This window comes from Schistocerca gregaria, chromosome 1 (genome assembly GCF_023897955.1).
Source record: "Schistocerca gregaria isolate iqSchGreg1 chromosome 1, iqSchGreg1.2, whole genome shotgun sequence".
Lineage (NCBI taxonomy): Eukaryota > Metazoa > Arthropoda > Insecta > Orthoptera > Acrididae > Schistocerca > Schistocerca gregaria.
In genome coordinates, this window is record NC_064920.1 from 756,886,319 (window position 1) to 757,174,676 (window position 288,358).

Below are 288,358 nucleotides of genomic sequence, written 5' to 3' on the forward strand. Positions count from 1 at the left end.
GGAAGATCGGTCTCAACTATCACACTTAAATTCATAGTGTCTCCAAAAATTACATAAATATCTCTGTGTCAGTTTTCATATCATCAGTCTCAAGAGCACCTGCAAAATTCTCCTTTTTTCCATCAGTCTTCTGACTCGTTTGGTGCCGCCTACCACGAATTCCTCTCCTGCACCCATGTCTTCACTTCAAAGTAGCACTTGCACCCTATGTCCTCAATTATATGTTGGATGTATTCCAATCCCTTGCTTCCCCTATAGTTTTCACCCTTTACAGCTCCCTCTAGTACCAACGAAGTTATTCCCTAATGTCTTAATACCAGTGCTATTATCCTATCCCTCCTTCTTGTCAGTATTTTTTGTATGTTCCTGAAAACCGCCTCATTTCTTATTTTACCAATACAGCTAATCTGCCTTTTATGTTGTTCTTCCTTCATGTGCCTTGGTTTATTTTGCTTAGAATTCCTTAATTTCATCTACTTCGTGGTTTCATCTACTTTGTGGTCCTCAACTTTGATGCTGAGCTTTTCGTTAATCTCTTTTCTGCTAATGCGTATTAGTCATTACCTTTGGCTTTCTTCGGTTGTCAATCCATGCACTGTACTTGTTATACTGTTCATTCCATTCAACACATTTTGTAGTGCTTCTTCACTTTTCCTGAAGATGGCAATGTCGTCAGTGAATCTTCTGATTGATATGCTTCCACCTTGAATTTTAATCCCACTCTTGAAACTTTCTTTTGCTTATATCACCGCTTTCCTGGTGTTAGTTTGAACATCATTGTTTTACACGTATTACGTCGTTCTTAGTCGTCTAATCTAATTGCTCGTTCTTGTTGCTTATACATATGGTATATTATGAGTCTTTCCCTAGCGCTTACTCGTATCTTTCACAGGATTTAGCATCGCCTTATATTACTGAACGCTTTCTCTGGGTCGACAAATCCTGTGAATGTGTCTCGAGGTTACTTAAATCTACTTCTATTATCAAAAGCAACGTCTGAATTGCCTTTCTCGTGCCGTTCCCTTACCGAAAGCTAAATTTATCGTCATGTAAGAGGTCTTAAATTTCCATTTTTCTTTATATTATATTTGTCAGCAGCTTGGATGCATGAGTCGTTAAACTTAAGGTGCTGTATTCTTGCACTTAACTGCTCTTGCTATCTTCTGGACTTTTTGGATGATATTTTTTCTGAAAGTCTGGTGGTGTGTCTCCAGGGTTCATGCATTCTGCACAACAACTTGAATAGTAGTTTAGCTGCCACTTCGCCCAGTGATTAGAAATTCCAAAAGAATGTTAGCTAATCCTTCTGCCTTTTTTTAATCTCAAGGCTCCCAAAGCTCTTTAAATTCTGATCTAATACCGAATCCCCTATGGAAGACATTTTTCCTTCAGTCAAGTCGTCACACAATTCTTCTGCATGGTAGAAGACCACCTATCCGCTCTCTCCTCAGGGCTAAACAGTGAAATTTCCATTGCACTCTTCATGTTGCCATTCTTGCTTTTAATTTCGCTGAAGGTTCTTTCGACTTTTTTTGTATGCTGGATCAGTCCTTCCGGCGACTATTTCTTTTTCCATTTCTTCGCATTTTTTTCTGCAGCCATTTCTCCATAGATTCCCTGCATTTCCCATTTATTTCATTCATAAGTGACTTATTTTTATGTATTCCCGAATTTCTCTTGACCATTTTTGTACTTCCTTGTTTCGCTGACCAGTTGAAGTATTTCTTCTTTTACCCAAGGTTTCTTGGCGTTTACCTTCCTTGCACATATAACTGCTGTCCAACTTCTGTGATTGTTCTATTTCGAGATGTCAATTCCTCTTCAGCTGAATTGCCTACCGTCGTATTCATTACTGCAATATCTAAGGCCTCACCGAACTTCAAAAGCATCTCATCATCCCTTTTTACTTCAGTATCCCACTTCTTTGTACACTGATTCTTCCACAGTGGACTCTTAAAGTTCTGCCTACTCTTCATCATTACTAAATTTTGATCCGAGTCTATGTTTGCTCCCAGGTATGCCTTACTATCCAATATCCGATTTGGGAATTTCTGTTGCCCTTTGATGTAATCCAGCTGGAATCTTCCCATACCTCCAAGCCATTTTAGTGCATACCTCCTGCTCTTGTGACTTTTGAACAGTGTATTTGCTATTATTAATTGAAATTTTTCGAGAACACAATTAATCTTCCTTCTCTTTCATTTCAGCTTCCAAGTCCATATTCTCCTGTAACTGTTACTTCTATTCTTTCGCCTACCACCGTGCTGTAATCCCCTATGATCATTAGATTCCCATCTCCTTTTACATACATAATTACATGCTCAGTATCGCCATATACTTTCTCTACCTCTTCTGTGATGTTGGGATGCATACCAGAATTATTGTTGTTGGCATTGCTTTGCTGTCCATTCTGATAAGCACAACGCTATCACTGAACTTTTAAGAGTCTACATCTACATCTACATGATTACTCTGCAATTCACATTTAAGTGCTTGGCAGAAGGTTCATCGAACCACAATCATAATATCTCTCTACTATTCAACTCCCGAACAGCGCGCGGGAAAAATGAACACCTAAACCTTTCTTTTTGAGCTCTGATTTCTCTTATTTTATTTTGATGATCATTCCCGGCTATGTAGGTTGGGCTCAACAAAATATTTTCGCATTCGGAAGAGAAAGTTGGTGACTGAAATTTCGTAAATAGATTTCGCCGTGACGAAAAACCTCTTTGCTTTAATGACTTCCATCCTAACTCGCGTATCATATCTGCCACACTCTCTCTGAAGATCAAGATGTATGAGACAGGCGAAATACCCTCAGACTTCAAGAAGAATATAATAATTCCAATCTCAAAGAGAGCAGGTGTCGACAGATTTGAAAATGACCGAACTATCAGTTTAATAAGTCACAGCTGCAAAATACTAATGTGAATTCTTTACAGATGAATGGAAAAACTGATAGAAGCTGAGCATGGGGAAGATCAGGTTGGATTTCGTAGAAATGCTGGAACACATGAGGCAATACTGACCCTACGACTTATCTTAGAAAAAAGATTAAGAAAAGGCAAACCTACGTTTCTAGCATTTGTAGACATAGAGAAAGCTTTGGACAATTTTGATTGGAATACTCTCGTTCAAATTCTGAAGGTGGCAGGGGTAAAATACAGGGAGCAAAAGGCTATTTACAATTTGTTAACAATATGGTATATGGCATTTAAAACTTGTTTTCATTTTGTAAAACAACAAACCTCTTAATTCTCCACTTTCAATTAAATCATGCTGTTAATTTTTGTTCATTTAAGTTTTGTTTGGTGACTGAACAATCAAGTGCCTTAAAAACTCCAACATTAGTTATTTTATTATTAAAATTTCAAGCCTTCATCTTACTTTAAAGTCCAATTGACATTTCACAAAATAATTTCTTTTGTATGAACTTTATCACTCATGCAGTCATTTGTCACTAAGTGCACTGTAAACCAACAATGACCTATTAGCCTGGAACTATCACTCTGTCAATTAAAATCAATGTGTATAATTTTATCTGAAGAAAAAATAATCAGCACTTACAAAAATTTGAATTACGGACAAGAATAGTTGCATCCCTCTTTTTCTTCACTTATGGAGTGGATCATTTTGTTTGAAAGTGTGTGATCTGGAAGAGTAATCAAAGTGAAAGGAGTCACTTCAAATGATGACCATCTATCAGGACCTAAATGCGATTTTGTTGAGTTTTCTATATTACATATGAATTTTGCAGTCATGTAATTAAAAATATAGTTTTATTTTCATATTTACATGTGTGGTCCATGAGACAACATGGTTTGCAGAAAGGAAAAAAAGGAGCAATAAATATGAAATGGAAAGGAATAATCCAAATATTTTTTTATAATACAGATATATTGACTAAAATATGAAATACATCACCACACATAAGTAAGAATATCATTGTTTATACCTGTGCCTATGTATGCTATGAAATTTTTGTCAGTCTGATAGACAGTGAAGGCCTATAATACACCTCAAATCTAGTTGTTCAAATATGTTAATAAATTAAGATATTTATAAAATTAGCGTCAACAAGGTGACTCACTTTGTGCACAGTGCAGGGAATATGGGATAGCAGTATTATCTTGTTTCTTCAGACTGATAATTTCTTGTGGAAAACTGACACTTTGAGTGAATACAGCTTGTATATTGCTATTTAAAATAGAAATACGACAGTTATTAATACAATTTCATCCATCTGTAACTGAAAATATATATATCCCATTTATCTGGAAAAACAGTTATTTAGGGTGGTCAAGATAAATGGAACACCCTATACATATGTGTATATATATATCCCATTTATCTTGACCTCCCTAAATAACCGTTTGTCCAGATGCAAAGTGCAATATATATGGGGTTTCACTTAACTCTACCACCTCAGATATCTCTGGAACAACAATAGATATTCAAAAACGGTTTTCACCAGCATGAACGTATGGCAGGGGCTTAGGAAACCAAATACATGCGAAATTTTAAAATGTAAACAAATACTATTTTCAACACAAGCTTGTGTATTTTTTAATGGATACCCCCTATTATTTCCTATGAAATCAATAGCATGAAAAATTACAGAAATAATGGCATTGGTTGCACCGAAATACGTCAGTTACATACAGAGAAATTGCAATGCGAAATGAAGCGCATAGCTTGCACACGTCCTGAGACTCAAGCGTGAGCTACGGTCGCCGGTTCGAATCGTGCCTCGGGCATGGATGTGTGTGATGTCCTTAGGTTAGTTTGGTTTAATTAGTTCTAAGGTCTAGGTGACTGATGACCTCAGAAGTTAAGTCGCATAGTGCTCAGAGCCATTTGAACCATTTGAACTCAAGCGTGCACCTCACGCTGCTGGTGTCAGGGGCTCACACAATGGAAAGGTATGCACAATTCACGAAAATAAACAAGTAACACGTCCGACGTAAAGTTACGTTTTTCAAATTGTAAATGTATGTTTATTGTAGTGAAATGACAGCTAGAGTTACAATTAGAGATAACACACTTTAATTCACTTTGCTAAACACGTTTACTAGTGACCTGTCGCCCACAGAAACTGTAATGTGCATTACATACAGCATAGAAAATACACCCACAGCTTGACCAATGAAACTGTGTCACGTCAACATATGTTCGAAGTGCCCTCCATATGCATCAATACACGTTTGCAGACGGGTAACGAGAGAGTGTTGCACAGATTGTAGAGTTTCTAGAGATATTGCCGCACACGTCGCAGTAATACGATGCTGCATATCCTCTACTGTTGTTGGGGGTTCTTGGTACACTCCGTCTCTCACTGCGCCCGAGAGAAAGAAGTCTAATGGCGTCAAGTCGGGGGACCATGCTGGCCGTCGTACAGTACCTCCCCGCCCCACCCACCTATTTGGAAATGTCACATCTAGAACGTCTCTGGCAACTTTTGCATTGTGTGCGAGACATCCATCATGTTGGAACCACGTTGATAGACGAGTTTCCAATCCTAGATCCTCCACGAGGTGCTTAGTGTGTGTTGAAGAAACGATGCATATCGCTGTCCATTCAACGTTCCACGATGTAAATAGGGACCTACACTATAGTTAGCAATGACACCGCACCAAATATTGTCATTCCACTGTCACTGATGAGCAACTTGGTGAATCCAGTGGGAATTTGCACGGACTAGATTCACATTGCCATGATTTGTAAATGAAGCCTCGTCTGTATTTCTTGGTAATACGGGATTACCTTGCAACTGCTGAAATGCAAAACGACAGAATGTAATGCGGGATTCAAAGTCATTCCCATGCAGTGAGATATGGAACTGATGAAACCGATGCCAATGCAAGATTCTGCACACACTACTGTGGTTTTTACCTATACCGCGTGCAATTTCTCGTACGCCCACCTGAGAATTGAGCGCTACAGCAGCCAGAACACAATTTCGTTCCCATTGCCAGTCGCTGGCGTTGTACGTCGACGTTTTGTGGGAGGAGGGCTTCCTGTTTCCGCGAGTGTCTTGCAGATGTTGCCAATGGTTCGACGTGACCGACACCGCCGATCTGCGTAGCGTTCAGCATACAGTGTCACAGCTGCGGTAGCATTTCTGTGACATTCGCCATAAATTAAAATAATATCTAGTTTTTCTTCATTACTGAAGGCCGACTAGATGACGGCAAATGTAACAAGCCACAAGAAAACGGGTTTTAATGTGGCAACGTATGTGAATTACGTTAAAGTATGAGAGCAATTCAGTAGACCAGATTAGGAGACACTTGTACACTGGAGGTAGAGCGTGCTATTGTGATATTGGTATGTTTACGGAAGGATACAGGCGCCAGTGCAGGCAACCCCTGCTCTTAGCATAGTACTATATGTGATACATTACGTGAGAAACTGCGACGCCGTTGCTATCCTTTACAAGCCACATATTTCAGAACTTACGATGTTTAGAAACGTGAAACCAAGTATGTTACCATTAATTGTACCTCTAGTTGTCATTTCGCAACAATAAACATTATGCGCAAGACATCCATCATTCTGACACCGCATTATTTGACACATTATATGAGGTGGACCGGTTCAAGTATGGTACAAATCAAGAAGGGGCTAAACTATCCCCCTTTAGGAACGCCATCAATGAAACCTGGACCAATGATGTGTTCTCATACATTCCACACCACACATTAACACTCCACTGACGTAGTACGTCAATCACATCACGATTACCGGCAGCGTGAGGTGCACGCTTCTCTCAGGACGTGCGCTAGCTGTGTGCTTCATTTATTTCAAGCGTCAAATTCGCTTCGTAATTTCTCGGAATGTAATTGACGAAATGCGATGCAACCAACGCCGTTATTTTTGTGATTTTTCATGCTATTGATTGCATACGAAATAATAGGGTGTGTCCATTTAAAAATACACAAGTTTGAGTTGAAAATAGTAGTTATTTACGTTTTACAATTTCTCATAGTATTTGGTTTCCTAAGCGCCTGGCGTACGTTCATGTTGGTGAAAACAGTTTTTGAATATCTATTATTGTTCCAGAGATATTTCAGGTGGCAGAGTTAGATGAGACACCCTGTATGTATGTGTGTGTGTGTGTGTGTGTGTGTGTGTGTGTGTGTCTGTGATAATTTAGGAGTGTAGTGTAGATACAGTTATCAAGTTGATACCTGTAGAAGTTCATAGACTTGGGTGTAGTAATATTTGGCTTATGTAGACTTTGAACAATCTTGTGTGGAGGTAATTCTAGTTCTTAGCTAGGAAACGGTTACTACAGTCAGTCATAGTTGTTTTCTCTTTCCTGTATTCTGAGACAAGTGTGGCACATGCAGAGACACTTTGGAAAATGAACTATGGTGTCCCAAACCTTCACTGAATAGAATATGTCCATGGCATTGTGTAGCCCTGTAAAATTCAGACCAAAATGTCACACTCTCATAAATATGTGAATAGTTGTGAGTTAGAGTTCTTGTTTCCAATGTCTTTGATGCACAGGTTTTATACCAGTCTTTGTTCTCTGATGATTGAAGGGCTTATTTCAATAGTGGTACAAATCCATTTTTGTTCATATTCAGATACACAGTCCTAGAGTTAAATGAGCGGTGAAAAATCTGCAGTTGAGATACCAGAAATATTCAAGCTTATGGCTTCTTGCTAGAGATGAACAATTCTTTCTGTTTGTTTGGCTCATTAATTTCAGAAGCATTATAGACTGAAAATTGGAGGTAATGGACTTGTACCACTATTGATATAAGCCCTTCAATTGTTCCCTTTGTGAAATACAGTATGTACCGGGCGCGGTTGGGCTACCCTCTCCCAACGGGAGTGGCGGGTTCAATGGCGTTCGCGTTGCACGAGGCGGAGGGTCAATGTGGAGGCTGGCCGTGTGGCATCGCCCGCTCTGCCAGTGAGTGGACATGTGGCCGCTCCTTCATCAAGGTCCGAGCAGCACACGGGGGGAGAGGTTTATTAGTGATTGGGAGCTCCAATGTTAGGCGGGTGACGGAGCCCCTTAGGGAAATAGCGGAAAGGTTGGGGAAGAAGGCCAGTGTTCACTTTGTCTGTTTGTGGGGGGGGGGGGGGGGTCTCATCCGAGATGTGGATGAGGCCATGCCGGCAGCGATAGAGAGCACTAGGTGCACCCGACTGCAAATTGTTGCTCATGTCGGCACCAATGACTCCTGCCGCCTGGGTTCAGAGGTCAGCCTCAGTTCGTACAGGCGGTTGGCGGAGATGCTGAAGGCGGAAAGCCTCGCTCGCGGGACTGAATGTGAGCTAACTATTTGTAGTGTCGTTCCCAGAACCGATCGCGGTCCTCTGGTTTGGAGCTGAGTGGAAGGCTTAAAACAGGGAATTACACTATTAATGTGGTAATACGAGGGTTATTCAAGTTCTAAGGCCTCCGATTTTTTTCTTCTAATTAACTACTCACCCGAAGTCGATGAAACTGGCGTTATTTCTCGACGTAATCGCCCTGCAGACGTACACATTTTTCACAACGCTGACGCCATGATTCCATGGCAGCGGCGAAGGCTTCTTTAGAAGTCTGTTTTGACGAAAAATCGATGAGGCAATAGCAGCACGGCTGGCGAATGTGCGGCCACGGAGAGTGTCTTTCATTGTTGGAAAAAGCCAAAAGTCACTAGGAGCCAGGTCAGATGAGTAGGGAGCATGAGGAATCACTTCAAAGTTGTTATCACGAAGAAACTGTTGCGTAACGTTAGCTCGATGTGAGGGTGCACTGTCTTGGTGAAACAGCACACGCGCAGCCCTTCCCGGACGTTTTTGTTGCAGTGAAGGAAGGAATTTGTTCTTCGAAACATTTTCGTAGTATGCACCTATTACCGTAGTGCCCTTTGGAACGCAATGGGTAAGGATTACGCCCTCGCAATCCCAGAACATGGACACCATCATTTTTTCAGCACTGGCGGTTACCCGAAATTTTTTTGGTGGCGGTGAATCTGTGTGCTTCCATTGAGCTGACTGGCGCTTTGTTTCTGGATTGAAAAATGGCATCCACATCTCATCCATTGTCACAACCGACGAAAAGAAAGTCCCATTCATGCTGTCGTTGCGCGTCAACATTGCTTGGCAACATGCCACACGGGCAACCATGTGGTCGTCCGTCAGCATTTGTGGCACCCACCTGGATGACACTTTTCGCATTTTCAGGTCGTCATGCAGGATTGTGTGCACAGAACCCACAGAAATGCGAACTCTGTATGCGATCTGTTCAACAGTCATTCGGCGATCCCCAAAAACAATTCTCTCCACTTTCTCGATCATGTCGTCAGACCGGCTTGTGCGAGCCGAGGTTGTTTTGGTTTGTTGTCACACGATGTTCTGCCTTCTTCGCACCCACGAACGCACTTTCGACACATCCATAACTCCATCACCACATGTCTCCTTCAACTGTCGATGAATTTCAATTGGTTTCACACCACACAAATTCGGAAAACGAATGATTGCACGCTGTTCAAGTAAGGAAAACGTCGCCATTTTAAGTATTTAAAACAGTTCTCATTCTCGCCGCTGGCGGTAAAATTCCATCTGCCGTACGGTGCTGCCTTCTCTGGGACGTGTTGGCAATGAACGCAGCCTCATTTCAAAACAATGCACTTGTTTCTATCTCTTTCCAGTCCGGAGAAAAAAAATCGGAGGCCTTAGAACTTGAATGCACCTTGTAGCAAACTGCAGAAGCGTCTATAGAAAGGTCCCAGAACTGCTCTCATTAACAAACGGTCACAATGCCCACATACTACTAGGGACGGAAAGTTGGCCGAAACCAGATGTAAACAGTAATGAAATTCTAAACTCAGATTGGAATGTATACCGCCGAAACAGGCTGGACAGTGAAGTGGGAGGCGTGTTTATAGAGATAAAAAGTGCAATAGTATCAAAGGAAATTGAGGGAGATCCGCAATGTGAAATAATTTGGGTGAAGATCACGGTTAAAGCAGGCTCAAACATGGTAATTGGATGTCTCTATAGGCCCCCTGGCTCAGCAGCTGTTGTGGCCGATCACCTGAAAGAAAATTTGGAAAATATTTCTAGTAGATTACCCGACCATGTTACAGTTTTTGGTGGAGTTTTTAATTTACCAGTATAGACTGGGAGATTAAACGTTTATAACGGGTGGCAGGCACAAAGAATCCAGTGAAATTTTTTTAAGTGCATTATCTGAAAACTAACTTGAGCAGTTAAACAGAGAACCGACTCGTGGCGATAACATGTTAGACCTTCTGGTGACAAACAGACCCGAACTATTTGAAACAGTTAACGCAGAACAGGGAATCAGCGATCATAAAGGGGTTACACCATCGGTGATTTCAGCTGTAAATAGAAATATTAAAAAAGGTAGGAAGATTTTTCTGTTTAGCAAAAGTGACAAAAAGCAGATTTCAGAGTTCATGACGGCTCAGCACAAAAGTTTTGTCTCAAGTACAGATAGTGTTGAGGTTCAGTGGACAAAGTTCAAAACCATCATACAATATGCATTAGATGAGAATGTACAAAGCAAGATCGTAAGAGATGGAAAAAGAGCCACCGTGGTACAACAACCGAGTTAGAAAACTGCTACGGAAGCAAAGGGAACTTCACAGCAAACATAAACATAGCAAAAGCCTTGCAGACAAACAAAAATTACACGATGCGAAATATAGTGTGAGGAGGGCTATGCGAGAGGCGTTCAACAAATTCGAAAGTAAAGTTCTATGTACTGACTTGGCATAAAATCCTAAGAAATTTTGGTCTTATGTCAAAGCGGTAGGTGGATCAAAACAAAATGTCCAGACACTCTGTGACCAAAATGGTACTGAAACAGAAGGTGACAGACTAAAGGCCGAAATACTAAATGTCTATTTCCAAAGCTGTTTCACAGAGGAAGACTGCACTGTAGTTCCTTCTCTATATTGTCGTACAGATGAAAAAATGGTAGATATCGAAATAGATGACAGAGGGATAGAGAAGCAACTAAAATCGCTGAAAAGAGGAAAGGCCGCTGGACCTGACGGGATACCAGTTCGATTTTACACAGAGTACGGGAAGAAACTTGCCCCCTTTCTTGCAGCTGTGTACCGTAGGTCTCTAGAAGAGCGTAGCGTTCCAAAAGATTGGAAAAGGGCACAGGTCATCCCCGTTTTCAAGAAGGGACGTCGAACAGATGTACGGAACTATAGACCTATATCTCTAACGTCGATCAGTTGTAGAATTTTGGAACACGTATTATGTTCGAGTATAATGACTTTTCTGGAGACTAGAAATCTACTCTGTAGGAATCAGCATGGGTTTCGAAAAAGACGATCGTGTGAAACCCAGCTCGCACTATTCGTCCACGAGACTCAGAGGGTCGTAGACACTGGTTCCCATGTAAATGCCGTGTGTTTGACTTCGGCAAGGCGTGTGATACAGTTCCCCACAGTCCTTTAATGAACAAAGTAAGAGCATATGGACTATCAGACCAATTGTGCGATTGGACTGAAGAGCTCCTAGATAACAGAACGCAGCATGTCATTCTCAATGGAGAGAATACTTCCGAAGTAAGAGTGATTTCAGGTGTGCTGCAGGGGAGTGTCGTAGGACCGTTGCATTCACAATATATATATAAATGACCTAGTGGATAGCATCGGAAGTTCACTGAGGCTTTTTGCGGATGATGCAGTAGTATATCGAATGTAGTAACAATGGAAAATTGTACTGAAATGCAGGAGGATCTGCAACGAATTGACGCATGGTGCAGGGAAAGGCAACTGAATCTCAATGTAGACAAGTGTAATGTGCTGCGAATACGTAGAAGGAAACATCCTTTATCATGTAACTACAATATAGCAGGCCAGCAACTGGAAGCAGTTAATTCCATAAATTATCTGGGAGTAGGCATTAGGAGTGATTTAAAATGTAATGACCATATAAAATTAATCGTCGGTAAAGCAGGTGCCAAACTGAGATTCATTGGAAGAATCCTAAGGAAATGCAGTCTGAAAACAAAGGAAGTAGGTTACAGTACACTTGTTCGCCCACTGTTTGAATACTGCTCACCAGTGTGGGATCCGTACCAGATGGGGTTGATAAAAGAGATAGAGAAGATCCAACAGACAGCAGCGCGCTTCGTTACAGGATCATTTAGTAATCGTGACAGATAAATTCTAGTGGGAGACTCTGGAGGAGAGATGCTCAATAGTTCGGTAAGGGCTTTTGTTGAACTTTCGAGAACATACCTTCTCCGAGGAGTCAAGCAGTATATTGCTCAATCCTACATATGTCTCGCGAAGAGACCTTGAGGATAAAATCAGAGAGATTAGAGCCCACACATAGGCATACCGACCATCTTTCTTTCCACGAACAATACGAGACTGGAATCGAAGGGAGAACCGATAGAGATACTCAAGGTACCCACCGCACACACCGTCTGGTGGCTTCCGGAGTATGGACGTGGATGTAGAACATTAGATTGTCCAGAATGAGATTTTCACTCTGCAGCGAAGTGTGCACTGTTATGAAACTACTTGGCAAATTAAAACTGTGTGTCGGACCGAGACTCGAACTCGGACCTTGGCCTATTGGGGGCGAGTGCTCTCTGAGCTACCCAAGCACGACTCACGACCCGTCCTCGCAGCTTCAATTCTGCCAGTAACGCGTCTCTTACCTTCCAAACTTCACAGAAGCCCTTCTACATACCTTGCAGAACTAGCACTTCTGGAAGAAAGGATACTGCAGAGGCGTGGCTTAGCCACAGCCTGGGGGATGTTTCCAGTATGAGATTTTCACTGTGCAGCGGAGTGTGCGCTGGTCTGAAACTTCCTGTCAAACTAAAACTGTGTGGCGGACCGAGACTCGAACTCTGGACCTTTGCATTTCGCGGACAAGTGCACTACCATCTGAGCTACCCAAGCACGATTCGCGACCCGTCCTGACAGCTTCAATTCTGCCAGTACTTCGTCTCCTACCTTTCAAACTTCACAGAAGCCCTTCTGCATACCTTGCAGTGAAGTATAGAAACTACCATAGATTAAAGCGTCAAACATTTGCTGAACAAAAGAAACTTTACGCTCTTCGTTTATTAGTTGTAGAATAAGTTACCTTTCCGCTGTTATCCTGTCCTAGTGTTAAGACGTTTTGTGCCATTTCTTACTGATAAAATTTGGTTAAATAATGAAAGTGGGTTTGAAGCAGAGCGATTTCTTCTTTTGTGATACCATGGGTCCCAGCTCCTGAAATTCTGGAAAATTATTACTATTATTTTAATTTTATGCAGAGAATTTAGATGGAGGCAACGATCTTCACGGCGACACTGCTCAACAATAGAGGTACGTGAATGTGTTCATCTTTTTCCTTTCGTAGCCGCTACCGTCGATTTCAGTATATTTGCTGCGACATTCTGAACCTGCAGTCTTTCTTTTCATTTAATTTAGAAGTCCACGCATTTACGTTCTACGATGTATAAATGCATTTAACTGTAATTCTTGTTATCCAGCCCACGGTGGATGATTGCACTCAAAATGTGCGTGCCTCTATCCCGTTCGTATGTTCACATACATTTGAGTGTGTACAAGCGTAACTATATTTAAGACTCATTTCCTACACAGTATTAACGCAGAATTTTTATTTTTTGACCACTCATTCGAGAATGTACATGCCGTCTTAATTGATGTAGTCAGTCGGCCGTATTCTTTAATAACATTATTTGTAATATTCAGTGGCTTAGTTTCCACAATTGATCTTTGCCTTTGATGCAACAACCCTTCACGCGAAATGTTTATTACGCGACATCCACAATAACTTTTATTTCAAAATTTCGACGACCGACTGAATAAAGATTTTTCTAACAATAACAATAGCAAAGCATAATAATATAAGAGGATGCGATACAAATGGCGACCGAGTGCCATGACGTTTGTTAATTTTCAGAAAAATTTTGTACAAATTTTAAGTGGATGTATTTAAGTAATTTTTCCCATCCATTATTGTGACGATAACCAATTGTTTCTGTTACATGTTACGCTAACTGCGTATAAGATCACCAAATTTACTAATGAAATCAGCCCATAAAATTCACATGTCTCCATAAAATAATTTTTTTTAAAAAGAGGAGGAACTTCTGGAACACCACAGTTGTAACCGACTACTAAGAAAACAACTGGCAAAAGAAATTACGTAAGGTAAGAGCAACAGCACTACTACGCTTTTAGTTGACCGCAAATGTGGGACTGAATAGCATTTTTCCGACACCCTCAGCGCAGCAGGCATTTATCTTTCAAAATTTCAATTTTTTTAGATGATTTGTAGATTGCTGTTAGTAAAATATACGTGAATGCATCACAAGACGGCGGATCTTTTTCATTGACTGCACACGTAAAAGTCATTTATCTGTCTACTGTTTTACCAGAGACATGTTTTACTACATTGAATTACGCGAAAGAGCTCGACATCATCTGTGATTTGTTTACGTGGAGTACGAGCTGCAATAGAAGTGAAGTTCGGCTGCACGCTGGTTTACGATTACATACAGCTATGGTGAAATTAAGATCACAAACCAAGACGATGGATAATTCTTCAGATGAAGAATCAGTTGCTCAACCTATACTTGACACAGAGATAGAAGACATTGCAGATACAGATACCGCAATTGCATCTACTAGTGTTACTCAGTCGTAAGCGACAGACGCAAATATGTCAACTCTAGATACTGTTCCGGATTCTGCAGATGTACCAGGTCCAACAGAGTGAGGCATTATGCAGATGTTAAGAATAATAACAACATAGATATGGAATGTAACAGTCCAAATGAATACACAGATAGAAAATGTCACAGCACAGCTCGGGAATGTAACAGCCCAAATGAATGCACAGGCCGAAAATGTCACAACGCAGGTAGAAAATGTCACAGCATAGATAGGGAATGTAAGTGACAAAATTAACAACCTAGACAGTGATGTAAACACCCTTACTGAAATGCACAATAACCTGACGCCACAACTGACGCATCTAAAAAGAAAGGTAGCGGATCAGGTGATAGAAGTGGTGCGTGAAGATCTAAACTGTATGAATCGGGATATTGATAATTTGAAAACCACCGTTAAGGATGTGCCACATCAGGTAAGTAAGTTAACTGAAAATTTCAATGCCATGAGTGTACAGCAAACCGAGCTCAATACAAAAATGCAGGAAGCTGTAAATCAAGTTGAGGACTTGACAAAACAGCAGAAACAGCAATTCGAGGACATTTTAGAAGAAAAAGACACACATATAAACCGTATTCTAGAAACAGAGCTACAAAAGCAATAAGTAATACAATGGAGCAAGTATACACTACACAAAACGTATCTGTAGTTCAACTGCAAACTGACTTAGGCCAGATACAGAAAACTTTGACACAGGACTTACCAGGTTGGCAGAATCAAATAGTCGAGAGACTAAACAGGAAACTTGGTACAATGAAAGAACGAAACCAACATGCAGCAGAAGAACTTGACAACATACCCACAGGTAAGAGCGATAGTCCGGTCAGTGAATATCCTACCCCGAATGTACATGTGTATTCACCAAACTATGAGGTGTACGGTAAGCAACGACACCGTGACGAAAGAAGCGAACAGCAGATAGCTGAACCCACTCTGTCTTCAGTTTTGATAGAAGAGAGTCTTATAAACCACCGTTAATTTCAAGTGTTTATCCTGGGAAAAAAATCTGTGCATCTGGTAATTTTTATAAAGTCATTCAAAAATGTATTGCCTAAAACGTGATCGGAACAGTAAAAGATACAGTATGTTACGGGCTATATCCAAAGCGATGGAGTGTTATGGGCGATGGAAATGTCAGAAACTTGTCAGACGTTAGAACAGTTTGAAAACGCGTTTCTTCAAAGTATTGGTCACATGGCGTGCAAGAGAGATTAAGAAAAGCCTTATTCAACCCTGAACAATATAATCCAAAATTTGGATCACTACGAAAGTACTTTGAGAAATATTTAAATAAAACAAGGTTTTGGGATGAACTAGTGACACACACGGACTTTCTACGCATTCTGAAAGCCAAACTACCGCTAGTTATTCGGAAAAAGCTAGTACAAGTACCCGAAAGCAATTTGGAGTGTTTTCTGTCTGTCTTGGACTCTATGAACCAAATTAATGAAGACACAAGACAAAGCCACACCAGTCACAATAATTTCCATAGCAGCAGTGGCAACCAGCCTCTGCAGCGCCAGCCGCAGTACGGCGTCAACAATGTAGCATGCGTGGCTGAGTCACGACCGGCTTTTGTCGATTCTGCCGCAGCAGCGCATATACCAGGCCCGAATTCGGTAGGCAATTTCAATAACAACTATAATCAAATTTTTAATCCAGGATTTAAAAGAAAAAATGGGGGACAGGAACTACTTTGGCTATTCCGATAACCGGAAGCGAAACTAGAATAGGAACGATAACGGAAATCAGTGGGGTAACACTCACAGTAATTTTCAGCCTCAATTTAGCAAAAACACGGGTAACCTATGAAATGTGCAGTGGCAATACCTGATTTGCAATCCACACTATCAGTCCCAAGATCAAAGTAACATTACGCCTGTAAACTCAGGGCAAAATCATAATCGCAATGTGCAATAGAGTAACAACACGTCGGGGGTGAATATTATAGAAATAACGAACGAAACACCTACAAACAGTAATAATGGAGTGTTAAACTAAAAGTGGCCTCATTATGCTCCCCAATGTACATGCGTGATTTGTTAACCAATGACGGAGAACCACAGTTGTATGAAGAGGATGGTATAATGCAAACTAGCATACAGGCTATAGTAGGAAAAATACCCACTCATATCCTTGTGGATACTGGCGCAAAAATTAGTATTATGTCGAAGCCATTGTTTAAAGAGATCGACAGCCACAAAGCTTTACTGATCTATCCAGTGCAGAACTGCAAGATCTTAGGAGCCATAGGTGAAAAATCTAAATTGATTAAGGTAAAAACCATGGTCGAAATACAAATTGAAGATATTGTTTTTCATGCAGTTTTTCTAGTAGTAGAAGGACTAATGGAACGGTGAATTTTGGCATGGATTTCTTAAGGGAAAAATGCGCAAAAATTGACCTAAAAACTGGGAAGTATTATCTGTTTATAAATGGGAAGAACTGTACTGCAGATTTGATAAAAGTCAAAAGTAGCAACGCCAGCCTTGTCAAGCTATACACATCCAAATTTTAAAAGTCAACATCTTTCGACGCCATGACCTGAACGAAATGTGGTGTCAGCAAGTAGAGCAGCACGAATTTGAGGACAAAATATCAGAATGCACAGGAATGTCTCAGCAACAAAAGGACGACCTCGGAAGAGTATTGTTGCATTACGTACGCATGTTCGACAAGAAACCTGGAGTTTTTAGAATGTATCAATATCACATGGATGCCTGGCCCCATGACACATTCTGCAAAAACAGTTAATCCATACCGTGGTCACAAAGAGAGGCAGTGGTCCAGGGGATAAGAAGGATGCTTGCGTGGAATATTACAGAAACCTCCTTATCGCCAAATTGCAGTTCATTGCTTGCAGCGGATAAATTGGCGAGACTTGTTCTCAATGCCAGGGAAACCAATAAGATTATCGTTCCAGTATCCACCCGACCTGAAAACCTAGAAGAACAATTGCAGCACTTCCACGGAGTACAATTTGTAACTGGTTCAAATGGCTCTGAGCACTATGGGACTCAACTGCTGTGGTCATCAGTCCCCTAGAACTTAGAACTACTTAAACCTAACTAACCTAAGGACATCACACACATCCATGCCTGAACCTGCGACCATAGCAGTCGCACGGTTCCGGACTGCGCGCCTAGAACCGCGAGACCACCGCGGCCTGCTTTTAACTGGTGTCAACCTTCGTAGTTCGTACTGGCAAATTCCCCTATGACCTGAAAGTAGGAAATACACAGCATTCATATTTGCAGGCAGGTCCTACCAGTATTGCGTTTTGCCCTTGCGGTTAAACGTGAGTGCTGGTGTTTTCGTCACTACACTCGACACCGTGTTAGGGCCTGACCTATTACACAAACTCGGAGTTTATATATACACAACAGCTTAATAGCAACACCTACTTGAGATGAACATATAGAACTTTTAGACAAGATATAACAGAGGTTTTCAGCAACTGGTGTTTCAGTGAACCTTAAGAAATCTAACTTTGTAAGAAAAGACATCAGATTTCTCAGTCACACAATTTCGCCCCCTGGGGTAAAGTCTGACCCTGAGAAATTATTAGGGATAAAAAAAATTTCCAGTCCTTTGCACAAAGCAACAGCTAAAGTCATTCGTAGGTTTGTGATCATTTTTCCGCCGGTTCGTTCCGAACCAATTCCTCAGTAGCCCTGCATTATTAGACCTATTAAAGAAGGACAAACAATGGAACTGGACGCAACAGTGCCAAGCTGATTTTGATAGTATAAAACATGCTTTGGTAAATCCCAATATTTAAGGAGATCCTGACATGAGCAAAGATTTTTGTATAGCGGCAGATGCTTCATTTTCGGGATTAGGACCCTGTCTGTTTCAGCTGGACGAAGGTGGGGGCACAGACAATGTTAAAGTTATTGGTATTGCTAGCCGCACATTATCAGAATGTGAACGCAGATATTCCACCACAGAGCTAGAAGCCCTCTCTATTGTGTGGTCATTCAAGAAATTTAATTATTATCTTTTTGGCAAACATATATGAGTCTACAGTGACCACCTGGCGTTAAGCTTTTTACTCACATGTAAGTTATTACATTATCGCCTTGCGCGGTGGACTTTGTTTTTGCAGTCTTATGATTTTGAAAATATATATGTGGGGGCAAAGACAATGTAATCGCCAATGCACTGTCACGGTTACCCCAAGGATTACCCGAGTTTGAAGAGTTGATAGAACAAAACACACAATTTAAGGTTATGCTCGTAAAAGACACAAAATTTAGAAAATATTTTTTGAAACTGTGTAACAACATGGCGAAATTGCAGGAAGAAGATGAGCGGTGGAACAAAGTCAGATTTCAATTAAACAATAACCCACCTGCACCTGTACGATAGCATTACAAGTTGTATAAAAATGTGTTATTCTATAGGAGAAACCTAAGCAGCGATGTGTGGTGCATTTATGTACCCGAAGCGTGTGAGAAAAGTTTAATTTGACACACTCATTTCACTTGGGGACACTACGGTGCCTGCAAGTGCTGTAAAAAGTTGAATGTTTACTGCTATTATCCCAATATGATTCGACGCACACAACAAATTTTCGAAACTTGTATTGTTTGCCAAAAGGCTAAGTCTGGCGATCTGAACTGTGAGACAGAGTTACATCCTATTTTACCAACAAAAAAGAACCTCTAGAGCTGGTATGCACAGATGCTACAGGTCATTTACCCCCTGAAAGAGGATGGGTGAAATACACTCCTGGAAATTGAAATAAGAACACCGTGAATTCATTGTCCCAGGAAGGGAAAACTATATTGACACATTCCTGGGGTCAGATACATCACATGATCACACTGACAGAACCACAGGCACATAGACACAGGCAACAGAGCATGCACAATGTCGGCACTAGTACAGTGTATATCCACCTTTCGCAGCAATGCAGGCTGCTATTCTCCCATGGAGACGATCGTAGAGATGCTGGATGTAGTCCTGTGGAACGGCTTGCCATGCCATTTCCACCTGGCGCCTCAGTTGGACCAGCGTTCGTGCTGGACGTGCAGACCGGGTGAGACGACGCTTCATCCAGTCCCAAACATGCTCAATGGGGGAGAGATCCGGAGATCTTGCTGGCCAGGGTAGTTGACTTACACCTTCTAGAGCACGTTGGGTGGCACGGGATACATGCGGACGTGCATTGTCCTGTTGGAACAGCAAGTTCCCTTGCCGGTCTAGGAATGGTAGAACGATGGGTTCGATGACGGTTTGGATGTACCGTGCACTATTGAGTGTTCCCTCGACGATCACCAGAGGTGTACGGCCAGTGTAGGAGATCGCTCCCCACACCATGATGCCGGGTGTTGGCCCTGTGTGCCTCGGTCGTATGCAGTCCTGATTGTGGCGCTCACCTGCACGCCGCCAAACACGCATACGACCATCATTGGCACCAAGGCAGAAGCGACTCTCATCGCTGAAGACGACACGTCTCCATTCGTCCCTCCATTTACGCCTGTCGCGACACCACTGGAGGCGGGCTGCACGATGTTGGGGCGTGAGCGGAGGACGGCCTAACGGTGTGCGGGACCGTAGTCCAGCTTCATGGAGACGGTTGCGAATGGTACTCGCCGATACCCCAGGAGCAACATTGTCCCTAATTTGCTGGGAAGTGGCGGTGCTGTCCCCTACGGCACTGCGTAAGATCCTACGGTCTTGGCGTGCATCCGTGCGTCGCTGCGGTTCGGTCCCAGGTCGACGGGCACGTGCACCTTCCGCCGACCACTGGCGACAACATCGATGTACTGTGGAGACCTCACGCCCCACGTGTTGAGCAATTCGGCGGTACGTCCACCCGGCCTCCCGCATGCCCACTATACGCCCTCGCTCAAAGTCCGTCAACTGCACATACGGTTCACGTCCACGCTGTCGCGGCATGCTACCAGTGTTAAAGACTGCGATGGAGCTCCGTATGCGACGGCAAACTGGCTGACACTGACAGCGGCGGTGCACAAATGCTGCGCAGCTAGTGCCATTCGACGGCCAACACCGCGGTTCCTGGTGTGTCCGTTGTGCCGTGCGTGTGATCATTGCTTGTACAGCCCTCTCGCAGTGTCCGGAGCAAGTATGGTGGGTCTGACACACCGGTGTCAATGTGTTCTTTTTTCCATTTCCAGGAGTGTATATAATTGGTATATATGATGTATTTTCAAAATATGTGAAACTTTGTGCCACAAAAACAACCACAGCTAAGACTATTATTAGACGTATACTAAATAACTACTCTCTGTCTGTTGGGAAACCGCAAGCGATCTTATCAGAAAATGCAACCAATTTTACATGCCATGCTTGGAAACAAAAGAGCAGCAGGTGAAACAAATATTGATATCCAAATATAGCCTACAATCCTACTCGATAGAAAGAGTTTTTCGTGGATTGAACAGGACGTATGTAGCCAACAAACAGTCTAAATGGATTGAATACTTAAACGTTTCTGAACAGGTATAAATAATCTTCCAATTTACAAAACAACAGTTACACTGTCGGAATTAATATACAATAGGAAAGAAAACAATGAATGGGTTAACCTCATGTCATCTGTTCCAAGACAACCTGGAGATTTAAATGAAAATGTAAGACAGGTATTGATCTCTATTACAGAACAAGCTCAACGCCTTAAGAAAGATTTTGACAAACAGCTACATGGTGTTACCAGGTTTGTGGTTAGAGAAAAAGTATTACTTAAAGCCCATGTGAAATTTTCTCTGTCAGCCAAGAAAAATGCTAAGTGGCAAGTAAGATATACTGGTCCATACGTTATTGTACATATTCCGCATGACGAATGTTATTTACTTGTGTATCCTCACAACGGTAAAATCAAAGGACTCTATGCACACAGAGACTTGAGGAAATTCCACGATGTTTAAGTATCACACTTTATATCTATCTATGCCAAGGTGTATGACGAGTGGAAGCACATGCAGTAGTTTCGTAAACGCTACGAATGCTACACAAAACACTTCACGGAAATGTATTGATCGGCAAGTGCGACATCGCTATCCGGCTGTGTTTGCATGACTACTGGACTCCAAGCGGCCCGTAGCGTGTTGCCAGACTCATTGTTGCGCGTGCGGTTGCTTGCAACTGACACATTATTGACTGTCAGCATAAAGCTGCAGGGCAATTTGAATAGGAAGGAAAAATCTACGTTCAAGTGGACTCTCATCGTTGTGCAAAGAGGTGTTGAGACTCGATTTCCTGACCTAGTAAATAAAGTATTAACACTACAGCTGATGATTTACTTCCCACATTACAAAACAAAGTATGAAAACGACACCCATGTTCACTGAACAGTACCCATGTTTGTGTATGTGTTAGTATTAAGCTAGAATAAGTACTAATCTCTATGAATTTCATTTGTTGCATGTTTATCTTGTCCATGAAGAGAGAACTATGAAACCCAGAAAGGACATTATCAAATAGATCCTAGTATAAAAGAGAGAGGAAGTGGAGAGCATAAGCAACTATAAGGAAGAATTTCTCCCATTTACTACTCCAGATACCCTCGCAGCCATACAGCCTGCATACATACATACACTAAAATATACGCCGTTCTTGTAAAACCTTTTTGTTTTCAGCAAAAATGTAACTGCAGAATCTCAGAAAAAACTTATAAAATGTTATGTTATTGTCAACATGCAAGTGAAGATGATTTTGTACATAGGAACAATGACACTGTGAATCGTCGTAACGAACTGAACTATAGATTTGATATAAAAGGTGATGTAATGTAATTTCCATGTATTTGATCTAAAAGACGATGTAATGTATTATCCATATATTTGATGTAAAAGATGATGTAACATAATATAAATGTATTTAATGTAAAGGATGATGTAGTGATTTTTGTACCTAGTATGTAAGTATTTTGTGTGCCCTAGTTTGTACGTTTTGTTTTCGTTGCTAAGTACCAGTGCCAGCACCAGAACTATATAAACTAAGGGATGAAGAGAACTCCATTAAAGAAATGAACAATGCCGTTTATTGATAAAATTGGGTTAAATAATGAAATTGATATTGAAGCAGAGCTATTTCTTCTTTTGTGATACCATGGGTCCCAGCTCCCGAAATTCTGGAAAATTATTACTATTATTTTAATTTTATGCAGAGAATTTAGATGGAGGCAACGATCTTCACGGCGACGCTGCTCAACAATAGAGGTATGAGAATGTGTTCATCTTTTTCCTTTCGTAGCCGCTACCGTCAATTTCAATATATTTGCTGCAACATTCAGAACCTGCAGTCTTTCTATTCATTTAATTTCGAAGTCCATGCATTTACGTTCTATGATGAATAAATGCATTTAGCTGTAATTCTTTTTTCCAGGCCACGGGGGGATGATTGCACTCAAGATGTGCGTACCTCTATCCCGTTCGTATGTTCACATACATTTGAGTGTGTACAAGCGTAACTTTATTTAAGACTCATTTCCTACACAGTATTAATGCTCTTTTGACCACTCATTCGCAAATGTACGTGGCCCCTTACTTGATATAGTCAGTCGGTCGTATTTTTAATAACATCATTTGTAATATTCAGTGGCTTAGTTTCTGCAATTGATCTTTGCCTTTGATGCATCAGCGCTTCACGCGAAATGTTTATTTAGCGACATCCACAATAACTTTTATTTCAAAATTTTCATGACCGACTGAATAACGATTTTTCTAACAATAACAATAGCAAAACATAATAATATAAGAGGATGCATTACAGTTCCTAATTATAGAGCCATAAGGTTCAGAATGATATAGTCTCAAAAATTAGGAAATATATGAGCAACTTACCGCAGAATTTTCTACATTTTCATTGATCAAATATTGCCGAACTTCAGTTGTACAGTAGTAGTTGAAATTAAATGACTTGCAAAGGATAATCACCAATTTTTTATCAACAAATTGAAAAAAATGCATAATTAATTTTTTGTCTCTCATATGTTCATGTCTGAAGTCCTGTTATACAAAGAAATTCCCATACTGTAGATAAAGTGATGTATGGTGTAATTTGATAATTTGTTTTCTCCATTTGAAGGGACACATTTTTCCAACAGTCCATTTTAAGTAGATGGAAGCATATGGCAAAATATGCTTCATCATGTGATGGAATTTTTATGTGGGATAGAGACTTGCAGTTTTGTCAAACAAGTCTGAGCTACAAAAAATGAAGGAGCCAACCATCTCTGTGAAGAACAGGAATTACAAGAAAAGTAGAGGCCTTGGTGCTCAAAGACCAGTTTAGCAAAATTTGCGGGATAGTGAAAAAAAAGTGACAGTCAGTCATGAGCAAGTTTTCAACATCATGCACGACATTTTGTGCTTGACAAAGGTCGCCATCAATTGGGTTCCGTGACTGCTCACAATCATTCAAGAAATCTTCAGAACTGTGTCAGCAGTGGAAACGCTGCAGCTGTGTCAAACCAATCCAGAGGACTTCTTTAGCTGCCTACTTGCCACAGACAAATGTTATGTATATAACAGTGACCCCAAGATAAAGAAGCAGAGTAGGCAGTGGAAGCATGTGAATGCAGTACTGCTGAAACAAGCAAGGACACATCCATGATTAAACAAGTTAATTCTAAGTATGTTTTGGAACTGCCATAATATCACATTAACAGATTACAGTTGCAAGGGAAAACCATTGCAAGGGTATGCTACTGAAATCCTCGATGAGAGTATGGAAGGGGTTGTTTATTGTTCCATGACAACCCCTAGCTAATTGTGTACAATTTCAGTCACAACTTTTACTTCTTTGGGATCTCAAATTATGTTTGAACCTCCTTGTGGCAAGGCACCCAGTCAATTCTTCCTCATTCCTTGGATGAAGAAAACATTGTATGGCAGATGTTTCCATAATGATATTCAAGGTGGAATACTTTCTGAGCAGCTGTAATTCAAATTCTACAATTGCAATCTTTGCCAAGTCATTCAAAGATAAAAAAATATGTGTTCCAATAAGGACAAATATAGGGAGAAGGTCCAACATCATAAATCAGTTTCATGGTCGCAGATAGAGTTTATCAAATGATGATTTAAAATTTTTTTACTATCCTATGTAATATTTAAAATATTAGGTTGTCCTCTAGAATATGACAGAAATGATACAAAACATTTTTGCAACTAGCATGTAATAAATATATTTGTACTTGTTGAAATTATCAAGTAGTTGACACACAACAATACACAGAATGTGTAGAAGATGTGGTTCAATAATTTTACACAGTCCACTGCTGTCTGTATGAGAAATTATCTTTCTTGATAACACTAAACTCCAAAATAATAATGTTGAGCTTACGAGTACCTAGGTGCAATGTGTCTACAGTTATAATTAAAAGATATTGCCACTAACTTTACTTCATTATATTAGATGTTGCAGTTTTATGTATCACTTATGAATCAAATATAATATTCTTTTTAGATATCAAAAGGAAGACATTTGTAAAAGGCATAGGCACAGAAATAGCAAAAATGCAATAATTTTAAATTATAAGAAATTCACCACTTGATATTGTATATATGATTTATAGTATTTCTTCCCACATATTTCCTTCGATCAGTTTGTCAATATAACACTGAAATGTGTGGTTTCTTACAAATTCTAACTTCTTAAATTTAACACTGAGTATTTGTTGTAAGACATGAACTTTGTTCCCTTTATTTACTGTTGAAATAAAACTAACTTTTTACAGTATTTAAATAAGCCTTGATAATGACTCAAATGATCACAGACTTGTCCTTATTATGTAAAATATTTTATAAACAAATAATGGAAACCATATTTGTGACACTTGGTTCCCTCATTCCATAAAGCCTATTTTTCTATGAATTTTTGAAGCAAGCCAAATAAGTCACAAAAATGATTATATCTCTCAAAAATACAGAAATTCTGCATATTCTTAAAGCAGATTACCACTAGTAATATTTTTTTTACCTACTGTTAGTATCTATTCAAGTCTTGATTATGCAAGATCAGCTCAATAAATTTGTTTTGAGGGCAATGTTACTCTGCCATGAAAAAATTTGACCAAACAAAATTTTTATCAGGAAAATGATAAACATGTACATGAAACCATTTACATAGACGCATGACTACATCACTAACAAGCTTAAACATATCAGTAACACAAGAAGGTATACAGGAGACAATGAAAAGAAATAAGAAATATACATGCAATAATTAGCTGTGAATGCAAGAATTTAATTTGAACAGAGATGAAACAGAACTACTAAGTGTAGCTATGGGACACTGGTGAAGCACCACCTTCTACACATTAGGAAAAAATAGTTGATAAAGGAAAATATCTATTTGGAATGGACTAGCATATTGTCAAAATAGTTATATACTTTGGTATCACAACTAGAACATGAGGGATGAAAACACTGAAAATGAAAATCTGTGGCTCAGTGTTTACATAAAAAACACTTATGTACTAGGAAGGAATTTAGAAAAAACATAGATTCAACATAAAAGAAACAAAAAGGCATGTATAATAAATAAGGTACTTGTTATATGATAGTTATAAAGGTGGACCAAAGTGATGAATAGATCATGACTAATATTGATTGAATAAAATTATGAAAAGTAAAAAACTGAGCAATAACAAAAGTGATATAGTAACACCTCTTAATAGTAACAGACAACTTCAGTTGCATTGAACTACATATTTTATTCATGCAATTAAATTAAATATTATTTGTTGTGGGTAATAGCAGTTTGCATTAAAACTCCATTACAAAATGTACAATTTTGTGTAGAAAATCTAGAAGTTTTTTAATTCTTCTATATTTATTCTGTGGTTTGTGGCAGTGACTAGTAACAAATATGTGGCTGTAAACTTTGTGACAATATACAAATCACACATATTTCTTTACAAACAACAGTTACATGCTCTGTTAAACACAGAGCCAATTAAAAGTCTGTATCACACCAAACACTTTGAATAGTCCAAATTCTTTTCAGTACCTCCACAAAATTTCAAACAATAAATGGAGCATTCTTGTACACTGATTTATCTCACATTCCAGTGCTGGGAAACATTGCTGCATCACAATAGTGGAAGTAAGGAAACTAATATCAGCAAAAGTGAAGACAGCAGTTGAGTACTTGAGCTGTCTAGTCCAACATAATCTGAAACAATAAAGAGCACAAAGTAGTGAAGTCATTTAAAATGGAATGTTTATAACACTCTTATAAATATGTGCTGCTATGATTTAGTATAGGTTTCTGTTTCCACTATATGACATTCTTTTAAAATTTGCATTGTGTGATATGGTTACTTAAAATAAAGATAACTGCAATATCTGTTTCTTCCTTTGGCATCTTCTCATGTAGTAGTTCCTCACCTCCACTGGACAACACAAACATCTACAACATTGCATTGCTTTAAATCGATAGGACCAGCTATACAAAACAGTAATAATTATATTAGTAAGATTAACATATGAGTTTAATGATGGACAGTACAATAAATAAAAGGATAAAAACAAAAATAAAAGTTTGCAATATTGCCATTGCTAGTGGATGACTATATTACTCATTAGGAGAAAATGGAAAATAACCACCTTCACACATATCACTTAGAAACAAACAATATATGCATTGGACACAAAAAGAGAGTTCAAAGTACTATGGCATAGAGTAATAAATGTCAAGCCTATGACAGTTGTATATGAATTACTGAAAGAATTGTGTTGCTCAAATCATTATACAGCGATAATAAACATTGTAGTCCTGCAAACTGGATGTAAAACATTGAGTTACTTAAAGATTCAGTATGTCATCTTAGTTCGAGTGGTGAAACTGACACCAGATGTTCTAGAAAGATTAAGGACTTATTATTTGATTGCACAATATTGATTTTTGATACAGTGCATAAGATTAATGAAGATAAAAGATCCATTTATTCCTTCAACTGATGAGCTAGTCACAATTTTCAAGAAAATGAAAACAAGAAGTCTTTTAAGTTGCAGAAATAGCTATAATTTGTTTCTGATATTGATCTCTCTATATCTTATTTTGGGGGACCATTCGTCCTTCATTGAGGGTATCCACATATATGAATTATATGGGTAATCTGAGGCACTTTGTTTCAGTGGCCACTGACTGGTTTTATGTATAGTATTTCCATTACACAGACTTCTTATAAACTGAAATAAATGAAGATTGTGCATTAGTGAGTTCTGTGTAGAAACTTCTCTAACGAATCAGTGGTTCATTGTCATCCCACAAACTGTATTGAACGTTAACACCCTGTCCCTGTGACTATTCCCACGACACCTCTCCTCCCCTTGTCTCATCCGAAATTACTTGAGACTAACCGAAGCCACACTTATTTCCAGCTGCAAATACCATGACTTGGCCATATCCCTTGGGCAACAGCATTACTTACAACAATATCGGCACCAATACAAATATTATCACTGCTTTACAACTCAGGATTCCTTGCACCAAGAATAAAAACATCAAGAAAGTGCACCCTATATTGTTGAAAGATAAATAATTCTAAGAAACAGTTTGTGCTATAGGCGTACAAGAAGGACAAGTACTGTATTTTCCAAACGAAGAATTAACTGTGAAGAAAATTTTGTATATTATGGATGCAGAATTGTCGAATGTTGAATAAAAATGAAATGATTTTTTCACATATTTTAAAAACAATCTAATTGATTTTGTACACAGATTATTTTTAATGAGGGTGAGATGTGGGTCCAAGAAGCAAAATACCAGTCAAAGCAGTGGGTGAAAAGACCAGGTGAAGTCTATTTCATCTGCTGAAGGTCATGGGTCATGCTTCCAGGGACTAATAAGCAAGCTTAGTAAACGAAGTGAATGAAGAAATATACCTGAGAGAAAGCTTGATAAGCAAAATGATAAATATTCTTCAGTGTTACGCACATGCTGACACAGCTGCTTGATATATGAGAATACTTAGGGATTTGAAGCAAGAATTAATGAATGAAAAGCATCGTCTGGATCATATTTTTTTGTTGTAATTGAAGACCAGTCTCGACTTGACTAGCAGAGTCAACTTTTAGGCTGGGAAAAGGAAAAATGAGCTATGACAACATAAGTATTACAGAAGTACAGGACTATAAATATTAGTGACATGGTATTACAAATAACCCTACAATATATCTATACCTAGTGGGCTAGTACTTTGACTCAATGTAAAGAACATACTTCCATCATATAATAAAGAAAATTATTAAAATCGAGAATCTGTAAAATTAATACATATGAATGAGTTGTTACAAGACAAAAGTAAAAACACAAGTCTTGAAAACAACACTACAGTAAATTGTACATGTCATAAGCCAGAAAGTGAGACGTTAACAAACTCATCTTATTTGCGTTAATTTGAGTTCTTCATCTGTTAAAATACAACCTGAAAAGCTTGCTTTGATTTAAAAAAATAAAAATACCTGTGACTGATATAATTGTGGCACACAATACTGGCCACTCTGTTTCTCCCACACTATAATGTTGCCTCTCCTTTTCAATACTTAGCTCTAATACTGTTTGCTGGAAGTTCTGGCTGCTTTTGTAACTAGACTCCTTTAACAATTTTAACTTAGATCAAATAAAAAGTCCTAAGTTTTTTAATTTTCCTATTACCGCAAGTTCTTATTTGTTACGGCACCTTAGTTCATGCTGTTTTAATGATATTTGCAGTCACATTGTCGTTATTATTTATGGCATTATTCTTATGCAATTTTTATGTTGTCTTGACTCATTATGTGTTACGCCAGCTTAGATGTAAAGATGATGTGCCAGAAGAAAATCAGCCATCGTTACTTTAAAAAAAAAAAAAAAAAAGATTCAGATGGCTATGTCATTCATTATACCAAGTACCGGGAAATTTGGTGACAAAGTATGCCCAATGCAACAGTGAAATTCGAGCAAGAATCGCTATGCCCAAAACTGTATTCAATAAAAAGAAGAATCTGCTGACAAGTAAGTTAAGCTTGGAATTAAGGAAGAAAGTGGCGAGGTGCTACATTTGGAGGATTGTGCTGTACGCAGCAGAGGCGTAGACCATGAGAAGGCCGCGCGGAATTAGCCGAGTGGTCTGGGCGCTTCAGGCAAGGACTGTGCGGCTGGTCCCGGCGGAGGTTCGAGTCCTCCCTCGGGCTGGGTGTGTGTGTTTGTCCGTAGGATAATTTAGGTTAAGTAGTTTGTAAGCTTAGGGACTGATGACCTCAGCAGTTAAGGCCCATAAGATTTCACACACATTTAAACATTTGACCATGAGAAAAAAAGGGAAAAAGTCTTGAAAGTTTTGAAATAAGGTGCTGGAGAAGAATGTAGAAGATCAAGTGGACCGATCGGGTGATGTACTGAGGACATTAGGAGAGAAGAGAGACAATCTGAATACAATTCTTCATAGGAAGACCAACTGGATCGGACACATATTTAAACACGGACGGCTCATACACGAGGTCATTGAAGGAAAAATGAAAGGCATGTTAGGACCAGAAAGAAGAAGAATTCAGCTTCTGGATGACATGGAAGATGGAAAGAGATAGAGCACAGTGATGTGCATCAGAAATTCTCTGTACGAGGACACAGACGAGCCATTAAGCAGAATACTACATAATAATAATAATATCCCAATGAATATCACGGTTTCTTGAGATATTTCGTCAATTATGAAGTACGAGCTGCTATGGTAACTAACGCATTCGCCAGATTTGGCCTGTAAGGTGACTGCGCTGAATACGAACCATTTTTTCCTTGCTTTAGAAACGTGATCGTTCCCTGCCTGACAGAGACAACTTATTGTTTCCCTGACAACTGTACTTTGCATGGTAGCCCGTACTGACCGTCTGGGTCGACAATGCACTGGCGATGGCGCTCGTAGGCGAACCCCTTGCAGACGCAGCTGCCGGCCTCGCACACCATGTTCTTGCCGCACTGCGCCGTCAGCTCGCACGCTTCCCGCAGCTTCACCCCTGTAAACGAGGCAACCTCATTAAACACAGCCCGTTTCTCACTTCCATCACGCCGTACTTGTTGTCTACACTACTGGCCATTAAAATTGCTACACTACGAAGATGACGTGCTACAGACGCGCAATTTAACCGACAGGAAGAAGATGCTGTGATATGCAAGTGATTAGCTTTTCAGAGTATTCACACAAGGTTGGCGCCAGTGGCGAGACCTACAACGTGCTGGCATGGGGAAAGTTTCCAATCGATTTCTCATACACGAACAGCAGTTGCCCGGCGTTGCCTGGTGAAACGTTCTTGTGATGTCTCGTGCAACGAGGAGAAATGAGTACCATCACGTTTCCGACTTTGATAAAGGTCGGATTGTAGCCTATCGCGATTGCGGTTTATCGTATCGCTATATTGCTGCTCGCGTTGGTCGAGATCCAATGACTGTTAGCAGAATATGGAATCGGTGGGTTCTGGAGGGTAATAAGGAACGCTGTGCTGGGTCCCAACGCCCTCGAGATGACAGGCATCTTATCCGCATGGCTGTAACGGATCGTGCAGCCACGTCTCGATCCCTGAGTCCAAAGATGGGGACGTTTGCAAGGCAACAACCATCTGCACGAACAGTTCAACGACGTTTGCAGCAGCATGGACTATCAGCTCGGAGACCATGGCTGCGGTTACCCTTGACGCTGCGTTACAGACAGCAGCGCCTGCGATGGTGTGCTCAACGACGAACCAGTGCGCTCGAATGGTAAAACGCCATTTTTTCGGATGAATCCAGATTCTGTTTACAGCATTATGATGGTCGCATCCGTGTTTGGTGACATCGCGGTGAACGCACATTGGAAGCGTGTATTCGTCATCGCCACACTGGCGTATAACCCGGAGTGATGGTATGGGGTGCTACTGGTTACACTTCTCGGTCATCTCTTGTTGCATTGACGGCATTTTGAACAGTGGACGTTACATTTCAGAAGTGTTACGACCCGTGGCTCTACTCTTAATTCGATCCCTGCGAAACACTACATTTCAGCAGGATAATGCACGACCGCATGTTGCAGGTCCTGTACGGACCTTTCTGGATACAGAAAATGTTCGACTGGTGCCTTGGCCAGCACACTCTCCAGATCTCTCACTAATTGAAAACGTCTGGTCAATGGTGGCCGAGCAACTGGCTCGTCACAATACGCCAGTCACTACTCTTGACGAACTGTGGTATCGTGTTGAAGCTGCATGGGTAGCTGTACCTGTACACGCGATCGAAGCTCTGTTTGACTCAATGCCCAGGCGTATCAACGCCTTTATTACGGCCAGAGGTGGTTGTTCTGGGAATTGATTTCTCAGGATCTATGCACCCAAACTGCGTGAAAATGTAATCACATGTCAGTTCTAGTATAATATATTTGTCTAATGAATACCCGTTTATCATCTACATTTCTTCTTGGTGTAGCAATTTTAATGGCCAGTAGTGTAGTTTGGCAGTTCCGGACGCTCAGTGAAAGCTTAAGAAAGTAAAGTGGTAGAACAATAATTGTCTCTGATGTGATGAAGCATATTTACCAGATAACAGAAGTAGGTATCTTCTAAGGGAGGGGGAGGAGAATGCTCTTATCCGGCACCAGTGAAAAAGTTCATAGGGGCCTTACCTCGACTTCTCACCGAAAAACGTCGAAAATAAAAATCGTCGGAACGTCGTAGAAATTCGACCAACTAACTTAATCAGAAACCTGAGAATTTTATATTAGCTAATAGTTTCTCATAAAATGGAGCTGCATCGATCTTCGGGGCATAAACGTATATTTAGATACATTCTAAGGCAAAACAAACGACACACCACGAGGCAATTATCCGAATGAGACGGAAATCAGTAGATGTGATGTACATTTACGGGCATACAAATTATTAAAATATGAGAATAATTGTATCATTTATTCAAGAGAAACATCGTCAGAAACTGACCAAGTCAGTGACGCGTTGGTCCACTTCTGGCCCTTCAGCACGCATTTATTCGACCTGGCATTGATTGTTAGAGCTGCTGGATATCCTCCAAATTCTGTCCAATAGGCGCGTTACATCGTCAAACTCACAAACTGGTTGGTGGGCCCTGTCCACAATGCTCCACATATTGTCAATTGTGGAAAGATGAGCCGACCTTGCCGGCCAAGGTAGGGTTCTCAACGACGACGACAGGCAGTAGAAACTCTAGCCACGTGCCTGTGGGCATTGTCTTGCTGAAATGTAGTCCCACGAAAGCGTGCCGTGAAGGGTGACAAAACAGGGCATAGAATATCGTCGACGAACTGCAGTGCTGTAAGTGCGGTATCACTTATCTATACCACCCCAAGGACGTCTCAGTTGATTATGGAAATGCGAATTATGTCTGAAGTCGATAGTGGCCGCGCGGGATCTGGCTGACCCAGTGGTGTGCACCCGACGAGGCACGAGCGGCCCTGGACTGCAAGCGCCCTTTGCCGCCGTGATGTAGGGCGGCCGGCGGCAGCGACTCATCCCACTTGTGCTCGGAGCCACTTCGCCCCACGGAGCTATGTAGACACCATCTAGTCGCATCTTCAGCACCAGTATACATGTTTTCGTACAGAGAGAAATTTTTCCTTGTTGGCAGTGTGGTAGCTGGATTCTGATTCTTGCTGCGTATTTGTAATGAGTCTTCGTTTACTTGAAGGAATAAAAGTTAAGCAGATCTTCTGTTTGTTGTGTTATCCTGTGCGCTAATCATATCTGCAACTGTTACCGCACAGCTCTGTAGAGCACCTATCGTCACAGTTGTGTATGAAGTCGTACATACACTACTTGTCATGAAAATTGTTACACCAAGAAGAAATGTAGATGATAAACGGGTATTCTTTGGAAAAAAAAATATATTATACTAGAACTGACATGTGATTACATTTTCACGCAATTTGGGTGCATAGATCCTGAGAAATCAGTACCTAGAACTACCACCTTTGGCCGTAATAACGGCCTTGATACGCCTGGGCATTGAGTCAAACAGAGCTTCGATCGCGTGTACAGGTACAGCTACCCATGCAGCTTCAACACGATACCACAGTTCATCAAGAGTAGTGACTGGCGTATTGTGACGAACCAGTTGCTCGGTGACCATTGACCAGACGTTTTCAATTGGTGAACAATCTGGAGAATCTGCTGACCAGGGCAGGAATCTAATAACATTTTCTGTATCAAGAAAGACCCGTACAGGACCTGAAACATGCGGTCGTGCATTATCCTGCTGAAATGTAGGGTTTTGGTTGGTTGGTTTGGGGAAGGAGACCAGACAGCGAGGTCATCGGTCTCATCGGATTAGGGAAGGACGGGGAAGGAAGTCGGACGTGCCCTTTGAAAGGAACCATCCCGGCATTTGCCTGAAGCGATTTAGGGAAATCACGGAAAATCTAAATCAGGATGGCCGGACGCGGGATTGAACCGTCGTCCTCCCGAATGCGAGTCCAGTGTCTAACCACTGCGCCACCTCGCTCGGTGTGTAGGGTTTTGCAGTGATCGAATGAAGGGTAGAGCCACGGGTCGTAACACATCAAAAATGAAACGTCCACTGTTCAAAGTGACGTCAATGCGAACAAGAGGTGACCGAGACGTGTAACCAATGACACCTCATACCATCACGCCGGGTGATACGCCAGTATGGCGATGATGAATACACGCTTCCAATGTGCGTTCACCACTATGTCGCCAAATACGGATGTGACCATCACGGTGCTGTAAACAGAATCTGGATCCATCCGAAAAAATGGCGTTTTGCCATTCGTGCACCCAGGTTCGTCGTTGAGTTCACCATATCCGCGCTCCTGTCTGTGATGCAGCGTCAAGGGTAACCGCAGCCATGGTGTCCGAGCTGATAGTCCTTAGTGCTGCAAACGTCGTTGAACTGTTCGTGCAGATGGTTATTGTCTTGGAAACGTCCCCATCTGTTGACTCAGGGATCGAGACGTGGCTGCACGATCCGTTACAGCCTTGCGGATAAGATGCCTGTCATCTCGAGGGCGTCGGGACCCAGCACAGCGTTCTTTATTACCCTCCTGAACCCATCGATTCCATATTCTGCTAACAGTCATTGGATCTCGACCAACGCGAGCAGCAATATAGCGATACGATAAACCGCAATCGCTATAGGCTACAGTCCGACCTTTATCAAAGTCGGAAACGTGATGGTACTCATTTCTCCTCGTTACACGAGGCATCACAACAGCGCTTCACCAGGCAACACCGGTCAACTGCTTTTTGTGTATGAGAAATCTGTTGGAAAATTCCTCATGTCAGCACGTTGTAGGTGTCGCCACCGGCGCCAATTTTTTGTGAATGCTCTGAAAAGCTAATCATTTGCGTATCACAGCATCTTCTTCCTGTCGATGCAATTTCGCACCTGTAGCACGTCATCTTCGTAGTGTAGCAATTTTAATGGCCAGTAGTGTAGTAGTATGGGTGCCACGGAAGAAACCCATGTGGTCCTGTTTCTCTGTACATACACATCACATCTACCGATTTCCGTCCCTTTCGGATAAGTCCTTCGTGTAGCGACGTGTTTTTGTCTTAGAATGTATGTAGCGTCCAGTCTAAAATGTAACGTAGGCAGCTTTTTAATTTATAGGGCATACTGATATTGTAATGTATGTTAACCGGGGACCTAGAAACGACGGAGAGGCTCCGTCCCCGCCGCAGCCGCAGTGGTCTACAACCCCACGACGACTACCGCAGTCCACTTCACCCCTCCGCCGCCCCACACCGAACCCAGGGTTGTTGTGCGTTTCGGCCCTTGGTGGAAACCCCCTCCCCAGGGAACGTCTCACACCAGACGAGTGTAACTCCTATGTTTGCGTGGTAGAGGAATGGTGGTGTACGCGTACGTGGATAACTTGTTTGCGCAGCAATCGCCGACATAGTGTAGCTGAGGTGGAATAAGGGGAACCAGCCCGCATTGGCTGAGGCAGATGGAAAACCGCCTAAAAACCATCAACAGACCGACCGGCTCACCGGACCTCGACACAAGTCCGCCGGGCGGATTCGTGCCGGGGACCGGCGCTCCATCCGAATCCGGAAAGCCGTCCGTTAGACCGCACGGCTAACCGGGCGGGCCATACTGCCATTAGTATCGCAATATATCAGTCATGAATTTGTTTTGAAGAACGAATCTCACAAACATAACTCTAGAAGCAGAAATAGCTGTACTTCACTCACCCTTAGTGTGTTACAGAAAGATGCCCGTTATTCAGTCACAACAGTATTTTGCCATCTGCTCGTTGATGTAAGGAATAATAAACGTAAACTGAAATCTTATGTACTTGACAACCCCTTTACTCAAAGAAAAATGTCTAAAGTTGCAATAATTTTATGCACGCGCTTGTGTGTTTGTGTGAGAGAGAGGACATAGCTCAAATCATTGTACAGAGGCTGTTCGGAAATTCCCTTTTCTAATTTCTAGGATTTATAGAGGGGAGTGAGTAGACAATATTTTGCGTATGAACCCATGACTGGAAAAGTACAGTTTCCTTTCTACGAGGGTGTCAATTCAAATGTGTAAAGCGTCCACGTCTGCTGCACTAGAAACTGAAGAGACAGCATTTGGGATGGAGAGTGTGTCGGAGAACATGTTTCGTCGGAACAGTGTCTGCAACAACGTTGGTGGTCGCCACTGCTGTTGTAATGCACCAGTATTGTTCCGTACGTACAGTATGACGCGTTATTGTTTTTTATTTTGGAATGATGTAAACATTTAATGTTTTAGTGTTAATACAGACAAATGTGCTTAAGTGAGAATTGGATGTTTCGTTATGATTTCTTTCTAACTTTTACTTAATAATTGTACTGCGCCATGGCTAATTCAATTCCTGAAGCAGAAGTGGATGAATTACACAACTGAACTGAAACAGTAGTAGAATGGAAAAGTTATGTTTGCAGACATGAGTTCCTGTTCAAAATGTTATGTACTCATTCCTATCGGCAAGTTCTCGAAGTCAGTAACGGTAAATTCCGAACATCCTGTATAATAAATGACTCTTCAGAGAATATAGTTGAAGGAAGATGCAGATGTACTACTGGCCATTAAAACTAAAATACCAAGAAGGATAGCAAATAACGAATACTTGCTTATTGGGCGTGCACAGAACTCGCGATTAAATTCATAGAAGATTTTAGGGTACACAGGGTGCGAAATTTAGTGTACATAGCTACCCCAGCTGGCTGTAACAGTGACTGTAGCCCGACTGGACATCGAGTCGAATTGGCAATGAGTCCAGATGGCGGATAGGGGTACGTCATTCAACCACATTCTAGCTCTATGCTAGAGTTCTTCAGTCCTGGTGTCTGGCAGGTGCTGGCGAGCCCTTCTTTCGGCGATCCATGAGCACATGTTTTCAAATAGTTGGGAGTGTACCTATCAGGGCACTAGTCGAACAGTCTCTGTATCGAATGTGCCAGGACGGCACGAGCAACATGCAGTTTGTTGAAACAGAACGTCATGGTTACCTCGAAGATAACATACAGCCACATGCCTGAACATGCTATAAATGAGACGACTAGTGCCAAAATCCCTGCTTTGCAGACCGCAGGTACCCAATGGATCTCTATTTCATCTCGAAAGGTGCTGGGCTCATTTGAAAATGACGAATACAATCTGGCAAGATTCGTTCTTCTCTGGGCCTTCAGACACTTACATCATCGTCGCGATGACTGGCAGTTATCTATCAATATTATTAAGTGTAACCTACATTTATTTTGTAATCCTACATTAATGGGGATTTTCGCCTTGTTATACGGTATACGGTAACACCAGTTAAGTATCTGGGTGTGACTATCCGAAATGATCTCAAATGGAATGATCATATTACACAAGTAACGGGTAAGGCGAACTCTAGATTGCTGTTTATTGGTAGAATACTGAAGCGATGCAGTCCGTCAACAAAGGAAATACACTCCTGGAAATGGAAAAAAGAACACATTGACACAGGCGTGTCAGACCCACCATACTTGCTCCGGACACTGCGAGAGGGCTGTACAAGCAATGATCACACGCACGGCACAGCGGACACACCAGGAACCGCGGTGTTGGTCGTCGAATGGCGCTAGCTGCGCAGCATTTGTGCACCGCCGCCGTCAGTGTCAGCCAGTTTGCTGTGGCATACGGAGCTCCATCGCAGTCTTTAACACTGGTAGCATGCCGCGACGGCGTGGACGTGAACCGTATGTGCAGTTGACGGACTTTGAGCGAGGGCGTATAGTGGGCATGCGGGAGACCGGGTGGACATACCGCCGAATTGCTCAACACATGGGGCGTGAGGTCTCCACAGTACATCGATGTTGTCGCCAGTGGTCGGCGGAAGGTGCACGTGCCCGTCGACCTGGAGCCGGACCGCAGCGACGCACGGATGCACGCCAAGACCGTAGGATCCTACGCAGTGCCGTAGGGGACCGCACCGCCACTTCCCAGCAAATTAGGGACACTGTTGCTCCTGGGGTATCGGCGAGGACCATTCGCAACCGTCTCCATGAAGCTGGGCTACGGTCCCGCACACCGTTAGGCCGTCTTCCGCTCACGCCCCAACATCGTGCAGCCCGCCTCCAGTGCTGTCGCGACAGGCGTGAATGGAGGGACGAATGGAGACGTGTCGTCTTCAGCGATGAGAGTCGCTTCTGCCTTGGTGCCAATGATGGTCGTATGCGTGTTTGGCGGCGTGCAGGTGAGCGCCACAATCAGGACTGCATACGACCGAGGCACACAGGGCCAACACCCGGCATCATGGTGTATGGAGCGATCTCCCACACTGGCCGTACACCTCTGGTGATAGTCGAGGGGACACTGAATAGTGCACGGTACATCCAAACCGTCATCGAACCCATCGTTCTACCATTCCTAGACCGGCAAGGGAACTTGCTGTTCCAACAGGACAATGCACGTCCGCATGTATCCCGTGCCACCCAACGTGCTCTAGAAGGTGTAAGTCAACTACCCTGGCCAGCAAGATCTCCGGATCTGTCCCCCATTGAGCATGTTTGGGACTGGATGAAGCGTCGTCTCAAGCGGTCTGCACGTCCAGCACGAACGCTGGTCCAACTGAGGCGCCAGGTGGAAATGGTATGGCAAGCCGTTCCACAGGACTACATCCAGCATCTCTACGATCGTCTCCATGGGAGAATAGCAGCCTGCATTGCTGCGAAAGGTGGATATACACTGTACTAGTGCCGACATTGTGCATGCTCTGTTGCCTGTGTCTATGTGCCTGTGGTTCTGTCAGTGTGATCATGTGATGTATCTGACCCCAAGAATGTGTCAATAAAGTTCCCCTTCCAGGGACAATGAATTCACGGTGATCTTATTTCAATTTCCAGGAGTGTAGCTTACAATGCGTTAGTTCGTCCGGTCTTAGAGTACTGTTCGTCTGTATGGGACCCTTACCAGTTGGGTCTGATTAAAGAGATTGAGAAGGTCCAAAGAAGAGCGGCAAGGTTCGTGACTGCTCCATTTAGCTATCGCGAAGGCGTTACAAGTCTCATAGAAAGTTTGAAGTGGGGCTCACTTGCAATAGACGACGCGCTAAACAGAAGCGGCTGCTCACTAAATTCCGAAATCCAATCTTCACCGAGGATGTAGAGCATATATTATTACCACCAACTTTTAAATCGCGTAAAGATCATGATTCAAAGATAAGGGAAATAAGAGCTCGTACTGTGGCGTTCAGACAGTCGTTTTTCCGGGGTTGTAGAACCCCATAAAGGAACAGTCATGGAGTTCGACAGCATCCACTATGGATAAAATTCATTTAGTCGTTTTTCCCTCGGTTGATCCGAGAGTGGAATTGTGCCCTCCGCCACACACCGCTTGGTGGCTAGCGGAGTATATATGTAGATGTAGATGTAGATGTAGACGCTGTACACAGAATCGGAGGCTCGTCTGCCACAGTTGTGCCACTTCGGTGTCCAGTGTTGCTGGGTACAGCAGTGTTTGGCTTGTCTCTCTTTGCTGCCGCATCAAAGAAATCGGCAGCAATGGGCGCCGTGCTCACAGTACATGGTATTACAGTTTTAGTGGCCAGCAGTGGATCTTAAGTAAAGAGAAGCAGCGAGGCGACTTACTAGGCAGGCAGCGGTCGGCGTAGAGCACGAAGGCGGGCTTGCAGAGGCAGTGCTGGTAGCCGCGCTCGTCCGGCAGGCAGGCGGCGTGCGGCACGCCGGCGCACTGCACCTGCTCCTCGCAGCGGTAGCGCAGCTTCAGCGCTGCGCACACAACACACCACCACAGAATCAGAAACAGGCCGAGTACGAGTCCGCTATTGCGGGTTGCATAGTTTACAAATCGAGGCTCCGCTGTCACATAAATGCTGAGGGACTTCCTCCTTTCCCGCTGACGGGCCTGAGAACTGTGGTGCCGCAGTCGCTTCGTACTCTGTTACTGGACCATGCAGACGTGTAAGGCTACTTGTGATTCACTGTTAGTACAGAAGATGAGTACACGATCTTTCTGCTGTGGAGTAGCACTAAGGCGAAGTGTCAGGTTGAGATGGCTTAACAAAGCTGTGTTTTGTGAGACTGTGGAGGGTGTAAGACGAAACTTAATTGATGCAAAGTACATAATTGAAAATACACTGATCAGCCAAAACGCTATGACCACTGCCCCCGCGACATTGGATGCCGCCTGATGGCGTTTTGGGCACGTGTCGCCATAACAAAAGTATGTAGGTGGAGCAGGCATTGATGGGGGGGGGGGGGGGGATCAGGCAGGTATGGATGGGGGATTACCCTAGTGAAGATATGCGCTGCAAATGGGGAAATCCATTGAGATAAGCGACTTTTACAAGGGGCATATTATTTGTAAGCAGGCCGGCCCGGGTGGCAGAGCGGTTCTAGGTGCTACAGTCTGGAACCGCGAGACCGCTACGGTCGAAGGTTCGAATCCTGCCTCGAGCATGGATGTGTGTGATGTCCTTAGGTTAGTTAGGTTTAAGTAGTTCTAAGTTCTAAGGGACTGATGACCTGAAATGTTAAGTGCCATAGCGCTCAGAGCCATTTGAACCATTAATACGCAGAGCCCGCTTACGAGTATCTCGGACCGGCTGGTGTGGCCGAGCGGTTCTAGGCGCTTCGGTCTGGAACTGTGCGACCGCTACGGTCGCAGTTTCGAATCCTGCCTTGGGCATGGATGTGTGTGATGTTTTTAAGTTAGTTAGCTTTAAGTATTTCTAAATCTAGGGGACTGATGACGTCGTAATGTAAGTCCCATAGTGCTCAGAGCCATTTTCGAGTATCTCGAAAATGGCGAAGCTGGTCGAATGTTCACTTGATACTGTTGTGAGCATCTACGAAAAGAGGTAGAATGACAGTGAAACTACCACTAGATGCTAAGTGGCTGGACGTCCACGACTCCTCACAGAACCTGGGCGTCGAAAGATCCACAAAGTAGCAGAGGTAGTGATCTGTGTCATTTCTGCTCACAGAGCACAATACTGGTGAACGCACATGTGTTTCCGAGCACACCGTTCATCGTACGTTGTTGAACATGGCGCTTCGCAGCAGACCACCCCTATATGTGCACATGCTGATACAACGACAACATCAATTACCACTGCAGTAGACACGGGACCATCAGGATTCGACCGTCATCGACGGAAAAGTATCGCCTCTTCGGGTGAGTGACACTTTTGTTAGACTAGGTCAATTCCCGTGTCCACAAACGCCGTCATCGAGGTGAATGACGGCTCGAAACGTGCAGCGTGACACGAACGCAGGCTGGTAGGAGCAGTATAATGCTGTAGGAGGCATTCTCCTGCGCTTGCATGGAACCTGTGGTAGTAATCCAAGACTCTCTGACAGCTGCGAGTCACCTGCATACCTTCATGCTTGATGTCTTCCCCGACCTCGATGTCATCTTTCAGCCGTATAACTGTCCGCGTCTAGGAGCCAGAACCGTGCTACAGTGGTCTGAGCAGCATTACAGTGAACTCACTTTGACATCTTGGCGACCAGTTTTGCCTTATGTAAATCCTATGGAACCAATCTGAGTAGCTATCGGGCGCCATCACCGCGGACGCAAAACCAACGGCCCGTCATTTAAGCGAATTATTTGGCCTGTGTTCAGACATCTAATGCCCCATACCTCCACAAACCTACTAGCAGACTGTCAGAGCCCTGATACGCAGAATCAGGGTTGTATTTCGTTCCCAAGACGGACAAACAAGCTATTAAGAACTTGATCATAATGTTTTGGCTCATCAGTGTATGTCCCATTAGAGGAGGACTGTCAACTGGAATAAATTTCATGCTATAGTCTACACTTCTAGAGAAAAACATTCAAATTTCATCCAGTTGAAACAACATGGTTATATTCTTGTTTATTCCATCTCTACCATGAGAAAACATATATCTTGCATCAAACAAAACCTGGGCGCAGAACGACGTCACTATTATAGTTCAGCGACCAAAAAGCGCGCTATTTCTGAATTCTGTTGCTCATGGCTGCTTGCTTTTATGGGCTAATAGAGAATTATGTAAGTTAGCCCACCACTCATTTTGTAAATTTTTCAAAGAATGTTATAAATTTATTTTAATAATTAATCTCTATTTAGAGATTGCACTCATCCTCATGTCATATTTTCTGGCATTCTGAAAACACACGAATGAAAACGATGATATGGCAAGCTGTCACATTGTGCAGCGCATTGGAATGTACAGAGGAACGTGTATCACCCTCCACCACCATCCCAGCCGTCGTTGCTCACTGAGTAGACTGTTAAGAAAATCAAACCCACATCCACCATGGAGTTTATGGTTCATATCCTCAACAGGTTCATTTTTTAAACATATTTTAGATGTCCATTCCCTTGTACTCTTTCTTTATAGGCAGGACCATTTTGTCACATGATAATAGCCAATCATATGATAATGGGATCCATTAAACTGCGTGCATGTGTCTACTAAACGCGCAGTGCACAGCCATAACTGGTCCTGTGAAGTTCATGTAGGGCGGCTTACCGGTGGAGTACACAAAAAATGAATGTGCCAGTACGCTTTTGGTGCTGGGAACATCCGATAACCAAGCTGCTGCTGCTGCTACTCGTGCGGATGTTTCACGGTATCTTCGAAGGCCTCATCACGAGAAGAATGTTTTTCGTTGCTTGGAGCAACGCTTTCGGGAAACTAGTAATATTCGTCCACAAGTATTGGAAAGAGGTCGCTCAAGGACTACACGTACTCCAAAAACAGAGGACCTAGAACCGCTCGGCCACAACGGGCGGCACACCATCTTGCACAGTAACTTGTTGATAGCTTGGTTCCATGGCTTCGTGGGGTCTACGCCACACTCGAATCCTCCCATTGGCTCTTACCAACTGAAATCGGAACTCACCTTAGCACGCCAAGGTATTTTAGTCGTCTAGGATCCGACCGATATGGTCACAATCCCAGTAGAGGCGCTGCATGCCGCAAAGGCATTCGCGTTGGTCGTCTGCAGCTATAGCCCATTCACGGCAAAGCTCACAATACTGTCCTAAAGGATATGTTCGACCCATGTCCGACAGTGATTTCTGCGGTCATTTTTCGCATTGTTGGTTGTCTGTCAAAAATGATAACTCGATGCGCACAGCGCGTGAAGAAGACGGGGTGAGCCTACAGGGCTTCTCTGGGCTGATACCTCTCTTCCGCTGATAGCGGGACGTGGTGCACATACACTCCTGGAAATCGAAAAAAGAACACATTGACACCGGTGTGTCAGACCCACCATACTTGCTCCGGACACTGCGAGAGGGCTGTACAAGCAATGATCACACGCACGGCACAGCGGACACAACAGGAACCGCGGTGTTGGCCGTCGAATGGCGCTAGCTGCGCAGCATTTGTGCACCTCCGCCGTCAGTGTCAGCCAGTTTGCCGTGGCATACGGAGCTCCATCGCAGTCTTTAACACTGGTAGCATGCCGCGACAGCGTGGACGTGAACCGTATGTGCAGTTGACGGACTTTGAGCGAGGGCGTATAGTGGGCATGCGGGAGGCCGGGTGGACGTACCGCCGAATTGCTCAACACGTGGGACGTGAGGTCTCCACAGTACATTGATGTTGTCGCCAGTGGTCGGCGGAAGGTGCACGTGCCCGTCGACCTGGGACCGGACCGCAGCGACGCACGGATGCACGCCAAGACCGTAGGATGCTACGCAGTGCCGTAGGGGACTGCACCGCCAGATCAACTTAGTTTAGAAATATTTGCACGTCAGTAAACGCGACAATCAGGGAGATTAGCTGGAATGATTCAGCGGCGGTTGTTCTGGGCGCAGGTATCTGAGTTGGTGGATAATTATCCGGGTCACATTAGGCGTAGCAAGTATTAACTATTAGCAACTTTTGTTAGAAATTACGTGTACCAAAAAATGTGCATAATGTGCAGTAGCGCAGTAACACAATATACCAGAATTCAAGTAACAGCAGAGATCTTTCTTCTTCTGTAATAGTTAACACAGTATGCCACAGCAACTAGGCAGCAAACCTCAAGTATCATGGCAAATAAATAAAATATAATAAATGACTATCATATAGGGATAACACAGTGCACAGGAGTCCACACAAATGCGGGAGATGCTGTCAAAGGTAGTTGATCAGATAGGGTCTGGTTGTAAAGGAGGCCCACTGCTCATAATTCTGAAACTGTAAGTCAGACCTGGACGGTGACAGCACTTATCGAACCTTCAGCTAGTGAGCGCTCGAAGGCACTAATAACGCACTTCAACTGCGATTGGTTTTCCTCCATTTTGGGTCATTACTTTTTACTTCTGCGTTTGACGAACTTCGGAGAGAATGACTTTTTCAAATATCTTGAGTAATTTGTAAATAATATAGTATTATATATGCCTGAAAAATTCATTTACTAGTCTTTAAAGTTTAATCAAATTCGCGAAATTATTGACATAGGCGTGAAGCAGATCTCCAATAAGAGCAGTATGGGCCGTATTTAATACATTTGTTGTAACAATAGCAGTGAGTGGTTCTCTTTACTCAGAATCTCATCTGCCGTAACTAAATGTGGTTTATGTCGGCGCCCATGAACACACTTCTGTCGGGGAGGTTTTTACGGAGAGTGGAGTTGCCGATTTTGATTTGTGCTCGTAAAATAAAAATGGTAAAAATCATAAGTGATTATAACAAAGCCAAAAGGCGAGGATACTGGTCACAAGAGGTTTTAGGGAAAGCATTAGATGCAATTGCAGATGGAATGAGCGTGAGAACGGCGCTAAGGAATTCAGGTTTCCTCGACCAAATTTACGCAGTCACATTAATGAAACAGATAATGTCACAGTTGTGCATTTCGCTGATGGTTTAAGTGGAATTTTTTCATTTCATTTTATATTTATTTTGATTCCTTAATTTCTTCTTTCTGTAAATGTCAACAGATTTTTTTAAATTCGTTAGCGCTACTCTTTTTGTACTAAAATGAGTCATTTGCAAAGAGATTACTTTGCTACAACTATATAAGAACAATTATTCTGAGAGTTTCTTTTTTTTCTACATGTATAATAATTGAAGGTCATGACTCTTATTTAGGAGCAATAGTTTTAATAAGGTTCACTTGATAAGTAACACTTAAATATTTATTCATAAACAGGTAAAAATTATGAATTTTTTAATGATCCCTTTCTTCTCTTACAGACAAATAAATAGACTTCGTAGTACTGTAGTAGCATTTCCGTGAATGCTCACACTAGTGCGATAGATGCTGCCGAATCTTAAGCGGATCTTAACTGATACATCTATCTTATTTAATTTTCATTCTAATTTTGTGCTTAGTGTAGCTTCAGTTGTAAGGTTATATTAAACTTTATTAGTTGAGACAAAACAACAGAAATATGTTTAACTTAGTTCTAAATTTAACGAAACCAAAGAGAAAGCCAAAGGTGAAAGATGTGGCCTCTTAAAGACAACTACATCTTGCGCCCCAGCTTAAATTTGGGTAGTCGTATATGAAGAGATAAAAGAAAAGTTTTGGTCTATCCTCATGACTCGCTTCCTTAGTGTTTCCTTTTGATCAGAGCCCCTTATGAATAATCTTATGGCCACATACTCTTATGATCACATGCATTCTGCTGTGTAATTGAGGCAAAAGAAAACCTGCATCCTCGGCGCAGTTGAGTAGAGAACTTTTTTTAAATATACTTATTTACTACCTTTCTGGGAGCGCAGATAAGTCATCTGAAATATGGAATGTCAATTACTACGAATGAGGTGACGAAACTAATGGCAACACAACACCCAGTCTCCAAGTGGAGAAAATCTCCCATCCAGCCGGATTCGAACCAGAGCCCCTTCTGTTAGCAATCCGCTGCGTTTACCTCGCAGCTACTGATGCGAATAAGTAGAGAGAGAACTGGACGAGACGTCTTGTGTACAGCTTGTAGTGTCTCGACATGCCGCTGGAGATATACTCACAGACCGCACACTTTAGGACAAGGAGGGTTGTCGGCAAGGAAAGTCGTCAAATTGGCGTTCGGCGCAACCACGTCACTGGAACGCTCAGTCGCTATGGTGAAATAAAAAAACGACTGAAGCAGTGACTCTTAGTGGTTGCCCATGCTCAACGACACCACCTGATGACCGCCGTCCTCCCCGAAGAAAATGCTGTGTAACAGCGCACTTTCTTCTTGGGGGGAGCTGGAAGGCTATGTCGACCCAGACACCCATTACGAGCGACAGTGCAAACCCCCCACCCTCCTACTCCAGCTCCATAATGCAAAAAGAATGCAAGCAAGGGAACCCTTGGAATGGAACATGCATCAAAGGTGCCGGGTCTGAGCCGTAGTAAAGACAGTTTTGAAAAGCGCGCCGCAGCGCGTAGCGTGAAGCAGTCGCCCTCCGTTTTCTGGCGGTGGCGCCGATGTCGCAATTGAAGGCATCGGTGTCTCCCTCTAGCGGGAAAGGGGAAAAGTGGGCTGTTCGCGTGGGTTTAAGAAGTGGCTCTATGGGCTCTCGTAGAGAGTTGGCAGTCGGGGCATCAAGAACCGTTTCCTCTGCCGGTGCCAGAGGGACAGCACGCAGGCCGTGGCATCAGCGTAAGCAACGCGAGCAGCGGCTCCGTGGTATGGGGCGTTAACTGCTCGTCGCGAAAGGAATCTTCCTGAGCGTGGGTCCGCAAGGGGCCTAATTTGCAGTTCGGCCGTATGCTGTCGACCGGCGAGGAGGTTCTGAAAATCGGCGCGCCTTCCTGCGTCCGTTGAAACGGCTGGCAGCGGGAGGCTCGGCACAGCATTTGGAGGTGCTGCGTTGTGTAAGGGATCCGTGATCTCACAAACATAGATGCTAGTATCCGACGCCCAGGTCGATAGTAGACAGGAGTCGATTGTCAAGTGCTGCAGGAGGCAGTGAGACCTAGTGTTGAGTGCGGAGTAGTACTAGAGAGTGTCGAGCGAACAGTGTGCTGAAGAGACGGGCAAGAATGGTTGTCGAGTAAATTTATCGAAGTGTGACGGATGAGCGCGTCCCCCTAATCGTCGTGGTGTGGACCCTCATCGATACCGATTAGCGAGTGATATGACACCAAAAGTGACAAGTGCCGAATTTCGTGTTTCGCGTCGGCCAGCAACAACCATGGATTGCAGTGAGGATTGTTGTGGATGTTAACCAGCACCATTGCGTGTGACAAAATACCTAAAATCAGCAACCAATAAGAGATTTAACCTTAGGTGTGTAAGGCGAAGGTAGCAACTGCCTCAGAATGTGTGTGTTGTTATAGAAAATACAATACGGTTTGTACATCGCAACCTTCGTGGTCCTTAATAATAGACAAACTTTCAATCATTCCACTATTCAGTTGCAGAACAGCCGCACTCGATTGAAATGCCCCCGAAACCACAGCAGGTAAACCGATAGCCTTTCATCCATTACGCACACGGTCATATAATCATAATAATTAACTGTTTGGCGGCTACGATAAATTACACAAAATCCAATACGGAAATTTAATCGGGGGTGTTTCAGTTGGTTCAGTCCAGGGAGTCGTAACGCACCAGAAGTTGAGTATTGATTGTTAACAGATTTTATGAAGTTTAATTGAATTCAGTTTACTTATTTTTGTTAATTATACCAGCCGTATATTTTGGGGGTTTCCCGCCATTCATTCTCGTCTGCCCATCCGCATGAAGGTGGTAATATTAGGAAGGGTGAAGGGTGGTCCGTTTGTCCCCTTTTGAGGACGAAAGGGGAGGGGGGGGGCAGTCAGAATAAATCTGTGGCTCGGATTGCTTCTTTCGCCTCCCAGCTTACCTACCGGTTATTCAGCCGTTACCCTCTGCCATGTCTGTGAAAGTCTAAGGCACCAATGGCTGTACTGTTTAAAATGCAAGGCACTAAGACCTGACCCATTCTCTCGCCTGCCATAACAAGTATTCTAGACTAACGTGTAAAAGGTACTCTAAGAAAGGAGAAAAATTCCTTCAGCCTCGTGTTAAGAACTAGTGAATTGCATAACGAATACTTGCGCATCTGGAACCTGTAACTTACGTAAATTTGTGTTTATGTATATTTGGCTATAATCAAGGAAGGTTGTTAATGTACGTAGTGGATTTTATTTATTCGTTCTAGTCAGCAAAAAAACTGTTGTTTTTTTCCTATTCAATACCTTTTAAGGCTTTTACTCAACGTGCTTATGTGTTTTATACACGTAGTTGGTTACTAGTGTGTTTTCTTGGCGTGCAAAGGTTTGCCATTTCATTATAGGTAGAAATTGTTGCCCTAAAGAGAGAATGTTGTAAAAGTTCGCAAGTCCTACCTTGCGAGAGTGTGTGTCTGCCGTCAGTTAACTGGCAGAAATTTGTAAATTTTTTTTATATATTTTAAAAATGTTAATGTTATTAACTGTGAGTGTCCCCCCCTCCCCCCACCCGGTGTGCATGACTCATTGATGGCACTAATGTTCAGTGTGTGTGTGTGTGTGTGTGTGTGTGTGTGTGTGTGTTATCTTTCCTGAATAACACTAAGATCTGAGGTTGTAAGTCGCCTGACCGTTGCAGTTTGTGGCTTGAAAATGGCGGAGTGTACTCCCGCCGAAATATCGCCGGTCGCTGTCAATGTTACCTGGCTGAATTCCTGTAAATTGTTTGAAAAATGCCAGTAAAGTAAACGTGGTGTCACCGCCAGACACCACACTTGCTAGGTGGTAGCCTTTAAATCGGCCGTGGTCCGTTAGTATACGACGGACCCGCGTGTCGCCACTATCAGTGATTGCAGACCGAGCGCCGCCACACGGCAGGTCTAGAGAGACTTCCTAGCACTCGCCCCAGTTGTACAGCCGACTTTGCTAGCGATGGTTCACTGACTTCTAAGCTCTCATTTGCCGAGACGATAGTTAGCATAGCCTTCAGCTAGGACCTAGCAAGGCGCCATGATCAGTTTCTATTGATATTGTAAATCATGTACCATCAAGAGCGACGTTCGTCATTAATGGATTAAAGTTAAGTGTTCCATCAGCTACGTCCGTTTTTCTCAATTCTCATGTTCAAGACCTCACGCTAGCCTGCGTGAGCTAAAACGCGTGCATTTCGGTCTCCTTTAACCATACGGTTGGCTTTTCTGCCAACCACAACAGTAAGCCCATGAAACTAAACTGAATTATGAGACAGTGACTAGCGGGCAGTGCCAGGCAACAGAGACTGGTTACTCACGCGGCAGGCAGCGCGACTCGTCGGCCGAGGCGAGCAGGTTCTCGCGGCAGACGCAGCGCCTCTCGCGGCACTCGCTGTAGGCGACGCGGACTGCGCACTCGTGGTTCCTGCTGCACGCCGAGCCCAGCTTCCCGCCGCCTGCAACAGACGCCGTCACTCAGGCAACGCGCCCAGGAAACCCTCTCACTGTTGCTCGTGGGGGGCATTTTCTTTCCCAGACTTGCTAGTCTCAACTGGCCACTGTAGCGCTCTTGGCGTGTTGATCCTGTACTGACAAGGAAACGTTACTAAGTCGACCTCATATTTTAAGAAGAGAAACGAACATCCCAAAATACACTCCTGGAAATGGAAAAAAGAACACATTGACACCGGTGTGTCAGAACCACCATACTTGCTCCGGACACTGCGAGAGGGCTGTACAAGCAATGATCACACGCACGGCACAGCGGACACAACAGGAACCGCGGTGTTGGCCGTCGAATGGCGCTAGCTGCGCAGCATTTGTGCACCGCCGCCGTCAGTGTCAGCCAGTTTGCCGTGGCATACGGAGCTCCATCGCAGTCTTTAACACTGGTAGCATGCCGCGACAGCGTGGACGTGAACCGTATGTGCAGTTGACGGACTTTGAGCGAGGGCGTATAGTGGGCATGCGGGAGGCCGGGTGGACGTACCGCCGAATTGCTCAACACGTGGGGCGTGAGGTCTCCACAGTACATCGATGTTGTCGCCAGTGGTCGGCGGAAGGTGCACGTGCCCGTCGACCTGGTACCGGACCACAGCGACGCACGGATGCACGCCAAGACCGTAGGATCCTACGCAGTGCTGTAGGGGACCGCACCGCCACTTCCCAGCAAATTAGGGACACTGTTGCTCCTGGGGTATCGGCGAGGACCATTCGCAACCGTCTCCATGAAGCTGGGCTACGGTCCCGCACACCGTTAGGCCGTCTTCCGCTCACGCCCCAACATCGTGCAGCCCGCCTCCAGTGGTGTCGCGACAGGCGTGAATGGAGGGACGAATGGAGACGTGTCGTCTTCAGCGATGAGAGTCGCTTCTGCCTTGGTGCCAATGGTGGTCGTATGCATGTTTGGCGCCGTGCAGGTGAGCGCCACAATCAGGACTGCATACGACCGAGGCACACAGGGCCAACACCCGGCATCATGGTGTGGGGAGCGATCTCCTACACTGGCCGTACATCTCTGGTGATCGTCGAGGGGACACTGAATAGTGCACGGTACATCCAAACCGTCATCGAACCCATCGTTCTACTATTCCTAGACCGGCAAGGGAACTTGCTGTTCCAACAGGACAATGCACGTCCGCATGTATCCTGTGCCACCCAACGTGCTCTAGAAGGTATAAGTCAACTACCCTGGCGAGCAAGATCTCCGGATCTGTCCCCCATTGAGCATGTTTGGGACTGGATGAAGCGTCGTCTCACGCGGTCTGCACGTCCAGCACGAACGCTGGTCCAACTGAGGCGCCAGGTGGAAATGGCATGGCAAGCCGTTCCACAGGACTACATCCAGCATCTCTACGATCGTCTCCATGGGAGAATAGCAGCCTGCATTGCTGCGAAAGGTGGATATACACTGTACTAGTGCCGACATTGTGCATGCTCTGTTGCCTGTGTCTATGTGCCTGTGGTTCTGTCAGTGTGATCATGTGATGTATCTGACCCCAGGAATGTGTCAATAAAGTTTCCCCTTTCTGGGACAATGAATTCACGGTGTTCTTATTTCAATTTCCAGGAGTGTATCATCCCCAGTAATAGTACCCGCGCAAAAAATTCTGCTTTTACATACTTGATCTCCCACATTTTTTTCTCACGCCTCAAGGAAATGACATTGTCGAGAACGCGCGATAACATCCCAGAGATTACTAATATGGCAGAATAGACAAAGTTGGCTTGAAAATAGTTTATAAAATAAATGGCGATGTTCATGAGACTGTGCCTGAGGCCAAGGTTTTGGAATCGCTGCCAGGAAATTTATAAACTCTTGAGGAGTAAGCAGTTGCATTGCATGCACAGACGGCATACTGATCGTTACAGGAATACGCAAACTAAAGAAGCAAGGAAGATCACGCTTTTACGCAATGTCAACGAAGAGGTCATCAGAGTTGGGGTACAAGTTCACGTAGGACGAGGAAGGAAATTGGGCCGTGCCTTCTTCAAAGGAAGCATCCCGTAATTTGCCGTAATTGAATTAGGAAAGCAATGGGAAACCTAAATGAGGTTAGTCTGGTAGGAATTTGAGATCAGTGTCCTAGCCACTATGCCACTTTCGGTACACCAATGACAAGATTAATGAAATCAGGTGCTAAGTCGCAATAGAAATTTTTTATTGCTTTTCATTTCCTACCCCTGAAGGTACAGTGGGCTGTTCGAATAATGGCCATTAGCAGAGTTACTAACTTTTTAACCAAATACCAGGTGGGCTGGTAGTGGGGTAGAGTGTACGCTAACTGGGAATATTTCAGAAGGGATTTCCAATACCGCTATTTGCCTTACAGCCAAGGGAAGCCTCCCAAACAACTTTTTCGGGGGGGGGGGGGGGGTAGTTGGGAGCTATTTTTATTTAATTCCGGAAGGATATGCTCCATAACAAAAATATGAAACCTTGTGTATCTGAATGTGTATACTAAGTAAAGTCGATGACTAGCTGGAAAGAAAATTGTATGTGATGTGAGTGCCGTGCAGCATTGTGTAAATAGTAACGTTAAGAGGGTAACTGTATATAATCTGACTTCGAGAAATATTATTCTCCATAATAACAGTAACTGACGAAAACATTACGGTGGCCTATAGACCTGTATCGGAAATACAATGAACTTTTCCGATAGTGGTATTAATATTTGAGAAAATCAGTGAAGTGAATGTAACAGTAAAATAATTAAAATGAAATGAAAAGGCAATCTGGTGAGTATTTATGAGAGATAACTTTGCAAAGTATCTGTATTACGCCTTAAGAGAAAATTAATCATCTCTCCATAAAACTTCACTCAGATGCTGCAACATTAAACAGCTTCAGATATTGCATCCGTAGCAAATACGCTGGTGGCAACATCATCAACATCCAAAATGCATATTAACTGCGCACATCATTATGAAAACCAGTTTTTTATCAATGTTGCTGTATAAATGTGTGGTATGATGTTTTAGACAGTCGGATTATTGGTCCCAATTGCGTTGGAAGGGAGTAATTTCTGCTCCTTAACTCCTATCTGCCCAAAAGAATAAAGCAAATAACCTCAATAAAAATTTTCCTGTGCGGGGAAGATAGCTGCATAGTTGCAATAAAATCTTAGCGGAATGTAACCATTCGCACATCGTCCTCAAAAATTACAGAAAAAATTGTTGTCTTACAAATGGTACACAGAGAATAAATTTGTGCTTGTCACACAATAGACATGTTACACAGCTATCGAAAAAGACTCTGAAGAAGTAGAAACCCTTCGATGTAAATTAGTCCATAACAACTTAAAAAGAAAGAGGCCAGTAGATATCTAAAGCTGCTGATAGACGAGACGCAAATCTTCTCCATCCACATCAAACTTGTCTATAAAAAAATAAATTACAGAAGGAAAAACTGTCGAATAGACTTCTTTTAGTCTCTATAAATCCATCTTTATACAAATGGTTGCGGGACCACGGTTGTTCAGTATAAAATGTCGAATCGAAACAGCTTCAGACTTCTAAATATCCAGTTGTTGTTTTATTTGAGAAACCAGTTCGAGCGCTACTTTGCGTCATCTTCAGGCCTCCTGACCGAAGTATAGGAAAAATCCCACCTCTGGTCCCGTCAACCCATTGACCGGTATCCGTAGATTTTTCACAATGATCCCTTCGATCATATTTTGACTGGGCCAGAGGTGGGATTCTTCCTACAGGTCGGTCAGAGGGCCTGAAGATGGCGTAATCGTAGCGCTGAAATTGGTTGTACAAATATAACAACTGGAAATTTAGACTGCTAACGGTGTTCTGATTTTAGACTTTTTTTATGTCTCCATAGTCGCTAAAAATTGCTGAAAGAAATCATTTTCCTCAAGAGGTTGTTTTTTTTTTCTTTCAAAATAAATAGTTTATTTCATTTGATTTGAGGTAAACGAAATAGGCCCCTTTGGGCATTAACAAGAGACATCGCGCAAACAAATTAAGTTACATATTTACAGCACATCATGATCTGCAAGCACTGTGGGAAGAACAACACGTAAGTGTTGCCCATAACGAGAATTCAACAGAATCATAGCAGGTAAGGACACAACAGCCGTGCGTAATTACGTACATCGACGACAACATGATTCCCATCCTTTTACTTGCTTGAATTTTTTTTCCTGCGTGATTGTGAACCGCTAGTTAATTCCACTGACACTATTCGCTGAGGAAGCTGCTCCCATTCGTGGCAGCATCCTCGACACCCAAAACTTGTATTAGTGGCACGGCTATTATCCACACATGCTGCTCCAACTCTGTGACAGAGTTTATGAATTCTGATCGCTGGCGAGTCTCCTGACAATCAACGACTACATGTTTTCAGTGGGTGAGAGATCTGGAGAACGTGCTGGTCATGGCAACAACCGAACTGCCTCGATACAGAATTAGGACAGGACAACTCGGGCAACAAATAGTCTTGCTTTATGTCACTGAAATAAAACGTCACGGAGTCCCCGAACGTGGGGTACAGCCACATGCATTAAAACGTCATAAATGTAACGGTTGCTGCCCAAATTACCGGCCGTACGAATAAGAGGTGACCATGTGGTACACCTAATGCCACATGTACCATCATTTCCATTGCTCGGCCCATAATACGATGACGAAAGCAATCAGGCAAAGTTCTTTCTCAACGTAGTCACCAAGCACGGATACATCGATTGTGATGGTATACACAGAAGCAGGACTCGTCAGTGTCCAGTGCTGTCGGTGCTGCCACTACAAGCGAAGCGGCAACAGTAGTCGCCGTGTTCCAGAGGTCATCGCACTGTCCGTGTGATTACTTCTCTACCTACAAACAAGTAATTCTGGTGACTCTGTCCTCTCTGTTGCTTGTCACGTGAAGCCGTTGAGATTCTGCGCAGTGTTGAGTGGGGGCCGAACCCATCGACTGCATGTTGACGTGTGTGACATCTCTAATTAGTGGTACAAGTAATTACCGTGATATACTCTTAACAAAGAATATTTATCAGAAGTAGGGTATTAAAACTTTAGATTTCTCTGTGACATATAAAGATTTCATGAACTAGTACGTAAAGGAAAGACGCCATATTATCTCTCTTTTATTGCTTGTCTTTCTGATATGATTGTTTAGCTCTTGTCTTGCCTTGCGCTCGTGGCTCTGTATGCCATTCGATCTATAGAGGCTTCCGTTAAATAATTATTACCAGTGTTTAGTTTTAAAAATTTGTTCTTGCTTTGAAACGGAAACCTTCACATCTCCTTACCCTTTACGTAAATGTGGTGAATATGGGTGGAAGCTCGTGTGGTATTTTAATATAATTCCGAAACTGGCTTAAAATTAGTTTTCTTGCATTTCTCGCGCTCTACACTCTGAACAACCAGCATTTTAAAGCTAATTACCAAGTCTGATTTTCAGTTAAAGCACGGTTATCACTGATTGTTAAAAATGTATCCTTACGTAAAAACCACACTAGGATATATTTAATATCCACACGGGAGATAGCTTTTCGTAGTAGTAAAACATGTCTATGATGTCAGAATAGTGATTTCCAATTTCACAGTATTTTCACTTTGCTTAAAGGATATATTTGAAGTGCTGTTTCCTTTATTAAATGTAGGGTTCAAATGGTTCAAATGGCTCTGAGCACTATGGGACTCAACTGCTGTCGTCATCAGTCCCCTAGAACTTAGAACTACTTAAACCTAACTAACCTAAGGACATCACACTCATCCATGCCCGAGGCAGGATTCGAACCTGCGACCGTAGCAGTCGTACGGTTCCGGACTGCGCGTCTAGAACCGCGAGACCACCGTGGCCGGCTAAATGTAGGGAGAGAAGTTCATAATAATAAAAGGTATTTATTCTTGCTCTGCCAATATTTGTTTAGAGAGATATTCTTTCAATTTCCCGTAATAAAATCACTCAAGTCATAAGAAAGCACAGCGGGGGTAGGGTCCGCTTTACGTCAGAGTGGTGGAATGACGACCAACGCTCAACAATCAACCGCAGTGTTGGTAGGCCACAGTCCTGTGTCGAATTCCGGCGCTTGCTGGTACACGCTTTTCCTTCTCACACGAAGCATAACACGACATTATCACATACACCATATAAATACGGTTTTTGAACGTGATGCCGGCTGCGAATTACTTACGTAATGTAGAAGATGTCAACTCCTGCCTGCTTCATGCGGTCACGTTGAAATGCGAATCATTTACAATGAGGTGACAAAGGTCATTGGACAGCGATATGCGCACATACAGATGGCACACAAGGTATAAAATAACAGTGAATTGGCGGAGCTCTCATGTGAAAACGTTTCCTACGTGATTAATGCCCCACGACGGGAATTAACAGACTTTGAACGTCCAACGGTAGCTCGAGTTAGAGGCATGGGAAAGACCATTTCGGAAATCGTTCGGAAATTCAGTATTACGAGATCCACAGTGTCAAGAATGTGCCGACAGTATCTAATTTAAGGCGTTACCCCTATCGCAGACAACACAGTGGCCGACGGCCTTCATTTGAGGACCGAGAGTAGCTGCGATTGCGTAGACACGCCAGCACTAACACACAAACAACACTGCGTGAAATAACAGCAAAAATCAATGTGGGGTGTACCACGAACATACCCGTTAGGGGAGTACGGTGAAAAATGGCGTTACTGGGCTATGGCAGCTGACGACCGACGCTCCTGTAGCGCCTCTCCTGGGCTCGTGACCATATCGGTTGGAAAACCGTGGCCTGGTCAAATGAGTCCCGATTTCAATTGCTAAGGGCTGCTGGTAGGGTTAGAGAGTGGCCAACAAGGCACTGAGTATGCTAGTGTAGGCTCCATAATGGTGTGGGCTGTGTTTACATGGAGTAGACTGGGTCTTGTGGTTCAATAGAACTGATCAATGACTGTAAATGGATACGTTCGGCTACTTGGAGAACATTTGCAACCACTCATGGACTTCATTGTTCCAAAGAACGATGGAAGTCTTATGAACTACAACGCGCGGTCTGACTGGGGCACAATTGTCCACGATTGGTTTGAAGAACATTCTGGGCAATCCGAGCCAGTGATTTGGCCAACCAGATCGGCCGAAAAGATTCCCATCGAACATTTATAGGAAACAATCGGAGGTCAGTTCGTGCACACTTTGTACCGGCAAGATTTTCGCGCTTGTTGACAGCCGTACGGTATAGGCAGCAGGGGACTTCCAAAAACTTGTTGAGTCCACGCCCCATCGAGTTGCTAGGCTTCACCGGGCAAGATGTGGTGCGACACGATGCTAGGGGGTATCCCATGACTTTCCTCACGCCAGTGTACATACCAAAGTATTTGCTATAATTCACATAAATTTGATGCTTGTTGCATTTGGTTTCGTGGTGTTGCAATGCTACTGGCCAGCAGAGTCTAGCTACCGCTACAGGGTGGAGAGGTCAGGCTGTGGCGTGGGAGACAGCGGCGGCCGGCAGCGTATGAGCTCCGTAGACGCCGCCGCCGTCACCGTCGCCTCCGCCTTCGCTTGGTAACCGCGCCACGCCACACACTTCCTCATCAGGCACCGGATGGCGACGTGTGATTCGCTTAGCTCACCAACAGCCTTCTGCGACTCAGCTGACGGCTAAATGTGCTACAGCATTACGCCAGGCAAACGGCAGCTCACTCCGTGCTCATGCTGCTCACGGCCAAACGTAACACCACCTCTCGCGTTTTCAACAAACATGTGTTACAATAATTAAAATATAAAAGCCGTTGACTTAAGTTTCTAAGTAAATGCGAACCCTCATTTTCTTCATCTAAAAATCGGGGGACAAAAAATAGCTTATTTATTCATTATCCCATTCGAGATCTAAATATCCTCTGTCCAGTGAGATGTGGGTGGAAGTGAACATTCAAAACAGAAGAATCTCTGGATAACGAAGAGGAATTACAGTTTAACGTCCCATCGCTATCCACATCGACAGATGGACCATTCGGAAAGTGGATGCACTCATCGACTGTTTGTGACTTATGGAGAACAGCAATCGGTCGTCCTTTTTAGATTTTATTATGAAAATCCGGATTTCGGCTAATAGTTAGCCATTCCCAAGGCGCTATTTTTTTATTCTCAATGCATGTAAGTACCTATTGTTCGGGCGTCAGCCACAGTTCTTTGTATTATTTGAATACAAAAAATACTGTACTGTGACTGACGACCGAACAACAGGGACTTACATGCATTGAGAATAAAAAATAACACATTGAGAATGGCTAGGCACTAGCCGAAATCCGGATTTGAGTAATAAAATCTAAAAAGGAAGACTGATTGCTGTACTCTATAATTTATAAGATAGACCATTACTTTAGTTGATAAAATATTACTAAGGTAATCGCTGCATTCATCTAAACTTTTAGCGGAGACCACTGAGACCTACGTAAAGATAACAGGACGAAGGTGCAACACTATTCGTCGCTAGTGAGAGTCCAGGGTTCAGAATGGAGTAGGCATGGCTGTACCTGTAGTCTGTCCCCGATGTTAATCTGTGTATTGACAAAGCAGGAAAGGAAATTAAGGAGAAATTCGGTAATGTAGCCACAATTCAGGGAGAAGAAATAGTAGATTTAAGATTTGTCGACTACATGTAATTCTGTCACAGACGATAACGGACTAGGAAGATCAGTTAAACGGAATGCATCGTGTCTCGAAGAGAGATTTTAAAATGAAAATAAAAAAGTAAAACAAGGGTAGTGAAATTAAGTCAGGTGAGGCCAAGGAAATTAAATTTGGAAATGAGACATTCAAATAACCAAAGACGTTTTGCTATATGAGCAGCAAAATAACTGACAATGGCAAAAGTAAGAAAATATAAAATGCAGTTGAGTAGGGACAAGAAAAACTTTGCAGAAGAAGAGAAGCATGGTAACATCTAATATCAGTTTATATATTAGGAAGCATTTTCTGAAAATATTTGTCTGGAGAGTAGCTTTATGTGGAAGTGAATCGTGCATGACCAACAGTGCAGACTACAAGAAATTAGCTTTTGAAATGTGGTGCTCCAAACGAATACCGTGGATTAAGTTGGTAAACAGGACAAAGTATTAACTGTAGAACAACAACAACAACAATATTAATCATCAGAACAACTATTTTTACTCTTTGTGCTACGTCTATGATCGTATTTAATTCGAAAGCGGTTTAGGATACAACATTCTGTAAAATGTCTTCATTATTTGATAAAATGTGGTGTATCATATTTGTTCATTGCGAAGGCCTTTCACTATACGTTTATTTTTAGAAGAATTTGTTAACGATAAACACGCTAGTCTTTTCAGTAAGTTCATCTAACTCATTACCTCGGCCATTTCTGGTATCATAATCACCATTTATTATTTCTTATTTTCACGTCAACATCTCCGACAATGATCATGCGACGTGATTAGATTTCATTTTTGTATCACAGATGCCGATACATAAAAAATTGATGTATTGGCTTGTATACAAACATATTTTTCTATGTGATTTGATTATTTCTCTTTTAGGGCCAATACATTCATCGAAATCATCTTTCATGGCTACATGACTTATAATTAAAGACAAATTTCGTGGCAAAGCCAAAAAGTGTGCCAGGAAGAGAAACTTTTTCAGAAATACTCCTATGTACTTAGTCTTGGAAAGCATAAAAAAAGAGGAAAAAAAGAAAGAAGAAAGCCCATCATTTGCGTAACACAGGTTCATTAGAACCCTTGACCTACGTTTCGATGATTATAAAATTGTCTTCTTCAGCCGGAGGAGAAAAGAATGTAACTATCGAAGCCTAGGTCAACAGTTCTAAGAAACGTGTGTTACGTAACTGGTTGGCTGTTTTTTCTTCCTTTCCAAGACTATCGCTTTTCAGGTGCTGTTTACAACCGTGTTCATGATTTCTACATATAGTCAGCAAGCCACCATGTTGTGCATAACATAATACTACTATAGTCATTCCCCTTCCGGTTTCACTACAAAATGGAGTGCGGCGAGAATCACTGTCCGTATGTCTACGCACGAGTCCTAATTTCTCTTATCTTGTCTTCGCGGTCCTTGCGCAATTTTTACACTGCTGCCTGCAAAATCGTTCCACGCTCTTTCGCAAACGCCGGTTCTCCAAACTTTCACAATAATGTTTCGCGAAAAGAAGTATTATTCCCTCAAGAGATTCCCTTCCCAGTCCACTTAACATTTCCGCAACGCTCGAGTGTCGATCGAACGGAGCAGCACACCTCTCAATAACTTCGGTATCTTCCTTCAACCACACCTGGAGGGGATCCAAAACACTCGAGCAGTACTCGAGAACAGGTCGCACATGCGTTCTGTACGCGGCCTCCGTTATAGGTGACCTACACTAACCTAGCATTCTTACAATAAACCGAAGCGGACCATTCGCCTTCCCAACAAACGACCGTAAGTGCTCGCTTCAGTTCATGTCGCTTTGCAGTGTTAAGCCTAGATATTTCATAGACGTGTCTATGTCAACCAGCACACCACCAATTATAGGATTGTTTATCTACTTAATTGCATTAATTTACATTTTTAACGTTTACAGCTAGCTGCCGTTCATCACAACAAATAGAAATTCTGTCCAGATTATCCTGTATTCTCCTGCTGTCTCTCAAAGACCACACTGTTCCGTACACTACAGCATCGCCTGCGAACAGTAGCAGATTTCCGCTACTACTTTCACTGCTCGTCAGACTGTTTACATGCACAAAGGACAAGAGCCGTCCTTAATCACACCTTCCTGTGGCATTCCTGAAGATATTTTTGCCTTCGACGATCACTCGCCTCTCATCAAAACATACTGTGTTCCATTTCTTAAAAGTCTTCGAGCCACTCTCTTATGCCAGACATTACTCCTTATGCTCGGACTTTTGTCAGAGACATTATCATAAATGTTATGATTTTTATTTAAGCACTCTAATTCAATACTTTTTTTCTGTATTTTACTCTGTACAGAAACGACCGCATTTATATCCTCGTACGAAAATGGTAAATTAGACAAATATTTTTCAGTTTCATACTCCAGTTGATACAGTTAAGAGCAAAAGTTCTTTCTTTCCGTTTCTTTCTTCTTTTGCTACGCATTTGTAAAAAGAACGTAAAGTTCGGCTTCCTAATGAGAGGCTTCCTTCTATCCTCTTAAGAAATATCTTACTACATAATACAGGATTGGACATATCATCGCTAGACGACTGTGAGGTACTTTTTTTTTTTTTAAAGAGGAAAGTGTTGTGTTGCTAACGAGACTATTTAGGTTGTATAATAATGCACCGAGAGTGTTCTGCACAGATCTCTTCAATCAACAGATAGCCTTTAAGTGGAATGAAAAGTTCGAGGGAACTGGCAGTGTTAGCTGATCTGTTGGCTAGCTTTTGACATAGTACGAACAATGGAAATATTTTGATAGAAACCACAGCTAGCAGCAGCAAGTCCACCGCGCTAGGTAGCGGGAACAGTTTCCTGCTACGAAAAGCTGTAGCTCAAGTTTAAGCCACGCGTTGCGGTTATATCCCCACAAATTCAGACAATCCATGTACTGAAAGCTGCCTAACATTTTGTAACGTTATGCTATGACCTTTAAACGATCATCCAACTTATAGATAATTATTGTGTCATGTCCCAGGCGTTTGGGTGTATGCATAAACAGAACTGTTATTAATAACATGACTAACAATTGGAACAAATCTCTTAAAAACCACTGCGTAGTGCTAAAGGAATGGTTTGAAGTGTAACTTTTTATTCCGGTATCGTTGACTGTAACCTTTTTTTCCATAGCTCTATAAACAAACCGTGACATTGAAAGCAGAAAGGTAGGAAGAGACGCTTACTGTACAGTACCCTACATGTGCTGAAGGAGGGATTCAACGAACGACACAAATTCACGCGCGTACTTATGTTCCGTGAACATTCTGCGCTACACTGACGTGTTTAAAAGCGAGTAATTTCAAAGCTTGCTTATACTCATTTCTCTTCAAAGTCTTCATCCTTTGGGGATATTTGAAGAGAAGTTACAGCTAAGATTACTTTTTTGGAACATGTAGAGAATGGCTCTCACTTCAGACTTCATAGACGTGTTCGTCGTAGTCTTGGACACCTAGGTGACGAAATGACCAACACACTGCAGACGCAAAACTTACCACTATACTTCAAATTATTTTATCCTTCACGCCATTTTATTAGTACTGATGATGCACCAGATGCTAAAGATATCAGTTGGACACATTCGTGCCTAATTTTTAAAAAGATAGTACGGTAGCAACCACGATACTTTTTTCAATTTGGATCAGCGTGCCTTTTCGTCAGTAGTGGAGTTAGAGTATCGATTTCGTTGAAGTTTCTGAAGGTTTAATTTTGAACACGACGGAAATAAAAGTAACTAATCTAGCAGCTGTCAATGAAGGTTATATTTTCCTTAGGTCTGAGCACTGGAATACCAGGAGCAACCACTGTGGCTCACAAAAGGAACAATCAAATTTCAAAGTTTAAAAACTGCTGCAGAATAACCGGGAGAGATGCCTGTGGAGAATGCTGTAAATAGGAAGAACGTAGTTGCGTAGGCTTCCGCGGCCTTAGATCATTCAAATTCTTCTGGGTGTTGTACCGCGTTATTGTGTTAAACATATAATACTGTAAGATCCGTAAACTATAAAAGCAACGTTTCGGGCGAGTTGCAACAGCCTTTCTCAGGGCAAGACTGGCCTGAGAGCGCTCTGAGGAACGCCGTTGTAATACGGCCGAACGTTGGTTTTGTAGTTTACTTATCTTACAGTATTCTGAGTTTAATACAATGACGCGGCACGACACCTAGAAGAATTTTACTTTATACAGTCCGATATAAGACTTCCGGCGCTAGTCCGCTGGTAAACCTGCTACCCATTAGAATATTGTTTTCTTCTGGTCGCTCGTTGGCAAGCCACGACCGTCGTACTGGCTGGGCACACTGAGATCACGCCGCCACGTGGACATCGTCTTGGCAGGCGCACGCGCCAGCGGTCTGTGAATACTGAACACGACGAATCGAGACGGAACTAAGGAGTAGCACACGTCTACAGTTATTCACGCACTGGCATTTAAATGGCATACCTTCCTCAGTGGAATTATGCAGTTCATGTCATTAATTTTGATGCAAGTTAATAAACTGAAAAGCGTAAACGGATAACATTCAGAGTGCCATTTTTTTTACACTAAACGCGTTTTCAGTGTACTGTGCTCTCGGCACTCTATTGCATGTCCCTAGGATCGATCAGCTCGTAAGAATTACGGAGATGCCTCATGAGTTCAAATGGGAATCCTTGGAGGACGGACCGAGCGAGGTGGCGCAGTGGTTAGCACACTGGACTCGCATTCGGGAGGACGACGGTTCAATCCCGTCTCCGGCCATCCTGATTTAGGTTTTCCGTGATTTCTCTAAATTTTCAGGCAAATGCCGGGATGGTTCCTTTGAAAGGGCACGGCCGATTTCCTTCTCAATCCTTCCCTAACCCGAGCTTGCGCTCCGTCTCTAATGACCTCGTTGTCGAAAGGACGTTAAACACGAACCACCACCACCACCACCACCTTGGAGGACGACCTTTTCGCAAGGCAGAAATTTAGAGAACCGGCGTTTGAAGATAAGAAGAAAGAAATTAGGGCTAGCACGAAGACTTATAGACATTCATTTCTCGTTCATTTTAATCGCGAGTGGAGCAGGAAAGGAAATGACTGCCATGCACTCTACGCTGTCTTGTGAAGTATGTACGTAAACGTATATGCAGATGTAGAGTTGATCTAGATGCCAAACAATGGAGACCGTCTTTGAAACATGTTCAGCAGATGGTGCATGGTCCTTAGGGCAAGCTGTGCATCGCTCTGGAGTCCCAAACTTTAAAAGGTATGGGAAGTAGTTTTTATTGACTGCAGCTCCACTAGCTAATAAGCTAATGCTGTTTTTCTGTACGTGTATAACCAAACGCAGTGCCTCAGTATTAATGATACTCTGAACAAAAACATTCTTCCTGCTATTTTGTCTTATTTTAGTACACGTCTCTGTACAAAACACCAAATTTATTCTTACAAAGAAGAAAATAGCAACCAGCCACTGTTAGTGATGCTTTTTATTTACACAAATACCAGTTTTCGAACCAAGTTCATCTTCAGACGGCTGCTCACGTTTGTATCACATCTGCTGATTACGTAAGTTCCCGGGTGAAACAGCCAACAACTAATGGAAGCAACAACAAAAGTGAAGTAAACGTGAACAGCCGTCTGAGGATGAACATGGTTTGAAAACTGGTAACGGCGCTATTGTGCAAATAAATAGTATTATTAAGAATCTTATTTGCAAGATTCATCTTGTAAGCATTTTCTTATTGCCGCCTAATACGGGTCAGTTTCTTAATCAAGTATTTCTATTCTTATTTGTATAATTTCTTTGGCAATGCGCTGGGCGCCATAATTCTGTGGTATAAGAATACCTTCTCACTTTTTTGGATACTAGTCAAATATGTACAAGCATAGATACATTGTTTCTTCATTCTCCCGACATATGTCAGATATGGCACTTAGAACGTTTTCCAATACCACCTTTCAATTGTTTATAGCCATATTTCATCATTACATTTTGAAAAGACACTCCACACGATGTTTAATTTGTAGGCGATTTCCATCGATCATGTGCTCAAAATAGGAATAATTACAGAAATATCGGTAATTCATCGGGTTTCAGGTCGTTAGTAGATAGTGAAACAGCTGAAACTTCTCAACAGATCTATTTTCAATGTTCAAGTTTTCGGATATGGTGACCTAAAAGCCAAATTGCTGGTATATTTTGCTTACATTCATTCAGCGATGTCATACGCTGTGATATTCTGACATAGCTCCTGAAGCCAAACCTGAGCACGGGGTCCCGGGTTCGATTCCCGGTGGGGACAGGGATTTTTACCTGCCTCGAAATGAGTGGGTGTTTGTGTTGTCAAAATGGTTCAAATGGCTCTGGGAACTATGGGACTTAACATCTGAGGTCACCAGTCGCTTAGAACTTAGAACTAGTTAAACCTAACTAACCTAAGGACGACACACACATCCATGCCCGAGGCAGGACTCGAACCGGCGACGGTACCGGTCGCGCGGTTCCAGACTGAGGCGCCTAGAGCCTCTCGGCCACTCCGGCCAGCGTTTGTGTTGTCCTCGTCATTTCATCATCATTCATGAAAGTGGCGAGTTTGGACTGAACAAAGGTTGGGAATTTGTAAGGGAGCTGATAACCGAGCAGTTGAGCTCCCCACAAAGCAAACATCATCACCATCATCCTGAAGCCAAATAAAACTTTTCCAAATGTAAGACCGTTAACACTAATTACCTTGTTCTGTGAATACAAGTACGAGCTACAGTAGCCTACCCAAAGAACTAGGTATAATAACCTTTGTTACTCGGAATATTTGTTCCTTACCAAAATTTTTTGTAAATATTATTGTCTTCTTTTTCAACCATAAGGCCAGTTGACAGAATCAATACCTGGAATAAGAACAGGTTGCATAAAGGCTGAAACAAGTTTATTTCGTCCAGAAAGATGCCCATATTCGGCAATTCACATTTTCAATAACATGACAACAATCATAAAAAGTTGATTATTCGTCGAAGCATAAATTAAAGTGGGTCTGCGGTATTTACTGATGGCCACATCGTCCTTCTTCGCCGCTGAATCTGTTAGTATAATTAACCATGCATCTTTTGGGTATCGTGTATGGTATTCGTTTGCAGCTCACGTTAACAGCAATAAAATTAACATTATAAGTAAATACTGCAAACTGATTTATTTGGAGGATTCTTGGACATAAGAAACTAGAAATTATTTTGTGTGATTTACAGTGTGTGCACTTACATTGTTGTATATTTTGTAATGGAAAGATTCAGTTTTCTTACTTGCTCGCCATCACTTAATATTTTTTATATAAAAATGTTTTCCTGAGCTGATCCATCTGAACTAGGATGTTTTACTGTATGTCTGATTTAACGTAAATGATACAAAAGCCTCAACGAGAATATCTAATAGTTTTTGGAAATGATCGTTCGGTTAGAAATTATAAAACAGTCCAAAGCGAAAAGCGGACGCTGGAATCTTAAGGAATCTGCGGTGCTGTTATAAGCAAAACTATTCGTCGTAGCTTCTTGTTATTCGAAAACAACGGAAAAGCTGAATCAGAATGCTGATACGAGGATTTGCACCCCTCGCTTCTCTAGAGTGTGTCAATTTCCTTAACTACTGCGCCATCTGAATATGTAGACCGCTATTACAAGAGCGTAGAAGACCGACTGACACGAAAAACTGTCAGCAATTGTCGCATTCAGGCCAAAGGACGCAAAAGTAGGCGGAGTAACAAATACTCGCGTAAAGGAACAGAAACGATCGTTTAACACAGTAACCCACGAACCGTAGAGGCTAAAGCTATGCGCCGGACAGAAACTACACTGGGAAACAAAATTAAATGATTATTTGTCTTCCATTCAGACGCATTAGCTTGAAATTCGGTTCAAAGATGCCTATGTCCTTCTCCTGTAGTGGTACAAAAGCATGGAGCCCTGTGACGTCACTCTCGGAGACACTTCAAATAGCAAGGTGTCGACAAGTGGGAAAAAGAGGCCACAGCTCAAAAATGAGGTGTAGGGGGAAAGGGGGGCTTTAATTATATCACAGTGAGACCAAATTTCACCACAATTCTGCTCAATGCCACCAAACACATGTCAAACAATGGGAAGGTCGTCGTACCCCCTCTTACCCACATTTCACATTTCTTTTGACGTCTCAGCAATGGAGGTCCAAACCGTGACAGCCAGCTTTGTGGTCGTATGGGTGACCGAGGAAAACATTTCAACACATCGCAGGATCGACACGAAAAGGCCTCAGGGGATAGTATAAAGAGCGTCAATGATAGCACCCCTTCGCTTGAAGTGTTGATTCCCACACATTTCGCGGTCGAAAACGACAGTTAGCAGTGCGATGAGTAACAGGACGGAATTCTGCATAATGCTCGACGCTGCTGCCATCCCCTGGGCTTTTCAACCCTTCCGTGACATAGACTGGCTGAAAACCCATTGAATATGATCCAACCCCTCTGTAGTGCGACCACAATTTTTACTCAAGGTTACACAACGGAAACATTAGAGACAGCTGAAAACCATTCGACCAAATCGAAACGTGATCCGAAGCAGAAATTTGTTTTTAAGCTTTTTCATTCCTCGTTTATCGTGCCCTACTACGGCGTGATAACGGGGGTGTAGCATTAAGATGTGCGTGAATAAAAGGGCAAAGGATACCTCTAAGACCTCCCCCCCCCCCCCCCCCTCCCAATCCCCTGCAAGTTCGGCAACACCCTCAGTCTAACCCACGCACCTTAGTTGAGACCGTTACGAAAGTACTTGTTAGAGACTTCAGCATACATTGAGGCTTGTAGCTTCTGTAGCGCCTGATGGTTAGGCAACCCTTGCGACGCGTCTCAGGTGGTGTTTGCCTGCCTTCAGCCGTTAGAGAAGCCGCAACGAAGTTTCTGACAGGTACATACGTAATGTGCTCAACCAAGCCATCCGCACAGGGCTCGCAGCTTCTGCCTGCCTTTGGCGTTCTCATATACTCGTAATTCGAGAGTCCGTAGGGGACTGTTCATGCCTCTGTGATAGTAGACAGCTTCATTGTAGAAAGGCTTGGACGCGGAAACGTTTGTATCAAGCTTTTAGTTAGTTTCTGGCCCGGAACATTTACATTCTAAAGGAGGGAATGTATGTTCACTCACCGTGGAACTGCGAATTTGCATGGGATAACTCCGCTGTTGATGCGTTACCAGCAAAGGTTCTGCGCTCAGATCACAGTGCAGCATACTATTTGGCCAAGTCACTCGAATCAACAAGCGTCCATAAACGTCATTTGTATGTTTTCGCGTATCTAGCTGGATTGACGAACCCAACGCGGACATAAAAAATACGTTGTTTCTCTGTCATTCTGTAAAAGCGTCGTCTACATTTACATATACATGTGTTCTCCGCAAGCTACCACACGGTGTATGGTGGAGAGTACTATGTACACCACTGTCAGCTCCTTTTCCTGTTCCAGTCGCACATGGTTCAGGGGAAGAACGATTGCTGGTAAGCCTTCCTGACGCTTTCTAAATGAACCTGCAATGATACGTGCTGCTCTTCTTTTGATCTTCTCTATCTCCTCTACACATCCTATCTCATGCGGATGCCGGACTGACAAGCAATGTCCAAGTATTGGTCGAGTGAGTGTTTTGTTAGCTACTTCTTTTGTTGATGGACTACATTTCATGAAAATCGTTCCAATGAATCTCAGTCTAGCGTCTGTCTTACACGCAGTTAATTTTATGTAGTCGTTCCACTTCAAATCGCTCCGTACGCATACACCTAGATAGTTTATGGAAATAACTGATTGTTTGGAATCGTGTAACCATACTATAAATGGACTTTCTGTCTATGTATTCGCATTACGGTACATTTGCTTATGCTGTGGGTCAATCGTCACTCCATGGAGCAAGCGCTGATCATCTACATGTCTTCCTGCATTTCGTTACAATTTTCTAATGTTGCGACTTCCTTGTATAGAACAGTACCATCCACGAAAAGCTTCATGAAACTTCTGATATTATCTACTCGGTCATATTCATAAATGAAATCTACGAGGTTATCATCTGTTCGCATTACTACACCTGAACACGTTATTCGGAGGAGAATGCAGCTTATTGTAAAAGATCAAGCTGCATTATGTTTCGAACAAAATTGCATTGCCTTGGAATAGTTTGAACCGAGAACATTTGAGCGACTACAGTATAAGACATGAAAGTGCGTTGTAGGCAGGAACAATAAGTGGAAGTCAGACGAATGAAGGGAAGTGGAGAAATTAAATGACAAAATTGACAGAAAAATTATGCTTCAAACTATCTCATGACGCAAAATAGATGCAATAATACATCAAAGGACGGGGGTGGCTTGATAAGTCTGGTAAATTTCCGTGAAAGAATGGATTATTTTTGTTGCATGTTCGTGGTTGGTAAGTTTCATTATCCCAAGGATCGTATAAAGAATTTCAATAATGTACAGCATACAGGCTATTTTTGACACTTATCTGTATTGGTGAGTCGACTGCGATAGAAAATGGAGAAAACCGAGTTTAGTGCTGTTATTAAACATTTTCATTCGAAGTGCCGGACTGCCGCACGAATCAAAACAGAACTGGATGAAGTTCACTCGGACTCTCCACCATCATTGAAAACCATTTACTTTAAGATTAATGACTTTAAAAATGGTCAGACAAGCAACGAAGAGGAAGTCCAATTCGACTGTCAAATGGTTCAAATAGCTTTGAGCACTTTGCGACCTAACTTCTGAGGTCACCAGTCGCTTAGAACTTAGAACTAATTAAACCTAACTAACCTAAGGACATCACACACATCCATGCCCGAGGCAGGATTCGAACCTGCGACCGTAGCGGTCGCTCGGTTCCAGACTGTAGCGCCTAGAACCGCACGGCCACTCCGGCCGGCGTATGTGGATGTGCCGCGATTACTCACAGTTGACCAAAATCGCATCCGGCTCAACGTTTCAATACAATGTCCTGCGATGTTTAATCGCAATCCGCATGTCTTTTTGCGCCGATTTGTGGCTGTTGGAGAAACCTGGATTCATCATTACACACCGGAGCCAAAACGATAGTCAAAACAATGTACAAAGGCCCGTTAAAAGTCCACCGAGAAAGACAAAGGCCATTTTGTCAGCTGGTAAGGTCACGGCCACTGTTTTTTGAAATTCCCTATGAACAATCCTCATAAATTACTTGGAGACAGGCAGAACCGTAACTTGATCCTGTTATGCTTTATTATGATCGTTCGAAACTTGCCGTGACACGCAAAAAGTGGTCTTTCACTACCATAATGCACCTTCCCACACATCAGCGATAACGATGGCTAGCAAGCGTGAATTGGGTTTTGAATTGGTTCCTCCTCCACCTCCATTCACCACACAGCGTCAACTGAATTTTTCCTGTTCCTGTTGAAACTGTGATTTGCTGGGAAGAAGTTTTCATCAAATGAGAAAGTGACTGTTGCTGCCAACGAGTATTTTGCGGAGTTCGACAGAACATATTTTTCCTAGGGATGAGAAAGCTGGACGATCGCTGAACCAACTGCATGTCCCTCAAAGGCGACTACCTCGAGACGTAAGTTGAGTTGTTTACGAAACAAACATTTTTTCTTGTTTTTTTTTTTTTTTTTTTTTTTTTACCACATTTATCAAACCACCCTCGTAGGTGTCTAATCAGCACAAAGGAGTAATAAACAGTGAAATGACATCATGATAATTAAGAGAATTGCAGCCACATTATACTTCTTAGCTGCCGGCTGGGGTGGCTGAGCGGCTCTAGGCGCTACAGTCTGGAACCGCGTGACAGCTACGGTCGCAGGTTCGAATCCTGCCTCGGGCATGGATGTGTGTGATGTCCTTACGTTAGTTGGGTTTAATTAGTTCTAAGTTCTAGGAGACTGATGACCTTAGCAGTCAAGTCCCATAGTGCTCAGCGCCATTTGAACCAATTTTGAACTTCTTAGCTAAGCATCTAGAGTCCCTTTCATTCTACGTGTTTGTGACTCAGTGTCCTTCTCAAACGAACCATCGCAGCATTTGCCTTAGGAGTTTTAGGGAAACGTTTGAAAAACTGAACGTGGATAACCAGAAAGGGATTTGAACCAGCGACCTCCCCTTATCTCGTTCGGTAATACTGCCTTCCCACATCAAAGGAAGCATCCGCTGACGGCAGTCAAGGCTCAGGAAATGGTTGCGCGCAGGTTCGAATCCTGCCTCGGGCATGGATGTGTGTGATGTCCTTAGGTTAGTTAGGTTTAAGTAGTTCTAAGTTCTAGTGGACTAATGACCACAGCAGTTGAGTCCCATAGTACCCAGAGCCATTTGAACCATTTGAAATGGTTGCGTTCGAAGGTCAGTGTAAGACCAGGCAACATCCATCAGCACAGTAGTATTGTGCTGTTAAAACCGGCCCGCAGTTTGATGACCGCTTTACTCTCAAGCGGGCAATAGATCGTCCCATCGCGATACGCGCCGCTAACCGTTGCCGACTAGCCACGACGTACAGACAAAAAAGCACGCAACGCATCCGTCATTCGCGCTATTTGTAGCGACCGCACAAAAAGTAGCAGACTAGTTAATCAGTGTCGGCGGAGAGCGTGCAGACGATAGAGTCGTGCAGTTGGCGCCGGCGCGAGGACGCGGCCGTGTGGGCGGCGGCTGGCGCGTGGGCGGCGGCGGAAGGAAGGCTGCCGGCGGGGGCGGAAGCGGCGGTGGCTGGCGTGGGGCGGCGCGGCGTGGCCACAGCGGCAAGGCGCGGGGTCAGCAGCCGCGACCTCGCGGAGACCCAGCCAGCAGCCGGCCTTGCGTCACCGCGGGCCCTTCCTGTAAACACGCGCGCCGCTTCCGGGCCGTGGCCGCGTATCGCGCCGGGACCTTGCGGGCAGCGGGCAGCCCCGCCTGAGGTAACCGGAGCACTTGCTACCGAACCAGGCCACCGAGTGATAGTCACTAGGAAGGCAGCAACCTCCCAAGCACAGGATAGAGGGAAAAACTGGGTTACAGGTCAGGCCGCAGTTCCACATCGGTTAGTAGCAGATGCAGACAGACAAGTTTATAACGATGACAGGTGCTTATATCAGCGCCAGACGCTGTCACAGGGCATCTACTAGAGATGCGGATTTTTGGACTCGTAAAGGATACTCGTAGTTGGAAACGCAAGGAACACGAGGGTCCGAATAAAACTCTTTGTTGTGTTCAAACTGAAACAGTACACTGAAGGCTGATTCTAAGCATCAGAAAAAGCGAAGTATTCGACTGTTGGCACAACTGAAGTCAGTGTGACAGCCCTTGGGGTGAGAGCTAACAAAAGTAGCAATCACTAGAGACTTTGTTAAGTACAAACATTGAGAACAGTACTCTAACAAGGAGACCGTACGATTCATGTTGACAGGGTGTGGAACGACAAAGACTTGGCTTCAACATACGTAAACAGGAACACGTAACTCTCAACCGTTTTCTAGAAAATTGAAAACTGCAGGCCTTCTTCTGTTCAAATCAAATGGCTCTGAGCACTATGGCACTTAACATCTGTGGTCATCAGTCCCTTAGAACTACTTAAACCTAATGAACCTAAGGACATCACACAAATCCATGCCCGAGGCAGGATTCGAACCTGCGACCGTAGCGGTCGAGCGGTTCCAGACTGTAGCGCCTAGAACCGCTCGGCCACTTCGGCCGGCCCTTCTTATGTAATTTGTATTTGTCGCCAATATCTGAGGAGACAGCAGCCGAGCCAGTGGACGCTTAGTTTCATGAGCACCAGATCTCTGGTTCGAATCTCACTGCTGCTGACGTTCCCTCTTCTCTCACAAGCTGCAACATTGTCGTGAATAAAACAGTGACCCGTATATACAATAAGTTTCCTTTTATTTACGTCTATGGTCACAAACGTTTGTTAACAGATTACCCGATTCGGTCTATAATGACCATCATCAGATTTGATGATGGTCAGTATAGACCAAAACCGGTAATCTGTTAACAAAAAGTTTGTGACCATAGACGTAAATCAAAGGAAACTTATTGTTCCCTCTTCTTTTGTGAGCTATCTGCCCCGATATCCGATGACATGCTTCAATATGCGTGGTTTGTTTAAGACTGTAAACCAAATTTGTTTTGCAATAGAAACGCTGAAATAACCATGCACATGGAAAAATTCGATGTTCATTGCGTGTGTTGCATGTTGCAAGAATTACTGTTTTTCATCTTTCTACTATCAGTACCATCCTGATTGGTACAGTGCTTTGTAGGTTACATGTTAAACTTGTCACAAATGTGGATGCAATTAAATAACATATATGCACTCAGACTGAAAGTTATAGTGCGTGCATTTTTTAAATTTCCACTCTCCTTAAGAAAAAAACTTTTTCCCTATATCCAAGATAAAGACTATGAAAATAATAATGAATGAGTCAACAATGATAATTTTCTCGCTCATAATAAATCTATTGTTGAAATTACGTGGGAAAGAGAAAAATGTACTGACAGCGAGATCTCGTGCATTGTTTGTTTCTCTTAGTCTGAAATCAGGCCGCCAACCCACCGGCACTTCAGAGGCATCGACAAATCTGACGTGTGGCTCTGCACCTCCAGGGTGCCTTTTGGCCAACAACATTCAGATGCTTTCCCTTCTCCTACTCTGTGAGTATGGATTTGTAATAAAGACGACGTTGGATAGCAACAGAATCCAGCTGAAAGCTAAATGTCGTTGTCCTTTCTGTTATGTCTAGCAGTAGCAGGTTTTACGTCACTTAGCACCGCACTGAGGGTTCTCATGAGTGGAGATCGCTGTTCCAGTAGTTTTACTCATTTTCCGTGTGACTCTAACCTGCGTGCACTCACTGACGGTGCTGTTCTTAGGAGCGAATATCAAGCTTGCTATACAGGCGAAGACCTTCCAGATGGTGATCGCTGTCTAATGTGACACTTTACGACAGCGTTTAGATTGTGAGTGAAGTTGAACTGGAACTCCTGCCCTGGGATGGCAGCCTGGAGCCTCTGCAAGTTCGCATGCGCCTCATGTTGCTGTTTACCTCTTGTAACCTAAACGCTACCATTTTTGCCTGCTCTCTGCATTGTGTCTCTAGTTTCCTGTCTTGGAGTTCTCTCGCTGGCTTCCAACAGCCTCGGGCTTATTAACACATAGGTCAATAAGTCGTCAATATAAGACAATATGTGACAAAGCCACTAGGCATGTTCAGTGACCATCGATATTTAGAAAATATCGATGTCAGGAGTTTAAACATAGTAATTTTAATATGGATACTGTTATCTTTGAAACACCACAACGCTGATTATTCGACCTTCGATGCTGGCAAAAAATCCAGGCTACTCGTTCCAGCACTCGTTAATGTTTTCGTTATTTAAACGAATTTTCCTATGGACACGTGGTGTAACATCACTGCGATTTATCTGCGACTTGTCAAACGTCGTTACAAGGTGTGATGGGATCAAGGGGGAGGGCGAGGGGAGAAACATTTTTGAAAGAACTAAGATAGGAAAATCGGCTACATCTACACGTTTGTCTTCGACCCTGTATGCACTCGCTATTCCATTACATCCTTCTTTCCAACCAGGTAACCTTCATTTGAGTGTGCTCTTAGCTGGTACAGGCTACCTAAGTTTCCCTCCCTCAGAACTCGTTAGATCACGAAACATCATCTTTGTACACTTATAAATACTTTTTGAATCTGCCCCTGTTATTATTATTATTGTTATTATTATTGTTATAACTATTAGTGGCGCGAGGAGTGGAAGCAGTAGAAGTAACAGAATTAAGGACTGGAATGAAATTTTCACTCTGCAGCGGAGTGTGCGCTCATATGAAACTTCCTTTCAGATTAAAACTATGTGCCGGAACGAGACTCGAACTCAGGACCTTTGCCTTTCGTGGGCAAGTGCTCTACCAACTGAGCTATCCAAGCACGACTCACGACCCGTCCTCACAGCTTCAACTACGCCAGTACCTCGTCTCTTACCTTCCAAACTTCGGAGAAGCTCTCCTGCATACCTTGCACAACTAGCTCTCTTGGAAGAAAGGATATTGCGAGGACATGGCTTAGCCACATCCTGGGGGATGTTTCCAGAGTGAAATTTTCACTCTATAGCGGAGTGTGCGCTGATATGAAACTTCCTGGCAGATTAAACTGTGTGCCGGACCGAGACTCGAACTCGGGACCTTTGCCTTTCGTGGGCAAGTACTCTACTAACTATCCTTTCTTCCAGGAGTGCTAGTTCTGCAAGGTATGCGGGAGAGAAGATTAATTTGCAAACTGGAACTGATACGAACCTACCATTGCAGCTAAGTTTTATATGAAAGATCGCCACCTAGATCTTAGAGAAGAACAATTAAAATTATAGAATCTCATCATCGGTACTGCCTATGCAGAGCTAAAAGAAACGTCTTTTAAATCTTTCAGATATAGGTGTATAGCCATGCCGACGGCTTCCGTAAGATTATTCTGAAAAGCGGGATACGCTCTCTGTTAGCAATCCAATAGACCGAGGGGGAAAAGAGTCTCAAAGATGTTGTTGTTAGAGTCTATAGACAAGAAGTTGTTGGCTGTGTAATGTTAATTATTCCTATATTTATTGATCTATACACTCAGTAAAAAAAAGAAGGAAAAAGTGAAGCACGCAGAAGACAGGGTAAAATGTCACTGTAACTTCGTTCGTGTCCACACCATCGGCGGGTATGTTTATGATCAGAGTTGCAGTTCTGTGTGACAAGAGTGCGCTAATGTTGTTCGTATTAGTGTTGTTACCAGGCGTGAACCGCGCCTGAAGAACGACCACAGCGAAGGACACGGAGGTGCTGCGTACTCACTTGAGACAGCATTATCAGCAGCAGAAAGTCTGAAAACGGCCTACACTTCACTGGCTTGTCGAATCGTGCAACATCCAGATTTGTGGGGAATTTGTATGTGACAGTGGCCCGATTTTAGATTGCATGGCAACTTGAGGGCAGGCGTACCCGTCAAGGTTCCGAGCGATCAACTCCGACCACCACACGGGAGAATCAACACGCTGCGCAGGAAGCAGAATGTAACCCCTTCTCATCTACGCCTGCCATCCAAAAACAAAGACTGCCTGCAATATTTTGTGTCATCTCGACGATTGGTCGGAGACTAACAGCAGCCAGACTACGGGATTACCATCCCAAGCGTAGGCTGCCATTACCTTGACTGGGATGCATATACTGCTGTTGAATGGCCTCCCATTGTGTTCGGCGATGAATCGCGGTTCCACTCTATCATGGATGGCCATCTTTGGTTGCCGATCTGGGGCGACGTCCTATCCTGTCAATGTTTTAAATCGGAACGGCGGTTTTACTCTAGTCATCATGATTCGGGGAGCTTCAGGATATGGCTTATAGCGATTGAGGGAACTCTGGTGACACAACGTTACGTCACGGAAATCCTGCTTCGTTGCCTCTCACGCGATAGTATCGTGGCGCATGTTCCAACAGGACGACTTTGGTCCGCACGCGGCGCATTTCTCTGTGAACTGTGGGCGTGATGCTGAGGTTCTCCCGTGGCCAGCAAGATTTCCAGATCTATTCCCGACAGAATGCATGTGGGAGCAGCTCTGAGACTAACTCCGTCCGAGTGCCAGCAACCAGGATATCAAGCACCAGGTACAACAGTTGTCCGTCAGCTTGCTTCAGGAGAGCATACAGCGGCTTCATGACACCCTTCCTAAACGAACCATTGTACGTATCCAGGCCGGAGCAACGGCTGTTACTGTCAAGGTCTTTGTAACTTTGACTCGATATTGTGATCACTGAAATAACATCAGATACCCTCTCAATCTGCGAAATTTCATTCCCTTTCTTCTTCCATTTTAGTGGTTCATTTTTTGACAGGCAGTGTAAATACGATACTATTACTTTTTGTGTCGTTCTATATAAATGCATCATTTAATATCGACGTTAAAAAAAGGATGGATGTTTTGGGGTCGATTATTATCGGCCGTAGATATTTAGACGTTGATGAAGAAATCGAAATTAGAATCGATGATTTGCCGACTCCGCCCACCCCTAACAGTTGCGTCGGCTCCTGTACACATGTTGGTGGCAAGGTGGCATCAGCTGCAGCTCCAAGTATAAACTTTGCTATTTAGAAACAAAAAATGCCGCTAAGAAGGTGTTCAAGCGATTGTCTACGTGCTTACATGGCTGACGCTAAAACCTGGCGTGGTTTTTAAATAAAGGCAACGGCCTTGCCGCAATGGTCACACCGGTTCCCGTGAGATCATCGGGCGTGGTCGGCGCTTGGATGGGTCACCATCCAGGCCGCCATGCATTGTTGCCATTTTTCGGGGTGCACTTAGCCTCGCTTTTTTAAAATAAAAGTCTTACGAGTGGAGCTGTTCTTACTGTCATCTATCAGCTACACTTCATTCACGAAAACTTCTCTGATTATCTGTTGAGTAATAACTAGCTTGCCAACGGCCTTGCCGCAGAGGTAACACCGGTTCCCGTCAGATCACCGAAGTTAAGCGCTGTCGGTCTGGGCTAGCACTTGGATGGCTGATCATCCGGTCTGTGAGCGCTGTTGACAAGCGGGGTGCACTCAGCTCTTGTGAGGCAAACTGAGGAGCTCCTTGATTGTGAAGTAGTGGCTCCGGTCTCGGAAACTGACATACGGCCGGGAGAGTCGTGTGCTGACCATATGCCCCTCAATATCTGCATCCAGTGACGGCTGTGGACTGAGGATGACACGGGGCCGGTTCATGGCCTGTTCGAGAGGAAAAAATAACTAGCTTCCACGGTCGAAGCCGGAAACGCACTTTTACTTGTCGGCTGTTAGTTCGGAGGTTGGTAATCGTCTAGAAACTCTGGAGATGGAAGAAATTAAGACCACCCGTATTTGACCGGCAGCGCTAAGAGAGGTGGGACCTTTAAGCCTGGGGGTCCACTTCACGCTGTTTGGCAGGAGGCGACCGCGTGCAGGCACCGTGTTTCACCCTCTCCCTTCCCTTTCATTAACAGCACGAACACAACACCACACTGATCACGATATGCTACTAAGAGTCATACTCAAGACAACCGTACTAAAGGATAGGTAACCAACTCGTACGAATAATGAAATACTTTCCGATTTAGGCAGTTTACTCACTAGAAGATACACAAGCCAATAATGCCATACGAAATTTACTTTCTTATTCGAGTAACAGCGTCTCTCTATTGCAGCGGCTCTACAAGTTTACTATTCGTCATCTTCTAGATATTTTTTCGTTGTATTGTTTGCATCAATCAATGGCCGTCACCTGTACCAGTCCTTCATTGACTTGTGGCTAGGTTGTGCAGGGAATAGGAAGAAAAATGTGAACAGTGGTAATAATGGGATGGTTGTGTTTGACGGTCAACAACGAAGGTAAGGCACGTGTCGCGCTGGACCTTGCGTGTTCAGTACGGACTAGGCTTCAGTGCAGCTTGTTTACGGGTAGTGCACGAGTAGTGGATTTGCATTCAGAGCCCGAAGTAGACGTGCAACGAAAGACCTAACAGAGTTCCAAAGAGGGTAGATGATGGGGGCCCGATTACCTGGAGCATCAGTACCGAAGATAGCCCAACCTGTTGAATGTTTCAAGACAAACTGTTTCAACAGTCATGACAGCCTGCACAAAACACGGAAAGACATCAGCGTGTAAACGTAATAGTGGGCTCAAATTAAACTAAGTGACAGATCGTCTTACGCTAATACGAATTGTGTAAAAACAACGCAAAACTACAGCGGCTAAAGTGACTGCAGAACTCAATAGCTATCTTCGAGATCCCGTATGTATCAACACTGTCCGCCGAGAAGTCTATAAAGCGAATATTCATGGACGAGCTGCTATACCGAAACCATTCGTGACGACAGCCAACGCAAAGAAGCGTAAAAAAATGGTGCCAGGAGCATAAATCCTGGGCGGCTGATCAGTGGGAAACACGTCACATGGTCCGAAGAGTGAACGTTTCCGTTATTTCCAACATCGCGCAGGGTTTACGTCTGTACAACGCTAAAAGAAGCCTACAATCCTGGCTGCTTGATTCCAACGGTTAAGCACGGGGCTGGAAATTTGATAGTGTGGGCAGAAGTATCATGGTATTCTGCTGGTAACGTTACTCTCACAGTTCGTGTTACTGCCAACGATTATGCGGTCATTTTAAGTCATCAGATGCACCTCATGATTCAAATGTTGTTCCAAAAACAGTGATGCCATATTTCAGGTCAATAATGTACCCATTCACACGGTCAGTATGAGGAGCATGCAACTGAACTGCAGCGTCTTCCCTGGCCAGCACAGTCACCAGACTTGAACATCATCGGACACTTGTGGGCGGTCTGGAGCGCAGACTCCGAAGCAGATTTCCTCTTCCCTCGTCACTACAGGAGTTACAAGAGGTTCTCATCGAAGAGGGACAAAACATTCCAGTGGAGACTGCACAATCATTATATGCCAATATTCCAAGAAGAATCGCAGCTGTGTTACGGGCAGAAGAGGGTCCAACTCCTTATTAACAAACCATTTCCAAGTAAGTGCAGGTATTCACATTATTTTGCCTATCCCCTGTAAGGATTTTATATATTCTCTTAATCTCAGGGCTTTTAACGACCACCTTTCATGTTTCTTCATTAGTTAATGGATGGTAAAAGTTGTTTTGGAGCAAGTAAACAATGAATGCTAGTTTAAAAAATATATACTCGTATACCATTTCTAACAGGTCTTATTTGAAAAGGATTTTTCATTATGTGAGTCTTCTCTATTTTTATCGTGTTCACTTAGTGTGACAGAGCTACGCTTACATAAACCAACATCTTAATATGAATATCTGTGAGCACGAATCCGGAGTGGCGCTAATGACGGACAGGTTTTTTTATTTGTTTTATGGACAAGGCATTTATTTCATAGGTGAACTGATGAATGTACAAGGTGAGAATATAAGTATTAACTTCATTTGAAAACTTTTTCTGCTCTTTTATTCCTAAGTGCAAACCGTAACTGCTGTTTATTATATACATCACTGTTCCTGGTGACATAATTACTTGATAGTTGGAAATGTTGACCTTTAAAACTATGGATTCTAATTTAATTATCTAGAAAGCCGTTAAATTAAGTAAATATTTTTAACTGCGCCCAGTGAAGAGAATTTGACTGCAGTGAGTTATTAAAGTCGACTTGACTATTACAGAAATTTACTTTGCGCGTTACTATTCGGTCGTGCTTGGTACTGTACAATTAATTTACCATCCAAGCAAGACCTAAAAACAGCAAATCTCAAATTTAGGTAAAAGATGCACATACAGAGTAACTTTAAATATTCAGGCTTGAGATTTAATATCTGCAAGAGAAAGAAAATTTTCAGCTGTCGGCTACGTAAAACGCTATTTACTCTTTGAAAATCGGGAGAATTTTTATTCATTATTCAATTAAACGTGGCACCAAGATTTTCTGCTGAGCATTTATATTACTGTTTGAAAACGATCGAACACCCGCACGCTCCATCTACCTGCGTGGAAAATTTAACACAAAAAATAAAGTCTTGTTGGCTATTTTTCCACTGCTCTCGACTGACGTTTCCTATTTCTAAGAAAAGGAAATGAGTCCCACTTCTGGCATTGCCTCCAACTGACCAACTTTCCCACTGTCATACAAATATTAATCAACTCTCAGCTCAGCAGAAAAATGATACTTCTCTGGCGGTAGTAAACCGCTTTCTCGTCTTCCTGGTCAAAAATTAGTAAAGGGAACGACGCACTAAGACCTCTGGCCAATGCAAACAAGGATACCTTTACTTCTCAGCGACTCCAATGGAGAAACTGGGACGAACTAGAAATGCCCTTCGTTACCATGGCAATTATAGCAATGAATGCTATTTTCTACTAAGAGCTTCTTCCAGTGTGACGCCCGAATGTTATTAAGTAGTCTCAATTATTCTTTGTGGATATGCGCAGCTTTCATTTGTAGTTTCAGTGTTCGCGAGCGGCCATTACTGAAACTACACAAACATCGTCTTCTACTTGTTTACACTTCTGTTATTATGAGACTGCAAAAACCTGGTACATCACATTCAAAATGCATTTGACAAGGAAATGGAAAATATAATAAATATGTTTTTGGATACGTCCACCTTCAGCAAACAAAATTTTTTCTTCGTTCACTCACACATGTTTCGCATGCATCTTCAGTAGGTTCTCATATTTTCTTTCTTCCTTCCATATATTTGAGACAAAATACGAAAAATATTGTATTTATCCCAGGCGAAATCTGCCCAAAAACAAATTTATTTGTAAGCAGAGACGGACACAAAAGCTAGTGTCAACCTCAAAATGAAAACATTGCAGCGTTAGTCAGCACAGAAAGAACCAAGAAAAAATCTATGTATTTGTCCGCTGCTAAAATGGCAGACAACTCATCGACAGATCAAGATGACATGGACGGCGACGTCGCCATGGGAGACCGACAGCTTGAGGTGTGCACCAAAGGAGGAGGAATGTATCTCTCGTTTCATTTCATGACCTAAATTGATTAAACTCAGTAGGCATTACTACCTCTGCCCCATTATTTCTCCGGGCCAACAAAGGTGGTGGTGGCAGCCTGGCTGGGACAAGCCAAGAGTGAAACGTGTTCAAAGACAGCTTACTTCTACGGTTTGGTAGCACCAGCCAACCAGCTATATTGCCTTTCAGTGGATTTACATAGCACACAAATTTCGGGAAACCAATCGAATTTTGAAAACAGCTTTTCGCTATCGTATTTACATGTTAAAAGTGAATCGATTTTGCATGCCTGATCAAATTATCGGTTTTACGACCGTTTGTTATTTGATGTGACTGGTGTCTGTAAATCAGCTGTTCCAATTTCGTCAGCACGATCAACTAAGGTTATGAGTAGCTTTATAATTTTTTTAAAATAAAGATACCGTACGATTTCCTTATAGATGTCAGCAGACTGTCCAAGAAGAGAAGATTAACAATCTTATCCATGTCAATAAAATGGGTACAAAATTGTAATTTTTAAATTTTCTTTTATACGCGCAGTGTGGGAAAAAGGGAAAATTATCATTGTTGGGAGTTTATTGCACTCCTAATGAATAAATATTCTTTCCTATACCTGTGCACAGTGTTAGGAAATGCCTTGTGCGAGAGCTTTCGCCACTAAAAGAGAGTGGGTATGGCAGTGTACAACTGACCAGCCATAGAAGGGAATGAAGATTACGTGGAAAAATAACGTGAGTACATAAAACACCATTATTTCGAGTATGTAATTCTAATTATGTTCAATAAAGAATTGTTGAAGAAAAAAATGCGGTGCATTACTTTCTGGGTAACTCTCGTATAATACGTATGGACGCGGATGAAATCCACCGACATTTCATTAACTTACGGTATGACTGTTTTCCATTTCGACAAATTATTGTATATACGAGATGAACATCTGTAATGATTGCAGCGTTTATCAATTTTCCAGAGTTGTTCACAGTAAGGCTCAAAAATGGTTCAAATGGCTCTGAGCACTATGCGACTTAACTTCTGAGATCATCAGTCGCCTAGAACTTAGAACTAGTTAAAACTAACTAACCTAAGGACATCACACACACCCATACCCGAGGCAGGATTGGAACCTGCGACCGTAACGGTCTCTCGGTTCCAGACTGTAGCAACTAGAACCGCACGGCCACTCCGGCCAGCTTCACAGTAAGGGAAAACAAATGCAATTATTGTGATGTTGATAAACGTATTACAGCGAAGAACGATGTTGGAAAAAAGTCGGAAAGGAATGAAAATTGCAGCTAGAGTTCATGCTGTCAGAAATAATATGGTGATGCCTTCAATACAGACTGTTTACTGAAGAAAAGTAGCCTAGTTCTTAACGTTCCATCACTGAAGACTTCAGAGCTGAAGCATGAGGTTGTGGCATCGATCGCGTCGCTTTCGTCGCCACAGTCCTGTGGCTGGACTTGACACAAACTTATATTGGCATAAGAAATCGCCATACAGTCTGCTTTTCGTGATAGTTCATCAACGGGAACGTCGGGAAAAGCTGACAGTATCGGCCGAACATGTGGAGGCAAACGTCAGAACCTAAAAAGCTCTAGTGATTGTTCAGATAGCAGGCGTTGTCCCGCCAATGTGCGCAGGGAGCGGAGAAATTGGGAGGGAGAAGTACCAGTTACCGCCTCACTCTCCATGGTTTTTTGTTATCCTGATTCCAGGGGCGGCACAAAACGTTCCAAGGTAACGTCTTGAACAATAGTAAAAGATTGTTTGTCGAACAGATCCGCCGGTCGTTCACTAACCGTAGGGTCCAGTTGCGAAATTACAATAGTAAATTCCTCAATGTCGGAATCGACAACGTAGAAACGAAAAATGGCGCCGATTTGCGGTACGCACAATTGCACGCTGGTCGGCCCATGAGGTGGACATTTTATGTTCCTGTTACCCATACGAATACTGTCGTCAACGGCTGGTACCGAAGTTGATCGCTGTTGTGAGGTCTGAAGCTCTTCGTTAACAGAGACAGTGGACTCCATACCGGTGTACAGTGTGGACGTAGAAGGTAAACTGATCAGCTCGGGGTCACCACTCGTGGATACTTGAGGTATACTTTTCATACAAAGTACACACACAACAATATAGAGATAGAAACACTTTTATTACTCACTGTGTACACTTATGTAGAAAACACCAAACAGGAGACATCCGTGTAACAGAGCGTCCATACTCCAATATCCAAAAAAATAGAGAAAAGATCCCATCGCTGTCGTCACCACAAGCTCAATATCACCTGATCGAGGATGGGTGGGGCGTAGAGGTGAAATGTTCTTCAAGCGACCATCCCGACATTAGTGTGAAACCACAGAAAGTCTCAGTTATGGTAGTTGGACAGTGGTATGGTTTCCACTCGACCCGACAAGAATTCCGGAGTCCCGACTACTGCGCCATATCGGTCGGAGGAAAAAAAAAGAAGAGAGACTGGAGAAGGCTCTGGCTGGTGCATGGGAAAAGATGGTGGGGTTAGAAGTTGTGGATATGTTTAATGGAAGACTGTTGAGGCGAGAGCAGGCCCGATAATTGTCTTCTCAAACTGTTACAATGTGTGAGCCAACCAGAGTAAACGCCATTGGCTTTCAATTAATTCATCCGCATACAGATCTCAATATTATTTACACGAGGTTTTAAACAGCTCGCTTTTTACGATTTATGCAATCATTACTACTATAAAGAAAAAATAACAATTAGTCTATACATTAAAGCGAGTACGTCAACTGCACACAATTACCTAGATGTATACACGGAGTCTCAGGAGGAATGGGAAATATTCAGTAATACGACAGGAACGATCATTCGAAACAAAAAAAGTCTAGTAAACATGCGCTCTAAAATACCTATCTGTAGAGGTATGATCTCTTCTTCATCTTCGATACTCTGAAACAAATTTCTTCTATTGTAAGCTCTTTGCTTTCCATGTTTTGGGAGGAGGTAGTATGGATCAAAACAAGAAAAAAAATGTCTATTAAACATGGGTTATAAAACGCATACTTTAACAGCTACGCGGACTTGTTCAAGAGAAGAGATTTGTTTCACAGTAGCGAAGATGAACAAGTGGTCATATTTCTTAAGGTATCTCACGTTTACCAGACTTTTTTCTAGTTTTAGTCCATACTTCCAAAATATTGAAAGCAAAGAGCTTCCAGTGGGAGAGATTTGTTTCCCAATATCGAAGTTGAAGAAGTGCCCATACCTCCTCAGGTATGTATTTTATGTCCCTTTTTAGCAGGTTCTTATTTTTAATTGATCATACCTGTCATATCCCTGAATATTGACCATTCCTACTGGGACACCCTGTCTCTTTCGTTCATTACTCGGGCTGAAGAAAAAAATGGTTCAAATGGCTCTGAGCACTATGAGACTCAACTGATGTGATCGTCAGTCCCCTAGAACTTAGAACTACTTAAACCTAACCAACCTAAGGACATCACACACATCCATGCCCGAGGCAGGATTCGAACCTGCGACCGTAGCACTCGCACGGTTCCGGATTGCGCGCCTAGAACCGCGAGACCTCAGCGGCCGGCGGGCTGAAGAAGAAAAACCAATGTACTGGTACACTATTCGGCAGAGGAGGAGGCTTAATTACAATGAGAAGGTTGTTCAACGTCACGACACCGTTAACGTACTCCGCACTTTAGGATTAAAATCAATGTCCCTGGAAAAAGGCGTAGTAGCTCCTGTGGTAATAAATTTAAAGAAGGGAGGCATTTATTCCTGAGGGAACATGTGAGATGTGAGTGGACGACTCCCGACTGCACAGAAATGTAAACAGATGAGGGACCACGCTCGGTGTACTCCTCAAGCGCTAGAAGTAATTTACGGTCTCCGCTCTGGCGCAGCGTAACCTTTTAACTTCTATGAAGAGTGACGTCAGTTAACCTCTGGCAAGCAGATTCGGTTTAGTCAGAGAAGCCAGGAACTCGCTGGCAGTGATATCGTAGCTCGACACGGCCCGTCAGGCGCCCCATTAGGAGTGCGGGTGGCACGCCCCAGGACTGGTGCGCGCGGAGGTCATCGGGTGGATCTCGTCAGGCCGGAGACTGCACTGTCCGACGAGTTCAGTCAGTCTGACAAGCAAACTCGGCCACATATTTAAAAGAGAAAGAAGTGCACTTGCAAGATATCAGACCGAGTAATCGAACCCGAGCGGAAATTTGGGTCACAAATCTGATGGTACGCATTTATGACCTTCAGAATACACAGCTTTTAAATTTTGTGCTCATCAGTGTGTTTCTCACTCACTCCGTCGCACTCCAGCCGCTTGATGCACGAGTACTGTACAGTGGAGTGAGTAAGTGCTTTGTGAAAAATTGCGTGATAATGTGAACAAGCTTTCTTCAAAATGCAATTTTGTCATATGATGATATGATGGAGACCGTGGCTGTTGTTTGAAGACAAATTTTGATTGTGTTAGGACAGCAAGGAACTGAAAGTAAATTTGTGGCTGGTTGCTGTCCTAACACCATCATCATTTTTCTTCAAAATGTCAAAGTGCGCGGATTCTAACGTGTAGCTTATGCCAGAGATCTTATTCCTCTAAATTTTTTTATGTTGCAGTTCACATATGCAGTCTAGCTTAATGAAACGAATAAGTGTGTCATTAAAGAGGTACTGTCGCGCGGGATTAGCCGCGCGGTCCGAGGCACTGCGATCGTGGACTGCGCGGCTGGCCCCTGCGGAGGTTCGAGTTCTCCTTCGGGCATGGGTGTGTTTGTCCTTAGGATAATTTAGGTTAAGTAGTGTGTAAGCTCAGGGACTGATGACCTTCGCAGTTAAGTTCCACAAGATTTCACACACACAAAAGTACGGAGTTCTGTTTCATTATTAAAACCTTTGTTGTGCGTTATTTTCTTCGAATTTTAAAGTGAAGTGCACATGCAGGAGATGCGCTATCTTTCGCTGTGATTGGAATGATTAAACTGCAAATTGAAAATAATTAACGTGATTTCATAACACCTCTTAAGCTGCTTATGTTTATTCATTTGCTTTTGAGGCGCATAGCTGCGGAATATCAATACGAGAACATTGTTAAATCTTACTCACCGTACAAGTATATTTTTGTGAGGCTGACATACAGTGATTCACGAAGATATAAAAATAATTTAATATGTTTTTCTCAAGTAAAACTAAATAAAAAAAGTTCATATAAACATAGGTCCACGAATGTTTAGTTGCAGAATTACGGCTAATATGCCTAAAGGTTTTGTCTGAAATTTATGAACTTCGCTAATATGAACTGTATGAGGTTAAAGTAAACCACGATTTCCATTTATTTTGTTGTTATTGGTCTGGTGAATCTAATAAAACATGTCCCGGACGTGTATCTGCACCAATTTTCTAGAACACCCAGAGAAGCAAAGATTATTATGTAAGAAAATTTGTTTACTTTCCATTAAGAATGTAGAAACGCTTATGTCATTGTTGACAACCGTTAGTGAGTAGTTTCAGTCATTTCCTAACCTTGAAACGAGTTAGTTTTCTGTATTGTTCAGTGAAAGAAATGATAACAGCAGTGTATTTAAGTGAAACTCTCTGTTCATACACGTGCAGCTAAATGCATTGAACTCGATGGAGACATTTTTGAACCTTTCTTGTGAATGTATTGTGAAATTTTATGTACACTGCACAATTTCCTTAACACTGAGCTTTGTTTTATCCAGTTTAACATGAATTCACATGTGCTATGGTATTAATAAAAGCAGATTATCTGACACATTCATACAGTTTCAGTTAACGTTATTACCATCATTTTTCCAAAATTAATTTCTCTACAACCTCTGTTGAAAACTTTGTGCAATTTTCTGGAATTTAAAAAACAAATTCGGCCAAGTAAATAATAGATTAAAAATTTTACGAAATTACGTCTTTTCTTCTCTGGATGTTCTGAAAAACTATTGCAGATACACGCCTGGGACATGTTTTATCAGATTCACCAGACCAATAACAACAAAATAAATGAAAATCATGCTTTACTTTAACCTCACACGGTTTCGCGATGGCTTCATATTAGTGAAGTTGCTAAATTTCAGGCAAACTCTTTTATTAGCCGTAACACTGTAACTAAATATTAGCGCACCTATGTTTATATGAACTTGTTTCTTTAGTTTTTCTTGTAGAATAACGCATTAAAATATTTGCGTATCTTGGTGAATCATCTTGTATATTGTGCTCACATTAATCAACTATTGTTCGCGTAGGCTAACATGTATTCTTGAACAAGATTTCAGAACACGACCCTCCTGTTTCCTCGCTTTCAACATCCCGCTAATAAAAGGGCTCCGTTTGTCACTCCACTGTGCAAGACCTCGCGCATGGACATTAGATGGCCGCAGCGGGACGCAGCGAGTGACAACTGGTGCTCGAAAATAAAAAGCCATAAGTGTGTACTACGAGAATTATGGCCCAAATTTTCGCGAGGGATCGATTGCTGGGACTGGTGTCTTACAAGAGTGCTTTCTACCCCTTCAAATACGAAGTACAGCTGGTTATGGTGTGATTTCGTAAAATGGTTTCGAGTGTCCTTTCCTCCATGAGTGTGTCTTTTAAATGTTGTGTCACTTAAGTGTACCGAGTTTTTTATGCAGACGATGTTGTTCTTTATAGGAAATATGCTGTCAATGGATGATTGTAACGAAATGTAGCACTCCATTTCCAACTGCAGGATTGAAAGTAAATAAATGTAAGATAATACCCATAATGAAGAATGAGAAATTGATAGAATCTGATTACGGTATAAATAGTAAAGTACTAAAGTTTGTTACGTAGGTGACACATTTAAGGTAATTACAACGAAAGGCTATGGAAGAGGTCGAATAAGTGGAAGTTCAGCTGGAATATAAAGCGCTAGATGGAAAGAAAAACATAGGTATAAGGAAAGTACTGCGAAGAAATCGTTGGTGACAGAATAAATACTTTTGTTGATCGACGAAAGAAGGAAGTACAAAAATGTTCAGAGAAATTCAGGAATAAAGAGATGCAAAACAAATTGGAATGAAATTAAATAGTAAGTGCAGGCAAGCAAAGACAAAATGCTTGCATGAAAAATGTGCAGAAAACGAAAAAAATATCATTGTAAAAAGGACTGACCCAGTCAAATTAAACATAAGGGCCGTAATATTAAGAGCGCAACGGGAATTCCGCTGTTAAATGCAGAGGAGAGAGCGGGTAGGTGGAAAGACTATACTGAAGGCCGCTATGAGAGGGAGAATTTCTGATAACGTGATAGAAAATGAAACAGGAGTCGACGGGGAAGAGACAAGGGATTCAGTATTCGAGTCAAAATTTAAAAAGCTTTGGACCACTTAAGATCAAGGCAGAAAGGATAGATAACATTCCATCGAAATTTCTAAAATGGGTAGGGGGAAGTAGCAACAAAACGACTATTCATGTGGGTGTGTAGAGTGTATGAGACTGGCGATGTACCATTAGACTTTCGGAAGAACATCTCCACACAGTTCCAAAGATTGCAAGAGCCGATAAGCGCGAGAATTATCGCACCATTAATTTAACAGCTCATGCATCTACGTTGCTGGCAAGAATAATATAGAGAAGGAACAAAATTAGTAATCTGTTAGGTGGGTGACGATAAGTTTGGCTTTAGGAAAGGTAAAGACACCAGAGAGACAGTTTTAACGTTGCAGCTGATAATGGACGCAAGACTGAAGAAAAATCAAGACACGTTCAAAGGCTGTCGACCTGGGGAAAGCGTTCGGCGATGTCAGATGTGCAAGATGTATAGGGATAAGCTACAAGGAAAGACGGATAATGTACAAGATGTACAAGAACCAAGAGGGGAACTATAGGATTGTGAGACCAAGAACCAAGTGCTCCGATTAAAATGGTCTAGGACAGGTATGTAGACTTACGCTCCTACTGTTCATACGTCGAAGAAGCAATGAGCGAAATAAAGGTTCAAGAGCAGGATTAGAATTCAAGATAAAAGAGTATTAGTAACAAATTTTGCTGATGACATTGCTATTCTCAGTAAAATTGACGAAGAATTACGGTGCCTGTTGAATGGAATGAAAATCTAATAAGTACAGAATATGGATTGAGATTAAGTCAAAGAAAGACGAAAGTAATGGGAAATAACAGAAAAGAGCAAAGCGAGAAACTTAACATCAATATTAGGGATCACAAAGTAGGATACGTTCAACAATTCTTCTACATAGGAACCAAGAAGCCTGTGATTGACAGAGCAAGGAGAACATAAAAAACAGACTAACACTGGCAAAGAGGGCATTCCTGGTCAAGAAAAGTCTACTAGTATCAATTTTAGGGCTTAAGTTGAGGAGGAAATTTCTGAGGATGTACGTTTGGAGCACAGTATTGTATGGTATGGTAGTGATATATGGATTCACGAATGTTGAAAATTAAGTCGACTGGTAAGGTAAGGGATGAGGAGGTTCTACGCAGAATCGACGATCAAAGAATTATATGGAAAACACAAACAAGAAGAAGGGACAGGATGATAGGACATCTTTCAACGTACTGGAGGGAGCTTTAGAGGGTAAAAGCTCTATAAAAAAGACAGATTGGAGTACATCCAGCAAATAATTGAGGTCGCAGGTTGCAACTCTTACTCTGTGATGAAAACTTCATGGAGGGCCGCATCAGACTAGTCAGAAGATGACTCCCTTCTCCCTCCCACCCCCCCCCCCCCCTTCCAAGAAAAAGGGGAATCTACTACAAGACGCTAGGGAAACTTACTCTAGACTACTGGTCTAGCGTTTGGACAGTTTATCGAGAAGGCATGAGAGCAGATTTAGAATAAATTTGCAAGCTTTTGTGATAGTAGGAGGTCGATATAGTCAGCCGAAATTGTAACGGAGGTGCTCAGGATTGGAATACTGATGAAATGCGACGTTGTTCCCACGAAACCATGTTCAGTAAATGAAAATAATTGCTGTGAAACGACTGTCTGAGACCTTAATCGGCCAGGACGGTGGTTTCAGTTAGACAACGCTTGTAATTACGTTGTAAGAAAACTTCGCGCTCTGCGCAGCTCTCTCAATTCTACAATTTTACAGCTTGAAGACGAAGTCCCTCACAGTAGCGCACATACTTGCAGCATACGCGCATGCGCTCGAGCAGTGCATGGACACTGACAACTGCGTACAGCACGCACGCACCGGCGCCGTTGTAAACAAGGGAGCTCGGTGTGCTTTCGCCAGTATACACCTGAAGATCGTCTGAAGATAGTGCTCCGAAATATCGTGGCAGTAATTCATTGATATCTGGCACTTTGCCCAATCTTTCGTGGAACAGGACAACTGATATATGAGAAAGACTTTAGAACTAACCTACCATTTATTGCCAAAGCTATAAACCGTGTAATATGAAAATTAATATATCATAAATATCGGGACTGATCACTTGCTTTCCACAATGAAAATATACACAATATTTGAATTGGGGAACATTTCCGAACTGATTCGTTGATATGGAAATCGTACCAATGTTGTAACGTTTGTGTGACTGGTCGAAGGAGGTACTGCTATTAACTGCGCAACTACTGCTTGCACGCCAGCGTGGTAGTCGTAAAACTCCTAGGATTCCGGTAGTAAATGCCATGGAGGAAAGAAAGATTAGGATTTAATGCCCGTCGGCGTCAAGGTCATTAGCGACGGAATACAAACTCGAAATGTTTTAATGACTGGGCAGGAAACTGGTCGCACCCTTCAAAGGAACCAGGTATGCACGTGCCTGGAGCGATTTAGGGAAACACGACAAAGCTAAATCCGGATAACCAGACGTGGATTTGAACTGTAGACCTCAGAAATGAGGGCTCAGTGTGCTAACCATTGAGCCACCTCGCTCGGTAAGTGCCTTGGATAACAGGTGTGTCTGCTACTTGGGGTTGGAAAAGGGAAGCTGCAATGGGTCTGATTGTTGAACTCTTCGATATCCAGAGGATGATCAGCCAAATTGCATCTGCAACAAAGAAATAAGGGACGTATGCTGTTTTTTTGTGCAGACGATAAGAAGACAGCTCCGATATTTTCCAACAACACCTGAGGTGATACTCGTAGCTCGTAGTTGTCGGAAGCGCAGAAGTGGGCCAATGGCAACTGTTTTTAGTCTGTGTCACTCACATATGGGTAATACTACTCACAGTGAGGAAAACCGATTCTCAAGAACTTCTTTATAGTGGGCTCTCCAGCCGGTGTGGCCAGCGGTTGTAGGCGCTTCAGTCTGGAACCGCGCGACCGCTAGGGTCGCAGGTTCAAATCCTGCCTCGGGTATGGACGTGTGTGATGTCCTTAGGTTAGTTAGGTTTAAGTAGTTCTAAGTTCTAGGGCACTGATGACCACAGCAGTTGAGTCCCATAGTGCTCAGAGCCATTTGAACCATTTTTTTCTTTAGCCCGAGTAATGGACGAAAGAGATAGGGTGTCCCAGGAGGAATGGTCAATATTCAGGGATATGACAGGTATGACCGATGACCTCAGATGTTTAAGTCCCATAGTGCTCAGAGCTATTTGAACCATGTTTATAGTGGGTTCAGAACTTAATTCTTGTTCGTTATACTGATTACGCCGCTGCATTGTGGCAACCAAGAGCGAATAAGTTCAGTCATACAATGCTATTTTGGTAGTCTCATTTTATCACTTCTATCACACAATACAGCACGCCAGAGGTGCAATTCCCAGTACGGAATCAGAGGGAAAGAAAGATACAAAGTCCTTACATTCAAGTTCTCAGCGATCACTCGAGTACAAATGATCAGTAGAGTATCGAATAATGAAAAATTTGCTGCGGAATTTGCAGCATAAGTGAAAACTTTGACCATTTAGAAAGATGTCTTTTAGCAAGCATGTGATCATTTTAAGCACATAATGAAATATTACCCTTGGATTACAGTTTTTCTTAAAGTTTTTTCCGTCTTATAACAAGACTTGGAGTTCAAAATACAATGTGAGGAGGATAGCTACCATAAAACAACCAATCCAACTTGAAATATGCCTAAAGTGTGACGTATCACAAGAATAGCAGTGACACATATCGATATAAAGTAGTACGTCTATATACACTCGGTACTAATGCGATTTCTGAGCTAACTTAGACTTGCATAACACGAATAAAGAAAACGTGTGCACCTCCAGATGGCATTGGTTCAGAAAGTAGTCGAATGTACATATCAAAAGACAAAGGCTGCTGTAGCTCAAAAATGAGGAAATAACTGTTTAATTTTTTAAAAGTTCTATCAATATTCATTCAAAACCATAGATTAATTCTGCAATCAGTTATGTTTACAAACAAATAAAAAAATTACAGATATAATAAAGCAAGTACAGTTTTCAGCGTCCTTCGCCCAGGTGCGAGTAAACCGTACCATGACCACTTGGAGCCACCTAGACCCTTGCAGTGGTATTTTCAGATACCTACAAAAGAACATCAAAAAGCAGACGGCCCTGTTTATTCAGTTACAGAAAAGACAGGATAAAATTTACATTTAGGTATTGTATTGCCAGCAAAACAGAATATAAACTTTATTGGGTCGTACAATCTGCAACAGGTACAAGTGTTTTAGCAAAACACAGGTATAGATAGTAGGCATTTATGGAGAAGCTGTGTCGGCTAAAAACACCGGGTGCCATGGAGAGACTTACTGTTAACATTATGAAGCCTAACGTCACATGAAATGTTACGAAAAGTTATTTCCTTCTAAATATATCACACGTAATGTACGTAAGTTAAACCTAATTTATTACTTGCCCCCTAGTTTAAACTACCACACCAAACGCTTCCTCAAAAGAAATTTAAGCAACAAGACGTTAATGAAGTGAAGAAATCTCTATCCATATGTTTGTCTGTTTTTATGTACGTACTTCCACGACACTTTCGCTGATCTATTGATCAGAAGTATTAAAAACGACAGCGCCTATCTCAACTGTGTATGGACCATTCTGCAATACAGTACAGGGTATCCGGGATATAGGTACACACAAACAAATCCTTATAACGAAAGAACTCGACATTTTATATTGTTGGGCAAATACGTAATCGATAGAGACCCTCTCCAAGAGGTGATCCTCACCATTTCACGAACAGCGCTGAGTCGCATGTCGCGTGCGCCCCAGTGAAAGGGCACACCTGTCTCGACGTGGTGGTGAACTATGCGGTTCCACAGAAGCCTCTCGACGTCATTTTCCAGCAAGATGGTGCGCCCCCTCTCCCCTCACTATAGTGATGTTACCACATTTCTTCGCCAGACGGTTCCTCAGCGTTGGATCGAAGGGGGGTTCCCATTGCCTGGCCGCTCTCGGTCTCCCGATCTGGCTGCGCTGAACTTCAGTGCCAGGGGGGGTTTACCACGGACATTGTTTACAAAACAAGGCTTCGAGGTCACGTAGACTTCAGACAACGGATCTACGCCGCAGTAGAGGGTATAACACCTGTCATGCTTATGAACATGTGGCCAGAAGTGGAGTACCATTTCGAAATATATCGAGCCACAAATAGAGACCATATTGAACTTTATCAACATGCATAAAAACTTTTGAGCTTCTGTGTATGATGCTGGACACACAAAGTTATAAATCTTAACAGGTTCTGAAATATAAAGAAATGTTTTTGTATATTACTAGTCCGGGCACCCCGTATATTCCTACAAATCACGTAAGCCCCATGTAACTCGTGAATGCTGCTTGTCAGAGTTTTTCTGACTCTTCTACGCACACATGAGGTGCTGTTTATCGTTGCTATCGATACAGATCTAAGTTTGTTTTTGACGACCGCAATTGATCAACATTGCTTCGAACTTGTTTATGACAAAAAAGAGTCCGCAGCTCGTGGTTGTGCGGTAGCGTTCTCGCTTCCCACGCCCGGGTTCCCGGGTTCGATTCCCGGCGGAGTCAGGGATTTTCTCTGCCTCGTGATGACTGGGTGTTGTCTGATGTCCTTAGGCTACTTAGGTTTAAATAGTTCTAAGTTCTAGGGGACTGATGACCATAGATGTTAAGTCCCATAGTGCTCAGAGCCATTTGAACCATTTGACAAAAAAGAACATGTTCACGTTCTGATGATTACAACAGACATCTGTATAATCCAGCTTGCTTGTTCACTTCCGCCGTTCTTTTGTTCAACTCTGTACAATCTTCATCAATTTCTCTTCCTCAATGCTTCATGTCGTAGACAATTTTTTTAAAAGAAGAAACCACTCTGCAATATCAGTAAGTTAACAGACTTGAGTAATCAGAAGTGCTACAACAAGGTGATAGGTCTTCTTCTAAAATACCGAAGCTGATTAACGATACCTGCCCATGTGTCGAATTGTTTATTTGGTTTACGGGAAGAGATCTGTGAGAAATTTTTCATCCTGACAGGGAGAGATTTTAAATTTTACATTAAAAATGTATTTATTTTTTGGCGTAGCTTTTTAGTTTGGTGAACGTTTCCCACTGTTTTTCTTTCTATTTTTCCAGTGAAGTAGACTCGATCCCTGAAGTGTGAATATGGAAGGTCAGCAAATCTCACTCCTAAGCCTGCCAAAACCTTTTTTGTTAGGAAGAAAGGAAAATTAAAGTTTGACGTTCCGTCGACAACGACGCCGTTAAGAGATGGCGCACGTGCTCTTCTTGGGGAAAGGTGAGGAAGGAAATCGCCCGCGCCCTTCCAAAACGGGCTTGACGGCGATAGCTTTAAGCGATTTAGGGAAATAACATAAAACCTATCTCTTAGTGGCTGGACGGGGTTTGAATCGACGTCCTCACGAATACGAGTCCTGCGCCTGACCATTGCGTCGGTACACACGATATTTGCACTTCATATAAACGTTTTCCAGTTGTAAATTCGTCTGAATGTGGGAACCGGTTGAAGTAATAGCGAGGCAAATTTGCTAATTAGGACGGATGCTTCTACAATGTGTACTTCCAATCCCTCAGTTTTCCTTTTGTTTTGCGAGCCGGCGTGCTATCCTGAAGAAAGGAGGTTCTCGTCTTTTGCAGTCCGTGCCTCTTTTGCGTACTTCTTCATCAGCGGTTCATCTTATCGTGACATCGCTGCTCCCGTTGGTCGAGATCCAATGACTGTTAGCAGAATATGGAATCTGTGGGTTCAGGAGGGTAATACGGAACGCCGTGCTGGACCGCAACGGCCTCGTATCACTAGCAGTCGAGATGACAGGCATCTTATCCGCATGCCTGTAACGGATCGTGCACCCACGTCTCGATCCCTGAGTCAACAGATGGGGACGTTTGCAGGACAACAACCATCTGCACGAACAGTTCGACGACGTTTGCAGCAGCATGGACTATCAGCTCGGAGACCACGGCTGCGGTTACCCTTGACGCTGCATCACAGACAGGAGCGCCTGCGATGGTGTACTCAATGACGCACCTGGGTGCACGAATGGCAAAACGCCATTTTTTCGGATGGATCCAGGTTCTGTTTACAGCATCACGATGGTCGCATCCGTGTTTGGCGACATCGCGGTGAACGCACGCTGGGAGCGTGTATTCGTCATCGCTATACTAGCGTATCACCCGGCGTGATGGTATGGGGTGCCATTGGTTACACGTCTTGGTCACCTCTTGTTCGCATTGAGGGCATTTTGAACAGTGGACGTTACATTTCAGATGTGTTACGACGCGTGGTTCTACCTTTCATTCGATCCCTGCGAAACCTTACATTTCAGCAGGATAATGCACGACCGCATGTTGCAGGTCCTGTAAGGGCCTTTCTGGATACAGAAAATGTTCGACTACTGCCCTGGCCTGCACATTCTCCAGATCTCTCACCAATTGAAAACGTCTGGTCAATGATGACTGAGCAACTGGCTCGTCACAATACGGCAATCACTACTCTTGATGAAGTGTGGTATCGTGTTGAAGGTGTATGGGCAGCTGTACCTGTACACGCCATCAAAGCGCTCCAGGCGTATCAAGGCCGTTATTACGGCCAGAGGTGGTTGTTCTGGGCAGTGATTTCTTAGGATGTATGCACTCAAGTTGAGTGAAAATGTAATCACGTGTCAGTTCTAGTATAACATGTTTGTCCAATGAATACCCGTTTATAATCTGCATTTCTCGTTGGTGTAGCAATTTTAATGGCCAGTAGTGTAGATCCAACAAAAATCTTGGCATCGATGTCATACTGTATAAAGGGCAGGATATTATTCCTATCGTGTGGTGCAGCTCGATCGTAGCTCCGTTTTCGTGGATGGCCAATCGCAGTGTCCGGGTCCGCGGGTGGCCTTTGTTTTTGCTGGCTCCGTCCAAGGCCGGCCACCGCGCAGATGCCAGCCAGCCAGCGGCCGGTGCGTTCGGCGTCCTAACGGCCGAGCTGGCGACAGACGGCGGCCTTGGCAGCGCTGCGCCGCCTGAGGTACGGTAGGAGGATGTTCCACCGTGCGGGCTCAGAGAGAGGGGAGGAGGAAGCAGGGGCGGAAGGGTAAGGTTACAGACACAAAGACACTACAAATATCTTACCCCATGTAACTAGGCTCTATTCTGAGGTACGAAGGTCAGTCTAAAAGTAGTCTCTTTTTTCCTCCTTAAATAAATTTTGTTAAATGAAAAGATTGAATCTGGTGCTAATATACAATGCTTCTTCAGTTCACTGCCACAGCATCAACAGATGATAGGATTCCTGAATGTAGAAGGTGATATGCCCATTCACGTTTGTGAAAGACTGAAAAATGTGTACGGCGATGCAACAGTGGATATCAGTGTTGTTGGAGGATGGGTTCGTCGCTGTAACGCAGCTTAAGGGCTTCTACCACAGTGTGGTGTCATTGCAGTCAGCCCTGCTGCTGCGCGTTTCATCGCATTAGATTAGATTAGTACTTGTTCCATAGCTCATTAATACGACACTTCATAATGATGTGGAACGTGTCAGGTTAATAAAAGGTGTCTGTACAAGATATTACATTACACAAAATATTACATGACACTATATATATGACGATTTGGCGATTGTCACGAAAGATATAAAGGAAACAAAAGACGCTATTGAAAAACTGCACGAAATCGCTTCCAAAACTGGACTACAGATCTCTTAGGAAAAGACACAGTTTATGAGCACAAAGAAACTCTCATCTCTGAACACAAAGTATGGCACGATTTTCAAAACGGCAAACTTCAAATGCCTCGGTGAAACACTACAAATCAGTGGGCATAACAGAGACTCAAACGAAGAAAGAAAGACTAAACTGAACAAGGCATACAAAGGAGTGTGGAATCATTACAACAAGAAGTCTAGCTCACAAAAAGCCAAATTACGCTACTACGACACGGTGGTGCTCCCCGAGGCACTATATGGAGCAGCGACCACACTAATCCTAGGCATAAACGTATCAGACAACTAGAAAAAGTAGAACGGAAAATACTCAGGAAAATATTTGGTGCAACTAACAACAATGGAATATGGATCAAGAAACCTACAGAGGAACTATACAAACATACGGAGACAATCACAGAAAAGATTAGAAAGCGCAGACTACAATTATATGGACACCTATACAGAATGCCATCACACAGGCTGACCAAACAGATCTTTGACTGGGTAACCACTAGAAACAACAAATGGGTGGCAGAGGTAAAAAACGACCTGAACCAACTCAACATAACAGCAGACACAATAAACAACAGAATAAAATTCAGAAACATCATTAAGAAAAGTAAACTACATGAGATACAATGTGACAAACTAACAGGCGTAAAATGGACCGAGGAACGCAAGCAAGATCCCAGCCGGAAGATGAAAGAAATATGGGCAACCAAAAGGGCAATCAAGATGAAGCCGAAGACACAAAGCCGACATGAAGCATGGACAGAGGACCGGAAACAGAAACACAGCGAGCGAATGAGGGAAGTTTGGGCAGCAAGGAAGCCAGCAAAAGGAACTGGCCATGTAGTTTAGTCCAAATGTGCTCTTTAAGGGCAAAATACCAATAATATTACCCACTTATTATATCCAAAAATTCATCTAATGAGTAGAAGGAGTTGCCATTAAGAAATTCTTTTAATTTCCTATTAAATGCCATATGCGTATCTGTTAGACTTTTGATGCTGTTAGGTAAGTGACCAAAGACTTTCGTGGCAGCATAATTTACCCCCTCCTGAGCCAAAGTTAGATTTAACCTTCAGCAGTGAAGATCATCCTTTCTCCTAGTGTTGTAGCCATGTACACTGCTATTACTTTTGAATTCGATCCGATTGTTAATAACAAATTTCAGCCAATCGTGTTTGCCTCTTAGCTTCGTAACAGCGACGAACTCGTCGTCTAACAATGCTGGTATCTACTGTTGCATCACCATACACTTTTTCAATCTTTCAAGAATGGGAATGGCCGTTTCACCTTCAGTGTTCAAGAATTTTATAGCAAAACGCTGTCTAATACGAACATGGACGTCGGCCGGTTTGCAGGCGACTACTGTACCAGTATCTGTTGACACAGAAAGTTACTGCTGCAGTGGGTTAAGGAAGTAGTGTTGTGGAATAGCAAAAAATGATGAGTATGTGTCCGGAAGTGCATCGTTGCCACGGTAGATGTCTGACGAATGACAGTTCTTTTGACCACGTGCCGTGTCTTCCTTGTGTGTTGCTGGCTGTGTGATTGACGCAGCGTACTGTAAGCAGCTCAATGGTCCCGTATTCAGGTCGGGAACAAGCCGAGATGGTACTGTATTAGTGTACGGTCAAGCAGAAGGGAACGGTCGAGACGTAGAACAAGTACCCTCACAGACACTGACTACACCACACATTTCAAGCCCTATTTGGGCGTTCGTGTTATCATGGGTGACCTATGCTGGGTGTTTTAAAATAGTGTCACGTGTTCCTACGTAAGGTAGGACTACAAGAAAAGTTCCTGTAATTTGTATGTGCACAAACCAAGACCTGTTGGGGCTGCCTCCGTAGCGCAGAAGTAGCATTACCTCCTACCACGTAAAGGGGCTTGCGTTCGATTACCGGCAGGGGGCTGGCTGTTGTGTGTCCATCATCATTTTCTACAACATTGGCACTCTAGTCGCCGAAGTGGCGTCAACTAAAATGACTCGCAATACGGCGGCCGAACCCCGAAGGGGACATCCCGGCCAATAAATACCATACGATCATTTTCAATAACTTTTGGGATGTGGGCCACTTTAATTGAGATGCGCAGTGTGCAGTATTCGGTGATGTAGGCCGTAAAATTAGTAAATTACCGCAATATACACGTATGGGCAAATCCTCTTACAATCATGGAGATGAAGAATTAGGATCCCTTCAATCTCAATGTAAGGACAGGAATTCCCGGCAACATACTCACAGGGCCATATGTTATACCATACATGTTAACAGATGCTATGTACCACCGAATTCCTATGATGAATTAATAGCGCTATTGGTGAAGCAAAAGGTGGCATTTACGTAGTTATCATGTCTCAGTAACAGCAGCACTATGTAAAATTATCTTTTATTTATACTGACGGGAAAAAATCACAGTACCGAGAAGTTGTGTCACCTAGAAGAAAGTTGGTTCTAGTTCTGACACACGACATCTGTTCAAATTTCACGTCAGTCGCATGAGAGTAGCGCCACTGTGAGGATGAGAGTCAGGTTTGCTTTAGATATACCCCTTAACGGTCGGGAGCGTTAGTTACCGTCGAGATTGGACGTGGCGAGTTGATGCTAGTGAAGAATGCCTTTGAAAGGGGACAAAGACGCCATTATCACCACCTCACTAAGTTTGAACGAGGTCTTGTAATAGGGCTACAAGAAGCCGGATGTCACTTCTGTGACACTACACAAAGACTTGGCAGGAATGTAGCTCCTGTACATGACTGCTAGGAGCGGTGGTCACGAGAGTGTACAGTCGCAAGATGACCGGACTCCAGACGGCCACGTGGCATTACCGAGAGGGAAGACCGTCGTTTTCGTCGTATGTCCCTGGCGCATCGTGCTACATCTGCGGCAGCAATTTGAGTCGCACTTGGCAATAACCACCGCCATTTGCGACTTCACTGGTCTCAATGTCAATAAAATTCACCAGCAGCCGTGTAACTTAAGGTATTATTTTATTTTATTGTCAAGGCTAGCAGTTGCAGCATTTCATTACCCAATCTTTAGGCCCCATTTACATCTATTCAAACAAACGAACATGTCGTATAGAGCCATATATCTCTGGATACCGTGAATTCAATCGTTACACTATCGGTGTCAAGCGAGAGCTCATTGGATGGCAGTGCGGAGGTTTGTTGTGTTTTCTTTAGAAAGTTGGCTCTGCCTCCGTGCTAATGGCGGACCTATGTTGGTTAGAATGAGGCCAGTTGACGGCCTGCAGCCAACTTGTCTGCGTGCTAGACACAAAGGATCTACACCTGGAGTTACGGTCTGCGGTGCTATTATGTAGGTGGCTATCACACGCAAATTTGTTCGTCAGTCTGGTGATTAGACCTGTTGTGCTGATTACCATGAACAGCATTCCATGGTGTGGTTTCCAGCAGGATAACGCTCACCCACATGCCATTGTTTTAGCCCAACATCCTGTACTGAGTGTCGACATATTTCGACAACTGATGGGTCGTTTGTGTGCATCGAATTCCCGATGCGCTGATGCAGCCCTGGAGAATGGCGTATTGTATCACAGCCGTCCACAATACGAGCACGAAGAGTCTCTACATCTGGTACCGGGGTTGCATAGACAAGAGCTTTCAAATGCCACCATAAATGAAAGTCAAGAGTGTTGAGGTCAGGAGAGCGTGGAGGCCATGGAATTGGTCCGCCTCTACCAATCCATCGGTCACCGAATCTGTTGTTGAGAAGCGTACGAACACATCGACTGAAATGTGCAGTAGCTCCATCGCGCATGGACCACACGTTGTGTCGTACTTGTAAAGGCATATGTTCTAGCAGCATAGGTAGAGTATCCCGTATGAAATCATGATAACGTGCTCCATTGAGCGTAGGTGGACGAAACTAAAATGAGCTCTAACATGGAAATTAAGCGTTTCCGGACACATGTCCACATAACATCTTTTCTTTATTTGCGTGTGGGGAATGTTTCCTGGAAGTTTGGCCGTACCTTTTTGAACACCCTGTAGATGACAGCATTGTTTATGCTATCTGACGTTTTAATTTTTAAGTTTAAAATTCAAACCGTGAACTTTCATCTTTCGTATAACCTCGGTTTCAAAACTATCGCAGAAGGAGGCGGAGTCGTACCTGTAATTACAGTTCAGAGTTTTTGTATTGTGAACCAAAGTCCTATCAGATCTGTATTAGAGACGTTCATCTCTGGAAGAGTTCAGTCAGCCGACCGCGTAGGAAGCGCAGCACACGTACGTATCTCGGCCGGAATGCCGCTGGACTTTCATCAGCGAGAGCCGGTTCAGAGAAGGCCGCCTTCTGGAAACTGATTTCATCGTCTGCCGGTTCCGGTTCCGCCAATATGGCGTCACCCAGCCGCGCCGGGGCGCGTCGTGGAGCAAGTGTCCGGGGCCCTGCCAGCAACGGAGGAACGCAGCGGCCGCTTCCGCACATGAATCGGCCGCGTTGTCTACCCGCTGCTGTGTGGCCGGGCCGGCAGGCAGGAAACGCCGCTCCCAAAGTGCTCTTTTTCTGCTCGCTCTCGCCAGCACCGCCCCGCTACACTGCCAAGTATGTACAATTCCGACAGGATCCCCGCATCGCCACACCATCAAGTCCTGCAGCGGAATGACCCATCAAATTGTGAAGACTCACAATTTTCTTACAACAAATACACTGACGGAAAAAAATCGGAACAGCAAAAAATAACTCATGAAGGGCAATCAAATTTACGAAATATATTTGTCTAGATTACATACGGAAGTGATTAACATTTCAAGATAGCAGGGCGATATAAGCCATTGTAAATGTGAAATTCTGGTGCAATAATAACCGACGTAATCGCCAGAAAGTTTAACCCAAACACGTAAACGTGCATGCATTGTGTTGTACAGGTGCCAGATGTCAGAGTGTGGAATGGACTTCCATGTCAGTTGCACTTGGTTGGTCAATACAGGAAAGCTCGATGCTGGTTGCAGATGACTCTGCTGTTGTTGTCCGATTCGAGACAGATCCGGTGATCGGGCAAGACAAGGCAACATGCTGAGTCTCTGTAAAGTTTTTTTTTTTTTTGGGGGGGGGGGGGGGGGGGGAGGGTCATGAGTCTTCTGATTGGTTTGATGCAGAACGCCACGAATTTCTCTCCTGTGCCAACCTCTTCATCTCATAGTAGCACTTGCAACCCACGTCCTCATTTGCGTGTCGGGTGTATTGCAATCTCTGTCTTACTCTACAGTTTTTGCCCTCTACAGCCCCTTCTAATGCCATGGAAGCCATTCCTAGATGTCTTAACACATATCCTATCATGCTATCTCTTCTCCTTGATAGTGTTTTCCACATATTCCTTTCCTTTCCGATTCTGCTCAGAACCTCCTAATTTCTTACCTTATCAGTCTACCTAATTTTCAACATTCGTCTATAGCATCACACCCCAAATGCTTCAAATGGTTCAAATGGCTCTGAGCACTATGGTACTTAACATCTGTAGTCATCAGTCCCCTAGAACTTAGAACTAATTAAACCTAACTAACCTAAGGACATCACACACATCAATGCCCGAGGCAGGATTCGAACCTGCGACCGTAGGAGTCGCGCAGTTCCGGACTGAGCGCCTAGAACCGCGAGACCACCGCGGCCCAAGTGCTTCGATTCTCTGGTTTTCCCACATAATTGTGAGTGTGAAATCTTATGGGACTTAGCTGCTAAGGTCATCAGTCCCTAATCTTACACACTACTTAATCTAAATTAGCCTAAGGACAAACACACACACCCATGCCCGTGGGAGGACTCGAACCTCCGCCGGGACCAGCCGCACAGTCCATGACTGCAGCGCCTTAGACCGCTCGGATAATCCCACGCCGCTCCCACATAATTCTTCGATTCTCTTTTGTTCCGGTTTTCCCACAGCCCACGTTTCATTGCCATACAATGTTGTGCTCCAAACCTATTTTCTCAGAAATTTCTTCCACAAATGAAGGCCCTTGTTTGATACTAGTAAAGTGCTCTTGGCCAGGAATGCCTTTTTGCCTGTGCTAGTCTGCTTTTGATGTTCTCTTTGCTCCGCCCGTCATTGGTTATTTTGCTGTCTAGGTAGTAGAATTCCTTAACTACATCTACTGCGTGACCATCAATGATAATGTGAAGTCTCTCGCTGTTCTCATTTCTGTTACTTCTCATAATTTTCGTCTTTCTTCGATTCACTCTCAGTACCTGTTTTGTACTCATTAGACGGTTCGTTCCATTCAGCGGACCATGTAATTCTTCTTTACTTTCCCTCAGGATAGCGTTGTCATCAGCGAATCGTATCATTATTATCCTTTCACCTGGAATTTTAATTCCAGTCCTGAACATTTCTTTTACTTCCATCATTGATTCTCCGATGTAAAGACTAAACAGTAGAGGCGAAACACTTCGTCCCTGTCTTACACCCTTTTTGAGCCGAGCACTTCTGTCTTGGTCGTCCACTCGTATTACTCCCTCTTGCCTCTTCTTCATACTGTATATTACCCGTCTATCCCTATAGGTAACCCCTATTTTTATCATAATTTCGAACATCTTGCACCGTTTTACACTGTCACACGCTTTTTCCACGTCGACGAATCCTATGAAAGTGTCTTGATTTTTCTTCAGTCTTGCTTCCATTATCAATCAAAACCTCAGAATTGCCTCTCTGGTGCCTTTACCTTTCCTAAAGCCAAACTGATCTTCTAACGCATCCTCAATTTTCTTCTCCATTCGTCTGTATATTATTCTTGTCAGCAACTTGGATGCATCAGCTATTAAGAGGATTGTGTGATGATTCTTGCACTTGTCAGTTCTTGCCATCTTCGGAATTGTGTGGATCATGCTTTCCGAAAGACAGATGGTATGTCGCCAGACTCATACATTCTACACACCAATGAGAATAGTCGTTTTGTTGCCACTTCCCTCAATGATTTTAGTGATTCTGATGGAATGTTATCTTTCCCTGCTTCCTTATTTGATCTTAAGTCCTCCAAAGCTCTCTTAAATTCTAATTCTAATACTGGATCCCCTATCTCTTCCAAACCGATTTCTCCTACCGCATCCGACAAATCTTACCCTTCATAGAGGCCTTCAGTGTTCTCTTTCCACCTATCCGCTCTCTGCTCTGCGTTTAACAGTGGAATACCCGTTGCGCTCTTAATGTTACCACTCTTGCTTTTAATTTCACTGAAGTTGGTATTGAATTTACTATGTGCTGAGCCAGTCCTTCCGACAATCATTTCTTTTTTCGCTTTCTTCACGTTTTTCATGCAGGCGTTTCGTCTTTGCTTCTCTGCCCTTCCTGTTTATTTAATCCCCCAGCGACTTATTTCTGTGTTCCTGATTTCCCTGAACTTTTTACGACTTACTTCTTTTATCGGTCAACTGAAGTACTTCATCTGTTACTCATTGTTTCTTCGCAGTTACCTTCTTTGTGCTTACATTTTTCTTTCCAAGATCTGTGATTGCCCTTTTTAGAGATGCCCATTCCTCTTCAACTGTACCGCCTACTGATCATTCCTTATTGCTGTATCTATAGCCTTAGAGAACTTGAAGCGTTTCCCATTTCTTTGCGTATTGATTCTTCCTGACTAATCTCTTAAACTTCAGCCTACTCTTCAGCACTATTACATTAGGGAGGGGGATGTAGGGGGCGGACTATTCCGTAATCTTTTGCCAATGCAGAGATCACCAAGACAGTTTTTTAATTACAAGTCACATGTCCTGTGGATACGCATTATGAGTCTTTAATTCAGTGGTTTCCATTGCCGTCTGCATGCTCATGTCGTTGAACACTGTTTATTTTTCCGTTTTTAGTGTCAGTCCGCCCTTAGCTTTTATGAGGGCTTAATGTATGCTGGGGACACTTTCAATAAGGTGTACGAACGTCTGTGGGGGAAAGGTAGTCTATTCTGCCTCAAGAGCCGAAGCAGGAGAGGGAAGTGATGTTGGACACTTGAGTCTGGAGCCATGTCTACGTTCTGACTCCTCCTTAAGGTATTCCACTGGGTTCAGGTTGGGACTCCGGGCAGAGTAGTCCACATCAGGAATGTTACTGTCCATATAGCATTGCCTCACAGATGCTGCTTTATGATAGAGTATGCTCTCACGCTGATACCATAATCGTCTCCGAGCTTTTCCTCTACTGTCAGCAGTTCACTATACCGTAAAAAGTGTTCATATGCTTCCGCATTTGGCGTCTTCTTAAGAGCAATAAGGGCGCCACACCCCACCCACAGCAAACACCCCCAAATCGTTTACTACCTCCTCCGTTCTTCACTGTTAGCACAACACGTGATAGCAGGTAACGCTCTCCATGCACTTACTAAACCCAAACCTCTCCATAGGAATTCCACAGGGTATAGCGTGATTCATCACTCCAGATCACTCGTTTCCATTCGTTCGCTGTCCTGTAGCGTCGCTCTGTACATGTTACTGACTAAAGAAATGTGTGTCTTATGAGGGGTATTGTGTCGCATGCTTTTTTGTGCTAGCTGGTCTGCCACAGTACTTTCGAAGCCACGAGTCATTTCTCAATCATTTTCTCCAGATTCTTGGTACACATCAAACCAATGTCATTTTTCATGTCCTCTAGTTCCCGGAACTTCTCTAGTGTTACTGACGCACAGTCACCACTCTTGTAAAAGAACCTTACCAGTACCGCATGGCGCTTCATGGACACATGTTGGTGTCTCGAACGTATACTGAAGAACACATAATCTGATGATTACAGCGCCATCTATTCGCCAAATTTTTAATTTAATTTTATTTTAGTTTTTGTTCCATCATGTTTCCCCCAAGTGTTCAAATTTGATGTCATTTTGTGCATTGATTCTCTTTCTATAGCGTTTCAAAACTAGAACCTTAACGATGGATACCCATATACAAAAAGGTAAGACATTTCAAAACATTCATTCGATAACTATAACTATTAGCCATAATACGTTACACTACCTGGGAGAACCTGAACAATAAAAACTTCTCGTACAGATGTCAGACTCTGATAATTTCCATGAAAATATCGACACTAGTTACTTACTACATATACTGCAGCCGGCCGGAGTGGGCGAGCGGTTCCAGGTGCTACAGTCTGGAACCGCGCTACCGCTACGGTCGCAGGTTCGAATCCTGCCTCGGCCATGGATGTGTGTAATGTCCTTAGGTTAGTTAGGTTTAAGTAGTTCTAAGTTCCAGGGGACTGATGACCTCAGATGTTACGTCACATAGTGCTCAGAGCCATTTTTTGAACATATACTGCATGGCTGACCACAGGGCAGATATCAACCCATCTGTTTGCGTGTCAATGAAAGATTTTCCGTGGGCTGTTAAAGGGATTTGGTACTCGTATGGCTTCGCTACTAGTGAAGCTTCAGCAAAGCAAGGGCCAGACAGACGGCGTTCTCTACAGCAGCTGTGTCACGGAGCTCGCACCGTCACAGCGGTATTTGTCAGCAGTCGTAGCGCCAGGCCCGGTGCAATTAGTGGAGTTCTCAGACCCGGCGTGCGTCACAGATTTGAGCGTTCCTGCAGCGACGATTAAACGGTTCGTGCGTCACACATTTTGGAGTCTTCAGGAAGAAACTCGTGAAACAACGCGAAAAACGTTGCTACAGTTTTAGAATACAAAAACGAAAGAAGCAGAAAAGTCAGTGCAGTGTGAGAAGGTACATACAGTTGTGTCTTAAACAAATTGTACACTTGTCAGTGAGCGTTTGTGGCAACTAGAGGATACAAATCTTTTCTTTTGAACTGTTGTCCATCTTGAGTTGGTTCATGGTCCGAATTCAGTACGATGTATGACTCAGTACTGCTGGTAGCTCTAATATACTTCTGTAAATTGTCATGTCTTGGCGATACCGGGGAGAATTATGAAGTGAACCTTGGGCGGAAATTGAAGCTTTCGGCTGTAGGACGTTGAGCTTTCAGGACGTACACTATGTGGTCCGCCAATGTTATCATCCATATGATGACCACAGAGCGCTGATGTCACTCACGACCCAGAATTGCATGACGGACAAATGGCTCAACGATAGGCAGGATAGGATGTACGAATAAAGTGGCCACCATGCGAGCAAGTGTAGGTACTGAGCAGTGTGGCTTGCTCTATCATTCATCGTCCATGCTCCATGTCAGGTGGCCTTGAAACATATGGAACTGATATGCCGTCCGGTGAACACACCCTTTCCTGTCAGTCAAATACATGCGATGATGTTGGGCACATAGGAGTGTCAAACAGGGGCAGCTCAGTCAAGGTGAACTTTTAAACCATTTCTCTAAGCACCGAAATTTAAAACTTCTACCACTTTATAACCTCGTGTAAGTGAATAATATAGCGGAGAATTTTTTTCAAACTCCTCTGGTATAAAGGGCCAATGCGAAATTCACCGAATAAATTTTTGCGGTAAGTTAGGGATATTTTATGAGTACTTTTGTAAAAAGAACAAGTCGTGTCTAGTGGCTCGTTACAGAGCAATTACATTCCGTTTGATGTCTTTCGCCGTCTATCTTTCTAACTCTACTGCGCTAAAAGTATCTGCACAACAGTGCACATATCGGCGGTACGCGTTATTTGTCTTGTTTGGAAAGAAACTTACGTATTCTATTCACTTACGGTACGTGCTATTGATAAGAGCAATGCCCCTTTACTCTTCGTCGCCTAACTTGCATTCATTATTGCTCGGTTTGTTTTTTACAGTGCTAGTTTTATGTTAACAGTACTACACAGCAGTACTGACTAGTTCGCTAATATGTATGGTTTCACTCAACGCTGTGGAACAGCCTCCCAACAAAGCTATACTGAGCTATTGCCGTAGCTTCGGCAACCACATGTCAGTCCTCTGCTTTGTGTTGTACATTTTGACGACTGAACATTAAAGACATTTCGACGTTTTTGGAGATATTTGCGTAGGAACACAAGTAAGTTGATAAGAAAGCAATGAAGAATTCCAAAAGTGGTAGATCCAAGAGTGCTGTGATGTGCTGCTGTTAACAGCTCTGCGTATCGTCTTTCTGCGACTTCTCCAGTACGCGAACTGCATATCAGCCAACTGTTCATCAGTAAACCTGTCCATACTGCAATGTATCGCTGTTAACGCATAATTAACACACGGAAAAAGGAGATCGATATAGAAAGGACCAATACTGAATGAAAGTTTGAGGACGAAGAAGAAATTAAATAGGAGAGTTGGAACTTAAATAGTGGAAACTATTTAATCGCAACCGATACAAAAGAGTTACATGTTTGCACCTGTTACCGTCCTTCAAAGTAGTCACCAGCGTTGTGTAGAACCCTTTCCCATTGATGTGGAAGGTGTAGTATACCGTTAGCAGATCCTGTACTGTTGATGGTGCGAATGGAGCGGTCTACTGCCTCTCGAATATCTGGATCAGTACTGAAGCGAATGCCACGAAGTGGTTCCTTCATCTTCGGAATCAAATCACAGTCATAAGGACTTAAGTCCGGGGAGTATGGTGGATGGTACAGCACTTTCTAGTCCCATCCACCGAACAGAGCAACCACAGCTTGCGCTGTATGCGCCCACGCATTGTCGTGCAAAATGATGGGTAGGTTGCGTAGAAAGTGTCGCCGCTTCTTTCGCAAAGCTGGTCGCACGTGATGCTCCAAAAACGAACAGTAATACTGTGCATTGACGGTCTGCCGTGGTGGAACGTAATGCGTTACGATAACACCATCACAGTCGTACACGAGAATCACCACAATTTTAGACCGCTCCATTCGCACCATCAACAGAACAGGCTCTGCCAAAGGTATACTACGCCTTCCACATCGCTGGCAACGGGTTCTACACAACGCTGGTGACTGCTTTGAAGGACAGGAGCAGGTGCAAACATGTATCGGTTGTGAATAAATAGTTGCGGCTATTTGAGTTCCAACCATCGTATTACTGTTTGCGATTGTTGTTTACGGTGGCGACATTCTTGTTTGTCAGCTGCCTGTACCTCGAGTGAATGGATCACACCAGTTTCCAAACAATACACGTCATGCAAACCGCCGACATTTGCATTATTGTGAAGATATTTTCAGTGTAATACAGATTAAAAAAAATAAGGATCGGAAATCAAACAAAACGCAGTTGCTCTGTAACGAGAAACCGGACGCTACGGTCTCTTGTACCAAAGTGCTTTGAAAGACCCCTTGAACAACGTCCGAAATTTTGTTGGTGGTATTATGGTTCACCTTTGGAAAAGAAGAGTGGAAACTGGGATAAGTTACACTTCAGATCTGAAGAATCTTTCTTTCCAGTCACATACAAAAGTCGTACAGAACTATCTTAAGCGCAAAACAGCTATGCAACCTCAATACGATAAGAACGATCTGCCACAGTACAAACAAACTTATCACATTTTCTGGCCTTAGCTAGGCCTCTGACTATCGACAGATGGTGTTTTACACTCTAGAAGAGCTCACAGGCGCTAATCTGTCAGACTCTTACAAACGCACTAACAAACCAATTCTTCGGTGAAGTCTCTGCGCCTTTTGAGATTCGTACAGGGTGTTCGACAAGAAGACGGCCCATTCCCCTGCTCTTTGTCTTAGTTATGGACAGAATTGAAAGGTATAAAGGTCGGAAATTGTGGATGCAAAGTCAATGCTAAATGTTTCGCCTCTGTTGATGGTTTAGTGCTAACTACCAAGACTCAAGGAGAAACAAAATATGCCACAGAAAACAGAAGATATCGGCTAAGTCGGGCTCTAGATTTGAGAAAATTCGTTAAATGTAAACGCATCAAAGCGTCAGGAAAGTTCCACTAAACATCGAATATGGGACCATTTAAGAAGTATCCGCCTTCAAATACATTGGTAAGCTCATACTACCTGGAAAGAGACGTGAAACTTCAAAAAGTATTCACAATAGATGGAACCACTACAACGAGAAAATAACATACGCAATGCGAAACTGCGACACAGCAACACAGGTCTGTTACCAGAGGCGCTATATGCATCCGAGACCATATCTGTGGACGGCACTCTATAAATTTGCAGAAATTGAAAAACTGGAGCGGAAAATTCTTAGGAATGGTCACAAGAAAATGATGTTTGGACGAAGTGAACATCTGACCAACACGTTCTCAAGGTGACCTCGGATATACTTCGATCAGTAACATGCTGTTTCTCGATTTCAGCTTGTTGCAGAAAACGTTGGACAGGATACTGAACATGCTTTGGGCCAATCACACGGAAATTAACAATTCAATTTGATTTATGCCTTTTATGCGGTTTTTGGCCCCAGGACAATTAAAAACCGATTTTCACATCCGATGTGATATGACGTTGCCTTGGTGGATGGTCTTACGTAACTAACAGTATCACATTTGTACACCCATACACAGTGAATAGTACAGTTTGTTTAACGTCAAACGTACACCTTAGGCATTGTTGTATGATTCATTTGTCATTTGTAGTCGACCACTATTAAATTATGATGCTTACAGCACCATCTATTGCTTTCTTTTCTGATTATATGTTTTTCTTGTGCCATACATTTTCCCCCTTCTCCGATAATATTCCGTTGCAATTTGACGTCATTCTGACCAGTGGTGTTATTTCTACAGCGATCTGAAAGTTTAACGATAATTACTGTGTACTTTATTCGTCAACAGTGTCTGTTCGTAGGCAATATGACCATATGTAGGCACTTTTATCAGTTATGTTTTTTTATAATCTTTTATCAATTATGTTTTTTTTATCATTTTCGTTTTGAAATATTTAAATGTGAAATATCTATATTTCAGCATTGCGCGTACATGCACAATAAAACGAGTTGTCCAACAATTCAGTGCATAAATTTCATTCACATACAATGTTGCCATGTTTGATCAAAATTTTTGCATTTTCTCGCCATCCTGGTCTCACAGTTTCACAGATTTCCAGCCATAATCTTTCTTTTATTTGGCGATCGCAATAACATTTCGGTTTTTTGTCCCACAGCACAAGTCGACATTCTGACAAAGACGTTATGCCTCAGTATTAATAATTACCATTTTTAGAAACTGTTACACTGTGTTGTAACCGTCCGACCGAAAACAAGTGGATAGACCGATAATTTTGTGTTTTGGTGACGAATATTCGATCGGGCATGCACCTACTTCCATATAGCGTCTCTGTCGTAGCAGAACGACCCTGTGCTCGGTCGGTCGAAAGGTTGTTCTTGCGCGCCTAACTTGTAAGTGAGGAGACAGGCGAAGCGAGAGAGGTGTCGAGTGGCGCATCTGCGGGGTGGGCCGGAAGGCGCCGTCCCCTGAGTCACGGAGAGGCGGCCGGCGCGGCCCGCAGACTTTCGCACTTGCCGGCTGCTGGAAGGTCGTCGGCCGCTCAGCGGGAGGCCCAGTTTTAAAATACTCGCGGCCAGCGCACGCGATGCGTGACGCGCCGCACCGCACCGCGAGTCTGCCAACTACAGAGCACGCTGTCACGCTGTGACGTGGCAGGCGGTGTCTCCTCCCACCATTCCGACGTCTGCGTCACTTTGGCTAATGGAGTTGTCCCTCCTTTCCCCAGTCTTACGGCCCAGACACGCGAGCGACGGATCGCAGCGATCTGTCGCATGCGATATCGCCTATAGTCGGTCGCTCACCTCGACACCCAAAACACTAGCGATTTGCCAAGCGGTTGCAGTTAGGATTACGACCTCTTTGTCGAGAAGGTGTGCTATGGTAAACGAGCTGCCATGTTTGGCGGCAGTTGCAGTTGATTGCCACATCACCGTAAATACTTCTAAAATATAAGTTTAAAATAAACGTTTATTATACTTCATTAAACTTGCTTTGAAACGCTTTTCTTGGTAACTGTAGCCTACGTTGCAGAATATATTACATTTGTCACTGACGCCAAGTGCGTTGTGTACATCTTTCCAGTGTACTAATATAACTTGCTTATTAGTTCTCCATCATATTCGTCTTCTAGAATAACTCCAAGTATTTACAGAACTGATTTACAATCTCGACGTTTCTTTGCCGTGAATAACAAGACAACTGATTGCCATAATTCCTGTTATAAATTTTGTGAAGGAGAGTTTGATTATATGAAATGACAAGGGATTTTAATACAGCTGTCTAATAGATTTGACATCGAGATATAAATTAAAATGCCCTCTGAACTTTACAGTAGGTACGCATGTCACTCTGTTTAGAAGTGAAAAACTGTAATAACGCTTGCACTTACTTCATGTCTATCTCTGTCATCAGCTGGTGCCCATTGTATAAATACTATTACTATGAACTCCCCATCGATTCTACAGCACAAACTTCAAAATGGTAGTCACTGCAAAATCGGAGAATGAATTTCTTATTCTTTCTTAACATAAATGGCAACTTCGACCTCGAATTCACTTCTCAGACTGGTTCGTGGTACCTGATAGCTATAAACTCTAAGTTCTTACTCAAAGTGGGCAAAGTGAAACAAAACAGCACAGGTACTCTTAATAAATACAGGAAAGAGTCGCAGCCCTACTGCCAGATATCCCTGCTTACCGGCCTGGTAGCCACATTACATGCACGTATCGATGAAGTCCATCAGATTGCATGGGATTTTTATATGACCACCGATCACCGACCTTTCGCTGTGGTTTTCCCAATACGTGTACTTTTGAGATTAATATAATATGAAAAATGAGCTTCGTGTTTGTTACAATGCATTTGGGCAATTTAAAATGAACTATTTTGGCCTCTTAGAATGAATTCAGCGAACCCGCAATACACGCCCTGGACAAAGTAATTAAAATTTGTATAGCTGGGGTCATATTTGGCTGAATCACACTAAACGCAGAGAAACCGGACGTCTAAAACGTTACTTTAGTGCCTCTTGCAATGTAATAGACTTGTTGAGGTTCTTGGGTGCAAAAGATTTCGACCGTCAGAGATGGTTCTGCTCACTGCAGAAAACATGTATTAGACATGACCTGATGATGGTTAGTTCTGAAAATAGCCAGTGCTAGTCAGTCAAGTTTCCAAAAACCCGTCCACACCGAAATAAGTAAATAATCACGAGATACGCCGATAAGGAAAAAAGGACAACTAACATTCAACATTTCCTGGTATACAATGACTCAAAATGAATATATGTTTCATTGAGCCTCGTGTTTGCGATGCTCGGGTAAAAAGAAAAGACTTTCCGTCAATTTAGAGAACCTACTCAGAACTCGACTACAGAATAAACTGCCACGTAGCGTAGCACTGCGGGAAGACACGTGGGCAAGCAAGGCTGCTTTAGCTTGCTTGGCTTGTACGGGAGTTAAGCATCCCGCCCGTTTTGCTGATACCGTGCGGCAACCTGCCTGCCTGGCTAACAGAGAAGCATGATGCAGGTTGAAAGCGGAATGTGTAAACCTCTGGCTGTAACCACCTACTTGTGGACTGGGAATGAACAAAAATCATATGGCTCTGAGCACTATGGTACTTAGCTTCTGAGGTCATCACTCTCCTAGAACTTAGAACTACTTAAACCTAACTAGTCTAAGGACATCACACACATCCGTGCCCGAGGCAGAACGCGAACCTGCGACCGTAGCGGTGGCGCGATTCCAGACTGTAGCGCCTAGAACCGCTCGGCCACCCCGGCCGGCTGGGAATGAACAGTTTCATTGCACGAAAATATGCCGACATCGAGATGAGCTGCGACGCTGATAAGCTCGGGAAAATCTTGGTTTCCCCAGTCTAAAATATCGTTTCGTACTGAGGAAATGAGGGCTCATTTTAGAAAATCGTACTGAGGACTTAAATAGATAATTTTCGGTTTCACTGAGTGTATCATCAATTAAATTCATGTCTGGTGCTTTTTGTACGTTTAAGGAAATTAAGTATAAGAATTAAAATTAAAGGAAGCGTTTGTCATCTTCAAGAGCTTCTACACTCAAAAGCCAAAGAAACTGGTACACGTGCCTAATATGGCGTAGAGCCCTCGCGAGCACACAGATGTGCCTCAACACGACGTGACATGGACTCGACTAATGTCTGAAGTAGTGCTGGAGGGAAATGACACCGTGAATCCTGCAGTGCCGTCCATAAATCGGTAAGAGTAAGAGGGGATGAAGATCTCTTCCGAGCAGCTCACTGAAAGGCATCCCAGATATGCTCAATAATGTTCATGTCTGGGGAGTTTGGTGGCCAGCGGAAGTGTATAAACCCAGAAGACTGCTCCTGGATCCATTCTGTAGCAATTCTGGACGTGTAAGGTGTCGTATTGTCCTACTTGAATTGCACAATAGACATGAATGGATACAGGTGATCAGACAGGATGCTTGCGTACGTGTCACCTGTCGGAGTCTTATCTAGACGTATCAGGGGTCACATATCACTCCCACTACACACCCCCAGACATTACAGAGGCTCCACCAGCTTGAACAGTCCCCTGCTGACATGCAGGGTCCATGTTTTCATTAGATTGTCCCCATATCCGTGCACGTCCATCCGCTCGATACAATTTGAAACGAGACTCGTCGGACCAGGCAATGTTTCCAGTCATCAACAGTCCAATGACGGTGTTGTCGGGCCCAGGAAAGGCGTAAAGCTTTGTGTCGGGCAGTCATCAAAGCTACACGTGTGGCCTTCGACTCTGAAAGCCCACATCGATTATGTTTCGTTGAATCGTTCGCACGCAGACACTTGTTGATGGCCCAGAATTGAAATCTGCACCAATTTGCGCATGCGTTGCACTTCTGTCACGTTGAAAGATTATCTTCAGTCGCCGTTGGTCTCGTTCTTGCAGGATATTTTTGCGGCAGCAGAGATGTCGGAGATTTAATGTTTTACCGGATTCCTGATATTCACGATACACTCGTGAAATGGCCGTACTTCATCGCTCCCTCAGAGACGCTGTATCCCATCGCTCGTGTGCGGACTATAATTTCACGTACAAATTCACTTAAACCTTGATAATCTCTCTTGTAGCAGCAATAAGCGATCTAACGACCGTTTCAGACACTTTTTGTCCTATGTAGGCGTTCCAACCGCAGCGCCGTATTGTGCTTGTTTACATATCTCTGTATTTGAATACTCATGCCTGTACCAGTTTCTTTGGCGCTTCAGTGTAGTTAAAAGTTAGATACTGCAGGATTTGTCTGCCTGATATTCTGTAACAATATTGTAAATCATAAAAAATCGAATCCATGGATTTCCACAGTCGTGCTTTACTTTATTACTCGATTGTTTGCTATCAGCACACAAACATTAGTACATATTCTGTGCGACACGATTTAAGGGTCGCTTTTTCGGAACCACATAATTGTCTCCCGTTGCGAGGCATAAGTTTGAAATTTGGCTTAAAGGTGCCTACAGCCTTCCGCTATAGTTTCCTCTCTAATGGGGCAAACGCATGGTGTCCCTCGTCGTCGGCCTCGGACTCGGCAACGCTTCAAACAGCAAGGTGTCGACACTGCGAAAGAAAGGCCACAGCTCAGAAGTTCATGTGAGGTGTATGGTGACCTAATGATCTCACATTGGCACCAAATTTCACCAAGAAACTACCCTACGTCACCGTGGACGAGCCGCACGAAGGGGAGCTGTCACCCCTTCCCTCCCCTTCCTCCCCCTTACCAACGTCTCACTCATTCTCTTGCACCTCTGCGATGGATGTCAGGACCGTGACGTCCAGCGTTGAAATCACACCGTTCTTGTGGGACCCCGAGAAAAACATTTCAGACACACTGTAGCTCAGTATGGATACGAAAAGGTCTCAGGGGTTGACACAGACATAAATCCCGTCAAGGAAAACACACCTTCCCTTGACCCCCTCATGTTTCGCGGGCGAAAACGACTGTTCGCTGTGGGATGAGCAGCGGGACGACGTTCTCAACAATCTCCGACTCTGCTGACACCGCCCAGACGGCTGAATCCTTCTATGAAGACACCGTGGGCCTGCAACCATATTGTACGTGATCGAACACCTTGGGGTGCGGTGCGACGACAATGTTTGTTCCGGTATAAGCAGTGGAACCACTAGGGACTGTTCAAAACCATTCGACGACATCTGAACATGATTCGTAGCAGCAAAGGATGTGTATGCTTTCCAGCTCTACTATCACGCCACAGGAGGGCACGAAACAGACTCCTGAATGCAGCGTGTTCAGACATTTCGATGTCAGTTCGCCTATGAAACATTATGCTTTCCGATACCATAACACCTGGACAACCGAAACGATCATGTTCCCAGGTGCATTATTTACTCCTATAATGGTACGACCAGAATCGCCACTTAGCCCGAATCTGCTCTCATCCGAGAAGAGCACGCAACCCCACATTTCGTTGCTCCAGTCCCTACGCTCTTGGCACCACTGAAAACGATGTCAGCGATGTGGAGGTGTTAACGGAGCACAGCGTACTGGTCATAGAGCAAAGAGACCTCCCCCGTGCAATCGTCATCCACTGTGCAGTGGGGGACTGCGTGCCTTTCAGTGCTGTTAAACATAGTTGCAATGGCATCCGCCTCTTGACGTAGGTCTCATCTTGCCTGTTGCACAATGTAGCAGTCACCTCCTGCTGTAACTGGCCAGGGTCGGCCACCTCTTCTCCTTCGGACATCAGTGTGTGTGGTTCGGAAACGCTCCCTATGCACGTGAACCATTGCTGGGCTACACTCGTCACACTTCGTCCCTTTTCCAGTTTGTCGGTGGTTATTCCCCGTGTCAAGTGATTATGATAATAATGATGATGATGATAATGACGATGATGATTTGAGGGGGGGGGGGGACGAGGGCTGTCCGCACATGCGGAGTACTTTGTAAGGTATTAGAGTCTGCCACCCTTCCGCATCAATTTAGGGCTGAGGCCTGACAGTTCACAAAATTGCACCACCCTTGTAACACTGCAACCAGTATCTGCGAGGACAGTGGGCAGATTGCGAGGATGGTGGGCAGATGTCCATCGAGACTGAGGGCTGCCCTAATATCAGTATATAGCACACACATTGCCAAAATATGCTGAACTGAGAGTGACAGCCGCGCGGGATTAGCCGAGAGGTCTAAAGGCGCAGCAGTCATGGACTGTGCGGCTGGTCCCGGCTGAGGTTCGCGTCCTCCCTCAGGCATGGGTGTGTGTGTTTGACCTTAGGTTTCATTTAGGTTAAGTAGTGTGTAAGCTTAGGGACTGATGACCTTAGCAGTTAAGTCCCATAAGATTTCACACACATTTGAACATTTGAGAGTGACAAACTTCACAGAGAGGTGGATTCTCCTACCGGAGTAGGTAGCCATGTGTTAAAGGGCTGTGCCTAATGTGCAGTCTGGTAAGCACAACCTTCTTCCAGCAGTGAGGCTGACATGAAATGCTCCGTGCCTGTGTGCTCGATTTGAGCGACTGTCATCTGCAACCATTCAGTCTCCAGCTGACGCATGAGGCGTCTGTCAAAAAATGAGATGATGGCGTTCAACGGGATGGGTCATTGATGGACAGCACCATCACAACATACTTCCTTGGCGGCTTTGTTGGCCATGACGTTGCCCTGTATCCCAATGGGGCCAGGTACCCAGTGAAAGGTCATATCCTCTCCATGATGTTGCAGCCGCTGTAAGGACTCGTGGATGAGCTGAATCAGTTGGTCTACTGGTTATATTTGGCGAGTTGCTTGCAGAGTACAAAGCGAGTCGGAATAGTCAAGAAACCTTGTACGGTGATGTCTGTAAACCCACTCCAGTGCTAATAGAATGCTATATAATTCCAGAAGATGCAATTTAAAAACCCTATCAGGGAAAACAGAAGAACAACTGAGGACATTATCTTGCTGGGATCCATCTGTATAAATAACGATAAAAATGTGGTACATACTTAAAATGGACGAAAACAAAGTTGTAAAAACAAAATCTGGAGTATAAGTGTTCTTGTATGTTTGATGTCTGACAGATCCAGAACCTTGAGACACTCTGTAACACGTATCCCAAACGGCTTGGTCGCATGGAGCCGATTCCTGAACAGCCATTCAAAGGTGGGCTGGGCCCCTGAACGAAATGTCAATGACTGAGGTGACGCTGAGATTTTCAGCGCCTGTGGAGCCAAAACGATACGTCGCCTGTTCCAGAGTGGTGATTCGCCAGACTCGAAACTGGGCTCATCCGAAAGGCTACTCGTGTGAAGTCTTCCAAATGTTTTCTCCAGGCAATGTTGTAATTAGGAAAACCACCACATCTGCGACGCAACTGCTCGCTGAATGGCGTACACTGTCTTTTTTTCGTTCCCTCAGCTGCTTCCTGTTGCGAGTCTAGCCCCATTTTGCGCTGCAGCTACGCTGACCTCACGTCGTGTGACGTCCAACTTTCTGTGGGCGACTGGGAGACCTCTGGCAATATGGTTTCCACTGAGCAGTTAATATCTTACCATGCTTTACCTCTCTCGTCCTTAAGTTTTGCAAAGTAGTTGCGCCGCACGAAGCTCTAGTCTGAGAGGAAGAGATTAGCCTTGACGGGCCGTGCCACACTAATCAGAATACTGGGGAACCTCTCAAAAAAGTGGCACAGACATTAGATTCCGCCACTATCGCTGTTCGCTGCGGCCACAGAGGTCGGTACTACAGAGTTGCGTGGCCTTCCGGCAGGCGGCGCGGCGCGTGGAGCGACTGAATGGAAAGCCAGGCTGGCGGGCGCCCCTGACTCAGCCGCTGAGGTCACGGCGGCCGCCTTATCGGCCGCTTTTGGCATCGCGGACCATGTCCACGTCCTGTCCGTATCCCACAGAGGAGCCGTCCGGCACGTGGCCAGCAGGCGTTCTGTCCGCATAATGCACGGAGTGGCAGCTCGCACACAAATGGTCGGAACGAAGGGCGGCAGCTCTCGCCAACGGAATTGTCTGACGCCATTCACCTTCTTGCCACCACGAGGAGCTGAAGTTTGACATGTTTCGACAGCTTGTATACTTGCCAGTATTGCAATTCTGATACTCATTTGTGTGACCATGGTATCTTCGGAGACTTTAGTGAAAGCAAGTTTTACGGACTATAAAAATTCTAAAGGCAACAGTCCATAGATATGTTAACAAACAACTGGTTTCGACAAACTTTGCTGTCATCTTCAGGTCTGCAAAAATTTCTTACGACACTGTTCATTTTCAGTTGGACCTCAAGTCAAGTTCTCATGTAGATGTAGATATTTTATCTGCGTGACAGCTTGACAGCAATGTCTGTCGCAACAGGTTGTTTATAAAGAGAGAAACACTGATACGATATTGGCTTTTGAAAGGTTTTATCGAGAGAAATAGGTCGCTCCTTCTAATTTCTCAGCATGAGAAAATTCAATGAAAATCTTTTAAAAACTCCCCTTGGAAAATACAGAGACCATCTTGTAAAGCTTTTGAATTATATGTTTCAGCCTCTAGCTACACACATTGTATTATTAGCGGTTTCAACTTATTGCCAAGTCATCATCAGCTACTCTGTTTTTAAAAGAGGGAGTAAACTACCAGGAAATTAAATTACAAATGAAACTATCTTCTGTAGACAATTAATTATACGGACCACATACCTGTAGTACCAGACTAATAGCAGACAGTCGCAAGGGTGCACTAACAGCCTCAGTGGAGCAACTGTTACATCAAACTACTGTTACGCGCTATTGAGTTAAGCGTTGTTTTATTACGACTATCTAGTGTACACCTGCCACCAAGAGCTGCAGCAGGTCGTTTTGGTCTAACCAGGCTCTAGAACAAATTTAATGTCTCAACTCTAATTGTCAAGTACGAGGAGCATCCAATAAGTAATGTAATACTTTTTTTCCTTGGCCAATATCTGTTGAAAAAATGCGGAATTTCTTGTGGAACGCAGTGAAATATTCCCGCTTCAGCCCCTACAGTTTCACGAAGTCCGATAGGTGGCAGCGCTGTACATAGCCTTCAAAATAGGGTCTGTGATGGATGTGTTTTCCAGGCTTAGAGCTATCACTGAGTTTCTTTTGTCGGAAAACCAGAGCATCGCAGATACTCAGAGGTGCTTTCAGAATGTCTACGGAGACGTGGCACTGAATAAAAGTAGTATTTTACCCTAAATTACTTCAAGGATAGGGAAGGAAATCAGCTGTGTTCTCCACAACGGAACCAATCCGGCAGTTATCTTCATCGAGTTATGGAATTACGGAAATCCCAAATCATAACGGCCAGTCAGAGCTTTGAAGGGGGCTCTTCTACAATTCCAGCGCAGTAATACAAAATCTATTGGAAAGCCTTTGCAGTCACATCTCCCTTACATCTTTATCTGCACACACGCTCCAAACAATCTCTGTTTCCTCGGAATTTTTCGAAGTTTGTTATTAAACCAAGATGTGTCTTTTCCGTCCTTAATCCACTTACTAGGCACATACTTCTCCAAACCGCGATTTCCAATCAGTTTAAACTTTTCCCATAATTCCTCAACGTCCATTCACTGTCTACGTAGGGTGCTAACAACTGCTTATCTCCTCTTTCCAGCACCAAAACTCTCATAGCCTTCTTGATGGCTTTGTTAACTTTAGTAACCGTCCTCGTCATGAAGACATCATTATGACAAATTACTGTCTCTACGCTGACACTTTCGTTAACATTAGACCAGGTCTAAAATACTTCCATTGTGGTTTGTCGAACTATGCTCAAGACAGCTTTCGGAAAAGTCTTCAGAACTACTTCACAATGAATGAATACATAGACGTCCTAGTCTATATGTGGGAGGTTAAAGTCGACTCCAACTAATACTGAATGACTGGGGTTCTTCTGTGCTACTGAGCGTAGATTTTCTTTGAATGAGTCTACGACTGTTACGGCGGTATCTGGTGGCGGGTAAAAATATCCGATGATTAACCTGAGATCAACTAGGCCGGTTACTCGATTCCAGATAACTTGTCAATCAGACTTAATTTCCATCTCGATAGACATGATATTCTTGTCAATTACAATTAAGACTCCCCGTCCTGTGAGGTCCGACCTGTCATCATGATATACATTCTATGCCTTGTTAAGTGCTTTGGAGTTTTCTACTTCCGGTTTCATGCACCTCTATACGACCATAATTTTCGCATGATAGCTATTCTTGAAAGCCGCAAATTAAGGGAATTCGTTACGAATAATTTGACATTTCACTGAAAAAATTTTGACATTAGAAGTGATTTTATTTTTTACTTTCCTTGAAATCTGATTTTGCTCTCTACCTACCGACTGACGAGTATTCGTAAGAGGGCCTCAAACTATGGCTGAGGGTACAAAACCGCTGAATAACCTCCGTAAGTATTCTGCTACGGTACCCAAGTAGCTGCATCCTCTGTGTAGTGCACCCCTGCCCTATCAGGTCCAAAAATCTGCAGCCAAGATCATAAAAGACTCGATGGAGCCTCTGGCTGAGACCCTCTGTTCTGCTCCAAAACAAAGGACCCCGAGAAATTCTGGGTACGATACAGCAAATTGTAAGCTGTACTTGGACAACAGCAAGGGAAACAGTCTTCAGCTACCAGCTGCCAGTACGAACTGAGGATGGTCTCAGATCCCAAGCGACAGGCGTCATTGGTGCCGACACGAGACACTATTTACAGGTGACTGCACCGTGCACCCTCGGTAGCCACAGGGTGGTCCTCCTCCAAATCTCGGATGAGGCGCCCTCCCCCGGCAGAGTTACCGAGCGCACTTTGGACGCTATTTCGCTGAGGGGGTTTATAACGCGAATCACATTGAGTCTCCCGATAACTAGCAAACCCTTTCCTCCTCGTGCTTGCTCGAATCCTGCTGAAGGAGCGATCACTTTTACAGTCACAGGGTGAACTGGCAAGGCCAGGCAGCCCCGGCCCTCCACCTCGAGCGATGCGAATGCGTTGCAACGTGCAACCCACACTGAGGTGAGAGGGGTTATCCCGTGTCGGATATATTGTAAGGTGCCTCGGCAGCAGAGTGCGTGGGCAAAACAATTGACGACAGAGGTGTCCCAGCCGACGCATTAGTTTCCTCGACGCCGCTGCACCCCGAGGCAGCAGTCTGCAGACGGCTGACCATAATCAACAGCGTTTTCAGCTGTTCCCAAACTGCGACCAGCTTCTCCTGCGTCCGCACTCATCAGGCACACTATTTGTCCATCCTACCATTAAGGTACGAATGAAAACAATAGGTATTTACATAATTCCTGGCAACTATGGTATATTTTGCGATACTGAGAGAATGCGACACAATGAGAATTCCACGACTGGCACTGAACCGGTATGGCAGTGTGTCAGAATGCCAACATAAAATAGGGTTGCAGTACAGGATAACAGGCTGAAATGAAACACAAAAACAACTACTGTGCTCCAGAATAGTCACCCAGTGGATACTGACCGCGCACTCAGTGTGTGGAACTTGTCACCGAACTGCATTCATTCACCCTGCAACCAAAGCGCTTCGCATGCAATGGTATCCTCGTTTGTGGTATGAGATCGAACTCGCATGGGTTGAGGTTCGGTGAATAGGGTGGGCGCAGGAGAATGCGTCTCGTACCACGGCCAACCTCACACTGAATATTTCAGGCGTTGGTACCTCGCATGCGGTCTAAATCTGTCCCTTGACTTCGGTAATGTCTGCCGCGGGCTTTCGAATGTAGGTACTGCAATTACGGTGATGCCACACATTCGCACGGTAGACCTTGACTTATGGAGTGACCCTCATATTTGAGCATTGGATTTGAACTATCAACATGTTAAAAGCACAAATGTGTTCTACTGGAAAACAATGATACTGTCACAGACGCCAATTCACTGAGCGCTGCAGGCAAGCAAATACGAGTACCAGTGGTCATATTTTTATATTCAAACCTACGCGACTGTGGCACTAAGCGACACTAAAACAGCTCCAACTGAAACCAATACTAAAAAGAAAGACCACTGTTTCTTTTCGACAGGACAGGTATTTTCTGTAAGAACTTATCGAAAACAATGGCACTATAGAAAACGTTCGAAGTTTTTGTTGTTTTATTCACATTTTCTGCCTATCAACTCCAAAAGTGATCTTCATTTTACTATCCTGTCTTACACTTACTTATTTTGGGTGTATTTCCTATTGACCGTTCACTGGCAGTTATATGCCTACGGGAACTTGAATCAGAACTACACGAGAAAAGTTGCCCTTACAGTAAAGTAAAACACACACACACACACACACACACACACACACACACACACACACACACACACACACACAAACCTCCTCTCTGTTTTTGTTTTTTTTGTTTCAATTATTTTAAGTGCGTTTGACGTGTAAAAAAAAAAAGAAACAGAATCTTTGCTTTGCGCCAAATAACATACTTACACACTTTCATCCAAATAAGAATGCAGGGATTCTGATATTTCATCCTGCGAAAAATTCAAAGGAGGTCACTGATACGGAACCATATAGCGACAACGAATTAAACTGGGAAATTACGTAAGAGGATTCTGAGATAAATTACATAACAACAAAAACATGTTGCTTTGTAAAATGAAGGAATAATTTTCACAGTTTGAACATGCAGGGCACGTAGACATTGAAATTAATATTTGCTGCGAAGAATTACAGTACCTCCCGCGTACCCTCACAGTCGCCTATTAGAGATCATATTTTCAGGAAGTGAGAATCTTTCTGACAGCAAAGAACGTTCTTCACATTTATAATCAGCTGTCAGTAAATCACACAGTGTGTGATGGGATAAAATCAAAGCTAAGTCTCTAGCAGCTGTTACTGTCTTCAAAACACACTCTCATCTCATACGTAACTCTTAATAGTTCGAATTTTATGGTCTTAGAACTACAAAAAATAAAAAAACAATAAAAAATAGTCTAAATACCACTGAAAAACATCTTGTGTCTGTTGGTGGGCGACCGTAGATCAAACAGTAATTATCAGATGTAGCACCTAGTGCAACTTTTCCATTAGTACGTCTGACCAAAAACGCAATAGGAGATAGACCATACAAATAACACGTTCATCTCTTCATAACTGCTCAAAGACGCAGATCTATTGATGTAATTATCAGAACAAGAAAGTAAGCAAAATAATCAGCTCATTCACCATCGTTCAGCAGTACGTGACAGAAGTTTTGTCTGAAGAACTGAACTTTCTTTATGCTAACTTCTACTTATAACTCCGAAAAGAATTTTATTTTTATTTTTATTATTATTATTTTTTTTTAACGAGACAACCAAAAGCATGAAACAGACGTCGGCCACTGCAAGATGATAGCAAAGCGACGTAATGTTTGTAGAACAAAACAGGGTCGTTGACGTTCTCGGCTTGCTGGACCGGGGCATGATTATAGGCATAATTAAGAAGCTATCACAGGGCCAAGCGGAAGTCATTACGCATAAGAACACGAGCCGCTTTCACAATTCAAGAAACAAGTTTCTTCCGACAACACTGCCGGCATGTTTTTTTTTATCCATCAAAGAGAGAAAATCACACGTGGTGCAACGCCAAATCTCTGAGACGTTTCTATTCGCGTTCAGATCCCACCTCCCGTACAAGGTGTTTGTTTTAACTCGAGACAAACAAATATCTCGAAAACGTACGAAAAAAATGTTCTAGGTGAAAAGTTAGTATTAGTAAAAGGGATATCTGTCTGTTCTACAGTTGGCCGCTTCCTTCCACCCTCCTGCGTGGGTGGGGCCAACTTCGTATTTTCAAATGTGATAACTCTCCACTTTTATTGCGTATTCCGACTCTACGCCAAAAAAAGTACGTACAGAGTACTCAAACCATTGTTTCTCATTCGTGGCAGATGCAGCTGCGATCGAGAAATATTAGGTGAACCTGTTTTTTCAATTAACAATCGATTCATTTGATTTTGTGTTTCATTTACGATGTAAATGAAAAGCTTTGTGTTCTGTTGTTTGATGCTGATGTTCAAACGATACTGAGTTTGAAAATGTGACTATACAACACAACTAATATGGCTACACATTGACATTTCTAGCATATATGTAAGCTACTTCTATGGTAACGAGGTTTTCTGTTCCTTACGGAGTTGATTGTGGTGTGTCTCTAAATAATCGGAATGCTTGTTTCGGTAGCCGCCCTCGAAATTTGTCATCAGCTTAACTGATTTCGCTGTGCATTTCCATTCAACCGCCGTAACTCTTGCGCTGGACGCTACGCAGCTACCGGGGGATTACAAACCAGAACCACTGTAGTAAGGTAAAATGTCCATGACATGATAGCGACAGGCGCACCTACCATGAATACTCGCCGAAATTAAGTACCCCAATGGTGAGAGGCAAAGCGACTCACTGATATCAAGCATCTCGATGGGAACTGAAAACTATTACATCCACATGGTTGTTCCTGGATCACGCTAAACGTTGTTTCTAATCAGACACTGAAAATACTATCCATAAGGTACTGTACAATTAAACTTGCAATACTCAAGTAACGTTTGAACATCATTATCGAGCGTTAGAACACAAATTTTTTACACTTACATCGTAAATAAACTGTGGAATGAAATGCGTCGGTTCTTAATTGCAAAAACACGCACACTTGATGCTTTTTGATTACAGCGCCATCTACCACGAATGAAAAACAATGGTTTGAGTAAACAGTACGTATTTTTTGGCGTAGAATCCGAATATGCAATGAAAACAAGGGGGTTCCCATTTAAAATATGAAACTGATCCCACTCACGCAGCATCGGCGGTTAGGAGGTGGCCAGTTGTAGCACAGACACGTCTCCTTCACTAATATTAATGTTTCACCTAGGATATTTTTCCGTAAAATGCGTCGTTTTCAAGATATTTAGTTAAAACGAACACCCTGTATACTGACTGACATGATTGCTGCAAGATCGACAGTACGTACAGGTTGAAGGACTAGGATTCTGTTTGCGAGCTCATAATTCTGATATGCTGGGTGAGTGAGGAGCAATGCTTTCGGGATCGTTTCTGTCTCAATCTAACATAGATACAGACTAATAAATGTCACGGGCCTCTCCGCAGGCGGCCTCTCCGTAAAGATATCAGACTGATCGTTTCCTTTCTTGTGTGTTACACTACCAGCGGAGCAGTTAAACAAACCTACGATTAGCGTTTGTCAAGGGAATTTGGTGAAGACGTTATTTAGCCAATCTGTCGATGGTACGCGTTGGCAAAACTTAAGACCCTTAAATATTCCAGGAATCTCAAAAAAAATTAACAGATACAGGGTAATTGTCTTGAATGATTATGCTTTATTCTTTGCCGTAGCTGGAAATGGCGAGCCGCGATCATAGAGTTCCACGTAGCCTAACTATAAATGGAGAAGAGAAATACCATCACATGTAGAATGTAATGGGTAGTAGCATGTTGGATACTGGGAAAGCATTACAATTAGTTAAAACTGAAATGAAAAATGATGTTCCACTCCATAAATGTACTGGAAGCTTTACATTTAGCATTTAATCATTTTCTAAGTGGTTGCTAACCATAACTGAAAAATGTCGCATTAATGACAGAAGCTTAGTTAAACATGATACTGCAAACTATTCTTCCCTTGTTAATTGGTTGTCGTCTATTAACTAAGCGGAGAACTCATAACTGATAGTTACCAGGTAAAACGTAATTCAGGCAGGAGATGCAAATAGTAGGCTGATGTCTCGCTAACACAATTTGTGTGTTCGAAAAACGTAGTACATGTTCTAGTTCTCATACAGAATTTACTTGTTTTGTTCTAAACTTGTTGCTAAGCTGCTTAATCCAATCACTGCAAGCAAATATATGACCTGACAGACAAGGAAAGATCAGTGACAGCCTGTCATCGTTGCTTACTGCACCAATTGCTGATGGCGAGGATGTAGCAATTCGGATATGGAGCAACAAATGCTGCAATCACATAAACCAGGTGCAGAGTAGCAGTTACTCTAAATTTAACTGAAAATCTTTTAGGAAAAAGTAGGAATAATAGAATAGTAACTGTTTATTCAGGACAAACACCAACTCAACCTACAAAATTTTGGAAATTTTTTCAGCGACCTTTTCGCTTAGTATTTTCGAATTTGGGACCGATGACGTTCAGTAGCTCGTTGCAAAGTTGTTAACCCAATTACCGTAGTTTCCGTCAGAGTATCTTCACAACTATGAAAATACCTGTAATGCAAAATCACAAGGAACGCACAACACGAAAAGATCCAGATTCTCGCAAACGCAAAAGTGGTGTGATTTTGGTGAGGTCATTGCGGGAACAGCACACCATAGCGTTGCTGTGCCGGTCTTCCTCTGCATTTAGTGATCCCATACACGAAATATATAATCGCCAACACTTCTTCAGTACACTTGTCCATACTGCTGTGCATCACTGACAACGTCCAACGCTGTCCGTAAAACAAACCTAGGACGGAACAAACCAGTGCAAAATGCACGTTGAGGGCGAGTAGTAGAACTGAGCGAATGGAAAAAAATTGTTTCCTAACAGACACACGACACGTATCTTAGACATCTGCACTGCTGTGCTGATAATTTCAGTGAAATGTAGAGGGTGTTTCCGTGACGATGCTACAAACTTTCAGGAATGACGGCGAAGGGCAGACGTATTAATTTGATTTAAGAGACGACCGAATCAGTTATAAGCGGAAATCGTTCTGATACCTGTAACGGTGGAATACATGTAGCGGGACTGTTTTTGCTACGGCTGCAACGTAGGCAAGTGTCAGACGTGGTGGTATGGAATAAACAGGAAAAAAAGTCCAGTAAATATCGACTCTGAAACGGACACCTTAAGACGTACGAGCATTTGTTCATTAGAAATGTGTTTTACAGTATCGTAGAGGAAAAAGTGTTGGTAGCTCTTGAGAGGCCATGTTTACTAGACCCTTTTTTGCTTTTTTTGTCGACTCTGCGTCCTTTGAAAGTTTCCTACCCTAAAATTGTAGGAACAACAGTATCGGGACATGTATTCCACTGTTAAAAGTATCAGAACGATTTGCGCTTATTAAAACTCGACTAGATTGTTTCCAGACCAGGGTCCCTCACCGCAGATTGATGCATTTAGTCTTCTGAATCATACTGAAATTTTGTGACATCGTCACGGAATCAAAGCGTAGATACAAATGTAAATTGGCGTAAGAAATCAAACGAAATTCAAAGCACTGTAACGAACCGCCGGAGACGACAGGTGCCCTGTGCTAAAATAATCAGAAAATATCCACGAACCACCTCCGAAATATTGTCTGTGGAACTCGGGGTCACTTCGTACTCCCTGAGGAGAAAAGCAGTCGAAGAAAGAGGCACTCCGAGCGTAAAGTTGCTTTCGAGGAAACCAGCTGACACAGACGAACACGAAACAAACGCGACGCGAAGCACGCCGCGTGAACAGACGACGTCGGCCGGGTCGCTGGCGCCTCCCGGCCGGTGCAGAGCGCGGTGACTGCTCACCTGCCGAGGCGGCGCGGCCCAGCAGCAGCAGCGGCAGCAGCAGCAGCGGCAGCGGCAGCCGCAGCCGGCAGAGTCCGCGCCGGCCCATCGCGCTAGTGGGCCAGCCGCCGCCGGCCGCCGCGGCGCGACGCTGTGACGTCAGCGCCCGCTAGCGCCGCCACCGCCGCCGCCGCCAGCCCATGTGCTCGCCGCTGCTCCACTTCCTGCCGCGGGCGCAGCAGCAGCCGTCGGCCACCAGCAGTCACCGACCGCCGACGCGCGCCTACTGTGCGGTCACAGCCTCTCCTCGGCGCTGAACCCTGCAATAAAGTCGTACAGCTCGTGGGCAATGTGCTAAGCAACAGAAAATTCTGTATGCACTAAAGATAAACGAAGCTAAATACCCACTCCGAGACACTTAAAACTTTCAGTTGGGTAATGCATGATGCTTTCAAAGTCGTTGTCAGGCATTTCTATTGCGTTTTTCATGCGAAGACGTCTATTCGTTCGTCAGTCGAACTTTCTTTTATGACGAAGTATCGTCAGACTTTTTTTTTTTAATTGAACTGATAGGCCGGCCGATGTGGCCGATCGGTTCTATGGAGACTGATGATCTCAGATGGTTAGTCCCATGGTGTTGTTGTTGTGGTCTTCAGTCCTGAGACTGGTTTGATGGAGCTCTCTATGCTACTGTATCCTGTGCAAGCTTCTTGATCCCCCAGTACTTACTGCAACCTACAGCCTTCTGAATCTGCTTAGTGTATTCATCTCTTGGTCTCCCTCTACGACTTTTACCCTCCGCGCTGCACTCCAATGTTAAATTTGTGATCCCTTGATGCCTCAGAACATTTCCTACCAACTGGTCCCTTCTTCTTGTCTTGCGACAAATTCCTCCTCAATTCTATTTAATACCACCTCATTAGTTATGTGTTCTACCAATTTAATCTTCAGCGTTCTTCTGTAGCAAGGTCCCATGGTGCTTGGAGCCATTTGAACAGATTTTATTTTGTTTTTATTGATAGGTTTTAGCTTACTCCATACAACCAGCTCATCTTAGGGAGACCGGAAAATAATATCGTTCTTTTACATTAAATTCAAACAGATAATGACTGTTAAAAAGTGCTGACAACCTAGTAGGTACGCCAACCACAGCTATAAACAGTCATCTTTGGTATTAATAACCGCTTCACCAGTATTTAGTCCTTTGTTATTGAACCACTACCGGTTTCGTGGCATTAAATGCCACTTTATCAGTCACATGTTCACCTGAAGATCTGCTTTTTAGTTCCAAAAAACCGGTAGTGATCCAAAATACAGAACTAAATATAGCTGAAGCGATTATTAATGCCCGAAATGTTGTTGTTGTGGTCTTTAGTCCTGAGACTGGTTTGATGCAGCTTCCCATGCTACTCTATCCTGTGCAAGTTGCTTCATCTCCCAGTACGTACTGCAGAAGACATCCTTCTGAATCTACTTAGTATATTCATCTCTTGGTCTCCCTCTACGATTTTTACCCTCCACGCTGCCCTCCAATACTAAATTGGTGACCCATTGATGCCTCAGAACGTGTCCTACCAACCTTCTTCTAGTCAATTTGGGCCACAAACTCCTCTTCTCCCCAATTCTATTCAGCACCTCCTCATGAGTCATGTGATCTACCCAATCAATCTTGAGCATTCCTCTGTAGCACCACATTTCAAAAGCTTCTATTCTCTTCTTCTCTAAACTATTTATCGTCCATGTTTCTCTTCCAAACATGGCTATACTCCATACAAATACTCTCAGAAACGGCTTCCTGACACTTAAATCTATTCTCGATGTTAATAAATTTCTCTTCTTCAGAAACGCTTTCCTTGCCATTGACAGTCAACATTTTGTATCCTCTCTACTTCGACCACCCTCATTTATTTTGCTACCTAAATAGCAAAACTCCTTTATTACTTTAAGTGTCTCATTTCCTAATATAAGTCCCTCAGCATCACCCGAGTTAACTCGACTACTTTCCATTATCCTCGTTTTGCTTTTGTTGATGTTCATCTAATATTCTCCTTTCAAGGCACTATCCATTCCGTTCAACTGCTCTTCCAAGTCCTTTGCTGTCTCTGACAGAATTACAATGTCATCAGCGAACCTCAAAGTTTTTACTTCTTCTCCATGAATTTTAATACCTACTCCGAATTTTTCTTTTGTTTCCTTTATTGCTTGCTCAGTATACAGATTGAATAACATCGGGGAGAGGCTAAAACCCTGTCTCACTCCCTTCCCAACCGCTGCTTCCCTTTCATGCCCCTCGACTCTTATAACTGCCATCTGGTTTCTGTACAAATTGTAAACACCCTTTCACTCCCCTGATACCTTAGGAAGTTGAAAGAGTATTTCAGCCAACATTGTCAAAAGCTTTCTCTAAGTCTACAAATGCTAGAAACGTTGGTTTGCCATCCTTAATCTACCTTCAAAGATAAGTCGTAGGGTCAGTATTGCTACACGTGTTCCAATATTTCTACGGAATCCAAACTGATCTTCCGGGAGGTCGGCTTCTACCAGTTTTTCCATTCGTCTGTAAAGAATTCGCGTTAGGATTTTGCAGCTGTGACTTATTAAACTGATAGATCGGTAATTTTCACATCTGTCAGCACCTGCTTTCTTTGGGATTTGAGTTATTATATTCTTCTTGAAGTCTGAACGTATTTCGTCTGTCTCATACATTTTGCTCACCAGATGGTAGAGTTTCGTCAAGACTGGCTCTCCTAAGGCTGTCAGTACTTCTAATGGAATGTTGTCTACTCCAGGGGCCTTGTTTCGACTTAGGTTTTCCAGTGCTCTGTCAAACTCTTCACGCAGTATCATATCTCCCATTTCATCTTCATCTACATCTTTTTCCATTTCCATAATATTGCCCTCAAGTACCTCGCCCTTGCATAGACCCTCTATATACTCCCTCCACCTGTCTGCTTTCCCTTCTTTGCTTAGAGCTGGGTTTCCATCTGAGCTCTTGATATTCATACAAGTGGTTCTCTTTTCTCCAAAGGTCTCTAACTTTCCTGTATGCGGTATCTATCTTACCCCTAGTGAGATAAGCCCCTACGTCCTTACATTTGTCCTGTAGCCATTTTGCACTTCCTGTCGATCTAATTTTTGAGAAGTTTGTATTCTTTTCTGCCTGCTTCATTTACTGCATGTTTATATTTTCTCCTTTCATCAGTTAAATTCAATATTTCTTCTGTCACCCAAGGATTTCTACTAGCTCTAACTGAAATGTTAACAAGCTTTTATTTTTAACCAATGATGCAATCTGTTGCGATCTAAGAAAATTTTAATAATCTTCAGATCATAAGTAGATGAGTGTGCACAGTTCCATTGTCAAGCCAACGCACCGAAGGTCGCGATAAATGAAATAAGAAGAAACGAGTGGAATTTAGTTCGATAATCAAACACTAATCCTTTTCATGACACGTAGGGCTTTGAGGCCCGAGCGGAATGTTAGAGGGATTGTGTTGTCAACACTGAAGGTCATGAGAGCCCGGAGCGACAACGTACATACGTTTCACTTGGTTTCTGAGTGGCTGGTTTAGTGGTTGCGGTCTCAGCTGTTTCTAGGTAAGGTAAAACTTCGTTTTCCTCTATGGGTCATTTCGACCCACGTATCACAAAATTAATTTACACCTGTTGTGACGGATTGTTGCCCTATTTTGCTAAACTGATTGTAGAAATATGGATATTACATTCAAAGAAATGAGGATTGTTCGTCCCTGATTGTTCACGAATAACGAAGTTTTCCCTACTTTCATTATTATTGAAGAACAATTGCGTAAGCTTAGTCTTGTTTTCGAATAATTATTTTGAATGAGATTTCGATAACAATGTTGGATGAAACACTGGTGAAAATGTCCTTTCATTACCCTTACATTTGCAATTATACATTAAAAAATTTGGAATGTCACATTTTGGACATTCACAACAGAATTTGCATCGATTGGGAAGTTGGGCCGAAAAGGCCCACGTGTCACCATACTCAAGAAATTTCCCCGTGAAATGCAAAGGATTATGGTGATCACATGTCGAGGGGAGGTTCTACGGAAATGTTTCAGACAGATACCAGAGAGCCGCGCGGAGTAGCCGCGTGGTTTGAGGCGCCATGTCACGCATTGCGCGGCCTCTCCCGCCGGAGGTTCAAGTCCTCCCTCGGCATGGGTGTGTAAGTATAGGGACCGATGACCTAAGCAGTTTGGTACCTTAGGAATTCACATTCATTTGAGCATTTGAACATACCAGAGAAGGCCGTGTGTCCCATAATCAATCAAGAGCGAAATAAGAGATCAGCAAGCAGCAGACTAGTGGTCAGTATTGGGTTTCAGTAGCGAGCGACCACAGGGAAGTGACTCTCCGCAGCAGCACGTGGTGGAGTAATAGACACTTCAACTGTGTCTGATGGACAGGCAGCAGCTGTAAGCTAAGTAGCGTTTCACAATATTCACTGGACTGGCACTGAACAGAGGCAGCCTGTCTCTTATTCAAGGAGTTAGAATAGAAAGATTTCAGTGAATAGGAGGAAAAAGTCACTGCTTGGTTCCAGTATCTTGTACGATGGTTCAAGTGGCCCTCGAGTACTAGTGAACTAGTTCAAAGTTCAAAGTGTGTAGTTAGGCCAAGAGACCAGTGGGTAGTGACAGCGCAAGCACTCGTCCCTGATAGAGATCCTTCCCGGTCATTACTGAGAGCATCTGACACTCTGGTAAGGAGTTTAGGTGCGACATGTCACTAAACAAATGTGTTTTTGTGTGTTTTTTAGAACAATAAATTGATTAAAGGAAGAGTAATAAATTGCTACTTCAGCAAACCATTCCTGGCAACTCCACGAGAACTACCAACCGTCTGTAACCTAATCACCTCCAAACGAGGAAACTTATTCTCTCTTATCTCTTCTGCAAAGATTGAAAAAAAAAGAATCAATCTAATCCAAAATGTAGTTAACGCCCTGACAGCGCCTCGCAGGTCACATCGAGTGCAGTTTGGTGTAGTGAACCTGTGCAGAGACGTGACAAGCCAACCTTGTTATCAACAAATTTTCGCAATCTAGTGCGCAAAATTTCAGTGGTGGATCAGTTGACTTTTGAGCAAAATATCTGGATATGACAGTTTGGACATAATTCACGTTGTGGCTATCACAATAGATGGAAATCCGATGGCGCAATATCGGACGAGTATTGTCGTTGAGGCAATACATACCATCCCAGTTCATTAATTTTTACCAGAGTTCGTCTTGCGCAGGGCGGTTGGTTGGTTGCTTGGGGAAGGAGACCAGACAGCGTGGTCATCGGTCTCATCGGATTAGGGAAGGATGGGGAAGGAAGTCGGCCGTGCCCTTTCAGAGGAACCATCCCGGCATTTGCCTGGAGTGATTTAGGGAAATCACGGAAAACCTAAATCAGGATGGCCGGACGCGGGATTGAACCGTCGTCCTCCCGAACGCGAGTCCAGTGTGCTAACCACTGCGCAGGGCGGTCTCGCATTATACGGTTCAGAATAACGCCTTTTCTGTTGACTATCACTGGACAGTTTTCAATTAAACACTGATTTACTCGATCCATATGTTCACATTAAAGGTCTGCAGTCATAGTTTGCCCAGATTTCAGCACTTCACAATCAGTGACCATGCGAATAATCCATCCAACACAGAAAACCGCCTTTTTATGGTGTAAACATGGTTTAGCTTTGCTTCATGCGATTCATTCAGAGAGAGCCAGTGCCTTTTGCGTTCTGGATCCTCATAGAGGACCCATTTTCATCTTCCAGGCTGGAGCGCCTAGAACCGCTCGGCCACTCCGGCCGGTGGCGTCGTAAGAACTTAGTACGCTTCTCACACTTGCGAGTTTACCTGTCCACACGGTTAAGCGCTCTGCTCTCTACTCCGGGCTTAGTTTGACCTCCAGTGGCAGCTGCACTCGCATCGATAAATGTGTGGTGCTGTTGCTAATAGCGTAACGGTGTTCGCCCTCGAAAACTCGACACTGTGTGTCCCCCAGGCGCCGGTTGCTAATGACGTTTAAGTGGCAGGATGGCCTTGACGTGTTCTCCGTTAAACTATTAGTACCCGCCACTGCGGCTACGAAATGTCTGTCCACAGTTAGCGAACGATTACGGTACGATTCTGGACCTGTTCGTTCAATCAAAAATCTTTAATAGTAACACAGTAACTGAATTACTGGGTTACAAATTTTGGAAAGCGTAGTTAAAATGTTGTGTGTGGGTCCATAGTTTGCAACCAGCTGACGATGTTCACACAGACAGTACTGTCTGAATAAGGAAAAACCATATTATCAACGTTGTCAAAGGGAGAGAAAGTAAATTACATTGATGGAGGCTTCAAAATATCATCTAAACTATGTTCGGTCTATAAGTCAACCACACAGTGTCACTCAGTTTTCAAATTCCTATTACTATGTCAGACTTTACACCAAAGGAAGCGAGGAAGATTTATATTCAACATCCAAACGACAGTGATATCAGGGACGGATATTAGTTCGAATAGGCAAAGAAATTGACTTTGCCCTTTACAAGGTAACCATACTGGCATTCACATTCAGCCATTTTGCTCTGATTTTATCAGACATCGTAAGGAGTTACTGAAGTGCCTTTACATGCCTCAAAACCCAAATGGAACTTGTGGAAATATGAGAAAAATGCCTCTCTCATGCACAAAATAGAGTCAAAACATTATAACTACCTGCTTAGTGGGGTCTCATCTCATCTTCTGTAAGCAACACAGCGACGATTCTGCGTGGCATGGACTGGAAAACTCCTTGGTAGTTTTACGGAGGTATGAGGTACCAGATGTCTCCGCACAGGTCACTTAACCGCCGTAAACTATGGGCCGATCGTTTCTGGGAGTGGACTCGGCACACAGTAGCGCCCGAGATGTGTTCCATCGGGTTCATATCTGCACCAACCATACATACATTCCGTAAGCCACCCTTACGATGTGTCGTGGAGAGTACCATTCACACTACCCCGTTTTTCCATTACCAGTGGTGAATGATTCGTGGGTATAACGACTACTGGTAAGCCTCCGTGCGATCTCGAATCTCTAACTTTCTGTTGGGATGGACCCTTTGCAAGATATGCCTAGGAATAATGGACATGCGCTTTCGAAACTTTAGCTGCAAACTATACCGTGATGCAGAACGCTTCTACTGCGATGTCTGCCACTGGAGTTGGCAGAGTATTTTCCTAGGAGGCAGTCTCCACTTCCGCCCAGCTGTTTATGTATGCGAGACGCTATGTCGTTTTTTGATTCAAAGAAACAGTACCAACAGTCGTTGCCAAATAAACTAACAACAGGCGGTACTGACCTCCCATGGTACACAAAACCCGTGAGATGACTGTTGCAGGTGCAACGAAAGAACATGCCACATTTCAAAGAACGCAAAACCCCTAAGATTGGCGAAGTTTCAGAAAAGTTCGAAATTTAGCACGAACTTCCGTGCGATACGCTTTTAATAGTTTCAACAACGAAACTGTGTGTCCAAACTTGGCAGAAAACCCGTAGAGATCCTGGTCGTATGTAAAGTATATCAGCGGAAGCCCGCCCGGTTGGCTGTGCGGTCTAATGCACGGCTTTCCGAGAGGGAAGGAGCGCCTGGTCCCCGGTACGAATCCGCCCGGCGGACTTGTGTCGAGGTCCGGTGAACCGGCCAGTCTGTGGGTGGTTTTCAGGCGGTTTTCCATCTGCCTCGACGAATGAAGACTGGTTTCCCTTATTCCGCCTCAGTTACACTATGTCGACGACTGCTGTGCAAGAAAGTTCTCCACGTGCGCGCACACCACCATTACTCTACCACGCAAACTTAGGGGTTACACTCGTCTGGTGTGAGACGTTCCTTGGGGGGTCCACAAGGGGCCGAACCGCACAATAACCCTGAGTTCGGTGTGGGGTGGCGGAGGGGTGAAGTGGACTGCGGTAGTCGTCGTGGGGTTGTGGACCACTGCGGCTGCGGCGGGGACGGAGCCTCTCCTCGTTTGTAGGTCCCCAGTTAACAAACAATACAAACAATATCAGCGGAAAGTCACAATCAGTAACTTCATTGCGGGATCACAATGATGATGTGACGATGACAGTGCCACTAAATACAGTTTTGGCCGGCCCGGGGGGAACTATAGTCTGGAACCGCGCGACCGCTATGGTCGCAGGTTCGAATCCTGCCTCGGGCATGGATGTGTGTGATGTCCTTAGGTTAGTTAGGTTTAAGTAGTTCTAAGTTCTAGGGGACTGATGACCTTAGAAGTCAAGTCCCATAGTGCTCAGAGCCATTTGAACCATTAAATACCTTCCTGGCAGATTAAAACTGTGTACCCGACCGAGACTCGAACTCGGAACCTTTGCCTTTCGCGGGCAAGTGCTCTACCAACTGAGCTACCGAAGCACGACTCACGTCCGGTACTCACAGCTTTACTTCTGCCAGTATCTGTCTCCTACCTTCCAAACTTTACAGAAGCTCTTCTGCGAAACTTGCAGAACTAGCACTCCTGAAAGAAAGGATATTGCGGAGACATGGCTTAGCCACAGCCTGGGGGATGTTTCCAGAATGAGATTTTCACTATGCAGCGGAGTGTGCGCTGATATGAAACTTCCTGGCAGATTAAAATTGTGTGCCCGACCGAGACTCGAACTAGGGACCTTTGCCTTTCGCGGGCAAGTGCTCTACCAACTGAGCTACCGAAGCACGACTCACGTCCGGTACTCACAGCTTTACTTCTGCCAGTATCCGTCTCCTACCTTCCAAACTTTACAGAAGCTCTTCTGCGAAACTTGCAGAACTAGCACTCCTGAAAGAAAGGATATTGCGGAGACATGGCTTAGCCACAGCCTGGGGGATGTTTCCAGAATGAGATTTTCACTCTGCAGCCCCAGGCTGTGGCTAAGCCATGTCTCCGCAATATCCTTTCTTTCAGGAGTCCTAGTTCTGCAAGTTTCGCAGAAGAGCTTCTGTAAAGTTTGGAAGGTAGGAGACGGATACTGGCAGAAGTAAAGCTGTGAGTACCGGTCGTGAGTCGTGCTTCGGTAGCTCAGTTGGTAGAGCACTTGCCCGCGAAAGGCAAAGGTCCCGAGTTCGAGTCTCGGTCGGGCACACAGTTTTAATCTGCCAGGAAGTTTCATATCAGCGCACACTCCGCTGCAGAGTGAAAATCTCATTCTGGAAACATCCCCCAGGCTGTGACTAAGCCATGTCTCCGCAATATCCTTTCTTTCAGGAGTGCTAGTTCTGCAAGTTTCGCAGAAGAGCTTCTGTAAAGTTTGGAAGGTAGGAGACGGATACTGGCAGAAGTAAAGCTGTGAGTACCGGACGTGAGTCGTGCTTCGGTAGCTCAGTTGGTAGAGCACTTGCCCGCGAAAGGCAAAGGTCCCGAGTTCGAGTCTCGGTCGGGTACACAGTTTTAATCTGCCAGGAAGTTTCATATCAGCGCACACTCCGCTGCAGAGTGAAAATCTCATTCTGGAAACATCCCCCAGGCTGTGGCTAAGCCATGTCTCCGCAATATCCTTTCTTTCAGGAGTGCTAGTTCTGCAAGTTTCGCAGAAGAGCTTCTGTAAAGTTTGGAAGGTAGGAGACGGATACTGGCAGAAGTAAAGCTGTGAGTATCGGACGTGAGTCGTGCTTCGGTAGCTCAGTTGGTAGAGCACTTGCCCGCGAAAGGCAAAGGTCCCGAGTTCGAGTCTCGGTCGGGCACACAGTTTTAATCTGCCAGGAAGTTTCATATCAGCGCACACTCCGCTGCAGAGTGAAAATCTCATTCGGGAAACATCCCCCAGGCTGTGGCTAAGCCATGTCTCCGCAATATCCTTTCTTTCAGGAGTGCTAGTTCTGCAAGTTTCGCAGAAGAGCTTCTGTAAAGTTTGGAAGGTAGGAGACGGATACTGGCAGAAGTAAAGCTGTGAGTAGCGGACGTGAGTCGTGCTTCGGTAGCTCAGTTGGTAGAGCACTTGCCCACGTAAGGCAAAGGTCCCGAGTTCGAGTCTCGGTCGGGCACACAGTTTTAATCTGCCAGGAAGTTTCATATCAGCGCACACTCCGCTGCAGAGTGAAAATCTTATTCTTGCATTAAATACCGTTTTCCGGAATTCCTTCACCAAAGAAGACGGAGTATGTATTCCGTAATTCGACAGTAGAACAACTGCGAACATGAGTAATTTGTAAGTAGATATCCTCGTTGTAGCAAAGCAGCTTAAATCATTTAATAACGGCAAATCCTCTCGTCCAGACTGTATACCAGTTAGGTTTCTTTGAGAGTATAGAGATACAAATGCTCCATACTTAGCAATCATGTACAATCTCTCGCTCGAAGAAAGATCTGTACCTAAAGATTGGAAAGTTGCAGAAGTCACACAAATGTCCAAGAAAGGAAGTAATCTGCTGAATTACAGACCCATATCGCTAACGTGGATTTACAGTAGGATTTTGGAACATATTAACATTCTTAACAAAGAGTCAACACAGGTGCAGATAATATCATTCTCGTGAAGCATAACTATTTTTTTTCTCACGAGGTAATGAGTGCTATCGACAGTGTATGTCAAAATGATACCGTATATTTAGATTTCTAGAAGCCTTTGGACACCGTTCCTTGGGAGCGACTTCTGATCATTGTGTGCCTATGGACTATTGTCTCAGTTACGCTAATGCATTCGTGATTTCCCCTTAGAATGGTCACAGTACGTAGTAATCGACGCAAAATCATCGAGTAAAACAGAAGTGGTATCAGGCGTTCTCCATGGAAGTGTTATCGGCCCTATACTGCTTATGATCTACATAAACGGTTTAGGAGGCAATCTGAGCAGCGATCTTAGATTGTTTGAATATTATGCTGTCATTTAATGTCTGATAAAGTGATCAGGTCGAAAAAATTGCAAAGCGGTTTAGAAAAGATATCTGTATGGTGCTAAAAGTGGCAATTGACTTCGAATCATGAAAAGTGTGAAGTCGTCTACATGAGTACTAAAAGGCGTCCCTTAAATTTTGGTTGCGTCATAAACCACACAAGTCTACTGGTGAAAATTCAACTAAATACTTAGAGATTACAATTACTAATAGCTTAAATCGCAACGATCACATAGATAATGTTTTGGGGAAAGCAAACCAAAGACTGTGATTTATTGGCTTAGAAAATGTATCGGGTCTGCTGTAGAGACTGTTTACACTACGGTCGGCCTGTGGGGCCGAGTGGTTCTAGGCGCTTCAGTCTGGAACCGCGCGACCGCTACGGTCGCAGGTTCGAATCCTGCCTTGGGCATGGGTGTGTGTGGTGTCCTTAAGTTAGTTAGGTTTAAGTAGTTCTAAGTTCTAGGGGACTAATGACCTCAGATGTTAAGTCTCAAAATGCTCAGGGCCTTTTTTTGAGCTTACACTACGCTTTTTCGCCCTCTTATGGAGTGCGGTGTGGGATGCACAACAGACCGGATTGACGGACGACGTTGGAAAAGTTCAAAGAAGGGCAACGCGTTTTGTGTTATCGCAAAATAAGGGAGAGAATGCTACGCGAATTGGGGCGGCAATCATTAAAAGACTGGATCTACTCACGAAATTTCAATCACCAACTTTCTTCTCAGAGTATGAAAATATTGTGTTGGCGCTCTCCTACATATGGTGTAATTGTCATCATAATAAAATAACACCAAAGGTAGCACGAAAGATTTAAGTGTTCGTTCTTCCCGCGCGCTGTTCGAGAGTGGGATGTTAGAGAAATAGCTTGAATGTGGCACGATGAACCCTCTGCCAGGCACTTCATTGTGAATTGCAGAGCAATCATGTAGATGTATCTGTAGATCTCCGTGATGCTCTCGCGCTTTCTGAACTGAACCTAGAACAAAACGGATGTTCTTTGGATCTTCTCGGTTTCTTCTATGTGCTGAAGACATGCTTCCGACACAACTGTAGCACGACTCTGTCCTTTTGACAAGGTCATTTACCCTGCTAGAAATGCCATCGATATTGGGGAAAGCATCAAGCATGAAGGGATGCAGGTGTTCCGCAATAATGTATACGTAATAAAAAGATGGCACGGCCCATTCGATTGGTGCCACAGGTGCAGCAGCAGCAGGAAACAACGTGTTCTGGCAAAATCCACTGCATGGAAGAGCAAGTGACATTCCTGCATTCATAGTATCTACGAAGGAAACAGTTCAGATCGTTTGCATGTGACGTTTTCTTGAGTGTCTGTACATCCATTTACCAATACACACAGCTGATGATGTTATTTTTGCTACACATTTTCCTGGGTGTTCTTGATAATCGCGGTGTATGAGTCTCTTTGGAAACCGGATGAGTAGGGCGTATAACACTGATGTCCGATTAGCCAGATAGCCGTAAGTGATATGAAGGGGGAAACATTTTTTTTCTCATAAACGTACGGCAAACTTTCGAGGCCAGCGCGCGACAGATTACAAAACGATTCCGAATCTTTTCTGTTGTTACTACAATTCTTGCTCCCAAAACGTAGCGCAGAGGCACAAAAGCTACAAAAACGGGCCGGCACAGTGCTTCATACCTTTGAATGCTTTACCAATCAACCTCGCAAGATAGAGGGAGACAAATGGTCTGGCTAAATGGCATGTCTTTTGAAGACATTGATAAATAAGAGATTGGGTCTTTGGCTAGTTGTTAGTAGCTTATCGGGTACACAGTGTAAGAAAAGCTCTGGTAGGTGCGAACCAATTTATCGAGCATTTTTTCTTGAAAGCTACATTGAAATGGCGGTATAGATCATTATCAGAACGTATAGTTAGAAAACTACACATGGTGGTGTTTGCGACTATCATCAATTTAGTCATCAGGATTTTGTGTAAGAGATGGGTATGTAATGATGAACAAGTAATCTCGTTGATTGGATTTGGGATAAGCAAAATCTTCAAAACGATGCTCCAGCAAAAATCGTCAGATGTCAGTCACTCTGGAGTATTTAGGCAGGAAGACTGGTGTGAGAGGTTTAGTGCTGCATGTCTACTGAGATAAGTAGCCATTATCTATTTTGTGATACGTCTGGCAGAGTTTCCTGTACGCTGATAGAGTTTCCGGCTCATATTCGTGACTGTAGACCTTCTGTCATTCCCCCTGAACATTTATGTCAAATTATTTGAAAGGCATAGTGGCGCCTCTAGGGGCAAGGCTCTTACCGACTGGACTAGGCAGCAGTATCTGACTGTCAATAGCTCTCAATTTGCTCACGAAGGACACAGTGTCCAGTAGTAGTTGGACACATAATTTTAAATTTGGCACAACGTATGTCTATGCGCACATTGGGTGTAGGGCGAAAATTTTGTTTACAGTTGATGTATCGGTCAGAGTCATCATAGTTTTCTGCTTTGTGTGAACTTCGTTGGGAGAGTCGTAGTAGCAATGAGGGCGAAAAGTACGAAAACGTCCAGATAATGATGTATGAATACCGTCAGCGAACTCTCCGTCGTCGTCGTCTTACATATGGGGATAATGCACATGCCTGTTCCGTCTTCATAAAGTTTACGTCCATCGTTTCCTTGGTCGGCCTGTCTCTCCCTCCTTTCCGATCGAAGGATTTTCTTGGGTGATCTTTCATCTTACATTCTCTTTCCACCGCTCTGTGTATCCAGTTGTAATTGAATAAATTTGAAAGAGTATTACTAACATTTTCTTTCTCCTTTCTTACTACTCTTTCGAGGAGGACGTAGTTTCTTACGTTAATTTCTACAAACAGAAGACGACTATGGCTTTTCAGCCGCGCAAAGCGTGATACGCATGGTTCACATTAGCGGTAGACACCGTCAGCATCGTGTTACAGGAACCCTGACATTCTCCGGGGGTCTCTGGCGGACGGCCATTTTGCGCGCATGTCCTGCACGTGTGTGTTGCCACGATAGGGGGTTGGCGGAATGCCTTTTTTGCACGCTGCCTCACTTAACTCCGAGAGATATGTGGGCCGAATGTGCTGACAGACGTTTCACTGCTAGCTTCATACTGTTGCGAGGGCTCAATCTTTAAAACAGCGGATCTACGATGAACCAGACTACTCGCAGTGGGGGAATATTATTCGTCACGTTCGTGTAATGATTAAACACATGGCCGTGCGGTTCTAGGCGCTTCAGTCCGGAACCGCGGGACTGTTACGGTCGCAGGTTCGAATCCTGCCTTGGGCATGGATGTGTGTGATGTCCTTAGGTTAGTTAGGTTTACGTAGTTCTAAGTTCTAGGGGACTGATGACCACAGATGTTAAGTGCCATAGTGCTCAGAGCCATTTGAACCATTTTTTGATTAAACACAAAAAAGTACGCAACGCACAGATCGGAAACGTGTTGACGGAGAGCATACCGTAGTCTGCAAAGCTGAAAGAAATGCTGTGAAATAGCAGTCTATAGTGATACTAACATTTTGATTCGTCATCGTACAGCTGAAGGTGTGATACTAAGGCAATGTTATGCACATTCAGAGCTAGTGCAAAATAGACATGACCTTACCAGGAGACTTAAGACAGACAAATTGTTGTTAGTTCCAGCCGGCCGATGTGGCCGAGCGGTTCTAGGCGCTTCAGTCTGGAACCGCGCGACAGCTACGGTCGCAGGTTCGAATCCTGCCTCTGGCATGGATGTGTGTGATGTCCTTAGGTTAGTTAGGTTTAAGTGGTTCTAAGTTCTAGGGGACTGATGACCTCAGATGTTAAGTACCATAGTGCTCAGGGCCATTTTTGAAAGTTTGCAACGACTCGACAACAAAGTTCACATTAAAGTTTAGCACATGAACCATCCTTGTATTAAGTCTTCGCACGATCCGCAGTGAAAAGCCATCGAACAAATACAAGGCAACAGAAACTACGTTGTTATTAGAATTACTTCTTCATCACCAAGAATCTGGAAGTCCCCTACAGAAGTACTGAGGCACGCTTCCTCTCTATCTGTCCATAATTACGAAAGTGTTGCCGTTGTAGGATGTTGTGCACAAACTGACCTCTCGATTATGTCCTTTAACTGTTCGATGGGATTTATGTCTGACGATCTAGGTTACCAATTCGTTCGTTCGAATTGTCCAAATGTTATTCAAACCAGTAGCGAATAATTCCAGCCCAGTGACATGGAACATTGTCATCCCTAAAAACTCCATGGTTGGTTGGGAACAGAAAGTCGATGAATGGCAGGAACGGTCTCCAGGTAGCCGAACATAACCATTTCCAGTCAATGGTCGCTTCACTAGGACCAGAGGACCCAGTCCATTCCTCGTAAACACATACCACTCCACTACGGAGTTACGACCAGGTTGTTGACAGCTCGGCTCTATGACTTTGTGGAGTCGGCGCCAAAGTCGAGCTTTACCATCAGCTCTTACCAACTGAAATCGGGACTCATCTGACCAGGCCAGAGTTATCGTCTAGGGCGCAAACGATATGGTCACGAGCCCAGGAGAGGCGCTGCAGGCGAGGTCGTGCTTTTATCAAATGCACTCGCGTCCGTCGTCTGCTGCCACAGCCCGTTAACGGCGAATTCCATCGCACTGTCCTAACGGATAGATTCGTCGTACGCGCCACATTGACTTCTGCGGTTATTTCACGCAGTGTTGCTTGTCTGTTAGCACTGACAACTTTACTCAAACGCCGATGCTCTCGGTCGTTAAGGCTGTCGGCCACAGCGTTGTCCGTGGTAAGAGGTAGTGACAAAAAATGTGATATTCTGGGTACACTCTTGATACTGTGGAACTCGGAATACTGAATTCCCTACGATTTACAAAATGGAACATCCCATGCATCTAGCTCCAACTAACATTCCGCATTGAAAGTCTGTTAGTTCCCGCCGTCCGGCCATAATAACGTCGGAAACCTGTTCACATGAATCCCCTTAGTGCAAATGATAGCTCCGCCAATGCACTGCCCTTTTATATCTTGTGTACGCGATACTATCGCCGTATGTATACGTGCATGTCGCTATCCCAAAATTTTTGTCGCCTCTGTGTATGTTACAGTAGTCGCCTGTAGTGTAACATAGTATCTACCAGGGCGGAGCCCTTAATAATAATTAGGTCTGGAGGTTAATGAAGAGAATAACATTCTCAGGCAGAAATTGACAGCAAAGTCACTATGTACAGCAAACGATAATTAAGTCTGACAAATTGTATTGTGAACGACACAATTTTAAACTCCAGTCTTCTTCACTCCAATTACGGATAAATGAAAAGAAGAATGGCAAATTATACCATTAAGTGTGCTGTTATTAGTCTAGTGTTATCTTCACGTCCACATATTACTTGACTACAGTCCGAAGACCGATTTGATGCAGACCTCCAAGGCAATATATTCTCCGCAAGCCTCCTCATCTCTGCATAACTATAGTCAAGCCCAGGTCTCCAATTCCACCTCCCCTCTCCACCCCACCACCCAGTTTCCTCTTGGCCAAACTGACTATTCGCTGATGCCTCAGGATATGTCCTGTCAACCGATCCCCGATCCATGCTTTAAGCCAGACTGTACCATAACCTTCTTTTCTACACAGTTCTATTCAGTACCTCCTTATTATTCAATCTACCCGTCTAATATCAACCATTCTTCTGCAGCACTACATGTAAAAAGCTTCTATTATTTTCTTGTCTGAACCGTCTATCGTCTAAGTCAGTGATTCCCAACCTGGGGGTAATTACCCCCTGAGGGGTTAAATGAAATTTTCTGAGGTGTAAAAACTAAACAATTCGATTCTGTTATCTTCAAAATATCATTACTATTATCAGAATTTTGTAAGACTTTAATATTGATTCAGTAAGTTATCAATAATTACTTTTTCTCAATTAGTTCATCTTTGATTATAAACATGAGACATATACATAACAAATGCTAAATACCGCGAGAAAAAATATTCTCCAAGTTGTAGATAGTAGCTGCAGTAGTCCAGAAATTGCTTCATTACTCCCTTCGAAACAGACAAATCAGTTAACTGGCAACACGACACAGCACTAACTACATAAGGGCTAGTATAGTGATGGACACAGTTTTATTATTATTGTTGTAATAAGTTATTATTATTAGAGTGGTTAGGCATAAAGCATTAAGAGCCTGAAGTCGTCCGATTTCTGCCAGTTCAGAAGTAAGGAGCGCAGCAATGAAGTGACTTACAAATGGTAAGTATAGAGCACACACCTGAAATTGTTTGATTTTAAATGGTGTTGCAGCGTGCAGGTTAAGCAAGTGCCGCAATGCAGAAGAGTAGTGCAGGGGAAGCTTCTTTTGTACCGAATGTGTCTGCCCTCACTGTGGATAGTTAGCTTTCTCTTCTGAGAAGAAGTCGTAGGCAACACTTACGATGCACCATGAATTCCTTCGTCATTCATTCTAACTCTCTCTCTCTCTCTCTCTCTCTCACACACACACACACACACACACACACACACATACATACATACATACATACACACACTAACATAAACCAAATATCATTCATCTTCCATATCTTTTAAAAACAAAAGTGTTCCAAGAAAAGTCTTTCATTTTACAGTTTAGTTAGGTGATAGTGCGGGGGCTAGGGGGGGGGGGAGCACTAGCTAAAGTCTGATTGCACTCAGAGGTAATGGTCTAAAAACGGCTAGGAACCACTGGTTAACGTCATTCTTCCGTACAAGTCTACACTCCGAGCAAATACTTAAATACTTTAAGAAAATACTTCTTAACACTTAAATTCATATCAAATGTCAGTAAATTCCTTTTCTTCATAGTTACTTTTCAAATTTCCCTTTTTCTTACTATTGGCAATCTGCATTTTATATATCCTCTATTTCAACCATCATAAGTTATTTTCTGACCAAACAACAGAACTTACCTACCACTTGTAGTGTCTCATTCCTGATCTGATTTCCTCAGCATCGCCAGTTCGTTCAACTGTTCGTCCAAGTCCTTTGCTGTCTCTCACAGAATTACAATGTCAAAGGAATACCTCAAAATTTTTATTTCTTCTCCTGAAATTCAATTCCCTTTCTAAATTGCTTTTCATTTCTTATACTCCTTGCTCCATGTGCAGAATGAATAACATCAGGGATAGCCTGCAAACCTGACTCCCGCGCTTCTCAACAACCGTCCTCCTTTTCGTATCCGTCGGCGCTAATGATTGCCGTCTGGTTTCTGTACAAGTTGTAGATAACTTATTACTCCCTGCATTTTATTCCTCCTACTTCAGAATTTCAGTATATTTGAGTTAACATAGTCTGAACCAACAAACGCTGTGTGCCTTTTGCTCATTCTATGTTCTAAGGTAAATTGTAAGGTCAGTATTGCCTTGTGTGTTCCAGTATACTAACTGATCTTCTCCGAAGTCGGCTTCAACCAGTTTTTTTCCATTCTTTTGTGAATAACTCGTGTTAGCATTTTGCATCCACGACTTAGTAAACTGATAGTTCGGTAATATTCACACCTGTCAGCACCTGCTTTCTTTGGAACTGGAATTTTTACATCCTTCTTGAAGTCTAAGGGTACTGTAACGCCCCGGGAAACCAGAAAACCCAAATAAGAATGTCATGATAATTTAAAGTAGGGAACAGTGTTATCGTGACAGGTACGACAACTTTGACAATAATATAACACCTTAAAGTTTTGATGAACACCAATTTCAATAATTGGCTAAAATTTACAGACGCGCCAAATTTGTCACGGACTTCTATGCGAGATACATTTAATAGGTTCCACAACGAAACATTGTCTCGAAATTTGGTAGAAAATCCGAAGAAATTCTGGTCGTATGTAAAATACACAAGCGGCAAGACGCAGTCAATACCTTCGCTGCACAGTGCCGATGGTACTGTTACCGACGACTGTGCCGCTAAAGCGGAATTATTGAACGCAGTTTTTAGAAATTCCTTCACCAGGGAAGACGAATGGGATATTCCAGAATTTTAAACACGAAAAGCTGCTAGCATGAGTTTCTTAGAAGTAGATATCTTAGGGGTTGCGAAGCAACTCAAATCGCTTGATACGGGCAAGTCTTCAGGTCCAGATTGTATACCGATTAGGTTCCTTTCATATTACGCTGATACAATAGCTCCCTACTTAGCAATCATATACAACCGCTCGCTCACCGATAGATCTGTACCTACAGATTGGAAAGTTGCGCTGGTCGCACCAGTGTTTAAGAAGGGTAGTAGAAGAAATCCAGCGAACTACAGACCTATATCATTGACGTCGGTTTGCAGTAGGGTTTTGGAGCATATACTGTATTCAAACATTATGAATCACCTCGAAGGGAACGATCTATTGATACGTAATCGGCATGGTTTCAGAAAACATCGTTCTTGTGCAATGCAGCTAGCTCTTTATTCGCACGAAGTAATGGCCGTTACCGACAGGGGATCTCAAGTTGATTCCGTATTTCTAGATTTCCGGAAAGCTTTTGACACCGTTCCTCAAAAGCGACTTCTAATCAAGCTCCGGGCCTATGGGGTATCGTCTCAGTTGTGCGACTGGATTCGTGATTTCCTGTCAGGAAGGTCGCAGTTCGTAGTAACAGACGGCAAATCATCGAGTAAAACTGAAGTGATATCAGGTGTTCCCCAGGGAAGCGTCCTGGGACCTCTGCTGTTCCTGATCTATATAAATGACCTGGGTGACAATCTGAGCAGTTCTCTTAGGTTGTTCGCAGATGATTCTGTAATTTACCGTCTAGTAAGGTCATCCGAAGACCAGTATCAGTTGCAAAGCGATTTAGAAAAGATTGCTGTATGGTGTGGCAGGTGGCAGTTGACGCTAAATAACGAAAAGTATTAGGTGATCCACATGAGTTCCAAAAGAAATCCGTTGCAATTCTATTACTAGATAAATAGTACAATTCTAAGTACCTGGGAAAGACCACATAGATAATATTGTGGGGAAGGCGAGCAAAAAGTTGCGTTTCATTGGCAGGACACATAGAAGATGCAACAAGTCCACTAAAGAGACAACTTACACTACACTCGTTCGTCCTCTGTTAGAACATTGCTGCGCGGTGTGGGATCCTTACCAGGTGGGATTGACAGACGACATCGAAAGGGTGCAAAAAAGGGCAGCTCGTTTTGTTTTATCACGTAATAGGGGAGAGAGTGTGGCAGATATGATACGCGAGTTGGGATGGAAGTCATTAAAGCAAAGACGTTTTTCGTCGTGGCGAGATCTATTTACGAAACTTCAGTCAGCAAATTTCTCTTTCGAACGCGAAAATATTTTGTTGAGCCCAACCTACATAGGTAGGAATGATCATCAAAATAAAATAAGAGAAATCAGAGCTCGAACAGAAAGGTTTAGGTGTTCGTTTTTCCCGAGCGGTGTTCGGGAGTGAAATGGTAGAGAGATAGTATGATAGTGGCTCGATGAACCATCTGCCAAGCACTTAAATGTGAATTGTAGAGTAGACATGTAGATGTAGATGAGTATGTTATGATATAAAGGTAGAAAGAAAGAGAGGTTATTTATAATTAGCTATCAAACTTCTCAGTAATAACTGCAAATCAGTACGACGAAAGTTAAGTTCAAAGTGATATGTCGGTCAGAGATAAAATTTATTGTGAAAGAGAGTTGTAAACGCGGCGAAATTCAATGCGTCTACAATGCTCGATCATGGAAACGTTAGTCGCTTGCTAGCTTGCTTGCTATCAAGTCGAGAGAGAGCACCGTTCGTTATAGTACTACAAACGGAACGCTAAGAGATTGTTTCTTTTCAAAAAAAGTAATATTGTGTGATAGAGATGCGCGGACTTTTTCTCAGTTATTCTGACTTAAGACCTTGAACTGAAGTCATATTCTGATAGTGTACGACGAGTTAATGAACTTCAAATATTGGAATATTATTGTTGGACTCAACCTTCGTTAAAGTGAACAGTTACAACTAAGAATGGACATAGTATCGAAGTCTGCAATACCTGATTAGCCTGGAGTGTTGTTGTTTGTTGTTATGGTCTTCATTACTGAGACTGGTTGATGCAGCTCTCCATGCTAATCTATCCTGTGCAAGCTTCTTCATCTCCCAGTACCTACTGCAACCTACATCTTTTTGAATCTACTTAGTGTATTCATCTCTTGGTCTCCCTCTACGATTTTTACCTTCCACACTGCTCTCCAATACTAAATTGGTGATCCCTTGATGCCTCAGAACATGTCATACAAACCAATCCCTTCTTCTAGCCAAGTTGTGCCACAAACTTCTCTTCTCCCCAATCCTGTTCATTACCTCCTCATTAGTTATGTGATATACCCATCTAATCTTCAGCATTCTTCTGTAGTTCCACATTTCGAAAGCTTCTATTCTCTTCTTGTCCAAACTATTTATCGTCCATGTTTCACTTCCATATATGGCTACACTCCTTATAAATACTTTCAGAAACGACTTCCTGACACTTAAATCTATACTCGATGTTAACAAATTTCTCTTCTTCAGAAACGCTTTTCATGCCATTGCCAGTCTACATTTTATATCCTCTCTACTTCGATCATCATCAGTTATTTTGCTCCCCAAATAGCAAAACTAGTTTACTTCATTACGTGTCTCACTTCCTAATATAATTCCCTCAGCATCACCCGACTTAATTCAACTACATTCCATTATCCTCGTTTTGATTCTGTTGATATGCATCATATATCTTCCTTTCAAAACACTATCCATTCAGTTCAACTGCTCTTCCAAGTCCTTTGCTATCTCTGACAGAATTACAATGTCATCGGCAAACCTCAAAGTTATTATTACTTCTCCATGGATTTTAATACCTACTCCGAATTTTTCTTTTGTTTCCTTCACTGTTTGCTCAATATAAAGATTTAATAACATCGGGGATATGCTACAACCCTGTCTCACTCCCTTCCCAGCCACTGCTTCCCTTTCTTGTCCCTCGACTCTACATCCAACAAATACACAAGGTCCATCCACAAGAGCAGTAGCGGCAACAGATTTAATTGGTATGCGGTTCTTCTTATCACCAGATGTTGTAGCGAACTCGATGTTCTCGATCGTTTTATACACTGTAGACGCTTCATAGACGTATCAAAAAGATATATAGATACTGTTAATCACCATGAAAAATAGAATTAGATAGCGTTTTGAAAAATAAGATTATCATAATTTTCATCCGGACCGGCCGTACGCGTGCTAAAGTAAATCTAGACGTATCAAAAAGATATATAGATACTGTTAATCACCATGAAAAATAGAATTAGATAGCGTTTTGAAAAATAAGATTATCATAATTTTCATCCGGACCGTTATGCCGTACGCGTGCTAAAGTAAATCTAGACGCACGCGTACACGTACGGCAGTGGGTATCAACAAAGTACAGTCACCAACAAACTTAACATACTCACATACACCTTTACCCTTAATCCAAATAAATACAGATTTATTTACAGACACTTTCCTCTTATTACGACTATACAACACTTTTCAATGGTGATTAACAGTATCTATATATCTTTTTGATACGTCTATGAATGACTACATTATTCCACTTTGAAGATTTCAGACTCTAAGTCCCATCTTCAAAGTGGAATAATGTAGTCATTCATAGACGTATCAAAAAGATATATAGATACTGTTAATCACCATGGAAAATAGAATTAGATAGCGTTTTGAAAAATAAGATTATCATAATTTTCATCCGGACCGTTATGCCGTACGCGTGCTAAAGTAAATCTAAAGTAAATCTTCACTTAATAGCTACTGTAAACCAACCATTACCATGACCGAAAGTGTCGTTAATATCAACGCTAAAATTAACTCTACATCCAACAAATACACAACGTCCATCCTGTCGTACGTGTACGCGTGCGCCTAGATTTACTTTAGCACGCGTACGGCATAACGGTCCGGATGAAAATTATGATAATCTTATTTTTCAAAACGCTATCTAATTCTATTTTTCATGGTGATTAACAGTATCTATATATCTTTTTGATACGTCTGTGAATGACTACATTATTCCACTTTGAAGATTTCAGAGTCTAAGTCCCATACGGAACTCAATGTATAAGAACTTTAACTTTCTTCACTTAATTAAAAGTGGAATAATGTCTCTGAAAAAAATGACTTAGACTCTGAAATCTTCAAAGTGGAATAATGTAGTCATTCATAGACGTATCAAAAAGATATATAGATACTGTTAATCACCATGAAAAATAGAATTAGATAGCGTTTTGAAAAATAAGATTATCATAATTTTCATCCGGACCGTTATGCCGTACGCGTGCTAAAGTAAATCTAGGCGCACTTTTCAAACAGCAATTGACCGAAATCTTCTTTGACTTGGAACTCATTAATTACGTGCTGTTTAGACTTTTTGGCTGTCCTGATTACTTGCACACTGACCCCACAATTATATTTTCTCGTAAGGATTTTTTTTTCAACAACTCCAACTCAATTTCTTGTTTATTAACATTCAACCAAATTTTTCCTGTTTTTAAATCTATTCTGCATCCGTATTGACGTATGCTGTCGACTCCGATAATGCAATCTACCACCAAATTTTTCACAACAAGGAATGTGCTTAATATTGCTACATTTCCGAATTCCACACCAAGTAGTGACTGCACCTTTACATTAGCTGATCGAGCCCCAACGGCTCCTATTATTCTGCAATTTTGAACTGGAAAAACTGGTACTCGTCTTATATTTCTGATCCTCTTGAATAGTGCCTCCGAAATAACATTTGTGGTTGCAGCTGTGTCTAAGATCGCCACTGTAGGTACGGTCTCCATTATGACTTGCACTTCGGCTACTGCCACCTGTTCCTTATCCTCATCTTGTGGTTCTAAGTCCTCGGTCAGTTCATCTGCCAGTAATCGTCCATCATTATACGTTAGCATGGGTACACATATCCTGTTGCATCTCAACCAATTGTTGACCGCTCCTCTGGGGCACGAGTGGGTCCTTACGAGTTTGTTGGATTTTGATTTGTCTGCTGGTTGACATCATCCGTCACTTCGGTAATTACCGGTTGATTCGGAGATATCCGTCCCCACTGATGTTGACTATTTGAATTAATTCCTCCAGGTTGATTCCAATTTCTATTATTGTTATTATTCCAGGCTTGGGGTCTGACATTTCTTTCGTTCCCCCACACGGGGTTGTATCTTTTCCCGTTTCTGTTGTTCCTTGAATAGCCACTCGCAAGACCATTTCCGGGATTGCTATTGAGATTTTGAGGGGTTCCTCCATTATTTAACGAACTCTGTTCATTCCGAAGCGTCGATTGATCGCCATTGGTATAACCCATACTTCCACCTTGCCTACCGTTTGGCGGAGGTTCTATCGCCCTATATTGAAATCTGTTATTACGGGCTTTCTGGTTGTTCTCTTCGATAATATCTATATGATCTAACGTCCTGAGCAAGTCTTTGTCGCTGCCGTAAATCATTTGATTCTGGATGCTAGTTGGTAGTCTTGCCTTTAGTATGTTTATTACGTCTGGCAAGGGCAAGGGCAAGGGCATAGGGCATAGGTCTGTCCCAGTATCTCGTTTTATTTATATATTTTTCGAAATACCTTCTAAGACTTCCTTTCGAAAAGGAGAAGGCTCTGGGTAGAGCACCTCCTGCCTTAGGCGTTCCTGTACCCCTTTAGACCAGAACTTTACTAAAAACGCCTTCTCAAAATCGTCATATGTCAGGCAAACAGAAGTCATGTCCGAGGCCCAGATCGCCCCCGAATCTTGTATACATACTGTAACAAAACTGATCTTCTGCCACTCTGACCAATTTCTGGGTAGCACTCCTCTGAAACTTCGAATAAAAACAATTGGATGGACCCCCCTTTTGTTAGGGTTAAAAATCTGGAATTGCCGATGCTTTGTCATTTTTTCTTCGGCATGGCAAAGGCTTTTGTAATCTCCGGTAGAGAAGAATTCACACGAACAACCAGCTTGTGGCAATTTAATGTTTGAATTACTTGCACAAGTCGATATTGTGTGCGAATGGACAGTAACTGGCTCTATAGTCGTTGCCAACTTCTGCTGCTGCCCTGTATTCATTTGTTCTGAGCTTTGTTGTGAAGCGCGCATCGACCCTTCCATCATTTGCTTCGAATGCTCAAAATCATCACCTAACTGCTGTCGCACCTCCTCAAGTCCTTTCGCAAACAAATTCTCTTCCTGTTTGCCAGATAACTTCTGGAATGCTGCCTTAACATTTTGCTGAACGTTTTCACACATTAGCCTTTTGTTTTCTAATGCGATTTCGGATAATTTACCCGTTAATACGTTAATTTGGTGGTCTATAACATCTTGACGCACTGTCAGATGTTCAACGCTTTCCTTTAGGTTAGTCTGTATACGTGCCAATTCAGGAAGTTGCGCAACTGCACATGCCATGGCGTCTTGCTTTTGAACTAACTGCGGAACCATTTCCACTTGTTCCCGTACGGTATCTACCTTAATAGTCACATACTCCTTCATTTCGACACGTACGCGCTGAGCAGTTAATTTTCGTTCCGGCTCTTCGGCCTGATCTTTGAGTTCCTTGGTCTTCGCCTCTATCCGCGGCTCTAATTCGGAAAACTTTCTTGTAACTGCTGCTTAATCTCAATCTGGACTAATTTCATCTCTTCTTGAGTTTGAGTGACTGTCACTAATTGTGCTTTAATATCGGTTTTCAGATTTTCCTGCCCTTCAGTAACTGAGGCTAATTTCGTATTCAAATCATATTGTCCTTCAGTAACTGAGGCAAATTTCGCATTAATGTCGGATTTCAAAGTATTCATGCTCTCGGTTATCATCTGCATCTGTCTCATGATAATTAATAAATAATGAGAATCTCTTCTTGAGTTTGAGTGACTGTCACTAATTGTGCTTTAATATCGGTTTTCAGATTTTCCTGCCCTTCAGTAACTGAGGCTAATTTCGTATTCAAATCATATTGTCCTTCAGTAACTGAGGCAAATTTCGCATTAATGTCGGATTTCAAAGTATTCATGCTCTCGGTTATCATCTGCATCTGTCTCATGATAATTAATAAATAATGAGAATCTCTTCTTGAGTTTGAGTGACTGTCACTAATTGTGCTTTAATATCGGTTTTCAGATTTTCCTGCCCTTCAGTAACTGAGGCTAATTTCGTATTCAAATCATATTGTCCTTCAGTAACTGAGGCAAATTTCGCATTAATGTCGGATTTCAAAGTATTCATGCTCTCGGTTATCATCTGCATCTGTCTCATGATAATTAATAAATAATGAGAATCTCTTCTTGAGTTTGAGTGACTGTCACTTATTGTGCTTTAATATCGGTTTTCAGATTTTCCTGCCCTTCAGTAACTGAGGCTAATTTCGTATTCAAATCATATTGTCCTTCAGTAACTGAGGCAAATTTCGCATTAATGTCGGATTTCAAAGTATTCATGCTCTCGGTTATCATCTGCATCTGTCTCATGATAATTAATAAATAATGAGAATCTCTTCTTGAGTTTGAGTGACTGTCACTAATTGTGCTTTAATATCGGTTTTCAGATTTTCCTGCCCTTCAGTAACTGAGGCTAATTTCGTATTCAAATCATATTGTCCTTCAGTAACTGAGGCAAATTTCGCATTAATGTCGGATTTCAAAGTATTCATGCTCTCGGTTATCATCTGCATCTGTCTCATGATAATTAATAAAAAATGATAATCTCTTCTTGAGTTTGAGTGACTGTCACTAATTGTGTTTTAATATCGGTTTTCAGATTTTCCTGCCCTTCAGTAACTGAGGCTAATTTCGTATTCAAATCATATTTTCCTTCAGTAACTGAGGCAAATTTCGCATTAATGTCGGTTTTCAAAGTATTCATGCTCTCGGTTATCATCTGCATCTGTCTCATGATAATTACCATTGGATCTAATCCCTGCTGTGTACTCGCTGTTACACCCGCAGTCGTGTATACAGGGCGTTCTGTTGCGCTATCTGTAGCCATCGGTCTTACAACACTTCTTACTGCTTCTTTATTATCAGTGCTAACAGCTGATGAGTGCTGCTTTTCTCTGCTTGACTCATCCTATTTAAAATCATATAAATGTTCTACTGTCAATAAATGTAACTTCCTTCACACGAGAGTAGTTCTGTGTCTAATTTCTTAATATACACGTACAGATAAATGCAACTGGGACAGGTCACTCAAAATACTTCCTATATCTAACATGAACACAAAAAATCAATGTTCAAATAAAAAAAATAACACTAAATATAAAAGCGTATACTTCAACTGAACTAGCAAATTTTAATAATAAAATATAGTTTCGCCTTTTCTCTGCATCTAGTGTTCTGTCATTACATTTTATTTGTGGATACAGTTATAACACCTGCGACTCTTTCCTCTCTTTTCCAAGTGTCAGTTAGGTTAGCTCGTCGTAGCTGACTTGAAATAGAGAACAAAATTATTTTAGCAACGTCCAAAAACGTGTCCTGTCACGCTCGCCATTTTAACATTTTTATGTTCGTATCATAAGTTGCCGTCTCTAAGAATAGATGATCAATGCAGCTAGCCACTATCTCTGTGTAATGTCTTGTCTGTATAGACGTGTACCTGTTGTCTTTAAGATCCTTTCACCTTCACACATAAGTCTATACAGTAAAGTAAGGCCCTCCCAGTTCTTGGCTGATCCGTGATAAGACAGGCGAAAAATTAGACTCATGGAGGATTATTAGTATTATCTCTATTTTCATTCGCTCTCTCTCTTTCTCTCCTTTATCTATGTATAGTTTTTAATATAAGATTTCATTACGTGGTCGGGGGATAAAAGGAATCAGCCAAATAGAATCTTTGGTGGAGTCCTTCGTCTTGGTAATCAGCGGCCGGCTTGCTGTAAGAGATCTTTACATTTATTATTACTGTTAAACACTGAAGTTAGTCGGGAGAATCAATCGTTTGGACAATTTGTTCCTTTTACGAAAGATTCCGAATTACAGATGTGTACGAATCCTTTCTGGACGATTTAACACAGACTCAGTGATTGCAGGCTCTCTTCGACACAGCTGAAACTTCCCCACTAATTACAGGGCCAACGTGATCAACAAATGATTCAGAAAAAACTCATTCGTTCATTCACTCCAGAACAAAAAAGTCACAAAAAAGACTTATCTCTATTTGTATATAAAACGTAAGACCTCGCACTTCAAAAAACGTAAGAAAAAAACGAGTGTTTTGTTATATTTCTCGAATACTAGTATGTTCGATTTGTAAAGCACAATGAAATAAAGATTTGCGTCATTAGTAACATGCACTGTTGTTTCTGTACAAAAAGATTTGCTTGTAGATTGGTTTTTCTGCCTGTACTGGAATACAGCTTTTTCTTATGGGATAAATATCATGATGGACTGAGAGGAAATATAAAGCACAGGCTATGAATGGTACTGACTTGATTGATGGGTAAAAATGTTATGGAACGTTTGAAAACTGCCAAGTTTTGTCTTCAGCAGTATAGAGATATATCCTACTTTCTGCAGACCGATGCGCCGTTTGTGGAACGCACAGTGTGCACAAAACATCCGGCCACCGGAAGATGGCTTCCCACTCAGGTGCAATCGCTGCCACTGCGCTTATCGCGCTGATGTGTTGCAATCAAACGGGGTCAGTCTGACCACAGCTGGCGGGAAACAAGACAGGATGTCGGCTTACGATTTTGAGGCCTCAGTATCGCTGCCTCGGTGCTGCTGTTAAGTGGAAGACTCCGAGGTAGTTTGATAACGATGACTGGAATGTCATTAAAGGACTCAGGGCTAAGAATACCACAGGAATAAGTCTAATTTATGTCTACGAATGGGAAAGTTGTTAATAGAATCTTCTGAAACACAATAGAGCGGAATTTCAGGAAAAAAAAAAACAAACAAGATGAAACAGCACACTTCAAAGTAGAAATAATAACACCAGTGAACCTAACACAAAGCGATACCAGATGGAAAAATGGTAAATCTCCTGGTACGGGAAGTACTCGTACTAGAAATGAATCGCTAGCAGTGGCGACGGACGTCTTAATGGAAGCCGCGCGGGATTAGCCGAGCGGTCTAGGGCGTTGCAGTCATTGACTAAGGCTGGTCCCGGCGGAGGTTCGAGTCCTCTCTTGGGAATGGATGTGTGTGTTTGTCCTTAGGATAATTTAGGTTAAGGGACTGATGACCTTAGCAGTTAAGTCCCATAAGATTTCAAACACATTAGAACATTTGAAAATTTTAATGGAAGTTCTTGCACTTAGTTTTATTAAATGCTTAAATGGCAACAATTCGCCTCTTAATTGGAAATATACAGTTATATCAACTGTAAGAAATGAAGAAAAGAGGATTGTTGAAGTTATAGAGAATATGCTAGACAGTGCAGATGAGCGTTGAAACAGAACTGAGATACATTTTAAGGACTCAGAGCAAAACGAGTTCAGTACCAACCAGTCATGTGTAGATCGTACTTTCATACTCATGTAACAAAAACATGACCGGAAAGATCGCGAACTGTCCACACTCATATGCCTATAAAAGGCGTATAACAGGGTGTCTTCAAATAAGTTATGAGTGAGCATAAAGACCAATAGTGTCTTAATACCCTAAATTAATGCAGTTAGAGCTTTACATTGTACAGGGTGTCCCATTTATCTTGACCACCCTAAATAACTGATGTCCAGGTGCAAATAACAAAATGCTTCAAGCAAATGTTCTTTAGCCGTTAGGGGGATATCAATCAGCATGATTGTCTTAGTTGTAGCTATGAACAGTGGTATCACCCCGTGTTTTTTATTCGGTCACTCATTTCCTCTCCCAAAGACCTATTCAAAAATGTGTCACAGTGTACCATTCACTGAAACGTAATGTTATTAATTACATAACACAACATTGACTTTGAGCCTGGGATGTACAAACTCGTCCAATTGCCGGAGTTGTGACGAAACAAATGAAAACCAAGTAAAAACATAACACAAAATTGACTTTAACTCTCCTGTACCATTGCCCAGGAGTAGAACATTCAAAGGTGCTTAAAGTGGTGACCCTGGACACCGATACACTGGTGCACTCGTTGAGTGAATTATTTACTGCTTCCATTGTTTCCTGCTGAAGAGAATTACAAGCAAGCACGATACGTTCCTACATGTCCTCTGGAGTTGTTGGATTATCGCGATTGACACCGTCTTTAATGTATCGCCAAAGAAAAAAGTCCAGGAGACGTAGCAGGCCAAGTAAATGTTCCTACTCGACCAATCCATCTGGCAGGATACCTTCGGTTCAGAACACAACGCGCACGCAAGACGTTATGTGCTGGACATCCATTGTGTTGATACCACATAAACATTCTGGTTCTTAGCGGCACTTCATCCAGAAGAGGAGGAAGAATTCGTCTGAGGTAGTTGGCATACGCTGTGACGTTTACACTACCAGTGATGAAATAAGGGCCAATAATTGTAGTACCAAGCATCCCACACCAGACGTTAACTCTCTATTGACGCTGATGTTCCACCTGCCTAAGTCATCGTGGGTTGTCGCTGGACCAATAATGCATGTTCCTTGTATTTACCTGTCCTTTGTTTGAGAAGGAACATTCATCGGTAAATACATGTAGAACATTGGAGAAGAAGTTCGGGTTGGCGAGGATTTGCTGCTGCGCTCACTGGCAGAACTGTACCCGATTCTGGAAATCATGCCCATGCAATTCTTGATGTAGGCGTACATGGTAAGGATGGAAGCGGTGACATGTAAGAATACGATGTACATTGGTTTTAGGAATGCAAATCTCGTGTTCAAGCTGTCCTGTGCTCACATGTGGATTCTTAACAAAGGAAGGGTAACTTCAGCAATTCGCCTGTGCGAGTGTTACGACGATTGCGTTCTCGTCGGTTGAAACTTCCCGTATCCTGAAGCGTCGCAAAAGACGAGAAAATATACGTCTGGAAGGTTGGTTCTGGTCTGGATATCGCTCTCTGTACAGTTCCGCTGCCTACGTAGCATTTCGGCTACCTCCAACAACAACAATAAACGAAACGTTATCTCGATGCAGTTTGTAGGAAGGACAGACTTTACTGTATCCCTACTCTACATAACAGTAATTAAAAGGACTAAACTACTATACTAAATGTACCCGTACATAAGAAACCGAGCGAGGTGGCGCAGTGGTTAGCACACTGGATTCGCATTCGGGAGGACGACGGTTCAATCCCGTCTTCGGCCATCCTGATTTAGGTTTTCCGTGATTTCCCTAAATCGTTTCAGGCAAATGCCGGGATGGTTCCTTTGAAAGGGCACGGCCGATTTCCTTCCCCGTCCTTCCCTAACCCGAGCTTGCGCTCCGTCTCTAATGACCTCGTTGTCGACGGGACGTTAAACACTACCCACCACCACCACCACCACCACATAAGAAAACATTATTGCAATTACTGTTCTGCTAACTTAGATTCCTCATAGATGAGTAGCATTTCTGCCTTCCCTTCGTTGGTGTAGATTCAACTCACACAACTCTTCAACTGACAATGGTTGACGGAATGACGGATGTGCATTCTACCTATGTTTACATTTGTCCTCTGTCAACGTCAGCAGGTGGATGTATTCCTTTACCCCGAGTACCTTCACTAAGGGCTGGGAGCTTCAACGTCAATGTTGTGTTATGTAATTAATAAGGTTGTATTTCTGTGAACGGTACACTGTGAAACATTTTTGAATAGGTCTTTAGGAGAGGAAATGAATCACTGAATTAAAAATACAGGGTGCCATTTAAAAAAGTCGTACCGCTGTTCATATATTTGTGAAAACAAAGCTACAACTAAGACAATCATGCTGATTGATATCCCCCTAACGGCTAAAGAACATTTGCTTGAAACATTTTGTAATTTGCATCTGGACAAACAGCTATTTAGGGTGATCAAGATAAATGGGACACCCTGTATATAAGCCAATGAGAGTGGGTGATATCTTATCACAGTAATTCTAAATTAGTAGAGAGCTTCGAGATGGTTGTCCATTGGCTCCTCTGTTGTTTAAAAATGTCTGGAGAAAGCGTTAAGGACACGGAGAAATAAACGTCGTCCCATGGGAATGTCAGCGGCATACACTCTGTGAAATTCGCTGATGAGCAGGTGATAATTGCCGACGTCAGTGACGGTGGCTCTACTGTCTCCGGTGAGGAAGAAAAAGATTATGCATGTAGGGTTTAGAAAACATTCACAAAGCAAACTGTGTATATTACAATGAATGGTGAAGAACATGCTGAAAACTGTAGTGTTAAATGTTATCCTCCTACTAAAAACTAAATTTAATGGAGTAATAATATTAGAAATAAAACTAAATAACTATAAGCGAAACAGTACTGTAACGTATGTATGTACAACATCTGATTAAAAGTATCCGGACACGTCTATATAATGCAGAGCTGACCACTAAATATCCCGAGCGGTGGACCCAGCATCAAAAATGAAGTGGGGAGTATTTTGTTGTCAGAGGAAAAAAGCGGGACTCGCAAGAAATGCGGTGTCACGAACGATGGCGGTGGAGTTTAGGTCTGTCCTGCGCACCTACGTCACGCACTCTCCGATAGTCAATGAGCGTTCAGTAGTGTTCTGTACGCTCTGCTATGAATGATATACGCAGTGTGAGCATTATACGATACCGTAGCGAGTTGTTTAGCATAATTTTTATTCCATTTGTTGCGAGTTGTCATGGCTGAAAGTGGTGGTGAGCGAGAAGTTCTACACAAGCAAGAGACTGACATATTTTGTGGGATACACGCTTTCACCAGGAGCAAAGCACGTGTATGCGCGTTCCGCAAATGTCTCTTGGAACCGGCAGCAGTGCTATCCCAGTCTTTTCTCGACCTAAGTGAAATGCCATCGTCCATGGATCGGACTATACTTGCCATGCATGACATAAATCACGAAAGCTCCACTACATCCGGGGGCAGCCAGGAAATCAGTATTCCAAGGAAAAGGTACCGAATGAAGTCCTTACCTTTGTCATACGTTATCGACGGCTTGAATGAATTTATACGCCCAGTTATGAGGTAGTAAACTGGTCTAAAATAGTAAATCGTTCCCTGCTGAAGACGGTCCCTGTAACTCGTAAAACCTGTAGCGTCACGTGCTGTGACGTACTCCAGAGGTGCCGTCGGTTCTGAGAAGAAGTAACAGCAGACTCGGTCGGTTTGGAGAGTTCACTGACGTCGAACGTGAAATAGTCGTTGAATGTCACCAGAGTAACAAATCCATGAAGGACATTTCAACCGTTCTAAAGCTCCCCATGTCGACTGTTGGTGATGTTTGTGAGAAGAAACAACCACAGTTAAATACCAGCGGACGTCATGTACTGATGGCCAAGGACCACTGTGGAGGCTGGTTGTACAAAAATTGCTTGAAATCAGCGGAAGGAATCACTCGTGATTTCCACAGTGCTGCCAGCTGTCCAATTAACGCAATGACTGTGCACTGGGATTAAAAAAAAAAGGACACAATGGTCGAACAGCTTCTTACAAGACACACATTTCTGTGCTCACTGATAAGCGACACTTGAGATGGTCTAAGAAGAGACGTCACTGGAGAGTGACTGACTGGAAACGAATGATTTGGAATGAGGAATCAAGTTATACCCGGCGCCTATCCGATGGAAGTGTTTGGATTTGCTAAATACTTGGAGAATGTGTAGTGCGAACAGTGAAGTACAGAACTGGTGATGTTACAGTATAAATCGGTTTTTCTTGATTAGGTTATGTTCTCTTACTGTCCTTAAGAAAACGCTAAATTTGGAAGGAGACAAATACACTTTACAGCCCTGTGTACCGCTTACATCAGATGAACAGTCTGTAGAAGATGACTGATTGTAGAAGTTTTAGCATGAGAGTGAACACTGTCATTAAGCAGTATCTGTGAGGTAATGGTTTGTGGACAATAAGATTCCTGAAATGAACTGGCTTGCCATACATCCCAACCTGAACTCAGTGGTACATCTTTAGGATGAGTCAGACTGACGACTCCGACCGATACTCTAGCGTCCAACATCCCTACCCTTACCGGCTTCGGCTCTTGAGGAAGATCAGGCTACCATTCCTCCATAGACATTCAGTGTTTCGGGGAGAGTTCAAGTCTCATATTAATGTCCTCTAACTTACGCCCATATGCGTTTAATGGCATAGTCCTTACATGAACCAGAAGTGTGGGAAATAAATAAAGTATAAAAATATTAATTGTTAGTTACGGAAATGGATTAGCGGGGGCGGATTGCTGTGCATTCAAGGTTCGATCTCATCAGAAATGTAGAAACCAGAAAAGTGATGGTACTGGAAGGAAACATAATGGAAAGTACTATAAGGTACGGGAATTTACAACGAATATGATAATAGATGGTCAAAGAAGGTATTCATATGGAATCCAGAAGGAGACGGGAAACGATGGCGGCTGCCTAGAAAATGACAGACTTTATGGAACCAGCGGACTCCAGGAATCTTCAAGAGTGGATTTGGTAAGACTGTATATAACCAATTGATGGTGAGAAGCGAGAAACGGCATTAATATACTTACCAACGGTCCTCAACTGTAGTTATCCATGTTGCTCCAGCATAAACCTATTTTCTAATGCCACGTAGCCATTTCCCATTAGGCCGTCTTTTCGGTCTTTTATCTCATGGAATCCTGAAACGTGTTTCCTTAGCTCGGTAGCTAACCATTCGTCTGGCTACATAACACCCGCGCCGGCCCCCTCCACCCCAAAAAAGAAAATATGCATTTCATTTTCATTGCAGTCAAAATTTTGTCTTTAACAACATTTTCACGTAGGATCTATTTATTTCTTGTTTATTTGCCTGCCTCTCTTAGTAGTTCCCAACATACATCTCCCCATTGCTCACCGAGCAGTACTCACATTTTAAACGATTTTGCATTTTCAACGCACGCACATGGAAATATCACAGCACTGCAAAATAATAAAGTTGGTAAGCCGAATGAGGAAAATGTTCGGGGACGTCCTGAAACTGTTAAAGATTATCACATTCCATTCCAATCTATTAACCCTGTGGAATACTACGATACAACAGAAATTTGTCCCTATGAAACAACGTAAGACGCGTGATCCAGTATGCAGACATTCCAGCGCTATGGACCTTACTTTTGCAAACAGACGAGCGATTACATGAATACACGTTGACCGAATCGTTCTACTCATTACTGAGGATGTTACCATTGTCAGACACCGTACATTATTATGCTAGTGGATTAGGTTCTCTGTTGCCCTCTTCCAGACGCTAAGCAGGCTGTAGCGTTTCTAACGTTCGTAGTGCTGACACGGCAATATAATTCCGATACGTCACCACCCGCCTATGCTGATCGTACTTACTAGTTAACTCCCTTGACTGTAAATCAAAAGCAGGAAAACGATCGACTTCCATGTTATTGCCAGCTGAAACTCTTCTTTCCCTCAGTCCAAATTCACAAATCACTGGTTCGAAAAAATGCCATGATTTCCGCACTCTCTAATAAGGGATGACCCGACAGCAGTCGGTAACTAGTTATGTAGTTACTGTTTGCCTGGAAGTTGACTACTTAACCAATTTTACTTTTATCAAAGGGATAGCTTCAGGACATCATCTGAAGAATCAATGTAGTATAGGTGTCTCTTCACAAACCCAGTGGAGCCCACTCTGTCTTATATACTCCGCATACTATTCGCTGCTGTTAAAAGTTTAGGAATTACGTAACATAAGGGCAAACATGCTGCATGGGGGCTGAAACGTTAGCAACTGATACACCGTAAACAAACCACAAGGAAAATTTTATATCAAACTATGTTTATATTTCTTTAATAAATTCGTCGTAAGTTTTCAGCATGTACAAAAATATATAGCTGAAATCCATAACTCAATTTGTATACGAGTCCTCCACAAAAATATATTTTGAAATATGCAGGGTGTTAGGAATATTTTTATTGGTGACTAAGGACAGTGTACTGAACAACATAACTTCATTTGCATACTAATGTTTATAGATACGAGGAATAGTATGCTTTTAGGTTGGTTGGCACTTCCAAGTCCATGTGTCAAGAGAAAGCCATTAACGCTGATTTTCCCCTGGGCAACAGATCAGATGTTGAAGGGTGAACGTGTGGACGCAAAACGGTTAGTCTATACCAACAGGTGTAGTTAACTTAGTGGTGAGGATACGATCCAGTAGAACACGTCCTGTAGTAAATTATGTGACGTATTTGCGAGAACACTGTTATATGCACAGAAAAAAGACTAACACACTGAAGTGGATACCATATTAAGGCACCGATGATCACGACATCTGTACTTATACCCTTAACACACCGTATACTGAAAACACCATCCGCGCTGCGAACTTCCTGAATTCTTTTTCCTGGATCATTATACAGTTCAAACACATTCGATAGGTCCGTAAATTATGCGAAATAAGGAACATCAAGTTTCAACTATGTGGAGGATGGCTTTGTTTACATAGCATTTTACATTAGCTGTGCTGACTATATTTCACTCAGAATGAAATTTTCACTCTCTCTACGGAGTATGCGCTGATGTTGAAACTTCCTGGCAGATTAAAACTGTGTGCCGGACCGAGACTCTAACTCGGGACCTTTGCCTTTCACGGGCAAGTGTTCTACCGACTGAGCCACCCAAGCACGACTCACGACCCGTCCTCACCATTTTACTTCCGCCAGTACCTCGTCCCCTACCTTCCAAACTTCACAGAAGCTCTCCTGCAAAATTTGCAGGACTAGCACTACTCTATATTTCATTCAAAAGAATGGGTTTTGATTTGCACAAATTCATTGACTTGTGATATTTACAGCTAGCTCGATTGAATGCAAAGTTTGTTAAGATTTATAAGGACTCTGCACTTGGGTTTTCAGCGATTGTCAGTGGGCATACCCCCTTTTTCTCTCCAAAACGATTCAGGAGCTTTCCACTGTTTATCCAATTTACACATGGCCGTACTTCTCCTGAACGCTGAACAGATGAAATACGTCTCAAAACTGCATCCACTTATGAAAACATTGAGAAAGTGCACTATGCGATACTGTACAATCGTCGATAACAGATGTATGAAGCAATAAACTGATGGAGGAAGGTTTGACTTTAAGCGCATAACGCTGCGTATGTACCGTGGAAGACGCCCATAGTGCAAATCAGCGACTGGCGGTATGTTTATATGAGAAGGCCTAAATCTCCTATTTGCGCTTCTGGAAGCTATTGTTATCGTGGTTCTCGTCCTCACCATGGCTTGACGCAGTTCTTCATACTAATATATCCTCATTTCTACATAACTACTGCAACCCTCCCGCATTTGGACCTGGTTACTGTAGTTAAGACTTGGTAGCCTTTTGCAATATTCATCCAGCTCGAACTTCACATTCCTACACTGCCAAATTAACTATTTACTGATGGCTCAATATGTACCCTATCAACTAATCCCTGTTTCTGAATAAGTACCAGACCACCTATTTCTCCCCAACACGATTCAGGAGCTTTTCATTGCTTATCCAATCTACACATGTAGCATTTAACGCCCTTTGTAGCCCCATGTTATAAAAGCTTTGGTTTTCCCTTTTCTTTAGGGGAAATCGGAGCACTCTTACACACGGCACCCGTTTAATGTAGAGCAATTTTGGAGAAGGAGAAGGAAACGCAATCGGCCATGCCCTTTCAACGGAACCATTATGGCATTTGCCTGAGGTGATTTACGGTAATCACGAAAAACCTAAACCAGGTTGGCCGAACGCGAGTTCGAACCGCCGTCCTTCTGAATACGAGTCGACTGTGCTCACCACTGCGCCACCTCTCTCGGTCAGAGCACGTTTCTCGGGAACTATTCTTGCTAGGGCGCTACCGACAATGGAAGATTAGTACTGACATCTGATGAGGGCCCTCAAAAATTTCATGGCACCAGTTGAGTGAACGCCTTAGCGCGAAGAATATGTTTGAGTTTTGTGCAATGTCAATACATTTTGTTATTCAAATATCGAAGTTCCTAAGGAGCATACCTTTTGGAATTGAGAATAGACAGATATATGTGTTCGTCTACAAGAGATTATTCTACTTCGCAAGGTATTTTTGTATAATTTGATAGCCTGAAAGTTACTACGATAGATTCGAAACTAACTTTAATAATGGGTAATAAAGATCATGTTTCCTCTAGCATTGTAGATATGGACCTCACTGTACTTCTCAAGTAGTAATGGGAAACTTATGACTAATTTTACCAGCAAATATACATTCATCTAAAAAAAGACATCTTGAACGACTGGAGATAGGACCTCACTGTACTTCTCAAGTAGTAATGGGAAATTTATGACTAATTTTACCAGGAAATATACATTCATCTAAAAAAAGACATCTTGAACGACTGGAGATAGGACATTCATGTTCACAGGACTTGTACATTAGTATGGTCTGCAGAAATGATTAGCATTTAAATCCTCGGTTCAATATGCTTTCTGCTGCCTAGCTGTCACAGCCTCCGGCATGGTCCCTAACAACTTGCTCCATGCGTGATGGGCCGGCCGCTGTGGTAGAGCTGTTCTAGGCAGTTCAGTCCAGAACCACGCTACTGCTACGGTCGCAGGTTCGAATCCTGCCTCGGGCATTTGAACCATCCATGCGTGATGTCGACGGCGCGTATAAGGCGCGAATGGTCCTGTGACATAGCCATCCATGCTGCGTTCGCCTGGTTCCAAGGTTCATGTGTGGTCACAGCACTGCACCCGCTGTTTCACCATATCCCACATATTTTCGATTGGTGAAGAATCTGGTGATCTGGTGGGCCAGGACAAAAGGCTGGCATCCTGAGACACCAAGAAGGCACAAGTTCGTGCAGCAACATGTGGTCGCGCATTGTCTTGCAAAAAAATGGCATCTGGAGTGTTGTGCAGAAACAGTATGGGTCGCAGGTTGTCATTCACGTAAGTCACACTGGCCACAGTGCCCTGGACACGTACCAAATATGATTTGTGGTTGTACCCAATAGCATCCCACGCAATAAGGGCATGAACTGGCGCTGTATGTCTTCTGCGAATGCAATCACTGTGATGCCGCTCCCCTTCTCCACAGCGAACCAAAATAGAGCCATCATTTTCAAATAAACAAAACCTTTGCTTGTCCGAAAATACTATACGATGACATTCCTGTACCTTGTGACGTCGTTGCATACACCATTGATGTCTAGTGTGTTTCTACACATTCGTCAAAGGCAGGCGGTGAAGTGGACTACGCGCACGTAATCCATGTCGTAACAAGCGGCGACGGTCTGTCACCCCTGGTAGTGTGTTACACAGTTCTACTGCTGCGACAGAGTCGAGGAGGGCGCAGATCTCTTCTGAGTGGTGTGACCAGACCCATCTCGTAGTGTTCTACGGCCTTCCGTAAAGCATTCTACACAGCCGTTCCACTGCCTAAACACTTTGTCCCACACGAGCAGCAATTTCCCGGATGTATGCATCTCATTCTCTCATGCCAATAATAGGTTCTCTTTCAAACTCACTGATTTGACAGTACGGCTCGTGCACATGTCTGCGAGGCATCCTGCACATCCTCAAGTCACACTGATTCATCACCTTTGGTTTTTAGCGACAACAAGAGCCGCAGGCACATTTTGCTGGTATGTGCTGTTTCGCCACGATATCGATGTTGGCCTTGAATACGACATGCCTCAAATGCTAAACATTTCTGCAGAACATACTGATGTCCTGTGATCTCTAGTCGTTCAAGGTGTTCTGTTTTTTGTGAACGTGAGTGTATGTATTGTGATGTCAGAGTTAAAATACCTAGTTAACTGAAGAGATGCATTCATGATGTTCGTCGGTGAACACCAAATAATGTTCTTACAGATCTGTTTTGGCAGTCAGTACTTTTTTTCTAAATGACGAGTTACCCCAATATTTTGTTCCGAAAGATATCATGGAGTGGGAATGTGCAAAATATCAGGAGGTTAATTTGTTGTCTCCAAGATTACTAACTATATGAAGAGCTCAAATAATTAAACTTAGTTTTTCGAGAAGCTCAGTTATATGCATCTTCCCGTTCAAGTTTTCTTTAATATGTGCACCAAAAAATTTGGAGCATTCTGACCGGTTGACTGACTCCTGCTCATGCACTATATCAGTTGTTGATATTAATCTAGTTATTGGACAGAACTGAATACAGTGTGTTTTCCTTTCCAAAATTTAGAGAGGTGCATTTTTTAAGAATCACCTGACAATTCCTTGGAAAACATCGTTAAGAACCTCTTCTGTTGCTTTCTTTCTAATGGATTTTATTATAACACTAGTATTGTCTGCAAAATGTACAAATTCTGTGAGTTGAATGTTAAGTGGAAGCTCATACACATATATAGCGAATAGAAATGGACCCAAAATTGAATCCTGTGGCACTGCCTTTCTGATTTGTCCTCCGTCTCTGAAATTATCTACCCTTTCAACAGTCTGAATTATTCAGCAGAACCTTTTGCATTCTGTCTGTCAGTTATTGTTCAAACCAACTGTGCACAAAGCCATCAATTCCATAAAACTTCAGTTTTGTAAGAGAGTATCGCGATGTACATAATCAAACGTCTTGAAAAGATCACAAAAAGTGGTGCTATATTATTATTATTATTATTATTATTTAAGGCTTGTATTGCTCGACGAGTGCATCTACAGGATGGGGCGAATCAAAATGGCCCGGACGAGTGGATACGACTGGACGTGAATTTTTTTGGCAGCAGTAACAGACGAGGGAAAGACCTACAGTTACTTCCAAAGGATTGAGCAACTGGCCGTGCAGCCGGCCGTCCATACATTTGCACAGTCTACACGCCTGACAGTTGTCAGTAGAGGTCAGTGTGGTCGCCGCCCTAGCTGGCCACCCAGGTCACCTGACCTGTCAATGTGCGATTGCTTCGTGTGTGGGGAGCCCTCAAGTCAAAACTGTATCGCAACAACCCTTATAGTCTTCAAGAACTGCAGCAGAACATTTCGGATGAGACTGAAGCGATTTCAGCCGTCCAGCTTCGATACGCCTTCATCAGCTTGTGAGCAGGGCACGAAAGTACCAAGAGATGAAAGGTGGTCACTTTCAGCATCTGCTACAGTCACGTTGTTACTGTATTTACTTTCCTGTGCTGTGTTTCTTTGTACCCTCGAACTCTGCTCTCCAGGCCACTTTTATTTACCCCAACCTGCATAAACAACATTCTCAGCCGAGCAACTTTTCTGGAATCCAAACTGTGATATGCTAAGTAAATTGTTTCCACTAAGTGTGCGACTGCTTGGTGTGTGCACATCGACCTAGAGGTATATCGATCCCGTCTGGCGTAGAGTTTGCCTATATAGCGCATGCCTGAGGCGAGGCACGTGGAGAGAGAATGAACACGGAGCCGCTAGGAGGCGTGAGTCGCGCATGCACCGTTTGAAAGCACGCTGGGCTGTAGTATAGGCGTGCAACGCGTAGGAATGAGACTCTTGTTACTGGCGTTGGTGATTCTGACGTTCATTGGTTGACGGGACTCTAAGTGGACAGCCTTGTTTCTGCTCACTACGGCATTGGAACCATGGATAGTTTTTTTTGTGTTGTGAGCAAAATTTCAGCCCATGAACTGTGGGAACAACGTGATTTAATGTATTGCTGCCTCTTGTTGTCTCATTCGAAATTCTCGTCAGCTACTTCAATCTGTGCTATGGGTATGGCTCAAATGGCTATGAGCACTATGGGACTTCACTGCTGTGGTCATCAGTCTCCTAGAACGTAGAACTATTTAAACCTAACTAACCTAAGGACATCACACACATCTATGCCCGAGGCAGGATTCGAAACTGCTATGGGTATTGCCAGCTGCCAGTCCTGAACGATTTCCTTATTACTGAAATGCCCGTGTTTTGATGGTTTATCAAGTGTGGTTAATTTTTTTTATTTTATTTACTGGAAGTTGCATGAAGTTTTCCAGGCCATAGTTTAAATTGTCATTATTGTCTGGCCTGTGTTCCCTGAAGCACGTATGAACAAGTTTTTGAGGATTGTTGAATTAACACCATCTGATTGTGTGTTTTAGAAGCTTGTCTTGTTACTTTGTGTTCTCTCCTGTGTGTACAACGAAAGTGTTTGCAATTTGTCAATTATCAGTCACAAAATTGTCATTTAGTTTAATTGTTGCTCTATCTTGTACAGTGATTAGCTGTCCTGTCTCTAGTTTGACAATATCATATATAGTTTCAATCTTACTATCTACAGTATTAATTTCTGGCAAGACGTACATGCTTCTTGACATTTTAACGCCTTTCCTTAAGGTATTAGAGTATTTTTTGTAGTATTCAAGTAGTGTAGGATCCTGAGTTATTCTGGCCATTTTATAAATTTCCCTCTTTCTCTTACATAACACTTTCATTCCCTTAGGTTTTTAATGTATCTTCTGGATAACGTTTTAGGGCAGGAACTTTCGAATACAGACACAAATTTACTATGGAATAAATTGCATTTGGTGTTAGCATGTTTTCCTATGTATATCTCATCCGATAGCACATACACTCCTGGAAATTGAAATAAGAACACCGTGAATTCATTGTCCCAGGAAGGGGAAACATTATTGACACATTCCTGGGGTCAGATACATCACATGATCACACTGACAGAACCACAGGCACATAGACACAGGCAACAGAGCATGCACAATGTCGGCACTAGTACAGTGTATATCCACCTTTCGCAGCAATGCAGGCTGCTATTCTCCCATGGAGACGATCGTAGAGATGCTGGATGTAGTCATGTGGAACGGCTTGCCATGCCATTTCCACTTGGCGCCTCAGTAGGACCAGCGTTCGTGCTGGACGTGCAGACCGCGTCAGACGACGTTTCATCCAGTCCCAAACATGCTCAATGGGGGACAGATCCGGAGATCTTGCTGGCCAGGGTAGTTGACTTACACCTTCTAGAGCACGTTGGGTGGCACGGGATACATGCGGACGTGCATTGTCCTGTTGGAACAGCAAGTTCCCTTGCCGGTCTAGGAATGGTAGAACGATGGGTTCTATGACGGTTTGGATGTACCGTGCACTATTGAGTGTTCCCTCGACGATCACCAGAGGTGTACGGCCAGTGTAGGAGATCGCTCCCCACACCATGATGCCGGGTGTTGGCCCTGTGTGCCTCGGTCGTATGCAGTCCTGATTGTGGCGCTCACGTGGACGGCGCCAAACACGCATACGACTATCATTGGCACCAATGCAGAAGCGACTCTCATCGCTGAAGACGACACGTCTCGATTCGTCCCTCCATTCACGCCTGTCGCGACACCACTGGAGGCGGGCTGCACGATGTTGGGGCGAGAGCGGAAGACGGCCTAACGGTGTGCGGTACCGTAGCCCAGCTTCATGGAGACGGTTGCGAATGGTCCTCGCCGATACCCCAGGAGCAACAGTGTCCCTAATTTGCTGGGAAGTGGCGGTGCCGTACCCTGCGACACTGCGTAGGATCCTACGGTCTTGGCGTGCATCCATGCGTCGCTGCGGTCCGGTCCCAGGTCGACGGGCACGTGCACCTTCCGCCGACCACTGGCGACAACATCGATGTACTTTGGAGACCTCACGCCCCACGTGTTGAGCAATTCGGCGGTACGTCCACCCGTCCTCCCGCATGCCCACTATACGGCCTCGCTCAAAGTCCGTCAACTGCACATACGGTTCACGTCCAGGCTGTCGCGGCATGCTACCAGTGTTAAAGACTGCGATGGAGCTCCGTATGCCACGGCAAATTGGCTGACACTGACGGCGGCGGTGCACAAATGCAGCGCAGATAGCGCCATTTGACGGCCAACACCGCGGTTCCTGGTGTGTCCGCTATGCCGTGCGTGTGATCATTGCTTGTACAGTCCTCTCGCAGTGTCCGGAGCCAGTATGGTGGGTCTGACACACCGGTGTCAATGTGTTCTTTTTTCCATTTCCAGGAGTGTATTTTAAGTTTTTCTTGAAACACTCTATCCTGTTCTCACTGCTCTATATGAAACTGCCTCAGGATTGTAAGGTGGCATATTGTTTATTTCCATTAGCTGTGCATCGTTATCAGATAATTGTCTTACCTTCCATTTCTTGTATACATTTATCATTGTATCTGTATAGCACTGAAAATATGTGTAGAGTAGTACAACGGTCGACTGCATGCACTGTGTGTCTTATTTGGAAACAATGGCACTCGTTGACAACAATAATACCTCCGTTACGCCTCGCCGTCAGCATGCATTCAGTACTCCTTTTTTCTGTTTCGGGTTTGTTTTCTTGTCAGTGATTGTTCGTTAATAGTGATGTACAGTAGTGTGGAGTGTTTTCTGATGGAAAAACTGGCAGATGCGCACCTCGTGTATGGGTTCACTGAACGCAGTGCAAGAGTGGGACAACGACGCTGTGCCGATCTGTTCCTGCAGCGACGGCAGCCACAGTACTTCTGCCTCTGCCTGCGGGTGGTGGGGTGCTGCGGTACTCTGTGTTTTGTGTTGTAAGTTTTGGTGATTGCATACTACATAGATTTTTCACTGCTGTGAAGGCATATTTACAAAAACAAAAGCGTTTGATGTAACAACTAGAATAAATCATGAATGAGATTTTCACTCTGCAGCGGAGTGTGCGCTGATATGAAACTTCCTGGCAGATTAAAACTGTGTGCCCGACCGAGACTCGAACTCGGGACCTTTGCCTTTCGCGGGCAAGTGTTCTACCAACTGAGCTACCCAAGCACGACTCACGCCCGGTCCTCACAGCTTGGAAAGTAGGAGACGAGATACTGGCAGAAGTAAAGCTGTGAGGAGCGGGCGTGAGTCGTGCTTCGGTAGCTCATTTAGTTCGGCGCTAGGGGCCGTGCGAAGCGGAGGTCCGATACTTCCGCCTGTGCGGCGTGCGCGAGTGTTTGTTTAGAGCGGGCTAGTAACAACGATCATGGCGAACAAGAACAGGAAAACTACTTTACGATTCAATTTCTGCAAAGACTACGAACGACCAAAGGCTTTAGCAGTGGAACGATTCATTAGAGAGGAAGTCAAGATACCGCCAAACGATATTGTCGGAATTCACCTGTCCATCATTAGCCCCACAGTGCATGTTAAGATGGTAAATGACACGGCGTGTGAGAGAATTCTACAGGCGACAAAAGCAGGTCTCCGATTTTGCCATTATGACGGGAATGTCTGGCACGGTAACTGTAGAACATGCTGGTCTGGGTATACGGACAATACGAGTTTTTGACCTGCCATTTGAGCTCCCAGCTGAAGAAGCTATCGAGGCTTTTAAGCCATACGGCACGGTACATGGTCACACAGCAGAACGCTGGACACAATTTGCCACGTACCCCGTTCTTAACGGAGTACGACAGATCACTATTGATCTTCTGAGGCATGTACCGTCCTATCTGACAATTGGTGGTTGTCGGGCGGTGGTGATTTACGATGGTCAACCACGTACATGTTCTGGCTGTGGCCAGGAGGGACACCTCAGGTCGAACTGTATGCAACGGCGGATTACGCAACTGCCTTCAGATGTGCGGGAGCCGTCGCCAGAGATGACAGTACTACCAATCACCTATGCCAAAGCGCTCACTGCGTCCGCTGATGACCGAAAGGACACAGCCCCGGTGGAAGATCAAGATGGCACTCTCCGAAACCTTGTCGCAGACGTCGGGATGACAGAGGATGCTGCTCCATCGAGCATACAGTCTACAGCGACAACATCAGATGAGACCAAACTCCCACCAAGCACACCGATACTACACGAAGCAGTTCCAACCACTACGGATGCTGTTCCGTCTGGAACGCACTCTGAGAGGACAGCATTAGTTTCGACCGAACTCTCGCCAAGTACAACGATGGGACTCGAAACACTTCCAGTTCCTACGGATGCTTTTCTGTCGGGCAGCCGTGATTCCCTACAATCTGAAGACACGGAAGGAAGATCACGCAAACAATGTTCCCCGAAAAGGAGGAAACGGCGTCGTCGCACGACATCTCCTCAGGATGACTCCCCTTGCCCCGACGACGATGTGCCTGTGGACCAAGACGACACAACAGCCTCTACGAAACAGGATGAGGTAATGGGAACTGTTAGATCAGACCCATAGCGGTCTGTCACATTGACGGACCGGGACGTGGTGATGCTGAAGAGGAATCACAACCAGTTGGCTCTCCAGACGCAGATATTATGGCTATGGACACGAATATATCACAGCCTGAAAAGATGTGGTATGACGATATTGAGGAGGCGCCGGACGTCATACGGAGGCAGCCGGCACTCACGAAGACGGCCTAATAATTGCTGAAGGTGAAGGGAGAGGGGCGAGAGAACGTCTTCTAGCTCAGCCCCCAGCGCCGATGCAGAGAGATGTTGTTGCGCCTCGACAGAGTGGGATTCAACGCCATGCCAACCGTATTGCGACATTAAATATAAATGACGTGCGTTCACCGGCCAAAATACACCTACTGAAGGAAGCGATTTGGGCATCTGATGTGGATATTGCTTTGCTGCAGGAAGTCCACATAGCTGCACTCCCATACATCGCAGGCTACCAATCCTATTCGTCACATGGAGATCACAATGGGAGTGGGGTGGCAGCTTACGTGCGAGATGGTTTCCCAGTGGAAATCGTGTCTTATCTTCTGTCGGCCAGGGGAATGGCTTTCATGACGTTTGGGACACGCATCATCAATCTTTATGCACCGTCGGGCAATAATCGGCGGCGGGAAAGGGCGCGATTTTATGCAGAAGACATTGCTCCACTATTCCATGGACGTTATGAATGTGTAATAATGGTGGAGATTTCAACTGTGTTCTCAGCCGGAAAGACCAATGGCCGCAAGCAAACATCAGCCAAGAGTTGCGAATCGTTGTCAACGACTTTGTACTTAGTGACACGTGGGAATTTCGACATGGAGATGGACCGGGATACACCTATGTGACAAGTCATTCGGCGAGCAGATTAGATCGCATTTATATCTCACGGGCTCATGCAAATGATGTCCAGGACGCGGAACGCTGGCCATTGGCATTTTCCGATCACAGCGCTTACATCTGTACGGTGCTTCTTCCCCGTAGAGAGGTGTGGAACAGTGAGACCCCGTGGAAACTAAACATTCAACATCTACATGATCCTGCATGCCGTCAACGGATCCTTGAGACATGGACGATGTGATAGCGAATGGTTGGAAGGTATGCGACGAAGCTAGATTGGTGGCTGACTTGTGCTAAACGCCGTACGTTCACATCATATAGCAGGGAGATGGCAGAACGGCGCCGCCGTACGACCGACTTTTATTTTGCAGCACTGCGCGACCTGGATGATGGTCCGCCGGGACCGGACGTCTGGATCGAACGCAAGAGGATAAAGCTAAACTAGTGACTTTAGCTAGGAAACATCTTCAGAGAACTATGGTGCGCGCCAGATGTCACGATACGATAAGGCACGAGATTCCTTCCATGCACCACGTCGTGAATGAACGAAAGCACCGACGACGCGTTTTGGTACGGGAATTAATTACCCGCGAAGACCGAAGAGTGACGCGTCAAGCGGACATTGTCTCTGCATTCGTCGACCATTACCAACACATCTATCGGGAAGAAGCAGCTCCTGTCGATGACCTAGACTGTATAGCCACGCATGTCTCCCGTACACTGACGGTGGAGGCCGCGGAAACCTTACCCGGAAGCCATTAATGTGAGGAAGTACATGATGCGATCGCACAAGGTGCTTTGAATCGGTCCCCAGGCATTGATGGGCTTCTTGCTGAATTTTATAGAGAATTTCGCAACTAAATGGCACCGCGATGGACGGAAATGTACAACGAGATGTTAAATTCCGATGCGCCTATTCCACCGGCTTTTATGGAAGGCCTCCTGGTGCCAGTGCATAAACCGAAGCCAGGAATTACGGTCAGACATTATCGCCCCATCACCCTGCTTAATGCCGACTATAAGATCTTTGCACGGTTGTTAGCGTCCCGATGTCGTATGTTAATTCGTAGCGTTCTCTCTTCAGAACAGACGACACTGGGTGGATTGGTGAATGTGCAAACAGCTACTGGCGAATGCCGTGATGTGATAGCGCTGGCGGAGGAGTGCCGGCTTAAAGCAGCGATGGTGGCGGTTGATTTTGACAGTGCTTTTGATAAGGTGCGCCACAACTATCTATACGCTTTACTGGCACAAATGGGATTTCCAGACCGTTTTACTGGTCTGATTAGAAGGTTTTATGGGGGCGCACAATCTTTGGTACAGGTCAATGGGCGTATAGCAGGGCCCAGTCAAATTCGACGATCCATTCGCCAGGGCTGCCCTCTTTCGATGCTGCTGTTCGCGATAGCGTTGGAACCATTAATTGGGAGGCTAACCAATTCTCTTTCTGGGATAGAACTACGGGGCTACACCTTCAAATGTCTTACCTATGCGGACGACCTCCTGCTGCTCGTTCGTTCTGAGGAAGAGGTGAAGACGGTCCTTGAACTGTTGTTGGACCACAGTGTGACGGCGGGTAGTGCAGTGAACATGAACAAAACGGCGGCAATGCTGGTTGGAAAGGGCCTTACGCCGGAAGAAATCAGTCCGTTTCCGTATGTGCAACGATTCCGCTATCTCGGCATTTACTTTACCTCAACTGTAAAACATACTGCGGCAGTTAACTACCGACGTATTTTACAGACAACACGTACCATGGTCCGACAACATCTCTTACGGCGCCTTGATCCTTTGCAGCGAGTCGAGTATCTGAACACTTATGTGGTTTCTCGAATGGTGCATATTTCGCTGATCCTACCCCTACCACTCACGCTCGGACGTCGACTTCAATCAGCACTAGGCTATTTTGTGATGATTGGATCGCCCCTCAAGGTGCGATACGAAACGCTCACACTCCCTACGGACAAGGGGGGACTCGGACTTACGAATGTTCGCTGCCGAGCGACGGCGCTCCTTCTAGCCACGATGTACAAGCAATGGCGTAGCGGACGTGATTCTCTTGCATCCCGCCTACTGGATCTCCTGGTTCCAGCGTCCCTCACACCTCCGGTGGCAGTGGGCAACATTACGCCACATTTTGCGCATGTCTCAACATTTATCGGGGAACTTAGTTACGTCAGAGACGAGCTTCCGCGCACGAGACCGCCATGCGCGAAGGATTTTTATGTTTGGCTGCTACGACGGATAAGTCGTAATGTCATTGAACCCAAACACCCCAAGTTGCATTGGCCGAAGATTTGGAGACATGTGCACCAAAAATTCCTTTCTACTTTCGTTCGGGCACTGTGGTTCTCTGTCGCCTGTGGCAAGTTCAACACCAACCAACGGCTGCATGCAATTGGACTAGTGGACACTCCACTATGCCCGAAATGTCACCAAGTGGATGACGACCATCACCGCTTAACTTGTATCGCGGTGGAGGACGTCTGGCTCCTAGGAAGACAGATGGTGGCTTGCTACCTCCGTATGACCCCGCAACGTATTACCCCTGCTTCCTTCTTATATCCGGAGAGTGACTACTTTCCGGCGACTAAATCACATTCGATCATCTGGGTCAAAGGTGGGACGATCGCGTACCTCTATGGGGATGCTGCCAAGTCGCGTCTTGACTTTTGGTATTTCTTGCAGCAAGCCCACAATGAGGTTCATAGATGGTCACACTATCGGAAAACCTTTGCCAACTATCTTCAGGCAGTCTTCCTGGACCCCCTACGCAGTTGGGATGTGCCGGGTGCAGCTGATAATGAACCTTACGCTTCTCTCACCACTCAATATGTAATGCACATACTATACGATGAAATGATCTACATGTTCCTTTTAACAGAGTGATCTTTATTGAAAATAAATAAATAAATAAAAACAAAACAACATCCCTGTTCCTTTAAATTTGTGATTTGTTTTCAAATGATATTTTTGTGAAAAAAAGTTAGTAGAGCACTTGGCCGCGAAAGGCAAGGTCCCGAGTTCGAGTCTCGGTCGGGCACACAGTTTTAATCTGCCAGGAAGTTTCAGAATAAATAATAATTGCACTGTTAGCCTGTTATGAGTCACCAGGTCCCCCGAGTACCCTGTACCAAAGTATTCAGAAAATATTCTTAAAAACATTTGGAATTTTATCGGTGGAAGTCGAATTCATCTTGTAGATATTTTCGTTGTTTCACTATCAGGCACTGGAATGGCTACAGAAAACTGAGCGATTCACGCGCATTTCTAAAATTCAGAGCGATGTTGTGAGATGAATCTCGGTTCAGCTAGCGATAGAATTTGGACGTGAGCTGACGAAGAAGGAGCACTACACGATACTCAAAACATAGTGGAGTATGGCAAATAAACGCAGTGAGTATCACGCTCAATGAAAGACCATCAATATAACTGGTAACCTCTCTGGAGGGAGGGAGGGAGAGTTAGTGAGTGAGTGAGTGAGTGAGAGAGAGAGAGAGAGAGAGAGAGAGAGAGAGAGAGAGACAGACAGACAGACAGAATTAAAAACTGTACCGCGTTCGTGATGTACTAAAATAAAGGACACTTGTCCATTTACGTTCGCTGCTCTTCTCTCGCCAGAATGCAAGATGGCGCTCGGTTAAAAGTGACGAATAGAAATGTGTACCTGTGAGACCCCAGAAATACGTGAGTTCTCCCGGTGGAATAGGCAGCTAGGGGTAGAGAACGGTGTTCCACAGAAAAGCCAGCAGAGTCATTTCGTCTCGCCTCACTCAACGTGAATAACCGCTGCGGCCGGACACTTTAGTCCACTGACTGGAGCTTATTGTCCGTCAATTACAGCCACTCTTCCTCCAGCCGTCACGTAGCTTTCTGGCTCTGTAGAGAGGCCACAGCTTCCGTGAGGACAGCATCTGTCAAACTTTCCATTACTGAAACTGTTACTTCCTCTGCTTGCTTTTGTAGCAAGAGAACGAACTCATATAACATGTGTACACACTTACTGAATCGCTTGGAAAGCACTTACGTAAACATGTATGACAGGGAAGCCTGAAGAGGTGGCCGTGGAAAGTGACTGAGCACCAAAAGAATCTCTTTGGTTAGACCTACTAGGGTATACTACAATAAAACTACGATATCATGAATAATGCTGTAAAAGGAAGATTTAAACATTTTATCAGGTGTATTTTCTTCTTTTAAAAGGTATATCGAAATCGCTTTGAAGTTGTGGCACTAAGTTTAGGGTAAAACACCTATGCTCTTCACGCCCATCTCTGACAGCTATGCATAAACATCAAAAAGCTTCGCTCTCAAACCATTATTAAAATGTTTTCCCCTTGTTTGACGAACAGTGATATAGTCTGGTGTGTTATGAGATAAATTTTTAATACTTGTAATACGATTAGAAATGGCACCCTTACTGAAACTGATGGTTTGTAACGCCTACGGTCAAATGTTTGCACTTTTACACAGAGATGCCAAAACGCATGGTATAACGGCATCCACATGGACATATGGCGGTAGTATGGCGCACACGAGGTATGAAAGGGTTGTGCATTGGTGGAGATGTCATTTGTGGTCAGGTGATTCAAGTGAAAATGTTTTCGACCTATTATGGATGCACGACGGAAATTAATAGACTTTGAACGTGGAATGGTACTTAGAGCTAGACGCTAGGACATTTCATCTCGGAAATCGTTATGGTATTTAGTATTCCGACATCGACAGTGTCAACGCGGTGTCCGACGGGCTTCACTTAACGACCGACACCAGCGCCGTTTGCGTAGAGTTGGCAGCACTACGTGAAAAAAAAAAACCGCAGAAATTTATATTGGACATATAATGAACGTACCCGTCAGGACAATGCGCGAAATTTGGCTTTCATGGGCTACGGCAGCAGACGACCGACACCAGTGCCTTTGCTAACAGCACGACATCGCCTGCAGCGCCTCTCCTGAGCTCGTACTCACATCGGCAAGATCTCGTCGGTTGAGTCCCGATTTCAGTTGGCAAGAGCTGATGGCAGGATTCGAATGTGGCGCAAAGCACAAGAAGCCATGGACCCAAGTTGTCAACAAGGCACTGTGCAAGCTGGTGATGGCTCAATTATGGAATAGACCGTGTTCACGGATCCAGCTGTACGGATCGTAGTTTGGCTACTTGGAGACCATTTGCAGCCGTTCATTGACTTCATGATGCCAAATAACGATGGAATATTTATGGATAACAATGCACCATGTTAGAATATTTCGGACAATGGTTTGGCCTCGATGATCGGCCGGCACGAATTCATCGAAGATTTATGGAACACAATCGAAAAGTCAGTTCGTGCACAAAATCCTGCACAGGCAACACTTTCGCAATTGTTGACGCTTTTAGAGCCAGGATGTTTCAATATTTCCGCAGGGGACTTCCAACGACTGGAGTCCATGCCACGGCGAGTCGCTGCACTAAGCTGAGCAAAAGGTTGTCCGTCACGATTAGGAGGTATTCCATGACTTCTGTCAGCTCACTGTAGTTCCCTCTGTATCACTCAATAACATTTTGCTGCACAAGTTTGGTAATGTCACGAAAATGAGACTGATCGCCACATTCGTAAACTTATCCAGCCACAGAACTATTGTTAATACAGGAACAAGAGAACAATGTTATATGAGTGACGTTTTCACAAGAATGAGTAAAAAATGACAATTGGTTCAGGCCTGTCCACACTTCGTTTTTACGACGCCTTGAACCTACCGGGGAAAATTTCAGTGGCATGTCTGAATATCTGAAAGAATGACAGCTCATGCTTACCGAAACCCAAGGAAACACTAATGGTGGAGTTTGGGGTCTAGAGCGGAGTCGATATTCTGTCCCATCCGAAAGGTGTTTGATTGCGCTCATATCGGGAATCTCTGCAAGCCAATTAATTTCAGGAATGTTATTGTCCCCACACCATCGTTTCAGAGATGATGCTTTACGACGGGATGCATATCCATGCATCGTCTCCGAACTTCCTCAACTATAAGCAGTATGTTGTTGTGGTCTTCAGTCCTGAGACTGGTTTGATGCAGCTCTCCATGCTACTCTATCCTGTGCAAGCTTCTTCATCTCCCAGTACCTACTGCAACCTACATCCTTCTGAATCTGCTTAGTGTATTCATCTCTTGGTCTCCCCCTACGATTTTTATCCTCCACGCTGCCCTCCAATACTAAATTGGTGATCCCTTGATGCCTCAGAACATGTCCTACCAACCAATCCCTTCTTCTGGTCAAGTTGCGCCACAAACTTCTCTTCTCCCCAATCTTATTCAGTACTTCCTCATTAGTTATGTGATCTACCCACCTAATCTTCAGCATTCTTCAGCAGCACCACATTTCGAAAGCTTCTATTCTCTTCTTGTCCAAACTATTTATCGTCCATGTTTCACTTCCATACACGGCTACACTCCGTACAAATACTTTCAGAAATGACTTCCTGACACTTAAATCTATATTCGATGTTAAAAAATTTCTCTTCTTCAGAAACGCTTTCCTTCCCATTGCCAGTCTACATTTTATATCCTCTCTACTTCGACCATCATCAGTTATTTTGCTCCCCAAATAGCAAAAGTCCTTTACTACATTAAGTGTCTCACTTCCTAATCTAATTCCCTAAGCATCACCCGATTTAATTCGACTACATTCATTATCCTCGTTTTGCTTTTGTTGATGTTCATCTTATATCCTCCTTTCAAGACACTGTCCATTCCGTTCAATTACTCTTCCAAGTCCTTTGCTGTCTCTGACATAATTACAATGTCATCGGCGAACCTCAAAGTTTTTATTTCTTCCCCATGGATTTTAATACCTACTCCGAATTTTTCTTTTGTTTCCTTTACTGCTTGCTCAATGTACAGATTGAATAACATCGGGGAGAGGCTGCAACCCTGTCTTACTCCCTTCCGAACCACTGCTTCCCTTTCATGTCCCTCGACTCTTATAACTGCCATCTGCTTTCTGTAAAAATTGTAAATAGCCTTTCGCTCCTTGTATTTTACCCCTGCCACTTTTAGAATTTGAAAGAAAGTATTCCAGTCACCATTGTCAAAAGCTTTCTCTAAGTCTACAAATGCTAGAAACGTAGGTTTGCCTTTCCTTAATCTTTCTTCTAAGAGAAGTCGTAAGGTCAGTATTGCCTCGCGTGTTCCAGTACTTCCACGGAATCCAAACTGATCTTCCCCGAGGTTGGCTTCTACCAGTTTTTCCATTCGTTTGTAAATAATTCGTGTTAGTATTTTTCAGCTGTGGCTTATTAAACAGATAGTTTGGTAATTTTTACATCTTCGGGATTGGAATTATTATATTCTTCTTAAAGTCTGAGGGTATTTCGCCTGTTTCATACATCTTGCTCACCAGATGGTAGAGTTTTGTCAGTACTGGCTCTCCCAAGGCCGTCAGTAGTTCCAATGGAATATTGTCTACTTGTTTCGACTCAGGTCTTTCAGTGCTCTGTCAAACTCGTCACGCAGTATCACATCTCCCATTTCATCTTCATCTACATCCTCTTCCATTTCCATAATATTGTCCTCAAGTACATCGCCCTTGTATAGACCCTCTATATACTCCTTCCACCTTTCTGCTTTCCCTTCTTTGCTTAGAACTGGGTTTCAATCTGAGCTCTTTTGAGCTCTTGATGTTGATACAAGTGGTTCCCTTATCTCCAAAGGTCTCTTTAATTTTCCTGTAGGCAGTATCTATCTTACCCCTAGTGAGATAAGGCTCTACATCCTTACATTTGTCCTCTAGCCATCCCTGCTTAGCCATTTTGCACTTCCTGTCGATCTCATTTTTGAGACGTTTGTATTCCTTTTTGCCTGCTTCATTTACTGCATTTTTATATTTTCTCCTTTCATCAATTAAATTCAATATTTCTTCTGTTACCCAAGGATTCCTACTAGCCCTCGTCTTTTTACTTACTTGATCGTCTGCTGCCTTCACTACTTCATCCCTCAAAGCTACCCATTCTTCTTCTACCGTATTTCTTTTCCCCATACCTGTCAATTGTTCCCTTATGCTCTCCCTGAAACTCTGTACAACCTCTGGTTCTTTCAGTTTATCCAGGTCCCATCTCCCTAAATTCCCACCTTTTTGCAGTTTCTTCAGTTTTAATCTACAGGTCAAAACCAATAGATTGTGGTGAGAGTCCACATCTGCCCCTGGAAATGTCTTACAATTTAAAACCTGGTTCCTAAATCTCTGTCTTATCATTATATAATCAATCTGATACCTTTTAGTATCTCCAGGGTTCTTCCATGTATACAACCTTCTTTCATGATTCTTAAACCAAGTGTTACCTATGATTAAGTTGTGCTCTGTGCAAAATTCTACCAGGCGGCTTCCTCTTTCATTTCTTAGCCCCAATCCATATTCACCTACTACGTTTCCTTCTGTCCCTTTTCATAAACTCGAATTCCAGTCACCCATGACTATTAAATTTTCGTCTCCCTTCACTACTTGAATAATTTCTTTTATTTCATCATACATTTCTTCAATTTCTTCATCATGTGCAGAGCTATTTGGCATATAAACTTGTACTACTGTAGTAGGTGTGGGCTTCGCATCTATCTTGGCCACAATAATGCGTTCACTATGCTGTTTGTAGTAGCTTACCCGCATTCCTATTTTCCTATTCATTATTAAACCTACTCCTGCATTACCCGTATTTGATTTTGTGTTTATAATCCTGTAGTCACCTGACCAGAAGTCTTGTTCCTCCTGCCACCGAACTAAACTTATTCCCGCTATATCTAACTTTAACCTAACCATTTCCCTTTTTAAATTTTCTAACCTACCTGCCCGATTAAGGGATCTGACATTCCACGCTCCGATCCGTAGAACGCCAGTTTTCTTTCTCCTGATAAGGACATCCTCTTCAGTAGTCCCCGCCCGGAGATCCGAATGGGGGACTATTTTACCTCCGGAATATTTTACCCAAGAGGACGCCATCATCATTTGATCATACAGTAAAGCTGCATTCCCTCTGGAAAAATTACGGCCGTAGTTTCCCCTTGCTTTCAGCCGTATACAACGCTGTAAAATGTGTTCTATCCTTCCGCATTTAACGTTTTCTTATGTGCAGTAGGGAGACCGCACCCTATCCACGAAAAACACTCCCACGCCGCAACACCACCACCACCACCTCCTCCTCCTCCTCCTCCTCCTCCTCCTACTGTTGGCACTACACCTCATGTCACGTAACATTCTCTAGGCATTTGCAAAAACCAAATCCTCCAAATCACTCGTTTGCAGTCATCCACGGTCCAGTGGCGGCGCTCTCAAACTACCTCAAGCGTCGCTTAGCATTGAGTACAGAAATCTGAGCTTCTTGACCATGGCACCCGTGTTCTTTTAACTCCCTACACACTACCATTGTGTTATATGGGCTGCTGGTAGTACTTTCGAACTCACAAGTGATTTCTTCTGCTGGAAGAACTGCCCTCCGCAATGCTCGACGGCCCCTGTCTGTCACTACATAAGGTCTGCCTGGTGCTGGTTCAGCTGTCGCTGTTCATTTGCATTTTCACTTCACAGACACATCACCGACAGTCGACAGGGGCAGCTTTAAGAAGGGTTGAAATGCCCCTGATTGATTTGTATCTCAGGTGACTCCTAATGACTAGCTCACTTTCAAAGATACTCAATTTTCCTGAGCGACTCGTTCTGTTGTTACCGCTTGTATTCTGATAACACATTACACTGTGTCATCAAAAGTATCCGGTCACCCCCAAAAACATACGTTTTCATGTTAGGTGCATTGATCTGTCACCTACTGCCAGGTGCTCCATTTCAGCGACGTCAGTAGTCATCAGACATTGTGAGAGAGCAGAATGAGGCGCTCCGCGAAACTCACGGACTTCGAATGTGGTCAGGTGATTGGGTGTCACTTGCGTTAAACGTCCGTACGTGAGATTTCCACACTGCTAAGCATCCCTATGTCCACTGTTTACGATGTGATAGTGATGTGGAAACGTGAAGGGACATGTATGGCACAAAAGCGTACAGGCCGACCTCGTCTGTTGACTGACAGTGACCGCCGACAGTTGAAGAGGGTCATAATGTGTAATAGACAGATGTCTACCCAGACCATCACACGGGAATTCCAAACTGCATCAGGATCCACTGCAAGTACTATGACAGTTAGGCGGGAGGTGAGAAAAGTTGGATTTCATGGTCGAGCGGCTGCTCATTAGGCACACATCACGCCGGTAAATGCCAAACGATGCCTCCTCGCTTGGTGTAATGAGCGTAAACACTGGACGACTGAACAGTGGAAAAACGTTATGTGGAGTGACGAAACACGGTACACAATGTGGCGATCCGATGGCAGGTTGTGGATATGGCGAATGCCCGATGAACGTCATCTGCCAGCGTGTGTAGTGACAACGGTAAAATACGGAGCCTGTGGTGTCATGGTGTGGTCGTCTTCTTCATGGAGGGGGTTTGCACCCCTTGTTGTTCTGCGTAGCACTGTCACAGCACAGGCCTACATTGATATTTTAAGCACCTTATTGCTTCCCACTCTTGAAGAGCAATTCGGGGACAGCGATTGCATCTTTCAACACCACCGAGCACTTGTTCACAATGCAGCATTACAGATGGAGGGCGCCACGAACTTGTAAATAATTTTCAGCCAGGGGTCCGGATACTTTTGATCAGATATTGTAATACTGGCGCTTCTAAAGGCCATTTGGTAACATTGTTCGTGGTTTAGTATTATTTTCAAAATGTTTCGTCTTGCGAGTATTTCTATTTATTTGTTTATTATATCTTTATTTATTTATTTTTTACATCAGTGCTTGGAACGTATCTCTATCTCTACCATAACTTCGAAGACAGAGAAATTAAGGGAGAGATGTTGTTGTTGCCAGTGCGAAGACTTGTTGATGCAGTTGTCCTCTCTAGCCCTATCTGTGTAAGCCTTTTTATCTTGGCGTAACTGCCGCAACCTACATCCATATGAATCTTCTTACTCTTTCAAGCCTCTCTCTCGCCCAACATGTCATTTAAAAAGTATTCATCCTAAAATTTGAGGCGTTCTTGTTTCAAGCAATTCATTCAAACACACAAATTACAAAAAAATTTCACAATTATTGACAAATCGTTTACACGTTACAAAATACGAGTTGAAGTGTACATCCACCATTATCAGTATTTCAGTTACTACAAGGAGTGTGAACAGAAGTACTTAGACCATGGCTATGCAATCATGTTTTCATTGTGGGATAGGGGAGGTGGTAAGGAAGGAGGGGGGGGGGGCAAGGGGAGGGAGAATTTCGGTCGTTCCGTCTACGTTTGGAAAATGTCAGTCTTTCGGATACTGTTTTTTGCCTCGTGGACGTTGTTTCCGTTTCTGTCTTACGTGGAATGTTGGCTGTTGAAATGGTGACTGCAGGCGGTCATTCACAAAGGCCAGCTCTCGGGCAACAATAGATGAATGAATCACTAAAGAAGCGAGAACCAAGAGGGGCACGGAGAACCATCAAGGGCGTGGGTTATGTAAGTTGCCTGTAGATCTATACTGATTCATAGCATTGTGCAAAAGTTACCGAAGGCGCTGCATAGTGTTTTTTTTTTCGAGTAAAAATTTAGTAAATTGTGTAATCTGTTCTTTCATCTTTTTTTCCTGGTCTTATCCTGTACCTGGATACGGCAATATTAGTGGTAAAGGGTGGCGAGGTGCTGTTTCTATCGCCACCTATTTCATTAATCATGTTCAAAATATCGTATAAGATATTGAAAACTGATCCATGAATAATTTTCAATTTTTCCTCTTTCGCTTCATTTGTGCTGCCCGGGTTCGAGCATCAGGACATCCACTTCTGTTGCGATTCCTGATTCTGTAGAGAAAGGTAGCATTCCGACCGAACCTAACTGTTACTGCTGAGTAGTTGCTCTTCACAAACAGCGACCCAAATGAGCAAGCAAGTTGCGTCTTTGCCTGTGGTTTCTCGTGCTGTAGGTACTGGGGCTATGTATGGTTCTAGATCGAGCCGCGCACGCCTGCTTTCACGCCCCGAAGCTAATTCGCTGCAAGTAACAGTCTGTAGCCATGATCCCGCTTAGTCTATGCAATGGCTAGAACTGCGAACTAATGAAACACACAGAAATATAAAAGGAAAATGAATAATTTAATAAATAGGACTCTATTGTAACGTTTGTAATTGATGGGCACAACACTCACTCGTTCCTTGAAGCAGTGACAGCAGCAGCTACCACCACCTGATGATGTCGAGAAGTTGCATCGAAGAAATATTGTGCGAGTTACACAACCCGATACGGCGGCAAACCCGAGCAGTGTATTTGCAACAGAGAAATATGTTGAATAACTTTTATTGAAAAATGGAAGTGAGCGTATGCCGTCTGTGGCCGGGTGTTCCCATACGGGAAGTTCGGCCGCCAAGTGCAAGTGTTATTGAGTGTGACGCCACATTGGGCGACTTGCGCGTCGACAATGGGGATGAAATTATGATGAGGACAGCACAATAACCAGTCCCTGAGGGGAGATAATCCCCCACCCCAGCCGGGAATCGAACCCCGGCCCCCGGCTTTCCAACGCGATGACCGTTCAGCTATTGGGGTGGACACTTTTATTGAAGAAAGGTCATGCCAAATAATCGGGAAATGGTCCTACGATATTCATTTGAAATACAACGGAAAATATCCTCATCAGATGAAGTAATGTCACGTAGAGAGCGTTATGAGAAAGGTAGCAAATTCACCAAGCTAAATGGTAATCGAATATACGCGAGAACTACGCCCGTTTCGTAATCACTATACGCTAGAGATTCACCAGCTCATAACAATTCAGAGTTCAACATGACTATTCACAAATTACCAAACGCGATACGAAGAATGGAAACTCGTACTCTGTTCTCAGTTCCGCAAATCAAACGGAAATAGTTCGAGTCCTACTCTGGAGCAGATTCAAACCTTCAGAAATATGCTTCGCTTCAGAAGTTAAAGTATGGTAGCGGTCGTTTACTGCCCAGAATCCATCACCTACACACTCTAATACCACTCGTTACCACAGGAAAGTGGTCCTTCCAGAACTCGCATAGATGTGTCCAAAATCGCTGCCCTAAGCGATTCATTCGAGATGTCTCAGTCTCCACTTGACTCCTGCAGTATTCCGCCACTGTCCAACTGTCATTTGCCAAAGGCTAACTCCACCAAGAATAAATCGTTCTCAAGCTCTTGTAAAGCTGATTTAACTCACTTGACCATCTTCCCGCATTAAAGTAGTACTTTATTATATAACTTAAATAAGAGAGGTGTTATAATATTCGGCCACACTCAGAACATTAGCCGGCCGGAGTTGCCGAGCGGTTCTAGGCTCTTCAGTCTCGAACCGCTCGACCACTATGGTCGCAGGTTCGAATCCCGCCTCGGGCATGGATGTGTATGATGTGTTAGTTATGTTTACGTAGTTCGAAGTTCTAGAGGACTGATGACCTCCGCTGTTAAGTCCCATAGTGCTCAGAGCCATTTGAACCACTTTTTCAGAACATTCTCCGTAAACATAAATAAAGTTTTTCGTCAGTAAATAAGCCAACTGTCTTGCGCAAGTGATAAATGACAACAAACTGTTGTTAATTATTGTTTAAAGAGTTACTTGTGCCTGCTTGGGCTCGTGGTCGTGCGGTAGCGTTCTCGCTTCCCGCGCCCGGGTTCCCGGGTTCGATTCCCGGCAGGGTCAGGGATTTTCTCTGCCTCGTGATGACTGGATGTTGTGTGATGTCCTTAGGTTAGTTAGGTTTAAGTAGTTCTAAGTTCTACGGGACTGATGACCATATATGTTAAGTCCCATAGTGCTCAGAGCCATTTGAACCATTTTTTGTGCCTGCTTGGCTGAAGCGTGTTTTGGTACTTTTTAATGGTGGCGTCCGCTAACATATGCGACTGCCTACTTTTAACTCAGCACAGTTTTTTAATAACACTTGCAGTCAATATTTAAATAAATTTTCTGACACAACAGTAAACTATTCATTAAGTTAAAACACAAGTACGACAAATTGCATTTATTTGCTGTGTAAATATGGAGGATACGATGTTCTGACAAATATTTGCATAATGAAAAAGATGTATTAAGCGACGTCAATCAGTAAATTAAATAGATACAGATACACAACTTTTAGGGATGATAGCTACAGTGCAATGCTATCATCTGATATACCGTTTATTGAAAAAGCATGAAGCGATTAAAAGTTGTTGATTCAGAGAGTCATTGCGAAAATGTTAATTCGCTGTGAGATATTAACTTCTGGAATTTTAAAGATACTGAAATATTAATAAATGAAAAGCACCAGTTTGCTTTTGTTCTAGAATATCTTTTTTTTATTGCTAACCGGTTTTCGGCTTACAAGGCCTTGTAAGCCGAAAACCGTTTAGCAATTAAAAAATAATAATATTGTAGAACAAAAGCCAACTGGTGTTTTTCATTTATTATTATAATGTTGTTCTACCAAGAACCGACGGAAGATTCTGTTAATATGATACTGAAATGATTCCCGGCGGGGTCAGGGATTTTCTCTGCCTCGTGATGACTGGATGTTGTGTGATGTCCTTAGGTTAGTTAGGTTTAAGTAGTTCTAAGTTCTAGGGGACTGATGACCAAAGATGTTAAGTCCCATAGTGCTCAGAGCCATTTTTTTTTATACTGAAATATTATTGTGTCACTGGATGCGCGTCATTTTTCTGAGGTTGCAAATGTATTCAGATTTGCTTTAACCTTTGTTGTCAGCTGCTGTCGAATCTCAAAGGGCTGTAATTTAGCCGTCTTTAAGATTCTCTGCCACTTTGCCATTTTTCGGAGGATCTTCTGCACAAAGGCAATGCGAGCACCGTCCATCCACATTCCCAGTTGTGGGATTTACCCACTTCCCGCGATGTGCTCATCGTCTCTGCACCTGGCTGGCCGGAAACGTCCGACTATCCTGAGCCTTTGTCCCGCTAGCGCTCAGCCACGCATCAGATTCACATTACCTCGTAGCAGCTCTAGGCGGCCGATTAGCTCGCCGGGATAGGCGTAAAGTTGCAGCCTGCCCCTTTATTCTCCGTCTGTCAGGCCTTTCTGACCACACCGGAAGAGTGTGCACCAGAGTGTGATACGGTGGCACATTTTTCCGTACAGTTTAAGCAACTGAGCATCGACTGTTGCAGCGGTCTTCTCCTTGGAATGCAGAAAACAAATCGCACAATACTTCGCTGCAACAGTATGCTTTTGGCTTCTCTAGCGGTTCGCTACGGTACTCTGATGTGAAGATTTCAGTGTGTTCCGCTACTGCGTACACGTACCTGCAAACAAATAGAAATTTATTATTTAACTTTATCTTTCGAAGATAGTAACAGAAACCCCTCGTATGGGACTAGTACCTTTCTTGCTGTAGGCAGAGAAATACGTTTATAGTGCACCAGATACCCATCCTCCACCGTACCCCATCACCCACCCTGTCCAAGAAGTACCTTGCCAATAAGTTAAATGAAAAACATTGAAACAAGATTTTCTGGCAGAACTGCTAAGAGTGAGAGCAGTGTGTTCTATGAAAGATGTAACGCCAGGGACTGATAGGTTACAGGCATGTTTCCTCAAGATGGTAGATGCACATTATATTCTTGACGTCAGTCTGTTTTAGAATTATGACCATGTTTTGTGTTCCGTATTATGACGTTTTTGGAACACGAAAATCTCCTGTATAAAATTCAACATGGATTCCACAAACATAATTCAGCTTACTCTGTTAGTCTATGAGGTCCAAAGCACCGTAAATAAAGGCACCTAGGGTTGTGGTGTGATTCTTGACATCAGGAAGGCATTCGACATTGTTCCAAATCTTCGTTCAGTGAACAAAATACGAGTTTACTGAGTACTGCTCCAGATTTAAGACTGAGGTCAGGACTTCCTTGCGGGTAAAACAGATAGACGTAAATGTACTTCAAGAGTATGCCAAGAAAATGTGACAAGGACGTTACTGTTTACAAAAAATTCAAGTGTTGTAGTCGATAACGTCGAAAGCTCCATGAGGCTGTTTGTAAATGGCGAAGTTGTTCATAGGAAACGAGCAACACCAGAAGACTGCAGCAAATTGCAGGAGACCCCCAGAGGATCGATGACTGGCAGTTGAACCTGAATGAAAGTAAATGTACAGTAAGGGTTTCGTTGTTTGGGGGAGGAGATCAGACAGCGAGGTCATCGGACTCATCGGATTACAGAAGGACGGAGAAGGAAGTCGGCCGTGCCCTTCCAAAGGAACCATCACGACATTTGCGTGGGGCGATTTAGGGAAATCACGGAAAATCTAAATCAGGATGGCCGAACGCAGGATTGAACCGTATTCCTCCCAGATGCAAGTCCAGTGTGCTAGCCATTGCGCCACCTCGCTCGGTATGTAGAGTAACTTATTGTCCGTAAACAGGTGAATGAATGCACTACCGGTCGATTAGACTATTGGCTACAAATTACAAGAAAGAGTAACTTCCACAAGAAAAACCTAGGAGTGACCATCCGGAAATGACTACGTAAAACAAACTGAAGGAAAAGCAGATGACAGGGTTAGATTTGTTGAAAGAAACTTGAAGAAATGTAATATTCATCCACGGCATAAATGAACTACAAAACATTTGAAAGATTCTTGATTATCTATTACGCAGCAATCTTACCTGGTTGGGTTAATACAAGAGAGAAGATCTAAGATCGGCTGGTTTTGTCACGGAGTCGTTTACATTGTGGAAGTGCCTTATGGAGGTACTGGACAAACTCCAGTGGGAGACGTTGCAAAGGGAGTCATTGTGTGTCGTAGAGAGGGTTACTACTGAAATTACGAGAGAATACCTTTCGGGAAAAGTCGAACAACATATTACTTCCTTCCACATATGTCTCACCCCGAAACAGCCGGCCGGGATGGCCGAGTGGTTCTAGGCGCTGCAGTCTGGAACCGCGAGACCGCTACGGTCGCAGGGTCGAGAAGGGTAAAGCAGCTGGACATGTTTATAACGAGATATTTGTTACGATTCCATATCTCTGATGCACAGGGCGTGAATAAGAATGTGGAAACACCAAAACCGCAATACATTACGATGTCTAAAACGGTATAAAAAACTGTTGCATTCGAAACAGTTTCCAGTCGTCTCGCAATGGATAAATGCGGGTGCCGTGTGATTTTCAAGAGACTCTGATACCACTATTGGTGCAAAATAGTGGCAAGTTCGGATAATTATGCTAGAGATGGATAGCGAATCGGCACCTTTATCTCCAAAGTAGTCCACAAGGCTCAAGAATAATGAGATCTGCTGGCTGTGGTGGCTACGGGAGATAAGACAACTCATCCTCGCACGCTGGACAATGTGAGCTGTGTGAACAGGGCCTACGTCGTCTTGGTGGACAAATATTTTGCCATGGGATGGTCCGACCAACTGACTTTCTCACAATACTCCATGGATCAGGTTGTATGGCTTTGGCTCCACATTTTTCTGTTACGGACGTTTGCATCACTAATGTGAGGTATCTGAAGTCCAGCTCGTTATGCAATTCCCTACTTGCGGAGCTTCCTTTGTATTGTTTTGGTGCTGAGAGAGTTTGCAGGAGAGGTAATCAGTTCCGCACTGAACTTTGCAGCTATCGTCCTGTCACGATCGTCTTTAACGACCGTCTGTCACTACCATTCAACACACAGTTTCGTCTGCATTGTGGTTTATCACATGATGTTTCTGATGTTTTTCCGCTTCCTCTGTATGCGGCATTTATTTTCGACACATTGGATCTTGAACCAGCACACTTTGGCTGCCTTGGTTACGAAAGCACCCACCATACAAACACCAACAACTTGCCGACGTTCGAGTTCACTTAGTTCCGACATAAGGCACTAACAACTGCACAGAACACTTTTCTGATCACGACTGACACTTCCAGCGTATTGAGGGCATTGCACAGGTGCCGTTAGTTGTCAAATACAATAGTGCAACTACGGACTTGGCTCGCATCTACAGCATCGTGCATATATTTCTCGCGGTGTTTTCATGTTTTGGCCCGTCCCCTGTAAATGTGCTGCCGTTTGAGCTAAGAGCCAGTCGCAGAGATACTCTTTTTAAGGACGCACGCGTGCCGGAAGCGTCTGCTGTGTCACGGTTAGTGTTTGCAGAGGTCCCGTATTTTCCGGGACGTCCCCTACTTGCGGGACAGTTTTAAATGGCCCGCCGGGACAAGCTCTGTCCCATATTTCAACCTTTTTCGATTATTATTGCGATATCTTTGGCGCTACGGCTGGCAAGTACCTATTACCTACGCACGCACTGCATGAACATAAGACTACCTCGGCTATCAGGCTGTGACTGTGCCGGGCGTGGCCGATACGCCCCGGTTCCCACCCTTTGGCGCGGCGCTGCACGTCTCTGTTTGTCTCTGTCTGCCTGCTTTTACATTCTTCTATATGTTTATTTCCGTACTTACTTTCCATACTTTTGTGTTTAACATTTTCGCTCTTTGATCACTGGTTTAAATGCTACGTCAAAACTTGTTAACTGTACTGGAAGGATTGTTTTCATTCCGTCCTTGATGTCATTCTAGTTTAGCACTTCGTGCATTCTTTTTGTGTACAGACTGACAATTTATACGGGCGCTGATGACTGCGCAGTTGAGCGCCCCACAAACCAAACACCATCATCCAACTAATTATCGAAGCCTGAACATCTGCCTCGGAGACGGACAAGATTACTGCTGGAGAACTCCCATATGTTTATCACACAGTAAAGCATTCTCTCAGTTCCAATAGTATACATTGTTCGCGCAAATTATACCTTATTTCTGTAGTGATTAAAAAATCGCTCAACATTTTAGCTGCGGAAGGACGAAAGCGGGATCTATTGTATGCGAAGTATAGGGCAAAGGTCCACCCCCGGTAGCTGAGTGGTCAGCGCGACAGAATGTTAATCCTAAGTGCCCGGGTTAGATTTTTTCCGCTCAGGGACTGGGTGTTGTGTTGTCCTAATCATCGTCATCATTTCATCCCCATTGACGCGCAAGTCGCAGAATTGGCGTGAAATCGAAAGACTTGCACCCGGCGAACGGTCTACCCGACGGGAGGCCTTAAGTCACACGACATTTACATTTATTTATAGGGCAAAGAATCTGCTAAAAATATTTTAAAGTCCATTCAAGAAAAAAAATGTGTACTTTTCCACTGCGACAGATGTAAGTAATAAAAAAAATAGAAAAAAATGTTTCCAATTTGCTTACGATTGTTTGATCATGATACTGGGGCTGTAAACCGGGTACTTAAATTTGTGCAATGTAACGACGAATATCCACACAAGTTGGAGAAGAATGCTTTGTCTCTGAATAAAGTTACGGCATTCGCCGCTGACAAGAAACTGCAAAAATGTGGGAAATTAAGGAGATGGGACCTGGATAAACTGAAAGAACCAGAGGTTGTACAGAGTTTCAGGGAGAGCATAAGGGAACAATTGACAGGAATAGGGGAAAGAAATACAGTAGAAGAAGAATGGGTAGCTCTGAGGGATGAAGTAGTGAAGGCAGCAGAGGATAAAGTAGGTAAAAAGACGAGGGCTGCTAGAAATCCTTGGGTAACAGAAGAAATATTGAATTTAATTGATGAAAGGAGAAAATATAAAAATGCAGTAAATGAAGCAGGCAAAAAGGAATACAAACGTCTCAAAAATGAGATCGACAGGAAGTGCAAAATGGCTAAACAGGGATGGCTAGAGGACAAATGTAAGGATGTAGAAGTTCATCTCACAAGGGGTAAGATAGATACTGCCTACAGGAAAATTAAAGAGACCTTTGGAGAGAAGAGAACCACGTGTATGAATATCAAGAGCTCAGATGGCAACTCAGTTCTAAGCAAAGAAGGGAAGGCAGAAAGGTGGAAGGAGTATATAGAAGGTTTATACAAGGGTGATGTACTTGAGGACAATATTATGGAAATGGAAGAGGATGTAGATGAAGACGAAATGGGAGATACGATACTGCGTGAAGAGTTTGACAGAGCACTGAAAGACCTGAGTCAAAACAAGGCCCCCGGAGTAGACAACATTCCATTAGAACTACTGACGGCCTTGGGAGAGCCAGTCATGACAAAACTCTACCAGCTGGTGAGCAAGATGTACGAGACAGGCGAAATACCCTCAGACTTCAAGAAGAATATAATAATTCCAATCCCAAAGAAAGCAGGTGCTGGCAGATGTGAAAATTACCGAACTATCAGTTTAATAAGTCACAGCTGCAAAATACTAACGCGAATTCTTTACAGACGAATGGAAAAACTGGTAGATGCGGACCTCGGGGAGGATCAGTTTGGATTCCGTCGAAATGTTGGAACACGTGAGGCAATACTGACCTTACGACTTATCTTAGAAGAAAGATTAAGAAAAGGCAAACCTACGTTTCTAGCATTTGTAGACTTAGAGAAAGCTTTTGACAATGTTGACTGGAATACGTTCTTTCAGATTCTGAAGGTGGCAGGGGTAAAATACAGGGAGCGAAGGGCTATTTACAATTTGTACAGAAACCAGATGGCAGTCATAAGAGTCGAGGGGCATGAAAGGGAAGCAGTGGTTGGGAAAGGAGTGAGACAGGATTGTAGCCTCTCCCCGATGTTATTCAATCTGTATATTGAGCAAGCAGTAAAGGAAACAAAAGAAAAATTTGGAGTAGGTATTAAAATTCATGGAGACGAAGTGAAAACTTTGAGGTTCTTCGGTGACATTGTAATTCTGTCAGAGACGGCAAAGGACTTGGAAGAGCAGTTGAACGGAATGGACAGTGTCTTGAAAGGAGGATATAAGATGAACATCAACAAAAGCAAAACGAGGGTAATGGAATGTAGTCAAATTAAATCGGGTGATGCCGAGGGAATTAGATTAGGAAATGAGACACTTAAAGTAGTAAAGGAGTTTTGCTATTTAGGAAGTAAAATAACTGATGATGGTCGAAGTAGAGAGGATATAAAATGTAGACTGGCAATGGCAAGGAAAGCATTTCTGAAGAAGAGAAATTTGTTAACATCGAATATAGATTTAAGTGTCAGGAAGTCATTTCTGAAAATATTTGTTTGGAGTGTAGCCATGTATGGAAGTGAAACATGGACGATAACTAGTTTGGACAAGAAGAGAATAGAAGCTTTCGAAATGTGGTGCTACAGAAGAATACTGAAGATAAGGTGGATAGATCACGTAACTAATGAGGAGGTATTGAATAGGATTGGGGAGAAGAGAAGTTTGTGGCACAACTTGACTAGAAGAAGGGATCGGTTGGTAGGACATGTTTTGAGGCATCAAGGGATCACAAATTTAGCATTGCAGGGCAGTGTGGAGGGTAAAAATCGTAGAGGGAGACCGAGAGATGAGTACACTAAGCAGATTCAGAAGGATGTAGGTTGTAGTAGGTACTGGGAGATGAAGCAGCTTGCACAGGATAGAGTAGCATGGAGAGCTGCATCAAACCAGTCTCAGGACTGAAGACAACAACAACAACAATACTAATGAAAACTTCGGCAGAAACCATTCCATTTACACATTTTTTAATTTTTTTTTAGCTGCAAATGATTGAATTGTCAAAGGTAGTTGCCCCGTCCATATTCTCCACAATGTTGCAAAATACAGTACTGATGAACTGAAAGTGGCTGTAGAAAGTCTTATACTGAAAATATGCAGTCACTTCAGTAGATCTGAAAATCGAAGGGTGGACTTATAACACCAGTTTGAAGCGAATGAGATGCAATGGGAAGAAATAATTAAACACGTTGGCCCTGCTATCGAAAGAGCATTAAAAATAAGGCCTGCTCTAAAATCTCATTTGCTGCAATCCCGCAATGAATTTCCTTGTCTATTAGAAAAGAGAAGAAAACTTTGGCGAAACGCTTTCGGTAGAAACAACAATGAAAAAGATTGAATCAGATTCTCTGTCAGTTGTTGAGGTGCTTGCTGAAATCCACGGGAATCGCGAAAAAATTGAGCAAAGAATAAAAGACCACTTTTTCGCAAGTAAGATAAGAGAAATAATGGATCACTTAAACACTAATGCAAAAGAATCTATTAGGAACGATTTTCTACAGTTCTACGCCAATTTTGTACGATATTTGTTACCACGAAATGATTCTCTGAAAACAACATGCTTTCCAAGATACCGTTTTTAAACTTAAAACCACCAATAAATTACGACCATTTTCAAAAAGCTGAGTAACTTTTAAGGATCGAATAATCTCCTAATCATCATCATTTCATCCCCATCGACGCGCAAGTTGCCGAAGTGGCGTCAAATCGAAAGACTTGCACCAGGCGAACGGTCTACCCGACGGGAGGCCCTCGTCACACGACATTTCATTTAATCGAATATTAACTCTTTATACGAAGACTTTCAAATAATTAGAAGAAGCCTGGATATGACACAGTCTTTTGATGACAAAAATAAGGGCGCGATTGAGAAATGGAAGAAAATCATGCCGTCCGTTGTGACCGAGCGGTTCTAGGCGCTTCAGTCCGAAACCACGCGGCTGCTACGGTCGCTCGTTCGAATCCTGCCTCGGGCATGGATGTGTGTGATATCCTTAGGTTAGATGGGTTTAAGTAGTTCTAAGTCTAGGGGACTGATGATCTGAGATGTTAAGTCCCATAGTGCTTAGAGCCATTTTGACCATTTTTGGAAGAAAATCATGGAAGGGTTTTCCAAGAACGAAATCCCTAGCGGTTTTCACGTTTTACCATTCAACTTTGGTATCCCTAGTTCCAGCTGCCTCGTGGATTTTTTTTTTTAACAGATGGCGTTGAAATGGGCTGATGTACGAAATGAACGTACCTCGTACTTGATAAAATTGAATTAATGATGATTTTCAAGTGTTATTACATTAATGCACTTTTTTAAAAAAATATGTAAAATCAATCAAAAGCATGTTGAAACTTAGACATTCTTCATTAAAATATAGTAAAGACCAAAAAACCGCAAGAAAATAATGTTGCTTTTCACTTGACACGGGTAAATAAACGAAATTCCTTTTCTTTTACCTAACTGAACATGTGTTTCTCGCAGGGTCAAAACAATCCGGCAGCACTAGTCACGTAGCCCCGCGGCATGCGCTCGCTATCGCCGCTTTTACGAGCCGCGGCCGTAACGGCGCGCTTGTTGTGTCTCGCGCCATGTTTTTGGCACCCGTCCTGTTTACAATGCGCGCGGCGCTGTCTGCAGTGAGGCGCCAGCCTGCAACGTGCCGACGTCACGCCTCCCCATAAGGCTGCCTCGCCATCTGACGTCCTGGGCGGAAGCCGCGTTCGCGAACACCTTACGGTTCATTGTTCTCACACGACTCCTTTCAAGGAGAGACGGTGTCTAGCACTTCTGACTGCCCATTCCTTTATTACTCTTGTTTACTGAAGTGCACGATTTCTGAACTGTAACATAACTACCTCGGGAAGAAAAATAACGCGTGAGGTCATCAGTCGCCTAGAACTTAGAACTACTTAAACCTAACTAACCTAAGGACATCACACACATCCATGCCCGGGACAGGATTCGAAAATGCGGCCGAAGCGGTCGCGCGGTTCCAGGGGTGACAGACGATGCGAAATGTATATAAACCTGGGCAAGGCGAGCATTCCTCGCTAAAGAAAGAGAAAGGAGAAGGAAAAGGACGGTAGGACATGTGTTAACACACCAGGAAATAAGTTATTTCCATCAATGAGAGCTTACGGGATGTGTCGGAGGGCACCACATTTACTCGCATTACCAGTTGTATTAACAAACGCCGCCTGGGTAGAGTGACTGTCCATAATTGATCCACTTTTGTCGTCGTGATCATTTCGCAACAGGCACGTGGCAGGAAGCAATGTGTCGCCCGACTCTTCTTGCAATATGCTGTCTCGAAATTTCAGCTGTAAACTTCTTCGTAATGCACAATGTCTCTCTCGCAGCGTATGGCATTGCAGTTTCTTGAGCATCTCCATAGCGCTCTCGTTCCGAGTAAACGATCCCGCGGCTAAACACACAGCTCTTTGTTAGATATTCTTTGTATCTTCAGTTAATTCTACTTGGTAAGAGTCCCACATTGATGAACAGTATTCAAGATTCGGAATCGGGGGAACGAATGTTTTGTAAATCACATCTTTCGAGGATTAATTAAATTTCCTTATTGTTCCAAATAATCTTAGACTGACATCTGCTTCTCCTACTGCACTGCTGTGCAAAACATAAGGTACTATTGCAACTGTCGCATGAAGTGTCACTACCAATGTAAGTAGGCTGCTTAGGTTTTTTTATTTTCAACACCACCTCTGTATGAAAATTACTGGCTGTGCTGTGTGCAGTCTGTGGCTGGTTGGCATTGTTGTAATACTCGCCATTGTAGCACTGGGCAGTTGGCTGTTAGCAGCGCGTAGCATTGCTCAGTTGGAGGTGAGCCGCCAGCAGTGGTGGACGTGGGGAGAGAGATGGCGGAGTTTTGAAATTTGTATGACTGGGTGTCATGAACTGCTATATATATTATGACTATTAATGTAAATACATTGTTTGTTCTCTATCAAAATCTTTCATTTGCTAACTATGCCTATCAGTAGTTAGTGCCTTCAGTAGTTTGAATCTTTTATTTAGCTGGCAGTAGTGGTGCTCGCTTTATAGCAGTAGTTCGAGTAACGAAGATTTTTGGTGAGGTAAGTGATTTGTGAAAGGTACAGGTTAATGTTAGTCAGGGCCATTCTTTTGTAGGGATCATTGAAAGTCAGATTGCGTTGCGCTAAAAATATTGTGTGTCAGTTTAAGCACAGTTATGTATAATTTTTCCAAGGGGACGTTTCATATGTCGACCCTTAGCCGAGGATACCTCACTGGAATCTTCTGATTTTTTTCTTGTAATTTGTGCAATTAGTGCAGCCTTTGTTTATTACTAGCGCGTAATGGTAGAGAGAATCTCCTTTGTAGTTGCAGTCTTTCATTGTTGTACAGTAAAACAGTTATGGCATGCATGTAGATTTGCACCAAGTATTTCGCAGCTGCGCTTGCAATTAACTAAATATTATTTTCAGTGCTATGTTAATGTGTTCTCTTATTTTTGCTCTTCAAATTGTGCTTTTATGTGTTATCGTGTGAAATATTGTGGCAATAATGGCGTGTGAATAACGTAATACTAGCCTCCAAAGTAAACTGAGAAATGACAGTGAAGACTAAAGCAGTGTGTTAGCGCCACCATGTAATGAATTAACTAATGTTCAAAGTAGTAATTTGGTAATTGTGCATAGTGAAATGGAGCGGGCTGCAAATAATGGTGTAGGCAGTGAAACAATTAGTGAACAGGGAAGCATTATCGATCGATCGGTCGGCAACAGCTCGCCTCAGGATTCCGAAATGACAGGACACAATCTTGCAAATACTGTAGATTCAGGTTTTGCGTCCTCACCGTTTCTCAAATAAATCAAGACACATTTTCTGCTTTTCAAAATGCCGGTTCAAATGCACTGCCGAATAGCACCGTTTCAGACACCGTTAATGCAACAAATGGGACAAAGGCTACAAAAGTTAGACACAGCACTTGAACAAAATCAGAAACAAATGGGACAAAATCTTAAAAAGTTAGGCACAATGGAACAAAAGGTTCAAAAGTTAGACTCAGTGGAACATACGCTTGAACAAACACGTGAAGATTTAACTACTGAGTTGCATAAAATCGAATCGAAATGTCAAAAACTCTGTAATGACGTAAAAACACAAATTTGTGAGCATTTCCAACCTATTTTTTCGCGGAATGAAAATACATTACAGAATCACGAATCAGCCATAAAATAACTGCAAACTATAGTTCATGAAAATCATGAAACCTTCAAGCTAAAATTGACTCAGTTGCATCTACCGATTCGGTTACGCAACTTGCAAAAACTCAGCAAAACTTAAAGGACACAGTAGATACGATTTCAACACAAATGAACACTCTGAAACTTGGTTCAGAAAAACACACTGAGGAAATAGGTACACCATCGGAGAAAGTAGCCGAACTTTCGGATCAGTTCATTAACTTATCTGCAAAGGTAGATGATGATCTGAATGACACAGAAGAGTGCGAATAAATTAGGAAATTCAAACAAAATCAGAATCAAATTAATACGCAACACCAAAGAGAAATCCGGGAAGTACAAGATCATCTGACACAGGTAATACAAGAATTACGTATTTCAGAGGACACTCGCGCTCCAACATGGGAAGAGGGACTTACAAATACGGAAAAGCCGCAAAATAATAACACAGGGCATTTCGGAAATTATGAAAGAAATTGTCAAGGTGCACTGAATTTTGAGATGGAACCGCCGACACGAAGTAACAATGGCCGATATGCTACCCGCCGACACGATGATTTTGACTATAAGCTGTTCATTGCTACACGTAAATTCAAAACATTTAAGAATTCTGGCAACGACATTCATCCACAAGCGTGGCTCCATCAATTTCTTCCTCCCAACTGGTCATTAGAGCACAGATTAGAATTTATGTGTGGCTAGTTGGAGAATGAACCAGCTGTAAGAATGCGATCGGTCATTCACGATTGTCACAGTGAAGGAGAATTTTACCATGCCTTCCTCTCAGCATATTGGTCTCAAGCTACACAAGACCGAGTAAAACAGCATCATAATGATGAAACATTTCGAACAAACTGAATTTTACAGTCTTGTCAAATATTTCGAAGACATGTTACATAAGAATCAGTATCTTTCAAGCCCATACAAGCCCCTCAGAACTCATCCGCATTTGCTTAATCAAATTACCTGAACATTTACGACAGATTATTTTGGCAGGACGATGCAAAGACGACATTGAAGCTTTTCAGGGACTGTTACAAGAACTGGAAATTGACACTGACAATCGCGGAACGCGAAAACAGGAACACAACAATTACAGATCACATCCGTCGCAATTCCGCGATGACAGAAATAATACACGACAAGGCTACTCGTACAACGTAAATCGTGACCAAAACAGACACCAACCGTATGACAACCGTTGGCAGAGTAGTAATAATTACAGGGAAAGATCACCTCTCCGCGGTAATGACTATCGCAGAGACTACCATAGAAACAGACAATATGGGAACCAAAACAATTATTATTACGGGAGACAGAATAACTTCAGAGGCAACGGTCCACCGTGCAGTGATAATTCAGGGAGAAATTCTCCACCACATGACCGACAAGAAATTAATTATAGAAATTACCGACATGACGACAGACGATATGATCGTAACGACAGACCTGAATTGCAGCAGAACTGGCGAGCTTCAAACAGGGCAGGGCCTTCTCGTCAAGGTGAATTTGCAGAAGTTAGGTCTCCTAATCCCAATAACGACGCGCGCCAACTAAGAGACAGACAATGACTCGCGCCGCAGGCAGCCACGTGCGCCGGCTGGCTCTGAGAAAAATAACATAGACGCTAACCTTGATAAAAATTGGAGCATTCTTTACCGATGTACCATATACCCCATGATAATTCCGTTGAAGCTGTAGCTCTGCATAGTAGGAAGAGTAACGGCTTGCGCCACATTTCACAAATAAAACCGTTTATTGAAAGATAATCTGCTTTTTAACTTTGTCTTTGCCATAAAACTTTGCACTTCACATTTCTAGTATGCTTTGTCAGACTTAAGAAACTGTTAACATGCAACAATGTTTGAAGTTAAATATCCAGTCTAGAACCTAGGGAACATATTTAGACAGTAATTACGAATGCATTGTTATAGTGAACAGACGACACAGTGTTATTGTGTGTGTCCATTCTTGCTTGTTAATGGCACGATTATGTAACGACCATAAGGCTCACATACTTAGAACATGTAGCAGTACTGCTAATGAGATTTTAATGCAACATTTTGGTTTACTTGAAAATACATTCTGGATTCAAAGTACTTTCTGTGAGATACCAGATGACACAGTGGTTAGTATATGTGACAGCTACACGATTATATCACGACGCTACTAATGAGTGACAATTTACAATGTTGCTTTTGCGGTGTATCTGTTTTATATCTGCACAGTTTTTCTGAATTATTCTGGAAAGTAAAACATGTTTTACTAGCAACTTTTGTGGTATAGCTACAATGAGACAGCCTTTTCCGTAGCACAACAATACGTTACATTATAGTACTTTCTTGATCGCGATAAGGTACGTAATAACTACAATATCTATACGCATATCATTTCACTTTTGTTTATCATGAGGTAAGTACATTGACTTCTGCAGAACTTAGCTTTCGGAGGACGATAACTACGACACTTCCACAGAGATTATCTTACAATACGACGCACAGTTTAGCGCTACAGTACACGTATTTGAGTGACTAATTTTGTACTTAAAACATTTATTTTTAAAGATATTTGAAGTACAATGATACAAAGGTTTTCCGTGATACATTTCATTCAGTTGCTGTAATCTGCAGCACCTGAGGATATAATTACATTATCCTCAGGGGGGTTCACGCTTACTTTGTGTACCATGTGTTTGGCAAGCACAAGGAACCCTAGCTAATATGGCATTTGTGATTCTTGAGTTTCTCCCGGCGTATTTGATAATCAAAATATCCACGGGTGTACTGCCAGTCTATAGTGTCCAACGGGCACAATATTTCGGCGATCAAACATGTCGCCATCATCAGGTGAACTGACGAACTGAGCTCCTGTGAACGCGCCGGCACGCGTACGGATCTCCGTGCCGGCGCGTTCACAGGAGCTCAGTTCGTCAGTTCACCTGATGATGGCGACGTGTTTGATCGCCGAAATATTGTGCCCGTTGGACACTATAGACCGGCAGTACACCCGTGGCTATTTTGATTAATATGACATTTGCTTACACAACTTTACACATCGGTACCATACTTCTCACACACATAAATTACACAGCTATCTGATCATTTAACTGAGAGAAACAAACATTTATTATACTACATCAGTGACAAGATGTTTACGTATTTAGCCGGCCGCGGTGGTCTAGCGGTTCTAGGCGCTCAGTCCGGAACCGCGCAACTGCTACTGTCGCAGGTTCGAATCCTGCCTCGGGCAAGGATGTGTGTGATGTCCTTAGGTTAGTTCGGTTTACGTAGTTCTAAGTACTGGGGGACTGATGACCACAGATGTTAAGTCTCATAGTGCTCAGAGCCATTTGAACCATTTTTTTACGTATTTACACCGTTGGATAACTTCACACTTATGAAATTGTATTTTGTCTGTACTTTGTGAACAGTTCATATTTTTTCAGAACCATTGTGATACTATGAGAGCTTTGAATGATGTATTTGGTATGGGATGATGATTTTTAAAGTACGTTTGAGGTAGGTGACACTATTGAAAAGAGAAAATAATATTTTTTAGGTTTTGAAGTTATTGCAGAAAGCTAAGATGATTTTGAGATTTGGCTGAGGTTTTATGATGTTATGATGACGATATGTATTATGCTGTTGCGGTACGTTTACGATCAATAAGCTGATGCTACATGAGTTCTTTGATTATGCTACGTATCTGTTATGATGAAATATTGAAGAAGTGTCGACGAATAAGGTAAGGAATAATGAGTAGTGGTTAGGGACTCTTGTTTGTGAAAAAGGTTGTTGGAAACCAAGAATCGTACTTTAAGAGTTATGAAATGTATGTAAATGCGTGAATGTATTACAATGCCGACGAAAATTTTTTGGACACTGTTATATCAATAGGATTTTGTTTCTACAGATTTGTAACGCAAGTTCTTGGACTGTGAAATTTTTTATATGAGACTGCCACTGTAGCGGAAACTGGTGTCGTAAATATTTCGGTAAGACAGTTAAGTGACCACCTGCACGTAATGCGTCGTGGGCACCCAGCTGCACGACAGCCACCTGACAAAAGAAAGCCACTAGGTAAAAAAAAAAAAAAAAAAGAGGCTATTATCCTCGCTATTGACATTCCTTTGTAGAAAGCATCGCAAAAACGACACGCTCATTACTTGGAAAGATACTTTCTTACATCTGTACACCTGATAATGACAAGCGTTTTTCTACGAGAGTTGAGAGAATTTGTACTAACTTATGAAATGTCACATGACTATTGAATGATATTTTTATGCTTTGCCTTTCATAGTTGCTTATTTGATTTGATATCTGGTTTCCAGGTATGTTGCAGCATTGGTTTTATAAAATAAAATTAAATGCATTTGCTAATGTGAACACTTTCTGTCAACAGATCTATTAAATAATCATTTTATGATCAACATTCTTCGAAAAAGGAGCACTTGGAAAGGAAATAACAATAAGAAGGTATTAATAACAGTTACTGCATACTTAATTTTCTTTTCAACTACTTGGTAATATCTTTTGTAGAATTAGTTTTGTGGTACACCACTTTAATGACATAGATATTAATATGTGAATAGACATTTCCCTTTCTGCATTGTTGTCTTTACTGTAATATTTTTTCTGCTTGAGCTTTGTCATGTTTAGATATAAATTATTGCATTTGCTGCTGCTGTTTGCCAGGCATAGTGTTACTGAATTTCACTTTGTATTACTCTGTTAAGCCAGTTTTACTACTGATTTATTTTTCTTGTTGGTGTTCATTGCTTCATATTAGTTGTAATGTTTCATATGCTTTGCTAAGTCCTATATTGCTGCCTTTTTTCCCAATTTGAATTTTTTTGTCATTGCTGTTTGTGTTAATTGTTTTGTGCTGCTGCATTGCGTCGTCCCTTAGTTTAGCATCTGATCTCAGTAGGTTTAAGTTAGCTTAAGAGGGGGTAGACTATATAAGTAACTATGATGACTTGGAAGAAAAGCATTGAGATGTTATAAGAAAATGGTTTGGCCAAAAAAGTAGTGTACAGTGGAGAAAAACTATTTTTGAAAGAGGATGTGAACAGAATACAGAAAGCATGCTTGGATAGGATTTTTTTTGGCTGGAGCAAATGTTGACATAAGAGGGATGATCTATGGAATGAAGTTTTGGGTTGGACTGCAGTACCAAATGTTACCCTAAAACCAACCCTGTCCTTTCCTTTTGTGTTATCCCTCTATGTGTTTGTGTACCCTTGTGTATTTTTTTTCTTCCTGTCTCTGTGTACTGTTTCATAGAATTTTTTCTCTTCTAATACTAAGCTACATTCACTATGATGAGGAATACTGTTATCCTCAAATATAATTTGCATTAATAACATGTTATTTACTTCGTGAAGATGTTTACACATTATTTATTCTGTTTTGTTCTAATGCTCATGTGTGAAGTTGATGTTTCAAAAGTTATTCTGATCTTTTATGTATGTACTTATGTCATAATTCCTGTAACACTGATGTGTATGTTATTTCGATTCTTTTGTAAAGCCTGTATTACTGCAAATGTTATCTGTACTATTATGTTCTTTAATGATATATTTTGTACATTTGTTATTGTATTCTCATGTTATAAAATTGTAATTGACAGCAGTTCATCAAATTAAGTAACTTGTAAATTACATTTCACTGCACATTTCTGTTGGTCATAATATATGGACATTATGTGAGAAGCAGGGACTGATAGTGTTTGCAGGTGTGTTAATAATTCAGCAAGGGCCTGGATAACAGCATTGCTGGTTCTAAGGTCATTTCTAAGAAATTCTTTGTGAGTGGACAGGTGGTGGTTTATGAACTTGCTATATTCTCTGCAAGACTTTTCGATGGTGATTGTACACCTGCACAGTTGCAACAGATGGCTGCTGGCTGTCTCTACAAGGACTACAGTGGGTGTGCGCCTTTGATGACCCACCAATACCATTATTTCTACAAGGACTGCAGTGGGTCCAGCACCTTTGATGACCCACCAGTACCATTATTTCTACAAGGGCTGCAATGGGTCTGCACCTCTGTTGGCCCACCAATAACATAATCTCTACCAGGACTACAGTGGGTGTGCTCTGTGATGACCAACCTACCAATATTCTTCAAAACTTAGACTGACTCTGCTGTGGGTTTGCTCTGTTGTGGCCCATTACCTGTCTGCATGTCAAGTGTCAGCACTGTCTTTCCGTTGGAAGGACAACACTACTTCAAGACTGCATGGAAATCCACTACTTCCGTGTGCATTTTCTTTTACTGCTCAGACTTTGAGAAAAAAGAACACCGCAATTTTACTGTGATGAATGATCAGGACTGTCTTTATGGACTGTGAGAAAATTTTAGCTTTCGACCAACATTGTATCAATAAGTGTGTGCATTTGATATCTTTGTTATTGTAATTATAATTATGAAAATTTTTTCAAATCTGTATTGGCCTGTGCCCAAAACAATTTGTAAAATTTTTTGTGCGGAGCGTGGGGGCTATGTAAGTAGGCTGTTTAGGTTTTTTTATTGGTAACGCCGCCGCCATGTAGCGCTCTGTATGAAAATCACTGGCTGTGCCGTGTGCAGTCTGTGGCTGGTTGGCATTGTTGTAATACTCACCATTGTAGCGTTGGGCAGTTGGCTGTTAGCAGCGCGTAGCATTGCACAGTTGGAGGTGAGCCGCCAGCAGTGGTGGACGTGGGGGAGAGATGAGGGCGTTTTGAAATTTGTAAGACTGGATGTCATGAACTGCTATATATATTATGGCTATTAAAGTAAATACATTGTTTGTTCTCTATCAAAATCTTTCATTTGCTAACAATGCCTATCAGTAGTTAGTGCCTTCAGTAGTTTGAAACTTTTATTTAGTTGGCAGTAGTGGCGCTCGCTGTAATGCAGTAGTTCGAGTAACGACGATTTTTGGTGAGGTAAGTGGTTTGTGAAAGGTATAGGTTAATGTTAGTCAGGGCCATTCTTTTGTAGGGATTATTGAAAGTCAGATTGCGTTGCGCTAAAAATATTGTGTGCCAGTTTAAGCACAGTCATGTACACTCCTGGAAATTGAAATAAGAACACCGTGAATTCATTGTCCCAGGAAGGGGAAACTTTATTGATACATTCCTGGGGTCAGATACATCACATGATCACACTGACAGAACCACAGGCACATAGACACAGGCAACAGAGCATGCACAATGTCGGCACTAGTACAGTGTATATCCACCTTTCGCAGCAATGCAGGCTGCTATTCTCCCATGGAGACGATCGTAGAGATGCTGGATGTAGTCCTGTGGAACGGCTTGCCATGCCATTTCCACCTGGCGCCTCAGTTGGACCAGCGTTCGTGCTGGACGTGCAGACCGCTTGAGACGACGCTTCATCCAGTCCCAAACATGCTCAATGGGGGACAGATCCGGAGATCTTGCTGGCCAGGGTAGTTGACTTACACCTTCTAGAGCACGTTGGGTGGCACGGGATACATGCGGACGTGCATTGTCCTGTTGGAACAGCAAGTTCCCTTGCCGGTCTAGGAATGGTAGAACGATGGGTTCTATGACGGTTTGGATGTACCGTGCACTATTGAGTGTTCCCTCGACGATCACCAGAGGTGTACGGCCAGTGTAGGAGATCGCTCCCCACACCATGATGCCGGGTGTTGGTCCTGTGTGCCTTGGTCGTATGCAGTCCTGATTGTGGCGCTCACCTGCACGGCGCCAAACTCGCATACGACCATCATTGGCACCAAGGCAGAAGCGACTCTCATCGCTGAAGACGACACGTCTCCATTCGTCCCTCCATTCACGCCTGTCGCGACACCACTGGAGGCGGGCTGCACGATGTTGGGGCGTGAGCGGAAGACGGCCTAACGGTGTGCGGGAGCGTAGCCCAGCTTCATGGAGACGGTTGCGAATGGTCCTCGCCAATAGCCTAGGAGCAACAGTGTCCCTAATTTGGTGGGAAGTGGCGGTGTGGTCCCCTACAGCACTGCGTAGGATCCTACGGCCTTGGCGTGCATCCGTGCGTCGCTGCGGTCCGGTCCCAGGTCGACGGGCACGTGCACCTTCCGCCGACCACTGGCGACAACATCGATGTACTGTGGAGACCTCACGCCCCACGTGTTGAGCAATTCGGCGGTACGTCCACCTGGCCTCCCGCATGCCCACTATACGCCCTCGCTCAAAGTCCGTCAACTGAACATAGGGTTCACGTCCACGCTGTCGCGGCATGCTACCAGTGTTAAAGACTGCGATGGAGCTCCGTATGCCACGGCAAACTGGCTGACACTGACGGCAACGGTGCACAAATGCTGCGCAGCTAGCGCCATTCGACGGCCAATACCGCGGTTCCTGGTGTGTCCGCTGTGCCGTGCGTGTGATCATTGCTTGTACAGCCCTCTCGCAGTGTCCGGAGCAAGTATGCTGGGTCTGACACACCGGTGTCAATGTGTTCTTTTTTCCATTTCCAGGAGTGTATAATTGTTCTAAGGGGACGTTTCACCAAGTAACATAAATCGATGAAACTTGGACCATGCATAGAAACAACTGTTATGGTTTAACAGAAAACTTAACTAATGTAAATACACTTGTGCCCAAAATTAAAGCAACAAACCGCCATTTCCCCATCCTGTTTCTAATTCACAGTATGATCAAACAAACTGTCAACCAGATGTCCATAGTATAGTGTAATGCAGCGAAGATGTCATTCCGGTCAACGGACAACCATGCCAAAGATGGCGTCAGAGTACCTACAGTCGTGGAAATAAGTATTCATACAGTAGGTGGCGACAAATTACGATGGTGTGTTGGGATAGTAAATCACCCACAGCGCGAATACGAATAAGTGCGATGATGTAGCGGTTAGATAACCAGGTTCTTGGTAATGAGACTTCCCGTATGCCATGAATCTATTCTGGAAAAATGAAATGTGTTACACTCCGCACGGTCTACGTCAGGGCAAAATGTATTTATACAGTGGACTACTTTCAAACAAACAAACGGCTGACGCAACCCCGGAGTGCATGCCACACTTGTGTAGTCGTGTGGGGGCCGTGAAGCAACAGCACGTCGGACGTGGGTACCGTGGAACAGCAGAATAGGCCGCAAGGGGAAAGAAACGACCATTGAGGAACGAAACATCGTTGTCGCCCAATATCTTCAACACAAGTCGTATGCCGAAATTGCGAACATCACAGGACGAAGCCGAGCGACTGTGCAATCTATCATTAAGCGATATAAGGACAGACCTGTAGTAAAAAACAGTGAACAACACGGTCGTCCACAGAAGCTTACAACAAGAGAGACCAGAATACTACTAAGAATCATCATGAAAAACCCGAAAACGACAGCGTCAGCACTATCCGTTTATGTACATGACCACTTCCGAAAGGACGTCACTCCAAGGGCAGTTCGTACCATTCTCAATCGTTCGGGCTACAGAGCCAGGGTCCCGAGACGAAAGCCCTACATCAGCAGAAAGAACAGGAAGTGGCGGATGGAATTCGCGAAACAGCATGTATCCAAGACAGCAGATGTTTTGGATACTGTATTGTTTAGTGATGAAAGCAAATTTAATATCGTACACAATGATGGCAGGATCTAGGTCTGGAGAAGACCGAATACAGTCCTCGACCGAAAGAACATTCAACCCACGGTGTAGCACTGAGGTGGTGGAGTGATGGTGTGGGGCTGTATGTCAGTCTCCGGTGTCGGAAAATTAGTGTTTGTGGAAGGTACCATGGACGGATTTGTGTATATGAGCAATCTCAAACAGAATTTACAACAGTGTGTTGACGCCTTGGGTCTTCCTAGAAATTATTACTTCCAACACGACAATGATCTCAAACATACGGCGCAACTTGTCCGGCTGTGGTTGCTCTACAACACTCCACACATTCTTAAAACAACAGCTCAGAGTCCGGACCTGAATATCATCAACACTTGTGGAGTGAGCTGGAAACACAAGTAAGAAAACACAACATTCGTAGTAAGGCGTCTTTGAAAGAGGCTCTCCTTCGAGAATGGGAAGGTACCACGTCGGAAACTACAAGAAAATTGGTCCATTCCAGTCCACAGAGGTTGCGAGACGTAATACATCGGAAGAGTATGCATACGAAGTGTGAAACATGTTCTGGCTTTGTTAAAAATGGTTCAAATGGCTCTGAGCACTATGGGACTTAACATCGGAGGTCATCAGTCCCCTAGAACTTAGAACTACTTAAACCTAACTAACCTAAGGACATCACATATATCCATGCCCGAGGCAGGATTCGAACTTGCGTGCCGAAGCGGTCGCGCGGTTCCAGACTGAAGTGCTGGCTTTGTTGGAAGTGTCATTTTCTGTTGGTGTATGAAATCTTAATTCCCAGCGCAGTAGAGAACTTGACAGACGTTTTTGTATTTTGTTTTCTAAAGGCTTGTTCATTCATTCTCTCTCTCTCTCTCTCTCTCTCTCTCTCTCTCTCTCTCTATATATATATATATATATATATATATATATATATATATATATATATATATATACCACCATAGCTGCATTGGCGACTGGCCAGTGTATATCAGCATATCCAATTAGTGTTTTTGGTTTCGTATTGTCAATAAAGGCAGTTTAGTTTTCCACCCTGTAGTGTATGAATACCTATTTCCATTAGTGGCACAGAGAAGACTCCTACCAGACTCTCTGCGGAGGAGGGCCATAGGAAGAAAGGAAGCAGGGAAGTGGCAAATTGATTTGGCCTAATGGCTTAATGTGAATAGTTCTATTGTTTCTTGAATGTGGCGACAGTTTATGGACACCGAAAATGCATCCCGAAGACCAGGGCGGGGCCGACCACGTATGACTTCAGAGGATAGGACCGTTTTTAGCTGCAATGTCACGACAGTGCCGCCTCAGTACTCCATGGAAACTGGCATGTGAACTCGCAGCATCCACTGGACGTGTTGTATCGAGACAAACGGTGTGCAGAAGGCTTCGGCAGAGCTGCCCTCACTGTCTGAGAGCTGTGTATGTGTACCTCCGACGCGTCTTCACAGAAGGGAACATCTATACAGTGGAGTCGTCAACACGCCACCTGGCCGGACGAAGAGTGGAGCAATGTTGTTTTCACAGATGAGCCCGATTTAGTCTGGATTCCCATCTGAAGCGAACGTGGAAAACGATTTCGGGACTCAGTGTGGTACAAGACTGATATCGACGAGGATCCCTAATAGTGTGTGCAGGGATTATGTTTACCACTTGAACTTTTCTTCATGAAATTGTACAGGTTTAACTGCTGTCAGGTATCGTGAAGAGAGCTTGGGACCTCATTTACCGTTGTTAGGAGGTGCTGTGGGCCCAGACTTCGTATTGATGGATGATAATGCTCGACCGCATCACGGGTGGTGGCCTGCTTGCTCTCCCGATTTGAAACCCACAGAGCAATTCTGAGATGCACTATAAAGAAGGCTTCCGTCAAATCAGCATCAACCAACCACTCTCCAAGACTGCGAGCAGCTCTGCAGGAAGAGTTCCGGTCTCAATATGCGATTGATGAAATTCACAGCTTGCCCCATCGTGTCAGGCCTGTGTTTGTGCAAGAGATGGACACCCCATAGTGAACACATTAACCAGTTGTCGTAAGTTGGAAAAAATGAATATTTTTGTGTGCCGTTATGCACGTTGCAGTCGTTTACGTTCTGTATTCTTTAAATTGTTTCTACTTTACCATCACCTGTTTATACTGTTTTGTGGCAAAATAAACACAGCCCTGCAAAATTTCCGTTTGTTGCTTTGATTTTGGGCACCAGTGTACGAAATGAGGCGAAAGAAATGACACTTTTATTCAAAGACGTAACTACGCAAACAGAGGGACATGGTTGTTAATAAATGTTGGTAATGAGTTCCTGTAGCAGGGCGTTCCATTCCTCCACGACATCTGGATCGCCGCTGGTGCGTGTATGTCTCCCCAAAGCAACCCATATGATCGATGGGTTTTAAGATGGTGGAACGGACAGGTTAGCCCATTCAGCAAATATCCTCTGGCCCCAACTGCTCCTCCACCTGCGGCATTCGATGCTGTCTGCATTGCAAAACATAAAAGAATAGGACAAGTCCGACTACGACTCGCTCTCTGTGCATTAATTATATATATATATATATATATATATATATATATATATATATATATATTGTGTAACCTACTGAGTATCAAAATACGAGATACCAATAGCTGTACCTTTTGACTGCGTTAGCTTAGAATCTTAATTTTTTATACTGCCAAGGCACCGTAGACCAGAGTATGTAACATGAATTTCAGCTTGATACCTCCGCTCGTCCCTGAGAAAAAGGGATCTTAACAGATGGACAGACAGGCACACGGATAACAAATGACAAACCACTAATGAATTCTTCTCGGTTTATCAGTCAGTGCAATACACCGAGAAATACTGCAATCGCATAAATGAGAAACCAATTTTTTATGTGATATTATTACAAATTAACAATTTTAGGAACGCTAAAAAATTAGTCAGGGCCGAATGCACCACTGAAAATACGCATATGTCGAAGCAGTACAGTGTCACAATAACGTTGACCTGTGAATGTATCGTGCTCAAAGATTTGGAGGTTAGTACGCCACTGCAACATTATGCCTCACCCCCCCCCCCCCCCCCGCACCCCCCCTCCCCCGACCCCCCCACACACACTATAATACCTGGACCAAGACAACGATCATGTTCGAAATTTTCCTGAGGGCATTGCCTACTCTCACATGGAGAATGGCGAGAAAACGTAATGCACCCACGAATATTGTCGAACATGATCTTTTTGGTGGCATAACGTTTCATGGGCGTACTGATCTTCATATCACTGAGCACGGTACACTCATTATTGTGACGCTGTACTTATTCCCTATGTGCATCTTGTCATGAATGCACTCGGTCCTCACTTCGTTCTCGTGGAAGACAATGTGCGACTGCGTTGAACAGTGGAGATGGAGCAAATTTGAAATTTGTGGTAAGGACTATGGGAACAAACTGCTGAGGTCAACGGTCTCTACTCTTACACGCCAATTAAACTAACTTAAACTAACTTACGCTAAAGACAACACAAACACCCACGCCCGAGGAGGACTCGAACCTCCGACGGGAGGAGTCGCACGAACCGCAACAAGACGCCCAAGACCGCACGCCTACCCAGTGCGGCGGGGGTGGAGCAAATCTTGGAACGAGAGGATATTCAGCGACGTGACTGCCCTGCCGTTTCCCCCTAACTTAAATCCCACTGAGCAAGTGTGAGATGCATTGGGTTAGTCTTAGTGTAGTACGAGCACATGGACCAGCGACAATATAACAGCTGTCAATCACGCTCGTGAAGGAATTCCTTACGAATTTTGTACTCTGCATGGGATGATGTTATAGGACATGTATTGCCCTACGCAAAAGAAATCCACCCTGCACACTTTAACCAAGAGGGCTCACAGTATCAGCGATAAGGAACATCTAAAGGGTAAATTACAAAACCTGAAGGCCATTTTTGGTGCCAGTGGTTATGAGATGAAACTAATAGATAAAGCTATAGCGACAAAGAATGAAGGCAATAGAGGAGAAGAGAAGGAAACACAAAACATTGCACTATTACCATATGTTCAAGATGTCGCTGAACGGGTGGGCAAAATTCTCCGCCGAGCAGCCATCAATCCGATTTTCCGAAGCAGCAACAGAATAAAAGGTGTTCTTCGCATAACGAAGGATGCAGTTGACAAACTACATGCTGACGGAGTGTACGAAATCAGGTGCAAATATGGATTAGTGTATGTAGGCGAGACGGGGTGATCCATCACCACACGGATATCTCAACACGAAAGATGTATCCGACTAAGACAACACACCAAATCAGCGTTGCACAACATCGGGATGAGTGTAGCAAACATATCGATTTTTGTGAAGCTCGAGTACTGGAGAAACAGCCTCTTACTTTCAGAAGGAAGCTTAGGGAGGTAGTAGAAATAGCCAAACGATCCGCCAACATGAACAGAGAAGGCGGATACCGACTTCCGACGTCTTGGCTGCCAGCGATAACGGCATTACGGGACGACAGCTCACGTGAAGCAATACACACAGGCGTCTGGGAGACTGCAGCGGCCGCAGGTATACACAGTATTGGTTAGTCTCAGACGGCGCTAGGAAGCAGAAAAACAGAGCCACGTCTCAACTGCCGCCTGGTTTTCCATTGTTTACGAAATGTGAATTTTTATTAATGAGTGGCGATTGAATACAGGTTCACGCCTTAGTAATCTTAGTTTTGAGAGATTTTTTGGAATAAGTTTTTAAGTGAAAAATAATGGTTTACTGCGCGATCACCAGATGTACTAACTGCAAAAGACAAGTAAGTAAGTTATGAATTAAGTTTCATATATTTCCTAAAACACAATGAAACAAGAATGGGTAAATTATTGTAAATGTGTAGATTTGATTTCAGTTGAAAACGCTCGTGTCTGATCAGTACATTTTACTAATTTGGACTATGAAAGGGATTTGAAAAGTTAACTGTTCAAATTCCCTCGAAACGAAAGTTGAAGGCTGATGCTGTTCCAGTTCCAAATCACCATCCTCCATTGCTGACTGAGGGCATCCTAATGAGCTTAGTATTGAGAGAAATATTCGGGGACAAAAACGAAACTGCGGTAAAGAAGTAGCTGATTCGGGGCACTCGCTCCTATTATTGTTTATAACTGACGACGACCAAAGACGGAAAAAAGGCTCTATGAGACAGAATCATCCGGCGTGGTTTGGTGCAAGGTGAAGCATATACAATAATCCACATATAATGCGCACATTCTCGCTGAAACTTGTCCATGTTTAACCTACCTAGACGAAATAAAACTGACACAGGGATTTGTAAAATGAAATGTGTTCTCTTTTCACACCTAGTCCCATTTCAAGTGATGTCACTGCTAGAACTGCTAGAGAAGTGGAAAATTTAGATGAGCATCCATAATGGATTTGATATTCTCAGTCTGAAAGAAATGTGAGTCAGTTTTTTCTCTTTCTTAAATAAATGAAAATTTAAGAAATACTGGATTGTATTCTACACTCTGTGGAACGGATCGGCTATTTTTAACCAGTCTTAAGGACGTTTTGGCAGTTACGGGAATAGCTATGCCAAATCTGGCTTCACAAGCACTTCATATGTTACTTCTGTGGCCCTGTGTGCAAATGAGTCTACTATGAGCCTAATCGCTAGTAACATTTCAGAATTTGATAATCTTCGGAGGGCATGGTTACATTTTTAATTAAACTAACACAACACAGCTTCGACGTTATCTGGAAAGCGGTAGGCAAGATTACTTAACTAAATTTTGAGGGCGAACATACGACTTAGTTTTCCTTGACAATCAAAAACCTCTTCTTTAATACACTCCTGGAAATGGAAAAAAGAACACATTGACACCGGTGTGTCAGACCCACCATACTTGCTCCGGACACTGCGAGAGGGCTGTACAAGCAATGATCACACGCACGGCACAGCGGACACACCAGGAACCGCGGTGTTGGCCGTCGAATGGCGCTAGCTGCGCAGCATTTGTGCACCGCCGCCGTCAGTGTCAGCCAGTTTGCCGTCGCATACGGAGCTCCATCGCAGTCTTTAACACTGGTAGCATGCCGCGACAGCGTGGACGTGAACCGTATGTGCAGTTGACGGACTTTGAGCGAGGGCGTATAGTGGGCATGCGGGAGGCCGGGTGGACGTACCGCCGAATTGCTCAACACGTGGGGCGTGAGGTCTCCACAGTACATCGATGTTGTCGCCAGTGGTCGGCGGAAGGTGCACGTGCCCGTCGACCTGGGACCAGACCGCAGCGACGCACGGATGCACGCCAAGACCGTAGGATCCTACGCAGTGCCGTAGGGGACCGCACCGCCACTTCCCAGCAAATTAGGGACACTGTTGCTCCTGGGGTATCGGCGAGGACCATTCGCAACCGTCTCCATGAAGCTGGGCTACGGTCCCGCACACCGTTAGGCCGTCTTCCGCTCACGCCCCAACATCGTGCAGCCCGCCTCCAGTGGTGTCGCGACAGGCGTGAATGGAGGGACGAATGGAGACGTGTCGTCTTCAGCGATGAGAGTCGCTTCTGCCTTGGTGCCAATGATGGTCGTATGCGTGTTTGGCGCCGTGCAGGTGAGCGCCACAATCAGGACTGCATACAACCGAGGCACACAGGGCCAACACCCGGCATCATGGTGTGGGGAGCGATCTCCTACACTGGCCGTACACCTCTGGTGATCGTCGAGGGGACACTGAATAGTACACGGTACATCCAAACCGTCATCGAACCCATCGTTCTACCATCCCTAGACCGGCAAGGGAACTTGCTGTTCCAACAGGACAATGCACGTCCGCGTGTATCCCGTGCCACCCAACGTGCTCTAGAAGGTGTAAGTCAACTACCCTGGCCAGCAAGATCTCCGGATCTGTCCCCCATTGAGCGTGTTTGGGACTGGATGAAGGGTCGTCACGCGGTCTGCACGTCCAGCACGAACGCTGGTCCAACTGAGGTGCCAGGTGGAAATGGCATGGGAAGCCGTTCCACAGGACTACAACCAGCATCTCTACGATCGTCTCCATGGGAGAATAGCAGCCTGCATTGCTGCGAAAGGTGGATATACACTGTACTAGTGCCGACATTGTGCATGCTCTGTTGCCTGTGTCTATGTGCCTGTGGTTCAGTCAGTGTGATCATGTGATGTGTCTGACCCCAGGAATGTGTCAATAAAGTTTCCCCTTCCTGGGACAATGAATTCACGGTGTTCTTATTTCAATTTCCAGGAATATATATATATATATATATATATATATATATATATATATATATATATATATATATAATGAACAAGCAATTTCCAGGAGTGTATAAGAATTTTTTAAAATTTTTTTATTAGAAGCACTCAGATGAAAGCAAGACAGACGGAAAAAAACTAAGTAAACTGTTTATTATTTAATAAGTAATCGTAATAACTGTTAATACCGGGCGGTTATAATTATTGTGCAGCTTCTTACAGAGGTCCAGTGTGGGCTTTAGTTACCGTATGGCAGCGAAAATTGGTAGATATCTGTGTTAATGCGAAACCTATTTACGCTGAAAAATGTTCCAATTTTGGCCACCAGGTGCGGTAGGTAAGATTAGTTAACTAAATTTTGGGGACGAACATACGACTTAGTTGCCGGCCGCGGTGGTCTCGCGGTTCTCGGCGCGCAGTCCGGAACCGTGCGACTGCTACGGTCGCAGGTTCGAATCCTGCCTCGGGCATGGATGTGTGTGATGTCCTTAGGTTAGTTAGGTTTAAGTAGTTCTAAGTTCTAGGGGACTGATAACCACGGCAGTTGAGTCCCATAGTGCTCAGAGCCATTTTTTAACGACTTAGTTACCCTTGACAATCAAGGAACTCTTCTTTAATACAAGAATGTTTTTTTAATTTTTTTGTTAGGAGCACTCAGATGAAAACGAGACAGATCAGATGGAAAAAACTAAGTAAAATTTTTGTTATTTAATAAGTAATCGTTATAACTGTTAATACTGGACTGTTATAATTAATGTGCAGCTACCCACAGAGATCCAGTGTGGGCTTTAGTAACCGTATGGCAGCGAAACTTGGTAGATATGTTAGTGTGTTAAGGCGAAACCAATTTACTTGGAAAAAAAGTTCCGATCCCGGCCACCAGGTGCGAATCTAGCACTGTAAATAGAAGAAAGACGTATAGAAATATTTCGATATGTTGGATTAGAAACAGGACGAGGGTGGAATAGGTCAAACAAGTCAGAAAGGCATAATGATGACTTTATTATTAACCGCCGCTTACACATTTTTTCCAATACGAGCACCGGAGACGTCGACAGGATGCTGCATCCATAAAACGACGTCATCAACAGTTGCTAGCAACAGTTCCTTTTGAACCTGTATACCGACCTTCAGATCAAGTAGAGACCGAATGTGTCCCTGGTAAACGCGTTCTTATAGATATCCCCAGAACCAAAAGTCACATGGATTCATATCAGTTAATTTTGCAGCCCGTGCATCTGAAAAACCTCTAGAGATAAGTTCGTGGGAGATTGCAATAGGCAGATCATTCACTTGGGATGAAGTGTTCCCCCATCTTGCAAGAAAACAGTTGCACTCTTCTAGAGCAGGGATTACATTTTGTACAAGGAGGTTTCGATAGTGTGGAGACGTCACGGTACACCTGACACGCCAGACCGAGAATAAAACAGTGTGAAACCACTCCACACAGCCGTGCATGGAGAATGCAGTGGCTCCTCTTCGTGCTCAACATGCTGTTCAATAGTACCCTAGATTCGGCAGTTCTGTGTATTCACTGCACCCTGTAGTGTAAAATGTGCCAGTCACTCACGGAATATTGGTAGGCCACATGTCCTAACTTCGTTCCTTCCAGAAGCCGAAGAGGAAATTCAAAAAGTTGCTGCACGTCATGAAGTTTTTTAGTTCCTGAACCGCCAGAATTTTGTACGGGTACCTGCGTAAAATAAAACAGAAAACTAGCACTACACGGGGCACGTGCTGCGTGGTCAGTTACATCAAGAGAAATCTCGTTAATAAATTCCACCGGAGTACACCTTCCTTTCCAGGTGCCATACCAAGCTCATCTGTGTTTTCGGACTTCATCATCTTCTTCTTTAAACCATTTAATGACATCGGGCCACTTCTCAGGCCTTTCAGTCGGCGATAATCTCTCAATGTTGCACTTCAATTGCTGCCGTTCACGTAAAAACGTTTCATTAACAGTACACGATCTCTCTTCTCAATAGCTACACTGTTTACTCAGGTTATGGATTGTCAAGTGACAGTCTACGGCGATATATTTGTACCTGGTGGCCAAAAATGTAACTGATTTTATTCCATCTTAAATCGGTTCCGTATTAGCATATACGGCAACTTTCGCTGCCATATGACAGTTACAACACACAATGGACCTTTGTGTGCAGCTGCACTTACAGCCACGTGGTACACATATTGCCAAGGTTGTTTCGATTACGCTGCAAAAGTTTCTCTGGGAAGCCATTTCAGACCCTTTATACAATCTCGATCGCCCCCCTTGCGATTTCCATATTTTTGGAGCGCTGAACTAAGACATTCGTGGCTGTCGATTTTCTTTGGACAAAGAGTTATACACCTTGGTACAATCATGATAGCATAGGCAAGAGCAAACATTTTTCCATTAAGGCATTGACTACCTTGTGTCATAGTGGGATAAATGTATCAAAAGTTACGGCATTACTTTTGTAATAATAAATCGTTGACTTACTTTTTTCCAACTGTCTCGTTTTCATTTGACTACTTCTTATACTACACGGTAGTTAATGAAATTTGCAGTAAGAATCCAACACACTGCATAGTATTAACAAAATCTCACTCACGCGCACATTCATGTCAGTAACTTAACATGAAAAAGAGTTCATTTAAAAAAGTCGTGGTACTCATTATAACATAGCAATATACAGTGTAAACAGTACATAGCTCCATAGATGGCGAAGCGACAGACGGAATTTATGATAACAGAAATGAAGCTGCTCAAAAGGTTGGAGGAAACTAAAATTTAATTGTGATGGGGACTGAAATTCGCCGTACGAAAATGGAAAAAACCTTAAAAATACAAGTAAAACAAGGACTGATGAAAAAAAATGAAAGGGTACTGCAGGGCAGAAGTTTGCAAAGAAGAAAATCGAATCATTACTAAAACTTGGTTTTGAGAATCGTGAACGCCGCTTGTATACGTGGAAGAAATCAAGAGACAGTCGAGGTTTCAGGTATATTACACAATGGTAAGACAGACATTTCGAAATAAGTTTTTAAACTGCAATACATTTCCAGTGGTCGATGTGGACTCTGACTACAACTTATTGATTATGTACTGCCGAATGAAACTGTCGAAATTGCAGCATGGTAGGAAATTAAGGAGATTGGTCTTGGATGATTTGAAAGAACGAGAAGTTGTACAGAGTTTCAAACGGACCATTAGGCATCGACTGGCTGAGACATGGGAAAGGACCAGAATAGAATAAAAACAGGTGGTCTTGAAAGATCAAATACCATGATATCACAAGAAGAATGTAATAATTACAATTCCAAAAGAGCCAGGTTCTGATAGATGTAAATGCAACCGAACTATCAGTTCAATAAGACTTGGTTGCAAAACACTGACAGACTTTATTCACGAAAGACTAGAAAACTGGTAGAAGCCTAACTTCAGGGAAGTTCAGTATGGGTACCCGTGAAATGAATCTTAGAAGATAGGTAAAAGAAAGGCGAATCAACGCTTACGGTGTTTTTAAGAACAGAGAAACATTTGACAATCTCATCCGGATTACACTATTAGAAATTATGATGGTAGCAAAGATAAAATACAAGGAGCGAAATATTATCTACAACTTGTACGGAATCCAGACTCCAGTAGCAAGAGTCAAAAGAACTGAAAGAAAAGCACAAATTTAGAAAGAATGCGACAGAACTTTAGCCTATCACCAACTTTATTCAATCTTTACGCTGAGCAAGCTGTGAACGAAAGAAAGGGTAAATTTGTTGAGTGAGAAGATACAAAAATTTTCAGGTTTCACGATGACATTGTAATTCTGTCAGATACTACAAATGGCTTGGAAGAACAGCTGAACGCACTGGATAGTGTCTTGTAAAGAGGATGTACGATGGAAATGAACAAAACATAGGTTATGAAATGTAGTGTAACTGAATGATTTGATGTCGAGGGAATTAGATTAGGAGCCGGCCGGAGTGGCCGTGCGGTTCTAGGCGCTACAGTCTGGAACCGAACGACCGCTACGGTTGCAGGTTCGAATACTGCCTCGGGTATGTATGTGTGTGATGTCCTTAGATTAGTTAGGTTTAATTAGTTCTAAGTTCTAGGCGACTGATGACCTCAGAAGTTAAGTCGCATAGTGCTCAGAGCCATTTGAACCTATTAGATTAGGAAATAGGACACTGAAAGTACAGGGTGTTTCAAAAATGACCGGTATATTTGAAACGGCAATACAAACTAAACGAGGAGCGATAGAAATACACCGTTTGTTGCAATATGCTTGGGACAACAGTACATTTTCAGGCAGACAAACTTTCGAAATTACAGTAGTTACAATTGTCAACAACAGATGGCGCTGCGGTCTGGGAAACTCTATAGTGCGGTATTTTCCACATATCCACCATGCGTAGCAATAATATGGCGTAGTCTCTGAATGAAATTACCCGAAACCTTTGACAACGTGTCTGGCGGAATGGCTTCACATGAAGATGAGATGTACTGCTTCAGCTGTTCAATTGTTTCTGGATTCTGGAGGTACACCTGGTCTTTCAAGTGTCCCCACAGAAAGAAGTCACAGGGGTTCTTGTCTGGCGAATAGGGAGGGCAATCCACGCCGCCTTCTGTATGTTTCGGATAGCCCAAATCAAACACGATCATCGAAATATTCATTCAGGAAATTAAAGTCGTCGGCCGTGCGATGTAGCCAGGCACCATCTTGCATAAACCACGAGGTGTTCTCAGTGTCGTCTAAGGCAGTTTGTACCGCCACACATTCACGAAGAATGTCCAGATAGCGTGATGCAGTAATCGTTTCGGATCTGAAAAATGGGCCAATGATTCCTTTGGAAGAAATGGCGGCCCAGACCAGTACTTTTTGAGGATGCAGGGACGATGGGACTGCAACATGGGGCTTTTCGGTTCCCCATATGCGCCAGTTCTGTTTATTGACGAAGCCGTCCAGGTAAAAATAAGCTTCGTCAGTAAACCAAATGCTGCCCACATGCATATCGCCGTCATCAATCCTGCAGCGAATGTCTCTTGTGCAGCTATGGTAGCGGCGCTGAGGGGTTGCCGCATTTGAATTTTGTATGGATAGAGGTGTAAACTCTGGCGCATGAGACGATAGGTGGACGTTGGCGTCATTTGGACCGCAGCTGCAACACGGCGAATGGAAACCCGAGGCCGCTGTTGGATCACCTGCTGCACTAGCTGCGCGTTGCCCTCTGTGGTTGCCATACGCGGTCGCCCTACCTTTCCAGCACGTTCATCCGTCACGTTCCCAGTCCGTTGAAATTTTTCAAACAGATCCTTTATTGTATCGCTTTTCGGTCCTTTGGTTACATTAAACCTCCGTTGAAAACTTCGTCTTGTTGCAACAACACTGTGTTCTAGGCGATGGAATTCCAACACCAGAAAAATCCTCTGTTCTAAGGAATAAACCATGTTGTCCACAGCACCCTTGGACGTTGTGAGCAGCACACGCTTACAGCAGAAAAACGAATTACAGAATGGCGCACCCACAGACTGCGTTGTCTTCTATATCTTTCACATCACTTGCAGCGCCATCTGTTGTTGAAAATTGTAACTACTGTAATTTCGAAAGTTTGTCCGCCTGAAAATGTACTGTTGTCCCAAGCATATTGCAACAAACGGTGTATTTCTATCGCTGCTCGTTTAGTTTTTATTGCCGTTTAAAATATACCGGTCATTTTTGAAACACCCTGTAGTACATCCGTGTTGCTATTTCGGCGGCAAAGTACACCGCAGGAAAAATTAGTTCATCCCTTTAGAGATTTCCAATTCACCAATTCACTCCAGATTTATTGTTGCAACAGTGCATACAGAGTACATGAAATGATTACATCTAGAGATCAATAGCACTAGCGGTTCTGAGGTACCACGTATAGTCCCATGCTGAAAAGGCCGTAGTATAGCCTCCGCAGTCGGTTACTGTGGCATCCAGTCGATCGTACAGATGGCGAATACTGTCCTGGGATGTACTGAGCCACGCCTCTTCGACCTGGTCACGTAATGCTGTAAAAGTTGTTGGTTGACGAATCGCAAGAGTCACTTCTCGTCCCATCATATCCCACAAGTGCTCGATTGGAGGTAAGTCCGGGGATCACACTGCGGAGGTAAGTAGCTGCACGTTGTACCGAGCGCGTTGAGTTTCACAGGCAGTGTGTGAGCGAGCATTATCCTGTTGGAACAACACATCACCTTCATCTTGGTTAGAACGAGAAAAGAACGGGTCTGGCAACTTTCTGCACATACCGAGCACTGGTTAGCGTTCCCTCCAGAAACACTTGTAGCTTATCGCTCAGAGACCGTACGGCTTGAGGTGGAGCCAGTGCGCCTTGGACGAATGCACTCTACGACAAACGCTCACCATGTCTGCATTGTACATACGAAAGACGATCACTTGTATACAGGAAGAATTTGTCACTGAAGACCATGGCATGCCATTCCATCTTCCAAGTAATCTTCTTACAGCACCAATCGAGCCTGGAAGTCGATGTTGTGACGTGAGTGGAAGACGGGTTAGAGGTGTCCCGCTATTAAAAACTGGTCCGCAACAGTTCGTGTTGAGACGTCTGTGATCACAAGCCCGTGTTATCTTTGCTGTGGCAGCTGTACGATCTGCCTCTACTGCCCTTAACAATGCGACGGTCCCGGCGGACGTCTGTGTTGCATGCACGTCCAGAACCTCGTCTGGGGGTATGAGAGTGTTCACTGGTATCAGTATCGTTGCGTAACCGACACAGCACGTCCAAACTGTGTGGCAGTACTCTGTGAGGACCATCCCGTCACTCGGAAGGGCACAATTTGACCCCGTTCAAACTCATCCGAGTTGGCTGTAGGAAGCACGAGTGCATCTTTGTGACACGGTTACCTGCTCGCCTTACGTTTGCACCACGCCGAACCTTCTCACTGTGAGAATTCACTATTACAAGGTGGACACCGATGGCGCAGTGTTAGCTATGCCACTACGCTGTATGTTGTTGGCGGATGACGTAGAAACCATTATCAATACATCTACTATATCCCAGGTGGCATATGCCGCCATTAGATCAAAATCGACGTCGTATTTCCAGGTGCACAATTTTTTACCGGCAGTGTAGCGACAATGGCGAAAGTAGATAAAATATGTAATGCAACTGGTAATAGTTAGAAAAGTCTTTTTGAAAATGAGAAATTTGTTAGCGCTGATAATTGTTGTTGTGGACTTCAGTCCTGAGATGCAGCTCTCCATGCTGTGCAAGCTTCTTCATCTCCTAGTACCTACTGCAACCTACATCCTTCTGAATCTGCTTTGTGTATTCATCTCTTGGTCTCCCTCTACGATTTTTACCCTCCACGCTTCCCTCCAGTACTAAATTGGTGATCCCTTGATGCTTCAGAACATGTCCTACCAACCGATCGCTTCTTTTAGTCAAGCTGTGCCACAAACTTCTCCCCAATCCTATTCAGTACCTCCTCATTAGTTATGTGATCTACCCAGCTAATCTTCAGCATTCTTCTGTAGCACCACATAGAACTGAGAATAAATTTAAATATTGGGAAATATTTTTTGAAGGTACTTGTTTACGCTTATCCTTGTACGAAAATGAATCGTGGACAATGAGCCGATCCATCAAGATGATACAAGCTTTGGAAACGTTGTCCTACAGAACAATACTGGAGATCTGATCGGTGGATCGGATAAGTAATGAAGACGTACTGGATAAGTAACGGGAAAAAGGGAATTGGTGCCGTAGTACTGAAATGAGTCTTGTAGAAAATAAGTATATGGCACAGGTATCGGATGATGGGATCGTCAATTTGGTACTGGAGGGAGGTGCGGAGGGTAAAAAGTGAGACAGCTGAAAAAGGCTTCACTTCAGTAAGAAGGTTCAAATCAATGTAGGTTGCAGCAGTTATGCAGAAATGAAGTGGCTTTTGCAGTAGACTAACGTGGAGAGCTGCATGACATTAGAATTAAAGAGTACAATCACACGATGTCATGCAACTTTGTGCACTATGTGCTGTGCAGATTGACCATATCCTATTTTTTGGCTCTTGCTTCCATTCACACAAAGGACACACAGACACAGTCGCACGCGCAGACAGTGTGTGTGTGTGTGTGTGTGTGTGTGTGTGTGTGTGTGTGTGTGAGAGAGAGAGAGAGAGAGAGAGAGAGAGAGAGAGAGACCACAATCACAATATACAAGCTACAGGAGTGAGTCAACATTTACGCCAAAGCAATTCAAAAATGGTTCAAATGGCTCTGAGCACTATGGGACTAAACATCTATGGTCATCAGTCCCCTAGAACTTAGAACTACTTAAACCTAACTAACGTAAGGACATCTCACAACATCCAGTCATCACGAGGAAGAGAAGCCAAAGCAATTAAACAAGCACAAAAAACTACTTTTGTGTGTTACACTGTTACCAAATAATAGTCCGAGGACTTTTTAAACCGCAGTACATACACGATGTCGTTCTTCCGTGTCTGTTGCTATTTTTCACAATTGTCAGTATTCCAGTCAACATGAGCGAAACGGCTGACTTATGCTGCTCCAATAATCAGCTTCAGAATTAAAATTACTTCTGCTTCCATTGTGTATACTGCAGTATATTTTTTGACATTGTCTTATCATTTAGCTTCATTTTATAATAAACTGCGCTATTCACACTATCGTATCGGAGCACAGTAACTAACATTCACGTTTTCACTCCTCCACTTCGCGGGGAAAATAGAGGAGTGTCTCACAAGGAGCGACTTCTTGTACAATTTTAAGCGTACGGGATCAATTTTTATCTTTATCACAGAGATCAATTCTAAACTCACAACACAAATGAAAATTCTTCATATGAGCTGCCATTTTGTCTTTTTTAACAGTAATACCACAGCTCATGTAAAGATTTAAGATTAGAGTCAGCGTCCAGTCGTCGACAATGTCATTTGAGGCGGAACGCAAGGTCGGATTGGGGAAGTGCAGCGTAGGAAATCTACAGTTTCCTTTCAAAGAAACCATCCCGACATATGCGATAAGAGATTCCGAGTAGCCGCGGAAAGTCTAAATTCGGATGCCGGACGGACGCTTGCACCGCCAATGAGCGAATGGCGAATGAGTCATTTTGTTCTGTAAGAGGATTTTAAGCAAGAAATACGACGTTATTAAAAATTACCATTCTTAGTCATGCTGCGAGTGGACTTTGGAAGGTAACTTACGCATGTCTTGCCAAGCTAAGGCAATTGCGCAGCACCAGTGGTACGTTGTCAAAGAAGAGTACATATTATGGGTCGTGCTGTGGTATGGAAAACAGATGCGTCACAGGGTGCGACTGAGTTGGCGTGGCAACAGGAAAAGGTTGAACTACATGGTGCAATACAATTCTTGTGGGTAAAACGTCTAAATTGCATGCAGATTCATCGTGCAATACTGGCGACATATGGACCAAATGCAATGTCGCTTTCGGCTGTAGTTGAATGGTGCCAACAACTTGACAAAAGACAGTGTGCGATGATGATCGAGAAGGAAAGCCATCGACCACAGACGACAATGTCCAACTGGAGGAATTGGTTCTCAACAGTCGCAGATTTTCGAACGATAAGTTCAATTAGCGGTTCTCGTTCTCGAATGGTTCCGTGAGCATGGAATGGATTTCTATCGTCGATGAACTGAATATCGGTAAAAGTTTCCGACCGTTGTGTACAGATACTTGATTATTACACTCCTGCTCATAAATTAAGGATAATTGGAGAATGTGGTGCCACGCAACGTGGCACTACACAAATTTGGCGCTAATAGCATAGGAACATAAGGAACACACACGACACAGATCTGTAAGTCCACGGTATTGGTGATAAGTTGAGAAAACCGTCCTGAAACACATGTGCTACGATACGTCTCTGCTTCCTGCGCATGTACCCCGACATCAATATGGGATATGATCACCATGCACACGTACACAGGCCGCACAATGGGATGGCATACTCTGGATTAGGTGGTCGAGCAGCTTCTGGTGTTGCACCAGTGCCTGTCAGAGCCCTTGAAGTGTCCTAGGGGTTTGAAGACGTGCAGCGATATGTCGACCGAGAGCATCCCACACGTGATCGATGAGGTTTAGGTCTGGAGAACAGGCAGACTGCTCCATTCACCTGTTACCTTCTGTATTAAGGTACTCCTCCACGATGGCAGCTCGGTAGGGCCGTGCGTTATCATCCATCAGGAGGAAGGTGGGGCCCACTGCAAACCCTGAAAAGGCGGAGATACTGGTGCAAAATGACGTCCCCATACACCTGACCTGTTACAGTTTATCTGTCAAAGACTTGCAGGGGAGGACGTGCACCAATCATACTCTAAGCCCACAACATCAAACCATGACCTCCATACAGGTCGCTTTCAAGAACATTAACGGGTTGATATCTGGTTCCTGGTTCACGCCAGATGAAAACCCGGCGAGAATCACTGTACAGACTATACCTGGACTCTTCCGTGAAAACCTGGGACCACCGTTCCAATGATCATGTACTGTGTTCTTGACACCGGGCTTTACGGGCTCTCCTGTGACCAGGGGTCAGTGAAATGCACCTTACAGGTCTCCGGGCGAATAAACCATGTCTGTTCGGTCGTCTGTAGACTGTGTGTCCGGAGACAACAGTTCCAGTGGCTGCGGTAAGGTCTGGAGCAAGGCTACCTGCAGTCTCCGTGGCCGTATGCGGGCACTGATGGTGAGACGTCGGTCTTCTTGTGGTGTTGTACACTGTGGACGTCCCGTACTGTAGCGGCTGGACACGTTTCCTGTGTGCTGGAATCGTTGCCATGATCTTGAGATCACACTTTGTGGCACAAGGCGGGCCCGTGCTACGACCTGCTGTGTTTGACCGGCCTCCAGTCGCCCTAGTATTCTCCCCCTCATAACGTCATCAATATATGTTCTTTGAGCCATTTTCAACACACAGCCACCATTAGCACGTCTGAAAACGTATGCACACTTACTCGCTGCGCCGTACTCTGACATGCACCAACACACCTCTATGTATGTGGACAGCTGCCAGCGCTACTGCGATACGACCGCAGCTCAAATGTACCGTATGGTCGTACCCCGAGGTGATTTAAACCCTCAAACCGCCCACCAGAGCGTTGTTTCACCATGTATCAGCATTATCCTTAATTTATGAGCATGAGTGTATGTTGAAAAACATTGCCATGTATCTGTGTCACTTAGAAGTGTAGTGAAGCATTCAAGAAAAGTTACTTGTCCTCCTGTAATAACCTGTAACTTACGTTTTTAAGTCCAGTCGTACTCAGTGAAACGTAGAGAAACTCGCAGTTTCATCGACTGTGGACAGGAATTCTAGACTTTCAGTGATCAGCGTGACATTACGACAGAAGCTTATCACAAACAGTAAACATTTTAATACATTCGCAGTGTAGCTTTTTATTACTAATTTCCACGTGTCCCGGAAAATATTTCATAGCTATTTCAGAACGCCCACGTTGCACTGCGTAACATATGGCAACTACATATTTAATTTCTCTGTTTGTTTACTGTGGTCTCGGGACATCAGCTGGTTAAGTAATAGTCAATGTCAATGAGCTTCACCAACAGCCGTATAACTTCAGATATTACTTTATTTTATTTTGAAGGCTACTAGTTTCAGCATTATAATATGCCATAGTCAGGCCCCACATGCATCTCTCCAAAGAAACGAAAATATTGTACAGAGCAGTAAATTCCTTTATGCTGTGAATTCAATCGTTACACTAGTGCTTCATTTGAAGACGAGACTTAGGAAGGTCTTTTAAACTTATTTATTGTTGCAGATCAGATGGCTCTGGCTGTTCGTCAAATATTCTACTGATTTATTTCGGCCACAGTTGCTATCACGTCTTCCAATGAAGCACTAGTGTCATAACTGAATTCACTACATCCAGAGATTAATGGCTTTATATGGCATTTTCGTTTATTTTTAGAGGTGCATATAGGGCCCGAAGCTGGCATAGTCAAATGTTGAAACTGGTAGCCTTCAAAATAAAATAATATCTTAAATTACACGGCCGTTGGTGAAATTCATTGACATTGACAATTATGTATTTAATTGGTTAACTTTTTACCTATATCTACTTATTGCATAGTTTCATGTCCTTGAACGAAATGGCCTTAAGCATACAAGATCTATTGTTTTCAATTAATCATTTGTCGTTGAACAGTACTTAGTTTAGCAAGTACTAATAAAAAGAGACTACTGTAAATACATCTGTAATTACTCTCGGATACATTTAGGAAGGTCTTTTAGGTTTTTAGTGTTGAAGATCAGATGGCTCCGGTTGTTCGTCAAATATTTTACTGATTTGTTTCTGCCACGTATTGTTTCCACCAGCTGGAACTGTACGTGTATCAAAGCATTAAAACATTTTTAATCGCAGCTCTTGTCTAACCTCTCAACATCCTTTATCGAGGAGAAGGAGTGGCCGCATTTCACTTTCCACCAGCCATATTTAGATAGTACATTAAATGTATTCGCAATTGCAGATAATGACAATTATCAGCTGCAGAACGGAATGACGACAATGAAAATTTGTGCCGGGCCGGGGCTCGAACCGGGATTTCTCGCTAATAATGCTATCCGTGCAGGACTCACGGCCAGACCCAAACTACCATGCGTCTACGACCTGGACTCTTACATCCATTATGTACATTCCTTCACATGTCAGACGTTGTACTTGCTCGCCCGGTATCGGCAGAGAAATACGATATTGTAGTGCCTGTGTTATTCTGATTACGATGCAGGCAGGTCGTAGAGGCACGGTTGACGACATAGGGAAGTTTGGGTCTGGCTGTGAATCGCGCACTGATTGGTGAAATGGCAAGGCGACTGCTCGCGATAAGCGGGAAATCCGGGTTCGAGCCCCTGACCGGCACAAATTTTCACTGTCGTCATTCCATTCTACAGCTCACGGTTGTCATTATTATCAATTGCGAATACATCTAAGGTATTTCATAGCGGCTGTAATCGCCAAAGTGCCTGTTCCTTTGGACATGTATGGATGTCGAATGGAACTTTGCATCGTAATCAGAATAACACCGGCACTGCAATAACGTATATTGAGATACTGTTCACTGCCTCATTCTGCGATTGATCATTCTTACGAAGATATCCATAAACTAAATGTATCTTGTATACTGAAGCATCTGTGTGCAGAGGAGTAACTGAGCAAGGTGGATAAACGATTTTGAATTCACATGTAAACCTCGGTTTCATTAGTCATGAGCCCCTGCTGTACGTATAATAATGTGACGCGATAGAATTTCAGGTGAATAACATGACAATGGAACTGTCTGAAAATTAACTTGAAGTTTCACTGAGTTGAAACAGCACAAAAAAATTAACGAGTAACGTTGACTTTCCTCTGCGGAATAGGTAATGAAGGCATATGGAAGTACAATTTTCATTTTGTGTTGAGTACAGCTAAGTTGAAGTCCATAAATGTGCGTCTCACGCCAGTTTTTTTGCTGATCTGGATAACTGAGGAAGTGACGACAGCTCCTACAACATGAGAATTTTTCAAATATTGCTGTACATGTCGTTTCTAAATTTTTATTTGATTAGTTTAAATGATTTTACTAGCGAACGAGTAAGTATAATTTTGCATAGGAATACATGCTTGGAAACTGTATGTTCAAGTAACATTCGCAGAATAATGTATTCCACTTCACTGCACCTTCTGCGGCAAAAGAATGTAGCATTCGGGACGACGACGGTTCAATCCCGCGCCCGGCCATCCTGATTTAGGTTTTCCGTGATTTCCCTAAATCGCTCCAGGCAAATGACGGGATGGCTCCTTTTAAATGGCACGGCCGACTTCCTTTCCCATCCTTCCCTAATCCGATGAGACCGATGACCTCGCTGTTTGCTCTCTTCCCCCCATATCAACCCAACCCATTCCTACGGAATCCAAACTGATCTTCCCTAAAAGAATCCAATGTCTGACAACAAAAATGAAGCAGCCGAAAATAAAGGCAGAAACGAAATAAAATTCACAGTTTGAGAGAGTATGTGATGTTAATGCAGTAATTACAAAACAGAGTCAAATTTACACAGAACCTGACACTATGAGCCTACTTATTTCTCTGGCGTGGATGCATGCACTGATTCGATTGGGTAATGTGACATGAAGCCGTTGCGCCCTCTCCTGAGACAAGCTGGCTCACAGCTGTTGTAACTGATCCTTGATATCTTGGATACTGACGCTGGGACGGACATCTGAGTTGGTGCCGCACATGCTACACTGAAGAGCCAAAGAAATTGGTACATCTGCCTAACATCGTGTAGGCCCTCCGCGAGCATGCAGAAGTGCCGCAACACCACGTGGTATGGACTCGACTAATGTCTGAAGTTCTGCTGAAGGGAACTGACGCCATGAATCTTGCAGGGCTGTCCATACATCTGTAAGAGATCTCTTGTCTGGGGAGTCTGGCGACAGTGGAGGTGCTTAAACTCAGAAGAGTGTTTCTGCAGCCACTCTGTAGCAGTTCCGGACTAGGGAATGCACAATGGAATTGAATGAATACACGTGACCAGACAGGATGCTTATGCACGTGTCACCTGTCACAGCCATATTTGGACGTATCAGGTGTCCCATATCACTCAAACTGCACATGCCCCCGGCATTTCAGAGCCTCCACCAGCTTGTACACTCCCCTGCTGATAAGCAGCGTCCATGGATTCATGAGGTTGTCTCTACGCCTCTACGCGTCCATCCGCTCGATACAATTTGAAACGAGACTCGTCCGACCAGGCATCATTTTTCTAGTTATCAATTGTCCAATGTCGGTGTTGACGGACCCAGGCCAGACGTAAAGCTCTGTGTCATGCATTTGTAAAGGATACATGAGTGGGCCTCCGGTTCCGAAAGCCCATATCGATGATGTTTCGTTGAATGGTTCACATGCTGACATTTGCTGACGGCCCAGCATTGAAATCTGTAGCAATTTGCGGAAAGGTTGCACTTCTGTCACGTTGAACGGTGCTCTTCAGTCGTCGTTGGTCCAGTTCTAGCAAGATCTTTTTCCGGCTACAGCGATGTCGGAAATATGATGTTTTACATGATTCTTGATATTCACGGTACACTCCTGAAATGATCGTAAGGGAAAATCCCCGCTTCATCGCTATCACGGAGATGGTGTGTCTCATCGCTCGTGCGCTGACTGTAATACCACGTACAAAGTTACTTAAATCTTCACAACCTGCCATTATAGCAGCAGAAACCGATCTAACAACTGCGCCAGACACTTGTTGTCTTGTATAGGCGTTGACGAACTCAGCATCGTATTCTGCCTGTTTGCGTATCTCTGTATTTGAATACGCATGCCTATACTTGTTTCTTTGGTCCTTCAGTGTATGTCACGGAGAGATCTGGGGATATTGCTGGCCACTGGAGATTGTGAAAATCACGCTGACTGTTCATAGAGACATGTGTCATGACGAGAAGTGTCCAGCTGAAAAATGGCATGAGAGGCGAGACACGAGGACGCAGGATATCCGTGAAGTCTCATTGTGCCGTAAGAGTTCCCTCAATCACTACCAGCCGTGACCTGAAGCTCATGCCCGGTGTGTCCCGCCACCGTAACGCCAGTGGTAGCATCACCGTGCTTCTCCCAGACGTTGGCAGAATGGGTCTTCTTCCAAGGTCACCGCCATACTCGCCGGCAATAGTCATCCCCGGTAGTGCAGAACTGCGATTCCGCTGAACACAATCCATCAGAAGTTCACGCTTCCCAGTCACTGCACCACTCCAAATGCTGCAGTTTGCGTTGTGGTGTTAACGGCATGGATGATAATACCCTAGTCCGGCTGCTGCTAGCCTCCTCCCAGGGCGAGAGTGAATGTTACATGGGATCCATCGCTCGTTTCGGGATGACACGGACTGTTGCCGGGAGTCCATTACTTGATCTCGGATAGCATGTGCAGGTGAAAGGATTGCCATTTGCTTGATGCTCAATAACGCGATGCCTTACGATGAGTGTATCTGCCCTCACGTTCCCATGCAGTCCACCATCGAACCACCATAACATGCGGATGCTCCACACGATTCGTCCAGCCAGTCAAATGGAGACCCACACTGGGTGCCTTTCAAACTCTGTGCCAATAGCGCTGTCTTATACAAGTTTGCACCATCTCCGCTTCCTTTACAGTGCTCACTCAAAATCTGACGCTGTTCATGCCACTTAAATAGGCTACCCTATCAGGCCTGGTAACAACTTTAAGCACAAACAATGCTAGTACACTCTGGTGGCCATTCTGCTTGTCACAGAGAACTGCAACTAATAATTTACACTCCCGCTGATGATGTTTATGTGTACGAAACTACATTGACACCGACCATGTCTTCCCGGTGATTCTCCTTGTTGTCAGGCGTTCTGTAAAAACTTCTGTATCTCTAGTAATTGCCAAACAAGTTTTAAGTATTATCGTAACATTGCCCAAAGCTAAGGAACTAACGGGGCGTACAGTGTCCCCGTGTGCTATTAAAAAACATTGCGTTTCATCCATTAATGGTTCGCATTAAGATCCAGTACTAGAGTCATGTTCAGGAAGTGTGGAAGTAGTAATACACTGAAGTGCCAAAGAAAAAGGTATAGGCATGCGCACTGAAATACAGAGATTTGTAAACAGACAGAATACGCCGGTGCGGTCAGCAACGCCTATATAAGACAAGTGTCTGGTCTAGTTGTTAGATCGGTTACTGCTACTACACTGGCAGGTTATCAAGATTTTAGTGAGTTTGAACGTGGTGTTATAGTCGGTGCACAAGCGATAGGACACAATTTCTCCGAAGTAGCGATGAAGTGCGCATTTTCCATATGACCATTTCACGAGTGTACCGTGAACATCAGAAGTCCTGTAAAGCATCAAATCTCCGACATCGATGCGGCCAGGAAAAGATCATGCAAGAACGGGACTAACGACGACTGAAGAGAATCGTTCTACGTGACAGAAGTGCAATCCTTCTGCAAATTGCTGCAGATTTCAATGCTGGGCCATCAACAAGTGTTAGTGTGCGAACAATTCAACGAAACATCATGACTATGGACTTTCGGAACCTAAAGACAACTTGTGTGCCCTTGATGGCTGCACGACACAAAGCTTTACGCATTGCCTGGACCTGTCAACACCGACATTGGGCTGTTGATGACTAGAAACATAATGCCTGGTCGGAAGAGTCTTGTTTCAAATTGTATCGAGCGGTTGGACATTTGCGGGTATGGAGACAACCTCATGAATCCATGGATCCTGCATGTCAGCAGACAACTGTTGAAGCTGGTGGAGGCTCTGTAATTGTGTGGCGTGAGTGCGGTTGGAGTGATATGGGATGCCAGATACGTCTAGGTACGACTCTGACGGGTGACTCTTACGTAAGGATCCTGTCTGATCATCTGATGGGCAATTCCAGCAGAACAATGCGACAACCCATACATCAGGAATTGCTACAGAGTGGCTCCAGGAACTCTTGAGTTTAAACACTTTCGCTGGCCACAAAACTCCCCAGACTTGAACATTATTGAGGATATCTGGGATGCCTTGCGGCGTGCTGTTCAGAAGAGATCTCCACCCCCTCGTACTCCTACGGATTTATGGAGAGCCCTGTAGGATTCATGGTGTCAAGTCCCTACAACACTACTTCAGACATTTGTCGAGTCCATGCCACGTCGTGATGCGGCATTTCTACGTGCTGACAGGGCAACTGTACCAATTTATTTGGCTCTTCATTGTATTATGTAGCACCTGCAGATACGTGGATGTATTTATACATGCATTGTTGCAGTAAATCCGATAATTTGCTGTTCATGTTAACTATCATTAGCACTCAATGATATATAAGAATGCATTGATATGATATCGTTTCTATCCCTTATTCGTGACGCATATTGGATTCATTATCTTGAAATCCGTCGTGCGAAATACTTACATAAGCCATATAATGCACATCGAAAATCAAACAAAAAATGACGTATAGTGTCGTACTCACAGATACAACATTATCGCAGTCAAATTATAAGACTCTTGAAACATTTAGACAGTATAGAAACCAAAACGGCAACCGGCCACCAATTCACGAAAGTGCAAAAAACAAAACAAAAATGTCTGCATGTGACTTTTACACACGCAACACGTAATAATGAATCCAAAGGGATCGGATGATGTCAGCCTTTGGCCTCATACGTCATGAAGGAAATTGCAAACAAACACATACAGATTACATTGCAACCATTAAGATATAAAATGTCTAAATTTTAAAATGAACCGCCATGAATGGGTTTATCTTCAGAATACACTAGTTTAATAAATACTTACCTTCATTGTCTTTCGAAGTAGAGGCATCCTTTTGTACTTTATATATAAGGGAAAGGCATAATGAAACCTGCAGATTGTATCTTCGTATAGGTAACGTTTGAAATACAGCCACGTCAAAAAGAATCAAAACTAATGAGTAATTTAGCGGAATTATGATCTGTTTAAAAGTAAAAACTCCATTATACAAATCAATAATCACAATGTTATTAATTTAATTTACGGATGGATCTTTGATGACAGGTACCGCCAAACACTTAAAGTGATGATGATTGCAAGCGGCTAGTACTAACGTCTTGCTCGCATACACATTGACAGCTAGAAAATTAATAACAGAAAAGTGAATTTTAACTGATGGCGCTCGTATTGCGACTGCGATGTGGATATGATAATTTGTTAGCCAAAACGGTAATAGTAAGGATTGCAGAGCTGTCCCTGTTTGCCAGCATTCGCGACGAAGCCGCTTTGTGTTCCTTCGGCTTCAGCAGCAGGTGTGCCTCTCGGACCCTACTGAGTCTCGTTACTTGCAGTGCCAGGCGACGTACAGTGGAACACACACAGTACGGGGAGAAGTTACGGCCCTGTGACTCGCGCAGTTTCCGCTGAAGGCCGCTTTCGATGTCAGAGTGCTGCGCACTCATCTTGGCGCAGATTCAGCGACATTCCGGCTATAACGGTCGCGACCACGTTGCCACAAAAATAGGACCCATTAGATTTTAAGGTGCAGAGTTTATTGTAGGCAGGCGCATGATGTTCGCTTTACAAGACCGAACTGCGGCTCCGTATCTCTCGACGTAGGGCTGGTATTTCTGCTATACTGTAACCCATTCAATTTTTTTTTTTTTTTGCAAAATATCCATTTAATTTGAATGTAATTATCGAAAAATTAGTTTTAACGTTTTAAATTGATAGTCAAGTAATATTTTGCCGATCTCAATAAAGACGTAGAATCACGCTGATTAGATTGAGAGAAGGCGAATGCTTTAGTAATATAGGTGGTGCTTCGCAGATTCTTGTTTGCTCTCTAGCGTAAAATGATTATTTCTCTTGATAAAAATCTGCTGACATTCCGCATTTAAGAGCAAATTTTTTTCATGCTGTTCATGTATGTATTGTGTATTAAAAAAGCAATGTATGGTATACGTCTTGTAGATAATCTGAAGTAAGAAAGACACGTGTACTATATAGTCGAACGTGTCCAACATAACACGTAAGCGGAAAGCGTAGCTGTTAGTATCCTATTCATGTGTCAAATACCATGGACGGTCGTGAGTGCGTCTGTATCACACTGGAGTTTGTTCAAGGGAAGCAAAAACCACTTTATCTGCAAAAAATCTTTCTGGGGGCGTAAGAACAGATACTCTAGCCACAATTCTGAAAATACACGCGATTATGCATTAAAACTGAGTTTTGGAGCAGATGCGCTGCCTTCGATCGTGACAAAGTACATTAACACATCTGTATTTCAAAAGGGTCCCTCCACAAAACTTGTTAGTTTTAAATTCATGAATCAGCTTATACACATTTTAAATAACAAAATGTTGCGAACGATTATTTTCTGCGACTTTTCAAAAGCATCTCGTTGTGCAGTTTCGCATGCGTGTCGAAGATACCGGAATGATGTTTGGTAGCTGTCTGTGCTTCGATTATACAGACGAACTGTTGTGTATAGGTATATGGATGGATGGATGGATGGATAGATAGATAGATAGATAGATAGATAGATAGATAGATAGACAGATAGAGAGAGAGACGAGAGAGAGACGAGAGAGAGATTTCGTAGGACTGTCCTGCACAAGCACAAATACGGTTTCAGAGAACTTGCTAGTAAATGGTTTTCCTCCTGTCGAACTAAAAAGTTGCAGAATGTTGCGTTAAGAAACTTACCGTGTGCACACAATGCAACAGAACCTTCAGAACGGAGTACAATCACTAAAGGTGTACCACAGGGGTCAAAACTAGGTCCGATCTTGTTCTTGTTGTATACAAGTGATATTCCATCATATGGCCGAGAAGCAGGCGCTGCAAGTGCTTTAGTCAATCCTAATGGAGTATTTGCGCACTCGAAAATGGAGATAATATTTTCCTGAAAATTAATAAGATATCCTCAGAAAATGGACTGTCGCTGATGGAAGAGAAAATACAGTACATGAAATTCAGGACTGTGCAAGATCTGACCACACCATTAGAAACAATGCACGAGGCTAAACCAAAGTAAAAAAGCAATATTTTAAATTAAATTGTTAAGTCTTTATTTTGATACGAACCAGACGAGCAGTCATATGTTGTAGATCTTCTCAGACATTTAACCTCTGCAAATTTTGAGTTACAGATAATATCAGATACTGGAGACGAAAATGTCAAAAAGTTCACGTACTTTTCCTGTTTTTAATCACAAAGTCTGATGGCATCATATTATTGCGTCACTCGGCTAAGTGTACACTATACGACAGCTTGCAGACATCTCTTTAAACAGCTGGGCATACTAACATCAGCTTCATAGCACATTTTCTCCATTATGGATTTTTTTCGTCGAATTCAGTCGCAGGTTGAAAACAACAGTAACTTCCATGTATACAACTGGAGGGGGAGAAAAGATTTATTCTGTCACTCAGCCTTAGTATGGAACAGAAGAGAGTTACGCATTAAGCCATAAAAATATTTGATCACCTACCTAGTGATGTAAACAGTTTGATGGTTAATAAAATCAACTTGAAACACAGATTGATATCATATCTGTTTGATAACTCTTACTACTCCATACAAGAATTCCTGAATGTGATGAAAATTCAAAACTGAGTCGTTCCATATCATAGACAGAGGTCGCATTTATGATTTACATAACAAGGAAACAAGTAACTCACAACTATTTAATCGCTGAGCTAATGTGATGATAGACGTGAAAATATGTAAAACGAAAATCGGTTGAATGCAGACACGAACAATACAAAGAGGAAAGAGAGAAATAGCTTATACAGGTGACCTACTGCCGTCGACGCAGTCAGCTGATCAGGGCAGACGGAGAGACAACGCTAGCGCTTACCTGGTACTCTGTGACAACCGTGCGTCCGTAGGGGTGACTGTGTGGCGTGCCGAGCGGCGGGTGACGGCTGCTTCGTCAGCTGGCCAGACGCAGGACTCGCGGCGCGGATAACGAACCAACGTCGCCAACAGCTGTGGCCGCGACCCACCGCCCCAAACCGGCAGCCGCCGCTGCAGCCGACACAGCGCGCAGCCACACGAACGGGAAACAATCAATGAGCGCGTGCTCGCCGCGCCCCCGGCGACAGCGGCCGTGTGGCGAACTATTACGCCGATACATGCACTCGACATTCGACAACCCAGCGGGGTTGCAGGCCTTCTAATGTTTGTGTGGGGTCAAGAGTTCGGTTTTAGTGGCGGGAGGAGGAAGGGAGGGGAGATTGTTGCTGTCTGAACGCTTCCAAGTAAATTTGCCCTCATCACCACAGATGGCAAGAAGTTCACTAACGAAAACAGTGATATGTGCGTGGAGATTCAGCTGTTAAGCTCAAATATTTGCGAAACCATGGTAATTTCGTTTTCACTCAGTGAAGCGCCAATAAGTCTTCAATAAACCTCGTATAGTCCCTTTTCATAGCTATGTTACACAACTCATGTTAAACACTGCTAGAGGATGTAGAGAGGTTTTACGTAGGAACCCATGTCCGGGGAAGAGATCTGACGACGCTTAAGAGCGTCAAAATTATAGGCGCCTGTACACGTATGTATATAAAGAGTTATTTAGTCATGATATGATAAATTTTCTAGAATGATGGAGAAGGATAATATATCAATTTCAGGTACGGATCCCTGTACTAGTAAAGAAAAAAATGGTTCAAATGGCTCTTAGCACTATGGGACTTAACTGCTGAGGTCATCAGTCCCCTAGAACTTAGAACTACTTAAACCTAACTAACCTAAGGACATCACACATATCCATGCCCGAGGCAGGATTCGAACCTGCGACCGTATCGGTCATGCGGTTCCAGACTGTAGCGCCTAGAACCGCTCGGTCACATCGGCCGGCGGTAAAGAATAAAAGCCGAAAGTTACAAGCGTAAACCGTTCTGATACCTCTGACAGCGAAATAGATATCCTGGTACTTCGTTACTAAAACTGTAGAGCACAGAATTTTCAGAGACGGTAGTATGGACCAAAACAAGGAAAAAGTCCAGTAAACATGGGCTCTAAAATGCGTACCTGAGAAGCTATGAGCATTTGTTAATCTTCGGTACTGTGAAGCACTTCTACTCTATTAGAAAGAACTCATAGCTCGTTCTTACAGGAACGTCGGTAAACATTTGTTTCAGCAGATTCAACAAGTTCATATTTTACAAAACAGTCATAAACACAGCCAGATGAAGACGTGATATAGAAATATATGTGACACAGTACACTGTAGATAGGACAAAATTGATTAAATAATTTTAAATACAGTCAAAGTGACACGTACAAATTCGTGGTTGTAAGCTACTAGTGCGAAGTGAACAAGAACAACGTCAATACACACTTGAAAGAAATCCTGCCTCCAAAATTTAAGATTAACAACTGTACACACCAGATGTCACGCTGAGCAGTGGCGCTGCACAAGCCCAAAGAAGATATTTTTGTTTAGGCTACATTTAATTCGTTTCATCTGACTGCACAATGTCATGAATACCTATGAACAAACCAAGGAAAGAATCATAAACGAGTGTGTACCAAACAGCAAGTAGATGATAAAAGTAACTGAAATGGTAAAAACACTGTTATAGAGAGTGTCTCTCCCAATAGTCGTCAGGCGCATTTTCCATGGTGTTCCAGCAGATATTTCCAATCTCGTTTGTGCAATTTGTAGCTGAAGTCAGTCCAATCAAACAGTGTTCGTAACGTCTTTCATGCAACGTCCAGTGTCGACGGAAAGCGTTCGTTTGTTTCTCGTTACAAACAAAATGTTTTTTGAAGTGGAATTTTACGTGCCCATTCGATAGAGCGCCCCCAGATTAATCTAGAAAGGTATTTGGTTTATCGGTATGTATTAATAGGGACTGCAAAACTCAGTACCGCAGCAGCGACAGCACAACCCTGCTCCATGCTGACTAGTACCGCCAAGCATATAGCGCTACTGAGTCGCTACTGGATTGCTATTTATGGTTTGTATTTTACTGCCGTTGTTAATGCATATCGATAAAACGCACATCGCACTACACTAATCGGGAACCACTCTATCGAATGGGCTCGTAAAAATTCTCTTTAAAAATCATTTTGTTTGTAAAGGGAAACAAGCCAACGCTTTCCGTCGACTATGGCCGTCGCATGAAAGACTTGACGAGCACTATTTGATTGGACTGACTTCAGCTACAAAATGCAAATACGAGATTTAAAATATCTACCGAAAAATTATAGAAAATGCGCCGACGACTGTTAGGATAGATACCTTGAACAACCCATCACCAGATAGGTTTACAACGAAATGGCGAAGTATAAAACGTGAAAATATTTGTATAAAGAACATACTACAAAGTGATGCAAAGTAAAAAAACTGATAAAACAACCAGAATCTACTAGAACCTAAACGAACACGATAATTATAAGAGAGAGAGGGGTTTTTCAGAGACTCTCTAGTAAGGAATATATCGTCTGAAGCCTCCTTAGTTCAGATCCTCGGTGAGATCCTGATTTGGCTATTGGCTCGTCTGATAAACGAGTACGAGTAAGATTACGGCCTGATGGCGGGACAGATTGCTTCCCTAACAATAACCCCTTAAACCAGTAGTGCTTCTACATTACGCTGAGGTGACAAAAGTCATGGGCTGCCGCCCAACACCGTGTCGGATCTCCTTTTGCCTGGGTTAGTGCAGGAGCTCGTCGTGGCATCTACACAACAAGTCGTTGGACGTCCCCTCCGGAAATACTGAGCCATGCTACCTCTACAGCTGTCCATTTTGTGCACGAAATGTCCTCTCGATTGTGTCCCATAACTATTTGATGGGATTCGTGTCGGGCGATGTGGGTGGGCAAATTATTCGCTCGAATTTTCCAGAACGTTCTTCAAACCATTCGCGAACAATTGGGGCCACGTGATATTGCGCAATGTGATCCGTGAAAATTCCATCTTTGTTTGGGAACATGAAGTCCATGTGGTTGCAAATGGTGTCCAAGTGGTCAAATACATCCATTTCTAGTCAATGATCGTTTCAATTTGACCAGAAGATTCAGTCCATTGCTTGTAAAAACCTCACCATTATGATCATTACGGGGCCACCTCCAACTTGCACAATGCCTTGTTGACAACTTGGATACATGACTTCGTGGGGTGTGCGCCACATTCGAGCCCTATCGACCCTACCAACCCTACCAACTGAAATCGGAACTCATCTGACCAGGCCACAGTTTCCGAGTCTCTAGGATCCAAACGATATGGTCACGAGCCCAGGCGAGGTGCTCCAAAGCGTGTCGTGCTGTTAGCAAAGGCACTCGCGTCGGTCATCTGCTGACACGGCCTATTAACGCCAGATTTCGCCGCACTGTCCTAAAGTGTACGTACGTCGTAATTCCCACTTTGATTTCTGCGCTTATTTCACGCAGTGTTGCTCGTCTGTTAGCACTGATAAGTCTACACAAACGCCGCTGCTCTCGGTCGTTAAGTGAAGCCCGTCGACCACTGTGTTGTCCGTGGTGAGAGGTGATGCTTGAAATTTGGTATTCTCGGCTCCGTCTTAACACTGTGGATCGCAGGATACTGGACAGTTTCCGAATTAGGATGTCCCATGCGTGTAGCTCCAACTACCACTCCGCGTTCAAAGTCTTTTAATTGCCGTCATGTGGTGATAATCCAGTCGGAAACCTTTTCACTGGATCACCCGACTACAAATGGTAGCTCCATCAGAGCACTCCCATTTTATACTTTGCGCGAGCGATACTGCCCCCATCTGTATATCTGCATATCGCTATCCCATGACTTTCGTCACCTTATTACCCACTCCGTCATAAACTTTTCTTCTTCCTCTTGGGAACTGATCATCAGGCGGCTCTCCTCAACAGTAAGACTGCACACTGTGATGATGAACAGCTTTACAGCTTTCTCGCAATTGGTGCACGTAATTGCCCAAAGAGAAAGAAGTGAAAGCTTGGATAGGATGCGTTACTTTTTAAAACTATAAACACATTATACGGAAAGCTTTGAAAAGTTAATGTAAATTTTTAAGGAGACACTCAAGTACCACCTAAGGTTACACTTTCGCACACGGAACAGGCGTCCCTCTCATTTCGTTTGTTCTATTGTGCACAAGATTCGAAAACTATTGTCCTCTTTTAGGATTACAAATTAATGGTAGCATTATGTTAACCGCTAACCATCCATGAACATATTTTTTCTTACTTTCCTTTACTTCTTTTCCCTAATTATCTTTTGTGAGACAATGGTGAAATTTAAGTTTTATGGTTCAGTTCTCACAAGGGTTGTAAATATCAAGCTTACATTTAGAAGTCACGTAAATACAATTAAAACTGCACCGAAAACTGTACCGAGCCTTGAAATGAACTAAAAACGTTGACAATTTTTATGGACTTAAATTTGGACAAAAAAGACGCACCACGCGAAGTTTTCTGAATGGGACGGAAATCGGCAGACGCCATGTACGTGAAAAGACAAATGAATACAGTTTCAGAAAAACTAAATGATTTGTTCAAGAGGAAGAGTTTCACAAATTGGGCACTTCAACGGCGCGTCGGTCCACCTCTGCGCCTTACGCAGTCATTCGGCTTGACACTGATAGAGTTGTTGGATGTCCTCCGGAGCGATATGTGCCAAATGCTGTCCAAGACTCGTTATTGCTTTTGTTGTTACGTTATTCAGACCGAAGACTGGTTTCATGCAGCTTTTCATATTAGTCTGTTCTAGGCTCTGCATGACTACTGCAAACTACATCCATTTAAGACTGCAAACTTTATTCGCCCCTTCGTCTTTCTGTACAGCTTTTATTCCCCACACTTGCTTCCAAACTGACGATTCATTGATATCACGGGATGTGTTCTATGAACCCATCCCTCCTACAAGTCGTGCCATAAATTTCAATTTCTTTTTATCCCGACGTGATTCAGTAGCTATTCATTTCTTTATCTGATATACCCAATCAATGTTCAGCACTTTTCTATAGCACCATATTTTGAAGCCTTCTATTCTCCTCTTGTCCGAACTGCTTATGCACCATTCACTTCTGTGCAAGGATACACTCCAAATAAATACATTCAGAAAAGAGTTTCTGACACTTGAAGCGATATTAGGTGTTATTTCCTCTTTTTCGAAACGATTTCTTGTTACTGACTATCTGCATGTAAATCCTATCTACTATGTCCATCATCAGCTGTTTTACTGCCCAAATAGCAAAACTAATTTAGTACTTTTAGTGTTTTTTTTTCCAATATAATTGGCTCATCATCGACTGATTTAATTTGACCACAACCCGTGTTTCACATATATTTACGTTCATCTTATAATTTCTTTTCAAGACACCATCTGTTCTGTTCAACAGCTCATTCAAGTCCCTTGCCGTCTCTGACAAAATGTTGATGCCATGGGAAAACATTAAAGTTTTTATTTCTACTCCCTGAACTTTAGTTCCCTTCCTAAATTTCTTCTTTAGTTTGTTCACTGTGCACGCTGAATAACATCGGATATAGGCCACGTCCTTGACTGAGTCCTCTGTCTAGTACTAATTCCCTTTCATGTCCTTCTCCGCTCACAACTGCAGTCTGGTTTCTGGATACACGTGTTAAATAACATTTCGCTTCCTTCAGTTTATTGCTGTCACACAGTGTATTCCAGTCAACTGTGTGAAAGGCTACCTCTTCACTGCCAAATGCTGTACACGTAGATTTGCCTTTCTGTATCCTGACTTCTAAGATAAGTCGTATGGTCAGCAGTATCTCGTGTGATCATGCATTTCTCCGGAACTCATACTGATCATCCCATTCCGTAAATTATTTTTGTCATTATTTAAGAAATCTTGGAGAAATACAGACATATTAAAAATTTACAAATTCGCTGTATTTATGTTACACAGTAATATTTATTAAATAGTTCGAGATGAATGAGATACAGAAAGACAGGAACTGTCGGTGACATGCCTCTCTCAGGTCGCCCAAGCGCTACTACCGCAGTGGATGACCTACGGATTATGGCTCGGAGGAACCCTGACAGCAACGCTACCATGTTGAATAATGCTTTTCGTGCAGCCACAGGACGTCGTGTGCGCAGTAGGCTGCATAATGCACAACTTCACTCCCGAGGTCCATCTTTGCAACCACGACACCATGCAGCGCGCTACAGATGGCCCAACAACATGCCGTATGAACCGGTCAGGTTTGGCATCACGTTCTCAAAAAGAAAAAAAAATGGTTCAAATGGCTCTGAGCACTATGGGACTTAACATATATGGGCATCAGTCCCCTAGAACTTATAACTACTTAAACCTAACTAACCTAAGGACATCACACAACACCCAGTCATCACGAGGCAGAGAAAATCTCTGACCCTGCCGGGAATCGAACCCGGGAACCCCATCACGTTCTCTTCACCAGTGAGTGTCCCGTATACCTTCAACCAGACAATCGTCGGTGACGTGTTTGGAGGTACTCCTTCGACACAATGTCCCGCAAGTGCAGCAAGGTGTAGATGGCATTACGTGGGGCCGACGTACGCCGCTGGTGGTCATGGAAGGCGCCGTAGCGGCTCTACGATACAGGAATGCCATCCTCCGACCGATAGTGCAACCATATCGGCAGCATATTGGCGAGGCATTCGTCTTCATGGACGACAGTTTGCGCCCCCATCATGCACATCTTGTGAATGACTTCCTTCAGGATGACGACATCGCTCGACTACAGTGACCAGCATGTTCTCCAGACATGAACCCTATCGAACATGCCTGGGACAGATTGGAAAGGGCTGTTTATGGGCGACGTGACCCACCAGCCACTCTGAGGGATCCACACCGAATCACCTTTGAGCAGTGGGACAATATGGACCAACAGTGCCTTGATGGACTTGTGGATAGTATGCTACGACGAATACAGGCATGCATCAATGCAAGAGGACGTATACCGGTACCGGTACCGGTGTATACAGCAGTCTGGACCACCACCTCTGAAGGTCTCGCTGTATGGTGGTACAGCATGCTTTGTGAGGTTCTGATGAGCAATAAAATGCGCGGAAGTGATGTTGATGTGTATTCCAGTTTTCTATACAGGTTCTTGAACTCTCGGAACCCAGGTGATGCAAAACTTTTTTGATGTGTGTATTTTTATCTGTAGCGCGCTGCATGGTGTCGTGGTTGCAAAGATGGACCTCGGGAGTGAAGTTGTGCATTATGCAGCCTACTGCGCACACGACGTCCTGTGGCTGCACGAAAAGCATTATTCAACATGGTAGCGTTGCTGTCAGGGTTCCTCCGAGCCATAATCCGTAGGTCATCCACTGCGGTAGTAGCGCTTGGGCGACCTGAGAGAGGCATGTCACCGACAGTTCCTGTCTTTCTGTATCTCCTTCATCTCCGAACAACATGACTTTGGTTCACTCCAAGGCGCCTAGACACTTCCCCTGTTGAGAATCCTTCCAGGCGCAAAGTAACAATGCGCACGCGATCGAACCGCGATATTGACCTTCTAGGCATGGTTGAACTATAGCCAACACGAGCCGTGTACCCTATTGCTGGTGGGATGACTAGAACTGATCGGCTGTCGGACCCTATCCGTCTAATAAGTGCTGCTCATGCAGGTTGTTTACATCTTTGGGCTGGTTTAGTGACATCCCTGAACAGTCAAACGGACAGTGTCTGTGATACAATATGCACAGTCAACATCTTCAGGAGTTCTGGGAACTGGGGTGATGCAAAACTATTTTTGATGTGTGTGGTTGCCCATAAAAAGTAGTTCCACTTTCGCTTGTCGACTGTTCATGACGAGGTGAAAAGTCTCAAGATACGATACACAGAGAGCAGCCAACAGACACCTTTTAGCTGAACGTCGCATCAGCAGTAGGCATAGCCTTTGGTCAGGTCCTGGACCTACAGTGCAGGCACCATGTAGAATGAGTGCAGTATTGACAGATTGATGGAACCTCTGCAGAAAAAGGAAAGAATTAATTCTAACCGCAATCGATTCATTCGTTTTATAACTCAAGAGCCGGTACGCGAGTGGACGATCATAGCCAGGTTCCGAGATCATCCAAGCTGCCGCTCTGCTAACAGGCAATCTTGTTCCACTGCCTCTGGATCATGACCTCGTTCGCGTCGCTTTCTATCTTTCCTGTTACCAACAATTTTGTGTTATTGCGTTATCTGGACCATATCTGCCGTAATTGTCTTTGTGTGTGATAATGTATGCATTCTTTGCCACCTTTTGAGTGGTACCTATTACTACTCAATCGCAATTCCCTAATTACCTGTATACTTGAAAATCATAATGTGTCCGTATTTTGTCTAACTACGATTCACTAGTGAGAGTGAAGCAACCTTACTGTGTTATGTATTTTTATATGTTTCCCTGATTCTGTCAAAGGTGACTGAGTATTAATTATTCTGCCAGGTAGAAAATAAATCTTGCTTTTGGTGTACTACAGTCCTGCCAGGATTCCTTCGTATCGGATACAATTTTTATTTGAAACTTGTATTACGACAGAAAATACTACAGGTGTTATCCCGCCTGAACAAGGGGGCCATTTTGCCTAGATTTTAATCTTGTGTACTTCGGGCTTCTTCCAAAGAGAGAAGTCCAAAATACAGTTTCAACAACATTTTTCTAATCAGTTTATCCTACTTGAATCATTTTTAATAATATATAATCTGACCAGTGACTCACGCACTCATCCTCGACAACTACAGACTGCTGTTTCTGCGTGTTTTTCAGTTTCTTCTTCAACTGTTCCACTCTCAACTAATCCAGCCGCGCTGCGTACTTCCAGCGTCCAGACCAGCTGGTTTGGAGCCTTCCTCTAGAACGCAGACAGTTTAGCAGGAAGCGAAGCGGCTTGTGAAAGGTCAAGCCTCAGTGCCAAAGCCGTCACGCTGGCGCCCTTTCGCTAACGACTTGAATGATGTCTTCTGACACATGACGTCACTTACCTCCCAGAAATTCGGCTGTCGTCCGTACTTGTGGGCTCGCTGTAGAACAGAACGTGGACAGAGCCAGATCCTGGTGTCAGTGGTAATATAACTTTAGGACTTCATTTCTCCTTCAGGAACTTCTAGCATTTATACAATCGAACACAGACATCTAGGTTCAGCTTATAGCAGGAATGTCCTGTCTGGCCCGTTGGCCGCATGTAGCCCAAAGCAAGTATCAGTGTGTCCCAAGAAGTGATCATCTATCGCACGATCGGTAAAATAAACAAATAAGTAAGTAAAATTCCTTTATGTAAAGTTTTGATACATTGAATATTTTCAATTTGACACTTTCGCCACACGATGCTGTTCTCTCACTGCTCCATTGTGGTTTTTTTTCTCTTAGCGGCTATTCGTGGTGTTCAGTATAGTACGTGCGGCCCTAAAGTACTCGTCTTCTTCCAATGTAACCCAGGTAAATTAGAAGGAGGAAACTCCTGGCATATAACATTACTGTTGTTCCCTAGTTATCCAGGGTACTGCTCTACAGTACCCTGGCAAAACAGTACATTTTGTTTGTTTGTTATTCAGGGTATTCCGCTGCACTCCTCTAGCGAAACACTACATTTTTAACTACAGGAAAACTGCAGGGACTACGCATTTGTTAAGAACTGTAGTTTTTCTTTGCGTGGATTGTGAGATATCAGTCAACCCATAGAAAAATTTAGAGAATTCACCATCTTAATTTACAGGAAGTGGCGGGAATTTTTTATCAACTGCGGTTACCCGAGACCAAACAACAGAAATCCGCAGTCTGTCTATGGTTTTGAGGTGTTAGTACTCCCTAGTCAAGCCGGGTTCGAGTCCAGCCTCTGGATGTGCAAACAGTATCAGATCAATAGTTTTCAGACACTTAAAACACCATTAATATTGAGTGTGTCCACCTTTCGCCTTTATGATGACTTGAACACTTCTGGAGTGAATGTGTGTGGAAGAATGGCAGCCTAGTTTTCCTCAAGAACCGGAACCGAAGAAGATAGTGAAGTTGGACGCTAGAATCTGGAGGAAAGTCGACGATCTAATGCGTCCCAAACGCGTTCCATTGGCTTCAGATCGAGCCATTCAACTTCAGTATGTTATGGTTCACAAACCATCGCCTAACATATACTGCTTTATACCAAGGTGCACTGTCATGCTGAAACAAAAAATCATCGTTTCCAATCTGTTCCTTTGCTTTACGTAGCACATAATACTATAAAATATGTTCATATACATCCTCATTTACCGTTTTGTTAAGCGTAATAAGTGGATCACACCCTAACCACTGAAAAGCACTTCCACATCACACTGCCACCGCCTCTGTACTTCACTATTGAGGCTCTACATGACTACAAGTAACGTTCTCAGGGCATTCGCCAACCCCAAAACCTTCCTTCGGGTTGCCACAGAGTATAGCGCCATTCATCAAATCGCTCGTTTCCAATCATCCACTATCCGGTGGCGTCGCTATTTACGCCACCTCAAGAGTCACTCATCATTGATTCGATAAAAGTGCGGCTTGTGAGGAGCTCCTCGTTGCACCCAATTTTTTTAACTCCCTACGAACAGAGTTCGAACTAAGCAGAATATGTATTAATGTGAAAACAAAACAAGGATCCTGTCGAAGCAGTGTAACACGGCAATAATCATAGGGAGAGAAAGGCTCTAAGGAGCATACTGCCAACCGAAAGTAATGTACTGTTTGGGCACGTTTTGTTTGTTCACATGCTCTGTTATCGAGTAAGTACTTCCACGTAGCAGTCTGACTAGGCACGAGAGCTTACGAGCAACTGCTTCCCATGGTGTACATATTACGCTCGCCTTTAAAAAGACGCGAAACAAGAAAAATTAGTAGGTCAGAGATGAAATACTTTCATCAGTTAAATCATTATGACCACCTTATTAGCCGGACAGTGTGGCCGAGCGGTTCTAGGCGCTACAGTCAGGAACCGCGAGTCCGCTACGGTCGCAGGTTCGAATCCTGCCTCGGGCATGGATGTGTATGATGTCCTTAGGTTAGTTAGGTTTAAGTAGTTCTAAGATCTAAGGGTCTGATGACCTCAGAAATTAAGTCCCATAGTGCTCAGAGCCATTTGAACCACTTTGAAGCACTTTCTTAATATCGTGCTGGCCCACTTTAGGAAAGCAATACGAGGCATGGATTCGACACGTCCATGGTGGGTTTTCGGAAGGTCTATGGCACCACCTGTCAAGGCATGGGTCACACTATGACGTATATTAAAGGCCGCTGATAGTGGGCGTGGAGCTGGTGCCCGGCAGTGTCTCAATGCGTTCCATCAACTTCATATCCGACAAATTTGTTTCCAAGCCATCAGCATGTTTTCACTATCGTGCAACAGTTGTGTCTCATCACCGTATATAAAAGAATAACAACTTAGGTTTCCTATCTTGGATGTAATTTTTCAACCAACTAATGGTCCTAATATACCGTCAGTGAGCCACTTGGTGTACTTTTTTGGTGCAATATTTTACTGCACACATGCATTCGCTCAGTAAGAAAAATTCCCCTTAAATCATATTGATGGACTGTTTCCTTGGAAGCACACGACGAGAAACCATAACAGAAAACAACAGGGGGTACTACTGAAAATACCAGAAATGAAACATGCCGCATCCAACTTCCTTCAGACGTCGATATTAAGAGAGCATAGCCTAGATAATTGTTTGTTTCAACGGCCACGATGTGAGTGTTTGTTTCCGCTTGCTCACCCGCTGACCTCGTTCAGCCGCCAGTTCCGAAGATATGGAGGTAAACAGTACTTCTGCCGGCCTAGAGGAGGCTCAAACTTCACCAAAGCAGCCATGCCAAGCCTTTGTATTCAACAAACGGTACGCTTGAGGCGTTACGATCCCTCTCATTCATTCTGATTATAAAGTTCACCTGCACTAGCACTCACGTAGGCAGAATGCACGTGGGAACCATAGAATTTTAGTTATAGTATTACGATTACAGAAGAGTCTTCCAAAATAGCCACACAAACTTTACGTGTCCTTACTTACGTGGACACATTTGATATTTTTGGCCGTGATGTGTCTGAGTGTTTAGATTACCGTCTAAGTTGACCCAGTCGTATAATTGAGAGCGTTAGTCGCCGCTTCCGGGTTTCGGGGAGGCGTGCCTGGTCAGGTTGGAATCTGCCTATGCCGATCCCGTGAAGATAAGGGATAAAACCAAGAAAAAGAAGAGACTTCCATCGAAGCTCCTGTTAATAAAATATCCACACGAATATCTTATCAATCGTTGTACACGTATGATTTTAACATTTTTAAATGTTCGGATAATAAATTGCCGTCTCTTTATCTAAGAATAGATTATCAGTGCCGCTAGCAGCTATCTCTGTGTAATGTCTTGTCCGTATAGACGTGTATCTGTTGTCTTAAGTCTATACAGTAAAGTAAGGCCCTCCCGGTTCCCGGCTAATCCGTGATAATACAGGCGAAAAATTAGACTCATGGAGGATTATTAGTATTATCTCTATTTTCATTCGCTCTCTCTCTTTCTCTCCTTTATCTATGTATAGTTTTTAATATAAGATTTCATTACGTGGTAGAGTGATAAAAGGAATCAGCCAAATAGAATCTTTGGTGGAGTCCTTCGTCTTGGTAATCAGCGGCCGGCTTGCTGTAAGAGATCTTTACATTTATTATTACTGTTAAACACTGAAGTCAGTCGGGAGAATCAATCGTTTGGACAATTTGTTCCTTTTACGAAAGATTCCGAATTACGGATGTGTACGAAGACTTTTTGGACAATTTAACACAGACTCAGTGATTGCAGGCTCTCTTCGACGCAGCTGAAACTTCCCCACTAATTACAGGGCCAACGTGATCAACAAATGATTCAGAAAAAACTCATTCGTTCATTCACTCCAGAACAAAAAAGTCACAAACCTTATTTATGGAGGAAATCGTGTATTAACTCCATCTCCATTACATGTCCAGATCTCCGGTGATTCCACGCCTTAATTATTTTCCTTTTACAATCTCTTTCTCTTCAAAACAAACCGCTAGCGGCACATATGTTAATTGGCTCGCCTTAGCGAGAAGAAAAGCAGAATATGTATCTCTCAGAAACACGTCAATCCCTCAACAGATACTCCAGAAACTGTCCTCGTTACCACTCTAACAACCATGGAGAATGCATATATGCATCTCTGTTATTTCAAAGAATAAATGCATTAGAAAATAGTTTGGCGTGGACGAGCTATTGCCGCATATATTACGAGAAAATCAGATCATATAACTTTTCCAAAGTGAATGAATGTGAATGGTTTGATTGAAAATGATTAATTGGTGCGTGGTAGAGGGTATTTGCTGTGGGGACATTACATGATGTGGGGAATTTTCAGTCCTGGCCTGGGCCGAGTTGTGGATTACAACGCCCACAAAGCCAACATCACACTGAAAGAAGTGGCAGTGCTGCCATTTTCTTCCCTTGTGGCCTGTTTTGGAGGGAAGGGTACGATCGCTATCCACCTAGATCATCATCATCAGCTTTAAAGGGCGAGGGGTCACGCACTGCACCATTGGCCTCAAAGGTTCCCTGGTCTCAAGGGACCCGATTTTATTTGACCGTCTATGTACCCCCACTTTCAAGAACTTTAGGAAAATAGCGACGATGCATAGCAACAGCAGTGAATTTAGTACCTCCAGAAATGCTCGCAAATGGGACGAGCCTGAATATTGTCTGAATTTATGAAGGCTTGACATGGTATCAGGTGGTGCTATACATCAGTGATAACTCATTATTATTGCAATAATTTTTATTGCGATGTAACCCGTCGTTGCCATCTGCTGCGCGCAGCCTCGAAAAGTCACTAAATAGCGACTAATTAATCACTATTTAGTGACTTACGAAAGCTGCTCACAACATACAGAATTGGCAGATTGCTCTACAACTACAATTGATCTGAATGCTGTGAAATTTGAACAAAACCGGTAATAATTATTAAGATAAATGCGACAATAGATTGAAATAAAAATATTAGAACACGGTGTGCACGTTTGTTTTGAGTCTGATGGGAAACACCCTGAACATTAGTGAGACTTAAACGAAAACTTTGACCCTACACGTAATTGTAAAAAGTACCTTAAAGTTATATGTGCATGAGATATACTTGTTAAATTGGATGATTCGGTGGACAATAAAAGCTTTGTAGTTGTAGTTAGTCAGTTAGTTTCATGTTCCATGGATAATTTTCACAATAAATTTTAATGATGTGGAACGAATCATTTTACATTCATACAAATTAATTTGTAAATATGCCTACATGCTGACCATTTTTTATATACAGATCTGAGTTGGTAATCCTTGTCCTCCCGACCACATTTACGCTTTGCAATAATAGAAAATCTTCAGAACAGAAAGAGTTTTCAACGAGCAACTGTTCCTGTTTTCAAATTTTCCTTTGCTGTCTGCCAGAAATTTTATGTCACTGGGTAAGTGACAAATTTTGGTTCCAGCATTGTGCACCCCTTCTTGTGCTAAAGACACCTTAAAAAGGCATTGTAAATGCCAATTTTTCTTCAGGTACTGTAATTATGTACATCATTGTTCATTCTGAACTGCTGCACACAATTATTTAAAACTAACCTCACGAGGGAATAATTATACTGTGAAGCAGTACTCATAATGCCTAACTCCTTACAAATATGTCTAATAGATGATTGTGGGTGAGCGCCACGTATTGGTACAAGAGTACGTTTTTGACAAATGAGAACTTTCTTTCTTAAAGATGAGTTACAACAGAACATTGTTCCATATGACGTAAGTCATGTACTGGGTTCCCTAAAATTCAATCTTATGTCCGCTATACAGTACATGATTTCTTCCCATTCAGAAGAATCTCCTCTGATTGCTTTGGTTGTATTACCAAGTAAAGCTTTCTGCATCCTTTTGTTTAAAGATGACATTATCCATTGGTTGATTCTACCATCTACTGCATAAAAATTTTATCTGGGAGAATATTGTGATTCACACAGTCAGGTATCTTAGATGGGTCACAGAAAATACTAACTGGTGCCATTTCGTTATTTACCGCTTCTAAAATTTGGTGATTGGATATTAGTTAAAATTCATTCTGAGTTTCTGACTTTATTCATGCAAGAGGTACAGTCTTGTGTAATCGGATGAAATTTTTGCAACACGTTGTTTTTCTCGTGATCGAAAAATGAGTGCTTGTTAATTTTATGTACCGTTCAGATAGTAAGAGTATGGAGTCCGACATTAGCTGCCGCATACTGAATATTGTGACCCAGTTCAAAGTAGGGATAGATGTTGTTATCTCTTCTTTATCTCCACTACGCTAGGCGCAAACTGAGTGGTACAGATTCAAGTGGTACGCGATGGTGATGCGACTCACAGGTGCTTCAGGTCATGTGGCGTTGTGGTTGTCGCACAGTTTCTCGTGCCAAGAACCACACTACAGTTGGAGTCACGAACGAGGGCGGTCGAGTTTAGGCTTGTTCTGCGCATCTACATAACGTTTTCTCTGACAACCAGTGAGCATTCAGAAGTGTTCTGAGCGACTTGCTGTGATTGTACGCATTAAGCATGATCTTAGCGAGTTATTTAGTGAATTTCTATTCCATTTGTTGCGAATTATCATTGCTGATGGTGGTGGTAATCGATAAATTGTGCTTAAGCAAGCGAGAGACATAATTCGCTGGATATAGGCTTCTTTCATCAGGAAAGCACGCGCATGCGCCTACCGCAACTGTCGCTTGGAATCACCAAAAATGTAGTCCCCATCCGTGCCTCGACATGTGCGAAACGCCATCGTTCGTGGATCGGACTGTAGCACTGCAGGAGAGATTGGATGTGGAGCAGGCAAGCAGTCATCCCGTCTCCTCGCTTCGGCACAGCGCGTATGGGCAGCGGTAGCATTGGCTTTCCAGAAAATATCGCCTTACTACTGCAGCTTCATTGTCATTGAGCTTTTCGTCATTTCAGCTCTTGATAAGTTTTCATTAGTAAATTATTTTTCATTTATTTATATATGTATTGTTTTGCTTTTTTGTTTCGTTATTGGTTTTATTTTGTCAAGAAGAACGCACAGTCAATGATTGGTGAGCCCATAGCCACTGGGACTAATCTCCTGCCTTCACAATGTCTTCAGATGATTCAGCGTGAGGGCAATGAAATGGTGATCAAGAAGCAGTGACGACAAAAAATTGCATAGATAGTATCAGCATCAATAAACTAGAAGTACGACAGGCTACACAAGTGAAGAATATTTTTGTATCAAGTTTCACAGTGCAACAATTTACATTTTCCAGTATCCCAATATTACACATCAAATTTGATTTTCAGCCACCATTTTTGTCTCTCTGTCCATGTATTATCTTCAGTATTTCTTCTTCTGATAGACCTCTGAATTCCTTGAACGCATGTGGTTGGCCGTCTCCCTCTTTCCTTTCTTCCTGGTAGCTCCCATTCCATAATTCTATGTGATAGTTTCTTCTTTTTTCTATGTCCGTACCAAAACAGTTGTTTTTCTTCTATAAAATCTGAAATTGAATTTGTTACGTTCGTGCACTTCCTGATTACTTTATGTATGGTTCTTTCACGTCTAGATACCCCTGCAGACCGCCTTCAAAAGTCCATCTCCGCTGCCATCAACCTTTTTACTATTTGCGATTTAACTGTCCATACTTCTGATCCATATGTCATAACGCTTCTGATAATTGCGTTGAAGATTTTTCTTTTTGTTCCCTTTCTAATCCGTTGGTCCCATAAGCTACAATTTAATGTTCCAATAGCAAACTTCCCAGTATTTATTCTTGAATTAATTTCCTTGCCTTGTTTTCCATATTGTGTGATATTGACTTCTAGATATTTGTACTCTTCAGTGTGTTTCATAGTTCCCATCCCTTCTTCCAGTGTCAAATCTTGATTTGTTTCTCTTGTTACCATATATTTTGTTTTATTCAATTTTTTTATATTACTCTATTAATATCCTTGTGGTATCCTCTGTATCTTCTTTATCTTGTGCCAAAATTAGTTGGTCATCAGCAAATTGCGATGAATATATCGTAATATTATTTACTGGGATCCCCATGTTTATAAATTTCTTTTCCAGTTTTCCAATGCTTTTTCTCTACATATTTTGTAAGGTGCTGGTGACAGACAGATTGAATCCTTGACGTACACCTTTTGTAACATTAAATACAGGTGAGATTGCTTGCTACGGACTTTTCATAAAGGTTCCGAGTTGCTTTAATCATGACGGAAGTAATATAAAACGCTTTTAAAGCATCCCACAAGTCACATATGGGTATCTCATCGTACGCTTTTTATGTGTCTAGAAATACTAAATGAAGGGGTTGATTTATAATTTTTTTTTTTACTTAACCATGGACCTTGCCGTTGGTGGGGAGGCTTGCGTGCCTCAGCGATACAGATGGCCGTACCGTAGGTGCAACCACAACGGAGGGGTATCTGTTGAGAGGCCAGACAACCATGTGGTTCCTGAAGAGGGGCAGCAGCCTTTTCAGTAGTTGCAGGGGCAACAGTCTGGACGATTGACTGAAATGGATAGGTTGAAGTTAGATATAGTGGGAATTAGTGAAGTTCGGTGGCAGGAGGAACAAGACCTGTGGTCAGGTGAATACAGGGTTATAAATACAAAATCAAATAGGGGTAATGCAGGAGTAGGTTTAATAATGAATAGGAAAATAGGAATGCGGGTAAGCTACTACAAACAGCATAGTGAACGCATTATTGTGGCCAAGATAGACACAAAGCCCATGCCTACTACAGTAGTACAAGTTTATATGCCAACTAGCTCCGCAGATGATGAAGAAATTGATGAAATGTATGATGAGATAAAAGAAATTATTCCGGTAGTGAAGGGAGACGAAAATTTAATAGTCATGGGTGACTGGAATTCGTCAGTAGGACAAGGGACAGAAGGAAACATAGTAGGTGATTATGGATTGGGGCTAAGAAATGAAAGAGGAAGCCGTCTGGTAGAATTTTGCACAGAGCATAACTTAATAATAGCTAACACTTGGTTCAAGAATCATAAAAGAAGGTTGTATACAAGGAAGAATCCTGGAGATACTAAAAGGTATCAGATAGATTATATAATGGTAAGACAGAGATTTAGGACTCAGGCTTTAAATTGTAGGGCATTTCCAGGGGCAGATGTGGACTCTGACCACAATCTATTGGTTATGACCTGTAGGTTAAAACTGAAGAAACTGCAAAAAGGTGGGAATTTAAGGAGATGGGATCTGGATAAACTGAAAGAACCAGAGGTTGTACAGAGTTTCAAGGAGAGCATAAGGGAACAATTGGCAGCAATGGGGGAAAGAAACACAGTTGAAGAAGAATGGGTAGCTCTGAGGGATGAAGTAGTGAAGGCAGCAGAGGATAAAGTAGGTAAAAAGACGAGGGTTGCTAGAAATCCTTGGGTAACAGAAGAAATATTGAATTTAATTGATGAAAGGAGAAAATATAAAAATGCAGTAAATGAAGCAGGCAAAAAGGAATACAAACATCTCAAAAATGAGATCGACAGGAAGTGCAAAATGGCTAAACAGGGATGGCTAGAGGACAAATGTAAGGATGTAGAAGCTTATCTCACTAGGGGTAAGATAGATACTGCCTACAGGAAAATTAAAGAGACCTTTGGAGAGAAGAGAACCACGTGTATGAATATGAAGAGCTCAGATGGCAACCCAGTTCTAAGCAAAGAAGGGAAGGCAGAAAGGTGGAAGGAGTATATAGAGGATCTGTACAAGGGCGATGTACTTGTGGACAATATTATGGAAATGGAAGAGGATGTAGATGAAGACGAAATGGGAGGTAAGATACTGCGTGAAGAGTTTGAAAGAGCATTGAAAGACATGAGTCGAAACAAGGCATCCGGAGTAGACAACATTCCATTAGAACTACTGACGGCCTTGGGAGAGCCAGTCATGACAAAACTCTACCAGCTGGTGAGCAAGATGTATGAGACAGGTGAAATAACCTCAGACTTCAAGAAGAATATAATAATTCCAATCCCAAAGAAAGCAGGTGCTGACAGATGTGAAAATTACCGAACTATCAGTTTAATTAGTCACAGCTGCAAAATACTAACGCGAATTCTTTACAGACGAATGGAAAAACTGGTAGATGCGGACCTCGGGGAGGATCAGTTTGGATTCCGTAGGAATGTTGGAACACGTGAGGCAATACTGACCTTGCGACTTATCTTAGAAGAAAGATTAAGGAAAGGCAAACCTACGTTTCTAGCATTTGTAGACTTAGAGAAAGCTTTTGACAATGTTGACTGGAATACTCTCTTTCAAATTCTAAAGGTGGCAGGGGTAAAATACAGGGAGCGAAAGGCTATTTACAATTTGTACAGAAACCAGATGGCAGTCATAAGAGTCGAGGGGTATGAAAGGGAAGCAGTGGTTGGGAAAGGAGTGAGACAGGGTTGTAGCCTCTCCCCGATGTTATTCAATCTGTATATTGAGCAAGCAGTAAAGGAAACAAAAGAAAAATTCGGAGTAGGTATTAAAATTCATGGAGAAGAAATAAAAACTTTGAGGTTCACCGATGATATTGTAATTCTGTCAGAGACGGCAAAGGACTTGGAAGAGCAGTTGAACGGAATGGACAGTGTCTTGAAAAGAGGATATAAGATGATCATCAACAAAAGCAAAACGAGGATAATGGAATGTAGTCAAATTAAATCGGGTGATGCTGAGGGAATTAGATTAGGAAATGAGACACTTAAAGTAGTAAAGGAGTTTTGCTATTTAGGAAGTAAATAACTGATGATGGTCGAAGTAGAGAGGATATAAAATGTAGACTGGCAATGGCAAGGAAAGCGTTTCTCAAGAAGAGAAATTTGTTAACATCGAATATAGATTTATGTATCAGGAAGTCGTTTATGAAAGTATTTGTTTGGAGTGTAGCCATGTATGGAAGTGAAACATGGACGATAACTAGTTTGGACAAGAAGAGAATAGAAGCTTTCGAAATGTGGTGCTACAGAAGAATGCTGAAGATTAGATGGGTAGATCACGTAACTAATGAGGAGGTATTGAATAGGATTGGGGAGAAGAGAAGTTTGTGGCACAACTTGACTAGAAGAAGGGATCGGTTGGTAGGACATGTTTTGAGGCATGAAGGGATCACAAATTTAGCATTGGAGGGCAGCGTGGAGGGTAAAAATCGTAGAGGGAGACCAAGAGATGAATACACTAAGCAAGTTCAGAAGGATGTAGGTTGCAGTAGGTACTGGGAGATGAAGCGGCTTGCACAGGACAGAGTAGCATGGAGAGCTGCATCAAACCAGTCTCAGGACTGAAGACAACAACAACAGATGATCTTCCTGCTCTGAAGCCAGCTTGTTCCTCGGCCTCCAATTCCTTAAATTCTTTTTCTAAAAAGTGTTTGATAATTTTTCCATAAAGTCTGCTAAGTTCATTAGTTACAGTTATTCCACTGTAAATCTCGCATTCATCTTTTCTTCCTTTCTTGTGAATTGTTAGTGTAAACCTTACTTTCCAAACTTCTGATACGGCCTCGCCATTTAAACATTTTTCAGAAAGGCTTCTCAAAAGTTCTTGTAATTTATCTGTAGCGTATTTCACGAGTTCAGTTGTTACTCAGCCCATTACATTACCACTTACTTTTTTTTGAAAGTTTTCATTGATTTTTTAATACTTCTATCTCCAGTGAAATGCTGCCATTATTTTCTGTTGCTTCTACATCGTTATTAATTGAATCCAAAAATTTCCTTCTGTTTTCTGTCAATAATTTTTTGAAGTATTTTTCTCAAGGCTGGATACTAATGTAGTTAATTTGTTGAATTTATTTAGGATTTTCTCTGAGTGAAGAATGTAGTTGGTATTATTCCGAAAGCATCACTATACTGATAGAGGGTGATGATTTGAAATATTTAATTTTCTGAAACATATTGCTGACAAAGGCAGACTTATAACAGGGTTTCGCGAAGGGTGTTAACTCTTCCCCTCACAAGACACAACTAACACAACTACCTAGCTTCCGCATTCCTGTCGCACGCATTGTTGTCAGTTGTTGACAATACACTGAGCATCGTATTGTGAAGTGGATCAATTGTTTACTTTTGTGAATAACACTACATTATTTCGCGAATGTCACCTTGTCAGTTTGTCAAGCCATAGGTGAGTAACCAGCTACTGGCATGTGCACACCACTTCACCTGAAGGGCGTACTCGTCACTACTGTCATATTCGAACAGTTCTCGGGTATAACAGTTCTCGGGTATCCGACCGGGTAGCGTCGTAATTTATCCACAATATTTCGGCAGACGTACACGCTGCCATATTCAGGTGGTTCCTGACGAATGCTGTGCTATTCCTCTCGGCTCCCTATATATACTAGCCGTTACCCCCTCCACCGTTCCTCTCCTGGTGTCTTCGGTGCGGCCCATGCGTCGGCTACTGGAGGTAGTGAGGGATTACTCAGATGAAGAACAGGAAGACAATCCTGTGGTAAGTTTCCATTCTCGTCGTTCACTATTAAAAGTACGATGGGTTATGAGGGTTCTGACAAAACTGAAACAGAACTGACAACTTATTCCTGAGCGTACAGTCAACTTTCTCTCATTTGAAGAGTAGTCAGATCATCATTTATGAGTAATGGTTGTATTTATCTTGTTGAGAGGTGTAACTGCGCTTCTTTTGCCAAAACACTGTATAATTTGCATAAATTCACCTCGCAGTAGTTATTGCGGCAGAATCCTGAAACACAATGTTTCATTACACGAGAAACTGACGACCAGAGATTACAGTAAAACTCAGTGCCTCGGTTTGCAGTAACATAAGAGTAGAAATTTTATGTTTTCTTTCGCACCAGAAAATTCTCTTCTCACTACTGTCGATGGCTTATGAATTATAGTACTAAATTGAAAAAAAAAATAAAATAATAACTACAGCGTCAGCTATATTGCCGTAGCTAAGAAGTTCCATGTGTTAACCACTTGGAAAAATTGTCTCGTCCTTGCCTGCTATCATTTGCCGAAATCTCGATCCGATATATCGACCAGTTTCGGAGATATGAGGGATATTGCGAATCTGTCATTCTCGCACGTACGCTGTCGGAAGTCAACGCATCACGTAACACCCATTTTCTCGAGATTAGAGGAAAAAAGCCTAACGAAAAATTCAATATGTTAACTACATTTCATATACAGCAGCATATGCTGTAGTATACACCAAATCCAGAAATGTTGGAGCCCCGTATTTTTCATGGCAAAATTTTCTAAATTTGTGCAGTGTCTTACTTACACGCGAATATCGCAACAAGTATGACCTTCAGCGAGATGATGGGTATATCAACATGAAGCTGACATATAAAGCAACAAGTAATGTGAATATTACTTTTGTTACCGAATAGTTCCAGTAAAATGGTTTGAGAGAGATTGCAGGGGGCATGCCTCGTTAAGTCAGTGCAGCGCTTCGCCAGCCGGCGCGGGCAAAGAATGTCTACGCGTCTCTTGCTCAGGACCTGCACGGCACGTGCGGAACGTGAGCTCCGCTTGGTAATGTCGTTTTACTTCGTACGAGCTATAGGCGTCTCAGTTTGCGCTTACCCTTCTAGGTGCGAACCCAGCAGCTGCTGGGCGGCGCTGTCGGCGGCCGGCCTCAGGTGTCGGCGGGACGGCTCGGCTATCCCTGGCTGCGGCGCCGCCCTCTCACCGCGCAGGTATTTCCTGCTGACGTCACGCCGGGGCCGCGGGCCGCCGCCGCGGTCCGTGGCGCAGCTGTCTGAATCACAACCCGCGACCCACTCGCCGAGGACGCTGCTGATTCACACGATGTCTATGAAAAACAACTCTACTAGAGTGGCCTCAATCCTCAACGACTAATTGAGATAGTCAGTTAATCTTTCCGTCAGAGGGCTAGGTAAAACAAGTGCAAATTTATAAATAACCAGCACAATAATATGGATGTTCTACAGTATTAGCCTGTTTAAGTTAATGTGTTTAACAATACTAGAGCGTATCAACAAATATATGATTCTGAGTCATAATCTGAGTTCCAGAAGGGCTCTGGGGATTAACCATAACCGCTACCATTTTAGTAATCGCGTGTTAAAATATCTGACTGACGAAATTTCACCAAGAAGGGTATCTTATTGTTTGATATATTTGACTATGAAATTTATAATATTCTTCTATGAAATCCATAATATTCTTCTGAAGAAACTTGAAGTTTACAGCTTTGAGGGCACAGCATCCGCAGCTCGCTTCCCGCTCACGGGGTCCCGGGTTCGATTCCCGGCGGGGTCAGGGATTTTCTCGGCCTCCTGATGACTAGGTGTTGCGTGTCATCATTGACTCGCAAGTCGCCGAAGTGGCGCCAGCTAAAAAGGAGTTGCAATTTCGGCGGCCGAACACCCCGCATGGAGTCACCCAGACAACAATGCCGTACGACCATATCATTTCATTTCATTTCAGAGCAGATCGAGTAAGTGGTTCATTTCATATGACGGAAAGCAAAGGGCCATGTTGGATAGCTCAAACAGCTCTTGTGATGAATCTTCTGAATGTGGCTTTTCACAGATGACCACTCCTATACTTTCTATATACTGTACGGATATAGTTAAAGTGCAGTTGCCCACAGAGTTCCAGTGTGGGCTTCAATTATGGCAGCGAAGCTTGGTAGGTATTCTAATGCTTTAATGCGGAACTGATATATGCTGGAAAAAAATTAGTTCCAAGTTTGGCCACCACGTACAAATCTGGCTCTGTACAGCACTTCATCGACGTCTCCGGCGCTCATACTTAGCAAACTGTGTAAGGGGCGGTTAATAATAAATTGAACATTATGCCTTTATCACTTGTTTGACCTTTCCTGCCTACGCCCTGTTCCTGAGCCATTACGTATGGAAACATTTCTATAAATCTTTCATGCATTCACAGTGCCAGATTTGCATTTGGTGGAGAAAACTGAAACTATTTTTTTACAGCGTATATCGGTTGCTTACTTACGCATTCAGTTCTGTATAAGGCAAGATCATCAATAAAGATACAGCAAGGGGGAAAGAAAATGTGTGAAACTAACTGTTCAAAATTCCTAGGTGTGCATACTGATGAGAACGTGAGTTGGAAATGACATATTACAGGTCTCCACAAACGCCTGAGATCGGCGACATTTATTCTATGTGAAAACTGGTGTTTGTGGTGATGGTAGCATCAGTAAATAGTTTTCCAAGCATACTTCCATTCTTTGATGCCGTGCGAAATAATTTTTCGGGGTAATTCCATATGTAGACGTAAAGTATTCGCTCCACAGAAACGTGCTGTAGGGGAAATACGTGATGCCTATCCTCTAACATCATGGAGGTAATGTTTAAAAAATTAGGTATACTAACAACCACATCGCAATATATTTACTATCTTATGAAATTTGTTCTGAAGAATCGCTACTACCTGAAAACAATAGTAGCTTACATAAACATAAAACTAGGAAAAATAACCTCCACTCTCCGTAGCGAAGTACTGCTGTACAGAAAATAACAAAGGATGCAGTCACAAATATAGCTGACCACTCCGCTTCGGGCTAAAAGTGGTGGCAGATTTATTCATATCGCATGTGGCTAGTATCACATCACAAGAAAAATATTTTTTCTTTAACGAAAGATACATACCCAGCATATAGAGAAAATTTGTTATCGTAAGTTAATTAAATGTACAGTATTCACAGAACACAAAAGGTCATAGACGCACATACAACTGCTGAATATATTCAATAGATGTCTTCGTTGCAATCAGGAACGCCTCTATATAGCCAGGAAATAATCGTTTCGAGCACACACATATGGTGTGGTGATCAGTTTGTTGTTCAGCACCACTATAACAGCTGGACGATGTTGTTAATCCCCTCTGAACTCTGAATCAGCACATCCTTCTTGTCCTTATACTACTGAGCGCAGTCCAGATTTTGCGGTCCTTTTTAAAACCTGGTGGACTGGACGAGATGTAAAAAAAAAAAAAATAAACGCGAAGTACATATATTTAAAAAAGCTGATAAAAATGCTTTTAACGCCTTTTTAAGATCACGTAAGCGTAGAAAAGATGTAGAATAATTTCAAAGAGATAGTATCTACGGCAATTGAGAGGTATATACCACATAAATTAATAAGTAATGGTACTGATCCCCCATGGTACACAAAACAGGTCAGATCTCTGTTGCAGAAACAACGAAAACAGCATGCCAAATTTAAAAGAATGCAAAATCCTGAAGATTGGCAAAGTTTAGCAAAAGTACGAAATATAGCGCGTGTTTCAATGCGAGATTTCACACGAAATGAAAGGTTGTACATGTTCTCCTTAATTAACATATTCTGAAACTTAGGTGAACAAGTATCACTGCCAAGCCCGTGCTAGTCTTAACACAGTCACTCACAATCCCTTTCACTCACTTTAGCTAGTTTATGGTGTTGCATTTCCCGAAAACGTAATAGCTACAAAAATACTAATTTTTTTTGATTGAGAATGCTCGCCAAATATTTAGTCTGTCGGTACCAAATGCAATCACAGTTTTTAACCACCGACGTGCTCAATACGCCACGCGGAATATGTGTCTTTTCTCTTCACAAAATTCACTTAAAAATTCCGAAATTTCTACACACACGTCGGAATAATTATGCCGTTACTTTACAACACTTTTTGATGTATGGAACACTGCTAGATCCGGCAACTTATCATTTCCATCGGAACTACTACTACACACGTCCGAACTGTCTCATGGCTAGGATCCGACTCCACTCTAGAATACTCTAAGTCTTCTCGACCAGTATAGAAATGCGCGCGAAGAATATTGCTTTACCATTGGTCAGTTTACACAACGACCAATAGCAAAACAACATTCTCCCGCATCAGTCCGTGCTTTTCATCAATAACCAATGGCAAAATAGTAAACCTAACGACTGCATTTTTACCGGCGTAATTATCTAATATGCTGAAGTTTTGCTTATGCTTTAAGTTATTTACTATTGTTATTTATACCTGAATTAACTTTCCCTTTACCATAAACTTACTTTACAAATGTATTCTGCAAAAATCCCCTTTGTCCATATCCATACTTCTTCGAAATGTTTCCACACTAAATCCTACTACATAACTTGTTAAACAATTATCTTCATATTAACCTTAAACCACACTCACGCCTCATTCATACTGCTAAAACACTTTTTTAACATTTTACCTACACAAAAAGACCTAATAATACTTTATGAAAATACTAGAACAGTTTATGAAAAACATTCTAATACATTAGTGCCCTCTAGTGGGCACAATCGAAACTAAAATCACAGTCGCCCTATCCTATATTGTCTTCTATCGGCTGATATATAAACTACGTGCGCGTCCAGTCTCGCATCACCGTCTGTGACTATCCAGCTCTGAGACACATCTCCCACTTAACAGCCTCCAAGGCAGGATCGTTATACGGCGCTACGCCTGACTAGCTCTTTATACTCATGAAAAGTCGTGAAGTGTTTATACTCGTGAAGTGCTGTCCACACGGGATGTCAAATTGACTCCACATTTTTAGATTTTCAGAAGGCTTTTAACACCGTTCCTTACAAGCGTGCTCTAACCAAACTGTGTACCTATGGAATATCGCCTCAGTTGTGCGACTGTATTCGTGATTTCCTGTCGGAAAAGTCACAGTTCGTAATAACAGACGGAAAGTCATCGAGTAAAACAGAAGTAATATCCGGCACCCCCAAGGAAGTGCTATAGGCTCTCTATTGTTCATGATCTATGTTATAGACATAGGAGACAATCTGAATAGCCCTCTTAGATTATTTGCAGATGATGCTGTCATGTACCGTCTCGTACAGTCATCAGATGACCAACATGAATTGCAAAATGGTTTAGGTATGATATCTGTATGGTGCGAAAAGTGGCAATTGACCCTGAATAAAGAAAAGTATGAAGTTATTCACATGAGTACTAAAAGAAATCCGCTAAATTTCGATTACGCGATAAGTTACACAAATCTGAAGGCTGTAAATTCAACTAAATACTTAGGGATTACAATTTCAAATAACCTAAATTGGAACAAGCACATAGATAATATTGTGGGTAGAGCAAACCAAAGACTGCGATTCATTAGCTGAACACTTAGATGGTGAAACCGATCTACTAAAGAGACTGCTTAAACTACACTTGTCCGCCCTATTCTGGAGTACTGCTCTGCGGTTGTAATGTCCCCACAGCAAATACCCTTTAACACGCACCAATTAATCATTTTCAATCAAACAATCCACATTCATTCACTTTGGAAAAGTTATCTGATCTGATTTTCTCGTAATATATGCGGCAATAGCTCGTCCACGCCTAACTATTTTCTAGTGCATTTATTCTTTGAAATAACAGAGGTGCATATATGCATTCTCCATGGTTGTTAGAGTGGTAACTAGGACAGCTTCTGGAGTATCTGTTGAGGGATTGACGTGTTTCTGAGAGATACATATTCTGCTTTTCTTCTCGCTAAAGTGAGCCAATTAACATTTGTGCCGCTAGCGGTTTGTTTTGAAGAGCAAGTGATTGTAAAAGGAAAATAATTAAGGCGTGGAATCACCGGAGATCTGGACATGTAATGGAGATGGAGTTAATACACGATTTCATCCATAAATAAGGTTTGTGACTTTTTTGTTCTGGAGTGAATGAACGAATGAGTTTTTTCTGAATCATTTGTTGATCACGTTGGCCCTGTAATTAGTGGGGAAGTTTCAGCTGTGTCGAAGAGAGCCTGCAATCACTGAGTCTGTGTTAAATCGTCTAAAAAGGCTTCGTACACATCTGGAATTCGCAATCTTTCGTAAAAGGAACAAATTGTCCAAACGATTGATTCTCCCGATTGACTGCAGTGTTTAACAGTAATAATAAATGTAAAGATCTCTTATAGCAAGCCAGCCGCTGATTACCAAGACGAAGGACTCCACCAAAGATTCTATTTGGCTGATTCTTTTTATCACCATATCACGTAATGAAATCTTACATTAAAAATTATACACAGATAAAGGACAGAAAGAGAGAGAGCGAATGAAAATAGAGATAATACTAATAATCCTCCATGAGTCTAATTTTTCGCCTGTCTTATCACGGATCAGCCAAGAACTGGGAGGGCTTTACTTTACTGTATAGATTTATGTGTGAAGGTGAAGGGATCTTAAAGACAACAGGTACACGTCTATACAGACAAGACATTACACAGAGATAGTGGCTAGCTGCATTGATCATCTATTCTTAGAGACGGCAACTTATGATACGAACATAAAAATGTTAAAATGGCGAGCGTGACAGGACACGTTTTTGGACGTTGCTAAAATAATTTAGTTCTCTATTTCAAGTCAGCTACGACGAGCTAACCTGACACTTGGAAAAGAGAGGAAAGACTCGCAGGTGTTATAACTGGATCCACAAATAAAATGTAAAGACCGAACACTAGATGCAGAGAAAATGCGAAACTATATTTTAAATTTGCTAGGTCAGTTGAAGTATACGCTTTTATATATAGTGTTATTTTTATATTTGAACATTGAAGTTTTGTGTTCATGTTAGATATAGGAAGTATTTTGAGTGACCTGTCCCAGATGCATTTATCTGTACGTGTATATTAAGAAATTAAACACAGAACTACTCTCTTGTGAAGGAAGTTACATTTAGTGACAGTAGAACATTTATATGATTTTAACTAGAATGAGTCAAACCGAGAAAAGCAGCACTCATCAGCTGTTAGCACTGATAATAACGAAACAGTAAGAAGTGTTGTAGGACCGATGGCTACAGATAGTGCAACAGAACGCTCTGTAGACACGACTGCGGGTGTAACAGCGAGTACACAGCAGGGATTAGATCCATTGGTAATTATCATGAGACAGATGCAGATGATAACCGAGAGCATGAATACTTTGAAAACCGATATTAATGCGAAATTTGCCTCAGTTACTGAAGGACAATATGATTTGAATACGAAATTAGCCTCAGTTACTGAAGGGCAGGAAAATCTGAAAACCGATATTGAAGCACAATTAGTGACAGTCACTCAAACTCAAGAAGAGATGAAATTAGTCCAGATTGAGATTAAGCAGCAGTTACAAGAAAGTTTTTCCGAATTAGAGCCGCGGATAGAGGCGAAGACCAAGGAACTCAAAGATCAGGCCGAAGAGCCGGAACGAAAATTAACTGCTCAGCGCGTACGTGTCGAAATGAAGGAGTATGTGACTATTAAGGTAGATACCGTACGGGAACAAGTGGAAATGGTTCCGCAATTAGTTCAAAAGCAAGACGCCATGGCATGTGCAGTTGCGCAACTTCCTGAATTGGCACGTATACAGACTAACCTAAAGGAAAGCGTTGAACATCTGACAGAGCGTCAAGATGTTATAGACCACCAAATTAACGTATTAACGGGTAAATTATCCGAAATCGCATTAGAAAACAAAAGGCTAATGTGTGAAAACGTTCAGCAAAATGTTAAGGCAGCATTCCAGAAGTTATCTGGCAAACAGGAAGAGAATTTGTTTGCGAAAGGACTTGAGGAGGTGCGACAGCAGTTAGGTGCTGATTTTGAGCATTCGAAGCAAATGATGGAAGGGTCGATGCGCGCTTCACAACAAAGCTCAGAACAAATGAATACAGGGCAGCAGCAGAAGTTGGCAACGACTATAGAGCCAGTTACTGTCCATTCGCACACAATATCGACTTGTGCAAGTAATTCAAACATTAAATTGCCACAAGCTGGTTGTTCGTGTGAATTCTTCTCTACCGGAGATTACAAAAGCCTTTGCCATGCCGAAGAAAAAATGACAAAGCATCGGCAATTCCAGATTTTTAACCCTAACAAAAGGGGGGTCCATCCAATTGTTTTTATTCGAAGTTTCAGAGGAGTGCTACCCAGAAATTGGTCGGAGTGGCAGAAGATCAGTTTTGTTACAGTATGTATACAAGATTCGGGGGCGATCTGGGCCTCGGACATGACTTCTGTTTGCCCGACATATGACGATTTTGAGAAGGCGTTTTTAGTAAAGTTCTGGTCTAAAGGGGTACAGGAACGCCTAAGGCAGGAGGTGCTCTACCCAGAGCCTTCTCCTTTTCGAAAGGAAGTCTTAGAAGGTATTTCGAAAAATATATAAATAAAACGAGATACTGGGACAGACCTATGCCCTATGCCCTTGCCCTTGCCCTTGCCAGACGTAATAAACATACTTAAGGCAAGACTACCAACTAGCATCCAGAATCAAATGATTTACGGCAGCGACAAAGACTTGCTCAGGACGTTAGATCATATAGATATTATCGAAGAGAACAACCAGAAAGCCCGTAATAACAGATTTCAATATAGGGCGATAGAACCTCCGCCAAACGGTAGGCAAGGTGGAAGTATGGGTTATACCAATGGCGATCAATCGACGCTTCGGAATGAACAGAGATCGTTAAATAATGGAGGAACCCCTCAAAATCTCAATAGCAATCCCGGCAATGGTCTTGCGAGTGGCTATTCAAGGAACAACAGAAACGGGAAAAGATACAACCCCATGTGGGGGAACGAAAGAAATGTCAGACCCCAAGCCTGGAATAATAACAATAATAGAAATTGGAATCAACCGGGAGGAATGAATTCAAATAGTCAACATCAGTGGGGACGGATATCTCCGAATCAACCGGTAATTACCGAAGTGACGGATGATGTCAACCAGCAGACAAATCAAAATCCAACAAACTCGTAAGGACCCACTCGTGCCCCAGAGGAGCGGTCAACAATTGGTTGAGATGCAACAGGATATGTGTACCCATGTTAACGTATAATGATGGACGATTACTGGCAGATGAACTGACCGAGGACTTAGAACCACAAGATGAGGATAAGGAATAGGTGGCAGTAGCCGAAGTGCAAGTCATAATGGAGACCGTACCTACAGTGGCGATCTTAGTCACAGCTGCAACCACAAATGTTATTTCGGAGGCACTATTCAAGAGAATCAGAAATATAAGACGAGTACCAGTTTTTCCAGTTCAAAATTGCAGAATAATAGGAGCCGTTGGGGCTCGATCAGCTAATGTAAAGGTGCAGTCACTACTTGGTGTGGAATTCGGAAATGTAGCAATATTAAGCACATTCCTTGTTGTGAAAAATTTGGTGGTAGATTGCATTATCGGAATCGACAGCATACGTCAATACGGATGCAGAATAGATTTAAAAACAGGAACAATTTGGTTGAATGTTAATAAACAAGAAATTGAGTTGGAGTTGTTGAAAAAAAGAATCCTTACGAGAAAATATAATTGTGGGGTCAGTGTGCAAGTAATCAGGACAGCCCAAAAGTCTAAACAGCACGTAATTAATGAGTTCCAAGTCAAAGAAGATTTCGGTCAATTGCTGTTTGAAAAGTTAAATGAATCCGACTGCATTATCGAAGATCAGAAGAAGCAGCTCAATGAATTATTATTAACGTATGAAAAAGTTTTTGATGAAAGTCCAGGAGTTATTAAGGGATACATGTGCCATCTCTACATTAAGCTGCACGAAACGTATTGTAGAACTTTCTATCCTGTTCTCTGGAGGTTAAAGGTTCAAGTTCAAAAGGAAATAGATCGCATGTTGAAATGGGGTTTGATCGAACCCTCTACAAGCCCATACTGCTGCCCATTGTTAGTTGTGACAAAAGCAAATGGGACTGTTAGGCTGGTACTCGACGCCAGAGAAATAAATAAAATCATAATTCCAGTGAGAACACATCCGGAAAACGTAGACGAACTTATACAATGGTTCCAGGATGTCAAATATTTGACGAGCGTTGATTTGCGGAGCTCCTTTTGGCAAGTCAAGCTGGATGAGTCACCAAGGAAGTATACGGCTTTCATTTATTCTGGAAGAAGTTACCAATTCACCGTAGTTCCTTTCGGACTCAACATTAGTGCTGGAATCTTTATAGCAGCTCTAGATTATGCACTAGGCCCAGAATTCAGAAACAGGATAACAGTGTTTGTTGATGATTTGCTTAATGCATCAAAAACTTGGGAGGAGCATATTACCTTACTGAACCGAGTGGTGGTCGTGTTCAAAACCACGGGAAGAACTACTAACCTACAGAAATCTCATTTTGCAGTAAACAGAATCAAGTTCCTGGGGCATATAATTGACGCAAAGGGAATTTTACCAACCAAGGAGAAGCTAATTGCAATTAGTAAGTTTCCAACACTCAGGAATAGGAGGCAATTAAAAGGATTTATGGGCCTTGCCTCATTTTTTAGAAGATTCATAACAAATCAGGCGATGAACACAGCAGCTCTAAATAGTCTGTTGAAGAAGGATGTGCCCTGGCTCTGGACATTAGAGTGCCAAGAAGCATTCGAAGAGATAAAGAAGCAATTAGTAAATGCACCGCTTTTGTACCATCCAGACATGCAAGAAGAATTTTACTTTTCAACGGATTCTTCGAATGTGGGTATTGGAGCGTGCCTTTTCGAAGTACGCAAGATAAATGGACAACTCACCTTCTGTCCTATTGCGTTTGCTAGTCGTGTTTTGTCCAACTGTGAACGAACTTACACGACGACAGAATTAGAGGCTATATTGCAATCATCAATCATTAACGTTTTTACAAGTGTGTAAACTGTTACACCCCAGTCTGGCTAGATGGACTTCGCTCTGCAACAATACCAATTTAAGATTGTGCATGTCTCAGGACAGCGAAACATTATTGCTGACGCTCTATCAAGGTCACCACAGGGTTTGACTAAAGAGATTGAAGTAAATAATAACTCAGTGTTCCCTGTATTGCTGCTGCAGGAAAATCCATATAAGACGTACTACGTCAATTTGTGTGCGCATATGGTAAAGTTACAGAAAAGAGATGCTCAATGGGGAAGTGTCATTCAAAGGTTACAACAGCAAACTTCGAATCAGATGGCAAATTATTACAAGCTGGTAAATGGCGTATTATTTTTCCGCTGTGGAAGGCCAGACAAAGTCCGTTGATGTGTATGTATAGCTGAGGCGCAAATAGAGAAACTCGTATGGTTCACCCATTCAACCTGGGAACATTTCGGTGCGACAAAATGTGCAGACAAGATAAGTGTGTACTGTTATTTTTCCAACATAAAGCACAGAGTGCATGCATGAGGTCTTGAAGAAATCCATAATCTGTCAAAAAGCAAAGCCGGATTCAAAAGGGAGTAAGCACCCATTATCCTCTATATTAGTCCGAGAACCAAAAGAATTAATTTCATGCGATCTGTGTGGACCGTTACCTACTTCAAGAGGGGGTGTTAGATATGTGTTGGCATTTCTTGATGTGTGTATGAAATACGTAAAGCTATACCCGATAAAGGCGGCTACAGCCAAAGAAATTGTAATAAGATTCACAAGGGATAATCTTCCATATGTTGGTATACCAAGGGCGATAATAACAGACCATGCTAAGATATTCACGGGACTCCGATGGAAACAGGCTTTGTCTCAAGTAGGTGTGAAACACATACTAACATCACTTTACCAACCACAAGGCAATTTGGTTGAGAGAATTTTTAGAGAGTTCAATCGCTTTATGAGGACCTATTGCCATAATAAACAGACTGCGTGGGAAAATTATGTGGAAGGATTTGAGCAGATATACAACAACATGCCCCACTCCTCCACTGGTTATACACCTCATGAATTGATGTTCGAGGCAAAAGAAGAAAACTTCTGGACTGACCATATGCCCAAAACACAGGAAACTGAGATGCCTTGGGAAGAAAAAATAAGAGAAGCCATCATAAATATGACGCAAAAGGCTGATCAGAGGAAACAACAATATGGCAAATTAATCAAGAGGGTACAGGCGTACCACGTTGGAGAAAAGGTACTAGTCAAAAGACATACCAAATCATTCTTAATAAAGAAGAGTATAATGAAATGGGAGTTATTATATACTGGTCCATACATCATTCTACAAATTCCCAACCCTGGGGCTTATCTGTTATCATACCAGGGATCTAACAAAATTAAAGGGTTATTTTCCCATAACGACTTGAAAAATTTAATGAAGATTAGAAGATAGGGATGAATGGTGTTGCGAGTGACAGAGATGAACGCTCGTAAAAACATAACAATAAACTGTGTGTGTTTAGTGTTAGAAAACTTTAAACTGAAATAATTAATCAGCGACACAGATTGTAGAAACAGTGAATACCTATAACTATCGCGTGCTGTAAAGAAGATAGTAGAAATAGGCTTCACTTGTGTTTGGGTAAACATAGAACTTTAGCATTGCTAATGTCATCAAAAATTATAAAGGATCTGAATGACCTTCAAGAAGAAAGAATATTTCCCGAAAATGACGCTGCATAATCAAAAGAGGTTCCCAGTGAATGTTCATATATAATTTCAAGTGCACGCTTACATGTGTAAACATGTGAAGTGAAGTGATGCGTTTAGGCAGTGAATCATGAGTGACGGTTAACGCCGCAAAGATAATTTCCCGCACAAAACAATTAACGTCGGCGCGAGAGTTAGAATCGATATAGACGACACAGATATGCTTTGTAAGGGACTCGCATCAAACGCGAGGGGAAACTGATTGATATTCAACTTCAAAAAAAAAGTGTCATAATTAGAGGTTAACAGTTCTTGATTTATTGTTGAATGTCAAAAGAAGTTAATATTCATAGAATTAGTAGTTATTTAATGGGTCTTGTTCATTTTGGAATTTTGTTTGAAAATCCATTTCCATATATGTGTATGTATGAATGCCGGATGAATCAGAGAATAAAGGAAAGAAGTGAATCCACATTCCTCGCCACTAATAACTTTTACATTACAGCAATCAAGCGGAGAAATATATGTATTTAGGATAAAATTTTAATGAGTGTAGATAAATGATATGACTTTTCAAGGAAATGATGGATTATGTCTTTGTATACAATGAACCACACTTTCCATTATTCGATGATTTGAATCGAAAATCGACTGCAAGTTGCATGAATCGTTTAAATTACGAATAGTAAATCATTGACAGAAAATGTGTCAGAATGTTTGGACTTACAAGCACAAGTGGTGGTTAAGTGATATGTGAAGACAAAAAAAAAAAAAAAAAAAAAAAAAAAAAAAAAAAAAAAAAAAAAAAGTGTGCATGAAGACATGGGGATTTTGTTTTCAAAAAGGAGAGTCTTGGATGGTGCAACCTAACCAGTTCTTTTACAGGAAGAGTTTCCCTTTCGGTCATTGCTAATTCTTTTGGAATGAATGTTGCATGTAAAATCTGGTATTCCTGTACCATAGGCTAGGGGTCTAGGCTTAAGAGATTTTCCACGGTTTCCCTGCTTAAGAAAGTTCCCGGATGGGTAGACCCTGATAATAGTTTCACGAAAGATCATCTTCCTTGGTAGTGCACAGCAGACGTAACACCATGATGCACGTAAAAGCAATACAGTCGCGGTACCTGTCTCTTCATTTCTTCATTTCTTCTGTTTTCCATGTTTCTTTTTCTTCGTCTGTTTTATAATTAATTTTTTTTCAGTCGGAGGACTGACACTCATTACTTCCGGGTTACCCACACTAATAGATAGCTCGCGAAGTGTGTTCGGTAAATCAAAATTAGGCTCACAAACTTCGCTCGCTGCGAGGGGCATTGTAATGTCCCCACAGCAAATACCCTCTACCACGCACCAATTAATCATTTTCAATCAAACCATCCACATTCATTCACTTTGGAAAAGTTATCTGATCTGATTTTCTCGTAATATATGCGGCGATAGCTCGTCCACGCCAACCTATTTTCTAGTGCATTTATTCTTTGAAATAACAGAGGTGCATATATGCATTCTCCATGGTTGTTAGAGTGGTAACTAGGACAGCTTCTGGAGTATCTGTTGAGGGATTGACGTGTTTCTGAGAGATACATATTCTGCTTTTCTTCTCGCTAAAGCGAGCCAATTAACATTTGTGCCGCTAGCGGTTTGTTTTGAAGAGCAAGAGATTGTAAAAGGAAAATAATTAAGCGTGGAATGACCGGAGATCTGGACATGCAATGGAGATGGATTTAATACACAATTTCCTCCATAAATAAGGTTTGTGACTTTTTTGTTCTGGAGTGAATGAACGAATGAATTTTTCTGAACCATTTGTTGATCACGTTGGCCCTGTAATTAGTGGGGAAGTTTCAGCTGTGTCGAAGAGAGCCTGCAATCACTGAGTCTGTGTTAAATCGTCCAGAAAGGATTCGTACACATCTGTAATTCGGAATCTTTCGTAAAAGGAACAAATTGTCCAAACGATTGATTCTCCCGACTGACTGCAGTGTTTAACAGTAATAATAAATGTAAAGATCTCTTACAGCAAGCCAGCCGCTGATTACCAAGACGAAGGACTCCACCAAAGATTCTATTTGGCTGATTCTTTTTATCACCATATCACGTAATGAAATCTTATCTTAAAAATCATACACAGATAAAGGACAGAAAGATAGAGAGCGAATGAAAATAGAGACAATACTAATAATCCTCCATGAGTCTAATTTTTCGCCTGTCTTATCACGGATCAGCCAAGAACTGGGAGGGCCTTACTTTACTGTATAGACTTATGTGTGAAGGTGAAAGGATCTTAAAGACAACAGGTACACGTCTATACAGACAAGACATTACACAGAGATAGCGGCTAGCTGCATTGATCATCTATTCTTAGAGACGGCAACTTATTATACGAACATAAAAATGTTAAACGATGTGGCATCCGTGTCAGGTGGAACTGACGGTTGATATAGAAAAAGTTTAAAGAAGGGCGGCTTGTTTTGTACTATCGTGAAATAGAGGAGATAGTGCCACAGAAATGATACTTTCAATCACCAGTTTTCTCCTCCGATTGCGAAAACATTCTGTTGGCACCCACCTACATAGGGAGAAATGATCATCACGATAAAATAAGAGAAATCAGGGCTCGCACATGAAAATTTAGGTGCTCGATTTTCCCGAGTGCCCTTAGAGAGTGGAACGGTAGAGAGACAGCTTGTAGGTGGTTAATTGAACCCTCTGCCAGGCGCTTAGTTTTGGAGAGCACAGTAATCACGTAGATGTAGATGTATGGCGACTTAAGTTTTCATAGATGTAGCTTTAAAAATACCTGCCCAATAGAGGTTAAATGTCCAAACATGCTAAATCTTGTATTTCATTATTTCTGATTGAGAAACCAAACACAAATTTTTGTAGGTCTAGCTTCAAAACTGCCGTAGTAACGACTATTTTTCAAAATCGTTTCATCCTCTATATCACTCCCTTAGGGGTGAAACTTCGAAAAATCCCTTCTTAAGCGACGTCTACAGTGTAAGATCATCTCCCTCTCCAGATTTCAAGTTTCTATCCTTGGCGGTTTGGGCGGGATTATAATGATGAGTGAGTAAGTCTACAGAGACACTAACCTTTGTATACACAGAATTGCTTGTAGGCGATCTTGTTGTTAGGGTGGAAACTGGGCCTTTTTTGGCAACACTTCGCTTTAACCTCGAGTTATGGAAGTATGTGCTAACAATTCGTAGATCTTTGGTCGACGGATTCAGTAACACCGAGGACTTTGTTGATCTCAGAAAGAGGTCAATCATCAGCACATCAGAATTACCTTGACTTTGTCTTAGGCAGGTCTGATATAGGTAGGGAAAACAAAAGCACTGATGCTTGTGGAAGGCCATTATTAAGTTTCATTTGAGGGCAGGTGATAAAAGTTTTAAAAAGAAACTAAAATTATTTGTACTTAAAAGTTCCTCTTGCTTCATAAATGTATTTCTAAGTAGATGGCGTGTATGCGATAGCGGAAAATTTACTGAATTTTGCTACAGGTCAAGATTTAAAAAAAAAAAAAATATGTTGTGCAAATGGCCAGGATGTAGCCACATTAGCGGAGAGAAAATTCGTCTTATTTGTCAACCTACTGACGCGTTCCACTTCATGGCGAGTTGTTGTAAATATGGGCAAAGGAAAAGCAACTAAACTGAACGTCTTTCGGCTGCCAAGGCCTCAAGGACTGCAACTGACTACACTGGTGGTGAAAAATTTTGAAAAGATTGTTACGCATGGAGAGTGAGGCAGAGTGAACAACATCTATGGCAGTGAAATTTTAACAGAATTGAATATATTTAAGCTGAATAGGAAATTCCAGAAAGTTTTGAGGCTGTACAGTACTGTGCAAGCCAGGAAAGTTGGAAAAAATCTTGGAAAGGTGTTACATGAGTAAGATGATGCAGAAGCAAGGTAAAAGATATCACAATGACAATTGTATATCGTTGGAAATACAGAAGCCAAACTGTATATCAATAACGGTGAAGAATTACACTTGACAGCAGCAATAATAATGAAGAACTTCACTTGACTGCAGGAAAGATGTAGAGATGATACAAAAAAAGACATATATAACAATTCGGGATTCATATCACATACTACTTGCGTTTAAATGTAATCATTTTACTAGCAGCTCAAGGTATGTTATGTAGCCCTGTAAGGTGGTCCCTGGTCAGAAGAAGCGTATTGAGCAAGTTAGAATCAAAATGTTTTCGGCCAGATTCCAACAAGCGTTTACAATGGTTGAACATTACTATTTGTATACCCAGTATGTCAAGTGTGAAATTTAATTTAAAAATGGGCGAAGCTTGCTGAATACGCGGAATTCTGAACTGATAAATATACATTGCGTAACTAAAAGTATCCTGCATCTATATGCAACGGGAGGCACGCCAGCTGGTATAAGAGGAAGCGGGGAGTATTGTGTTGCCATCAGAGAAACAGTAACGCAGCAGAATGGGTCGATCACGGGAGCTCAGTGACTTCGAAGTTGGAATAGTCACCGGGTGCCGCTTGAGTAATAAATCCATCACGAACATTACTACGATTCAAAATCTGCCCAAGTCAGGTGTTGGTGATGTGACTGAGAAAGGAAACGTGAAGGAACAATCATAGCTAAACCAAGATCAGTCAGACCCCATGCACTCACGGGCAGGGACCATCGAGCATTGCGCATCGTGGTTGTAATAGATCGCCTGAAATCAGAGGAATGTATCCTTTTTGAGGCCCACAGTGTTACCAGCAGCCCATCTAGCAAAATGACTGTGCACTGAGAGTTAAAAAGAACGGGGGTACAACTGCGAGCAGCTTCTCACAAGTTATAGATTTCTGTTGTCAGTGCTAAGGGACGCTGGAGGTGAGCGGTGACTAGAAATGAGTGATTTGGAGTGTTAAATCAGGCCATAGCCTGTGGCAGTTCACGGGAAGGTTTTGGATTTGGCGAATGTTTAGAGAACGTTACCTGTCAACTCGTTTAGTGGTGGTGGTGGTGGTGGTTAGTGTTTAACGTCCCGTCGACAACGAGGTCATTAGAGACGGAGCGCAACGTCGGTGAAGGGAAGGATTGGGAAGGAAATCGGCCGTGGCCTTTCGAAGGAACCATCCCGGCATTTGCCTGAAATGATTTAGGGAAATCACGGAAAACCTAAATCAGGATGGCCGGAGACGGGATTGAACCGTGTCCTCCCGAATGCGAGTCCAGTGTGCTAACCACTGCGCCACCTGGCTCGGTCGTTTAGTGTCAACATGGTGTGCAGAGGAGGTGGTGTTACGGAATAGAGGTGATTTTCGTGTTTAGGGTGTGGTCGCCATACTGCGCTTAAGAGAACGCTAAATGCAAAGGATATAAACATATTTTACAACACTATGTACTGCGTACAATAGAGGAACAGTTCGGAGGCGATGATGATTTGTATCAGCATGAATACGAAACCCTGTCATAAATCAGCCTCTGTGAGGCAATGGTTTGCGGACAATCTTGAAATGAACTTGGCGGCCCATAGTCCCAACCTGAACCCACCGGATGAGTTAGGACATGGACTTTCTCCAGACCCCAGCGTCCAGCATCCCTCCCTGGTTTCGGCTCTTGAGGAAGAATGGGCTGCCATTCCTCCAAAGACATTCAGACACCTGTCTCCAGTACAGTTCAAGCCGTCATAAAGGGGAAGCATGACACACCCCATATAAATGTGCGCTAATAGGTGTTCGGATACTTTTGATCAGGTAACGTTCGCACAATTTGAGTTGTATGTTCAAAAAGTGTGCTTCTTTTTTATTGATTCGATTGCTTTCATAAGCTGAATGATTACGGCCCACAGACATCTGATCCGTTACATTACGCTGTCGTCCTCTTTCACTATCATGGACGACTTCTTAACTTCCGTGGTAATGACGCACATAAGCTAATAATCTCACACACTTGACTTTTCCCAATATATTCTGCAGATTATCCAATTAAAATTTTAATATTATTCGCTTACCTTTTTTGTTGTCACATTTGTGGTGCTGCCGAATTCCAGTAAAACTTTACGTTGGTTTGCCCTCGATCTTACCTGAAATGTGTTGGTAACGCAGGTCGCAAGCGACCATGAGAAAGTAAGATGGTGAAACAGCTGATGAACATAGCTAATGACTTAACAATACTTTGCATTTCAGTTGTGGGAGGGACAAATATTAGTTGTTTATGTAAAGGTAACCTTAACATACTCGGTTAGGCTGCAATAAAACTATTTTTTAGAGAAAAAACATTCATTTGCAGGGAATAATACACATAAACACGTATTAGCTGCCAAGCAATGAAAGTCAGTTTTCTACTTTTGTCGCATCCAGGTGTTTTGTTATTGTGTTTGTAGAATTTTATATATTGAAGTAGTTGTTAATGAATTCATATGAAACACGGAATCTAGACTGTGGTGACGCACTGGTCTGAAATATGAAATTTCATACCAGTGTCCGACTCACACGAATTAACAGCGTTGTGTTACTTCCTTCACTTTCTGATTTTTCTGCTGATATGTAGAGCACTAACACACTTTTGTGTTGAAATACCATAAATGATTTCGCCTGAAACACGAATCTTCTTTTTGCTGACAGAATAATACAAATCATTTACCTGGGGTGGACATTCCCACTCAAATAACTAGATTTGAGAACATGCGATGCAGAATACACAATTTCTATAAAGCTGTGTTCTCTGGATACAAGTAAACAGAAAATAATCGAAAATGAAACTATCACCATCCAACCTGACCTAGAAGTAGGGCTACTTTACAGATCAGTCCGTCACCACAACCTAGATTACACCTTTTAAACGAAATAACTTATAACGTTTCAGCAGAGAGAGTGAACAACCGTTGTACATATCAGCAAGAGAAATGCCCGTATGCAGCAAAATTGTGAAGTGAGGGGAAGCGTTCACGCAACTTGAATAATTCGCAGCATAAAGATGTTTCTGGTTAACAACTGCATACTGGTTGCCACATACTATACCGCCCCCCCTTTGACTACCTCCCACTCGACATGAAAAGTATTGCCAACATCTGCTCTATACCGTGAGTAAGCGCAAAACACGGACACCTCTTTGTCGAGCTTGATCTGTATTGCTACAAAATAAACGATACTGGTAAGCACACATTATATTTTCCAGAGCAGTGCCTGCTACTAGAATATAAACAATACACGACCCCCACAATACTCCAACTAAATTGTATCATCTGATGATTAATCGCCAGGCGATTCGAAACCGGTCATGAATAAATAAAAATTGAAGAAAAAACGGCGATTGGTTGCAGTAATTCCTGAAACGTTTCACAAGACAGTCTCTATGTTCCAAATCCAGAATGGATAAAAGTTTTAAAATAAAGTATGTTTTGACCAACGCTTTATTACTTACGAGGGGCGTTCAATAAGTAATAAAACATTTTTTCCTGAAAGCAGATAGTTTCATTCAGGATTCCAATACACAATATGATTCCCCACCTTTTGGCTGCAAAAACAATCCCCGTTTAAAGCGATGGCCTTAAGCCAGCTTACTGAGAGGGCCTGTATGGCTGCATGGTACCACTCTAATGATCGTCATCGGAACCAACGTCTTGCTGCGTCAATAACATCTCACCCACGTTTCCCTTCCCATGGAGCGCGGTCTTCATTGGGCCTACCAAATGGTTCAAATTGCTCTGAGCACTATAGGACTTAACGTCTATGGTCAGCAGTCCCCTAGAACTTAGAACTAATTAAACCTAACTAACCTAAGGACATCACACACATCCATGCCCGAGGTAGGATTCGAAACTGCGACCGTAGCGGTCTCGCGGTTACAGACTGTAGCGCCTAGAACCGCACGGCCACTCCGGCCGGCTGGGCCTACCAGATGGAAGTCGGAAGGTGAGAGATTCAGGCTGTTGGATGGATGAGAAAGAACAGCCCAATGAAGCTTTGCCATGGAGAAGGAAAAGTTCGTTTGCATCTTTGTGGCGAGTCTTTTATTCAATCTCCTGATCGTAGCGAAATAAGCTTCAGAGTTGATCGTCGCATCAAACAGAATAACCCAAAGAACTTTTGCCATTCCAGAATGAGATTTTCACTCTGCAGAGGAGTGTGCGCTGATATGAAACTTCCTGGCAGATTAAAACTGTGTGCCTGACAGAGACTTGAACTCGGGACCTTTGCCTTTCGCGGGCAAGTGCTCTGCCATCTGAGCTACCGAAGCATGATTCACGCCATTACTTTACCGATTCAGAGTGTGGTTTCAAGCGTTTTCTTCGAAGGAAAGAAGGTATGGCACCACTACATAGACTGCCGTTTTGTACCCGGTGGTCTATGACGATGTTCGACAAATAGTTGCCACGGTCAGCCTCGTAACGCGCAAGTAATTCCGCACGGATGGCCCATCGTTGCTCTTTATGTTCTGCTAGTGGCGAGGAACCCAGTGGGCACACATCTTTGAAGCCGGCCTCCGTGACCGAGCGGTTCTAGGCGCTTCAGCCTGGAACCGCGCGACCGCTACATCGCAGCTTCGAATCCTGCTTCGGGCATGGATGTGTGTGATGTCCTTAGGTTAGTTAGGTTTAAGTAGTTCTAAGTTCTAGGGGACTGATGACCTCAGATGTTAAGTCCCATAGTGCTCAGGGCCATTTGAACCATTTTTGAACCAAGAGCCATTTGAACACATCTTTGAGTACCGCAACTGGGGGACGATTGTGTCAGCACTACCAGCAGAGACGTCCAATTGTCCAGCGAGGTGTTTGGTTGTGATTCGGCGATCACGTCGAACGAGAGTGTCCACATGTTCCAACATTGCAGGTGTCGCAGCTGCGTGCGGGCGGGCGGAGCGCCCTGGAGATCGGACAGGTTTGCGCGACCTTGTTGCGATAATGGCAGACACCTTGCTCACCGACTTACCGTCCTTTTGTCCACTGCCAGGACTCCGTACACATTCTGCGAAAGCCTATGAATATCTGCGATGATGTGGTTTTCCGCCGAAAGAAACCCGCTGACCGCTCTCTGTCTGGAATGCACCTCCGTCACATTCTGAAGGCTACATGTAGCGCCACTATCTATCGGAACTTCATTAAATAATTTGGGCTGAAGCAGGAATATTCGACGATGTCCCGCAACAAATATCGAATTTTTTTTCAATCGAAATTGGCCGATAAAAATGTATTGCTTTTTTTGTTGAACGCCCCATTGTAGCAAGTAGTTTTGTGCGATGGTGAGAAACAATATTTTTATAGTATCTGCTGCAGTCCTCTAACGATGGACTCAGTGATCGAAGGAAACAAAAATCATATAGCATCACTTGCAATCTTGTGCTCTTCATTGTGTCTCCCAATGAAAGTCTCTGTGTAAGTCTATTTTTAACCGCCATTGTCTCCCCCTTATCATGTGTGTTTCTCTTTTCATTGTCTTTTATATATTATCGTTTCATCTTTCTTAATGCCTGCTATGTCTCTCGGCTGAAGAGCGGTGGATTGTGCCGCTCCCAGCCCTCCCTTGCCCATGTGGGTCACGGGAATGAAATGCAATAAAGGAAAATAAAATGCTTCCAGAATGAGATTTTCACTCTGCAGCGGAGTGTGCGCTGATATGAAACTTCCTGGCAGATTAAAACTGTGTGCCCGACCGAGACTCGAACTCGGGACCTTTTGCCTTTCGCGGGCAAGTGCTCTACCATCTGAGCTACCGAAACACGACTCACGCCCGGTACTCACAGCTTTACTTCTGCCAGTACCTCGTCTCCTACCTTCCAAACTTTACAGAAGCTCTTCTGCGAAACTTGCAGAACTAGCACTCCTGAAAGAAAGGATATAGCGGAGACATGGCTTAGCCACAGCCTGGGGGATGTTTCCAGAATGAGATTTTCACTCTGCAGCGGAGTGTGCGCTGATATGAAACTTCCTGGCAGATTAAAACTGTGTGCCCGACCGAGACTCGAACTCGGGACCTTTTGCCTTTCGCGGGCAAGTGCTCTACCATCTGAGCTACCGAAACACGACTCACGCCCCGTACTCACAGCTTTACTTCTGCCAGTACCTCGTCTCCTACCTTCCAAACTTTACAGAAGCTCTTCTGCGAAACTTGCAGAACTAGCACTCCTGAAAGAAAGGATATAGCGGAGACATGGCTTAGCCACAGCCTGGGGGATGTTTCCAGAATGAGATTTTCACTCTGCAGCGGAGTGTGCGCTGATATGAAACTTCCTGGCAGATTAAAACTGTGTGCCCGACCGAGACTCGAACTCGGGACCTTTTGCCTTTCGCGGGCAAGTGCTCTACCATCTGAGCTACCGAAACACGACTCACGCCCGTTACTCACAGCTTTACTTCTGCCAGTACCTCGTCTCCTACCTTCCAAACTTTACAGAAGCTCTTCTGCGAAACTTGCAGAACTAGCACTCCTGAAAGAAAGGATATAGCGGAAGGCAAAAGGTCCCGAGTTCGAGTCTCGGTCGGACACACAGTTTTAATCTGCCAGGAAGTTTCATATCAGCGCACACTCCGCTGCAGAGTGAAAATCTCATTCTGGAAACATCCCCCAGGCTGTGGCTAAGCCATGTCTCCGCTATATCCTTTCTTTCAGGAGTGCTAGTTCTGCAAGTTTCGCAGAAGAGCTTCTGTAAAGTTTGGCAGGTAGGAGACGAGGTACTGGCAGAAGTAAAGCTGTGAGTACCGGGCGTGAGTCGTGTTTCGGTAGCTCAGATGGTAGAGCAGTTGCCCGCGAAAGGCAAAAGGTCCCGAGTTCGAGTCTCGGTCGGGCACACAGTTTTAATCTGCCAGGAAGTTTCAAATAAAATGCTATCCATTCTCTTGCAAACGCAGCTTAGATATCACTGTTGTAGAGTGTTCTTTCATATTACGCGTCACGTTTCTTATATCCAAATTTCCACTATGTTTCGAGCATGTACCGTGGCAATTGTACGAGGATCGTTCAGCAACTAAGTCCCCAACCCCCTCCCTTTTTTTTAAAAAAAAAAAAAACAGTAGTATACACAGACAAGCGTCCTTGTTGGTGCTTCACATTTGATGCTTGTTCTGTGCGCCAGCGAAGTTTCTAACGGTTCTGGCAGAAGACAGAGCCATAGCGCAGCGTCAAAATGGCGTCTAAATACGACTCACATTACAAGCAGCGTGCTGCTATTGTATTCTTGTGTGCAGAAAAAGAAAGCGGGATCACATCGACGAATTGGGTTTTTTGTACTGGTGAAACGTTCCATAAATCACATCACGTAACACAGAGTAAGAAAGAAGAAAGATTAATGTTGAACGTGCCGTCGACGACGAGTTTGTTAATGACGGTGCACAATCTCTGATAGTAGATGTATGGGAAAAGAAACAGACTTTGTCTCATTGTCACATTATAAGCTGTTGCTTTAAGTGAGGTACGAAAACTTGTTAATTTTCAATGGCCACTGGGGGATTCGAACCGGTACCCTCTCGAATGTGACTCTTGTGTCATATCACTGTACAACGTCGCTCGGTCGCAGAAGAAGAAAATGACTCACGATAATCATGATGATAAATCAAAGAGTGAAACGATTCTGATCGAAAAGTATGTTATTGCTTTGCATCACTTTACTATAATAAAAGTGAATCACAATACAACACTCTGAAAATAGACATAGAAACAGGAAGACCGGTGCAGTTCGTGTGCAGACAAGCTGACAGGTATATATATATATATATATATATATATATATATATATATATATATATATATATATATATATATTTCCGAACGTGTGTTAGAGACTGCCAAAGCCTAGGAACAACAGGTCGATTGGCCAAATGGCCATCTCTTTGCCGACACAGGTAGTATTCAATGGCTCGTTATCGCTGTTTTCTATCAGATAGCGAAGAGTTTCGCTGTGCCAATAGAGGAGAAGGATGAAATCACTGTCTGTTCATCATGACGTAAGTTCTCCTGATCTTTCCTAAATCACTTCAAGAAAATGTTGCAACGTTTCCTTTCAACAGGCCACGACCATTGCCATTATTACCCAAAACTTCTTAAGGTCTCTGCTTCGACAAGACATTAAGCCATAAGCTGCCTTCCTGCATTTCAGTTGCTCCGCTTAATGGTGCCTCGGCGCCAATGGAGAAGTCTTCTCCCACGTCGCCTCTCTTACTCTCCCTGCTGTCGCCCTAGTCTTGTACACACAGTTGTTTACTTTGTAAGTGCAGACGATGCAGGCGGATTGCGGCTCCTATGGTTGACAAACAGAAAACAGTCATTTTACTGAACGCGATTGCGATAGCGCCATACTGTTTTCATCTTAGTTTCTCTGTGCATTCCCAAGCTGCGTTTTCATGGTTTATTCGAATTTCGTAGACTTCAGTGTAATATAGAGTGAAGAAAGTTATCGATTCAAGCAACCACGTTCAAGCATTCAGCGTTTATCTTTACGTTCACCAAATCTTATCAGTCTGTTACGAGACTAAAGATAGCACACTTCTCCGAAAAGTAAGATGATTTGCTATCGCGTTCTTCCCACAAACCGAGTAGGTCAGAGATGCTCATTCTGTTGACCAGATCCTACAAATTCACTTGTTCTTCGAACCTTCTCCAGCGTCTGAAACAGCTTCGTCTGTTGGATGTCTTAAAGTAGAAAATTGACCAAGTGCTTAATCCCCAGTATCTTTTAATAAAGTCTGTTTTACGCATACTTTCTCCTGTGGCCGAAAGATAAGTTAAGTATAATAACAGTTACCCAGGAAACAGTTAGTGCCTCCGTAACTGAGATGATACTCGTTTACAACTGTTGCCGTTGTTATTTCGCTTCTCGCTGGACTGGCCTGCCAAACTTTTAACAGATAACTATTGTGCCTTGTTCTAACACGCGAGCGGTTGTTTGCTATGTTCATCGACACACTTTTCCATCGTGGTCAGTAACTCGATATCAAGAGGGCAAATATAACAGGAAGGTAGCGCGCAGAATGACGTTTTTTTTAGGGGGGGGGGGGGGGGGGAGGGCGTCTTCTTACTCAGTTCCTATTTGAGCTAGGAACAAAGGGTAAAAAGTTTTTCGTTTATCCCGGACCAGTGGCCATTTGTGTAGCGATTTGAACGTCTGTCTTACTGTAGCTACGTTACCGTATGTTAAGCGAGGTTTGAACGACGAAACGGAGCTGGTGCCAATGCAAATTAAACGAATCTATTAGTTTCTTTCGCAAAATATTTTAATTGGGATGAAATTAATGCTCAGCTAACAGTAGAATTTGTATAAGCACTATTTGGATTTTACGTGTCAAAACAGTCACCCAAGTTTGGATTTTACGAGCAAAAACTGTTTCTCTTAAATAACTCCTCACTGGAGCGAGGCTGGTACTCCGGTATATCGGACCTTGATCTAAGATAAGTTTTAACCGTTTGAAAAAAAAAATTGCTTCTGTTGGCTTTAAAAAAAAGTTTTTCTTCGAGGTTTATGAAGCGCACCACTTTTTTACTTTAAAACTGTACGAATCAGCTGAAACTTTGCACGATTGTAGGTAAGTGGATAAAGTCAAAACGAATTTTCTTTTAATCCAATAATCTTCATCCGTTGCCGAGGTACAATGGTTTAATGTCGAGCTAAATGCATTACGTAAAATTCGTTGATACATGAATTGAATCTGAGGAAACCGTTTACAGAAAATTAAATGAATGAAAAATTCATTCTTACGATAAAATTGCGAACTCGCCTTCAAGAATCTGGCTTCATTAGAATTTTACATGCAAACAACACGTTTTATGTAAGGTGTTTTTACGCGTACCACTTCTGTGTTTCAAACTTGTGAAAATTCGTTCAAGTTTTGTAAGAAAGTAGAGAAATACATATAATTAATGGTCGTTCTTTTATTTTACGAAAGTGTTATTCGCTGCCACGATGTAATCAACATGTTTCGAAAGACAATAAAAGACCGATATCACGTAAGTTGTCCCCCGAGTCAACAAATATCTACATTGACTGCCAAGCTATGGCAGTATAATACCGTAATTATGGTACAGTAAAAAAGTTGCGAACCAGAACGTAAAATGCTCCTATCGTAGTACAAAAACAGGCGAATATATCTTTGGTGATGTTAGAGATACAAAAGAAGGTGACTAGCGTTTCGGCTTACTGTTGGCTTCGAAGAAATTTAAATCACATTCGCGATTTTGTACAAGTTAACGCTGCTTCCATGCTTCCACAGCACAGCGATCTGTCTTAGCTTCAAGGTGTTGGCACACCTGCAAATTGCAATCTATAGGCTAAGGTCCCTGTTCAAATGCACAAAATCTAGAAAATTCGCAAGCATATTAAACAACATGTAATGTTACATGGCTGGAGAGCATACATGTAATAGCTAAAAAAGTTATTGTTGATGGTTGACATTTCTGGGGTGGATTTGTTCCAGGGAGGGGGGAAGGGGGGGAGGGGTGAGGGGGGGGGTGAGGTGGGGGGGAATGGCAACTTGTATCACGTTACCTAACTTGACGCATTATAGTACATGACTTATGTACTAACACTAACAAGTAAAAAAAGTGGGAATATCTCAACATGTTGTGATTGAAATGTCTCTCTAGCTGTTAGACAATTTGAAAACATCATTCTCTTTTTTACGTCTCTGACTCTGCCCAGGACGTATTCGCCCTTTTTGAACTGTGGTAGAAGCGTTTATCATGGTTATCATGTTGAGGAACATGCGCTTCGCGGAAGCAGGCGCTAGAGAGACTTGCAGCTTCTTGTTGATGGATGTGACTTTTTCCCTAAGTGACTGGTCCGATGCTCCGCAGTAGGGCCAGCAGAAAATGGTGGGAAGACGAATGGAGCAACGAGTACAAAAGGAAGATTATGGTTTAATGTCCCGTTGAGAATCAGGTCACTATAAGCGTATCATAAGCTTGGATTGAGGGAAGGATGGGGAAGGAAATCATCAGCGTCCTTTTTAAAGGAACCATTCATATATTAGCCTTAAGCGACTTCGGAAACCACGGAAAACCTAAATATGGCTGACCGGACGGGAATACGAACCACCTTCTTCTGTGTGATAACCACTGCGCCATCTCTCTGAGACTGCAGAGAGGGTTCTTGAAGTGAATAAGTCTTTAAATAGTTCCAGAACACCTTTCGACAAAGGTATCGGAGTGGAAAGTTATGTTGCATTTTTTTTTTGTTTTAGTATCAGTAGTGTAAGCCATGT

At 43.0% G+C, this 288,358-nt stretch overlaps 1 protein-coding gene and 1 non-coding gene across 2 annotated transcripts; one reads left to right on the forward strand and one right to left on the reverse strand.

Moving 5' to 3' along the window:
• Positions 1-24,594: 24,594 nt before the first annotated feature.
• On the reverse strand, positions 24,595-238,992 carry LOC126267874 (uncharacterized protein ZC84.1-like). The gene is made up of 6 exons (XM_049973187.1): positions 238,773-238,992; positions 127,969-128,267; positions 49,321-49,458; positions 39,764-39,904; positions 30,545-30,673; positions 24,595-26,849 (listed from the first exon to the last, which is right to left on the reverse strand). Exons 2-6 carry the CDS (start codon positions 128,054-128,056, stop codon positions 26,767-26,769), a joined length of 579 nt encoding a protein of 192 aa, XP_049829144.1. The 5' UTR covers positions 128,057-128,267; positions 238,773-238,992; the 3' UTR covers positions 24,595-26,766.
• Trnat-cgu (transfer RNA threonine (anticodon CGU)) lies at positions 137,899-137,973 on the forward strand. The gene has a single exon. It is a non-coding gene; the product is annotated as a tRNA-Thr (tRNA).
• Positions 238,993-288,358: the final 49,366 nt, after the last annotated feature.

What these genes read in the sequence shown, in the direction of transcription:
- LOC126267874 (XM_049973187.1), bottom strand. Translation starts at nt 128,056, where the DNA reads ATGGGCCGGCGCGGACTCTGCCGGCTGCGGCTGCCGCTGCCGCTGCTG. An exon ending in GGGCCGCGCCGCCTCGGCAG is followed by an intron (nt 49,459 to 127,968) that starts GTGAGCAGTCAC and finishes CGTCTGTTGCAG; the next exon opens with GCGGCGGGAAGCTGGGCTCG. An exon ending in CGCCGACCGCTGCCTGCCTA is followed by an intron (nt 30,674 to 39,763) that starts GTAAGTCGCCTC and finishes CCTCGTTTACAG; the next exon opens with GGGTGAAGCTGCGGGAAGCG.